This window comes from Cnephaeus nilssonii (genome assembly GCF_951640355.1).
Source record: "Cnephaeus nilssonii genome assembly, chromosome: 21".
In the NCBI taxonomy this organism is placed as follows: Eukaryota; Metazoa; Chordata; class Mammalia; order Chiroptera; family Vespertilionidae; genus Cnephaeus; species Cnephaeus nilssonii.
The window spans coordinates 23,409,153-23,697,510 of NC_137092.1; the positions used below are offsets into that span (position 1 = coordinate 23,409,153).

At 43.8% G+C, this 288,358-nt stretch overlaps 6 protein-coding genes across 16 annotated transcripts; 5 read left to right on the forward strand and 1 right to left on the reverse strand.

Annotated features, from left to right (window-relative positions):
• Positions 1-12,600: 12,600 nt before the first annotated feature.
• Positions 12,601-122,670, forward strand: XPR1 (xenotropic and polytropic retrovirus receptor 1). Of its 2 annotated transcripts, XM_079761792.1 has the most exons (15): positions 12,601-12,852; positions 38,805-38,856; positions 72,693-72,794; positions 81,825-82,048; positions 84,544-84,693; positions 85,020-85,103; positions 86,342-86,423; positions 93,405-93,595; positions 93,803-93,982; positions 97,415-97,586; positions 99,845-100,039; positions 109,546-109,712; positions 113,540-113,682; positions 119,030-119,251; positions 122,041-122,670. In XM_079761792.1, the coding sequence occupies exons 1-15, from the start codon at positions 12,784-12,786 to the stop codon at positions 122,099-122,101; spliced, it is 2,094 nt and encodes a 697-aa protein (XP_079617918.1). In that variant the 5' UTR covers positions 12,601-12,783; the 3' UTR covers positions 122,102-122,670. The 2 variants fall into 2 exon arrangements, with proteins under 2 accessions (XP_079617918.1, XP_079617919.1); XM_079761793.1 differs by lacking the exons at positions 113,540-113,682; positions 122,041-122,670 and having other exon boundaries at positions 119,030-119,211.
• A 182-nt stretch (positions 122,671-122,852) lies between these two features.
• On the forward strand, positions 122,853-171,518 carry KIAA1614. 8 transcript variants are annotated; one of them, XM_079761789.1, is made up of 12 exons: positions 133,923-133,955; positions 135,215-135,403; positions 144,394-145,340; positions 146,042-146,105; positions 151,629-151,775; positions 156,701-158,241; positions 160,104-160,230; positions 161,897-162,152; positions 165,048-165,175; positions 167,009-167,193; positions 167,740-167,796; positions 168,022-169,443. In XM_079761789.1, exons 2-12 carry the CDS (start codon positions 135,342-135,344, stop codon positions 168,210-168,212), a joined length of 3,705 nt encoding a protein of 1,234 aa, XP_079617915.1. In that variant the 5' UTR covers positions 133,923-133,955; positions 135,215-135,341; the 3' UTR covers positions 168,213-169,443. The 8 variants fall into 8 exon arrangements, 7 of the variants coding, with proteins under 7 accessions (XP_079617912.1, XP_079617915.1, XP_079617916.1 ...); XM_079761786.1 differs by lacking the exon at positions 133,923-133,955 and adding an exon at positions 122,853-124,949 and having other exon boundaries at positions 167,740-169,443; XM_079761790.1 differs by lacking the exons at positions 167,740-167,796; positions 168,022-169,443 and adding an exon at positions 170,370-171,518.
• A 10,154-nt stretch (positions 171,519-181,672) lies between these two features.
• On the reverse strand, positions 181,673-209,088 carry STX6 (syntaxin 6). The gene is made up of 8 exons (XM_079761306.1): positions 208,806-209,088; positions 199,055-199,224; positions 197,052-197,146; positions 194,701-194,763; positions 191,391-191,516; positions 189,706-189,812; positions 188,435-188,529; positions 181,673-183,965 (listed from the first exon to the last, which is right to left on the reverse strand). The coding sequence occupies exons 1-8, from the start codon at positions 208,838-208,840 to the stop codon at positions 183,889-183,891; spliced, it is 768 nt and encodes a 255-aa protein (XP_079617432.1). The 5' UTR covers positions 208,841-209,088; the 3' UTR covers positions 181,673-183,888.
• A 175-nt stretch (positions 209,089-209,263) lies between these two features.
• Positions 209,264-214,317, forward strand: LOC307092891 (tRNA (cytidine(32)/guanosine(34)-2'-O)-methyltransferase-like). Its single transcript, XM_079760446.1, is given in 3 exon segments — positions 209,264-209,329; positions 212,749-213,777; positions 213,779-214,317. Coding segments are annotated over 2 exon segments (993 nt in total). The 5' UTR covers positions 209,264-209,329; positions 212,749-212,973; the 3' UTR covers positions 213,968-214,317.
• A 2,235-nt stretch (positions 214,318-216,552) lies between these two features.
• Positions 216,553-246,720, forward strand: LOC307093223 (major histocompatibility complex class I-related gene protein). 3 transcript variants are annotated; one of them, XM_079761134.1, is made up of 6 exons: positions 216,553-216,703; positions 223,460-223,720; positions 224,412-224,687; positions 228,197-228,472; positions 229,081-229,185; positions 246,572-246,720. In XM_079761134.1, exons 1-6 carry the CDS (start codon positions 216,649-216,651, stop codon positions 246,622-246,624), a joined length of 1,026 nt encoding a protein of 341 aa, XP_079617260.1. In that variant the 5' UTR covers positions 216,553-216,648; the 3' UTR covers positions 246,625-246,720. The 3 variants fall into 3 exon arrangements, with proteins under 3 accessions (XP_079617260.1, XP_079617261.1, XP_079617259.1); XM_079761135.1 differs by lacking the exon at positions 246,572-246,720 and adding an exon at positions 230,474-231,846; XM_079761133.1 differs by lacking the exon at positions 246,572-246,720 and adding an exon at positions 229,284-230,459.
• Positions 246,721-252,962: 6,242 nt separating this feature from the next.
• On the forward strand, positions 252,963-255,108 carry IER5 (immediate early response 5). The gene has a single exon (XM_079761883.1). The coding sequence runs from the start codon at positions 253,234-253,236 to the stop codon at positions 254,140-254,142; it is 909 nt and encodes a 302-aa protein (XP_079618009.1). The 5' UTR covers positions 252,963-253,233; the 3' UTR covers positions 254,143-255,108.
• Positions 255,109-288,358: the final 33,250 nt, after the last annotated feature.

Sequence of the window (288,358 nt, forward strand, 5' to 3'; positions counted from 1 at the left end):
GGCCTTACAAATGAGTTGCTATGTGCCCAGCACATAATATGAATTATTTACGTGTTAGTTATTTTAACAAGGAAGTGGAGGTATTTTGAGTTACTTTCTAGCCTAGAGTATAATGTATAAAAAATACAGAGAAAGAAGTGAGGTTAGACAAATTGAAAGAGCTTGGATTATGGGGGGTGAGGAGGGGTTGGTCTTGTAAGCATGTGAAGGACTTGCTGGATCTGTAGAACTGTAGGAAGTCACTGAAGGGATTTGAGCAGGACAGTGACACAATCAGGTTTGTATGAGCCAAGCTGATGGCCATGGAGCTAACCCAAAAGTGTGTGGATTGGCGAGATATCTAGGAAGTAGAATGAACAACCCTTGGTTATGGAGTGAAAGTGTGAATGAGGAAGAGGGACGATTGAAACAGAATCACTAAACTCAAAAGAAGCCAGGGCAGCCCTCGCCGGTTTGGCTTAGTGGCTAGAGCATTGGCTTTTGGACTGAAGGGTCCCTGGTTCAATTCCGGTCAAGGGCACATGGGCTTGATCCCTAGTGGGGGGCATGCAGGAGGCAGCAGATCAATGATTCTCTCTCATCATTGATGTTTCCATCTCTCTCTCCCTCTCCCTTCCACTCTGAAATCAGTAATATATATATGAAGCCAGGGCATCTCAAATGCCCAAATGGCAGGGTAGCTGTGGACACATTTGGGTTAATAGGTTTGGTGAAGGAAGTTGGCATTATTTTTCTAAGGGCTCCTCTTTTCTCAGTGCTGGGAATTGAGTTCACCTGCTGGGAGTAAGTGGAGAAAAGGAGAGGGTGGAGGTTTAAAGAGGCATAATTTGAAATGCTGGTTGTAGAAAGTGGGGAGAATATTTACTAGGGAAACCCGGGCAGGGTGGAGGACTTTGGTGGGGATGGTGATGTTTCATTTTTAGTGGCACCTGACTGCCTAGGTGTGAGGTTTTCTCAGCAGCTCCCGGCAGCTCTCAGATGCTGAAGAGGGATGAGCTGCTGAGAGCTAGCTCTAGGATCAGAATAATGAGATGATAATAATGATTCTATCTAACATTAATAGGTTTGCGGGTTTACCAGGTGGCTGGTGCTGTTTTAAGAGCTTTCCATACCTTCTCTTATTTAATTAGACACAGGCTAGGTCTTAAAGTTGCATAAAATGTACTAGATAGTGCACAGCAAATTAAAGCTTAGCAGCCTGGCATTTTATTTATATGATGTTATATAGAAGTCGTGTTTCTCTGGCCTCACTAATCTATGGGGAAAATTACTATCAAAATAATAGCAGTGAAATGTCGTCTCTTTGGCTCTGTCCTATTCACTCTGAAAATCTTGCTTCAAATTCTGTATTAGTTTCCTAGGGTGGCTGTAACAAAGTACCACAAATGGAGTGGCTTAAAACAACAGAAACTACCCAAATCAAGGTGACCACAAGGCCGTGCTTCATTGCCTCTTTCTAGCTTCTGTGGTGCTCCTCAATCCTTGGCATTTCTTGGATTACAGCTGCGTCACTCCAATGTCTACTTCTGTCATCACTTGCTATTCTGTTGGTGTGTCTCCACTTTCACATGGTATTTTCCACTTCTTATAAGGACACCAGTAATATTGGATTAGAGCCCACCCTAAGGACCACATCTCAACTTGATTGCATCTGCAATGACCCTATTTCCAACAAGGTCACATTCTGAGGTACTGGGGGTTAGTACTCCAACATCTATTTCTGGGGGACACAATTCAACCCATAATAAATTCTTTCCAAGTAGCTCTGAAAGTCCTGGGTGGTCATGAACTCGTACTTTTTGTTTCCATATGCTTTTCTCCTTAATGCTACTAGCACCTATTGTTCTCTGATCCAGTTATAGGTTGGTCTACTGTGTCCAACAATGAGATCTGACCCCCTACCCACACCTCCCCACACTGTTTGTAGACAGATGTACATTATACTTTGTTTTTGTTTACCACATGCAAGTCCTGCTCCCTCAGCTCAGCTGGGCTGGAAGACAATCACAGGGACAGATGCTGTTTGGGACTTAATCATCCCTTCCACTGACAATGACCTTGAAACAGAGTCTTTGAACCAATCTTATGAGCCTTGCCTCTCTTTGCCCCAGTCTGATGGCTGTTATCATGCCCCTTGGTACAAATAAAACCTTTGCTATACCCAACATGCCCAGAAATATCAACAGGAATGCTAGGGTGAAAGCAGCTTAGCTTTTCAAGTCAAGTCTACAGCTTCCTGTGATATGATTTTACACAAAAATTAATCCACAGTATGATGCCAATCATTGGGCTGTCTACTGAATCTACTGCTCAAGATTTGAAATATCTTCTGGCCTGATAGAAAGGGCTTTTCCCATATATCTCACATTTACTCTTTTCCTCTTTCTAAGCCTACTGAATCCAGTGAGATTTGATTTCAGTCCACAGCCCCTTCTAGTCAGTCATAGTCTCTCACTGCACATAACACAACCATGCCCAGTAATATTCAGCTATAGTACATCTTGATTGCTTTTTCTTATAAGAGGCCCTATTATTAAAGTAATTATAAACGTTTGTACCTAATTCTCACTATAACAGTTTCACTTTCACCACAGTAAGAAAAGGGTTGACTGTAATTATGCCTGGGTGCTGTGTGTGCGTACACGTGTGTTTCTCTTTGCTTTTTATTTAAGTAAAGTTGACATAATATACCTGGGTGTCTTTGATCTTAACCTGCCTCCAGGTGTGATACCTTCTTTATTCCCACCCAAAATATCAATCTAAAGTTAATCAATCAATAGTATTTAATGAGTGTGTTTTTTATGTGTCCTGTATTAGTAGAAAACAGACACAAGAAAATTACCTTTTTTGGTAATTATTATTATTTTAAAAATATTTTTATTGATTTTAGAGGGGAAGGGAGAGGGAGAGAGAGATAGAAACATCAATGATAAGAGAATCACTGATTGGCTGCTTCCTTTATATCCCCTATTGAGGATTGAGCCCGCAACCCAGGCATGTGCCCTGACTTGGAATCTAACCCAGGACCCTTCAGTCCACGTCGACGTTCTATCCACTGAGCCAAATCAGCTAGGGCTGGTAATTATATATTTTTTAACTCTTCAAACTTAAATAATTTAAACCATCCATTCAACAAGTACTGAGTACCTACTATGTATCAGGTACTGTACCAGGCACTAGGGGATACAGCAGAAGCAAAACAGACACAACCACTCTCTTCTTAGAATCTGCCATCTATTGGGGAACCTGGACCTTAACAATCTTACAGATAAATAGATATTCACCAATGTTAATAAAAATGGTAAAAGAAATGTACAGAGTACTATGTATAATAGGGAGATCCTAAGTGAGATTGGAGTGGATGGTCAATGATATTTAAGCTGAAGTTCAAAGGGTGAGTGAGAAGGGAGGAGAATATCTTATACAGAAGAATCGCATATGGAAAGGCTCTGGGGTTCAAAAGAGCTTGATGATGCCTCAAAGAAAATGGAAAAAGACTAGTGAAGCTGGAGCACAGTGAATGAGGAGGAAGTTGAATCAAGATGGAGGAGAGGGAAGGTGAGGATTTGATCCAAAATGGCCATGTAAGGATTCCGGATTCCAGCATATGTGCCAGGGGAAGCATTGAATGATTTTTAAGGAGAAAGGCATGATGAGATTTATGTTTTAAAAGATGCTCTGACTGTTGTGTGGACAATGATGTAGGGCCAAGAGAGGGACACCAGCTAGGAAACTGCTGAGATAGAGGATACAGTGACTGGTGCTTTGGAGATGGGAAGAAGTGAAGAGGTTCAAGAGGTATTTTGGAGATAGAGTCAACAGGTTTCTTTTTAGGGGAGTACAAAAAGAAAGCATTAACCAATACACTACTGAATTATTTTAATTTCTAATCCAAATAATCTGGAAGTTAATCACCAGCTCAGCACTGAAGTCCCCCGGTGAGAGTCTGTCCCATTGTGTTTCAGGCAATACAGCATTGAGCAAGACCCAAGCCTCCAATTCACATGCAGACAGAAGAATCAACTTGCATTTTAGTGCATGCTTTGCCTGGGGCTGTTTGGCTCACTTCAGGATTTCAGGAAGTGAACAAATAAAATTTGTGGGATGTTTTTGGCTGTCATCAGAAAACAGTTTTTAGAGCTGTACAGAGAGCAGCAGCGGGAAATGATGAATGTTTTTCTTAACTAAGTAGACAGTCTCCTGCTTGGTGTCTCCTCCCCCATTGTTTGCTTCTGCCTTGGCACACTCTAGCAAGAGCCCATCAGAGTTATCTTCAAATTACACCTGACCAATCTACACTCCTTACACACTCCCAGGCATACCAACACACTCCGATTTCTACACACACACACACACACACACACACACACCCTTCTCCCTCTCTCTCCACTTCTAACTGATTCTTTTCTTTGCTGACTTCCCCCTCCTCTAGCCAGATCCTGGCTCTCAAAAGCCAGCTGAGAAGAGGTGAGATGGAATGCACCGTAAACTAGTGGGAAGGATGTGCTGGGCCTCCCTAACTGGTTTTTCTTATTAGAATCTGTCACGCAAGGAGGAGGAACTCCTTCCCTTGGAGTCAAGACAAAACATCTCTTTGTTTTAAGGGCCGAGTCAGAGGTTTGGGGTAGCTTTGGAGGTGTCTTGTGACGGGGGAGAAGGGGTTCTTGCCTCAGAGACCTGTACCCTGATGTCAGGAACACTTAACACTTACAAAAGAGGGATACGTTTCTGCTCTAACCTCTCATTTTCTCTAACGCCTCAATTTTGTTAACTTAAAAAGACAAAACAGATAGGCCCAAAGGTTGATAGTTCCTCCTAGGTGATAACATGAGGGTCTATTTTTTCTGCTTCTTTACACTTTTCTGTGGTTTCTAAATTCTCTACAATTGATGTGTATTAATTTGATAATTAAATATTAAAATTAAAATCAAACCTCCCTGAAGTTGGGAATTTTTTCCATGCATGTACTAGCAATAAACAGAATACAAAAGGCTTATGTATCTCAATGGGACTTTTAACACATTTGCTAACAAAGCCCCACTCCCCGAATGCTTCAGATTTCTGACTTTCCTGGGTATCTGTCTTACCCCTTGCATATAGGTCTCTCACTCTACCTTTAGTTTCCAGCCATCCCACGTACTGATGAAAAGTCCAGATTCTGATGACATGTTTTCATAAGAATGGATCTGCATGGATTCCAAAATTGTCATGCTTATCACTCCTGGAGTGAAAAAGGATCTATTTATATTGCTATGTGGAGTCTACTGTGGTAAGTGCTTTAAGAGTGAATAAGAAATGGTTCCTGTCCCTAAGGACCTAGCTACAATTTGGGAGAGGTTCTTCCTCCAACTTTAAAGATGTCAGTGTTGGCAGAAAACAGCGATTTGTCTTTGATCAAACATCTGTGAGACTCGCAAAAAACAAAGGCATGTCAGAGTAAGCCACATAATAGCCTATAGCAATTTTTAGAGTCTGAAAAAAAGCAAAAACTCTTTACAGTAATCCAAACAAATAATCTAAGCCACTATCCCACAATCATTTTGATTCAATACAAAAAAATAAAAAATAAACATGTCTTATATTGTTTGCAGCATTGTTTTGTTTGTTTTGCTCTTTGGTCGGGGCTTAGGTACAGATACAGAAAACCACTGTAGCAATTTTAAACGGGAAAGGCTGAAGACAGGGAACTAGGTGCTTACAAAGTCATTGGAGGGGCTGTAGGAATGGACTGCTGCCTGAGAAACCAGAGAGGTCTAGACTCTAGAGGAACTCCTGGCCCCAAGGGGATGTCCATGCCTCTCCAGTTTGGTTACAGTACCACCTTCCTATATTGTAACCTGAGATCTAACTTATAAAGCTCACCACCTCCAACACAGTAGTATAAAATACTGGAGGAAAACGGAAAGGCAAGCAAAGGAATTGTGTTACTCTATGTATAACAAAGCAAGGGAGAAAATGGGGTAGCTAATACAGACCTTATTTCTGCATCTGACCCCAAGCCCATAGCTGGTATTTATAACTTTCTTCCACTCCCATCTCATATTCCTTTTTGTACCTTCAGCCAGCACCTCAGCTAGTCATGCTACTTTATCTGATGGGGTAACCCAAGCCTTCATTCTAAGGGGTCTGAACCCTTGGTGCTCTGTCTGTATTGGGTTGCTGTATCTTTAACTTCTGCCACTGGACAGAGCAGCATAAGAGGGTGCCCTAGAGATTCCTCTTGGTTTTAAAACCACTCATACCCATTATTTCATTTGTTGTAGAAATTCTGTTTCCCCTTGAAAACCGGGACCAACCACTCCAGCAAGATAGAAACCCCCCCTTTACGTGTTGATTTAACATTAGGAAGAGCCCACATTGGCCAAATGGCTGTCTCAACTTCCCCTTTAATGGAACTGTTGTTGAGTCTTTAGGTGGGAGCAATCTTTCTCTGGGTTTTAAGCCTTCTAAGCCAGGAGAGAGCCAAGCATCATGAAAACAGATATAAAACCTTTGTGATTAGGTCCTTACATGTAATAAAGATTCTACTCCTTGATTTCTAGGTTCATGTAGTCTGACTGGGAGAAGCATCACCGTAGATCGGCTACTGGTTAGAGCGCCATCTCATTCCATAGCACAGCACTCTGACGACTCAGAGTGGTGTCTCCTGGCTGTTACCGTGACTGATTCTTCAATAAGTTACAATGTCATTCTGTAATGGCGTGTGTTTGTAGCTGATGAGATACATGGTGAGATCAGGGAAATCCATAGACATTTTTCCTTTCTCTCAGTTCTTTGGTAGAAGCAATAGTTGGCTACAAACAAGATAATATGACACTGGTTAACTTAAACAGAAATAAATTTTATTGGATGGCTTTGGGTTGCTCACAATATCAATGTGAAGACCTCTAAACAAATCTAAGAAAAATCCAGAAGCCAAGAAAAACTCACAGCCAAGAACACAGCAGAGGTCATGCCAGAGAAACAATCAGGTTAGGACACTGCCTTTGGCAGCCCAACTTTGGACACTCACTGCCATTTTCTCTGCTGGACTCTTAAGTCTGTTGCAGCCTCTGACAATATATTCTACTTCTGGCTGAGTCTTTGAGTACTTCCACATGAGGCAAGATCTGTGGCAGAAGTATCTGTTTGGCCAAATCTGCTTCCTGCCAACGAGGTGAGAAAGGAATATCTGCCCACTTTAGGCCTAGTTGGAGCTGAGATCTTGCCTCCCAACAAGACCTAAGAGATAGAGGATCCTTCTATCTAGGAAGGCAGCTCCAAAATCTGGCAAATGCCCACCATGTCCTATAAACCTCAGTTTTCTCATATGTACAGTGGAGATTATGATATCCTTTTATAATTCTTATCCTTTGCTATAATACTTTAACCTAATGTCCTTTCAATCCTTATCCGTTGCTATGAAGATTAGATTTAATAATGCATGTGAAAAAAATTGTTATTGTTTTGTTTCCATTAGTACCTCCATGTCTTTATCTCCTTGTCCTGGGGCAATTCCTAATCTTGGAGCAATCCCACTATTCTTTCCCTCATCTCCTGCTCCTAGACTGCTGAGTACATCTGAAAAAATTGATAAAATCATCCCAGTTGATTCCATTACAAATAAATAGTTTCCAAACTCAAGGTACTACTTGCATATCTCTTCTCTAATTCTGCTCCCATTTCCCCAAGCAAATGGATGCACTTGTCTCCTACAGAGAGGAAAAAGGGAGTTCATATGTAACCCCTCTAAACTACCTTCCCTCCAAATACAAACTCAAGTACGTCTGCCCCAATCATTACTCTCTCTCTTACCCCCGAGTCTCAAGTGATATGTCTCTCCTCAAATGATGGCAAAGGCTAATCTCTCCCTTTGTCTGTACTCTTCTGCCTTTCCTGGGCCTTTGCTTGAGCTTCCGTCTCCTTAATTTTCTGTATCTCCTAGTCCACTGGTTTCTTCCCTGTGGCTTGCAATGTCTAATACTGCAGACTCTCTTTCACCCTCATGGGGCATCACTGGTTCTGGGTTATTTAAACAGCTAACACTATAGTTTTTTGTAGATTTGATAAATGCAACTTGTAAAAATTGAAAGCAACACAGAAAAATACAAGAAGTAAAAACCACTTGAAATCTCTAACCTAGAGATAAGCATGCTGAGTATTCTTCTAATTCGGCTTCAATGAGAGGTACAGCATAAGATTTAATCCTTTTGCAGGTCAGTTCATCACCCTTCAGCATGATCGCTAGTCTCATTTGCTCAAGCAACAGGGCAATATTTATATTTATCACACATAATTCTAAGTTTTAGAACAGTTACTTTGTGGTAAGTATAACTGTTCCCAAACTTAGAATTACGTGTGATAAATATAAAGTGTTCAGACTCAGCACTTATGAATTTCTAGATAAATAGCTTAGTATGCTATTAAATTTTCACTCCTGATGGCTCTACAACTTGTACACAGAATAAATATAATTTAGGATACACAAAAACAAAACACTGTTCACTGCTCAGCCTTCTGTAACCTTTCATGCTATCAAAGCCACTGTCTCTGAGGTTACTAATGACTCTTTAATTGCTAAACCCAAGTTACCCTACTCAATTTCTCTGTAGAATCTGACTTTTTATTTTTATTTTTATCACTGCCTCCTTTAAGAAAATTCCATCTTTTAATGGCCTCCTTGACACTACTGTCTCCTAGTTGTCTTGCTAGGCCCACTCTGGCCATACCCAAGTCTCTTTCCTGATCCCATCTTCATGATCAGGATGCTCCCTTGGACCCTTTACAATTTCAGCATATGCTCTTTTTCTGGGCAGACTTACCAGTACTTAATTATCCCCGAAATGTGAATGGCTCCACCGTCTTCAATAATACCATCTCTTTCCCAAGCTCTAGTTCTGTATCTTTCATTGGAGTACTGTATGTCTCATGAATTGCCAGCCATTTAACACATGCAATAATGCCCCAAACCGGCCCTCCACTTCCATTCCTTATCTCAGTTCATGGCAGCAGCATCTACCCAGGCACTAGCGTTAGAGTGACATGCCAAACCTCCTTCTCTCCAGCACTATGACTGGTGTGGATTGTATCAATAGTCAGCATAATGTAGTGGTCAAGAGCAAGGACTCTAGAGCTGGATTGCCAGCATTCAAACCCAGCTTACCACTTACTAGGTAGGTGACCTTGAGCAAGAGTCTTGCTTTTTTTTAATCCTCACTGAGAATATTTTTTCCATTGATTTTTAGAGAGAGTGAAAAGGAGGGAGGGAGGGTGGGAGGGGAGAGAGAGAGAGAGAGAGAGAGAGAGAGAGAGAGAGAGAGAGAGATGGAGAGAGATGGAGAGAGAGAGAAAGAGAGGGAGAGAGGAAGAGAGAAACATTGATGTGAGAGAGACACATCAACTAGTTGCCTCTTGCACATGTCCCGACTGGGGGCTGGGAGCGAACCCACAACTGAGATACATGCTCTTGATTGGAATTTTACCCATGACCCCTTGGTCCGTGGGCCTATGCTCTAACCACTTAGTTAACTAGCCAGGCAAGATTCTTAACTGTTCTGTCTCAGTGACTCATCTCTAAAATGAGGATAATGATAGTAGCAATCTCCTAGAGTCCTTGGGAGGATTAAATAAGTTTGTATTTGTAAAGCACTTAACACAGCATCTGGCACAGAGTAAGTGCTACATAGGTGCTTGTTAATTAATTGGTCTCTGGTTCACCCCCACTGTAGTCCATTTTTCACACTGCTAACAGGTTTTTGAGGGATGGCCAATTTTTGAGTCTCAAGGAGAGGCCAGTCATTGTGCTAAGTGCTTTGTATGTAGAATCTCATTTAATCCTCATAACAACCTGTTTGGGGTGGGGGTTGTTACTATCCTCATTTGAGAGATAAAGAAACTGAGGTCTTAAGAGCTAATTTACTTTGTTAAAGATTATAAATGCCTGAGTTCAAGTTTTAAGTCAGGCCTGTGTATTCTGTGAGCCTAGTGTTCAAAACCAGGAAGCTACTTTATACCACTTTCCTAAGGCTGAGTAAGTCACTTACTGCTTAAATGTTTTTAAAGACCCCACATTGCCTATGCTGACATAATCTATTCCTTCACAATCTCGTTCCAATTTAATTTTTTCCCCTGTAACTTCCCTCCATGTGGACTGTCTTTTCCATCTTCCTTCTCTTTCCTCCTTCTTTCTTTCTTTTGTTCTTTCAACATTTATTGAATGCTTGAATGTCAGCCAGACACCATGCTAAATTGGAGAAAACAAGAGAAATGAGCAATTTGTCTTCAAGGAGCTCACAATCTGACACAAATTATTGTTGTCAGTGCAATGAAGGCTGTGCACCAGGTGGATGAGGGGCCAGACTGAGGAAGGGAGAGGAGGGGATTGGGAGAGTTTCTTTGAGGAGGGAACATTTAATTGCCTTAAAGGATATTCTGGTCAGACAATTTCTTCCCATTCTTTGACAACCCTGACTTCTTGGTTTTTACCTTTGAGATTGTTGGGTGTCTTTCTCCAGGTCAGATTGATGTTTAATACTGTGTTTCAAAAATCACCTTCTCTGGGTCACCACCCAGTTGGATGTGTGTTTCCTTGTACATACCTCAATTACAGCACATATCACATTATGGTCTAGATATTGGTCCATCTGTCTTACTTTCTGACTGAATTGTGATGTTCTCCAAGGAAAATACAGTCGTTTTATTTTTGTACTTTCATTGTCAAAGTGGTGTGACTGGCATATCATAGTGCTTAATAAAGTTTTGTTAAGTGAAGAGTTATTTGCATATTTACAAAAGGAAGTGGAAGGCCTGGGACCCTTCTGATTCAGAGTAAAACTATTCAGAATGTCATTCATAGTACCTAGCCCAGTGCTCTATAGAAAGTACCTACTTTCAATAAATGCTAAGTATTTGATGGTTCTATCAGTGAAATATCTGAAGTAATGCTAGGAATAAAGAAACTTATTATTAAATCTACTTCTTTAGATAAATTAGGCTTTTGATGTCCAATTGAGTATTGGGACTCTTGATCAGGCATGATAAAAATTAAGAATTGTTGGTTATAGAGCTAATATTGAGGATTTCTTTTTTTCCTTGGCTTGGGCCATGGTTCCAGAATCTTGTGTACAGTTAAGGCACCAAGATATGGTGCTGTTGGGAGCAGGATACCATAGTCTACAGGAGTTGCTGCCAAGAATCTACCATTCTAGTCCATTCTGGCTAAAGGCCTAGCAATCTCGTTTGCATCTGCTTCTGGTTCTGTCTTCTTAGACACACCATGCAGTTATTTCCTCTCTGTGGTTGTGCCTTCTTCCTGGGAGCATAGCTCTCTTTTTTGTCTATCTCTCCTGTAGAGAGGCATTGTTATGGTGGGCAGAAGGTACTTAAGGTGCTGAGGTGAGAGGAGTCCTCACTGCTCCTCCTCTTTTTTTTTTTTTTTTTTTGTCCTTTATTAGCCTTCCACCAGGGGTTGAGGCTTTTGTGTCACAAAAGTCAGAAAGGCTCATAGCCTATGCCTATTTTCCATTTGCCTCATCCCTCTCTTGAGAAAACGATTGCAGAACCCCTACTGGCATGAATTAAGAGGAAGGGAAAGGGGAAAAGTACATGTAGGGAAAAAAAAAAAAAAAGCCCAAAGCAGAGACTGGTATTCAGAATATTGTCCTGGTCACAGTAGTCCTCTAGTCTCTGGGTCTCATCAAAATTGTTAAAAATTAAAGTACATGTAAGGAATTTGGAATTGTATTTGGTACACGGACAGTGAGTGCTTAATAAATGTTAGCTATTATTATCTAGGACTTCTCCACTCAGGGAAGGACCTGGGTCTCTGTCCCAAGTCAGGTCTTCCAGGACAATTACTCTTACCCTCATAGTAGTGCCATGCTGTGTGAGTGATCCATACCCCATGCTCCTAGCGGACAGTTCAGCTGCAGGCACTTCTGGTCTCCCCTGGGGGTGAGGTTGCTACTACACCTAGGGGATTCTCTTTCCTCTCAACATTGGTTTCCCTTTCCCTACCCCAGAAAGCTTACTCAAAAGTCCAGTTGGTACTGCACCAGTTCTGGTTGGAGTCCAGGTGTTGTTACTGGCCTTTCTGGTAGACCTGGGACTGGATAATTACATTGAAATTCAGAAGCAGCATGCAATTTTTGGCACTGATGTCTTTCGTTAAATTCAACAAGCATTTACTGAGCACCTAAAGCGTGTAAAAATCTGGTTCCTTGAAATACGTTTGGCTCTTAACTCAATTTGGATTAATTCTGATCCCATCCTTAAGGGTTTTATGACGAATAAATATTAAAATGGAAAATATTTGCACAATTCTTTGCAAATATAAACGTCTTTTATGAATGATTGTTGCTACAGTATTAATATTAATTGTAATGACAACACTGCAGCTTCCCAGGCAGGCGGTAGAGAGCAGCTGTAAGGCCAAAAGGAGCCGGACGGAAGAGGTCAGGGGAGGTGCCTCCAGCACGTCCGGCCCAGAAGGGGCGGGGCCTTAAGGAATGCACCCAAGTCCCACCCCTTACTCAGCCCCTTCCGTCGGTGCGGCGTAGGCGGTTACCATGGCGATGACGTATAGTGGGCGGAACGGGGCGGGGCTATGGAGAGGAGGAGGAAGATGGCGGGAGGGCGGCTCTGAGGAGACCTGGGCGGCGGCGGAGGAGGAGAGAAGCTCAGCCCCGCGCCGCGCCGCGCCGGGGCCCATGTGGGGAGGAGTCGGAATCGCTGCTGCCGCCGCCGCCGTCGTTGCCGCCGCCTGGAGCTGCTGGACCGGAGTGGGAGTGAGGGGGAAACGTCAGGATGAAGTTCGCTGAGCACCTCTCCGCGCACATCACTCCGGAGTGGAGGAAGCAATACATCCAGTATGAGGTACCGGCGGCGGCCGGGGTGTTGGGAGGACTCGGAGGGGCCGCCGTCTCGCCAGCCCGACCTCCACGGCCGCCTTCCGCTCTTGCTGCCTCCCCGCGCCGGGGCAGACTTTGACCCGGTGCCGCGGGGAGCCACTGCGGCATCCCCGCCGCGCCGGCCCCTCCGGGCCCGCTGACCTTCCCCTCCCCCGCAGCCCCGCTGCCGCTGGGGTAACGGATATGAAGGCGGCGGGCCGGGAGGGAGGGCACTGCCCCGCCGGAGCCGGGGCACGGTGGTGGAGGGCACGCCGCAGGTGGGGGGCTCGGGGCGCGAGGGCAGCCCGGGTCGCGGCCTTTCCGCGCTAATTCCCTCATCCCCTCTCACCCTGACCTCTCGTCCCTACCCTGGGCGAGCGCCCCCGTCGCCAGGTTTGCTCGCGTTTCTCGCTCCTCACCTCTCACCGAGGAATCCTCTTCTGCGATAAGCCCCTCCGGTGATTGGCTTCATCCCATGGAGCCCTTCTGCCTTTCCCCACTTGCCCACTGTTGACAAAGGCTTTGTAACTGGGTTGAAACTTGATTTAAATGTATATCACACAGGCAGTGTTAAACAAACGTATTGTAACCAACTATTCAGTTTTGATGATAAGACTCGTTTTACTGATTGCATGAAGTAGACAAAGTGATCGCATCTTAGGTTTTGACTCTTCTGTTGTTTTGGAAGGGAGTGTAGGGGGAAGAGGAAGGAGGAAAGAAGAGAATTATTAAAAATTTCAGGGTTTTTTTTGCCCCTAAAATTTTTGTTAACTAGGGAGAAAAGTACTCTATTGTAAACAATGTACTTTTTTTAAAGCCAGACCTGCCTATTACAGAAATCATGGTCCCCTCCCCCCTAATTCCTGGGATAACCTGTAGGGTACTTAATTGATAGTGGTAAGGAACCTTACATTAATGCAGGGAAAAGTAAAGATAATGAACCCATTTATATATTCAGAAGGTGAGATACTTTGAAGGGCTTTAAGCATTGCAGTAGGTTATTCTCAGTAGCTGGCAGTTCAGCTCCTGGATAGAGAAAGACTTCCCTGTAAGCTCCAGGAATTCACATCTATGTTATGTGCAAGAACAAAGAGTATAAAATCAATATGAACACAAATATGCTAGCTAGATTTTATGAAATAAAATATTTTAGTACTCTCTTTCATTTCTATTTAAGTTAAGTGATAGGATGTTTAAGCAGTAGTATGAGTCTATTTAATCATATAGCAGTTGTAATAATTGAAGAAGACAGGGAAAGGGATGTAGGTAGGTTAAACAGAACCTTGGAAGATTGTAAAATAAATTCACCTTGTAACCTACAGCATTTCATTATTGCCAGAAACGAAAGGCCTAAAATTATTAATGCTTTTCTTGTCACTTAATTTTCTTAGAGTGTTTTGTGGCTACATTTGTAAGAATGAAATAAGGGGATAGCTTTTCAGCCTGGAGAGTTTTTGATTTATGGTTCCTAATAACATTCAGTCAGTTTTAAACCTTGGCTAGAGTCCAGACGATGGTTTTTATTGAAAGGAGGGTATTGGTCTTTCATCTTTCTAGTAGTAGTAATTTTCAGCACCACTGCCAGTTCTTCATAGAGGCATAGGACATAGCATGCTGAGGCAACATCTTGCACTTGCTGTATAGTATGGCATGCTTGATTTGGGCAGAAGTAATAGTGGCTGTTTGCTATGATTCATTTTAAGTATTACAACGCTTAACTGTTTCATAGAACTGTATTAATTTGGAATATCTGGGGCTGGAAGTGGAAGCATACGATTTAGTTTGAAAATGCAATTACCTCTTGATTTGTAATGGCAGCTTTGTGGCTGGAGTGACCACAGTAATTCTGGGACTCTTCATTCACTTACTGCATTCGGGTACTAGTCTTAAGTGGTTATTCAAGGTTGGTTACAGAGGGACAAAATTCCTGAGCACATTTGTGATTGTATTATCTTTCCCAGGCCAATTATAAATCATTTTTGGAAAAATTCATTTACTGTGGATAATTGAAATTTTATTTTGCAGAGAGTCCCTACTATGTGACTCCTGTCCTGGATAAAGTCATTGTTTGGTAGGCAAAATTAAATAAGGGGCACTTTTCTTTGTGCATTGGAGCAAGTAAAGACATTTTAAAAAATAGGGCTAGGATTTTTATGTGGTATATTGTTTCTCAAGAGCTGGTGCTGGTCCTTTGAAAATACTTAAAGAGAAATACATAAGAGCGTTTTGCATTCAGAAATTTTGGCAGCTTTAAAACTTAGGTGGCGGGGAGGAAGAACATCATAAAAGATGTTAGTCTTTGCTAGAGAAAAGAATCTTCTTGTAATGCAATAAAATGTAGTTTCTCATGTATGAAGGTGATGCTCTTGAAACATTCTTAGCAGAACAGACACTTGCATTTGTTATTCAAGCACTGGTAGTGAAATTTTGGTATATTACCCCTGATTTCTAGCCTAGGGTGGTTTCTAGTGCTGTGAACCACTATGCTTCATCTTTGGTTTTTATGTTCATCTTGCTATATTAAATTTTACTTGAAATAAGCAGAGCATTACATAGAAGCTGACAATTTTGTTTTATATCTATAATTATAGGTATTATTGGATATACCTGGTCACACAGTACGTGCTAGTTTTTGTATGTGTTAGCCCTAAGACCTTGTGGACAGTCTTTTGGCCTTTCCAGGACTCTTTCCTCCTCCATAAAGTAAGACTATAGGCCCAGAGCTTTTTAAGGTTTGTTGTAGTTCATAGGTTTTTGATTTAACTTTTAATTGTTTTTCTTCCTTGGATTGTTAAAATTATTTGATAGTGACCCATCAATATCCTGAAAATTATTGGAGTTTCTAATTTAAAAGTAAATTGTAGAGCTCCTAGCCTAGGTCTTCATAGACAGAATAATAAAGCACAAAAGAATAGAGCAACATGGAGAACCGTATAAAGAAAACCTATTCCATCCACTTCTGAATAGTTTTTACAAGGAATAAAAAAAAAATGAGCATAGACTGTTTCCAGTAATCTATTTGAGTGTAAATCTTGGCATGTAAAATAGAACATTAATAATCTTTGTAAGAATATTTTTAAAAAATTTAGAATCAGTGATTGTATAGAGTTCTGTAATTGATTAATCAAAATTAACTTAAACCAGTTTCAACCAAATAGATTAGTCTGACTATGTTAATATTTTACAGAATATTAACAAAAGAAGCAAATATATTTGGTGCCTTAGGCTGCTGACTTGTATTTTCTTCCCTAGGGTCCTGTGGTTTGGTTTCTCAGGAACCAGAAATGGTTTTTGTCAGTGTATACTTTAGTTTTGTAAGATACTAAAATAATTAGGCACCTAAGTTTTAGGATTTTAGACTTTAAAGGAAATTTAGAGATTATCTGTCTCCTTGTTTTTTCAGGCAAGGAAACTAAAGTCTAGAGACATTCAGTCACTTGTCCAGGATCAGATATAGATAGCTAGTCTCTTGAGCACAGATGTTTAAGCATTGGGAGTCAGATCACCCTAGCCTAGCTCTGTGACCCTGATTAAATCACTTTCTCTTTCTGGGCTTTAGGTTCTTTGTAACCAGAGCCAACTAGATTTGATGGTTTCTAAGTCACAGCCCTATATTTTCTAAGGACCCATCTGGCTCTAAATTTCTGTATGTTTTTATGGTTTAATTGTTTGATATATGAAGAGGAAATAACTTAAAGGAATATTATTAATAACATCCTTTTAAATTAGTAGTGTTCTTTCAGAAAATTTTTTATGATATTTTAATCTGTGAATGGAAAGCTGACTCAAAGAACTCTTTTGTTTAATTAAATAAGCAGTGATAGTCATGGATTAATTTTTTGTTGCAGGATTTGGGAAAGGAGAGATTCTGCATAACTACACATCCCTTATTTCCAAATGTAAGGAAACATTGTCATAACACGATTGTGCTTTTCATTTATAGAACTCTCCCATGAGAACACTTGTGTTGTAGGCTTCAATTTCCCAAAGGTATTTTGTTGATTAGTTAGGGTTAACTTGCCTTGCTGGAACTTGTTTGAAATTTCCAGTTTGGCCACCCGATGGGGCACAAATCACACTTTTTCTTTCAGTGCTTCTGTAAATGGAAGTACAGTATAGCATATTTAAGATAACACTTGTACATGATTGTGCCAGTAAAATGCCTAGCATTGACAAATGTTTCTTAAATGAGTGAATAAATGTTGTATAAGACAGGAAGGTATTACTGTTCATTATTATCTTCCTATAATGAAATGTGTTAGGGTAAGGATGCTGGGAAGATTATACTTGTCCATTCTTCCCTGCAGTTTGGTTTTGGAACAATTTTTGGGTGAAGGCCCAGATCATAAGAACCTAAGAATCTTATTTGACCTGCAGTGACCATGGAAAATTAGTCCTGGCTTCAAATCTAGTCCTAATCTGGAAAGCATTTGAGAGACTGATTGAGTTGTGCTTGTTAGGGGTTTCAAGTATATTTGCATCATAGACCCCAAAGGAGAGTACTCCTAAATTCCATGGAGTAAGAGAAGATAGTATTAGATAGTAGTAGCTATACTTATTTTTATGCATAAGAGAAGGAAGAAATAAAATTTTACTAAAAATGGATTGATGTGACCTTGTTGAGGAGGTATTCTTAGGGAATTTTCAGTGTATAGTCATAATCAAGTTTCAAAATCAACTGAATCCTGAAGTTTGAACTAAAATACTATATTAAAAAATTATTAAGTTAAGATTTTAAAAAATAATGAAGCTTTTCAGTTATGTTGTTCTTTAAAAGTGTTATTATTGATACTTTCTTAGATTAAAAATATTTTTGTAGTATTCACAAATGAAAGGTAAGAATTATTTTATCATTGTCTCATCTTTTAATAACTTCTGTTTTAAAAATTCTATGTTTTGGCCCTGGCTGGGTAGCTTAGTTGGTTAGGGCATTGTCCCGATACGCCAAGGTTATGGGTTCCATCCCCTTTTAGGGCACATAGAAGAATCAACCAATGAATGCATAAATAAGTGGAACAACAAATCTATGTTTTTTTTCTTTCTCTCCCTCTCTCTCTGAAATCAATAAATAAAAAATTTAAAAAATTCTGTGTTTTATAATGTATACAGTTTTAGAAGGATATCATTTATAAGTAAATATATATAGGAGATGGATTTGACATAAAAAATGCTTGGAAGACTGCTCAAGTTGCGCAGCTTAACCAAAGCTGGGCTGTGGGTTGCCTGGTATTGAATTGGCTTTTAGGATTGAGAGAGTGTCAGAATTCACTAGGGTTCTTGCCTTTTCAGGTCTTCCCCTTACCTAGTAAATGCTAAAATAAGCCAAGTAGCCCTAACTGGTTTGGCTCAGTGGATAGAGCGTTGGCCTGTGGACTGAAGGGTTCCAGGTTCGATTCCAGTCAAGGGCATGTACCTTGGTTGTGGGCACATCCCAAGTAGGGGGTGTGCAGGAGGCAGCTGATCGATGTTTCTCTCTCATCGATGTTTCTAACTCTCTATCCCTCTCCCTTCCTCTCTGTAAAAAAAAATCAATAAAATATATTTAAATTAAATAAGCCAAGTAGACAAAGCTCATGAACATAAATAACTTAAAAAATTTTAATTCATTCAACCAATATTTAGAGGGGTTTTACTTTGCTATTTGTTATATTTGTTTCATTATCTTAAAAATAGAAAAAACCCAGTATTTTTTGTTTCTTGTATTTGTGTTTTTCCTTTTACATTTCAGTAAACATACTGTTTTCAAAATTAAAAATTGTGTAGAAAGGGAAGATTACAGATCGAGGTCTTGGGACATAGTTATAAATTTGGGTCACTTGTGTAAATGATATGGAAGACTTTCACCTTAGTTTTTGAAACTCTTTATGTTATACACCTTTAAATCTAATTTGTTTATAGGAGGAAATAATTACCTATTTCTTCCCATCACCAAGCAGGTATATGGTATCTATAGGAATGAATCAGAAAATTCTTTAAAAGTTGTTTATTTATTTAGAGGTCAGAGGAAAGTATAATTTACCTGCTGTTAGCATAACTTACAATTTTGTTATCTCTGTAACAAGAGGGACAATATGTTGATTGAGAACCTAGTCATTTCTTTTTTTATTGAGGTTGACCTGCAGTATTTAGACAGACTGTACACCAGGAATAAGGAGATATAAGTCTTTAGACCCAGTTTTGTCACTGACTATTCATAAATAATTAGTGAGCAAGTGATTTTTTTTTAAGATTAAAGGGCTGAAATGTAATCAGACAGGAATATAGTGAGTTTTTAGATGATTGTGTGAGTTACTTATTTGGGCTAAATTGGTCAAGTTGTAATTCACAGAATAAACCATGTGCTTTGAGGGCTTTTTCTATACCTCAGAGCAGTGTTCTTTTACTTTTTGGTTTCGGGACCAAATTGAAATTCTTAAAAATTATTGAGGATTCCAGTGTCTGTTGATATATGCTGTATTAGAAATTAAAACTGAAAAATCTTAAAGATACCAAAGTATACAAGCACACTTATTAGTGATCAGAGACATGACATCACACTTCATGTAGCCTCTGGAAAACTCCACTGTGTACTCTTGAAAGAATGAGAGTGAAAAAAAAAAAATGTATGAAGAAAAATGAATGAAGTTGTGGTATTATTATGAAAATAGTTTTGACCTTTTGGATTTCATGAAAAATTTCTGATTGTTGCTGCCTTAGAGTATAAGACTCCTATCAGAAAGTAAGGAGATGGCCTGAGAAAAAGCTCTCTAGTCTTAGGAAGCACATTAAAAGGATAAGGGAACCCCATGGGTGAGGATTCTTTGGTATCTCTCTCCCTTCATATCCCCCATTGCAAAGGACAGTTGGCTTCCTGGGATTTCATTCTCTCTTTGAATTGAATTAGTGGAAATGTAGTCAGTTTGTCATTAGGAGAAAGGAGTTAACATTTATTGAGCATTTAGGAACCAGGTATCGGCTGTTTTACAACAGTTTTGCAAGATAGATGATTTATTATCTCCATTTTACTGATGAGAAAACCTAGACTTAGTGGAGCCAGAATTTGAAATCAAATCTGTCATATTTTGGAGCTCTAGCTTTTACAGAGGCCCAGTGCATGAAAATTCATGCACTGGAGTGGGGGTCCCTCAGCCCAGCCTGCCCCCTCTCACAGTCCGGGAGCCCTCAGGGGTGGGAGGCAATCAGGGAAGGTGACGCCCCCATCACACCTATGCTGCTGCCACTGCCGGCAGCGCAAGCCTTGGCCGGCCCTGGTTACCTGAGCCTCAGGCAGCCCTGGGCGGCTGGGCAGCCAACATCTGAGGCTAGCCTGTGCCTTGGGCATTGGCTGGGCAGCTGACATCCGAGGCTTGCCTGCACCTTGGGCCGGCCCTGGGAGGCTGGGGGGCTGAGGGGACTGGGCGCCTCCATCTTGTGGCTGTGCGTGCCACCATCTTTGAGGGTGTGAAATTAGCATATTCCCTCCTTATTGGCTGTGGGTGCCACCATCTTTGTGAGGGCGTGATGGTCAATTACCATATTCCCTCTTTATTAGATAGGATTGTAAATAATAGGCTGGTGGTAGCAGTGACAATAAATAACAACTGTTATCTTTTGAGTGCTTACTGTATTGGGCACTATGGTAAGTACTTTAAAAACCTTTTCTCTTTATAGATTGGGAAATGAAGTTCAGAGAGGTCTTAAGTGATTCAAGGTCACATGACTTGGTTAGTGGCTGAGTTAACACAATCATCCTGATTCATTATATTACCTTTTTTTTTTTAACATCACATACTAGTATGTTTTAATAATGCATACAGAGAGCAAACTCTGAAGCCAGACTGCCTAGGTTCATATTCCAGTTCTAAAATTTATTAGCTGTGTGACCTCAGACAAGTCATTTAACCTCTCTGTGCTTCAGTTTCCTCATCTGTAATATGGGGATAATAATATTAGCTTTATAGGAGTTTTGCGAGAATTTAATGAGTTATAATAAGAAAAGTGCCTAGAAAAATGCCTGGCACATAGTAAGAACCGTGTGTGTGTGTGTGTGTGTGTGTGTGTGTGTGTGTGTGTGAATATAATATTAAAATAACTTTTCCTACAGAGCTAAATTGTATTAGATGTTAGGTTAACAGTATCTTTGTGCGGGAAACCGAGCCTCAAAACTTGTCCCTCTGGGTTTGTCCAGTTCAGGTTTTCTTGGAAAATGACTTCGTTGATTTTAGCTATTATTCCTGTTATCTGTAATATTTATGTTAATAAATTGTCCTTAACCTTTTTATATATAGTAAGAAAACCAGGTAGGAAAAATTAGGGGTTTTGAAAAATTAGTTCACTCTGGTTACTTGTAACTTCTATTCATTTCGGTTCTATACTATATCTGTGTATTTTTTTAAATTGAGGTGAAATGCACATGTGTATTCTTAAGTATGTCTAAACTAGAGGCCCGGTACATGAAAATTAATGCACTGGAGGGGGGTGGCTCAGCTCAGTCTGCCCCCTCTCACAGTCCGGGAGCCCTCAGGGGCGGGAGGCAACCCGGCGATCAGGGGAAGGCAACGCCCCATCACACCTTTGCTGCTGCCACTGCTGGCAGTGCAAGCCTCGGCCGGCCCTGGTTACCTGAGCCTTGGGTGGCCTTGGGCGGCTGGGCAGCTGCCATCGGAGGCTTGCCTGCGCCTTGGGCCGGCCTGGGCAGCTGGGGGCTGAGGGGACTGGGGGACTCTGGAGGCAGGCGTGCAGGCGGGCCCTGCCTTGCTGCACGCCTGCCACCCCGGCGGGGCTGAGGGGACATGGTGCCACCATTTTGTGGCTGTGGGCGTCGCCATCTTTGCGACGGTGTGAGGGTCAATTAACATATTCCCTCTTTATTAGATAGGATAGCTTAAGTGAGTTATTTGAGTTTTTAATGGCTATCTAATTTTAGCTCTTCTCAAGTTTCTAATATAATTTAATTTTTAATACTAGAATTGATTTTAGAGTTGAAAATGAACTTTTCAGCACCTCTGTTTTATAGATGAACTAGAGGCTCGGTGCACACATTCGTGCACTGGTGGGGGGCGTGGCCTGTGGGGATCAGCCAGCTGCAGGAGCGTTGCTCATCCCGGTCAGCTGAGCAGCGCTCCCACTGTGGGAGCGCACTGAGCACCAGGGGCAGCTCCTGCATTGAGCATCTGACCCCTGGTGGTCAGTGCGCATCATAGCGATTGGTCGACCGGTTGTTCTGGTTATTCCGCCATTCGGTCGCTGGGCTTTTATATATATAGATAAATATGTTCAGTCTCACAACTAGTTGATAGCAGAACCTGCATAAAGAATATTGGCCTCCTGCTCATTGCTGGACCTTGCAGAGTCTTCTCATTGCCATACAAACATTTCTTTGCTTTTAAATTTTAAGAATGTATTTTCTTTGTAAGAATTAATATGGATTTAAATGTTCTTGTTAATGATTACTCAAATACTCTACATTATTATATTTAATCTGAATATAATCCAATAGATCACATTAACCACCTAAAATAGTTTTTGTGTGTGTCAATTAAAAGACTGAGTAAATTATGAGACTCAAACATTAGTATTATTGTTCACTCGACTACAGAAAATTAGCTGTTGCCCTGTCTGTGTAGGAACCTATCTTACGCAAGGAGACAGGACTGAAGAATTATGGTAAAACTTGAGGGGTTAGGTAGAAAGCAAGACTTAGGAAAGTTGAAGAATCATTTAGCCATTTCCCTGTAACATAATCTATGTTTGAATGTTAACACAGGTTATGTGTGTTACTTGTACATGAAGAGTACACTCCCATTTCTTATGACACATTATGAAGCAAAGTTGGGGCACATACAGTATGACTAGAGAAGATCAGAATATGTATTAAACCAATTCATTAAGTATTCTTGAGTGCCACTTTACTTTTTAAATTCTTTTTAGTCCCCCCCCCCCCCCTCACTGAGGATATGCTTTTTATTGATTATAGAGAGAGGAAGATTGAGAGAAAGAAATAACCATGTGAGAGAGGAACATCAATCGGTTGCCTCCTGTAAGTGCCCCGATTGGGGATCAAACCCGAAACCTAGGCATGTACCAGACTGGAAATCGAACCTGCCACCTTTAAGTGCATGGAACACCAACCAACTGAACTACACTGGTTAGGGAACCTTCCTTTTTTTTTTCTTTTTTTTTTAAGTAATCTATAATAATAAAAGCATACTATGCTAATTAGACCAGTTGTCCTGGACGAAGCCGAGGCTGCCAGGGAAGCCCAGGTCCCGGGTGCCAGGGGGAAGGAAGGCCTACTCTTGCATGAATTTCGTGCATTGGGGCCTCTAGTTAAACAATAATGATGATAGTAACAGCAGCTAATGTTAATTGAGTGTTTCTGGTGTGCCAGGCATTTTACATTTAATCCTTACCTCTAAGGTAGGTTTTGTAATTTCTGTTTTAAGAAGACATTGAGTCTTAGATTGAGTAGGTTACCCAAGGTCACAGAGCTAGTGAGTTGAAAAAACAACCCAAAATTCAGACACAGGTGTGTCTTATTTCAGAGCCTGGATTCTTCACATGGTGTGACATTGTCAGGATCATGCAAGGACCAGAGATGTAAAGATAAGTAAAACCCTGCTCTAAGAGGAGCTCATAACTTGTGTGGCCTCCTAATCATAGTAGTATGTTCTGGAGGGATGACCAATTGATCTTGCCCTGGAAATCAAAAGTATTTATCTCGGAAATAGCACAGAGATGGTATTTGAACTGGCTATTAGAGGTTGAATAGAGTTTGATCACGTGGTGAAGAGGGAAAGGGCACTGGGGCCAGTCAAGGTAGGAAAGGTAATAACTGTATAAAGGCATAGATAGGTGGAAGTGTCCAAGCATATTAATGAAACCTGGTTTAGTAGATGTTGGAGAGCTGATAGGGTGAGGTTGGAAAGGTGGACTGGAAGGGATCAAAGGGTGAAGGCCTCAGATACCTTGCTGAGGAGTTTAAATGTTTCCTGGGTGTGAACCATCAAGGATTTTAAAGAAGAGATTGGGGACTGGGAATTGAAATGGTTCATGGTTGTTGCTCAACTACTGAACTGCACCAGTCAGGCGGGTTTATACATTTTTTATAAATTTCTTTTTGAGTAGAGTAAGCTTTTGAAATATGAGTATCTCAAAATATGTTGCTATTAGATATTTGCTAAAAAAGAAACAGTTGCAAAATGTTTTCTATAGGATTTTTTTTTTTGCTTAGTATTATGGACTTTAAAAAAATTCACTTCTTGATTGAGAAATTAGAATTGAAATTGTGATAACTGTGAGCTTAGGCAAGTCATTTAGCCTTTCTGTGCCACAATTTTCTCATCCTTAAACTGTGGAAAATAATAATGCCTACTTCTGAGGATCATGTAAAATGAAATGAATTAATTATTGGAAAGCACTTAGGACAATAAGTACAACACTTACTAGTATAGCTATAGGGGGTGAAGGAGGGAAGAATTCAATATGGTTTAAATCTAGGGAAACTGGTAAAGAATAGGTATTTTGGGGGATGGTAAGCTCTTGAAATTAGTTCTTAAATATGCTGATTTCATGTGTGAAATGTCTAAGTATAAATATGTAGCTGGAACTTAAAAAACTGTATAAAAAGATAAGATAGTTTTAATTGAGATATAAATTAAAGAGATAATTTACTAAGGGAAAGTAGTATTAAGGCAGAAAAATAGAGACACAATAGAGGAAATCTTGGAAAATATATTGTCACAAGAGTCAATTAAAATATATTGTCACAAGAGTCACAAGACCCCAGGGGTCTTAAGGGTAAATGGATGATAAGAATTGGCATTGTAAACAGGTCAATGAGAATGAGGATTAAGAATAGGACTTTGGATATGACAAAAGGAGCCCATTGGTGAATTTTTAACATTAATTGTCTTTTGCTAACTTTATTCTGGATTTTAAGAGGTTAAAGTAATCAAGGCAACATGTGTGTACTTTTCATTTGAGAAATTTCTCTATTAACATGAAAATAGGATAGAACCTTTAGGAATGAATAGGATAAAGGAAAGGGTTCCTTCAGGATATGAGATCTGTTCAGATTTGAAGCTAGTAGAGAAAGAATCTTTACTTTTATATAAATTTTTGCTTTAATTGCATTTATCTCACTTATTGGCTGTGAGACCTTTAACCTTTTGCATTCGGATGTCGAGTGTGACTCGTCATGGTTAGCATCGGTAGCAGCTCAAGAAAAAACCGAGTGCAAAGGGTTAAAAAGTTATTTTATTTCTCTGAACTTCAATTTTTTTGTGTGTATGTAAAATGTAGATAATATTTACTTTTCAAGAATATTGTGAGGATTAGATATACTAATATATGAAAGTGCCGCCAAAGGACCTGACCTGTAGAAGGTACTTAAATATAGCTGTTAATTTCTGTCATCATTGAAAATAAGCCAGAGGAGTAACTTTTATTCATTTATTCAATAGACATTTATTTTAGGATATTGGTACTCAGTCTTTAGTATTACAAGATCCTCTTTCACTGTCATGAAATTTCTTGGAAATGATGGTAGCTGGACTTTTAGAATCCATTGCTTGAGAATCTACATTCTGACAAAATGAATTACTATATTTCATGGATTCTGAGATGCACATTCCCCTGTTCCACATTTCAGCACCTTTGAATTTGGGACTCATCATACAGATGTCATAGTTTAATTGGTAATGTTTTTCTTTCTTAATGGTACATAAAATAATGGTGTGCCTTATAGTTAACCAAAACTAAAGATAGTAGTATTTTATTAAGTACAAGTATCCTCTTATTCATGGAGATAATTATTTAGCTTACAGAGAATATCTAATTTATTAAGTTGTTTTTAAAAAATCTTTATTGTTCAGATTATTACAGATATTCCTCTTTTTCCCCTCATAGCTCCCCTCCACCTGGTTCCCACCCCCACTCCAGGCCTTCCCCCCCCTGCCAATTGACCTGCCAATCTCTTCCTGCACCCCCCACAACCCTTTCCCCCCGAGAATTGTCAGTCTGCTCCCTTTTCATGCCCCTAATTCTATTACATTCACCAGTCTGTTCTATTCATCAGGTTTTTTATTCATTTGATTTTTAGGTTCACTTGTTGATAGATATGTATTTGTTGTCACTTTGTTGTTCATAATTTTTTATCTTTACCTTTTTCTTCTTCTTCCTCTTCTTAGAGAATACCCTTCAGCATTTCATATAATACTGGTTTCGAGGTGATGAACTCCTTTAGCTTTTTCTTGTCTGTGAAGCTCTTTATCTGACCTTCGATAGCTTTGCTGGGTAGAGTAATCTTGGTTGTAGGTTCTTGCTATTCATTTGTATATTTCTTGCCACTCCCTTCTGTGCTGCATAGTTTCTGTTGAGAAATCAGCTGTATGGGTACTCCCTTGTAGGTAACTGTTTTTCTTTTGCTGCTTTTAAGATTCTCTCTTTGTCTTTTGCCCTTGGCATTTTAATTATGATGTGTCTTGGTGTGGTCCTCTTTGGATTCCTTTTGTTTGGGGTTCTCTGTGCTTCCTGGACTTGTAGGTCTATTTCTTTCACCAGGTGGGGGAAGTTTTCTGTAATTATTTCTTCAAATAGGTTTTCAATATCTTGCTCTCTCTCTTCTTCTGGCACTCCCATAATTCGGATGTGGGTACGCTTGAAGTTGTCCCAGAGGCTCCTTACACTATCTTCATATTTTTGGATTCTTTTTTCTTTTCCGGTTGGGTGTTTTTTGCTTCTTTGTATTTCAAATCTTTGACTTGATTCTTGGGATCCTCTAGTCTGCTGTTGAATCTCTATATATTATTCTTTATTTCAGTTAGTGTATGCTTAATTTCTGATTGGTCCTTTTCCATATCCTTGAGGGTCTCACTAAATTTCTCAGAGGTTTCTAGGAGATTCTTGAGTAACCTTATAACTGTGGTTTTGAACTCTATATCCAGTATTTTGCTTTCATCTATTTCTTTCCTTTGTGACTTGTTTTTTTGTCTCCGCCTTTTGGCTGCTTCCCTGTGAGTTCCTATGTACTGGGTAACTGCTAAGTCTCCTTGAGTTGATAGAGTGGCCTTGTGTGGTAGGTGTCCTATAGGGCCCAATGGCTCAGCCTCCCCAGTCACTTCAGGTGGACGCTCTTGGTGCACCCCTTTGTGGGCTGTTTGCATAGTCTTGTTGTAGTTAACCCTTGATTGCTGTTGGTATCACTGGGAGGAATTGACCTCCAGGCCAATTAGCCGTGATGACCAGCTGTGTCTACACTGGAAGATCTGTTGCACAGGAGACACCCTTATGGGGCAGGACTTGCTTCAGTGGGGCTTTGGTGCTCACTGAGTCTGCCCCTTGAGTGTGTCTCTTATGGATGTGAAGAGTTGTAATCCGGTCTGGTCTCACTGACCACTGGGTACACTGGCTCTTGGATCTCCAAGGAGATGCAAGGTCAGCCACTGTCTGGGGCTGCTCACCAGGAGCTACAGAGACATCTGCAGATTCCTCCTCTTTGTATGGGGTTTGAAAGTGCCCAGACGAGGCCCAGCTGTGAAGAAAGGCAGGCTGCTGCCGCCGGGCTTTGGGGTTTTTTTTGGAAGCTCTGGGGCTCTCTGACCCAGCTGCTGTTTGATAAGTTTTAGGCGGAGAAAGGACAGTTCATTCATATGCAAAAGCCGATGCACACAGCGTGGGTGGGGTTGTAAATTGGGTAGGGCGGGGTCTCTGGGAATCACCAGGGCAGAGCAAACAGCAATGGCTGCCAGTCAGCCCTGCACCAGAGAGGTCCCCGGGTCTCTGTGTCCTGCGCCTCCATGCAGGAAAATGATCGCTGCGAGCACCTCTGAGAGAAAGCCACCCTCACGTTCCTGTCGCAAACCCAGACCGTCCAGTTTCTCCCCGTATGTGTCTGGTCCCCCATAGTCTTGCCTGGAACTGGAGTTCAGAGCAAGCGGGAAATTGTATCTCCCTCCCAATTAAAAGAGCAGCACATCCAGGTGCCAGCACTTTCCGTGCCTCCGCACCTCTTACCAGTCTCACTGCGCTTTCTTCACTTCTTTTGTTGTGGAACTTCCACTCAGCCAGTTTTCCTGTGATTCTGGGTGGTAGTTGTTCTGCCTTTTAGTTGTAATTTTGATGTGGTTGTGCGAGGTAGCAAGTATAGGTGTTTACCTATGCCACCATCTTGGTTCTTAATTTATTAAGGTTTTGCAGTATTGAAATTGGAGCAGTGAAGTGGTCTTGAGACCTATAGATTAGAAACTTTTTATAGGCATATAAGAAGCATTGCAGATAAACTTGTCTAAACTGTTACTAAGACAAGTGAGAATTTATGTTGCAATAACTCTTACTTTATGTTTAACCAACCTGTATAAACTTTATATGTTAAAGAGGGCTATAAGTCAAACACACTAAGAACCTTTCTTGGGAGTAGTAAATGAAAGAGGTTTGAATTTTGTTTAGAAATAAAAGGTAATGAAAATTGTGAAAAATAAGGTGATGAAAGGTGATATTTTTTTAAAAGGTGATTTTTTAAAAAAGGTGATGAAAATAGGGAAAAATAAGAAAGGACTTGGCATTTTTATATTTCATGAAACTGGAAATGCTATAAAATCTATTATATAAAAAGCCTGTGGTCGTCACGCAATCACGCCGTAACGACCAATCAGCAGGAGGCTGTGTGCAGGGAAGGCGCAATTGGGTGGGCGGGACTGCATGTGGGGCGAGGAGCACACAGGTGGGTGGGGATGTGACTTTGGAGGACTTGACCGGAGGCGTGGGCGGGTTCCTGGGTCCCGCCTCCTGCGGTGGCGGTGGTGGAGGTCACAGAACTCTTTCTGGGTGCCGCCAAACCGCGGGACTCTGCGTCCTGGGTCTCACGCGATTTCGCGCTCTGGGCCCCTAGTAATTCAATAAAAAATAACAATAGCTAACACTTAAAATTTAACTAATGTGCTGATTTTGGACATTCAGGTTTTGAGTTAAAAAATCTGTGCGATTTACAGACATATTTTGAATTTGTACTATGCTAGATGCTGTAGCTTATAAAAATTGAAGTGCAATTGTTTTCTGCCTTCAGAGAATTTACCACTATTTCCACAATAAGTAAATGTAAGAATGAGATTTAAGTAGTTAGAAGAGAGCATTTGTTATCAGCTTTATCGTCAGAATAGGATCCTTAGTCAAGGAAGATGCTGATTTATTCTTTTCTCAGACCAGCTTCAACTCACAAGTGTGGTTGTCTGATTTCTCAAGGGCATTCAATGTGAATTAAATTACAATGTTGGTAGCTTTGACATATGGGAATATAGTTTTGCTTATTATTGCTAAAATGGAATTTGTTGTAGTTTTCCTTTCTATAATTTTGTATCTTTATAGGAATAAACAGCTTAGCTATTTTGATCAAGGCAGGCCAAAGATGTTGGTTATGACCTAATAACATCTATATGCTGTGATATGAAAATGATTCTCAAATCTAGCCTTATGTGTTATTATTGTTGTATAACAAATTATCCCAAAACTAAGTGGCTTAAAACAATAATGAACATTTATTATTTGGAAGCAGCTTAACTGGGTGGTTCTGGCTCAGGGTTTTTGTGAGGTTGCAGTCATGATGTCAATCAGGGTTTAGTCATCTTCAAGGCTTGACTAGGGCTGGAGGTTATGATTTTAGAATGGCTCACTCAAATGAATTTCAGATTTATGCTGGCTATTTTCAGGCCTCAGTTCCTCACCCCTTGGACCTCTCCATAGGGCTGTTTCAGTTTTTTTCATGATCGACTTCCTCCAAAGTGTGTTGTCCCCAGATAGAGTAAGATGAAAACTGCAGTCTCTTTTATGGTGTAGCCTTGGTAGTAGTACTCTGTCATTTATGCAATATTCTGTTGGTTATACATGTCAGCCCTATTTAGTATGGGAGGGGATTGCACAAGAGCATTACTTCCTGGGAGGCAAGAATCACTGGGGCCCTCTCAGAGGCTAGTTACTACTAGTATACCTGATGTAAATATCTAATGGTTTAGAAAAGTTTTGAAAGTAAAAGGGAGAGTATCAGGAAATTGAGAGGCCAAAATCAGAAGTAAGTCTCAGAAAAGAAGATTTCACTCTATATAGTGGGGTACATATCATTTTCTCAAAGAAGCACAGATTATAGAATGAGCAATACTTGGGAAGATGCTTTAATAACCTTTCTTAGTCTTAGATCATCAGTGGTAAAACAAGAATCATATTTACATTTAAGAGTTGTGAGCCTTTGTGAACATAAAATGTTTAAAATACTCAAAACAATATCTGATAGTAGGCAGCCAATAAATGTTACTATTATTGATTAGTATTTATTGCCATCATATCCTTAGCTCTCATGTGTACTCAATTCAGTCTAATCTAGCTTCTGTCCCATCACTCTACTGAAACCATTTTGTGAAGGTCACCAGTGAGCTCCTGCTCCTCAGTTGTAATTACCTCCTCTTAGTCTTTTCCTCCTTGACTTCTAAACAGCTTTTTAAAAAAAGTTTCTTTAACTTTTAGCTTGCTTTTCTTTATTAATCTTAATATGGATAGTTTACATTAGAGGCTCTAAAGTAGAAAGTCAGAGTCTAGGCATTCTAATTTAGCTATTTTTCTCTATAATTTAGTTGCAGCATTCCAATTAGATAGATAGATACATATGTAGATGAGGCATCTATGGTCACCATCCAGCTCAAGAAACAGAATAACTATTGCCTGGCCAGTGTAGCTCAGTGGTTGAGAGTTGATCTATGGTCACGGTTTGGGTTACCGGCTCAATCCCCAGTAGGGGGCATGCAGGAGGTGGCCAATAAATGATTCTCGTCATTGATGTTTCTATCTATCTCTCCCTCTCTCTCTCTGAAATCAATACAAATATACTATATATATATATTTTAATATAGTTTATTGACTTTTTTACAGAGAGGAAGGGAGAGGGATAGAGAGTTAGAAACATCAATGAGAGAGAAACATCTTTCAGCTGCCTCCTGCACACCTTCTACTGGGGATGTGCCCACAACATGCCCTTGACTGGAATCAAACCTGGGACCTTTCAGTGTGCAGGCCTACGCTCTATCCACTGAGCCAAACTGGTTAGGGCACAAATATATTTAAAAAAAAAAGAAAAAAAAAAGAAACAGAACTACTATTAGTATAATGAACCTTGTCTTTTTGTTTATTAAACTTAGATGTTCTCATTTATCTTTAAATTATTTTTCCAGCTCTATTGAGATATAATTAACATACAACATTGTATAAATTTAAGGTGTACAACTTGTTGATTGATGTATTTATATATTGCAAAATGATTATCACTATAGCATTAGCTAACACCTCCATCCCATTACATTATTACCATTTCTTTTTTGTGGTGAGAACATTTAAGATACACTCTTTTAAACTTTCAAGTATAGAATACAGTATTATTAACGATAATCACCATGTTATACTTTAGATACTCAGAACTTGTTATTCTTATACTGGAAGTTTGTACATTTTGACCAATATCTGCCCTTTCTTTTACCTCCTCCTCTCCCCTTACTCCAGCCCTTGATAACCAACTCTCTCTACTTTCTGAACGCAGCTTTTTTAGATTCTACATATAAATGATATCATATAGTATTTGTCTTCACTTAACATAATGCCCTCAAGGTTTATCCAGTTTGTTACAAATGGCAGGTTTTCCTTCTTTCTCATAGCTGAATATTCCTCTCTGTGTGTACACATACATACATACATACATACATACCATATCTTCTTTATCCATTCATTTGTTCATTGTTCACAGACACTTAGGTTATTTCCATGTCTTGGCTATCTATATATATAAAAGCCTAAGTGACCGTTATGACCGGTTGACCGAACGACTGGTTGGTGACTATGACCCGCACTGACCACCAGGGGGCAGATGCTCATTGCAGGAGCTGCCCCCTGGTGGTCAGTCCACTCCCACAGCCAACCTCCCGTGGCCGGCCAACCTCCCACAGTGCCTCCGCACAGCCGGCCGTGTGTTTAGTGAGCTCCCATGGCCAACCTCCTGCGGCTGGCCAACCTCCCACAGTCCCCTAGCCGGCCAGGCTGAGGGACCCCCACCTGTGCACGAATTTATGCACTGGGCCTCTAGTTTTTAATAATGCTGCACTGAACATGGGGGTACAGATATCTCTTCTCTAAATAGCTTTTGATAGTTTTTAATATCTCTTCGTGCTTAAAATGCTCCTTTAGTTTTTGTGTTACCATATACATCTGATTTTTTCCTTATTGCTGCTATATATTCCAAAAGATTCTGTCAATGTCCCACTCATCACTTTCAGAGAAATTTCATTTATCTAGACCCTACACAATTTCAAATCACCTTTATATAGATGATTTTCAACTCTTAGCCACTAGCTATGACCTATCTTCCAAACTGTTGATCTCTTTTTTCATCTGTTTGTTGATCATCTCAGTTGTCCTGTGCATACCTAAAGTGGTTTGTCAACCCAAACTTCTATCTTTTCTTTGCCCACATTTTTTCTTTGATGTTTTTCCAACTCAGTTAATATTATCAATAATCAACTTTCTTTTTACCTGGGCTCAAAATCTTGAAGATATTAATTTCCCTTTGTTCTTGTTTAGTTGTTTGCCTAATTTTTCTGTTTCCCTTCATGATATCTTTCTTTTCCCATATTTCATGTACTTTTATTTTTTCTCTAAGAGGACTGGTGCCCAGAATTCGTGCACTTGGTGGGGGGGGTCCCTCAGCCTGGCCTGCGTCCTCTCAGTCCAGGAGCCCTTGGGCTATGTCCAACTAACAGCTTAGGCCCGCTCCCCCCAACAGTTGGACATCCTTAGCGCTGCCGCGGAGGCGGGAGAGGCTCCTACCACCGACGCTGCGCTCGCCAGGGGGCAGCTCCTGTGTTGAGCATCTGCCCCCTGGTGGTCCGTGCATGTCATAGCAACCAGTCATTCTGCTGTTCAGTCGATTTGCATATTAGCCTTTTATTATATAGGATTGCTCCTGCCTTAGACTTTCAATATGCTTTTATTCATATTTCTTTTTAGAATTTAAAATTATATTTTAATTTACCTATTTATATATTTGTCATATCCTTGTTTTATTCATCATTACAGTTGGCCCTCGAACAACGTGAGGTTAGGGGTGCCAACCCCCCACACAGTAGAAAATGAGTATATAACTTTTGACTCCCCAAACCTTAACTATTAAATAGCTTACTGTTGACCAGAAGCCTTACCAACCATACAGTCAACACATATTTTGTATGTTATATGTATTATGTACAGTATTCTTACAATAAAGTAAGCTAGAGAGAATAAAGTCATAAGGAAGAATTAATACACTTATAGTATTTATTGAAAGAAATCCATGTATAAATGAACCCATGCAGTTCAAACCCATGTTATTCAAGGGTCAATTGTATTTCATTAGAGCCTGGTATAGTGCACAGAATAGACATCCAGTAATGTTCATTGAATGAATAAAGCTTAGTAACTTCCTTAATAATATTAAAATACAAATATACTAGGTGTACCCATTAATAATGTGGATTTTTTTTCAATAGATGGAGTTACACATATGTTGATACATATGCGATTTGATATGTATGCTATTTTGTTGTATTGACAACAAGCTTCAACACTTCATATGTCAAATTTGCTGAAGGTGTTAACATCATAGATATTTTTATGCTTAAAAATGTCGAATTTCGTGCCAAAAAAAGAGCATTTGCAGGAAGTTATAATTCATTACTTTATTTTGAAGAAAAGTGCTGCTGAAAGTTACCGTATACTTCGGGAAGCTTATGGTGAACATGCTCCATCTCAAGATACTTGTGAACGCTGTTTAAACGCTTTAAAAGTGATGATTTCGATGTGAAAGACAAAGAACATCCAGGTCAACCGAAAAAGTTTGAAGACCAACAATTACAAGCATTATTGGATGAAGATGCATGTCAAACTCAAAAACAACTTGCAGAAAGAGTAAACGTTGCCCAGCAAAAAATTTCTGATTGTTTACAAGCAATAGGAAAGATTTTAAATGAAGGAAAATGGGTGCCACATCAACTGAACAAAAGACAAATGGAAAACGGAAAAGTCATCAGTAAAATGTTGCTTCAACAGCACGAAAGTATTTTTTGCATCGAATTGTGACTGGCAATGAAAAGTGGATTTATTTTGAGAATCCCAAACGCACAAAATCATGGGTTGATTCAGGTCAACCATCAACATCGACTGCAAGGACAACTCACTTCGGAAAGAAGACAATGCTCTGCCTTTGGTGGGATCAGGAAGGTGTGGTGTATTATGAGCTTCTAAAACCAGGTGAAACCGTTAATACTGATCGTTACCAACAACAAATAATTTGAACCAGGCTTTGATCGTGAAATGACCAGAATGTGCCAGAAAAGACGGCAAAGTAATTTTGCTTCATGATAACCCACCATCACACACTTCAAAACCAGTTAAAGACATGGTAAAAGATCTTGCCTGGGAAGTGTTCACCAGACCTTGCTTCTTCAGATTACCACTTGTTCCGATAGATGCACACACACTTTCTGAGCAGCACTTCAAAATGTATGAAGATGTGGAAAATTGGGTCTCTGAATGGTCTGCCTCAAAACAAGAAAAGTTCTATTGGGACGGTATCCACAAATTACCTGAAAGATGGGGGAAATGTGTAGCTAGCAATGGACATTACTTTGAATAAAGCACTTTTGATGTTTCTCTTGAAATTATAGTATTTTATTTTATTACAAAATTATTAACCAGTACATCTGATAAATCTATGGCTATTGGTGATTGAACTCAATGTTCAGCCGCTCTCCTTTCCTCTGAGGTCTGGGATGGGGCTAAAAGTTTTAACCTTCTAATCAGGTTGATGGTTTTTCTGGGGACCAACCCCTATCCTAAAGCTGTCTGGGGCCTTCCCCACCACTCCTCCATCATTCCTATGCAAAAGATAGTATATTTCAACGGTTTTCAGAGCTTTGTGTCAGAAACTTGAAACAAGGAGCAAGTATTTTTTTGTTATAAAATACTTGTATTACTCTATTGTCTCAAATTCTCCATAAATAGTGAATCTTTGGAAGTCTTTTTTTACTATATATTGTCAAGGTTATTTAGTCATGGAAGTAACAAGTTGGTCACTAATCTAAAGCAATGGTAATTCATTTGGGAAGAATATCATTTGCTAGACTTGAATATAGACTGGGTTACCCTGGAGGTATATTCCTTGTGATTTGTGGGGGAGGGTTTAATATGCTTGAATGACTTTAGGCCAGTAGTTCTGGGGAGAGGGGATTTTGTTCCTCTGGACATTTGGCAGTGTCTGGAGACATTTTTGGTTGTCACAGCTTTGATGGATTGGTTGCTACTGCTATCTAGTGGATCCCTAGATGCCAGGGGTGCTAATAAAAATCTTGTTATGTGCAGAACAGCCCCTCACAACAAATGGCCCCAAATGTCAGTTATACATAGGTTGAAAGCTGGTGGCCAATTTAGGAATCACTAATAGTTAGATGGTATTTGAAACTTTGAAGTTGTGGAACTGGATACAGTCACCTCAGCTGATGACCAGCTCTTCAGCTCTGGAGCCTTATCCACTTAATTAATTCTACCATTTTGATAGATATGAATAAACCCTTTTTATTCCTGTTCCACAAACCACTTAAAGAGACCAAAGGGTGATCTTTCAGATTACCTAAATATGGTTGTTAGTTGATTTCCTGGTTTGGAAAAAAACAATAAAACATTTACTCTCTTTATAGTCCTGAACTGTTAGGGAGGACTTTCCAGACCTCCATTGAAAAGTATTTCTACCCAGGATGAAAAGAATTCTGGAAATTATCTACACACAGTGTGAATGTACTTAACACTATTGAACTGTACAATTGAACACAGTTAAGATGGTGAATTTTATGTTATGTATATAACACAATTTTAAAATTTTTTATCTAGTGTTTCATATTTTCTTAGGTGGTGTTCCATTGTATTTCTCTGGGACTCTTGTTCTCGGTTTCTATAACTACTTTCTTTTAGTCAGAGAGTTTATATCCTCTCAGGTGATTTTTCACGGGCATTTTTCAAATGCCCCTTAATTTTTAAAGTGTACAAATTAGCCCTTGTCTTAAAAATTAGACAGTACTGGATTGGTATGAAAATATTTTATTTTAGCTTACTAGAAGCCCGGTGCACGAAATTCGTGCACGGCGGGGGGTTGTCCCTCAGCCCAACCTGTACCCTCTCCAATCTGGGACTCCTGGAGGGATGTCCGACTGCCCGTTTAGGCCCGATCCTGGTGGGATCGGGCCTAAACGGGCAGTCGGACATCCCTCTCACAATACAGGACTGCTGGCTCCCAACTGCTTGCCTGCCTGCCTTCCTGATTGCCCCTAACCGCTTCTGCTTGCCAGCCTGATCACTCCCTAACCACTCCGCTGCCAGCCTGGTTGATGCTTAACTGCTCCCCTGCCAGCCTGTTTGCCCCCAACTTCCCTCCTCTGCCAGCCTGGTCACCCCTAACTGCCCTCTCCTGCAGGGTTGATCACCTCCAACTGCCCTCCCTTGTAGGCCTGGTCCCTCTCAACTGCCCTCTCTTTCAGGCCTGGTCCCTCACAACTGCCCTCCCTTGCAGGCCGGGTGCCTCCCAACTGCCCTCTCCTGCTGGCCATCTTGTGGTGGCCATCTTGTGTCCACATGGGGGCAGGATCTTTGACCACATGGGGGCAGCTATATTGTGTGTTGCAGTGATGATCAATCTGCATATTACTCTTTTATTAGATAGGATGGAGGCCTGGTGCACGGGTGGGGGCCAGCTGGTTTGCCCTGAAGGGTGTCACAGATAAGGGTGGGGGTTCCCTTGGGGTATGGGGCGGCCTGAGCGAGGGGCCTGTGGTGGTTTGCAGGCTGGCCACGCCCCCTGGCAACCCCAGGGGAGGCCCTGGTATCTGGAATTTATTTTCCTTCTACAATTGAAACTTTGTAGCCTGGGGCGGCAGCCATTTCTGTGGCAGTTAATTCACCTTCTACAATTGAAACTTGGTAGCCTTAAGCAGGTGAGCCCGGCCAGGGTGTGCGGAAAGCTTTGCTTCCCCTGTTGCTGGCGGCAACCCTAGCCTGCTCTCTCAAGCTCCATTCTGCTGCCATTTGTTTGAACTTGTTTACCTTCTCTAATTGAAACTTTGTAGCTTGAGTGGAGGCTTAGGCCTGCAATGGCTATGGAAAGCTTGGCTTCCTCTGTTACCTGGGAAACCTTGCTCTCTGTGGCTGTAGCCATCTTGGATTGGGGTTAATTTGCATACTCACCCTGATTGGCTGGTGGGCGTGGCTTATGTAGCAGAGTGATGGTTAATTTGCATATTACCATTTTATTAGAGAGGATTACAGTTAATTGAAGTATTTCACTGGATTCCTTTTTTTTCTTAATTTATCTCTCATTATTGACAATATTAGAGATGTCCTCCATTCCCCTCCCTGTTTTGCCCCCCCCCCCTTCACCCAGCCGCTGCCTCACCTCAAGCCTTCGTTGCACTATTGTCTGTGTCATGAGCTATGCATATATGCATATAAGTTTTTTGGTTAATCTCTTCCTGAGATCTGTCAGTCTGTTCTATGCATTCATGCCTCTGGACTTATTCTGTTTGTCAGTTTGTATTGTTCATTAGATTCCACATATAAGGGAGATCATGGATATTTGCCTTTCTCTGGCTGGCTTATTTCGCTTAGCACCGTGGTCGGCAAACTGCGGCTCGCGAGCCACATGCAGCTCTTTGGCCCATTGAGTGTGGCTCTTCCACAAAATACCACGGCCTGGGTGAGTCTATTTTGAAAAAGTGGCGTTAGAAGAAGTTTAAAAAATTTGGCTCTCAAAAGAAATTTCAATCGTTGTACTGTTGATATTTGGCTCTGTTGACTAATGAGTTTGTCGACCACTGGCTTAGCATAATAATCTCTAGGTCAATCCATACTGTCGAAAAGGGTAAGAACTCCTTTTTTACAGCTGCATAGAATTCCATTGTGTAAATGTACCACAGCTTTTTAACCCACTCATCTACATGGGCACTTGGGCTGTTTCCAGATCTTAGCTATTGTAAATAATGCTGCTATGAACATAGGGTTGCATATATTCTCTCAGGATTCTTAGGATATATTCCTAGAAGTGGGATCCCTTGGTTAAAGGGCAGTTCCATTTTTAAATTTTTGAGGGAACTCCATACTGTTTCCACAGTGGCGGCACCAGTCTGCCATCCCACCAGCAGTGCACAAGGGTTCTCTTTTTCTCTACATCCTCAACAGCACTTACTGTTTGTTGATTTACTGATGGTAGCCATCTGTAATAACTCGTTGTAGTTTTAATTTGCATCTCTCTGATGAATAGTGATGATGAATAGCCACAGCAATCTTGAGAAGGAAGAACAAAGTTGGAAGGATCACAATACCAGATATCAAACTATACTACAGAGCCATTGTAATAAAAGCAGCCTGGTACTTGCATAAGAACAGGCTTATAGATCAGTGGAACACAACAGAGACCCCACAAATTGACCCACGCCATTATTGTCAAAATAATATTTGACAAAGGAGGCAAGAGCAATCAATGGAGTAAAGACAGTCTCTTCAATAAATGGTATTGGGAAAATTGGACAGGTACATGCAATGAAACTAGACCACCAACTTATACCATACACAAGAATAAACTCAAAATAGAGAAAAGTCCTTACATTAAGTCATGAACCCATAAAAATCCTAGAAGAAAACACAGGCAGTAAAATGCAGACATCGCATGTAATAGAGTTTTTGCTGATACATATCTTAAGGCAAGAAAAACAAAGGAAAAAACTCACTAAATTAATTTAGGGAACCGTATGTAGTCATTGTGTGGATATTGAAAAAGAAGTAATTGTTTAGCTTCAAATGCTTTTAATATAAAGATTATTCAATTCATGTATTCCTTTTGTTTCTTTCTAATAGGCTTTCAAGGATATGCTGTATTCAGCTCAGGACCAGGCACCTTCTGTGGAAGGTAAGATGCATTAATTCCTTCCTACATGTAGTCACATAAAATCTCTTTTTAAGGAACGATATTTTAAACTGCACAGTACAAAACCAATATAACCTGTCCTATTATGTAGATCTTTTTTAGTTTTCATAATATATATCATAATTACATTATATTTCAAACAGACTTTTTTGTTTAGTTCACATTTTCCCTATGGATCTTGTAAATGTCCTTAAATCAACCTTAGCATTGTGAATCATATACTGGCTTAGAGTCCAATTTCTTATCTGTGTCATTTTCAACCCCTCCAAATGTATTTTCTTTTTTTTTAATTCTTTATTGTTGAAACCTCCAAATGTATTTTCATATCTTTCTCTTTATCCATCAACCTTCAGTGGATCCTTAGTCCATAATTAGTCTGGCCAACACACCATTTTCTATTTATGCCATGTCTTTAAACTGGGACTAAAACAACAGAGCACTTGTAGTGTGTGTGTGTGTGTGTGTGTGTGTGTGTGTGTGTGTGTGTGTGTGTGTGATAAGTATTTATATGTATGCAAGTATGCAGTTTGGCAGTCATAAAACACCCTAAGGACAGTGGTTATCTCTCTAATTATCTTTATTGATCCTTCTTTTTCTGTTACCTCAGCTTCTGCTCACAGCTCATTCTTTATGGGTTTAACCTTTGATAGGTTTGGAGAGTTCTAAGTTAAAGTAGTATGGGTTCTTGTATCAGTAATTAAATAGCTAATTCAACAACTATTTCTTGAGGGAGTGTTCTTTCTGAGGCTGGGTATTTTACATTTTTATATCACTTTTTTTTTTCTTTAGGAGAGAAGAATGTGGAAAAATATTTGCCAAGAATATTCTAGATTAATACAGATTAATATCTTTATGAAATACCAAACTGGTATTCTATGAAGTCATTCTAATGACAAGCTTTTTCAGGCTTATTTTTATGACATAGATGCTGAAGTTGTTTAATGAAACTATAGATGTATAATCTAAAATTTTGTTATCTTACATCTTTCATTTCTAATCATTTTGAATTGAAAATGTAAGTTCCTTGTGACCAGATATTTTGTCCTAGTATCTAAAATAGCCACATACCTTAGCATATATTTACAGAGTGCATCAGTAGGTTGGAATAAAAATAAAAATAATTATTTTCCTCAATCTTTCTTAAAATCGAAGTACTGTTTATGAAAAAAGGGAGTAAATTAACCTAACTTGCATCTTTTTAAAAAATTTTAACTTTTCTTAATCTTTAGATGCAGAATTTTCCTTACTGGGTAGATGGCTAATTGTATTTTTTGTTGTTGTTTTATAATGTTGATACTATAATTTTATAAGGTATAGTCTGAGGTAACACATTAGCATTTCTTTAAAGCCAGTGGATAAGCAGATGATATAAAGTCCTAGTTTAAAGATTTTGTGTTTTTGTGCATTTGTGTTGTCTTGATGCCAAGCATAGAATTCCCTTTGATTGTTGAGGAATCATATTTTATAAGCTACTGGGTTGACTTTATATTTTTTGTAAGATACTAAACCACTTCGTGTTTTTACATATGTGATATGCCTCCTTTCAAAGATACATGTAATAGGCATAGATTTGAAAAATCATATATGAATTGTTGGAGAATTTTAAAAAAACGTCTACTCAGTGGAACATATTTTTTAGATTATTTGAATTATAATGGGAAGACCTCCAGATGCTTTGATTATTTTCTTTTCACATTTGGCTTCTTGTTATAAAGTATTCCTTTATTTTTTATATTTTTAAATCTTTATTGTTGAGAATACTACATATGTTAAAGTATTCCTTTTGATGGGGAGTGTACCTAGATAGTGTTAGTTAGCTTAATACAGCTCTCTGACTTTCTGAAATGAAAAGAATAGATATAGTTAAGGACATAAGCCACTGACCACTACTATAGTGGTCTCTGCTTTTCTGCCATTTCTTCTTTAGTCTCCACACCTACTCCCCATTCTTATGAACATGTTTTGTTGGATCTTTTTTGCTTAGGTTCCCTCTGCTTATTCAACTTGGTTAGTAGATGTGTTACAGTCTCCCTAAGCTCCTTAGAATTCAGCTCTTAGTAGCATTGAAGATTAAAGTATGCTTGTAAATTATTCATTCTGATTATATGCTTGAGTTCACTTTAGGCATCGTCTTCCACCTCACCTCTGTCCCCAGGTCTTTGTTGTCTTAACAGATGTGAGTTTGCTTTTTAGTTCTAGATGATGGGAGACTGAATTACCTTTCTAAAATCTATGAAGTATATTATCAATATAATGCCTAATCTTTTTAATCCCCCCCCATTGTTTTGAAGCAAATTTCAGAAATTGTATCATTTTATCTGTAAATATTTCTAAAGGATAGTCTCTGCCCCATCACACATAAAAATATTAATAGTAATTTCTTAATATTATTAAATATCTGGCAGGATTTACATTTTTCTAATTATTTTATTATTTTATACTTTAAATAAAAGATTTATTAGTTTGAATAGGACCCAAATAACATTCATTTTTGATATATTGTGATTGATGAAAAATCTCTTAGTTCTCCTTTGATCTATAGTGGCACCATTCATTATGGTACCCAGTAGCCAGATGTAGCTATTTAAATTAATGGAAATGAAATATTCTGTTCCTCAGTCATAATAACTATATAGCCACATGACGTTAGGGGCTACTGTATTGAACAGCATAGAATATTTCTCTCATTGAAGACAGTTCTATTGGTCAGAGCTCATCTATAGATTTCCCCGCCAACTCTCTTTATTTTTCTTCTATTTTCCTTTAAAGTTTTTTATTATCTGGTAGAACAAAGAGGTTTGTTTGCTTCTTTTGGTCTTTCAGATTCTGGATTTTACTGATTGTACTTCTGTGGTATACTGTACCTTAACATGGTTTCTGTTTTCAGTAGTTCCTATAAAATTTTAGTTAAATCTAGGGACTTGTAATTCTGATTAAATACTGTGCACACATATTTTTTCCCCTTCAGAACACTTTATAGGTGCTGATGTGTACTTCTATTAGGAGGAATGTATAGTAGCAGATTGTTTCTCTCTTTGTAATGTTACTAGCTATTGACAATTATTGCCTACCCTAGATTCATGAATTCAGTAAGGTTTACAAAATAATGATATTCTAATTCTCCTGTGTTTATCATCAGATTTCTGTAAACAGAAACTTCCCTTCCCTTTAGTTACCCTTAGCTATACAAACTGTATAGGAAAGGTAGGATAATTGCCTAATTCTTTCCCATTGTTGCTAGTTTTCAAAATAATATTGGTTCTCTAACATTTTCCAAAGTTGACCAATGAAACTTTTTAAAAGTGACTTCATGAATTAATATATTTAAACATATTTGGTATGTTTTGGTACAGTGTAGTTTTTATCCTTATTAACGATCAGATTTTCATCTTTGGCCCAGTGGGAACCTCTTCAGTTAATTTTCTCATTGCTTTTGATATGACCCTCATAGTCTTTGATAGCTCCTTCTTTTACCTGATATGATTTTCCAGACTCACATATTTCCAGCCTAGGACCTGGGATCAGGCATTCTGCCAAGGAGTCATGGTTCTTTTAGTGATAACCAGGGAGTGTTAATTCTTTAAAAGCTACATACTGGCAACTGGGACTGTTAGTCATTGCTACTGAGTTATTCATTGTTGTAGACTTTATTTTTCAGCAGTAAGAAGTACATACATATGTATCTGCACATGCATGCACATGCACACACTTGTAAATATATATGTGTATATTTTTAAAAGATAAAATATATCATTCTTTAAAGGATAGATTGTTAGTATATTTTGAACTTGAAAGTTCTGTTCTATTTGAAAAGATGAACTGTGATGATTTTTAGGATTGCATAATACTTTTAGGCCTGGTAACCACAGGTTGATCTCTTTGGGATTAAAGGGGTAGTGAATACCAATACTGATTAAAATTTCATTTTCTTCATTGAAGGTTGAGAGATGAAACATAGTTTATCACCTACTAGACTGAGTGACAATTTATGGTTTCTGATGAGAAATTGATCAGTTATCTTTTTGTTACAAGAGATATAGTCAGTGAGCTTGGAAAAGGAAATTGAATTTACTTTAGTGTGTTACCACATGCAATTAATTTTGCATATACACCAAAACACATCTTATTTGAAGTTGAAATAGCTGTGATTTGAATCAGGGCATTGCAAATCTAGTGTGATTAAATATATTTAAGAGTTTCTGTTCTACAATTGCAGTGTAAGTCCAAACAATATGTTATTAGGTTATTCACAAAGGAATCTTTTGGTTGTACAGTGAGAAAATGAAATAGCTAAATTTGTGCATTCCTTTTACAAAGGATGGAACAGAATAAGGTAATTTATATAGTAAGATTTATTATTTTTATACTGTTATTTTTTTCTGTTTGGGATCTCTAGCTTCTTAATAGAACAATGGTTTGTTACCTCTTTTAAAGCCTACAACCAGTCTTTCTAGTCTGTTCACTCATGACATGGTAAATAAATTTAGGGTATTTACAGGAGAGAGGAATTTTTAACAATGCAAGAAGGACACAGTATACTAGGTAGATATCCTCAGAGCAGTTTGTTCACAATAACTGTAAAAGAATCTTTATGAATGAAGTTGTAAGAGAATGATTAATTGAGGAAGTTAGATTTGAATTGGGTTTTGAAGTATAATTATAACTGTAGGTAAGGGCTTTCTAGACACAGAGAAGCAACCAGAACAAAACCAAAAGGGTGCAGATGCATAAGACAGTCAGGTAATTCAATAGAAAACATTAAATGAAGCAGAGGGTTATTACTGGAGAGAAGTGAACAGTAAGGAAAGGCCAAATTTCCAAGGGACTTACATTTTTTTAAATGTTGGACTTTAGATTATAGCCACCTGCAAAAGAAAATGTTTCTCTTTTTTTTAAAATTTAATAAATCTTTATTGTTCAGATTATTACAATTGTTCCTCTTTTCCCCCCCATAGCTCCCCTCTACCTGGTTCCCACCCCACCCTCTGCCCTTACCCTCCGCCCCCACTGTCCTCATCCATAGGTGTACGCTTTTTGTCCAGTCTCTTCCTGCACCCTCCACACCCCTTTCCCCCTGAGAATAGTCAGTCCACTCCCTTTCTATGCCCCTGATTCCATTATATTCACCATTTTATTCTGTTTATCAGATTTTTTTATTCACTTGATTTTTAGATTCACTTGTTGATAGATATGTATTTGTTGTTCATAATTTTTATCTTTACCTCCTCCTCCTCCTCCTCCTCCTCCTTCTTCTTCTTCTTCTTCTTCTTCTTCTTCTTCTTCTTCTTCTTCTTCTTCTTCTTCTTCTTCTTCTTAAAGAATACCTTTCAGCATCCTATCTAATAATAGACAAATATGCAAATTGACCATACATCCGACACGCCCACAAGCCACACCCACCATCCAATCAGAGCGAGTATGCAAATTAACCTAAACCAAGATGGCTACAGCCACAGAGAGCAAGGTTTCCTAGGTAACAGAGGAAGCCAAGCTTTCCGCCTGCCCTTGCCAGGCCTAAGCCTCCACTCAAGCTACAAAGTTTCAATTAGAGAAGGTAAACAAATTCAAACAAATGGCGGCAGAATGGAGCTTGAGAGAGCAGGCCAGGGTTGCCGCCGGCAACAGGGGAAGCAAAGCATTCCGCACACCCTGGCTGGGCCCACCCGCTTAAGGCAACAAAGTTTCAATTATAACCCCAACACAAATGGCTGCCGGCCTCGGCCTCAGAGGGAGCCCCAGGCTTGGCTCCGTTCCAGGCTACAAAGTTTCAATTGTAGAAGGAAAATAAATCCCAGATACCAGGGCCTCCGCTTAGGTTGCCAGGGGGCGTGGCCAGCCTGCAAACCACCACAGGCCCCTCGCTCAGGCCGCCCCACGCCCCAAGGGAACCCCCACCTTATCCGGGATACCCTTCAGGGCAAACCACCTGGCCCCCAACCCTGTATCAGGCCTCTATCCTATCTAATAAAAGAGTAATATGCAGATTGATCATCACTGCAACACACAATATAGCTGCCCCCATGTGGTCAAAGATCCTGCCCCCATGTGGACACAAGATGGCCACCACAAGATGGCCAGCAGGAGAGGGCAGTTGGGAGACACCCGGCCTGCAAGGGAGGGCAGTTGAGAAGGACCAGGCCTGCAAGGGAGGGCAGTTGAGAGGGACCAGGCCTGCAAGGGAGGGCAGTTGGAGGTGATCAACCCTGCAGGAGAGGGCAGTTAGGGGTGACCAGGCCGGCAGAGGAGGGAAGTTGGGGGCAAACAGGCTGGCAGCAGAGTGGTTAGGGGGTGATAGGCTGGCAGGCAGAAGCGGTTAAGGGCAATCAGGAAGGCAGGCAGGCAAGCAGTTGGGAGCCAGCAGTCCTGGATTGTGAGAGGGATCCCATATTGGAGAGGGTACAGGCTGGGCTGAGGGACAACCTCCCTCCGTGCACGAATTTCGTGCATCGGGCCTCTAGTTTCATATAATACTGGTTTGGTGGTGATGAACTGCTTTAGCTTTTTCTTATCTGTGAAGCTCTCTATCTGCCCTTCAATTCTGAATGATAGCTTTGCTGGGTAGAGTAGTCTTGGTTGTAGGTTCTTGCTATTCATCACTTTGAATATTTCTTGCCACTCCCATCTGGCCTGCACAGTTTCTGTTGAGAAATCAGCTGACAATTGTATGGGTGCTCCCGTGTAGGTAACTAACTGTTTTTCTCTTGCTGCTTGTAAGATTCTCTCTTTGTCTTTTGCTCTTGGCATTTTAATTATGATGTGTCTTGGTGTGGTCCTCTTTGGATTCCTTTTGTTTGGGGTTCTGTGTGCTTCCTCGACTTGTAAGTCTATTTCTTTCACCAGGTGGGGGAAGTTTTCGGTCATTATTTCTTCAAATAGGTTTTCAGTATCTTGCTCTCTTCATCTGGCACCCCCATAATTCTGATGTTGGTACACTTGAAGTTGTCCCAGAGGCTCCTTACACTATCTTCATATTTTTGGATTCTTTTTTCTTTTTACTTTTCCGGTTGAGTGTTTTTTGCTTCTTTGTATTTCAAATCTTTGACTTGATTCTTGCGATCCTCTAGTGTGCTGTTAGATCTCTGTATAATATTTTTTATTTCAGTCAGTGTATGCTTAATTTCTAGTTGGTCCTTTTTCATATCCTCGAGGGTCTCGCTAAATTTATCAGCCTTTTCTAGAAAATTCTTGAAAAACCTTATAACCATGGTTTTGAACTCTATATCCAGTTGTTTGCTTTCCTCCATTTCTTTCATTTGTGATCTGTTTCTTTGTCTCTGCATTTTGGCTGCTTCCCTGAGTTGATAGAGTGGCTTTGTGTGCTAGGTGTCCTATTAGGGCCCAGTGGCTCAGCCTCCCCAGTTACCTGAGGTGGACACTCTTGGTGCACCCCTTTGTGGGCTGTGTGCACAGTCTTGTTGTAGTTAAGCCTTGATTGTTGTTGGTATCACTGGGAGGAATTGACCTCCAGGCCAATTGACTGTGAGGATCAGCTGTGTCTACACGGGGAGAACTTCTGTGCTGGAGACACCCTTATGAGACAGGACTTGCAAAAGCCTCTGCGCTCAGCTTGGATGGGGCGGAGTCTCAGGGTGGAGCAGACAGCACCGGTTTCCAGTCAGCCCTGCCCTAATAAGCCCCTGTGTCTCAGTATCCCGTGGTAATCGCTGCAAGCACCTCTGAGAGAAAGCCACCCTCGAGTCCCGCCCGCTGCCAGACAGTCCAGTTTCTACCAGAATGAGCCTGGGTTCCTAGAGTCTCGCCCGGAACTGGAGTTCAGTGCAGTCGGGAGCTTTTGTCTCCCTCCTGCTTGAGAAAGCCAGCCGCCCGCCCTCTCCACGCGTGCGCCTCGGTACCTCTGCCCTCCGCAGTTCCTCCGAGTCTCAGCATGCTTTTCTCCCTCCTGACAGTCCAGCCTCTCTCCGCATGAGTCTGGGTCCCCAAAGTCTCGCCTGGAACTGGAGTTCAGTGCAGTCGGGAGCTTTTGTCTCCCTTTTGCTTGAGAAAGCCAGCCGCGCACTCAGCCGCCAGTCCTCTCCGCTCGCGCGTCTCAGTACCTCTGCCTCCTGCAGCTCCTCTGAGTCTCAGTGTGCTTTTCTCTTTCCTTCTAGTTGTAGAATTTCCACTCAGCCAGCCTTCCTGTGGTTCTGGATGATGTCCGTTTTGTCTTTTAGTTGTAGTTTTGAAATTGTTGTGCGAGGCAGCAGTTTAGGTGTTTACCTATGCCGCCATCTTGGTTTCCCTCGAAAATGTTTCTCTTTATAATGGGGCCAAATAAATGGTGACGGAAGATGATTTGACTTTAGATGGTGGGCACACAATGCAATGTACAGATCAATAGAAATGTACACTTGAAACCTATATGATCCTATTAACCAATGTCACCCCACCTGCCCTCCTCTGCCGGCCCGGTCACCCCTAACTGCCCTCCCCTGCCAGTCTGGTGGCCCCTAACTGCCTTCCCTTGCAGGCCTGATCACTCACAACTGCTCTCCCCTGCAGGCCTGATCACTCACAACTGCTCTCCCCTGCTGGCCTGATCGCCCACAACTGCCCTCCCCTGCTGGCCATCTTGTGGCGGCCATCTTGTGTTCACATGGGGGTGGCCAATTTTTGTGTTGGAGTGATTGTCAATTTGCATATTACCTCTTTATTATATATGATGATAGGGACATAGAGTAGAATTTCCGAAGACTTGCAGTTTCCATTGTCTTGAAGCCTTTTGGAAGCTTTTCTTTCTTCCTAGAAGTACTAGAGGCCCAGTGCATGAATTCGTGCACCAGTGGGGTCCCTCGGCCTGGCCTGCGGGATGAGGCCGAAACTGGCTCTCAGACATCTTCTGAGGGGTTCCAGATTGTGAGAGGGCTTAGGCCAGGCTGAGGGACCCCACTGTGCACGATCGGGGCCGGGGAGGTTGGCCAGCTGGGGAGGGGCTGCGGGAGGACTCCAGGGCATGTCCGGCCCATCTCACTCAGTCCCGACCAGCGGACCCCAGCAGCAAGCTAACCTATCAGTCGGAGTGTCTGCCCCCTGGTGGTCAGTGCACGTCATAGTGAGCAGTTGAGTGGCCTTAGCATATCATTAGCATATTACCCTTTGATTGGTTGAATGGATGACCAGACATTTAGCATATTAGGCTTTTATTATATAGGATGATATAAAACACTTGAAGATATAGGCCACATTAATTATCTACTGTACAATAAAAGATAATTAGAAACTGTTAACATAAAGTAACATTTATAATTTGTGCATGGGGTGGGGGGTTCCCTCAGCCCAGCCTGCACCCTCTCCAATTTGGGACATCCCACTCACAATCCTGGACCACTGATTCCTAATCGCTCACCTGCCTGCCTGCCTGGTTGCCCCTAACTGCCCCCCTGCCGGCCTGGTCACCCCTTACTGCCCCCCTGCCAGCCTGATTACCCCCAATTGCCCCCCTCTGCTGTCGTGGTTGCCCCTAACTGTCCTCCCTGCCGGCATGGTCACCCCCAACTGCCCCCCCCCCCCCGCTGGCCTAGTCGTCCTTCACTGGCCCCCCTGCCAGCCTAATTGTCCCCAACTGCCCCCCCTGCCAACCTGGTCACCCCCAACTGCACCCCCTCTGCCAGCCTGGTCGCCTCTTACTACCCCCGCCTGCCGGCCTGGTCGCCCCTAACTGCCCCCCCCCCCCTGCTGGCCTGGTTGCCCCTCATGACCCCCCCACTGGCCTGGTCGCCCCCAACTGTCCCCCCCCCCCCCCCCGCTGACCTGGTCGCCCCATGCAGTCTGCTGTTCAGTCGTTTGGTTGCCCCTCACTAACACCCCCTGCCAGCCTGGTCGCCTCACGCAGCCTGCTGTTAAGTCATTTGGTCATCCCTCACTAACCCCCCTGCCGGCCTGGTCACCCCACGTAGCCTGCTTGTTCAGTCGTTTGGTCATCCCTCACTAACCCCCCGCCGGCCTGGTCGCCCCACGCAGCCTGCTGTTCAGTCGTTTGGTCGTCTCTCACTAACCCCCCTGCCGGCCTGGTCGCCCCATGCAGCATGCTTGTTCAGTCATTTGGTCATCCCTCACTAATCCCCCTGCTGGCCTGGTCGCCTCATGCAGCCTGCTTGTTCATTTGTTTGGTCGTCTCTCACTAACCCCCTGCTGGCCTTGTCGTAGTCAGCCATCTTGTGAGGGCATGATGGTCAATTTGCATATTACTTCTTTATTATATAGGATGAGTTAAAGCAATCTGAGGTATGATTTCATGTGTAGGACATGAAATTGCATATTATAATTTAACATTATTAGATCAGTTATTTTCAAAGTGTGGTTTCTTGACCTGTACTTATCAGTATCACCCAGGACAGTGGTCAGCAAACTCATTAGTCAACAGAGCCAAATATCAACAGTACAACGATTGAAATTTCTTTTGAGAGCTGAAAACCGATTTCTGCGCATGGGCCACGAAGTTTCAATCGCACTGTATGTGCGCGCCCACACGTGGTATTTTGTGGAAGAGCCACACTCAGGGGGTCAAAGAGCCGCATGTGGCTCGCGAGCCACAGTTTGCCGACCACTGACCTAGGAAATGTAAATTTTTGAACTCAGCTCAGACATACTGAATCAGGGAATAGGCCTGGGCCATTTGTGTTTTAACAAGCTCTTCAGTGGCTTCTGATGCATGCTAAAGTTTAAAAACAAACTTAGAATGTTACTGTCCTTTCTTGTACCAGCCAGTAAATAAAATTCTATATATGTTATTCTCTTCAAGAATTGTGCCCTTATAGAGTGCCTTAATCAGTTAAACTATCCATATCATAATTTTTAAAAGGTAGAATTGATAAAAGTAAAATCAGAGCATGTGGTGGTTAGATGTCATTAAAATTTAAAAGGGTAGTTCTCCATTCTGTGCTGACACTGGAGAAATCCAGGTTGTAAGATTTCAGTGTTCTAGATAAATTTATCTTTCCTTTTTTTTTGGGCGGGGAGGGGTACCATTTATTAACATCTAGTCAACAAGTCTGAGAATGTTGAGATTGACCGGCTAAGGATAAACTTAGGTAGTTGTTAGTAATTGGTTTGGAATGTCACTTAGAATAGTATCAAAATAGGTCTCTGATAGAGGTGAGGAAAGATTTTGTGCCCATCTTAGATTTGAGCAGGAATTGAAACCATTTTTCCATTGTTTTTGTGGGTCTCAGTTTGAAAGTCATTGTCCTAATATAGGTAAAATGTGTTTTTCTCAGACACAGTATTAGGGTTTAGATTTTTGTTATACACAGTGAGCATTTAAACACGTGTTTAAAGGAGAGAGTTAAACCTTAAACTAGAAGCATTTACAGTGTTACTTTAAATTAATTTATACATTCAATTATATATTTTCATTTTATTTAGAATTCTCATTTTAAGAAAAGACTAAATGAAACTAGAAATTAGTTGAGAAATTAGCCTATGGTATGAAATGATCTGATGTATAATGTAACTTAGTTGAACAAAAATGTAATTTAATTTTTTTTCAAGTGATAAGTTAATTTATAATTATTAACCTGAAGTTTGAATGGTCTTTTGAAAAATCCTACCTAAGACAGCTAAATGCTTGACCATCAGAACACTGGTCCCAAAATAGAGTTCAGACTGTTTTTCAACTTGACACAGTTGTCTCTTGCTTTGCTTTCCTCCTGATATGATGTTTCCATTTTGGGGATGGGAAGAGCTATGATTATTTATAGGCTAGTGTGTTTTGGACAGGTGGTGTGTTTACACAGATCAGGGGAATTATCAATGTTTCACAAGACCTTTATATGAATACATTTTGTTTTATAATCACTTTTTGTATTTAAAAGAATGAAGTAATTATGTTGGGTGAATGGAGAACACTCTTTAATTTTATATTTTAACACAGAAGGTGTCCTTTATAGGAATTTTCCAGAGTTGTGGAATAATACTATAGGTTAGCCATATAGCTTTGAAATTTGAAAAAAATTTAAAGGATGTGTTTGTGTCTTCTTAAAGAATGTAGAGCCCTGGCTGGTTTAGCTCAGTGGATAGAGTGTCAGCCTATAGACTGAAGGGCCCTGGGTTCGATTCCAGTCAGGGGCACATGCCTGGGTTGCAGGCTCCATCCCTAGTAGGGGGCATGCAGGAGGCAACTGATCAATGATTCTCTCTCATCACTGAAGTTTCTATTTCTCTCTCCCTCTTCCTTCCTCTCTGAAATCAATAAAAATATCTATACCAATAAAAGGGTAATATGCTAACTAGACTGGATGTTTTCTGGACGTCGTTCCAGACAAAGCTACTGTGGCGGGCGCCGAGGCAGAGGTGTTAGGGGCCATCAGGTCGGCAGGGGAGAGCAGTTAGGGGTGATCAGGCAGGCAGGCAGAGTGGTTAGGGGCAATCAGGCAGGCAGGCAGGTGAACAGTTAGGAGCCAGCGGTCCCGGATTGCGAGAAGGGTGCCCTGTGGGATCGGGCCTAAACTGGCAGTCGGACATCCCCCAAGGGGTCCCAGATTGGAGAGGGTGCAGGCCGGGCTGAATTTCATGCACCGGGCCTCTAGTGTGTGTGTGTGTGTGTGTGTGTGTGTGTGTGTGTGTGTGTGTGTATAAAGAGTATAGAAATTATAAGCATATTCTTCCATTCCCAGTTTCTGCTTTTTATTTGACAGTTTTTTTTAGGGAGTTTTGTATAAAGTATTCATAAATTATTAAAGCTTTACATATACTATAATTCCAAAATTATAGTAAAGTCAGAAAGTAATTACTGGCAATACTACAATATAAACTTCTGAAGTTAGCATATGCACATATTTTTCAGCTCTGAAATTGTTATATTAATTATGTAAGTAACCCTTTATTGTAATAGGGCCATTTTGCCACTGTCTTCTCTAGTGAAGAGGAGTTCACATACAGACCTGCTTTTACTTACTTCTTTGCAATAGGCAGGAAGTACTTTCATCTTATACCTTTTTGAGAGCCCTGCCTTTTGAGAACCTATTCCCATATGTTTAGAAACTGACTGATACCATATAGTGCCATACCAAAAGATATTGAGAGTAAAATAGTCTCCTCGTTTTTTTCTTTCCCTTATCTGTCTTCATCTCCTTCTGAGACCTCCTTTTTGTTTTGTATCCATTAAGCCCTGGTCATCCAAAGCCATCTTAAGGTTTCTCTATTCTTTATTATTCTGAATTGACAACTCATTGTAGGATCATCCAGATACTTCATCTACTAGAAGTAATTAGCTTTGTCGAAACCGGTTTGGCTCAGTGGATAGAGCGTCGGCCTGCGGACTCAAGGGTCCCGGGTTCGATTCCGGTCAAGGGCATGTACCTTGGTTGCGGGCACATCCCCAGTGGGGGGTGTGCAAGAGGCAGCTGATCGATGTTTCTCTCTCATCGATGTTTCTAACTCTCTATTCCTCTCTCTTCCTCTCTGTAAAAAATCAATAAAATATATTAAAAAAAAAAAGAAGTAGTTAGCTTGCCTCTTGAGACATTTGGCTAGTTAATGATCTGTATCACATAGTTAGAAACCTCTTTCTGTCTGGATATTGTGTGACCATTAGTGCTCATCAGTCTTTTCTGTTCTTCCAGTTCTTATTTTACCCATCCTTCTACAAACAAAGATGGGGAGAAGAAGAGTGGGTTCTCCTAAATACGTTAACACTTAGTTTAAGAAAAAAACAGAATCATGTACCAAATTCTGGAGGTAAGGAGGAGTGGTAAAAAAAAAAAAAAAAAAAAAAAAAGTAAACCATGGTCTAATTCCATGAGATAAATATTATGAGAGAAAAAATAATCAAGTGCCTTGAGAGTAAGAAGGTGACATTCTGCCTTGAGGCAAATTTGAGAAGAGATCAAACAATATCTAGAAGAGGTAACTTTTAAGCAGATCTTGAAGCAGGGCTAACTTATCCATTAGGTACTGTAAGTTTAGCTCCTCGGGCCCATGATTCTCTTAGGAGACCATAAAATCTGTTTCAATTTTAATTTATTTTAAAATCAGAAGAGAAATGAGTATAAAGTAATGAATATATAATGAATCTGACCTAGATTATATTAATCTTTATACTAATACAGTTGTAAAATGTAATTTTCAATGTTTTTTTAAAAATTGAGGTAGTGACTTCCAAGGCAAAAGTGCCTGGGACTCGTAAAAGTCATAATGTGGCCTGCATTGTTCAAGGGTAAGTAAGGGTTTGTGGGGGCTGGGGACTGAGATTGGCAAAATCTTGAGTAAGAAATTGATAATTAGCCCAGCCAGGGTTGCTCAGTGGTTGAGTGTCAATCCATGAACCAAGAGGTCTTGGTTCAATTCCCGGTAAGGGCACACGTCCGAGTATGGACTCTATCCCCTGAGGGGCATGGCGGGGGAAGTGTGTGTACAGGAGGCAGCTGATTGATGTGTCTTTCTCATTGATGTCTCTCTATCTCTATCCCTTCCCCTTCCTCTCTCTCTAAAATCAATAAAAACATATTTTAAAAAAGAAATTTATAATTAAACCACAGATTCATTTTAAGGAACTTAAATATGTTTTCTCTTACACAGGCTGCTACTAGTTGAATCTCAATGATGACTGAGAAATAAACTGAGTACTTAGCTAGAACAAAAACCACTTGATATTCTAAACCCCAAATAAAGATGCCATTCTTAGTCAATGAATTAATCATCATGTTGAGAGGCAGTATTTATTTTAATATTTCCTCGGTTATCAAATTAATATCAAGCTTTTCAGAAAAAAACTGTTATAAGATGTACACATCATTGATAACAGAAATGTGGTTAAAATATGATGAAGTGGAAAGTACGTCTTTGATACTAATAAGCCCTGTAGTTTTTGGGATCCGGAAAGCCATTGCCATAAAACTCATATTTCAACATAAAATAAATCTCTGTGGTGAAACAGGGATTGACCATTTCAGACCTTGATTTTCGGCACTATGATACACTAACTGGGATAGTTATAACTATTACTAGAGGCCCGGTGAATGAAAATTCATGCACTGGAGGCAGGGGGGCGTCCCTTAGCCCGGCTTGCCCCCCTCTCACAGTCCGGGAGCCCTCAGGGGCGGGAGGCAACCTGGCGATCAGGGGAAGGTGACTCCCCCATCACACCTCTGCTGCTGCCACTGCCGGAAGCACAAGCCTCAGCCGGCCCTGGTTACCTGAGCCTCGGGTGGCCTGAGCGGCTGAGCAGCTGCCATCCGAAGCTTGCCTCAGGCCGGCCCTGGGCAGCTGGGGGGCTGAGGGGACTGGGGGACTCTGGAGGCAGGCGCCCCAGTGGGGCTAAGGGGACTGGGCGCTGCCATCTTGTGGCTGTGGGCGCTGCCATCTTTGAGGGCGTGACAGTCAATTAGCATATTCCCTCCTTATTGGCTGTGGGCGCTGCCATCTTTGTGAGGATGTGATGGTCAATTAGCATATTCCCTCTTTATTAGATAGGACTAGTAGCCCATTTGCAGGAAGAATCCTGCAAGCTGCCGCCTGCCCCGCTCCGCCCTGCCCCGCCCGGGCTTTCCCTCTGGCAGCCACCTTGCTTGCCGCTTTTCCTCCCTCTTCCTTCTTTTTTTTTAAAAATATTTTATTGATTTTTTACAGAGAGGAAAGGAGAGGGACAGAGAGCTAGAAACATCGATGAGAGAGAAACATCGACCAGCTGCCTCTTGCACCCCCCCCCTACCGAGGATGTGCCCGCAACCAATGTACATGCCCATGACCGGAATTGAACCCGGGACCCCTCAGTCCGCAGACCGACACTCTATCCACTGAGCCAAACCGGTTTCGGAACCCTCTTCCTTCTAAGTTGTCTTCAGTCTTCACTCCTCCCTCCCTCAGCGTATGCAAATTAACCACCATCTTTGTTGGGTAATTTGCATACTCACCCTGATTGGCTGGTGGGCGTGGCTTTGGCTGGTGGGCGTGGCTTGGGCATAGCAAAGGTGCGGTCAATTTGCATATTACTATTTTATTAGGTAGGATTCCTATTTTACAGATTAGAGAAACAGTACAGAAAAAGATTGGAGTAACTTTTCCAGGGTCAGATATTTAATAAGAAAGAGGCAGGGCCAGTATTTTAAGTCAGGTAGTCTTGATTGCAGAACCTTTGTTCCTAACCATTACACTTCCAAGTTACTAAATTCAGGTTTGGATATGTTGAGCTTAATGTGTTTGTGGGACAGCCGATGGCAAATGTTCAATGTGTTTTGTGAGTCCGGAGCTCAGTAAGTAGTGATATGGGCCAGAGTTAAAGATTTTGGTGTCCTTCTCATATAGAGGTAGACTTTTAGTAGGAAGAACCTACCATTGAAGATTATTATCTTGGAAACCAAGATGGAGGGTTAGGAACTATAAGTTCACATCATGAACTATAAGTCAATATTGGAAGAGGGAGTCTCAAAAGATAAGAACTAAAAATAAGTTTAAGTCAAATAATTTTTTTAAGAAAATTCTATACTAGGTAATATATAACCTATATATTTCCCTCATTGCCTTAGCAGCAACAAGGATATCTATCATTGGTGTCTATGGCAAAAGTTAAGGTTTTATTTAATCAGCATTGCTTCTCTGTATTAGAGGGGATGTTGGAGCAGAAAAGATTAACTCAGAATGTGACCTCATTTGGAAATAGGGTCTTTGCAGATATAATTACTAGTAGTTAAGGATCTGAGATCCTTGCTATAATGAGCCAGTGAGGAATAACAGAGATACAATTTAGAGGGAAAACTGATCTTTAATGAAGTTTTATTGTGCTTCATTGAATAATGCCTGTTGAAAAGCAGAAACACACTTAAATTCCAAAGTACATATTTTCAAACAGAGTGTTTCTGTTCGGTATTTAATAACCCAAGTCTATTTGAAAACTAATCAAGTAATGTCTTTTTCAATGTTTTTAAACAGATTTGGGTATTACATTATGGCTCTCTAGACATTTAACTTGTTTAGACTTAGGAAAAGTTGATTTCCAATTAACACCAGATTTCATAAGCAAGAAAATATTAGCTAAATAATTAATTCCATGAAATGACATGTATTCCAAACAGAAACAGGCAACATCTGTTAATTCAATTGGGAAGACAAGATTGAGCTTGATCCTTTTATTTTTAAATTAGGTATTGTTCAGAATTTTTATTTGAAGCACATTTAGTGACTAATACTCTGTCACATCAGAACTTGAAATATTTGATTTGTATATAGTCATTAAGTATTTTATTGATCGGTCAAATGGTGAGAGCTGGTCAGTTTGTTGTTCTGTATATAAAATACGCATCTATCTAACTAGCTCTAAAATATATTTATTTTATGCATCATGGTTTATAATTCATATGTCAAATTAAAGCCTAATAATTGTATTGTTTTTATGACAAGTGGTCTTTTATTCTAATCATTAGTAATTAATACATGTTTATTTAATGTTTGCAACAACTACTTCACTCACAACCTATTTAGTATTTTTGATCAAGGAATAAAGTGCCTTATAATTTCCTTTTTTTTTTGTCCTCAAAATAGTTTTTTAAAAAAAATATTTTATTGATTTTTAACAGAGAGGAAGGGAGAAGGGATAGAGAGCCAGAAACATCGATGAGAGAGGAACATTGACCAGCTGCCTCCTGCACACCCTTCACCGGGGATGTGCCTGCAACCAATGTACATGCCCCTGACCGGAATCGAACCTGGGACTCTTCAGTCCGCAGACCAACACTCTATCCACTGAGCCAAACCAATTTCGGCCAAAATAGTTTTTTTTAAAATTGTTTAAATTATTACATATAGTAGTACATATGTCTCCTTTTCCCCCTATTAACCTCCCCCATCCCACGGCACATGCCCTCACCACCACTAGTGTCTGTGTCCATTGGTTATGCTTATATGCATGCATATAAGTGTTATATAATTTCACTGCCTGAATCCAAAACTTAGAAAATCATATACTTTTAAAAAAAAAGAATGCAAGTAATGTTAGCAATTTAGCCTCATGGTGTTATTGTAGTTGCCTAAAAACAGTTTTTATCTTGGTTTTTATCTTGACTGGCTATCAGGATATACACTGGCTTTCCGAAGATGTTAAGAGTATGGGGGGGGAAAAACAGAAACTTTACGACACTTATATTCAAAGCTCTATCCATTCATTTGGTAGTGAATTGTTTATTTGTACTTTAGCCCATAAAAGTTCACAGATGAATGCATTATTTTGTTTTTAATTTGCCTTATTGTTAGATTTTAAGGTTCTTAAATACAGGCATTATTGTTTCTTTAGTACTTATCATTTCCCACTCAATAGATACTCCGTGAGTAAGTTATTTGGGATTCAGATTAGTGAAAAATTTTTTGATAAGTTAATAGGGAAGACTTTATTACTAATTAAATGTGGGATGATACAGAAATATTCTGATTTTTAATTGAACTCTTCAAGGCAGAAAAAAGTGAGATAATGCAGATGTCTATAGAGAATAAACAGAGTACATGTACACAGAAAAATAATCTCTCAGTTGCCATGGCTTTCCAATTCCCATGAGATATACCTCCATCATGATTTATGAGGGTGGGTCCCTAGTTTTCCAACCAAACTTATGTCAGTGTGGCAAACCTTCTCTTATTTAAAGTGATTAGATTATCTGCTCTTTGAATTTAAAGGAATATAATGAAAATAGATTTCCACTTAAGTATTTGCAAAGAAAAACATTCTTATATAAATTTTCATATTAAAGTTTATGTAAATTATATCCTCGATAACCTGCTATAATAGAACGCAAATTAGGCAGTCATAACCCGGCTTGAATCACAGTGTTACAATTTACCAACTATGTTATCTTTTTTTTTATTGTTGTTAATCCTTACCCAAGGATATTTTTCCATTGACTTTTTGGGGGACAGAGTGGAATGGGGAGAGACTGAGAGAAAGAAACATCACTGTGAGAGAGACACATTAATTGATTGCCTCCAACACGCCCCTGACAGCCAAGGATCAAGCCTGAAACTGAGGTACATAACTTTGACTGGAATTGAACCCGAGACCCATCAGTCCGTGGGCCGACTCTCTATTCACTGAGCCAAACTGGCTAGGGCTCAACTATGTGATCTTGAACAAATCATGGCTGAGTTTTAGTTCCCATGTTTGTGAAACATTTATATGCTATCCAGCCAGTAGTGTACTGGAGCTGATAGTTACATTTTTAGAAATCTTACAAGCTGACTGTTAGACAGGCATCATTAAAAATTAAGTTACATGAATTTATAATTAAGTTACATTAAAAGCAAAGGCAATAAATGCTCAAAACTCATCACTTCCTAATTATTTTACTACATTGTATTAGTATTTATGTCTATTATATCTGTGGTGAAATTACTATATAATGATGTGCTTTTGTACATCTCTTCCCAACTCTGTGTTCAGTGCTATCTCATTCATTGGTAGCTTGAAAGCTGTTGTGCCAGTAAATTAGTAAATACTATAAACAGTAGCTTGATTTATTGTTTTGTTGATTGTCTCTATTTAAGAAAGTGCCAGTAAGGTGGTTTAAACTTGAAAGTTTGAGTCTCTTGCCTGTTATTGTGAGTAGCACCAAAAAATTGAGGAAATATTCTAAACTATTAACTAGTTCAGCAAAAAGTTGCTCATCTCATTGATGAACAGGTGAGGTTATGACATACACCTTTGTTGTTTCACTTTTTTTCTTATTTTTTAATGTAAATGAAAATACCAAATAACATAGAAGTTGTGACTACACTCATTTATCAATTGGCAAAATCAAGAGCATTCTGTGAGAATCAATTGGGTCTATGAAATTTACAATAAAGAGTATTGTATATTTTATTATACTTTAAAAACTTTGTCCTATACATAATAAACATATATACTTTTTTATGTCAGAAAAATAATAATAAACATATATACTTTTTTTCCCCTACACACACACACACACACACACACACACACACACTCGTACATACCAAAAGCTGATTGTTCATTTATCAGCACACCACTGTGTCTAGCACAGAGCAGGCATTCATTAAGTACTGCTTTTTTCTATCTTTTTCTCACCTTTGGCCTTTTCAAATAGAATCAAAATATCTGTTATATGTAATATAATCAGGGTTGCTGAAAGAAAATCTTAACACTGATTTTAACTTCAAGGCTATTATATCCTCTAGTATTACCACTTTCACCAGTATTAAAAACTACTTTAGTTAAAAAGGACAAATGAAGGGGTGAGGGAGTATGGTTTTCTTTTGAAATTCTGGGAACTTTCAGGTCTAAAAATACCAATACTTTATTACATTTCAAAGAGGGACATTAGAAGCTTAAAGAATATAATATTTATTGAATATTGAAAAAAAGCTATGAATCATAGCAATTATCAACATTTTCTTGAAAATATTTTTTCTGGTAAATGGGAGTAATTTAAATTTTGGTTTTAATTATCAACCTTTTTCATTCTTATCCACCTTCCTATGTGAATAAGGAAATTGATTTTATAAAAAGCATTTCAACAAAGGGCTGATTTTCTTTTTCAGTTACTACAAAGATAAATTATAGATTCTTTGACATTAGGTTTTCCATTATTATGATGTTTTTTCTTTCCATTTTTAATCTGAAATAAAACATTTTCTAGAGCTTCTGTTTGATGGTTGTTGTTGGTTTTTTCTTACACATTCAGGATATATATTAGGGGTTCATATAGTCACTCTTCTCACTTCTAGTTTACCTTCGTCTAGTTTAAATAAAAGCAGCTGTATTTCTGTAGTGCATAGTTGATTGCTTTCCAACTCCCATAGGAGAGGAATCAATTGCTGAACATAGAGAAAAGATGAAACATTGAGATACCTTTCTGTGTGGATTTAATGTTACTAATCAGGGAAAAGTAAGCCTTTACACGTTTTAATCCTGTTATTTCCAAAAGAATAATATGGGCTAATAGTGTTTCCTCCTCACGAATGTTTGAAAATATATAAAAGAATAATTGAATTATATTAGCACCTTTGTAGGAAACCAGTTGACAAACATATGCAGTCTGTTTCTGGGTTCTCTGTTGTACATTGTAACTAACACTTGTCTTCATTTCTAACCTGTGTGCTGCAAGAATTTTTAAAAGCATTACCTGACTTAGTCAGGGACACTGACCTCTTTTCCCTTGGATTGTCAAATAAAAAATAATAACAGCCAACACAACAATACCCGTCTGGTATGAATGAATCAAAATCAAACCTTTTTTTTGGAAGATAGGCAAAAATATATATTTTAGTAATGGTGTGTGTGTCATGAGATGAAGAAGTTTGAAAAGTTCTGCTATAGCTTCGTAGTAAGTTTTGAAATTGGACATTATAAATATTCATTTTCAAAATTACTTAGCTATTCTAGGGTTTTTGCATTTTCAAGTAAACTTTAAAATCTGCTTCTCAAGTTTTGCAAAAAGAAGTCTGCTGGGATTTTTATTGGGGTTGCATTGATTCCATAGCTTGTTTTGGTAAGGATAGAACATATTAACAATATTAGATATTGTAATCCATGAACATGTTATATATCTCTACTTTATTTAGGTATTATTTACTTTGTCTTTGCAACATTTTTAATTTTCCATGTAATTTTGATTTTTCATATTTTTATGTAAAGATCTTGTACATAATTTGTTAAATTTATCCCTAAGTATTTTATATTTTTGATGCTATCATAGATGGTAATGATTTTAAATTTTATTTTCTAATTACTTGTTGCTAGTATATAGAAATACCACTGAATTTTTTTATATATTGTCCTTATGTGAAACCTTGCTAACTTCATTTAATAGTTCTAGTGAGCTTTTATAGGGTACTGAGGATATGGTACATACATATTATATTGCCTGTGAATTAAAACTTAATTTTTTTCATTTCTGATCCATATGCTTTATCTATATACTAGAGGCCCAGTGCACAAATTCATGCACGGGTGGGGTCCCTCAGCCTGGCTGGTGATTGGGGCCTATTGGGGACACAGGAGGTAGGCTGTGGGGAGGGACTGCAGGAAGTTGGCTATAAGAGTGCACTGACTACCAGTGTAGCCGGCCTTCAAACTACCCGCAGCCCCCTGCCCAGGCTGCCCTGCGCCCCAGCAGGGATCCCCACCCCAATCAGGGCGTGGCCAGCCTGCAAACCGCCAGCGGCCCCTCGCCCAGGCCACCCCGTCCCAGCGGGGATCCCCCACCCGATCCGGGGCCCCCTTCAGGGCAGGCCAACCGGCCCCCACCCGTGCACCAGGCCTCTATCCGTATAATAAAAGGGCACTGACCACCAGGGGGCAGACGCTCAACACAGGAGCTGCCCCCTGGCGGTCAGTGTGCTCCCACAGTGGGAGCGCCACTCAGCTGACCATCAGGCACCAGACGCCGGGCTCATGGCTGGCAAGCACAGCTGCAGTGGCGCAAGCCTCTCTAGCCTCCGCGACAATGCTACTGAGTGGCGGCAGGCACAGCAGGGCGAGATGAGCGGGAGCGGTGCCCAGCCTGTGCTTGGGCTCCTCCCTGGCCGCCTGCCGCTTCACGCACTACTACATCCCCTGAGGGGTCCCGGATTGTGAGAGGGTGCAGACCAGGCTGAGGGACCCCACTGTTGCACGAATCCGTGCACTGGGTCTCTAGTCTATCTATACTAATAAAAGGGTAATATGCTAATTAGACCAGACATCTTCCGGACAAAGCCGGGGGCGTAGCCGGCCTTCAAACCACCCTCAGCCCCCTGCCCAGGCCGCCCTGCGCCCCAGCAGGGATCCCCACCCCAATCAGGGCGTGGCCAGCCTGCAAACCGCCAGCAGCCCCTCGCCCAGGCCGCCCCGTCCCAGCGGGGACCCCCCACCCGATCCGGGGCCCCCTTCAGGACAGGCCAGCTGGCCCCCACCCGTGCACCAGGCCTCTATCCGTATAATAAAATGGTAATATGCAAATTGACCCTAACAGCAGAACGACCGCTGGACCAGTCACTGTAAGGCGCACTGACCACCTCTTGGTCCCTTTCCCTGGCCAGCAGGCTCCGATTGCCTGATGGCCACCTGCTGCAGGGGCAAGGCTGTTGAGCGGGCAGGAACAGCTGACCTCTCGGTCCCTTCCCCTGGCCGTCAGGCACTGATCACCCAATGGCAAACAGGGAACTGGGGGTGGGTGGCAGCGGTGGGTGGGGCCAGTGCAGGCAGCTGGGGAAGATGGCCCTGACCACAGGCCAGGCCTAGGGACCATACCTGCACATGAATTTCGTGCGTCGGGCCTCTAGAATTTTTATAATTGTTAATCCACAAGCTATGAGGCATTTCTTTTTTTTTTCATTTCTTATTTATGTATCTTTTGTCTTAATTATTAGTAACTTCCTTAATTTGATATCATAATGATCAATTTTCTTGCTATTAGTAAATAGAGGAATACTTTAATATAGCTTTTCTAAGAAGGCCAATCATCAAAGCTTGAGTTTCACATCAGTACCTAATAAATAATACTTGGAATGAATTTATTAGAAAACTAAAGGCCCGGTGCATGAAATTCATGCATGGGTAGGGTCTCTAGGCCTTGCCGCGATCAGGGCCGATCTGGGCCTTCCTTTCCCCAGCTGCCAGCTGGGGCCTTCCTTTGTTCCATGATGACCCCTGGTGGTCAGTGCACATCATAGCGGGTGATCAAATTCCCGGTCGGTCAAATTCCCAAGGGGACAATTTGCATATTAGCCTTTTATTATATAGGATGGGAGTTTCCAATTTTTACAGAAAATTGAAGCCATCTCTTTTAAGCTTCTTTTAAGCTGTATCTTTTACCTGCTACTGTTTAAAAATTTAGGACAGTTATTTTATGTTAGTAGATTTATTTTGTGAGCATTAACATTAGCTTTATAAATTAAATAGCAATAAAAGGGAAGTCAAACTTGCTGATAGCATTTTAAAATTTTCTTTGTGTTCTTCCAGAATATTATTGTTGTCACGTGAATTACTATTTTATACATTTCCTGGAAAATTAAATATAGGTCACTTTCAGAGGTAGAATAATTTCAATGAACCAATAGTTCAGTTTGCAGTGGCAGACCCTCTATCCTATAAATAGAGCAAATGGCAGAATCATTAAAATAAATCTCACCAGCATGTCTAATATTTTAAGTGTGTAAAGAATGTCACATAGTCATCTTTCAGATAGACTATTGAAAATTGTTTCCATCAAGAAGGAAGAAGAACGGAAGAGTTAATGTCTAAGGGGAATAAATATGTCGTCCATAAGTCTGGTGATATGAGCTTGGACCCTTATAAATACAGAAAGCAGTGTAATGATAGCATCATCTATGACACTTAGTAATGGAAAAAGAGAAAGGAGATAGTATGAGTATGAGGAAAATAAGATTGAAGCTAATTAACATTTACTTTCAGACTTGAATGCTAACCATGGCTGGCAGAAGATGCAATGGAATGGAAAAGAAACTTTGGTTATAAAAAAAAGAACAGAAGAAATGTGGCAAAATAAAGCATAGTAGTTAGCATAGATGACTAAATTTTAAAAAGGAGTATTCTCTTCTTTTTTTTTGGAATTATATGGTTAAATTTATTTGTTCTCTTTAAAATTATTTGGATATGAGAGTTTACCATAACATTAAACAATATTGGTATCTCCCTATTCTTATCTTTATCTTTCCTGAGAGCTTTAACAATAGCAACTTCTTACTAAAAGTCTTATATGCTTGGGTTTTCCCACAAGAAACTTCTCTGATTTTCATCTTCTTTACTCCTATCACTTTTCTTTGGAGGTTTTTTTTTAGGAATTTCCCCATTGCTCAACTGTGCACTGTGGTTAAACAACTTAATTAAAAAATATTAAATGTGAGTCTGAGGAGCACATAAACTTTGCTATAATAATCAAAGGCTCCTTATTCCACTGAATATATTCCAGCTTCTTAGCCATTTCAGATCCCTTCCTTTAGTAACGAGCCATTTCTCAATGTCCTTAAGACTCTAAGCTATAGTTGCTTATAATGATTTTCAGAATCTTGCCCAAATAAAATTACTCCCCCTTATGTGAAAAAAAATTCTATGACTAAAGATTTCAATAAGTTCAGAAAAACCCCCACAATGCTTTTCTCTGGCTAACATTCAGTAAGTTCAGTCAGCTGCAGTCTTCTTGGGTTAATTTGTTCCAGGCATTCTGGAACAGGGCAGAATTGTTGTATCCTTTCCCTTTACTTCAGAGACTTTAGCATTCTGAAGCAGTATGTCTTAAACTTTCTTTAAGGTAAATAAGTCATGAAGGCCCTAACCGGTTTGGCTCAGTGGATAGAGTGTTGTCCTGCGGACTCAAGGGCCCCAGGTTTGATTCCGGTCAAGGGCATGTACCTTGGTTGCGGGCACATCCCCAGTGGGGAGTGTGCTGGAGGCAGCTGATCGATGTTTCTCTCTCATTGATGTTTCTAACTCTCTATCCCTCTCCCTCTCTGTAAAAAAATCAATAAAATAAATTAAAAAAAATAAGTCATGAAGTATTTAAAAAAAAAATAGAGATGTCTCCTGGGATCTATAACATTTTACATTTTGTTTCAGAAGGAATTTCTTATAGTTTGTAAACTTCTAGTTAAGAAGGCCAGTTTTAGGGGTTTCTGATTTCCTTCTTGTCTTTATTTTTTGTCTTGGGAACTCATTTTGAATAGTGTTTGTCCTTTTCTACAGAATTCCCACCCTGTTGCTTCCTAGAAATATTATATAAATTTATACTTTAATGGCTTTTTTTCTTAATTTGATGTTTTTTTCATGTTAAACTGAAAGATCTAATTTTCTTATGAAAGAGTCATTGAGGTACTAAAATATGTTCAGAGTTAAACATGGGAAGATGTGGAACTGCATGATTTTAATTTTCAGTCAGTCGTTGGAAGAGTCTCTTTATTAGTAGCTGCTTTGCTTGTCTAATTTGAAGATACTGAATGGTCCAGAATATAAAGGAGGAGGGATGCATATAAAACCCTGGCTTTGAAAGAATTTAAGCTAAGAACTTTTTTTTAGTTGGTATGTTGCTATGAAATTAGAATAAAATTTGGAAATATTGGGAAAATTCTCAACAAAGATGTAGTTTCTGGATCTTAAGAATTAACAAAGAGCGAAACATACTTTGGTTTATATCTGACTGGAATATTGATGTTATGTTTATTATAAATGCTTTCTGTCCTTAGTTACATGCTTGTTACTTTAGAGAGAAATGAAATAGTTGCATAGCCATAGTTACCTGAAAGCTTTATTCCTGAATAAATAACCAGAGTCCTTATAATTCTTATGGTTCATTTTTGTACTCATCTTAACAAAAAAAAAGGACTGACCATTCATTTAAACCAATATTATTCATTTTGGAGTAATCATCAAATATTTTGTATTTGTTTGGTTGATAGTAACTCCAGTCTTGATAATATGTATAACCTGTTGTTTTGCAGAAGTGAAAAAAGAACTGTGATTAATAATAATTTAGCTAATGGTAGATTTAACTAGATAGATTTGATTAACAAAGTAGCTTTAAATAATGGCATATACTTTCCAGTTATATGAAATAATTAATTAGGCTAACAGAATTAGCAAGTGGAAGACCTTATTTGAAGAATAGGTAATTCTCTTGAAAATATAGTCGTCTGTATACAAATTAGTATTTTGTCAAGTTGGTTAAATAAAGAACAGTGCTGAAAAAAAGTTTTTTTTTATTGTCCTTGAGGGGAATTAATTTCCAGATCTTTCATATATACTAATTCCTGAAATTGTTTTGCCTGATTAATTGCCAGCAGTTAAGGAGTCCCCTTTCAAATGCCTTTCCCTGATTTTATAAAGTAAAACCTTGTCTCTTACTAAGTCTGAATTTTATGATGCTTGCCTCTCTGACTCTCAACAAAGGAGATAGTTCAACTTTACGATGGTACAAAAGCAATACTCACTCAGTGCAAACGATACTTTAAATTTTGGTATTTTCCTGGTCAAGTGATATATGGTACAATACTCTCTTGTGATGCTGGCAGTGGCAGTGACAGAGATGACTGCCTAGCTGTAGGCTAATGTAAGTGTTCTGAGCACATTTAAGGTAGGCTAGGCTAAGCTATGATGTTTGATAGGTTAGGTATATTAAATGTATTTTCAACTTAGATATTTTCAATCTACAATGGTTTATTGGGATGTAACCCCATTGTAAGTCAAGGAGCACCTGTAGTCTGAAATACTCAATACTTAGTATAGGTGTTGAGAAAGTAAGTGATGAACAGGATAACATCCTTTTGCAGTCAAATTATTTTCAATTGTTTGTTTTTAATGAAGTTTATATATTATTAAAACTAAGTTTTAACCATAGATCCCTATGTAATTTTTGCAAAACACTTGGAGAATTGACATTGCTACAACAAACGCTCATTATCTACTCATTTATGTGAACAAGTTTTCTCAGCACTTACATCTCTAGTGTGAAAAATAAGAATAGCAGTGCTTGCTAATGGTCTCATTCTGCAGTATTCATAATATTCTAGCAAATAATGTAATATTTATAATTTGAGCAAATAATGTAATATTTATTACTCTCGCAGTAATGTAATATTTATCACTGAGTATATGAACTAATTGGGAAAGAAAGCTCTATCCATTTAAATATGAGATTTATTTTTAAATATCCAATAAAATTTTACTTGTTATATTTTATATTTATCAAAGTTTATTATGTATTTATGTTGTGCTGATGTAGTGTGTTCTAATAATTATAATGATAGCTCAATGTAAAAGAAAATTTAGTATTTAGGGCTTTATAACTAGTAAAGTTTTTGTATGTAAATTTTAATTTATATTTAATGGCTAAGAAGTATGATAGTATCATCAATAACTTTCAAACCTAAAAATATGTTAGAATAAATTCTGTAATGTTAATAAAATGGAAATACAAGTTCAAGAAGAAAACAAAATAATATAAAATTTCCAACTGTTAACTTATTTTTTATGTATTTGATAATGAATGATGGTGGTTATCATATTACTATGACATTTAAGTTCTACTAGCTAAATTTAAAACAGTCACTTTAATAAATGCAAATAATTACAATGCATCAGAAATTACACTATTTATAACTTTAAAATGTTGAAATCTTTTGTTATAACTTAAAAATATGCAGGATGGTTTTTCAAAAATTTTTTAGAGATTACAAAAGCAAAACACAATTGAAAACACTGGCGTATGCTACTTGTTTTACTATTGAATTATGCCCTTGTTGGAATTATTTTATTATTTCATTTACTGATGGTTTTTTGCCTAGCAGACATTGGTAAATTTTCATTGGGGTGATAAATAGTTTCAATTGTATCAGCTAGAGCCGGTGAGAATAATTTTATCTCAATTATATATTACTAATGTGAATTAATTGTAGTTCTACCAGAACTATTTTAAAAGCACATTTAGTTTAACTCATATGATGAAATCTCAAGATAGATTAGAAAATCTTATTTAGGACCACTTCAGTCTAGTTGGATTCAGCATATTTTGCAGAAATTAGCAGCTTTAATTATGGAATATAAAATTTGGAATTAGGTGAGCACATAGAGATTGCCTATTCAAATGCCCTTGTTTGTCAAAGAGAAAAGCACAGAGCCAGTCAGTCACTTACTCAAGTTAATACAGGTGGTTGGCAACAGAACCATATCCAATCTGTCACTAAAACCTATTCATTTTTTACCACCACCAGAATATCTCTTGACTTTCTCCGCTTCTTTATCTCCAGTGCCCTCATCCTAGTTCAGGCTATCACGATTTCTCATGATATCATAAAAAATGTCTTCTTGGTCATAGAAAATAGGTTAGTCTTTGTTCTGGAAGACCCTAAGTGATCAGACCCCTGCTTGCCTGTCTTTGTTTAACTGACACCATTGTCCCCCTTACTCCCTGGATTCCAGTCACATAGGTCTCTTCAGTTTCTCACATGTACCATGCCCCTCCCTCCCTCCCTTCCCTCCTTCTCCTTCCCTCCTTCTCCTTCCTCTCCTTCCTCCCCTTCTTTCCCTATCTTTATTGTTAAGAGTGCTACATATGTCCCTTTCTTTTTCCCCTCTATTTTTCCTCTCCACCCAGTTCCCACCCTGTCTCAGGCCTTCACCACCCTATTGTCTGTGTCCATGGACAATGCATCCCTCTGAGATTCATCAGTCTGTTCCATGTTTCCATGCCTCTGGTACTTATTTATTTTTCATTTAAATTGACATACAGTATTATATAAGTTTCAGGTATACAGCATAGTGATTCAAAATTTATATACTTTACAAAATGATTACCAAAGTAAGTCTATTAATCACCTGTCACCATACATAGTTATTACGATGTTATAAACTCTAATCCCTATGCTGTACATTACATTACCATGGCTTATAACTGAAAGTTTGGATTTCTTAATTTCCTCTTTCCCCTTTTTCACCCTTCCTTTCCTCTGGCAACCATCAATTTGTTGTCTGTATCTTCTACACTGTAAGGAAAGCTTTGGAGTAGCAGTCGGTAACTGGGGTCCTCGGACCATTGGTGGTCCACAAGGTCTGAAAGGTTCGCGACTGCTGTTCTACAGCATCTTGTTATATATTGTTTCTTTCTGTTGCTTGGAGCACTTCTGCTGTTCTAGCCAATGCCTACTTATCCTTCAGATTTCATCACTTCTTCAGAGATGAGATTCCCACATGTAAAGTATTTGAAGAAGCTAATAATGGTTTTAAAGAATTGTTTTTTGAGAGATTATATGTGGAAGATGACACTGATGGTATAAAAAGAAAAGAATTCCTGAAAATTGCTGTAAAAAGCACTTGATGATGGCTGCTATGCAGTAGGACTATTTTTACCTTGATTAGTACTCTTAGGAGTATTTGCTGTTAACTTAGTAATTTTGGGGGAGGATGAGAAAGAAATTGCCTGTCATCCACAAATGTGAGGTAAAGATAAGATCATAATAGAAATGACAAAAATCTTTGCCTCATTTTCTTTCTCTCCTTAGTATGACTGACTCAATTAATATTTAACTCGGAGCAAAGTGTTCTGTGAGTCATACTTAACAAATTCTAGATTTTTTCACCCCTTTGTCTTCCTTTTTTTCCTGTTGATGCTAATCTTATAATTGTTGATAATACATTCTTGCTGAAATTTGCGCTTATTTATGCTGGATTTCTTTTAACTAGGCTTAGTCTTTTGTGACTAATTATTGAATTCATGTGAAGTTCATTTTCATATTCAGCTAGGGCTGCCATAACAGAATACCATAGGCTGGGTACCTTAAACAACAGAAATTTATGTTCTCACAGTTCTAGAGACTTGAAGTGCAAGATCAAGGTGCTGGCTTTTCTGGTAAGGCCCCTCTTCCTGGCTTGCAGAGGGCTTTCTTGCTGTTTCTCACATGGCTTATTGTCAATGTGCACATCTAGAGAAGAAGATAGGGAGGGAGAGGTGTGTCTTTTCCTATTGGAATAAGGCCCTATCATTATGACTTCATTCAATCTTAATTATCTCCTCAATGGATCTGTCTCCAAATAAAGTCACACTGGGGATTAGGGATTCAACGTATAAATTGGGGTTGGTAGTGCACAATTCAGCCCATACACTCATGTAACACATAGTAGTCATTTTGATATTCTTTATTTTATACTAGAGGCCTGGTGCATGAAAATTCATGCACTGGAGGGGAGTCCCTCAGCCCAGCCTGCCCCCTCTCACAGTCTGGGAGCCCTCAGGGGCGGAAGGTGACCCAGCAATCAGGGGAAGGCGACGCCCCATCACACCTCTGCTGCTGCCACTGCCGGCAGCACAAGCCTTGGCTGGCCCTGGTTACCTGAGCCTTAGGTGGCCCTGAGTGGCTGGACAGCTGACATCTGGGGCTTGTCTGCACCTCGGGCCAGCCCTGGGCATCTGAGGGGCTGAGGGTGGTTCCAGCCGCACCGTGCGCCTGCCCATACCCCTGGCGGGGCTGAAAGGACGGGGGGACTTCGGCGGGGCTGAGGGGACTGGGGACTGGGTGCCACCATCTTGTGGCTATGGGCGCTGCCATCTTTGTGACAGTGTTATGGTCAATTTGCATATTCCCTCTTTATTAGATAGGATTATTTTAAAGTTGCATTTATTTGATGTCTGGGATGTTGAAGATTTTTTTATTTATTCATTGGCCATTTGTATTTTTTTAATGAGTTACTCTAATTGACCTAGTTGTCTTATGGAATATATTTATGAATTTTTTTAAAAATGTATTTTGCATGTGAATCCTTTATTTTAAATGTTTCAGATTTGTTTTCCCTTGTCTAGTTTTGTCTTTTAACTTAGCTTATGGTATCATGTGGCATGAAGATATTTCGTTTTGTGAGAATGCCATTCATTCCCTTTATGACCTCCTTTTTGTATAGTGTTTAGGAAGACTTTTCCCATGCAGAGTTACTTAATTTTTTTCTAGTATTTTATAATATTGTTTTGATTAGTCTTAATACAGTTCACACTTTATTTATAATACACTGACCATCCATTTGGAGTTTATTTAAATGGATGGTCAGTGTATCCAACCCTATTTGTTATATAGTACATTATTTTCTCGATGATTTGAAGCCACCTTTATCTTAATCTAAATCTCTATGTATATACAGATTTATTTCTGGACACTCTTTTCTGTTCTTTTCATTGTGTTTTTCTCATTTCTTTACCAATAGTGCACTTCTGATTGTGCTTAGTTACTATGTCTTTTGAAATCTGAAAGGACTATAACATTTTTCTTCATTTAATTTATTTTGCATAGCTATTCTTGCTATTTTTATCTATAGTTTTACTTTCTCTTTCCTCTGTTTGCTGTTACTTCTTAGTATTGTAACCTTACTCATCCCTCTTCTGACTTGTGGCTATTAAGTTATATGTGAACTAGAAAGGTAAATAACAGACTGCTGGTACTTTAGATAAAATACTCTCTAAATTGAGGAAATGAAGAATTCACATGAGATTGATTTATGGGTAGAATGGTCTTCCTTTGTAAAAAGAAATTTATTACATATGTTTTAGTTTCTCAGAGGCTTAGATTTTTTTCATTTCTAGGTTCTTAGTAATATTTTAAATTGTTGAAGTTCCTGAATATGCAATCTCTACATAACATTAATATATAGAGTTAAAGTTATTTTTAAAACAGAAGCTATGTTTTAATTACTTTGCTGAACAACTTTATTTCTATCATCTTAGGTTAATGAAAGTTGTCTGTTAATAGGGAAACAAGTAAGTTTGACCAAGTCCATTTTTTGCTTCAGGGTTTTCTTTCCTAGGAATACAATAGAGAATAAAAGAAAAAAAAGTAGTTAATTAAGTAGAATAAGGTATTACTCTTATTTTAAATCAGCTATGGCCAGATGCTATTATAAAAGCATCCGTTACCATGGAGCATCTTTAACTCAAGGTCAACTTTATACTTTGAAAAAAATAATTCTCAGTGGACTTGGGTAGCTATAGCCTTTATTGTACCTAATTGTTGAGCTTACATGAGGAACTTAAAGTGGCATCCCTTTTTTTAGTGCAAAATCAATAGAATCGTGCATTATCTCTTCATTCTAAAGCATAAGAAATAGAGAAATAGATGTATATAAATAAAAGTTAATGTTTTGTGTAGTATTAATTTTTTACATTTTTGTTATTCTAATTAAGTGAATGGAATCTACTTGTTTTTTAGAACTTCATTTTAAGCATTTTTAAAAAAATATCTCTGATACTATGAATTTGTATGTATATATGTGTGTGCTGAGTATTACACAGGGAAATACTATTTCTCTTATTCCTGCACAGGTGAATTATTTAAGGGTTTCCAGGATTGCACTAAGATTTGGGGCATCTTTGGGACATAAAAGCACCTATACTTTGTCTAAACATTTCAGGCTTAGAGTGCCCCAGAGATCCAGAAATAGGATGGTTCTATATTATGATTAGTATCTGGAATCTAGTCAGACCTCACTTGGGTAAGAAACATACACTTTTAGGCTTGGGATTTCCTGAATCTGCATATATTTGTTCTTATGGGGTTTAGTAAATCATGCTGTATGTCAGAACTCACACAATGGATTCAGCCTACAGAGACTTAAATTGATTGGTGCACACAGTATTTTTTAAATATCTAGATTTATGGCTTCTCCTGAAAATTTTGAAGATCTCACAACCTGGGCTCCATATCACCACATGGCAGCAACTAACTGGATGGGCATGTGCTCTCCAATTTGCCAGAGTTTATACCACTCCTTATCCTAAATGTGGCAGTTGCCATTTATCACCACACTTGCACTATCACCCACTTTGCTCCTTTCATTTATGTTCCTACACAGCATCTGAAGGTTTGGAAGATCTAATTTATAACTATCAATCTACATCTCTTTTTCTGTGTCTGGGGCAGCTAAAGTGACAATGAGTAAATAGCAATTTAATATTGTTAGAACAGTCGACTCTTTTTTTTTCTTTCTTCAGAAACATATGACATATTCATATCTTCATTTTCTCTTGCATTTTCCCCCTGAAATATTTTATCTACTCTTTTGCAGAATCCTACTCATTTCAATTGCCAACACCTTGAATCTTCCTTGACACCCCTGTCTACATTAGTGTGTTCCTCTTCTAAAGTCTTAGAACACTTATTTTCTCCACCACTATAAATTTATTATGGGAGAGGTTTAGAGAGTCTTATTCAACTATAAAATAAATAATTGTGTTTCTGTGAAGTGGCTTTTGATTAGTCTTAATACGGTTCACACTTTATTTATTTTTTCCAAATAAATCTAATATTATTGTCATCTTGAAGACTAAGAAAAGTAACTTTAAATTTTATTTCCCTAGTTTTCAAATTGGCCTTCAGACATTAAATTCAAATAATGTTTTTCTTGCTTTCAGTTACAGATGAGGACACAGTAAAGAGGTATTTTGCCAAGTTTGAAGAAAAATTTTTCCAAACCTGTGAAAAGGAACTTGCCAAAATCAACACATTTTATTCAGGTGAGTGGTTTTTTGGTGCAACATACAAAAGACAATTTCTGCTGCTAAGGAAGGAGAAATGACCATGTCATTGTTTAAACTTTTGGTCATCATTTTAAAACGGGGTTTGTTTTCCTTGTTATACTGCACTTAAGGGATATTTTCTTTAGCTGAGGTGGGAACACTTCTGGTACCTCAGTGTTTAAGTCTTACCACAGGGTAGCGACCGCGTGCCTACATGTTCTTGTAGTTGCAAGGATTTGGGACCTTGTTGTGAAGCAATATCTTGATAGAGCTTCACTGTAGCCCAGTCTAAAGCTTTAAAGGGTCAGAAACTTAATTTTATAATTTCTTTCAGAGCTGAGTTACAGTTTCAGCTTTTTAATTATGACAGTTTTATTATCCACCCCCCCTCCCCCTTGCATTGCGCAACACTCATATGTATCTCTCTAGAGCTCACAGTTTGCAGAGTGGCTTCTACAAGATGCTATTGAAGTTGAGAAGAAAATACTAAAACTTATGTTTATTTATATCTTACTCTTTTAAATTTTGTTTTTAATGTATGTTTACTTCCCCCTTTTTTAACATCTGTTGTTGTCTCCCAGAGCTCAAGTTCCTTGACTCCCTCAGCCCTCCCAGAATGACTTCCTTCTTCTTCAGTCATTTTAACCACTTTGTCCCTGTACTTTTACTCCCTTTACCCTTATTGCCTTGTAATGCTTCTGCCTAGTGAAACTCCCAATTGTGGACCAATAAGCCATTTGCCGTCTTCATGTGTACCCATGAGCTGCTTAGGATGGCTGGGGGAGAAATCATATAGCAGAACAAATTTGAATCACTATAAATTCATTTTGGTATTCTTAACTGTGTCCTCAAAGCTGCCGGTGGGTCCTAATGAATGTCCTTTTCTATGCTCCAAAGTGCTCTTCTAAACCCTACACCATTCTTTTGAGTTCTCTGAGCCCAACATCTTCCCCATCATGCTGATTAACCTCTTACTTTACAAATAAAAATAAAGGCCTTCGATTCCTGTTGGTGTATAATACTTAGGTAGATCTATGCCACTCACTCCCCCTAGATACCTATAGACATTCTTACCCTTATTAATTTTCCTCCAGTCATCGTAGAAAAGATACCCCTCTTCAGTCTATGGCAAATCTCTACAACTACTGATTGAATTTCAGTTTCTTGAGACCTTGATCTAGTAATTATCTTCTCTAAGAATTATTGGATAAATGCATTGTTAATTTTCCTTTTTGCTGGTTTAGTCTCCTTAACCAGTCACTCCCTTCAAACAAAGAATAAACAGTAAGGGAAGTGAATATCTTAACTCTGTGTCCTCCTCATCTTCCATTGATGACTAGACTTCTTTCTAGGTGGAGGGAACAGTTTATGCAAAGGCACACAGCCGTTAATAGACATGGCATATATACATGTCCTCCTCACTCATTATAAACACCTAGAAGACAGACAAAATAGAAATATTATTGCCCGGCCAATGTTGAGTGTCGACCCAAAAACCAAAAGGTCACCCATTTGAATTCTAGTCAGGGCACATGCCCAGGTTGTGGGCTCGATCCCCAGTAGGGGTGTGCCAGAGGCAGGTAGTTGATGATGTTCCTCTCTCATCAATATTTCTATTTCTCTATCCCTCTCCCTTCCTCTCTCTCTAAAACTCAACGAAGCATTTTTTTTTTAAAAAAGGAAATATTATTTGAAACCATGCAAATGGATACATTTTAATCAAGGGGGAAATGTACAAAAGGAATGACAATTTTCAAGGACAAAGATCATTTCCGTAACCAGGAGGTAGGAGAATAAAGAGGAACCCAGCATTGTAGACAACCATGTAATATAGACTGAGGAAGAGGAGGTTAAAGAGGAAGGATTTGCAGTGGAAAGAGTGTTGAGATTGAGAAAAGGCCATTGTATATGATCTAAAGCTGTAAATGAAAAACAAATAAGGTCAAAATTAATAGCATTTTCTTTTACTATTATTTTTTGGGGGTGGATTTCTAAGCCCAACTCTAAATGGATAATTTAGATCACAAAGAAGAGTTAATCGTTCTTAATTCACAAAGAAAAATAAATATCTACTCTTAACAATAGATAAATACCTTTTATATTTTTTTAGTTACACATAGATATGTGTGTTTTGTGTGTTTACATGCATCTGTAAATGTGTGTATATATGTAATATATTTAAATAATTTTTTCATGGAACAATACTTATTCATACTACTTGTGATTTATTCTATTTTTCATATTTAATTATTTCTATTTTTAAAATCCTGATTTATGATACACTGAATTGCTTTTATAACCCCATATTGGAATAAACCCTCAGTTTGAAAAATGATATTTTAGACTTGTTACTTTTTAAAAACAATTGTAGGCTTTCTACTATTAAAAACTTGGGGGCTGTGATTTAACGACTTCCTTTTTCTATGTGGCAGGGCATCAAGGCATGTCTCTTGATGTCATCACAGAGTAGATACAAATTCGTAGTCTTCAGACTGACTTTTTGCCAGGTCAGGAAGTGATGGGTAATATGAAGACATGATTGACAGAAATAAAATTTGGCACTTGTCCTAGACAGTATCATTTTTCTCCTTAGTTAGCTGCCTTTTTCATGGAAGATTGTCTTGTAACTGCAGTCTTCAGACACTAGGACACATGAGAAACTATAAATAATACAGGGGTGAGTTCAGCTTACTAGTATACACCTATCTCCTCCACTCACATCTCATAGAAATATTTAATGGTGAGCTAAAATGGTCATTTTTAAGTGAGATATAATCTTGACTGAAACTTAGTACTCCAAGCAAATACTATAAAAGACAAGCAAACAAAACAAAATAAATACTACTAAAATGTGAATATTTATTTTCACACCAATTCTATTATCTACCAGTTATATTTTGGATTTTTGACCCTTATTATTTTTTTTAGAAGAAGTTTACCATTTAACTTTCCTAGGTGTCCATATATACTTGCTTATAAAATGAGCAAATTGATTCCTAGCCTTCTAGGGTTCCACATGTGAGGAGTCAGAAGCTATTTTAAAGTTTCAGAAAACCTGATGTAAGTTATTTTATCGATCTTTATTTTTTACTACATATATTTAGTTAACAAGATAGGGGTATTTATTTAGATTTATAGGTAAAAATCTTTTAATATTTGAAGACCCTGGGAGGAGAGGGTAATTTTTTTTTAAAGAACTGGTCCTTTTTGGTGATACCATTGCTAATTATTGGCCTAGAAGTCTCCCAGGTCCTTTCATCACTAAAAGTGGTATCAGTCTTGAAGGCTATAATGTTAGAAACCTTTTTTGTGGTGACTAGTTATATCCTTTTCCATTGGTAATTCTAAACACTTGATGTTACATGTTCCTCTTTGCTTGAGCTAGTTTGCTTTCTCTTTCTATTCAAACTACTTAGCTTTTCAGCAGTGTTTTTATGTGCCTAAATTAAAAAATCTTAGAATATCAATCTATTGCTTTTAATATTCCACAATTAAGACAGGAGAACCCTTTCTTTTTCGTGTTTGGAATGTCTTTAATAGCTAAGAGCTTTTTCCTTTGTTTCTAAACAATTTCAGTTTTTTTCTGGCCTGTCCTAATTTTTGGCTTCAATTATTATATTAGGAACTCATAGCAGTGTTATGTATTTTCCTTTTCTTTATTAAAAAGAAGGGATAGAAGGAAGGAATTTAGGAGATTGCAGTAGGAAAATTATGTCAGTAGAAACAGATTTCTTTCTTTTAAAAAAATGTATTTTTATTGATTTCAGAGAGGAATGAAGAGGGAGAGATAGAAACATAAATAATGAGAGAGAATCATTAATTGGCTGCCTTCTGCAGGCCCCACACTGGGGACCAAGTCTGCAACCCAGGCATATGCCCTGACTGGGAATCAAACCGTGACCTCCTGGTTCATAGTTGACGCTCAACCACTGAGCCATGCCAGCCTGGCCAGATTTCTTTCTTTCTTTCTTTTTAATATATCTTTATTGATTTCAGAGAGGAAGGAAGAGGGAGATAGAGATAGAAACATCAATGATGAGAGAGAGAGAATCATTGATTGGCTGCCTCCTGCACGCCCCTACTGGGATCGAGCCCACAACCCGAACATGTGCCCTTGACTGGAATCAAACCCAGGACCCTTCAGTCCTCAGGCTGATGCTCTATCCACTGAGCCAAACCAGATAGGACCGATTTATTTCTTGTCTGTTAAATATTTTCAGGCTTTATATAAATGCAAGACCAGTTGGATAATAGTTACTCAGAACTATTCCTATTATACAGTTACAAGAGGCCTGTTGCATGATATTCATGCAAGAATAGGCCTTCTTTCCCCTTGCTTCACTTCCAGCCGCCCGGGAGCCAGCAAGTACTCGCTTCTGTCCGGAGCACCGCTCCTGTAGCTCCCTCTGCCATCCCCTCTCCCCCTCATAACAGGTGTCCTGCCCCTCCTGGCGGCTCCTCGCCTGCATATGCAAATTAACCTGCCACTTTGTTGGGTTAATTTGCATACTCACTCTGATTGGCTATGGGCATAGCGGAGGTACAGTCAATTTAAATGTTTGTCTATTATTAGGTAAGATTCCTATAATCCTGTCATACAGTGTCTTGCTATGTGTTTACTTTTCTTTATTCTTATTGAATTTGAGATACTGTATATTGTTTTACCACTATGTGTAATGAAACATAAGAATCTCTTTCACTGAAAAATACTAAATGTTCCTTTTACAAATGATTATATGTATCTAGTACCACACATTTGACAGGTTTTGTTCTTTGCTTATATGTGTGGTAAAAATGTGGATTAAGTCTATTTTTAATTAATTAGGATAAAATTCCCATTTCTTCCTAAATCATGAATATCTTGAATCTTGAGTTCATTACAACAGAATCAGCTACTTAAGAGCTATTAAAAGATGGGGGTAGAGAGAAAGTTATTTAAAGCAGTCAGCCTGACTTGCTTTCTTGTTAATGCATCTCATAAAAATTAGATTTATGTACTATCCACAGTATATTATACTTTCTCCATTTTGTTAAAAAAAAAGTGATTGATAGTTAAAAAAATCAAGCCATGTGAAACCAACTTCATTTATTCTTTCTGCTTACCTCCTCCTTCCCTTCTTTCTTTTCTCTGCCTTGTTTCTCCTTCCCCCAGACCCGTGGTCGGCAAACTGCGGCTTGTGAGCCACATGCGGCTCTTTGGCCCCTTGAGTCTATGTAGCTCTTCCACAAAATACCATGGCCTGGGCGAGTCTATTTTGAAGAAGTGGCGTTAGAAGAAGTTTAAGTTTAAAAAATTTGGCTCTCAAAAGAAATTTCAATCGTTGTACTGTTGATATTTGGCTCTGTTGACTATAATGAGTTTGCCCACCACTGTCCCAGACCCTGGCAACCACTAATCTACTTTCTATGTGGATTTACCTGAGAGATAAATATATTCATTTCTTATTAATGGAATGCAGAATGTGGCATTTTCTGTCTGGCTTCTTTCACTAACCATGATGTCTTCAAGATTCATCCATGTTGTAGCATAAATCAATACTTCATTCCTTTTTATTGCTAAATAATATTCCATTTTACATATCCTACATAATAAAAGCTTAATATGTTAAGTCTCTGGTTTTCCGTTCAACCAATCAAAGCGTGATATGCTAAGGTTGCTCAACTGCTCGCTATGACGTGCACTGACCACCAGGGGGCAGACACTCATACTGGTAGGTTAGCTTGCTGCTGGGGTCCGGTTGATCAGGACTGAATGAGATGGGCCGGACACGCCCTGAAGCCCTCCCACGGTCCCTCCCCAGCTGGCCAACCATCCGTGTCCCTCCCCGGCCCTGATTGTACACCAGTCGGGTCCCTCGGCCTGTACCTGTGCCCTCTGGTAATCCGGGACCCCTCGGGGGATGTCGGAGAGCCAGTTTCAGCCCGATCCCTCAGGCCAGGCTGAGAGACCCCACTGGTGCACTAATTCGTGCACCAGGCCTCTAGTATGCCATATTTGCCTATCCATTCATCGATTAATGGACATTTGGGTTATTTTCACTTTTTTTGTTGTTTTTATTTTTACTTATTTTATTTTTTTTAATTTTTTTTTAATTTAATAAATCTTTATTGTTCAGATTATTACAATTGTTTCTCCTTTTTTCCTCCCATATCTCCCCACCACCCGGTCCCCCCCCCCCCCTTTGTCCTTACCTCTCCCCCCGCTGTCCTTATCCATAGGTGTATGATTTTTGTCCAGTCTCTTCCCGTACCCCCCACACAGACACCCCTTCCCCCCTGAGAATTATCAATCCACTCCCATTCTATGCCTCTGATTCTATTATGTTCACCAGTTTATTCTGTTCCTCAGATTTTTAATTCACTTGACTTTTAGATTCACTTGTTGATAGATATGTATTTGTTGTTCATAATTTTTATCTTTACTTTGTTCTTCTTTTTCCTCTTTTTAAAGAATACCTTTCAGCATTTCATATAATACTGGTTTGGTGGTGATGAACTCCTTTAGCTTTTTCTTATCTGTGAAGCTCTTTATCTGCCCTTCAATTCTGAATGATAACTTTGCTGGGTAGAGTAGTCTTGGTTGTAGGTTCTTGCTATTCATCACTTTGAATATTTCTTGCCACTCCCGTCTGGCCTGCATAGTTTCTGTTGAGAAATCAGCTGATAATCGTATGGGTGCTCCCTTGTAGGTAACTAACTGTTTTTCTCTTGCTGCTTGTAAGATTCTCTCTTTGTCTTTTGCCCTTGGCATTTAAATTATGATGTGTCTTGGTGTGGTCCTCTTTGGATTCCTTTTGTTTGGGGTTCTGTGCGCTTTCTGGACTTGTAAGTCTATTTCTTTCACCAGGTGGTGGAAGTTTTCGGTCATTATTTCTTCAAATAGGTTTTTAGCATCTTGCTCTCTCTTACACTATCTTCAACTTTCTGAATTCTCTTCTCTTCTTGCTTCTCTGGAGGAGTGCCCTTTGCCTCTTTGTATTCCAAATCTTTGACTTGATTCTTGTGTTCCTCTAGTCTGCTGTTGGGTCTCTGTATAATATTTTTTTATTTCAGTCAGTGTATGTTTAATTTCTAGTTGGAACTTTTTCATATCCTCGAGGGTCTCATTAAATTTATCGGCCTTTTCCAGGAAATTCTTGAAAAACCTTATAACTGTGGTTTTGAACTCTATGTCCAGTCATTTGTTCTCCTCCATTTCTTTTGTCTGGGATCTGTTTCCTTGCCTCCTCATTTTCGCTGCTTCCCTGAGTTGGTTGGGTAGCTTTGTGTACTAGGTGTACTATTGGTTCAACGGGTTAGCCTCCCAGTTACCTGAGGTAGACACTCTTGGTGTACCCCTTTGTGGACTGTGTGTACAGCCTTCTTGTAGTTAAGTCTTGATTGTTGTTGGTGTCACTGGGAGGAATTGACCTCCAGGCCAATTGGCTGTGAGGACCCTCTGTGTCTATAACGGAAGAATTGCTGTGCTGGAGACACGTTTATGGGGCAGGACTTGTACCAGTAGGGCTTTGGCGCTCACTGAGTCTGCCTCTTGAATGTGTCCCTTATGAGAGTGGTTGAAATCTGGTGTCATCTCACACTGACCACTAGATACACTAGTGTCTGGATCTCCAATGGGGTGCAGGTCAGCTACTGTCTGAGGCCCCCCAGCAGGAGCTACAGCAAGAACTACAGTTTTCTCCTCTTTGCTGGGGCAGTTTTGGAGCAGTCTGACTGGAGGTGCAGTTAATTTGGTTAAGCTGCCACAGAACAGGCCATTTATATGCAAAAGTCGCTGTATGGAGCCTGGGCGGGTTTGTAGAATGTGCAGGGCAGGGTCTCAGGGCATCACTAGGCTAGGGCGTGGCAAACGGCGATGGCTGCCATCAGCCATCTCTGCCTTTCTGCGTTTCCAAGTCCCTGCGTCCCGCGCTCCAGCGCAGTAAACAATGATTGCTGGGTGCACCTCTGCAAAAAAGTCACTCTCACTTTCTGACCCGATGGCTGACAGTCCAGCTTCTCCCCGTAGGCGTGTGGGTCCCCCACGTGTCCCCAGAAACTGGATTTCAGAGTGATCGGGAGCTTGTCTCCCTTCGGGTTGAAGAAAAGCCGCGTGCCCAGTCGCCCGCCTCCAGCCCGATTCACGCGCCTCCGTACCTCAGCTTTTCAGCATTTGTGCTCCTTTCTCTTCTTAGTTGTAAATCTTCCACTCAGCCAGCTTTCCCGTGGTTCTGGGTGATAGACATTTTGTCTTTTAGTTGTATTTTTGAAATTGTTGTGCGAGGCAGCAGATTAGTTGTTTAACTTTGCCGCCATCTTGGTTCCTTCCCCTCTGTTGTTGTTTTGTTAATCCTCACCCGAGGGTATCTTTTAGAGAGACTGGAAGGGAGGGGAGAAAGAGAGAGAGACAGAAACATCAATACATCGATGTGAGAGAGACACATTGATCGGTTGCCTCTTGCATGCAGCCCGACTGGGGCCAGGGATCAAGCCTGTGACTGCGGTATGTGCCCCTGACCAGAATTGAACCCGAGACCCTTCACTCCACGTGCTGAACATTCTAACCACTGAGCCAAACCAACTAGGGGTACTTTTTCACTATTGTGTATACTAATTTGTGTATGTGCACACGTTTTTGTGTGAACATGTATTTTCAGTTCTCTTGGGTATATATGTAGGAGTGGAATAGCTGTATCTTAAGGTAACTATGTGTAACCTTTTGAGAACTGCCAAACTGTTTTCCAAATTACAATGTGGTTGTACCGTTTTGCATTCTTACTCTTAGTGGCTTTGTAAATTCTGTATCATTTGTCAAAAGTAAGGGTACATTTGAGATTTTGTAGGAAGGGAAATGTAGGGTAGATGAAAAGAGGGTGTTGTACCAAAACATTTTTTTCCTATCCAGTTCTAAATATTACATGTAACTTTTTCTCTAGAAATTTTAGGGAAACAAATGAGAATGATTAGTAAAAATTCAGACAAGTCGGTAAGAACTTTCACCACCATTTTGATCTTGATGATTGGACAATTCTGTTTTATTTCTTATAGAAAAGCTCGCAGAGGCTCAGCGAAGGTTTGCTACACTTCAGAATGAGCTTCAGTCATCACTGGATGCGCAGAAAGAAAGCACTGGTGTTACTACGCTGCGACAGCGCAGAAAGCCAGTCTTCCATCTGTCCCATGAGGAACGTGTGCAACATAGGAATATTAAAGACCTTAAACTGGCCTTCAGCGAGTTCTACCTCAGTCTTATCCTGCTGCAGAACTATCAGGTACTTAGATTCTTACCCTGGAGAATGAAATTTTTAAATAATTGAGAAATTACAATAAATGGAATTACCTGAAACTGTACTAATGGGCCAATCCAAAAGGAAAATCCTTAGCATGCCTTTATTCTTTAGGTGCTTACTGAAATTTCTGATGTTCTTACTGGCTAAAACCATGTTACCAGAGGTGGTAAAATAGTGTTAATAAGACTTCTATTTTCGAAGATCAGTTTTCTAAAACCTTTTTGTACAATATCAGGAGTAGCCCTTGACTCAAGGACTAATAGTTGTTTCTTATATTTAGAGGTATTTCTAGCCCTACTGAGTAGAAATCAGAAATAATGTATGTCTACCCAACCACTGGTGGCTATATAAGAGTTTCTATATTCCTGCAAAACTATTGCAAAATTTCCATAACTGCAATTGGACACTTAACTTTCCAATTAACACTAACAATATAAACGATAACTGACTTTTTAACTTGCCACTAAGAATCCTTGCAGTTTTATTATCCACAGGCTGCAATATAACTTTTTTTTTTAATCTGGTGAAAAAAGGAATTGTCACAGCAAATGTGTATACAGACCGAACATCTAAGTTACTATATCACTTAATATTTTAAAAATTCAATCTGAAAAATCGAGCTACCATGTATGTGAAATTTTGGAAATACAGGGCATTTATTCATTTATAATTATAGATTTGTTTATATAGTTAAATTTATAAGGAATTTACTGAAAAACAGATGTTTCATTCACTAATAAACATTTAAATTAGGTAAAGCATCTCCCTCATCACCCCCCCCTTTAGAGAGATCTTATGCACTATTCTTTTTTCATTTTATTCTTGTGATTATTACAGTTCTAATCAATGGTTGTGATCATTATAGGATCATATATATATATATATATATATATATATATGAACTAAAGGTTATATAACAAAAGTATTACTAGGTGTAAATACTGGTATTTTAATATAAAAAGTCAATGTAGCCTCATGTCTGCAGTGATCTAAGTTGTTAATGCATGTATTTATTTCGTTCTTTCCCTTTTATAATTCTGCTTTCTTATTTGGTGGTTTAATTTTTTATCATTGAAAGAACCATCCAGTTGGAAAATAATTTTAGAAGAATAGAAAAATAATTATGTAAGATATATCTGATAGGAAATTACTTTCCTTTGCAATTTATTCATAGGCTTTATAACTTATTTTTTGAGCATTCACCTGTACACAAAAAAGATTGCAGGTTCAATCCCCTGTCAGGGCATGCACAGGAGGCAAACTATCCATGGCCCCCCCTCCCTCTTTCTCCCTTCTTCTCTCTCTAAAACCAATAAAAATATCCTTAGGTGAGGATTTTTTAAAATGTATTTTTTCTTTCTTATATTTCATAATTTATTATTTATGCTTGTGTGTTACAGGGAAATACCCTTGTTAAATTTTTTAATTTTCCTAGAAGCTTTTGTTTGGGGTCATTATAAAAAGCTCCTTGAGAAAACAAAACTAATTGTAAATTATAAAAGTTTTGATTTATCCTTGTGTTCTTTGAGGGTTGTTTATTCTATAAGAAGACATTTATTTTGAGAATCAGGAGAAAGAAAAGTTGATGGAATGCAGTCTTCAAGTCATGGTGTATGTACCCCAAGAAAAATTTAAGATGATTCATTAAGGAAAAAATTATAAGCAAACAAGCAAAGCCTTAGTTTGGAGTGAGTGCTTATTTTTTTTTTTTTTACTAATGGGGATATGTGATCAGAAAATTTTGGAGACCTCTAGTTTAAAGAACCTTGCAAATCCATGGTTTCCTGCTTTTTTGCATGTTGATCAAACAACAGAATTTGAGAATGTAGAAAAGTAGGATTTTGATGTTGTAGAAATGGAGAAAAAATAACAGCTTCCATCCATTATCAGCTAAACCCTGTAAGAGTGATCACTTCTTTTCTACTGATTCTTCTTTGCAATCCCATCCCTTAACTGAGAATGTATGAAAGTTAAGAGAAATATTTAATCTTCGATTTTCCATTCTGGTTTGTACATGCTTGCATGAGAGTAGGGGAGAAATGCATACCTATACCAGTCCTTCAAACAGCAGAGAACTTATAAATGTATTCAGTGCATGATAAATCTGAAATATTTTCTGAAAATATTCTTTTGATCAAAGAATCAAAATAATATAAAGTAGCTATTTTGAGAACAATTGTTCATAAGAAAATGGAAATACGTTTTGAGTTTAGGACTTCCATTAATTTACTTGAAATAGAAATAATAGGGTCCATATTTAGGGTTTCTTTTTTTTACTGATAACATACTACCTTGAAATGAATAAATAAAATAAGAAAGAAGTGTCTTATCCTTTCAGTAAATGCTTTTATGAAAACATTGTCATTTCCCTCGGTATTCAATCTTCAGTAAGTTCTGTCTACACATAGTACTTATAATTTTTTATCTTCTTTTGTGGCGCTGGAAATTATAGTAGTGTTTCTCACTTCTTTCTGTAGAATCTGAATTTTACAGGGTTTCGCAAAATCCTTAAAAAGCATGACAAGATCCTGGAAACATCTCGTGGAGCAGATTGGCGAGTAGCTCATGTAGAAGTGGCCCCATTTTATACATGCAAGAAAATCAATCAGCTCATCTCTGAAACTGAGGTACAGTAATCTCACTCATATACCAAATATTTTCAATATGTTACATGTTTTACTTTTAATGAAATATTTCCTCCTTTTGCCTAGTCAGAGTGGCTCAGCAGTTGAGCATTGACCCAGGAACCAAGAGGTCGCCTGATTGATTCCTGGTCAGGGCACATGCCTGGTTGCAGGTTCAATCCCCTGTTAGGGTGCAAACAGGAGGCAGCCAATCAATGTTTCTCTCACATCAGTGTTTCTCTCTCTCCCTCCCCCCCTTACTTTCTCTAAAATCAATAAACATATTGTTGGGGGAAGGATTAAAAAAATTTAATAATGTGTCTTTCTAGGCTGTAGTGACCAATGAACTTGAAGATGGTGACAGACAAAAAGCTATGAAGCGTTTACGTGTTCCCCCTTTGGGAGCTGCTCAGGTTAGTATTTTTTTCCAGTTGTTTGGTTTTACTAATTTAATAATTAATACAATCTGTTTAGCTGATAAAATATACCTATTTCATTACTTTAAAAAATGTTTCAAAATTTTTTAAGTAGTTAATACTTTTTTTAAATTTAAAAATTAGATACCAGATCTCACTTCATAATGAATTATAATGTCTTCCCACTTATCTCTTCTTATCCTATATTTCTCTTGTTTATTTTTTTTGACATGCTAACTTTGTTGTCTAACCAAAAGATGAGATGTGTATTTGATGATTGGGGTGTCAGATGTGCTGGGCTACTATACAGCTTCATCCAAAATATAATAGTTACACCTAAAAAAAGCATTTATTAAATGATATTCATTATAGCAAAAAACATTTAAGTGATATCTTCTATGTCATAAAACAAGTCTCAATAAACTAAAAAGGATTTAAATCATAGCAAGTATGTTCTCTGACCACAATGGAATAGAAATCAATAACAGAGCTTTCTTATCTCATTCTAATAAAAGGCATTTATGAAAAACGTGCAACTAATATCATACTTAATGGTGAAAACTGAATGCTTTCTTCCTAACTAAGAACAAAAAAAGATATTCACTTCTCTTCAACATTGTACTAGAGCTTATAGCCAGTACAGTCACATAAGAAAAAGAAATAAGAGGCATTCAGATTAGAAAGAAAGAAGTAAAACTGATGGGGCTTTTTTATTGCTCATGACATGATGACCTCAAAATCTAATGAATATAGATTAACTACTAGAACTAGTAAGTGAGTTTAGCAAAGTTGCTGAATCCAAGATCAATATATAAAAATCAATTATATTTCTACAGACCATCATGTACAATTAGAAATTAAAAATAATGCTATTTTAATTAAAATATGAAATATTTAGGTATAAGTATGGCAAAAGATGTTCAAGACTTCTAAATTGCACTAAATCTCTTCTATAAGAAAATCAGAGTGTATGTAATTTGATGCCTAAAATTATAATTTTGTTTAATTAGTGACTCAGATTTCTGTAAAAGAATTCAAATCATTGGCAACTCTATACTAATATTATAGAATGATGAGGGATGATTCTCTGGTTCAGATTTCTAAAAATACAAATTATAAAATATTTTTATTTTCCTGATTGAACTTTGAGGTTCATGCTACTGATTTGTGACAGCATATACTAAATGTACTTAATATTTTGCCCTATACCCCAAATTCTGTTTTTCTGTCCACAGCCTGCACCAGCATGGACTACTTTTAGAGTTGGCCTATTTTGTGGAATATTCATTGTACTGAATGTTACCCTTGTGCTTGCCGGTAAGTAGTTTAAATTTTGAATTAAATTATTTTTTTATAAGTATGCACATGTCATACTCTGTTCTTCTGTCAAAGCTACTACCAAACTACTAAAGCTACTGAAAGAGAAATCTGTTAAGGCTAAGTTTCTTGTTCTTATAAATAAGTGGGGGTGGGGAAAGTCATTCGTTTTGGTTTGTTTTTCCCTTGGTTATATTATCCTTTAAAAGATTGCTAGTTGATGACTTCTTGTTCTCCATTATTTTTCAGTGTTTATGTACAATTTCTTCACACTTTTTCAGTGTTCAGTCATCAAGAACCTCAGCTACCTTGATCACAGATGAGAGTAAATAAGATATTACAAATTATGTACTGATTTATTTACTTTGCTTTTTGGACACCCTTTCACATCTTTTCCAGAATCTATTTGCAATTACTTTACATAGAATTTTAAGAAGCGTGGTTGTATAATTTCCTATTCTATAGAAGTTAAAATTAGAAAGAAGTAGAAGGAATTGCTAAAAGCAAGTGCATTCCCAACTTCAAGAAATGATATAACAGCCCTAATTGGTTTGGCTCAGTGGATAGAGCGTTGGCCTGCAGACTGAAGGGTTCCAGGTTCGATTCCAGTCAAGGGCATGTACTTTAGTTGTGGGCACATCCCCAGTAGGGGGTGTGCAGGAGGTGGCTGATTGATGTTTCTCTCTCATCGATGTTTCTGACTCTCTATCCCTCTCCCTTCCTCTCTGTAAAAATTCAATAAAATGTATTTTTAAAAAATGATATAACAGCAACAGAGGCACGATCTTACTAAACCTCCCAAAAGAAGCACTTGACATTGTCAATCACTCCTTCTTAAAACTTTTTCTTCAGTTGATTTTGCTGAGAAACCATACTCTGCTGGTTTTTCTATTATACTTAGCTGGCAGTTCTTTTTTTTAAAAAAAATATATATTTCTTTATTGATTTCAGAGAGGAAGGGAGAGGGATAGAGAGATAGAAACATCAATGATGAGAGAGAATCATTGATCGGCTGCCTCCTGCACGCCCCCTATTGGGGATCGAGCCCACAACCCGGGCATGTGCCCCTGGCCGGAATCGAACCTGGGACCTTTCAGTCCGCAGGCCGACGCTCTATCCACTGAGCCAAACCGGCTAGGGCTAGCTGGCAGTTCTTTCCCAGTCTCCTTTGCTAGCTGTTTTTTTTCTTTTTCCTGTTACATCTAAATGTTGGGAAATACTACTGTGCTCAATCCTCAAGTCTCTTTCTCTGTCTACATGTATTTCCTATCTAGGTAATCTTATTCAAACCTATGGCCATAAATACCATTTATATACTAGTGACTCCCAAGTATATATACTCTTTTCTCTGAATGCTGTCTAATTGGTTACTTGGATGTCAAATAGGCATCTCAAAATTACATGGACAAATTTCTTTTTACCCTCAAATATACTTTCTCTTCTATATAGCAATACCTTTCATCAGTTTCTCATGCCAAAAACCTTTAGCCTCTCTTTTCCCTCGTCATTTCCAGTCCATCAGCTCTGTATTCAAAATATATTCTGAATCTGACCACCTCTACCAGTGCCATCCTTAATATATTGCAATGGCCTTCTAAACTTTTCTCCCTTCAGCCATTTTTGCCTCCTTCTAGCCACCATGGTCTTCTTTTAAAAAAATAAATTAGATCATATCAGTCTCCTCTTCAAAACCTAGTAATGGCTTCTCACAACATAATTGAAATTTCATATTACAGTCTATAAAACTCCACAGGATCTCACCCCTCTGGGCCTTTCTGGCTTTACATCCTCTCATCCTTCCCACATCCAGTTTCACTCTGTTTTCAGTCACTCTTGTGTTGTCACTATTCTTTGAACACTCTAAGCTCATTCCCATCTACAAGCCCTTGCAATTGCATAAAAGGCTTTTCCCCCGAGATGTCTATGCTTACTTCCTCACTTCATTCATATAATCAAATGCCACCTCCCCCAGTAAGGCCTTTCCTGATCACCTCTAAAATAGCTTGTTCTGTCCCTTTAGCCTACATTAGTTTTCTTCAGAGTACTTGTAAGTACATGGCCTAATATTTCATATTTATGTTTCTTGGTATCTGTTTTCCCACTGGAATGTAAGTTCCTTGATGCTTGGCCATTTATTGTTCCTGTTTACCATTGTATCTCTAGCACTTAGAACACTGCCTAGGACATATTAGGGACAATATTAAAAAAATATTGGTGGAAGTTTGAATGGATGGAAGAGAAAGGACCAAGATGAAATTAAGTGATATACAAACATACATGTATGAGAAAGACACCTCTCAAACATTCTTTCATTTAGAAATGAAATTTATACTGGACATTGATGGAATCAAAGACATGTCAAGAGGAGAGAGAGGAGCAGAGATTTTAATTTTAGTTGGCCAGGGTAGGGGATGGGACGTAGGAGGAGGGAGTGAGTTATGAAGGGGAGAAGTGATATATTCACCTAGGGTAAAGAAGAGTATTATTAGATGATAAGAATGAAAATATAGCTTGAGGTCAGTTCATAGAATTCAGCTAAGAAGTATACTAGTAAGTAAAACATGTTTTTGGTTGCAAAACACTACATCAGTGTACATGGTGTGTGTGTTTGGGAGTTGTTTTTTCTATAGGGAAAACCTTAGTCATTTGCATGTGGAATTTTTTCTTTTTCCCCCAAGATGTATGTGGTATTATCGTCATCATTACATAAGACATAAGAATAAATAAATGTCTTAATTTATTTTATGTGAATGAATTGAGAAGAAGTTTTTTAAAATTCAGGGACAAGTTGAGGGTTTTTTTCTTTCTTTTGTAAATATAGATTAAGTTTTTGTGAGAAACTCGGAGTTGTTTTTACTGTGTGGTTTATGCATTTAGTGTTGTGTATTATGTTCTCTCACCTCTGAGCCCTTCTTTGTTTGATCTTTGTGTTTGTATGGGGAGAGGCAGGGTAAATATAGTTAAAGCCAGCTGTCTATCCTTATTTATCTCCCAGCGGGTGCTTAAAAGATAACAGTGTTGAGAGAGAAACACAGCAGCAGTAATGCATGTACAAGCATGATTCTTTTTTCAAACATTCACATCAGAAAAACTGCATAATTTCTGTAGTTTCTCAAAGGGACATGACCTGATATGTAATAATTTGTCTGAAATATGCATATTTTTACTTTCATGAAGTTGAGAAATTACCTGTTTAGATTTTTTTTAAACTTCTCTCTTTTTTTAAAAAAAAATATTTTTTATTTTTATTTTTTTAAATATATTTTATTGATTTTTTACAGAGAGGAAGGGAGAGGGATAGAGAGTCAGAAACATCGATGAGAGAGAAACATCAATCAGCTGCCTCCTGCACACCCCCTACTGGGGATGTGCCCACAACCAAGGTACATGCCCTTGACCGGAATCGAACCTGGGACCTTTCAGTCCATAGGCCGACGCTCTATCCACTGAGCCAAACCGGTTTTGGCTAAACTTCTCTTATAGATTCCTAATAACCTTAATTTGATACGGTAACAACATACTTGTTCCTTTGCAGTCTATCTTTCACATAACATCTAGAGTAGCCCATTGAAATTATTAATCTGGTCATGTCACTTATGTGTAAAATTCATTGACTTCATACATCAGAGTAAAAGGTTTAATCTTGACAAAGTACTTCAAAGTCCGACCTGATTTTCCCCTGGCTATCTTTTTACCACTTTACCTCTCATTTACTAGTATTCCAATCATAGTGGCCTCGGCCTTCTTCCTGTTCCTGGAGCACACCAGGCTCATACCTGTTTTCGGACTCTTTTACTTTGCTTTTACTTGGAGCTCTGTCCCTTCAGATATTCACATGATTCATTTTGTTTTCTTAAGGAAATGCAAATGACCTACAAATGTCATATCCTGATAGGTCTTCTTGACCACCCTACCTAAAATAGCACCTAACATCATTCTTTATCTCCTTACCCTACATTTTTTTTCTTTAAAAAAAAAATCACTACCTGATATTATACAGAATAGAAGTTTTTGGAGACAGGTATTTTGTCTGTTGTTCATTATTGAATCCGCAGCTCTTAGATGGGGCATAGGAGGAGGTGCTATAAAAACACCTAATAAATATTTGTCAAATTAAGGGAAAAATGACGTTTTCTCAAGTAAAAAGGAAAAAAAACCATGATATATACTGAATACTCATAATTGGCCAAACATTGTTTTAGTCATTTAATATATGTCATTCACAATTAATCCTTTTAAACTTTTAAGAATAGATATTATCCCCATTGACAAGGAAACTGAGACTTAGAAAAATTAAATTATTTGCCCTAGTGTAGCTAGGATGTGAAATTTGGTTTATTGTATTTGACTCCAAAGCAAAGCTTTATTCACTCTGTATTTTTAAATTATCACATGTGCTATGTACTATAGAGAATACAAAGTTAAATAATAAGTGATTATTTATATTAAATGTATAAGGTAGTATATAATTAAATATTAAATGAATGGTACTAATAGTACATTTTATAGTTATTTGGAAAAATTGAGAAATTGTTAGCCAAATTGAAATGTTTGGCACATAGTAGGCTCAAAATGAAACATTGGTTCAATGAATTTATGAACAGATGAGGAGCTGGCTCTTAAATAATAAGTAGAATTTGAATTTTTGGAAAGAAAGAGCAAGGCCATTTTATGTATAAGGGGCAACATAAGCTAATGTGAAACAAGAACTTGTTAAAAGGATAATAAAATGATAAGAATTAAATTGTTTAGGGGTACTGTGAGAAAAGTTTGGGAAAAATGAGTTGGAGATCATATTGTGAACTATAATTGGGAGGCTAAAGTGTTTGAATGTTCTTAGAAAGCTATAGAATAACTAGAGGCCCGGTGCACGAAATTTGTGCACGGAGGGGGGTTGTCCCTCAGCCCAGCCTCTACCCTCTCCAATCTGGGACCCCTCGAGGGATGTCCGACTGCCTGTTTAGGCCCGATCGGGCCTAAACGGGCAGTCGGACATCCCTCTCACAATCCAGGACTGCTGGCTCCCAACTGCTTGCCTCATTGCCCCTAACTGCTTCTGCCTGCCAGCCTGATCACCCCCTAACCACTCTGCTGCCAGCCTGTTTGCCCCCAACTTCCCTCCTCTGCCAGCCTGGTCACTCCTAACTGCCCTCTCCTGCAGGGTTGATCACCTCCAACTGCCCTCCCTTGCAGGCCTGGTCCCTCTCAACTGCCCTCTCTTGCAGGCCTGGTCCTTCTCAGCTGCCCTCCCTTGCAGGCCGGCTGCCTCCCAACTGCCCTCCCCTGCTGGCCATCTTGTGGTGGCCATCTTGTGTCCACATGGGGGCAGGATCTTTGACCACATGGGGACAGCTATATTGTGTGTTGCAGTGATGATCAATCTGCATATTACTCTTTTATTAGATAGGATAGAGGCCTGGTACAGGGGTGGGGGCCAGCTGGTTTGCCCTGAAGGGTGTCCCTGATCAGGGTGGGGTTCCCTTGGGGTGTGGGGCGGCCTGAGCGAGGGGCCTGTGGTGGTTTGCAGGCCGGCCACGCCCCCTGGCAACCCAAGCAGAGGCCCTAGTATCTGGAATTCATTTTCCTTCTACAATTGAAACTTTGTAGCCTGGAGCGGAGCCAAGCCTGGGGCTCCCTCCGCAGCCGGCAGCCATTTCTGTTGGGGTTATAATTGAAACTTTGTAGCCTTAAGCGGGTGGGCCTGGCCAGGGTGTGCAGAAAGCTTTGCTTCCCCTGTTGCCGGGAGCAACCCTGGCCTGCTCTCTCAAGCTCCATTTCTGTTTGAATTTTTTATCTTCTATAATTGAAACTTTGTAGCTTGAGTGGAGGCTTAGGCCTGGCAAGGGCAGGCAGAAAGCTTGGCTTCCTCTGTTACCTAGGAAACCTTGCTCTCTCTGGCTGTAGCCATCTTGGTCGGGTTAATTTGCATACTTGCTCTGATTGGATGGTGGGTGTGGCTTGTGGGTGTGTCGGAGGTATGGTCAATTTGCATATTTGTCTATCATTAGGTAGGATAGTGATATTGAACATTTATATGGGCAATAGAATGTAGTGGTTAAGAGTGTGGGCTTTGAAGCAAAACGGAGTTAAAATCCTGAATCTGCCCTATACTAGATTATTAACCCTTAGAAAATTACTTAACCTATCACTGCTCTAGTTTTCTCATAATCAAATAGCAATAATAGTTTTTAACTCACAGAGCCATTGAGGATTAGATGAGTTATTTTATGTAAAGATACTGGGAACAATCGTTAGCACATTGTAAGCATTCTATAAGTATTAACTGTTGTCATTTATAGCACTTTTTTTTTTTTTTTAATATATTTTATTGATTTTTTACAGAGAGGAAGAGAGAGGGATAGAGAGTTAGAAACATCGATGAGAGAGAAACATCGATCAGCTGCCTCTTGCACACCCCCTACTGGGGATGTGCCCGCAACCAAGGTACATGCCCTTGACCGGAATCGAACCTGGGACCCTTGAGTCCGCAGGCCGACGCTCTATCCACTGAGCCAAACCGGTTTCGGCAGCACTTTTTAATTTTCACATTGCCATCATGTGTACTATTTCCTTTTATTTTCACAGCAATTCTGTGAGGTAGGTATTACATATCCAGTTTAATGATGGGCAAAACCAAATCAAAGAAGTTGTGTCATGCCAGAAATCTCCAGCTGACAGAACTGATGTTATAGTAGTTCTAAACTATTTTACCTTGGTTCTCTGTAATCTAAGAAACAAATGGAATGGTGGACTAACATGCTAGTAGTCAGATTTTAGGAAAATTATTCTGTTGGGATTTTGCAGAGTGAAATGAAGATGGGAAAGAATGTAGAAGCAAATTTACAGGCTCTTGAGATAATCTAGATTTATGTTTATTTATAAAAATTTCTATGCCAGGGCTGTATCATTGAGATTTAAGAAAAAAAAGACAATAAAGGGGACATTATGAATATTCTAACTAATTAATTTATATTCTTTCAGCTATATTTAAACTTGAAACAGATAGAAGTATATGGCCCTTGATAAGAATCTATCGGGGTGGCTTTCTTCTGATTGAATTCCTTTTCCTACTGGGCATCAACACATACGGTTGGAGACAGGCTGGAGTAAATCATGTGCTCATCTTTGAACTTAATCCAAGAAGCAATTTGTCTCATCAGCATCTCTTTGAGGTAATCAAAGCAAGACATAAAGTCCCACAAATATAATTTTCATTAGCTATATAGCTGGTTTAGTGGGCACTGAAATCCACCTTCTTCTTAAAGAGGACTACTGACTTAATAACTAAACATTTTTCTTCCATTTGTTTTATTAAAGAGATTCTGAGTAATGACAAAAATAATTTTTTTTCTCTTTTTGTCTTTTCCATTCTTTATCAGATTGCTGGATTCCTTGGGATATTGTGGTGCCTGAGTCTTCTGGCATGCTTCTTTGCTCCAATTAGTGTAATCCCCACATATGTGTACCCACTTGCCCTTTATGGATTTATGTTTTTCTTTCTTATCAACCCCACCAAAACTTTCTACTATAAATCCCGGTTTTGGCTGCTTAAACTACTGGTAAGTCCAAAAATTTGTGTATCATTTCTAAACTGATAAGAACAGATACTACACTTGATCTTAGCCAAAAGGCCGAGAAGCGATTGTGTATCATTTATAGAGAGGTATACTGTATTTGTCATTGGCTTCCTCCAGGATGAAACCCAGGCTGCTTTATTGCACAGCTCCAGAAGCACAGTTCACATTGTAATCTGTGTGAGTGGCTCCCCAGCTCCAGAGTCAAAGAATGCAGTATGACTGGTACACCTGGTGTTATACAGTGCAGCATCTTTGGCAGAGCACAAATGCATTTTTCCCTCTGAAAATGGAATATGAAGTGTCCAGATATTGAAATGATTTTGCTAATTAATAATAATTAATTCATGATTAATTTAGTTACTTCATTATTTAATCAGCTCTGATAACATGTAGAACTCTATAAATTTTCTTTTCTTAAAAAGTGATAAAATTGTTATTTTCCTATTAAATTGATATAAGTAGTCTACTGTTTTTATTTTATGAAAAATTGGTTCTCTAAAAGCAATAGAAATTGGTCACCAAGTTTTAATTTGAAAAGCTGACTTTAATTTTTGTTTAAATAAATTTCATTTCTTCTTCCACTTTATCTATTTCTTAATGATTGCAAAATCATGTAGTCTCAGTATTAGGATATAGAATATAGTATTAGGATATGCAGAAATGGTAGCTATATTTTTTTGGTGATAGTGTAAAGTTAGCTCTGGGAAGGGACTTATGCTTACTCCTAAATTAAACCAGCTCTATATTGAAAATCAATTGGGAATGCTTTCATATAATTATTTCTTAGATTATGAATTACAACTAACAGAAAAATAAAGATTAATGATTAAATTGACCAATCTCTATACAAACTTTCAGAATTCCCATAATTATTGCCTTACTTTTTTTTTCCACTTGATAAACTATACTTCCTTGAAAACTGTACTTTTTGTGTGTTTTTCCCTTTTGTATGCCCCTTAGGGTTAGATTTTTTTGTTTTTATTCTTAGCAATAAACTTTCCCACATATAGCATTAACTAAATTTTTTAAATCTAAAGACATAAAATATGGCCTTCCTATTTAAAAAGTATAATAAGCATTCAACAAATAAAAAGCAACCTATGTTTGAATATAGATGAGTATTAATAGCAATCAGGAAAAGAAAATGGTTAAATCTTCTTGATTTTCCCCCCCAAAATTAGTTGATTTTTTTTTTGAGGGGACACCCAGATCTGATTGTTTTTTATTTTTATTTCTTATTTCTTTTCCCACTAGAATTGAATTTTATCACAAATTGAGAACCTCCCTCTTTTTCTCCAATTTTATTAAATACAAATAAACAAAAGAGCAAATAATTTCCTTTAACTATAGCACCATTAGGCTTAATTTTGGGTTTGAATTCTGAGTATGGAACTTAGATGTACAAGAGTATTTTGGTAAGTTATAAGTATGCCATTACCATTAATAGGTTTCATCATCATCTAGAACAGCGGTCGCCAACCTTTTGGGCCTCACGGACCAGCAGTGGTCCGTGGACCACCAGTTGGCAGCTGCTGCTCCAAAGGTTTCCTTAAACCAGCGGTCGCCAACCTTTCAGACCTCATGGATGACCAGTGGTACCTGGACCACTGGTTGGCGACCGCTGATCTAGAAGACATAATTTGTAGAAGATTTTTTAAAAGATAAATATTTGAGGATGTGTGGTGGAGGGGGTCAGTGGGGAAAACAAACAAACAAACAAAGGGGGATATCTGTAATACTTTCAACAATAAAGGGGAAAAAATTGTGAGCCATTTTTCTCCCTCTTGACATCTATACTGAAATCATTTCCAGTGAGTACAATATTATTAGACTAGAGAGGCCCAGTGCATGAAATTTGTGCACTTGTGGGGTCCCTCAGCCTGGCCTGTGTCCTCTCGCAGTCCGGGACCCCTCGGGGGATGTCCGACTGCTGCAGAGGCAGGAGAGGCTCCTGCCACCACCACTGCACTCACCAGCTGTGAGCCTGGCTTCTGGCTAAGTGGCACTCCCCCTGTGGGAATGCACTGACCACTAGGGGGCAGCTCCTGTGTTGAGTGTCTGCCCCCTTGTGGTCAGTGCGCATCATAGCAACTGGTAGTTCCACCGTTCAATCAGTTTGCATATTAGCCTTTTATTATATAGGATTACCTTTCTTATTTTGAGATTGTCATTTTATTACTAGATTTTGTGGAGTTTTATAACTGTTATTTGCATTAAAAAATGTAGTATTCTTCTGGTTACAAGGATATAACTTTGATATTATAAACATATATTGTTCCCTGCCTCAATTATTGTGAAATGTCTATATAGTTATTTTTAAATGAGGTTTGAAAGACTCAGAAAACTCAGGTATTAAAATGACTGTTTCATTCCAATAACAAAGTAATACATACAGTTGTGTACATTGTGTTAAGTGAGCATTTCTCCCAGTGCATCATTCTTTGTTTAAATAGTAAACTATGATTCATGCGTGACAAGTTACTCTTATTAGCAGAATGATTCTCCATTGAGTAGACATTTATCTATGCATCTTCTATGTACTAATAAATGAGGACTTGTTGATGGAATAGGTTGGCAATGGTAATATAATAAGAAATAATAGAATAATAAAATGTACTATCAGAAGCATTAAAATACAGAAGGAAGCATTGTGATTTGTTATATTTGTAATAATAATTATTACCAAGAATATTTTGAGATAATTTAATATTAATTGACCTGTCAACTTACTTAAATTCAAATCTCACTGAGAAAACTTACTCTTAAACTATTTCTAGCAGATTTACAAGAATGTTTCCGCCCTAGTTATATTTCTCTGATATAGCTCTTTTTAAAGCCTCATCCGAAAGTAAAACTACAATCATCACCATGACATTAGTGAAATGAAAGTGACTTTGGTTAGAGAAGAAGGCATGCTTCAAACAATAAGATGCACCATCTTTCCCTTTCTATCGATACTTCATAGGCAAATGAGAGCTTCGTATTCATTTAACAAAGCTCCCATCCCAGCTAAGATGGGAGAATATTCCAGAAATAATCATAACACATGGATCTCCTGCAAAATTTACCTTAGAGCCTAATGTTAGACATTCTATCAGTGCTTCTACCTTCTGCCACTCTCTGCTTTCAACTTCAACTCTTCACACCTCTCTGCTCTCTGTTTTCTAACTATAGCTATTCTTGCCTTCCCAGCTTTATTTCCTTTCTTCGTTTTGCATTCAACTCATTCCCTTCACTTCTAATTCTCAACCTTGCCACTGTTGCCAGGTTCCTGTGTTTGTGATTGGTTCCTTGGTTTCCATTTTATCAGCTAAAGTAATCATGTTAGGTGGTCACACATGAATTAGAGAAATTTAATATGAATTTTCTTATTTTTCTGTGTTTCTTTTTCTTTTTTTTTTTCCTTCCTCCCAGTTTCGAGTATTTACAGCCCCCTTCCATAAAGTAGGCTTTGCTGATTTCTGGCTGGCTGATCAGCTGAACAGCCTGTCAGTGATACTGACGGACCTGGAATATATGATCTGCTTCTACAGTTTTGAGCTCAAATGGGATGAAAGTGGGGGCCTGTTGCCAAATAATTCAAAAGGTAGAGTATGAATGCACATCCACACTACTGAACTGCCAATGTACACCAAGAAATATTGGGAATGATAACTAAGACATTTAAGATCATCGTGAAAACTCATCCAATAATGTTACAAACTTAATTAAATGTACTTGGCACTTTTTTAGCAATCTTTTATCTGATATACTTTGGCTCTTAAATTATGTTATGATTTTAGCCATCATTTGCCAAGAGACTTATAACTTATACTTAACGAATTCTAAAACTTAAAAAAAAAAGTCCTAGTACATTGGTATTTATGTACCAAGGTACTAAATGCTTTAGTGCCAACAATTGCTATCATGGTATTGCTTTTTAATGATCAAAAATACTTATTACTTAGAATTGGATCGAGTGCTTTGAGATAGTCATTAGTCTATTTTTTTATCTTATTTGGAATCTTGTTTTTCTTCTGGCTCTTTTTCCCACTCTTAGTTTATACCAAGTTATTAAGGAATTTTGCCTTAATAACAAACACCAATTTAGATAGCTTATGTAACATCTGAGTAACAAAAGTTAATGAAGCCAATGCCAACACATTTTCATTGATTGCCAGCAGATGACAACTATTGTAGGTTGATCAGATCCCCAGAATTTGAAGAAAAATGGATTTATCAATTCCTTCTCATTTAATAATACAAACTTTGCTCTTAGTTTTTTTTAAAAAAGAGTACAGGTGCATGAACTACCTATAGTAGATTTATTATAACTAGAGGCCTGGTGCACGAAATTCGTGTACAAGGGGGTGGGGGAGCCCCCTCAGCTCAGCCTGCACCCTCTCCAATCTGGGACGCCTCGGGGATGTCCAACTGCCAGTTTAGGGCCTAAACCAGCAGTCAGACATCCCTCTCACAATCTGGGACCACTGGCTCCTAACTGCTCACCTGTCTGCCTGCCTGAATGCCCCTAACTGCCCCCCCTGCCAGCCTCATCACCCTTAACTATCTCTGCCTGCCGACCTGATCGCCCCTAACTGCCCCCTCTGCCGGCCTGGTCGCCCCCAACTCCTCCCCCCCCCTCCAGCCTGGTTGCCCCTAAATGCCCCCCCACCGGTGTGGTCACCTCTTACTGCTCCCCTTGCCGGCCTGGGGAGTTTTGTTGTTGCAGTGTCACTCAGTGTTTTTGAACAAGTCCCTCTGCCGGCCTGGTCGCCCCCAACTGCCTCCTCCCCCCCGCCAGCCTGGTCGCCCCTTATTGCTCCCCTGCCAGCCTGGTCGCCCCCAACTGCCCCCCCGCTGGCCTGGTTGCCCCCAGCTGCCCCCCTGCCAGCCTGGTCGCCCCATGCAGCCTGCTGTTCAGTCATTTGGTCGTCCCTCACTAACCCCCCTGCCAGCCTGGTTGCCCCATGCAACCTGCTGTTCGGTCATCTGTCTGGTCATTTAGGTCATGACGGCCCCTGGCTTTTTATATATTAGGACTAGTAGCCCTGCACACGAATCCGTGCGCCAGTAGTTCTCTGCAGGGACTGGCTGCTCTGCACCCACTGCCCAGAGGCTCTCCGCGGCCCAGAGGCCCATCCGCAGCCGGGCGTGGAACGCTTGCCTTGTCGCTGGGGTGACGACGCAAGCATTCCCCCCCACCCCCTGCCGCTCCGTGCCCGCTGCCCAGAGGCCCTCCACAGCTGGGGTGGAACGCTTGCCTCGTCGCTACATCGACGAAGGAAGCATTCCACTAGGCCGCTCACACTGCCCGCTCTCAGCAGCCGCCCCCCGGGGACTGGGGGACTCCGGCGGGGCTGAGAGGACTGGGCACCGCCATTTTGTGGCTATGGGTGCCGCCATCTTTGTGATGGAGTGACAGTTAATTTGCATATTACCCTTTGATTAGATAGGATAGTTTGGAGTTCATGAAATTGACTGGTGTCATCAGTGATATTTGTACGTTTTCCCAGTGTTTGAGATACAGAGCTAACTAATTTTTTTTCTCTTTGACTAATGTACTCAACTTCAAATTTTATTATGGTTTTACTACACTCCCAAAGAAAGTGATTCCAGAAGAGATAGTCAGAAACCTGTGAGGGCAGGTTTTCCCACTAGGTCCTTCCTAAGTATTTTACCTTCTCTCCTAGGCTTCCTTACCACTAAAAAGTTTGAGACTAAAATAGTTACAAAGAAGAAAGTGGTTCTGAAACCCAGGCTCTTTGCTTTCATGGACTTGCTAGTGGTTATAGTATATGACTAAATGATGTGAACAAGTTATTTTCTTAAATTGTAATCTTTTCTTCTTTGAAATCTTCACAGAACTAGAAATTTGCCACAAATATACATATGGTGTTCGGGCCATTGTTCAGTGCATTCCTGCTTGGCTTCGCTTCATCCAGTGCCTACGCCGATACCGAGACACAAAAAGGGCCTTTCCTCATTTAGTTAATGCTGGGAAATACTCTACAACTTTCTTCATGGTGACATTTGCAGCCCTTTACATCACTCACAAAGGTATTCTATGATTGACTCTAAAGAGATTTTTAAAAACCCTTATTTTTATTACTTGAATCTGTTCCTTATTCTTCATGCTTTTCCAGTTGTCGTGTTTTTTTACACTGAAATTCTAGTCCCCTCAGCTATACGAGTTTGTTCTTGAACATAATTTTAGTCTTATTCCAATATTTACTAACAAATACCATTAAAAAGAATCTAAGTCATCTGGAATAGAAGGATTTGTGATAACATTTGAAATCCTGAATTATGTTTAATGGGTTCAATCTATATGAACACCTTTGGTTTTCATTTGTTTTTTTAGACTTGTTCATTAATGAGGTTGGGAAATGCTAGGTGGAAAAGAGTCCCTCTGGCAATCGTGTATATTTTTAATCACTTTCCTTCACCAAGTTGTAAGGAGTGTTTCCAGCCCATTTAACTGCAAATTGAGTTCTCTGATCTCTCTAGTTTCTTATCTCCATGGCAACCAGTTAAATTACTTGAGACTGCTCTTCTATTGGGAGGAGAAAAAAGCTTTTAGTTCTGAGCCACATGCAGTCACAGCTTTTGAATTTTTAACCTTTTTTGAAGAACAATCTATCAAAGATCTTGCTTCCTTTTACTAAAATGTATTCTTCCTTTGTCTATTTAAATAAGTATCAGCCCATACCTTAGATCCTGCATTCTCTCATCAATTGATGGTAAAGAAATGTTACTAATTAAAATTATTACCATTCTTTTTAAATAGTTTGATAAATTTTTTTTGTAAAATTTTTTCAGTGATTTCTTTTGAGACACTATATTTTAGGAGTCTTAATGTTTTAGAATTGCTACTTATCTAAAGTGTGTCTAATGGTCATGAAAGATTAGGGTGGTGTTTTTTGTTGTTTTTTGTAAGGCTTGCAATTTGGTCCCTAAAACACTTTATGACATAGTTTCCCTTAAAAAAATTTCTTTTAAAATATATATTTTTATTGATTTCAGAGAAAGGAAGGGAGAGGGATTGAGAGATAGAAACTTTGATTCCATTGGCTGCCTCCTGCACGCCCCCTGCTGGGAATCGAGCCTGCAACCCGGGCATGTGCCCGAACCGGGAGTCGAACCGGTGACCTCCTGGTTTATGGGCCAACACTCAACCACTGAGCCACACCAGCCGGGTTACATACTTGCAGGTTTTTGCAGTAGATTCTGTGATTACAGTACTATTTTGGTAATGCAGCCAATAACGTTTACTACTATGTAGGCTCTCTTGTTAGATGAGAATTTAATTACCTCAATGATAGAAACACCTTTTCAATATTCTTATAATTTTAACTCTTGATGAGGAATGCTATTACTCAGTTCAGGCATGCATCATGATTTAGTTTTTACTAGAGGTTATTACTAGAGAATTTGTAAATCAGACAACTAATTTGATAAGTAGTACTGTATGACTCAAGAACTGTTTTACTTTTCTCCCATTCCGGATAAAAATAGTACTGATACCATCAATTTAATAAGAAACTGAAAAGCTGAATTCCTTAAATCTGCAAACACTCTAAATCTAAAAACCTAAGGCTAGAAACAGTAGTTTGCATAGTATTATGGTCTTCAGGCTTTTTTTGCTCATGTATCCCTTCAAATAATTTTTTAAACTATAATTTTATTTTGTTATTTTAAATATTATTTAAACTATATTACTTCTTGGGTATTTTTAAGTTCACACCTGAAATTTTTTATCTTAAGTTTAAATAATAACAAAAAAATGTAGTTTCCAGTGTACTTTTAAAACTGCTAAATGTTTCTATTAAATGTATCCAAGTAATTTAAATATAGAAGCATAACACTTACTATGACTTCTTTTTTAAATGAAGCAGCTCTTTAAATAGTTAGAAATTTTCCATCTGTTTCCCACTAAACTTTACTTTAATGTAATATATTTTTATGTTTTAATGAATTTTGGCTGACATGAATATAGAAATTAAATTTTTTTTCTTCCTGTTATAATTTTCATTGCCCTGATTATTATCTATAGTTGATCAAAATAACATTATAAATGTACTACAAATTTTAATAATTGTTACACATAAAATCTCTTTATGAAAGAAATTTATATTACTTATTACTATTGCATTTTTCAGTTTTTATATAAGTAAACTCTGAGAAACTTTAATATGGGTATACACATGAGAATGAAAGGTTTGTTGTTGCAGTGTCACTCAGTGTTTTTGAACAAATCTTGAGTTTTGTGACCAAAAAAATTGCATAGTAGTATATCATCAATAGTTATTTTTAGTGATCTCTCAAAGATTTTTTTGTTGAAAATAAACTGAATAAAGTAAGGCATTGAACATAAACTGAATAAAAAAGGATTTGCTAACTAGTCACTAGAGTCATTCACTTTCTGTTTCTGGACAGTATACCAAAAAGTTTGAGTAGGATCAATCATATGATACTTAATTTTAGAGACTCCCTGTTTAGCCAAACATACTAAAGCACAATTAGGAAAATAAAAATATTATTAATTTCAGTAATGTTTGTCCATGCAGTATTTTTTAATTGCTTTTAAATGTGTTTTTGAAAACAAGCCTTGGAATTGCAGGTTATACTCATCAAATTTATAGAGAATATCTGCCATATACTACTGCCCTAATTAGAAAACCAGTTGGCCCTAATCAGAAAAAGTTCTGACTTAAAATGAACATATTTAGATATACTCCTGTGTAAACATCTCACTTCTCAGTTCTAAATTGGATGGGTAGGTGGTGCATAGAGAGAGAGATTAAGCAAGCACCATTTAATATTATTGAGAATATTCTGAGTCAGGTTGTGCTAGGTACTAAAAATAGAGCTACAAACAAAACAAATTCTTGCCCTTAAGAATTTATAATTTAGTAGGAGAAATAATCAAGTGAAAAAGGATAAGTTGGTTGCATGACAATGTGATTGTACGTAAAACTTCTGAACTACACACCTTAGAAATGGTTAAGATGGTAAATTTTATGCTCATGTTTTTTTTTACCATGATAATAATTTTTTGAAAGACATTAAAATAAAGGGTAAAGAGATAAGCAATGTACCAGAACAGCCTACAATACAGCACAAGTCCCTAACCCAGCCTTTAGGCCTCAGGATGGGAAGTACAGAGCCAACTTCCCAGAGGTCAAGCTATATCCTATTGTTTATATTGAATTAAGGAGGCTTCCAGTTATCCCATTATGTGTTTTGCCCAAGGCCATGTAATTTGTGAGTGTTAGAAGTATTTCTGTTCATCTTTGGCCTAGGGCTGTTTTGTGTGTTTTTTTCTCTCCCCAAAGCCATACCTTTAAAGTGTAAATAATAATGTCTTTTTGGTTCACTTAACCATTTGTAAGGATTAAATAAGGGTGGTAATTCACTTGAAATCACTTTATGTACTCTTAACTTGCTACATAATTGGAATTTATAATTAAATGAAATACAGTTATCTTTGCTGTATAGAGCTGGCATATGTGTAAGTCTTTCTAAAAGAAACCCTTATGATCACCTTGGGTGGGGGGCTTGTATAGGGCAAATATCAATTAGGAATGTATTTGGCTTTTTATACTAGTAACACATGTTTACTCACTGAACTTGACTCACGTGCCCCAGTCAAATTTTTTAAAACACAAGCATTTTTTAGACAGGCCATTGGTTATATATCTTAATCATACCCCTAAATTTAAAGAAAAACACTTTTTGTAGTTGCTACATATTAAATATTTATATCACTTCTTTTTTTTTTTTCCACCCCAAAAAAAACCTAAAACAGAGGGGAAAAATTTGAAAAGGTAACTCAGAAGGACCAATGACAGAAAATTTAACATTGAGTAATCAAAAGTAGCATTTGATTTCTGTTGTTTTCTTGGGCAGTATTCTAAGAGAAAAGGCACCAGAAAACATAAACTTTGGAAAAAATTATTGGGCCAAAAGAATAGAATCTGTATGGTTAATGAGGTAGATCTTTTTCTATTGTGTATGTGCTATTATTGCAAAGGATAAGTTTTATGATGAGGGAAGGGTAGAAGATGGTGAAGTAACCTTGTTCAAACTCTGAGTCTTTTCAGAGAACTAGCCTACAAGAAGTACCATAGTAACAACATCGGGGAATTTTCAAGATATTATTTTTTTCTTTTTTTTTTTAAGTTGTGTAGGCCAAAGACTTTATTTTTTCCCCATGGATATTTAATTTCTTTATTGATTAAGGTATTACATATGTGTTCTTATCCCCCCATTACCCTCTCAATCCCCCCACTCATGCCCTCACCCCCCTGTTGTTTGTGTCCATTGGTTAGGCTTATATGCATGCATACAAGTCCTTTGGTTGATCTCAAGATATTTTTCAAAGACATGTCTTAGTTTGCCCTAGCCAGTTTGGCTCAGTGGATAGGTCGTGGGTTTGATTCCGGTCAAGGGCACATAAAGTTGCAGGTCGATCCCCAGCCCCAGTTGGGGCACATGTGGGAGGCAACCAATCAATGTGTCTCTCTCACATCCATCTTTTTCTTTCTCTCTATCTTTCCCCCTCCCTTCCACTCTCTCTAAAAATCAATTGAAAAATATCCTTAGGTGAGGATTGACAACAGCAACAACAAAAAAAGATATGTCTTAGTTTATCTGCATAATTTGTAAAAGCAGAGGCACAAGAATGAATTCTGTATCTAGAATAATTTTTAAAAACTTGAGGAAGGTGGTTTAGGCCCATTTTAGGGAGTCTGTTTATGATAATATTGCAGGTAGCCCTCACTTGTTGCAGTAAGAAGGAAACACATTTTAAACATTTCAGTATATTTTCCATCATTGATTTTAGAAGCAAAGGCTTAGCTAAGCAAAGATTTAGCTAGCAACCAATCTCCATATTTTAAGAATTCACATTTTATTACAAGCCTAAATTTGATGCCAACTACAAGTTTTTGTTGGATTTGGGATTGGAAGAGACAGGAAAGTGTTTTAAATGGTTTTGTGTTTCCTTGAGGTTTTTGGCTTTGAAGGAAAAGCCTGTGGGAGGTACAATAATAGAAAAGGCCATTGTGTTGTCATTCCTACCCCGTTGATGGGGAGAAAGTGCTTCATTAGATTTTCTGTTTTTCATTTACAGTTTCTAATATTCTAAAGTATTCATACATTCTTAGTGTATTTTACTCTTGGTTGTTTTCCAAATATAAAGAAGAAAAAAGCTTCTTTTAAAAATACTTCATATTTTACTTTAAATTTTATTGGTAGAATATGCTAACAAGCATTTGCTATTAGACTTCTAAAAATACTTGGGAAAAACAGAAGATATTCTCTGCTGACTTAAAAGCTGAGTTCATTTATGTTTGCTTGTTGTTTTCTAGTGCCCACGTCCCTTCTAGATCCCTTCTTGTTTAATATTCTGGAAGGGGTGCTATGCTCCCTAATAAGGATTCCTCAGCAGTAGTTCAGCGCCTTCAGTGCCAATAGTCATTTCATTGTTTGAGTGAGCACACATAGTCCTGAAGTGCTTCCTCTCTGGGGGTATGGCCAGTTGGTTACCCTATTTCTACCTTGAATAATGGGCCACTATGCCTGAATTTCCAAATTTTAGTCTTATTATACATATAATAGAAACACTCATTTTTAAAATAGTCTCTAGGGAAACTTTTATTCTATTTTTTAAAAGACATACAAGTCATTTGGGTAAATGTTTTTATTTTTGGCTTATTATTGAAAGTATCTCAAATCTTTAATGTCTGTCTGGCCTGCCCTGACAATAAATATAATGATCACCCGAGAAGGGGTAATACATATGACCATATGTATTAACTAAGACCACCTAAAGATCAGGGAAGTATCTATATCCATTAATTTTCAGAGAGCCATATTATTTTCATAATTTAGTGGTTTCATTATTTGGGCAATAAGAATAGAACTAAGGTTTGTCGGATGCCAAACTCATTCATAACTCAGCTTACGTATATATCTTTGGGCTTTGAAAATGGTGTTTGTTTTCTTATTTAATTTCAAATTACAAGCTAATAAGCTATTACCAAAGTAGAAAGGGTTGGGTTGAAAATAATACTATTCACTTTTTCTTCACACATTGCCACTGCTTTTACTTTTAAAATACCCACGGTGAAGTATGGTTAAGGGTGACTTTCATGTATAATTTTTCTGGTTTCTGTCTTAGCACTTTTCCTGGCAAATTATTTTACTTTATCCTTCCTATGATGCTGTGGGTACAAAACTCGAGGGACCTTATTTTTATTTGTTTTAGATTCAGTAGATGTCATTACCATAAATATGTTTAGTGTGAATTATGCTTCTAACATGGCAGGTGTGTTATAGAAGCTCAGGGGTAGAATAGCAATGACTTGATTTTCTGTGATTCTGAACATCATTAAAGTAGGCTACCAGAGTTAGCCAAGAGAGAATTAGATATAATTGCTTGCCTAAAGTGATAATATTTTTCCAGTACATATTCTGAATACCAATGAAGGCAGATGATTTCAGGGGGAAAGCACTCCTCATTTGGGAGATGGGAAAGATCAAATAAGGGTAATAATTAAAAAGAGACCAAAATGTAGCTAGCATATGTAGACCAGGTGTATGTTAATCATTGTTTGAAGAGGTTCATAAGATAAAACATTACTTACTACAAAATATTTTGTTAAAAATATTTGTTTTTTTAAAAGTAAGTCCTTGTGTATGTTTCATAGAAATTTTATAGAAATAATATAGTCTTAGAAAGGAGGGAGGCATTTGACTCATTGTACCATTTTAAGAATTATACTCTAAGGATGGGACTTGTATTTAAAAATCTAAGAGAAATTGAAGAAAATTAGCACATTGTTTTTACATTTCCCCCATAATCTCCTTTTATACAATAATTTTAACTCAGTGATTTCAGTAATTAGGAAAGAAAATCAGCTTTCATTAATATGACTTGATATTACTTACACTTATTTGAGAAATGCTCATTTTGTCACTTCTTGATGAATGTATCTTTTATTGTATTCTCAATTCATTACTTTTTCTAGCAAACAAAATTGTGTAAAGTAAATGAGATATTATTTGTAAAACACTTGGCGCATAGTAAGCATTCAATTTTAAAAAAGAGTTGCAAATACTGTGTAATTTACAGCTAAATCCTTGTCTTAATCTCTTTGTGTTGATCTGGTTTTGAAAATATGAGAAGAGTATGGATTTTAAGTTGCTAAGTTTGCTTTATTCTTTGCAAACCATAGTAGATGAGTTACAGGATTTTTTAAAAATGCAACCATGATGCTAATAATTGAACTGTATTACTAAGCTAGACACCCCGCTGTCAATAGAATGAGGTAAACAGGTATGTCAGAACACATCCAACTACGCCTAAATAACAACAAAAGAAAACAAAAACCGTTTTTGTTAGGCCTTTAAATTGATGATTCATATTATACAATGTTGTATAAATATTCAACCCAATTTGCTTTTGATGAAAAAAAGTTTTTGTGGAAGTAATTTAAACCTGAAAATATATTTTTTTATCCAAGTTTGACTGTTCACTAGAATCACTTGTGGGCTATTTTAAAAAATATTTGTTTCTTTTCCCTACCACTGACTTCCCGGGAGAAACTGATAGTGTGTGCTGGTGTATATTCAACAAAGCAGTTCTCTGGTGGGAGTGGACGGAGGCGGCACTGATTTGCTGCAGTGCTTGCTAATTTCCATGGTATAAATACTTCCACCATAGACAGTTTCAAGTTATTAGGATGATAACATTGAATGTTGAGAAAAAATATATAACATTGTATAGTATTCTCATCATATAGATAAACTAAACATATAACCTAAAAATAATAATAGCAAAATTTAGTAAGATGATTAGGAAGTGGCGATTATAGAGTTTTTATTACCTTTGTTTTTAATATAACTAATTGCAAGTTCATGTAATTCAATTTTTAATAATGATTGTGTTTACCAACCAAACTTAGTTTTTGAAAATTTAACAATTGGTTCTCATGAGCTGGTACAAACTGACTACACAACACTGGAGCTCTGAGATATCTGTGTGTGTGTTTTTTTAACCAACTAACTAATTCGGATGCAAGCAACCTGCCAAACAGTTATTTTTCTAAAATAAAGTTCTGATCCTAAGGTCCAAAAAGGCATTCCACCGTTAGATACAAAGTATCTTTTCCTGCCTCATTTCAAGTCATACCCATCCCTACGCCTTCTGTGTTTCACCCACACTAGGTTTAGATTATTTGCAGCTTCTCAAACACACCTTGCAATTTCATTATCTTTCTTCAGCCTTGAATGGCCTTGCCTCATCAGCCTGACTTTTGCAGCACTATTTATTTATCCTTCTAGAAATAACTCAAATGCTACTTCCTCTGATTTCCTACTGTTGGAAACATTCCAGTTCTCCTTGATGTTCTCATAGTACTTTGTTTATAATTCATTTTGAGCTCAAATTTATCATCAGTAATAAATGGTTGTTTCACTTACTAGATTATAAGTGGCCAAAGAGTGCCTTTGAATCATACTGTGCTTAACACTTTAATACCTGAAAATGATTAATAAACATTTATTTACTTTAATAGAAAGGATTGTAGATAGTGCATTATACATTATTTACTTTCTATGCCTTTGTGAAACTAACCAAAAATTTAAACTTTTTGAATTAGATGTTTTGTCTCTTTTCCCTGATGACTCAGGACCATACTAGTAGTTATATGCCTATATCCTGCACCTAAAGAACACAAATAATATCGTGATGACTCTCGAACTTAACAGATAATTTCTTAGAGAACATATGAAGCACTTAAGACAGAAAAAAGACTAAATTGTATAACTATATTTGCAAATTATTTTTATTATTCTGATTTAGTGCATTTTATATATTTTCAGCATAAAGCCAAAAGTTACTTTATGGTATTCCCAGCATAAAATCACATGGGGCCTTTGTATCAATAAATACCTCTGTAAGAAGCAAAATATCATGCTTTGCTTTGTGGCTTGAAAGAAATTTGCTTGTATACATGTTCTTAAGGATATATTTCTCATCAGTTGGTTGCTTTCTGGTATTTTATCTAGAAAATTATCTCATTGTCATCACAGTAAGTATTGACAAGATCTAAGTGTATGAAGGTAATATTATTATAAAGTAAAAACAATCCAAGAAACTTTTTGACGCAAATGCAGTGCATTCCTTGTTAAGTGGTATTTCATCTTTGACTCTAAGCTGCCACCTGATGGCAAAAATTAAAATAACATCTTTTGTAATATCAAAAACCTCCATTGCAATTATTTAGATTTTTTATGTATTTGACATAGAGGCTCCAAAATTCCAAATGCACATTTGTACAAAGTTTATGAGTCTGACAAGTGTTTGATGATTACTTTGGACTTCAGGAAAATCAGATTTTTGTATTTAACCTTTGTGAGACAATAATCCTACTAGGAGGATTTGTTTAAAATCTTACATCCTTTATGGAACTGTATAAAGAATCTATTCTTTAGTTTTATTTAATGAAGAATTTACTTTAATCGAGTAATTTTCCCTTTCCCTTTTCTTTCTTCAGAACAAAATCACTCAGACACCAGGGTATTCTTTTACCTGTGGATTGTCTTTTGTATCATCAGTTCCTGCTATACTCTCATCTGGGATCTGAAGATGGACTGGGGTCTCTTTGATAAGAATGCAGGAGAAAACACCTTCCTCCGGGAAGAGATTGTATACCCCCAAAAAGTATGTACAGTGTTTGTGTTTAAGAAAACAAACAAACAAAACCTCAGGTGTACCACCAGCTAAATCCCATGCAATATATACCAAATCCCAACCTAATCTAATCTAATAATCTAATCTAATAATAGACAAATATGCAAATTGACCGCACCTTCGCTACGCCCAAGCCACATCCACCAGTCAAGCCACGCCCACCAACCAATCAGGATGAATATGCAAATTATCCCAACAAAGATGGCGGCTAATTTGCATATCGCGACAGCGTAGAAAGAAGCCAAGAGCTGCAGAAGGGAGCAAAGCTGCAGAGAAGCAAGCAAGCCGGGGGGAGGAGAAGGGAGGAGCGGAGGTGGGGCCGGGGGAGAAGGGAGGAGTGGAGGTGGGGCCGGGGGAGAAGGGAGGAGCGGAGGCGGGGCCAGGGGAGGAGCGGAGGCGGGGCCAGGGGAGAAGGGAGGAGCGGAGGCGGGGCCAGGGGAGAAGGAAGGAGAGCGGGCTGGCGGAGAAGGCGGGCCGGGGGAGAAGGGAGGAGCGGAGGCGGGGCCGGGGGAGAAGGGAAAAGCAGGCGGGCTGGCAGAGAAGGCGGGCTGGGGGAGAAGGGAGGAGCGGAGGTGGGGCCGGGGAAGAAGGAAGGAGAGAGGGCTGGCGGAGAAGTTAGAAAAGCAGGGGGGCTGGCGGAGATCGCGGGGCGGGGGACAAGGGAGGAGAGCAGGCAGGGTGGGGTAGAGTGCAGCAGGAAACCCTATTGCAGGATTTTTCCTGCAACGGGAATGCTAGTATAATTATAAAAAACAACTGTTGACTAAAAAATACTGATTTGGTTATCAAAAATGTATCAAGGTGTTTACTATATGCTAACCACTATAAAAATTGAAAACAGTAAAATTCTGGTTTTCAAAGAGGCCATGGACTATTTTATATATATATATATATATATATATATATATATAGAGAGAGAGAGAGAGAGAGAGAGAGAGAGAGAGAGAGAGAGAGAGATATCTTTAAAATGCCTAAAGAAAGTTGTCATTTTTTCGTGGTGAAGGGATTGGAGTCCGTGTTGATGAAAACACCTTGGCAGCTGCGGTGGTCGGCAGTGGCAGCAGCAGTGGGGTAATGGGGGTGGCACCTTCCCCTGATTAGCCTGGTTTCCTCCCGCAGAGGGAGGCCAGACTGCGGCTTAGGCCTGGTCCCCGGGGGAGCAGGCCTAAGCCTTCAGTAGGCCATCCCCTGAGGGCTCCCAGACCGTGAGAGGGGGCAGGCTGGGCTGAGGGACCCTCTCCCCCCCACCCCACAGTGCACGAATTTTGTGCACTGGGCCTCTAGTAAACAAATAAGTAAACAGATTGCAATACCATGTAATAAAGACTAAAATAGAGGAACAAATAGCTTACTGTAATTTATTATTTATTTTTGAGCATGAAATTCCCTTCACTCAAATGCCCTCTCTCCCCTTTGTCTGCCTACCAAACTCCTGTTTCTCCCTTTTAAAAGTCAGTTTTAGTTTTAATTTCTCTCAGAAGCCTTTCTTTACTTCTCTAAGCATATTTAGCTATTCATCCTAACCCCATTTTATGCTCTACAAACTTCACTGTAGCAGTTATCACATTGTATTATTTGGTTAGGTATACATATCCCTCACTACCCTGCATAGTTCCTGGTATATAGTAGACTTAATGTTTGTGGAATGAATGTATAAATACTTGACTGAGTGAGCAATACTGTGAAAGCACAGGAAAGGGAGTGCCTGAGTGCTTGGTGCATCAAGAAAGCTTCTTTTATTTTTTTCAACCAACCTTTGTTAAGGTGCCAATTCAACCTGAAATATATGCATAATTCCTCAGGAATTATTTTAGGGTTTACATATATATGAATGAAAATGTGCGAGGCTGAATTAAAAAGTCAAAAGATCAAGAGTATCTTTGCTCAGATATTGAAAAGAAATTAAACAATGAACTGGGAATCCTGATAAGTGAATTCTAATCCAAGCTCACTCTCTAGCTATATTACTTTAGGCAACCAGACTGTGATGTATTATCTTCTATAAGGCAGGGTGTTACACTAGGTTATCTCTTGATCTTTTCCTAGTTCTAAAATTCTGTGATGAGGAGGGAAGTATAGATTAGGTCACTAATATTTTATACTATGTCAAAATGTCACCAGTACCTCAAAATGGTACTTTGAAAAGTGTGTGAATGTGTAATATTCAATTAGGAGTAGGGAAGGCTGTTTTCAAGTGTGAGAATTTAAGATAAATGATAGGAGAGTGACTATAAAAACGATGATATGTAATATAACCAGATAAGCAAATGAAGGCAGAAAAGGAGATATTCGTTGACACTGATCTTTTTTTATGTAAGCTGTAGCAATAATCCCAAGGTGCAAACTTAGAATATAGGACCAAGATGTTAGACATATCTCCATAAATCTCCTTTGAAAAGAAAATCAGTAATGGTAAGCACAAGTCAGACAGCAGACATGAACTCAGGTAAAAATGGTCCTTTGTGCCCACCAAATGAATGTGGTCTTATTGCTCCTTCTATTGTTCTTACCTTACTGAGAGATAGAATAACACATTTATTTATTATGCTGAATGCATAGATGAACTATTTGTCTCTTTATGTAAATGTTAATCCATTCCTCCTTTTAAATAGTTCTAACTTACTGGTTTCTATGTAATAAAATTAGTGAATAGAATCTTTCAATCAATTTATTATTACATATTTTCAGGACCCTAGAAAATAAAATATATGCTTTTCTACATAATTTGCAAATTTGCCACTTCTCATTCAATTTTAAAAAGGTAAATTTTGGATTTATTCATTCTACTTGAAAAGGGAAGAAACTATTTGTGGAGAACAGTGGAGCTTCATTTAAAAATTAAGAACATGGCTCTGAACCTTAAAATCAGTTTCTAGGGATTAACATTGAATAATATTGAGCACCACACGCAGTCCCAGGAAGCACTTTGTTATTTAAAGAGCTAATTATCCAGATATTAATAATGAGTGAATCCATGAATTATGGTTCTGGTCTTTTGGCAGTGAATACAGACTTCTGTAGCTAAAACTGGACTCCTTACTACTGGGTACCAGTACCTGGAACAACTGGTTAGCTGAGTGCTGTTTTCCTCATGTCAAAATGGAACATTATTTAACTTCAGCCATGTTTGTGAAATCCAAGCCTAATTTCATCTCCTTCAAATATAGGGTAAAGCAATTTGAAAATGAAAGTGCATGCCCTGGCTGATGTGACTTGGTTAGTTGGAGCATCATCCATGCACCAAAAATTGGCAGGTTTAAGTCCCAGTCAGGGCGCATACCCAGATTGTGGGCCCCTGCAGGAGGCAACCAGCCGGTTTCTCTCACAGAGATGTTTCTCTGTCTCTCCCTCTCTCTTTCTTCTTTTCTCTAAAATCAATAAAAAATAAATAAAAAGAAAGTGCAAATAGCACAGTTAACAAATTTTAATCTTCTCTAATAGCTGTTGAGTCATTAACATATCAAATACATATTAGAATGTCATCTCATTCAGATTGAGGATCTCATCTGGCTTCTATTCCTGGGGTCTAGAAGAGAGCCTGGTATACAATATGGGAATGAAAATATATTTGTTAAATGATTACTGAAATTCAGTTAAATTTCATTTTGAATATTGCACCCTTTAAGAAAAGAAATTAAATTTGTGAAATCTTTTAAAAATATAAAATAGAATAAAACTCTTTTTCTTCCTGAACCTGTGCTTGTTAGTAAGGTGTATGTGTCTCATTGCTGTGATAGGTATGCTTATTTGTGAGAAACATGATGGTAGGTATACTCAATTTGCTTATTATTTCTCAGGCCTATTACTACTGTGCCATCATAGAGGATGTGATACTGCGCTTTGCTTGGACTATCCAAATCTCAGTTACCTCCATGACTACTACGTTGCCTCATATTGGGGACATCATATCTACTGTCTTTGCTCCCCTTGAGGTATTCCGGTAAGCAAACTACTGAAAAGTTTATCAAGGATTCTTTGTACCTAAAAGATGTCCGAATTAACATTTATTAAAACTTATACTTGGAAAGCTTAAATTTTACAAATTTTCTCAATGTTATCAGTCTCCAAGTTGGAAAATTTTATAGGACTAAGATTAATTTTTCCAAATTAAATAACTACTGATGATGACATACAAGCTTTTTAAGAATTGGGCTCTATTGGAAGGGTCATGAGTAACATTTGGGAAGTAAAAAGTCTTAGAATAGAAATTAAAATGAAAATCCTTTGAGAATCATTTTTTGCAATTTGTCAGTCTTGGCTATTCAGCCCAATTTTCTCATTGGAAACAAAAAGTGCTGGATAATATTTTAAATCTTCCTAAAAACATCAATGAGCTAACAAGATAGCCCCAAATCTAAGTGAAAGCAGGTACCCCAGTCTAAGCAGAGCACTAAAGCCAATTTTGCATTAAAGAAATTTGCCGAATTAGAGATTTGAGATTCAGTTGTGATAGATAGCCAGTTCAAATGTATATGCGCCTAAAAACATAGCTTAAAAATATGACATTTCTAAAAAGTAGAAATTGGTGAATTTATAATTGTAGAGGAAGATTTTAACATACTTTTCTCTTCTCAGTAATAAAAAGTTAATCAACTTGACCTAATTGACATATGCAGAACACTGCATATAATAAATACTAAATATACATTATTTTACATGCATGTAGAACATTTAACAAAATGAACCATATGCTGGGGCATAAAAGAAATTTTAGAGGAGTAAAGTCACAAAAAGATAACTGAAAATCCCCAAATATTTAGAAATTAAGCAGTACATGTTTAATGGGTCAAAGTTGAAATTGCAGTAGAAATTAAGAAAAATATTTTGAACAGAATGAAATTGAAAATGTGCCAAAAAAAAAAAATGTGGACTACAGCTAAAGCCATGCTTAGAAACTCATGTGTAGCCTTAAATGTATATATTAGAAAAGCATATAGCTCAAAATATTAGAAAAATTTAAAAACAGAAAATCAAACCCAAAAGAAAGTAGAAGGAAGTATAAAAAATATAAAATAAACATACAATAGAAAAAAATTTACAAAGCCATAGTTCTTTAAAAAGAACTGGTTTGGCTCATTGGATAGGGTGTTGGCCTGCGGACTAAAGGGTCCCAGATTCAATTCCAGTCAAGGACACATGCCCAGATTGTGGGCTCAATCTCCAGTAGGGGGTGTGCAGGAGACAGCTAATCAATGATTCACTCTCATCATTGATGTTTCTATCTCTCCCTCTCCCTTCCTCTCTGAAATCAATAAAAAATATATAATAAAAAAAGACTAATAAAATTGACAAGGTGTCTAAACGTGACTGATCAAGCAAGAAAGGAAAGCAAGCACAAATTACAAATGTCAAAAATACTAAATATTTTTTTAAAGCACAAGACAATATTGAGTAATTTTATACCAATGAACTTTATAAATGAAATAGACAAATTCCTCAAAAAGCACAATTTACCAAAACCAATAACAAAATAGGAAATTGGGTAGGCTTATATCTATTACAGAAATTAAATCCATATTAAAATCTTCCCCACAAATAAAACTACAGGCCCAGGGAATTCTTCCAAATATATGAGTAGGAAATATTATCAGTGTTACAGGAAATTCTTCCAGGGAAAGGAGGCAATAAAAGGAGCACTTCCACGTTCACTTTATGCAGCCATGATAACTTTGATATCTAAATCTACAAAGACATTTCAAGAAAGACCAGTCTATCTCATATACAGAGATGCAGAAATCCTGAATATTACCTAATGAATCAAACAGTGTATAAAAAGGATAACACATCACAACCAACTTAGGTTCATTCTAAGAATATAAGACTTAATATTTAGAATCATTTAACATTTAAAAGTCAGTCTGTGTAACACTACACTAATAGAGTAAAGGGGAGAAACCCTCAATGTATGTAGAAAGTGTCATTGAAATAAGTCTACCTATTTATGAAAAAAATAGATTATAAAAACATAAACAAAATCATATTTAATGGTAAAACACTGTAAGCTCTCCCTTGAGATCAGAAGTAAGATGAGTATGCCTGTTGTCACCAATTAACATTGAGAGGGATAAGGGTTAGAAAGGAAAAATATAATTATTTACCAATGACATGATTACATATGTAGAAAATTCAAGAGAATGTACAAATATGCTATTAAAATGAATACAGTTGTGTCCCTGAATACAGGGTTGATATAAATGTAAGTTAGTGGTGTTCTATAAAACTGTCACAAACAACTAGAAAATGAAAAATTTAAAAACCATACCACTTTGAATAGCATCAGAATATATCAGATATCTAGGAATAAATTTAATGAAAGATGTAGGTGTGTGAAAATTGACAAGCCAGTCCTATAATTTATATGGGAATACTAAGAATCAAGAATAACCAAGAACATCCAGAAAAGAATGAAGTTAAAGGACTTATATTCTCAAACATCAAGACTTATATAGTTACAGTAATTGAGACAATGTCTGGTGTTGGCGAAAGAATAGACAGTGTACACTGGAACAGAATAGGAAGTCCCAGGAACATCCACACATGCATCACTTCCTAATTAATATAAAAGGTGGCTAAATAACAGTGGAGAAAAACAGGTTTTGTAATAATGATATCAAGTCAACTAGATCCATATTGGGGGGGGGGATGGGGGATGAATCTCAACTCCTATAGCAGACTGTATGCAAGATCAACTTCAGGTCTGCCGAAAGAAAATACTGCCTATCTAGAACTCTTTGCCCAGTGAAAATATCTTTCACAAATGGAGGTGAAATAAAGGTATTTTCAGACCAGGTATATAATATTCCTCTGAATCAGGATGGCCTGATAAAATAAGAGAAAACCTAGAAATAAAGATAAACCTGAAAGATAAAGATTGAATCTGGAAACAGTGTATTTGTTGCTGTCAGTGCTTTCTCTAAACCATTTGTCAGCAGCATTTCTTCACCTTCCCAAATGTCTAGGTGTTCTTCACTATCAAGATCTCCCCCACCCACTTCTTTCTCTTTCATGTATGCTGCTTTTATAAATTAAATTTTTTAGTTAAAAAAAAGCTCACTTTTTCATTCTTAACTATTTTATTTTTTTAAAGATTTTTTTTGCTTAATACAATCCGATAGTTCTATCGCCCATTTAAAGCAAAAGCAAAAAACCTCCTTTGAATCTACTTTGCTCCTCCAACTGCCCATTTTTTTGCTCTCCTTTAGACCAAAATAAGAGATGTCCGTGCATGCTGTCTCTATTCTTTCACTCCTCCCCCAGACTCCCTTTAATTCAACTCAATTCTTTTCCCTCCAATACTCATACTGAATCACTTTTTTAAATAATATATATAAAAGCCTAAGCGACCGTTACAATGGAACAACCTATCAACCAGTTACTATGATGTGCACTGACCACCAGGGGCAGATGCTCAATGCAGGAACTGCTCCCTGGTGGTCAGTGCGCTCCCACAGCCAACCTCCCACTGCCCCTCCTCCAAGCCTGCTGGCCTTCTTCCCCCGATAGGCCCCGATCGGGGGGGGGGGGCGGGGGGGCATCTGGCCAACCTCCCAGGGTCCCTCCCCCCGGCCAGCCAGCCCCCTGATGGGCCTCGATTGCCGGCCAGGCCGAGGGACCCCACACATGCATGAATTCATGCACCGGGCCTCTAGTCTATAATAACAGCAAGCACTTAAGTATTGCCTATTATGTACCTGGCACTGCTCCAAGCCCTTTACATATGTTAACTTACTGAATCCTCACAATAATCTTATGCGGTAAGTATTGTTACTGTCCATTTTACTGGTGACATTGAGGCATAGGTTAAATAACTCATCCAAGCATTATGCCTAGGAAGTGGTGGAGCCATGATTAGAATCTAGGCCGTCTCCCAGAATCTATGCTCCTGGATCATACGGCCTCTCTACTTTGCTAAATCCAATGGTCAGTTCTCTACTTATTTTACGCCTCAGCAAAGTACTTTCTTCACTTGATTTCTCAGAAAATACACTTCTGTCTCACTAGCTATTCCCTCTCAACTCCTTTACTGGTTCTTCCACTTCCTAAATTGTAAATGCTGGAGTGCTCCAGGGTTTAATCCTCTGCCCTCGTCTCTCCTCCACTTATATTATTCCTATGCCCATTCCTAAGTATTTCCAAAAGGAAATACTCTCCTTTTATTATCTCCAGCCCTGAATCTCCCTTGAACTGCAGACTTAGTCCACCCAGGTACTGAATTTCCCCCTTGGACACCTAATGGCTCTAGCCCAGCAGTCGCCAACCAGTGGTCCACAGACTACTGGTGGTCCGTGAGGTCCGAAAGGTTGGCAACTGCTGCTCTAGCCTAATAGGAACAATCTGGATCTCTAGTAAATGGTGTTACCATTTCCTAAGACCAAAAAATGAAACCACTCACATACCAGTAAGTTTCATAGCTCCATCTTCATAAATCCTGTGCCTTCTCATCACTTTAGTCCAAGTCTTCATCTCTCCTGGACTACTGCAATAGCTTCTAACTAGTCTTCCTTCAGCTGTTCCTGCCTCTCTCTGATCTGTTCACAGTGTAGCAAATAGAATGATTTTTTTAAACTCAAATCACATCATTCTTCTGCTCAGAACTCCTTGTTTTCTATTACCCTTAAAATCTAAACTCTTTAGTATGATATATAAGACCCTCTGTGGGTCAGGCCCTTTTCTACCTTGCCAATTTCATCTCCTGCCATTTTACCCTCCCTGTTCCACTCCAGCCTCACTGACCACCTTCTGTTTCAGCACACCAAAGGCCTGTCCAACTTGGGGCCTTATACTTTCTATTTCCTCTGTCTAGGACACTTTCCTTCAGGATTTTCCTGACTTGCTTCCTTGCATCATTCCGGTTTCTGCTAGATGTCATCTCTTCAGAGAAGCATGCTCTATCTCCTTGCCCTGCTTTATTTTCTTTAGTGCACTTACCATTAGCTGATTATGATGTCTCTGCCACTAGAAGTCACACCCCATAAGGGCAGAGGCTTGGTCTGTCTCGTTCACTGCCTTTTCCTGTCATAATGTAGGCACCCAATAAATATATGTTCAATAAAGTGGAAGAATGAGTACTCTGAAACTGGATTCCATGTCCCTTCCCTTTGCCTATTTCATTCTTACTCTCCTACACCCCCTCATCATGACATCTTTTCCTATTTTATTTTAATGTTCTAGCCCTTAGTTCCTTGTTTTTTGCTTCTATGCATAGACACTTGATATACTGGAAGGTTTATAGGTTATAGTAGTGTGTTTACATTTTATAAGTAATTTGCCTACTCCATTTTGCTAAGGCGATTTGTGTGGAACTTCTTCCGCCTGGAGAATGAACATCTGAATAACTGTGGTGAATTCCGTGCTGTGCGGGACATCTCTGTGGCCCCTCTGAATGCAGATGATCAGACACTTCTAGAGCAGATGATGGACCAGGATGATGGAGTACGAAACCGTCAGAAGAACCGGTCGTGGAAGAATAGCCAGAGCATATCCCTGCGCCGGCCTCGCCTCGCTTCTCAGTACGTATGGCTTCCACTTCTGTCAGACAAATTTCCTTCAGGTTTTAAGCACTGGATAATATTTAAATTAATAAGTTATCAGGGTGAATCAAATGAAATTGATGGCATCCAACCATTTTTTACCTGCAAAAAACAGCAACAACAATTTCATAGGATCCAACCTATAGAAGGTCTTAATGAGCACATAGAATAAAATGGCATTAATACATTAATTAATGCCCACTACTTTGATGTTAAAATGACACTGGAGAAAATTTGTTGGAGAATAATTTATGACTTCAGTATGTTTTATATACAAATAATTTTCAAGTTACAAACTATAGGAATCCTGGCTCTGCCACTTGCCGTCTATGTAACCTTGGCCAAATTAACTTCTCTATATTAACTCTTACTTGTAAATTGGGAATAATATGGTCCCCCTCATAGGGTGGCTGAGTGGATTAAATTTGTTCTGACATGGGATTTTGACCAGTTTCCTCACAGAAAGAGCTCAATACGTATAAGCTATTTTTATTTTCCTACAATAGTATATACAATAGTATATTTTATCAGTGTGTTGTTAAGAATAACAATAAATGTAGGATATAATGTGGCTGCGTTTGAAATTTAGAGATAATACATATTGCAATGGATTGGAATGAAAGAGGGGACTTAAAGTTGAGCATAACCAGTTTTCTAAAGGATAAGGGGGTGTTTGAATAGGGCAGAGGCACAGTAAAGACATAAGGCTGGAAATGAGGGGGAGGAAAAAACCATGTGACTAAAACTATAGTAAGAAATTGTAACTGAATAGATGAAATATGATTGTAAAAGGCTGAAAAGTGCAAGTTTGATCATGTAGGCAGGATGGAATCACAGAATTTTTTCATAGAAGAATGACACTATGAAAGTAATATTTTCGTAGGTTTTAATGGCACTGCAATATATATTTTTCAGCATTTTTTAAAACATATTTTTATTGATTTCAGAGAGGAAGGAGAGGGAGAGATCGAGCCCACAACCCGGGCATGTGCCCTTGACCAGAATCGAACCTGGGACCCTTCAGTCCACAGGCCCACGCTCTATTCACTGAGCCAAACTGGCTAGGGCAGGAGATGTGAAGCAAATAATAATAATAATAATAATAATAATAATAATAGGTTTTAATGATAACCTATAAATAGTGGGGAGCAGAATAGAAATTGCCCAAGTTTTAGATAGAATTTGAAATTTTTCTAAAGAGCAAAAGGTAGAGAAAAGAATAGAGCAAAGAACTGAGTCTTAGGGAACAAATGCAGGCAAGAGAAAAAAATAAATGAAAAGGGCAGAAAAGGAATGGTCAGGGTCAGTAGGAAGAACTTCAAAACAAAGCATGATACTATTATAGCAAGGAAGCAGAGTTTTGAAGAAGCAGGAGAAAGAGGTAAAGGGGTTGGTGGGGTCTGCTAGATAAATGCCACAAAGGGCTGGAAGACATTGCTGTAGGGATTATCTCATTGAACTCCTAAATTTGAAAATCTAATCCTTGTTAGTTACCAGCAGAGGGCAATCTAAACATACACTGTTTTTGTCTCAAAAACAAGGAAGCTCTTTGGCAATAGATTATGTTCAACTTCAGGTGTTCATGGGAAAACACTGGAATACTAGATTGCAACCAGAGGAAGATTTTTAGAACAATGGAGTAGGTTCTGTTCAAGGAGAGAGCAGTGAATCTAAAATAAGATCTGAATTTGAGTGCTTTGTGACTCGTGCAATCTTTAACAACACATCCTTCACTTAAGGTATTGCTAGAAAACACACTTGAATCCACTGAAGTCTAGATGAACATCCTTGGTTTTCCTACTCTACAATTCTTTCCTCGACCAACGCAACCTCTCGTAACTTTCCAGCCAATAACATTTACTGAGCTCTTCCAGATCAGATCCTATGGACTCCAAACAAGCTCACACTGTTTCTTTTCCAAGGAGACTGTTAGCTGGGAGAGCCCAATTAGGATCATTTGTCAACTGAAAACAACTGTCATGCCTCTCTTTAGGTCTTGCCTTCTGCAGGCTAACTCTCCTGGTTTTTCATGTATACTTCAAATAGTATTATTTCTGCCATCTTCATCATAATTCTTTATATTTGTTGAATGCTTTATTGGTGCTTTTTATATCCATTTTATTACTTGATATTCACATTATCTCCATGAGGTGAGAGTAGTAATATGTGTGACATGCATTATTATTACTTCTTTACAGATGAAAATTGGCACTCCAAGAGGTTAAAGAGATACATAATAAAATCAAAGTCAGTACTCAAACTCAGATCTTCTTATTACAGAGTACTACTCTCTGTTGCACATGACCTGCCATTGTTCTTATTACCTTCCTCTGGTTGCAATCTAGTTTCCTAGTATTTTTCCAATAATACCTGAAATTGAAGATGAAACTTCAGGAATAGTCTATCTGATACAGTAGATAGTGCCTGTTTAGGATCTGTTCTTTTTTTAAAAAAAATTTTATTGATTTTCTACAGAGAGGAAGAGAGAGGGATAGAGAGTTAGAAACATCGATGAGAGAGAAACATCGATCAGCTGCCTCCTGCACACCCCCTACTGGGGATGTGCCCGCAACCAAGGCACATGCCCCTGACCGGAATCGAACCTGGGACCCTTGAGTCTGCAGGCCGACGCTCTATCCACTGAGCCAAACCGGCCTTGGCCAGGATCTGTTCTTAATGGTGGTATTTTGGAAGTGGATCTGATACTGTGGATGTTTTTGTATTTTAGTAATGGACTAAGTCTTCTTTTTCCCCCTTATTACCACTAGAACCAAGACTCGTGACACTAAGGTATTGATAGAAGACACAGATGATGAAGCTAACACTTGAATCCTCTGAAGTCTAGATGAACATCCTTGGTTTTCCTACTCTACAATTCTTTCCTCGACCAACGCAACCTCTAGAACCTTTCCAGCCGAAAACAGGAGAAGATACATAACACATTTTCTGAGCTCTTCCAGATCGGATCCTATGGACTCCAAACAAGCTCACTGTGTTTCTTTTCTTTTATTCTGGGTTAATTTTCATTTTCTATTTTTAAAACAAATATTTACTTCATTTTGCCAATCAGAGGACATTTTAAGGAACACAAACATAGTATCAAATGGATTGTTTACAATCACAAGGACACAGATACCTATCAGGATGAAGAACAGGCACTGCAAGGACCCTGTGATGGGATGGTACTGAGTTACCTTGGCTTCTGCTTGGCCCAGTTTTGACTGGTTAAAACCGGACATTAGTTTTTAAATTTTTCGTCCGTTTATGTGGAGAATTTTTTCCTTTCCTTCATACCCAGCGCAAAAGCACTGGCCGCACTTGCAGGGAAAGTGCAACTTAGAGCAGTACCTTCATTCATGAAGCTACTTTTTAATTTGATGTAACTTTTCTTATTTTGGGGAGGGTTCCTGGGTGGGTGGGAAATATGATGTATTTGTTACATATAGTTTTCTCATTATTTATGAAACTTAATCATAAAAGAATGATATAACTCCTGTGCAATGAAGGTGATAACAGTGAAAGAAGACGGGGGAAACTAATGTTGGACAGCATTTATGAGGGTTTAGTCCACAATACCTCTTTCATGAGACAACTTGCACCCGTTTGACTTTCTTTTCTTTCTTTTTAATTTTAAGCCAAAGCTTCATTACTGATTTTCTTAAGTCACTGCTGCTTTAGAATTCTGAGCATGTCTCTCGTAACAAAACATCCACACACTTTCACACAACCAGTTAAAATTTAAGAGGTCTGATACCTTTTTTTTTCTTTAAGGAGCAGATGTGGAATACATTTGCCCATATTTCAACCATAACAACTAAAGTTATGCCTTATTAAGCTTCAGCAAGTAAGGTAATTGAAGTATAGCCTTTACTAACTCTGAATTAGAAGACAAAGCTATTTCAGGGACTCTACACCCTCATTGGATAGCTTTTCTTCTGGGCTCACTTCCATTAGCCTGAATGTGATCAAATTAAGTCTGTCTTGGGGAAACCGTATTTTTGAGAGCATAGAACAAATTATCCTTCCTCTTTCACATTATGCTGATAAAACAGACCTTGGCAGCCATTTCTCCCAGCAGTTTTAAAGGATGAACATTGGATTGTGTGCCCTCCTTGATAGAAAACTCACTTGTGAAATTTTGAGGGTCTCAGCTTGGCCATACACAGAAAGTGTGTTACTAGACAATTCAGATTGTCATGGTCTGTTCACAATGTCCATTTGCACTTTGTCTAATTTCTTTCCTGTGTTCCTAAACTTTACCCAGATAAGCCCAAAAACTATAAAGGATTTTACTCTTGAATGTGGTTAGCATTAAATTTAGCATTTCATTATCTAACACAATTAACATAAATACCAGGAAAAGTAAAATGTGTTTTAATCCTTCTGTCTTTCCAGATCCAGGTGAAGATTCAACATCAGTGGATTTGTGAAATTAAATTACTTATGTCATTTTCAGCCTAATTTTAGACAAAGGAACAAATGAGTGGAAGGGCAGCTATTATTGCTTACTTAGTCTAAAAAACATGTTTACTGCCCCTTAATATACCGCTTTTATCATCAGCTCTTCTCCCATGCATCACAAGTCTTTACTCATCTCTGTCATAATTTCAATAGATTATATTAACGTTATTCTTACTACCAAAATTCTATCAATTAACTGACAACAGTTTCTTTTTAAAGTAGTTTCTTCCATCTTGATTCTGAGAATGTTCCCTTTCTGAATCAAAATACTTTTTTCTTCTGAAAAATCATACAGCTTTGTGGTTTTTATTTCTTTTTTGTGTTTTGCCAAGCATATTTCTTGTCCCAAAACTGAAGAAGAAAAGTTTAATTATTGATTTTTTTAGTTTAGATAAATTGAATCATTTATAGTAATTAGTGATAACGAGTTAGTGCCCCATAATAAATTAAAGATTGCATTATTTTTTCCTAACTATTGTTTTTGTACTTTAAAACTGTGGGGGAAATATCACTGGTCTGTCAAGAAATAGCAGTAATTAATACTGAATTATATAGATAAGTCCAGTGGACCAGTCATTTCTTGTACAAATAAAATTGGTGGTACTAATGTGTATCCAGAGCAATTGGAATTATCAGCTCCATTCTCTATTAGCAATTTGAACGATCAACTCCATTCTATATATAATGACCCACATAAAATCTTACAGGTGACTTTTGGCATATGAACTCCTCAGTGTGTCCTATGGCCAATTTGGTGTTTATTCAACTATTATGATTTTAGGCCCTAATCAGTATTATCTATTCATAGATAATATAATGTTAGAATGTATTTCTTTTCTGATGTATTTGTCCTATTAGCATAGTCTGTTCAAAAATGATAAGGCTTATGTAATTTCAGCTTACCATGACAGATGCTTAAATATATATTTAAACACACGCACAGCTTTATGTTTCTCCTAAAGCTGTAAAGAGAAAAGAGGGCTTTTCCTCATCAAGAGGAAGCAGTTTGGGAGACAGAATATACATTTAATTTTTTTCCTCCAAACAAGGCAGAGTGTATTTTTTTCTCTCCTCAGTTTTATATGTTCTAGCAGTTGGGAAAGCTATGTGCAACCTGAAATTTTAATGGAGACTTCTGTGCACTGAAACTCCCAGTAGGACTCTTAGGAAATGAATATTACAGAGTCATATGAAAGGAACAGCAGTCTAACCAAAGGTAAACTTTCATCTGATTTTAGGTTTAGAAATTCTAGTTTCATTTTATTTGACAAGTGTGCAACTTATAATATCAGTTAAAATACTCCCCAAAGGACTGTAAAGGAAATATAAGTAAAAGAATAAAGTTCATTTTTCATTTTATGATATATAGTACGGAAAGCATTGATGTGTATAGAGAAACTAGAAGATAAAGTGGCTTATTTTCTATGCACAAATATGCACCTTTATTTAAGGCTGCCTATACCATTAAAATGGAGTAATTATTTCATATCATGCAGAGCGACAACAAAATAATCAAAGGTTAAGTCATTAATTAGATTAAAATGGTTATTTTTAAGATTGGAAAGAAGTTGAAAACCCATGTGCAACTTTCTTTTCCAGCATCTACCATTTTTCTCCTTAAGAAAGCTGTTTAACTTCAGATTCAAAAGCAGTGATGTGAGGAGAACGCCACTCACCTCAGCAGTAACCTATATGGACCCTTAAAGAAGGAAAATGGGACTCAGCCCCTAGGATCTATGACTTCCCAATATTCTCAACAGGAGAGTTCTAAGAAATTATCTGAGATTTTACTAGAGGTAAAATCCACCATGGTTTGACCAAAGTACATTCATGATCACTAGAGAAAGTTCATCCTTTCTTACCAGGTAAAAGAAGAAAGTAATCTTATAACTGAGTCCTACAGGCATCAGATTAACATATAGTTGAAGAGAAATCAAATAATTGTGGAGATAGCAGAAAAGAGCAAGAAGATATTGGAACTTGGGAGCAGATGCAGGGCGGTTAGGAAGGTAGGTGAGCTCCATTGCACAGAGGTGATGCTGTCTCTCCTTTCAGTGGTCATGTTGCTGCCAGAGACCGGCCTTTATTTTCCTGTCATCTTTGTCCATTACTTGGCATTATTCAAGAAATAGTTCTTTATGCCCAAATGTCATTTTTCAAGCAATGACTGGAAAAATGTCTTAGGCTAAGGAAAATAATTTAGAAAATAACTCTATCCCTGGCATTATTTTATTCAAAAACTTAGAATTCTCTGAAATTATTGCACTTTATTTGGTAAACAAATTTCAGATTATTTTTTTTATCGTTTGCATAATATTTGCTTTTTTAAGACATAAGTACTTCTTGCTATATAACATTTAAATTTTTAAAATTAAGATAGCTGCTCAGATTTCAGAAATAATCATGTTGAGTCTCTGGCTTTCTCAACTACAAAATCACCATGCTTTTCTCAAATCTAATAAAAAAGCCAATATCATTACACATAAGATCTATAGTCACTAGGTTAAGACAAAGTTCTAGTAGAACTTTGGGAAAAAGATAAAGAATAAATCCAATTTATCAGCTTAGTTCATTTTCTTTTTATGATGCATCTAAATTTTGTTTTTTACTTGTGATAAGTAACTGAAGCAAAGAGAGTTTAGGTGAGATTTTATAAATTATTTAAGCATACATGTCTGCATTTGAGGTATCAGCTTGATAGTAAATTTTAAAATCTAAGTGTCTGAATTGAATTTCAAACTAAACAATGTCAGAGCACAGTGGTAATGTAGGATAGAGTTGATTATATTAGAGCATAAGAAATTTGTGCTGATCTGTGCTACACACTAATAATTTTACGAGCACAAAACCACATTCCATCCAACAAATATGAAAAAGTAAAAGTATCTCATCACATTTGGAAGAGCTTAATATAAGCTCTGTGAGAATTTTGCCTGGGAATGGAATGGAATTTTGCCTGCTAATTGGTATGGCTCATAATGCCTTTCTTGTATGAATTGGCAAAACTCTTGATATTGAGTTGCCCCTTAAAAACAATCTTCCGGGATGTATTGGCTTACTTAAAACCAGGAAAGAGAAAGTGAGAGGGACAAGATGAGTTTCCTTGAGGAGAATCATTATAGTAATTTTCATCTAATGTATGTTCTTTGTAGCAGACCTTTGGTTTATTTTATTAAAGCCACCTTCAGATTTTGGGGGCAGGAGCTGGGTTTGATTTTTTTTTTTTTTTTTTTTTTATGGTGCCATTCAACCTGAGGACAATCAAATAACCAATTGTTTGCCTTGGATTTAGTGTCTGCTAATTACACAATCTCATCTATATACCTTCAAACCATTTACTTGATAAAACTTCCACCGTATTACCTTAGTTCTTCCTATGCCCTTTCCTCTGAACCACCTCCAATCAGAGGGAAGACTTACAAACAGAAAGATGTAGAGTTCTAAGAAAGAGCAGGATTCCATCTCACTGTCCCTTTGTCATAATCTCTGAAGTCCTTACCCATACTTCCCTGATTGTCCTGTAGCAAACACCAGCATGGTGGGAATAATCAGAAAGTTTGTGGGGAATCTTGAAAGAATAATTGATCATGACATTGTTATTCTTTTGAACTGTAAAATTGTGAGCCACTCACATTTGCAAAAAGGAGCAGAACTCTTAAGCTTTATCATATTGTGAAGCTTAATTTCTTGCTATTTTCCAGATTAGCATAGAAGCTTGTATCAATGAAGAGTATTTAGGAGGGGAATAAGGTGAAATGTATGTTTTTTTCAAATCCTCTCGCTCTACTCATGTTTCCTTTCACCCCCTACCACATTGTGTTGGTCAAATGATGCTATTCTATAAAACCCTGAGCTATAGTTGTCAAAAGTAACTATGAAATGTGATTAGTCCTCTGTGGGTGCTTCTTTCCTTTTTTCTCCCTTTCTTACTCTCTCCACTCTGGTAAATGGAAAAGGTGACATCAAAGAATTGATGCTTGCTTGGACTCATGTTGTATCTGTGACTATGGTATTAGCTGTCTCCTTTTTCCTTCTTAAATGGATAGAATTCTTATGAAGTGTGGAGTTCCCTTCTTGATAAGTAGGTAAAATGCACAATGCGGTACTGTTTTATAGTTTCTAGATGGTTGTATAAAGCAAAAAGTTATTGTGGTTATGTGTTTTTAAAAGAAAATAAGTGGTTGGTTATAAAACTCTGTCCCTTTTTTTCATTATTACAAGCTCTCTCTGTTTTCCAACAGTTTTCTGACTCCTTTGTCACTGGCGAATGGTTTGTGTGATTGTGTTTTTCTCTGAGTTTCTTGGATTCCTGAACATGATTCCTCTTTGGACTAACTTGTAAAAGGATTTAGCTCAAACATTTTGACTCTTAATAATCTTAAATGAACTTTTTCTTTAGGTGATATATGAAGTGTGACATTAAACTAATGGGATTGATTCAAAGAATCTGAAGTATTAGGTGAAATAATATGTTCAATTGTATTTTGGAGAGCTGGACACCTATTATCACTATATATCTATGCCCTGTGTGGGAACATAGAACTTTCTATATAATTCCGGGATTACTTATCAGTTTTCATATCTGTCTATCTAGGAAAAATTCTGAAATTAACTAACCCTAAGATGAATATATTCAAAATGCAAAAAGAAAAATATTTTATTGACTAAAGCATAAAAGCCTTTTTATTTTAATACCACAATCTCTATTCTTACTATATTTCTGTGTAGGCTAAACCAGAATGTGATAATGTGGAGTTTTCAGATTAAATTCAAGATAAATTGTGAATGTATATGAATCACTGGATGCTTAATACCCCTTTCTACAATTTGATGATAATGATACATGCTCAACATTTATGTGCATATAGCATTTTACATTTTTCAAACTAAGCATCTTGGATATGTGGGTTAACAAGTCCTCTCAATTTGTAGATGAACAGACAAAGACCTAGACCAGCTGAGAGTACAATCACAGATTATTCGCAGAGGCCACTCTCCATTTATCTATCTTAGACATATCCAGAATCCTTGGACTGTGTTTAGTGACCTTTGTCTTCATATGGACAATTTTGATTAGATCATTTAAGTTTATGAGAATAGTAATGACTTAACTTTATACTTTTTGATTTACTTCTTTTTCTAGTTTCTCACCATATCCTAAGGAAATTAAGGTGTTTTGAATTTTTAAAAATTAATTTAGTATGTGTTTATTTAATTCCTATCCTATAGTTTTATGGAGACAAGCAGGGGAAGTTGATAAAATTATTTCTAAACAACTTACCTAAAACCACATGCCAAAAAAGCCAAACTGTCTTGTTACTAGGTATCCACCCCAGGGTAAGCTGAATTTTCTTTTTCTTTTTAAATATATTTTATTGATTTTTTTACAGAGAGGAAGAGAGAGGGACAGAGAGCCAGAAACATCGATGAGAGAGAAACATCGATCAGCTGCCTCCTGCACACTCCCCACTGGGGATGTGCCCGCAACCAAGGTACATGCCCTTGACCAGAATCGAACCTGGGACCCTTGAGTCCGCAGGCCAACGCTCTATCCACTGAGCCAAACCGGCTTCGGCTGAATTTTCTATCTCAAGTTAAAGACTCCTCTTCACTCCTTCCCGGATAGATATTATTCTGGTTGTTTTGTGTGTGTTTTTAATTCCTTTTAAAAATAAAAGTATTAAATCTGTCAAGATTTATTTCTTCAGAAACTTCTAGTGCTAGAAAACTGTCCTTACAATTCATCTTATAATTAACTTGTTAGATATGTCTTATCTGAATGGATATACTTCTTTTTTAAGTATATACTTTTTAAAGTATACTGGGAACAGCTTCCCACACAGGAAACATTTAAATTATATAACTAAGCAATACATTAGCATCAAAGTTCAACTATTGTTTACCTTTTAAAACAAAGTTTCCCCCAAATATTAACATATTTATATTTACTATATAGCTGAGTGACAATGAGAATGATATATCATTTTGCCTTGTTCCAACTACAGCAGCCCCATGGCTGCTTTTCTGCATAAGTTCATAGACTAACCAATGTTAATATATGAGTTTTGGTAATAGATTTACTGTGCTTTTCTACTTTGTTATGGTAAGTTTGTAAGGTAAGGAGAAAACCATCTAACTCAAGAGAAACAAGCAGGTAATAAGAGAATACAGAAGAAGGGTATTAATATTAACTCCCAAATTCTTTGCCACTTCATTAAATTTAAAAATTAGTATAGATTGTGAGAAGTAAACAGAAATTTGCTTAATTGTGGCTTCTTAAACACTGCCTTCTGACTAGATCAGTCAGTAAAATTAAAAAATTCAGTTAATCAGGGCTTCTGTATCCCTTTGAGGAAGTATCAAAGATAATTCAGAAATATCAGTTCACCAAGAATTATTCCTGTCAACATTTTTCTGCACTTCCATGGATTTATTTATTTATGAGCGAGGAAGGCAGAGAAAGAGACATGTATTTGTTGTTCCACTTATGTATTCATTGGTTGATTCTTGTATGTGCCCTGACCGGGGATCGAACCCACAACCTTAGTGTAGCAGGATGGCACTCTAACCAACTGAGCTACCGAGCCAGGGCCTCAAAAACTTTAAGCCCCTCCATGGCAGCCCTAGTCAAAAGATTTGCTGAGTAGGGTGTATGCCCTCCTGCCAATTATTGTGTCCATGAAGACATACCCTTGTTTCCTTATGTGGCAATGCCCCAATCTCTACTAGTCTGGAACTCTAGTAGTAGTATAATTCAGGGAAGAAGAGACAATTTTTTCCAAATGTGCTTTGTTGTCATCAGGAAGTCACACAAAATCATATTTGCTAAAAATATTTGAACATATAGAAGTAGGGGCTTAATAAATATTTGTTCAATTGAAAGTAACTTCTAGAGCCTGTATCAGGTGAGCTGCCAAGTAAATGTAGGGAGTAATTGGCTTTTTTGATTACCACAGAGGCTGTGCCTCTTAAGAATGCTTGCTCACTGGCTTACTGTTCAATCTCCTCACTTTGATCCTGTGTGGAAACTTTATTCTGATGCTCCCTCCTGATAATTAGCTGATGCTTCTTCATCCTGTGGACTTTCTGTTCTATCTCACAAGAGCAGGTCCCTCCAGGGCAGAGCAGTCACAGCTTACCCTCATTGCCTACTACAGGCAAGGCACTTCTCACGTCAGAGTACATTGTATAGCGTTAGTTCCATTCATAGAGGAGAAAACCAGTGTTCAGTGACTGGCCGTGGATACTGCGGTAATTACTGAACCTAGGATTAGCACTGAGTTCTGACTCTAGCCCGCATTCACTCTCCTTAAAGAAAAACGGGGCCAAAAGGGATTTTACCTAGTTGGCAGTCAAAACTAGAAAGTGGCTTATGAATTATTGCTTCTTTTGAAATCTATGTTTGGTCAAGATCAGAATACAACCATTTGCAAGAAAATCAAAGAACATCCATCCCCCCCCCCCCCCACACACACACACACACAATCATAGGTTCCTCAGCAAGCTGGGTCCCACTGATTGCTGCTTTCTGGGAATTTGTTTTCTGCCCCTCCAGGGAAGACAGCTCTTAGGATTTTTTGAAAACTAAATAGTAACAACAAATTAGCTCTCTAATTGACTGCTTTTCACAGGAGTCCTCTCTCTGGAGCCAACCACCTCCCTTCCCTTCCTTCCAATTGTTAAAAGTCCTCATTGGTGATGAATTGGGATGGTATAGTAGAGGAAGACATGTACTTGCAATGTATCAGGTATTTGAGATTTAAAGAGGAGAGCATAACTATAGAACAATGGGATTGGATGGCTATTGCTCAGTGCTGTTGATGCCAACAGAAGAATAATGAACAGCTGAGGACAATATCAGGCAATTGAAAGCCAGAGGTGGAACCAGAGGGCCTCTGATTGCATACAAAGAAGCTCTCATCTCCTAGTATAGGAAGGAGGAGAAAGTGAGGACCAAGCCCAGGACTTAATAGAGTAGCAGAATTTCAAAGATAGTGAAACACCCAACCAAGGCACGTCTGTTATGCAAGGTTAGATCCCTTAATTGGGAAAATCTGACACATCAAATACATCTGGTTGGATCCCCTACCCCAAAGATTTTGACTCCCCATCCCCTTCCATCCATGATGGGGGACATTAAAGAGGCTTCTCTTGTGCAAGACAACATGTGCACCAGTTAGGATCCTCCATGTCTCAGCTAGGAACCTGCTAGACCTGCGAAGGGAGGATAGGGGCTGTACTCTAAAGGAGCCATGAGGTAAGAGTCAGCATGTACTGATAGGAGCTGGAGGAGATCCTGGGGTGCTTCAAGAAAGGCCTGAATAGAGAAGAATTGTTTACTTGAAAGTGCTCCCCAAGATACTATTAAGGATTCCAGGAGTTGGAGAAACTTGCTCCTAGAAACATGGAAAAAAATGATGGCAATGACCCAAGTTGTACTTCTCAGATTATACTAGTAGAAGGAAATATATGGTCAGGAGGCTGAGGGCAGTTGCCCCAACAAAAGTTGCTGTCCCTTGTCCAATGTTGAAACCTAAGCCAGTTTTTAGACCCAGACTATTGACAAGAGAAGTGGCTGTTGGGACTGTAGGAGGAAGAGCATTGCAATAATGGCAAGTATACACAGTAATGATTCTCCTAGATCTTTCCCACAAGCACTTAATGGTTATTTACTCAGGTAACTATGCACCTGACAGAAGAGAACGCAGAGATATTTTGAGGACTGTTGGACATAGGGCTTGAGTTGTCATCGATGCCAAAGACCTGAATCATCTTGGCTCCCATGCTAGATTTGGGTCCTATGGTAGTCTGATAATAAATGTCCTGACCAATATCTAGTTTACAGAAATTCTCAGTACCCATGGACCTTCCCAGTGGTCAGTTACCAGTCCTCAAATATATATTTGTTAGGACCTATTTGGCAGCTGACCAAACTCCAAATTGCATCCTTTCTCTGCAAAATAAGAAAAGCCAAGTGGAAGTCTAAAATTAACCCTCCCTGTAGACATAAATGGGGAGAGCTGGGAATAGATCATTGCCACATTTTATCTGTCCTCCTCTTAATCCTTGTTTGTTTAACCAATCTGATTCCTGGAGAAACTGGATGGATTAGGAAGAGTCATTGCAGACCATCACACACACACTCAAGTATAACCCCAGTCTCAGGCACAGTGCCAAATGTGGTATCATCATTAGATCAGATCAATGCCACCTCAAGTATATGGTATTTAGCTATTGATTTGGTGAGTAACAGGTGGCTAGCATGATAGAGACCTTTATAAGATGTGTGTTCCAGAGGATTGGAGCCTCCCGTTGGCTTGCAGTAGGCTGTCTTCTCTCTGTGTCCTTACATGCGCCTTTCTCTGTGGATGCATCAAAAGATAACTTTTAAAAGGGCATATTAATCATGCCTCTCATATAGCTATAAAACGAACACATATCAGGAATTCTATTTTTCATTAATTGAGACAATCAGTAAAATGTTGCAACCTGTTCAAAAGAGAATCCAAAACACACATATATAAGACATCTGGAATGCTGAGAAAATGCAAAATCATCAAAACTGGTCAATATTCATGAGGCAGTTCCATCAAATAAATCACTGGCAATTCTATGAACAAAAATCATTTTAATTTCTAACACTTATTCTACAACTTAGAGAATTGTGAAATACCCAGATACTAGTCTGGAAGGAAGCACTAGAGACAATACACCCAATAATCTTTTTGGTCCATATCTAAGTCTTTCATGTTTCTCCCTGCATTTTAATTAATGGCCAACTCCTCCACCCCAAATATGCATTTATTTAACAGGGCACATAATTTTTAAAAACACAGTGAAATGCTTTTGTTCTCTACCCTAGAGAAAAAAAAACAAACCTTTTCAGCTTTAGTCAGCTAATGCCAACAGCCTGGTTTAGGTCCTGAGGCAGATGGAATCCACCTCATTTCTCTTGTTACTTCTAAATCTTCACAGAAATGACCCGACTCTTGGCAAGAGATGTTAGCAGTATCGATGTTAGCAATATCTTTTTGTCTTAGATATGGGAGAAAGAAAAATCTAACCCCCTTTTTGATTACTTGTAGGGTTCTACCAACCATGATTTGCACAATTGCTGTCCTGGAGGCAGAGACAAGTCTTGGCTCAGCTCCCAAGGCTGCTGCAAAATGGAGCTGGACATTGGGGGAGAGAAGGGGCAAAAAGGGAGTAGGAAACTAGAGAGGTGAGCAACATCTTAGAGGTACTAGTAAACAGCCATGAACCACACAGGACCTTTCCAGATGTGGCTGCTCATGAAGGGGTGACAATGGGGCCCAATGCGGTAGGACTTTTCACATATAAAATCAGAGCTCACGTGGTTGAAAATCCTCAGACATTGGCACTCTGAGAGGCTTTCTAGGAAGTTGTAAAGAATCCACTTTGGCCATATCCACGAGCCCACTGGCCTCCTGGGGACTCTGAGGTCTCTGTTCTCAGCTCATAGAGGTGGCACTCTATCCCCTGTCTCAGCCAGCTGAAACCCTTCCCCAGTATGCTTTGAAAAGAGCCCCTTTGTCACAGCCACTTCACCATTAAACACATACTTCTCCACACACCCTGGATGTACCCCAGAGGCTACTTGGGGCAGCATCTGCCCATGGAACACTCTAACCTCCCCCGGATCCAATCCACCTCTTCATGCTCCGCTATCATACTTTTAAACTGGCTTTGGACCCAACTTCTTGAGTCAGTAGCTTCTTATCTTTTTATTACTGGCTGACCCTTTTATTAGTTCCATGTACCCTAAGTTTGTAAAGATATTGTCCAACAAACCAACCATATTTATTGCATAATAATCCTCGTCCCCATGGCAACTGATGTCAAACTGAGTTGATAACAATACCAGTCAAATGCAAAGACATTTCTCAGGGTAAATGTATAATTTCCATTAGACTTCTTTAAATATTAGAAATAGTTTATGCTCCCCTCCTCATTAGGTGTCTGGGGACCACAGGTTGGGAAACTTCTATTCTAAGGGCTAATGTTGAGTGAGTGCCAACCAAGTCTTTTTAGTTTTCCCTTTTTACAGATGGGCAAACAAGGCTGCTAGTTTTTAAGGTGAATTGGCTTAATCGAATTGACAAGGAATCAGAGTGGAAACTGACATTTTTAGAAGTCTCCGCTTTTTTGGTCTCATAGCACTAGACTTTCTAAAATAAAATAAAGCTGGGATTGGCTGCCACTTGTCCCGAGGGAGCCTTTTCTGCGTATAGCCTGGACCTTTCGTGGGATCTAGAATTTGGGGTACAGCAGCTGCCTGCTCCTCTATGCTGGGTTGAGACACCTAAGCTATCCCAGAAGGAATAAACCTGAGAGGTTATTAGGACCAGGTTATCCTAAAGTGTATCCCAAAGGGAAACGGCTTCTGCGGCCAGTTACCTCTGAGAAAGGCAGGATTAAACAAAAGTAAACTGGGTTCGTTTTATCTTGTTTTCACTTCAGGACTTCCATGAGCCTTTGAAATATCCTTGAGCCTAAAGATCTGCCAGGAGGACGAGATGACATACATTATCTGCCCAAACTTTCTGGACCTGAATTCTCTTTTTCATAGGACACCTATTAATACGTCATGGACCCTGAGGTTCTGAGGAATTTGTTTTGGGACCTGTTAGTCCAGTCCAGCATTTCCAGGTGAGGAACTGACCAGCACTTGGTCCCACAAGTAGATGGAGCCTACCCAGAGCTGAGTCCCAGCTGCCAGAGTCTAATCCTGGACTTTTCGAATTTGGATCTTTCCCTCCATCCCTCGCCCACCATGTACCTTAATTTAATCCAGGAAAAAAAACTTCCCATGCACTGCAGAAGTGGAAGGAATTCTGCTCAGAGAGGCTGCTTCTGAGGTTCATTTGTGTCCTCAGCAAAGCCTCCCCGGTGGTGGGGGCAGGAGGGAACAGGGAGGCTGGAGCCCCCACAGGAAAAGGCATTGCACAGCCTGGAGGTTAGAGAGGGCTTCCCTCCGGAAGGCCCCAGAGAGTGGTCGATCTGAGGAGCTAGTCTGCAGCAGGAAAGCCTGAGGGCAGCTTCCACATAGGCAAAAGCAGGCTCCCCTGGACCCTGAAGACTGGCCTTCTTGGTGTCCCTACAAGCCCACATCTCGTGGTGTAAGCTAGCTGGAGACTGCTGGTGAGAGCTCTCAGGTGTCTGTCCCCACTGTGGCCTGGGACGATGTCTCCAGGAGAAAGAGGATGCAACTGCTCTTCAGAGCTTGTCAAGCTCATCCCCAGCCAGAAGCGAGGAGTCTGCAGGGCTCCACGCTGACTTCCCCACTTGCTTGAGGCAGTGCCGACAGCAAAATAAACTGACACTGGACTCTCTTTCCAGGGTAGTCTCAGGCACTCAGTCCAGAGAAAGGACACAAAAAAGATAGAAAATGAAGAGCTTAGGCTTTCCAATGCAATAGCACTACCTTGCAGGTGGCCAAGATGTGCTGTCTTTCCCCTCTGCCCAAAGCAGCTTCTGACACTCTGGGGAGACCCTCCCGCATCCAACACTGAGCCATTCCACTTCGCCAGGTTAGACCTCCACTCACACAGTTAGACCTTCCTCCCTCCCTCCCTGCCTGGCACCAAAAGTGTGTGTGTGTGTGTGTGTGTGTGTGTGTGTGTGTGTGTGTGTGTGTGAGAGAGAGAGAGAGAGAGAGAGAGAGAGAACGCGCGCGCGCGAGAGCGAGCGCAACTGTCCTCCATGCCTGAGGTGGCACTCGTGCGCGCCCCTCCCCTTCCCCCCACCCCCACCTGCCCCAGGTGCAAGCCTTGTTTCCCTTTGGGCATTAGTGGGGTTGGAGAGGCTCTGACTTGAGAGGGAAGCATTCCTAGAGGGCACCCACCTGAGAGCCGTGGTCTGGTGGGGCCATGTGTGGGACTTTCTCTGGAAGGTTAGTCCCTGCTATAACTCAGCCAGAAATGTGGTTGCTAGGCCTGGAGCAGGGCTGGGGGCTGGGTCACTCACCAGCCTTGTAACTGTGGGCAGATTCCTAGGCCTCCTTGAGTCTTACTTAGCTTCTTCCTCTGCAAAATCTGACTTGCAGGGTTGTTGGGGGCATTAAAGAATAGGAGCTGCTGCTCTAACGCACATGCTGGTATCTGCCTTTCACAGAAAGAAGGACAGTGTGAGGCAGATGGCAGTGTTTAACCTCTGTCCCTGCAGATGTAGGAGGGGAGAGCTATGGGAAGGCATGTTCACAACCCAGGATCCCAGCACATCCATCCTGAGTGAAAACCTCCTTAGAGAGTTTCTTTAACAAGTAAAATGCATTTCCACTGTCCTCATTACCAGTCTCTCACTTGATCAAGCTTATACCCAGAACTCAACCAAATTAAATGCTTGGGTTTTTCATAGTAAACAATCACATGATCTACAAAGTATAATGACTTTATATTCCTTTAAAATAACTATATATCATAATTATACTCATTTTAAATAATTATACATTACAGAACTTATAGACCATTGTTAAATGAATGTGGTTATGCAAAGCATTCTTATTCAGTCCCTAATTTTGGTAGGACCACCCTGAGGTTTCATCAGCCTCTACTTCTGTGTGCATTGTTGAATTTTGTTAACTACCTTTTTAGCTTCCATTGAAATCATTGTAATTTTTTTAAAATATGTTTTTATTGATTTTTTTAGAGAGAAAAGGGGAGGGATAGAGAAATAGAAACATAGATCACAAACATGACTTTAGGGTTCAGTCACCCTTCAATATCTTTCTCCCTCAATCAGTTCTCATTTTGTGGACAAGAAAATTGACTTGGCTAAGATACAGTGATTATAGATAGGTCAAAGTCAGGTGTCCTGTTGATGATAGCCTCCCACATGGCAGGCATGGTGGAGTAGAAGGGACAGTATTAAAATATTTCCCCAATCTCAATCATTTCCCAATGATTAGGATTATGAACTTAAAAGCTGCAGTTTGGGACCAAATGTTTAGGAAAGTCAGGGTGGATACAGGGTGAGTGGGCATCATCAAAGGCAGTGAAGTCTGGAGGCCATATTTCCAGGGAAGGTCCCTGTCCCATCCTAGTGGGCTCTCTGCCCGCCTGCCAGCCTCGGGGAGCAGTGCAGGCTGACCCTGACCAGGTAAGAACCCCATTTCTGTTTTCCTTGGGACTTAGTCAATTCAGGTAGATGTGGCATAAGAGAGCATGGCATACATGTGTTTATACGTGTGTGTTGGAGTGTGCAGAGAGGCATAACGAGGAACTAAGGTGGCTGCTCTCTGGATGTGCCTGTTGTCATGTTGCCTGACTATATGTATCTCCAGTGTCCTCTCCCAGCCTGTTTTGCATGCTTCTCTCTCATTATCTTCTCCTCTCCCTGCCCCCATCCATTTCTTCTTCTGAAAGCTATTTTATCTCCAAATTTCCAGTCTCGCTCAAAATTGAAGTGACAGTCCACACTGCTATCTGAGATCAGTTTGGGGAAGAAGGAAGAGGGTCAGGGGAAAGGAGGCCTGGGCACCAGGTGTAAATAGGAGTCAGTTAGGAAGCCTGGGTGCTGTCCTGGCCCTGACAGTAACTGACTTCTCACAGGCCCTTGTGCAGGACCAGTCATATTGAGTGAATGAGCCAAATCCTTTGGAAATGGCCTAGATCCTCTTAGCAAGCAATGCCCCCTTCTTCTCCTCTTAGGCATTCTAACCTGATAGGGATTTTTTTTTTCTCTTCCATGTAACCATCTGGCATTTAGTCAATACCGTTCATGTGGTCAGGCACACGTTAGGGACCAGGGACAAAGAGGATAAGGAACAGGCAGCTCTCTGTGAAGTATTAGATGTTGACAACTGAGTGTGAGAAGTGCTCTGGCAGGAGCAGGCCCAGGGTACTCTAACCTAGGTCAGGAGGACTGTGGAAGGTATGGGGGAAGGCTTCCCTGAGGAGGAGAAATTGGTGTGTGTGTGTGTGTGTGTGGAGTGAAGCAGGGTGTTTCAGGCTGAAGGAAAGCCTGGGTAAAGAAAGGCAAGGAGCCATGAATCAGTGTGGCAGTCGAGGGAACTGGAAGCAATTCCATGTGGAGGGCACGCAGGATAGGCTGCTGGGGTGGTGAGAGCTGAGGCAGGAGGGACCATGCACTGTGTAAAGGGGTTTGAGTTTTAACCCCAGGACTTGTGCTTCTCAAAACTGACTGGGCCTCAGCCTCACCTGGGCAATATATTAGAAAGCAGATTCCTGGGCCTTACTCCAACCTGAGGAATCATAATCACCCTGGGTGAGGCCAGTGTCCCAGGAGAGTCTCTGCACAGGCACAGGTCAAATCAGGCCTTGGGAAGTCGTGGGAGGGCTCTAAGCAGGGGGGAGGCAGGTGCATGGGAGACAGACCCTTTTCAGGGTCTATACTGAAAAGAAACCGTGAGGCCTCAGTAAAGACCCAGGGCAGAGAGCAGTGTCCCCATTGGGCGCTCCTCAGACCACATGCACTATGACCAAGAAAGGAGCAACCAGAAAATTCGGGTTTCCAGTTGGACAAGCTCCATCAGGCAGAACAGCAGGGGAATGGCAGAGGTGTCTCTCCCATCCCACCCCCCCACACACACACCTGACTCTAACAGTGTGACCTTGAAGGACTGTTTCTCACCTATGCCTTCATCCTAAGTGGAACCCAGTTTCCACATTCCACATGGCTCTTCATTCAGGCTGAGTATTGAGAGCATGAGGAAGAGTGAGGCTTGAATTTTTATCCAGACTGAGTGGAAGGTGGGCTTCCCTAGTTCAAATGGAGGAAGAGGGCTATGTGATTGCTACTTACCATGTATTTGTGTTTTTCCTAGATTTCTCTCCAAAAGATGGTAATGAAAATGAAAGAGTCTGATACATAAGGATATAAGGTAGTTCCCCAGCCCAGAAACATGCTATGCTAAAGGGGGTAGGCCCAGTGTAGACCACCTTTAAGAGATTTCCACTTCACAGGATGGAGTGTAAATTCCTCCCCTAGCCCCAGAGGCCCTAAACCAGGCCACACCACCCGATGCTGCAGCTTCAGCTCTCCCTGGCCTCTCCCAGTTTCACTTTTACACTTAGTAATACTGAAACCAGGCAGTTTCACACCTCAATGCCTGTGTTTATGCTAATCTCTCCACCTGAAATGCCTTCCACCCACCCTCTGTCTGGCTAATTCCTGCTGATTCTACAAGACCTAGCTCTCTGTGATATTCCCTCCCACCCAACACACACCTCAGTGTGTTCCTGTGAACCGACCAACTCCACTATCCTATGCTACCCTCAATGGGAGCTCTTATACAGAAAGTTTATGGCCTGCCCCTTCCATGCCCCACTTGATCAGAAATGTCTCAAGGACAGGCTTTATGGTATTATATTTTGTCTCCCCCGTGCCTGGCACATAGTAGGAGCTCAACAGATATTTACTGAACCAAACAGAATCCAAATGAATGAGAAGTACCTCAGATTCACATGTCTTGGTAATTTGATCACATTCAGAGGATTTGCTTATTGGTGCTTTTAAATATGTGATATTTTAAAGCCTCTGTATAGATGTGACTCTCTGTTCCCCTACATTAAGGGTAAAATAAATTTAATAAGTAAACTGAAGGTGTTTATTTGCATCTCAAAAGGTTGGGGGGCAGGTTTCTTTTAAACATTAAGCCTCTGCTGGAACTTTCAGAAACTTGCCTTAGAGATCATTAACTTCTGGGGGAGGTGTGGGGACCGGAGTCATGGAGAAGTTACCTCCAAGAGGTTGAGTCCTGAGGTGCCTCTGACAAAGGGAAGCAAGGAAGAAGATCTTGGAGCTGGACAGGATTAGTTCAGATTCTTCTCTACTTGCTGTGTGGCCCTGAGCAAATCCCTTAAATCTCTCTGTACCCTGATTTCTTTCTTACTAAAGTGGGGGGACCCTATACCCATTTTGCAGAGTTGTTGTAAAGATCCTATATGGAGTACCTGAGTTCATAGGAGGTCCTGATAATAATGGTATTGTTGTTGTTAGGTTTGACATGGCATTGGGAGGAGAGGGATGATTTCACCTTGAATGGCATGATTAAGGAAGGCAGAAAGGACCCAGAAAGAAAAGGCCAGATCATTATGGCAGGGCTGCATATTTTGACTATTACAGCACTTCCGAAATTTTTTTGATTTTTTAAAACTAAAGCTTTCCATGCTGAATGTGCAGAATACTGGCAGCACATACAGTGTGTTTGATGTGAGGGCCTCGTACTCCAGAAGGCCTGCCACTTACTAGCTCTGTGACCTTGGACAAATCACCCAAGGTCACAGAGCTAGTAACTCAGTTTCCCCACCTGCAGAAAGGAGATAATACACAGTACCCATCTTTTAAGGTTGCCATATGAGATAAGGAATGCAGTGTGCTTAGCCCGATGCAGGTGCACAGTATGCCGTCATAAGTGGTACTGTATCATGAGGTGATCAGTACTAAAGAACAGCGTGCCCTGTTGGAGAAACCACTTGCTCTAGTAATATGCAGGGGGAAGGGAGCTCACTGCAAGAGCACTGGGCCCAGACTCTGGAAACCACCTGTCAGGAGCGCTGTGGGACCTTGGGCCTGTTCTGTAACACAGAGGGGTTGCCCTGGTTCCTAAATTAGCTCAAGGCTATTCGACCACAGCTTCCCAGAGAGCTGCTCTGGGGACTGGGCGCTTTGGCCCTGCCCACATGCCCCACCTTCTACAGGGGAATTCCTCACTAAAGAGGCCTCCTCTGGAAACGACCTTGGCCGCACCCTCATTGTGTGGTCCTTACTGTTGCTATGCCTGTCATCTAGATGGTGACTGTAGAACACGTATGCAAATAGAAGAGCTACCCACGCTTCAGAGAGAAGCTTGCTGGCTGCAGGAAAGATGAATGAGCACTTTCCCTTTGTAGAGATTTCCGGACTCTCCCCGGTCCTAACTCTCTTGTTTCCCATCCTTCGTGAGAAAATAGGTTTGGAAATAGGCAAGGCCCCGGCACCTCTCTCTGGGTAGTGAGAAAGAAAGTTCTGGTTGGCTTGGGCCACAGATGCAGGTGAAGCCCTTTACTGCTACTTCCACGTCTGGAAAAAGTGACATGGTGTCTTCAGGGGTCCCTACCCAGGCGCCTACCCCAGGGGGCTGGCAACGCAGGCACCAGGCTCTCCCTTTGGCAAGACAGGATGGGGGAACCCATTTCTACTCTGGTTACCCTCACGCCTCTGCAAAACAGAAACTAATGACCTTGACCTCGAAGGAAATGGTGCCCCAGGCTGACGGGACGTCCTGTGGAAGAGGGCTGCGAACTCCCCTGGAAAAGCTGTCTAAACAAAGGGCATTCCTTAGCTTCCACCCAGAGAGCGGAGCCTCACTCCCAGCCTGGGGTGTAGAGTTACACGCATTCCCACGAAGCTCCGGGAAGAACGTACTGTTTTCTTAGCTTTTGCTCCCGTTGAGCCTCATCCCACAGCTGCGCTGCCCACAGCTGCCCCGGGGTCCGCCACTGGCCACGAGGGGTCAGTCAGGCTAAGCACCCCGCGTCCCTGTGTCCCACAGGGCTCAGGCTTGTTCCTGAACTCAGCCGGGGCCTCGCCGGCCCTCCCGCCCCTCTGACGTCTGCGAGACGCTCGCTCTCTGGGGCTCGGGCTGCTGCAGCCGGTGCCGAGGGGGCGAGGCCGGGCGGGGCAGGCCCGCTGCTCCAGCCCCTTCCGCTCCCCTCCAGTCTGCGCTCCGCTCCCGCTTTCCCTGTCCCGGCCCTGGAAGGCGCCAGGCTTGGCTTCTTTCCCCTTCGTGGCACAGCCACGAACTAGCAGCCGATGCCACAGCCATCCCTGCCTGACCTGCTTCCCTCCTCCGACCCGGAGGGAGGCCGCGGCTGGACCCCACCCGGGCCCAGGGCTGACTGCCGAGCAGGGAGCGGAGCCTGGCCCGGGGGCCTGGGAAGGAGAGGGGACCAGAGGAGGGCTCGCTGGTCCAAGGATGGAGGGGATGGAGGAGCCAGAGGCCAGACCTGCCAGTGGGGGCCTTCAGTGAGTACGGAGGAGGCGAGGAGCCGGCCCGCGGCGGGGTGGCGGGGTGGCGGGGTGGCGGGGTGGCGGGGTGGCGGGGTGGCGGAGCCGCGGTGCTGGAAGGGTTGGGGGAGGCCTGCCCTCCGTGTCCATCTTCATTTTAGCCTTTCTGAGTTTGAGCAAATGCAGCACTTGGGCCATAGAATCACTCCAAGCAGCACCTTCTATCTCCCCAGGCCGCCTGCAATGTCCCACTGGAAGGTCCCCTGGATTAGCTGTGGAATACAGGTCTAGAGAGTTTACCCGTCAGAAAGTTTATTTTTATTTAACCAAAACCACTCCCATTATATTCTAATCCCCTGTTCTCTGGATTGAACCTTAGAAGGGAGAAATCCGTGACTAGGCTGCAAAGAGAAAGTTGGTAAATCTTAGTTTAACTGGTAGAGTAGATGATCTCGGCCTTTTAAAGATAGTCCTTAAACTACACTGGCTGAAAGCTGATGCGACTTTCTGCACTGTGTGTACTTTGCTTTATGAAATGTGTACATACCTGAAACATGTATACATTAAATTGTAATAAACAAGTAGAGGGACTTACCAATTAAGATAATTCTATGGTGACTCTTTAGTCAACATATGAAGTAAATAATTAACTCCTAATTTGTAATATATGTAAATATGGATTTTTATACATGCAGTTTATTTCAAGTGGGACATATCTAGATGTATGATATTGAGGGAACATTTTCTCAGAGAGCAGGGTAAATATTAAGACATTGTGGCCTGTATGTGAGCACAGAACAACTTGGTGAATAAAATCCTGTGCTCACTTTCATTCCCTATAAAGAGACTGACAGCAAACTATGCCACCAAGGAGCTGTGTCGTCCTGGCAAGTCACCAAAGCCCTCTAGTCTGGATTATTCTCATCACAGAATAAGGGGAGTGGGGTTAAGTGACCACTGAGTGCTTTGGAAGAGCCATGGCTTTGAAACAAAACGCTTTGCATTCCAAACCGGCTTCCCTTTAGCACCTCTGTGACATAATCTTGCTGTACCTCAGGCTCACAGTCTGAAAATGAGGATAATAATACTGTGTGGCTGAAAGGATGTGAGGATTATTTGAGAGAGTCTGTGTTTGAAAGCACTTGCAGGCCTGCCTGGAGCAGATGCTGGTAGGAGCTAGTGACTGGTCATGGCCACCCTTTGAGCACAGCACCATGCTGTGGTCCTGTGGTTTGGAGGGAGGGAGTGTGTGTGGGGGGTGTGTGTGTGTGTGGGGGGGTGGGGGCGGCGTGGGGCACCTTCCACCCAACAGTCAGATCCTGAGGGCCTGTGTGATAGCACATCTTCACTGAGATCACCTGCCAGGAAAACCAGAGGCCAGGCATCGGGAGATCTGACCTGGCTTTTCTCTTTGTCCACATCTGGCTGAGGATTAGTTGTTTGATGTTTGTGCCCCCTCTGTGTAAAATGGAGTTAGAAAACCTAAATTTAATAATACCTTTTTGTATCATTCAGTGATTTTTGCTTTTCAACGTGCTTTCACATTATCTACAGGGTATTTATTCCCTGCTCTGCCCCCAGGTTACTCTTGTCTGGACAGGGCTCAATATGAAGGCACTTTGGGGACCCAGGAAGTTGCTGGAGCTAGCCAGGTGCTGGGTCTAAGGAGCTCTGTCTATTTTATTTTCCAGAGAATCCAAAATAGGGAGCAGAATAGCCAGCTCCGTGGAAGTGACCTCAGCTATGGAGAGAAGTGGCACTGAGTCACAGCTCAATAATGGACACCTCACAAGACCCCGGTCCTGCCCTCAGGAAGACAGAACATACAGACAGATGGCCCCCCACCCTCCCAGGGCATGGGGGATACAGTCCCAAGGACCCTCCGTGCTGGAGTCCAAGGTCAGGGCCTTGAAGGAAAATATGACAGCAGGCAAACAGGGGGTAAGCCCCTGCCTCACTACCCATGAGAGACCATCCCCCAAGAAACCCAAATGCCGACGAGTCAAAGTGGGTGGAGCCAGAACTCCATCAGCAGGGTCTCCCTTGCTGGATACGGTTGTGGTTCTCCATGCTCAGAACCCGAACGAAGGACAGCTGGACAACAGTGTCAATGAGAAGGAACCTGCCATGAATGGGAGCCCCAGACCTCCCAGGCCGCCCGCCCCTGGGCTAGAGTGCTACAATGGGAGGAGGCTGTGGACTCCAGAAACAGTAAGGATACTGCCTGACCATGAGAGGAGTCTGCTGCCAGGGTCCAGCTCTTTGCAAGACAGCCCCATCCACAGAGTCGCTTCAGGACAACCTAGGGGCCCCAGACCTTGTAACAAAATTACCCACATGCCCAACCTGAGGAAAGGAAGGTCATGCTCCCTTCAGGATGATCTAGTTACAGGGGAAGACCTGGATAGCTTGTCTCTAACCTCTGAGGAGGACTTTGTCCCCAGGCCAGCCCTGCTGGGGGGCCTCTGGAGAGCCGGAGACCTGGGGGCTCTGGGCACTGGGCGCAGCGCCTTGCCCCTGTCTGAACAGGTGGAGAGGAACCGCCTTCTTCTGCAGGAGATGCTCATTGTTGGGGGGCAGGGCGCCCCCAAGGTGGGAATCCCAGCTCGGACTCTTTCCTGGGACAGAGCTGTATCAGGTGAGGCTCACTCTGCAGGTCTGGGTGGTGGGAACAGCAGAAGGGAGTCCAGAAGGAAACGCAGAAGTGGGTACCGCACAGGGGCTGGGGCAGGAGAGGGAGGAGTGCTGCCTGTACCAGAATCATCAGGATGTCCTCTTATTCTTGGCTTTGACATAGATTGTTTACCACCCCACAGCCAGCCCTATCTGCTGAGTACCCCCAGGACTCCCTAGGGCCTAGGCCAAGGGGAGGCCACCCTCTGTGCTTGGGGATGGCGGCTACCATAGCTTCTTTCCTGTGGCAAGTAGCCTTTTCTAGAGGCACTTTGCATCTCCCTCCAATGATGTGCCCTCACCACAAAGTGGCTAAGCATCTTGTCAGGTGGACTGAACTCAGGCAGTAGCACCACTGGGCTGTGCAAGTGTTCAAGCCTGAGAAGACACCTCTGTCCCTTCTTTCCTTCCCATTCCAAGAGCTCACTCCTCACCCACTCCCGAGAGGACCTGTGGGCCCCTTAGCCCACGACAGGGCCTACCACAGCCACCGTGACAGACCATGCCTCCATCTCTCAGGCGGAGACAGAGGCAGAGGAGAGGAGCGGGTTTATCTGGGAAGTAAATGGCTTCTGGAGACACCTTTCTCCTTGACATTCATCAAGTGGCAGTGGAGAGCCCAGTTGCTGGCTCTGCCCTGATCTCTGCTTCTGTTCTGGGTCCTAGAGCAACCATCTGGGGACATGGACTGGGACTCAGGCATCTCCCTGCAGGACTCAGACCAGAACAGGTAAGAGCTCACAGTGCACCCTTTCTCTCTCCCTCCTCACCGTTGTCCCTCCATTTACCGATCAATGGGAGAGTAGGAGACCTTGAGAAAGCACAAGGGCAGATCAGGGGACAGTGGGCCACTATGGATTGTCAACTCTGAGACAGAGTAGAGGGTGCCAGTCACCCCATGTCCCAGGCTGGGCCTGCCTGCGTCTTCAGCAAAACCACTCACTGTGCAGAGCATTGCAAACGACGTGCTCTTGCTTTGTGGGATTCGGTTCCCCTGCCTGGCCTCTGTTTCTTCATCTTTAAAGTGGGACAAATAGTATGTGTGTGGTTGATTTCATAGGACGGTGTGAGTCTAAAAGGAAATAACAGTTGTAAAAAACCTTAGGGAAAGTGTACAAATGCAAAGCACTTACTGCACCAATTCCTTTCCAATCGAGGTGGTGTGCTGGGGTCATGTAAAGGGTCTCTCCTCCTCCAGTCTCATCCTGCTATCCCACAGATCTTGCTCTAGCCACTCCGCCAGTGTCTTGCGGAAAGTGGGCACACTAGGTGATTAGGGGGGTGGGCAGTGTCCTGACTGGGAAGGATGGTCAGAGTACACCCACAGTGAGGGTTCGGGGGGCATCTGTGAGTCTGAGCTGCTGCCCATTGCTGTCTGCTCAGAGATTGGCCTCAACCCTGGCCTGGTACATGTTTCATGTAGCCCAGTGTTTGGAGTCATTTTTGCTCAGGAGTCAGGTTCTGGATCTTCTGGGCCCCTAGGATCAGGAGGTCATGATGAGTCCTGAGGGTGAGCATGGGGGAAGCGACACTCCTCTACCTCCCAGGATTCTCGGGGCTGTAGGTACACCTGAGGGCACCCAAGGCAAGAATGTAAGGAAGAATGACCGAGCCCTGCCCTCCCTGCTTATCCCCACCATTCCCCATCCTGCCTACTGATTCAGATCTAGACCCAAAGGAAAACTAGAGGGAAGCCCTCTTAACACTCCCCAAACCACCAAGACCAAAACTAGAAAGAAAAAGAAATTTAACCACTCACCAGTGTTTTCAAATACCATGCTCCTGATGCATCTAGTGTTCTAAGTCCTAGATGGAGAGGGAAGGATGCTAACTAACATTTGAAGCCCTACCACACAGCTGGTGCCACTTGGGACTTGATGCCATGTCATTATCGCACTCACACACACCTCACACTAAAATCTCATTCAGGTCCCAACCTTTATGAATAGAGGGGCTCAAGAAAGCCAATTTAATAAGTCACCTTTGGGGGTCAGGCTGAAATTCAGGAAGAGGAAGCCCTCCTTCCTGGCCACCAGAGCTGAGCAGGCCATTGTCCCTCCACCTGGGGTGTCTTGGGCACCTGCCCCCACACACCAGACGGCCAGCCCAGTGGGGAACTTGTTAGCCTTCTTCAAGAAGGCAAGGATGGAGACACTTTGATGTCTTAGGAAAGCTCTGTGCGGCTCCACCCAGATCCCTTGATAGGTGTTAAATGAAGCATGTTCTAAGCAGTCCTTCGTAAGGTCCAGCTGCCTAGACCATAAACAGTAGCTCCTCTCTTCCTTCTCTGCTGAGAGGAGCTACTGTTTATGGTCTAGGCAGCTGGTTCCCTCTGCTACCCAACAGCCTCCTCTCTGGAAGATGATTTTCTGTGAAGCCCTGTCAAAGGTTTTTGAAAGTCTAAAGCAAACGCACCACCTCGCCCCCTCGAGCTTCAAGATGGTGTGTCACTTCCAAACACGACTTCCCTTACAGACTACTACCAGGCGCTCTCCTTGGCAGGTGGTTTCAGTTCCTGTTTAGGGATTGCATTCTTTACTCAGTGAGGGGGTGAGAGTAATTTAACAAACAAATGGTGCTACTAATAACAGCAATAATCATAGTAAATGTGAACAGCTCTATGCTAACCTCTTTAAAGGGACCCAGGTCTCACTTAACTACTGAGTCCTTAGTTAGCAGATGGGGAAACTGAGACTTAACCCCTAAGTAACCTGTCAGGGTTACACAGCTAGTAAGTGGCAGTCCAGAATATGAGCCTAGGCAGGCTGTCCAGAACCACCGCTCTTGGCTCTGGCCTGTCAGCATCCTGCAGCCCGGAGAAGAAGGCACCAAGATAAGGTCCCTGCCTCAGGAAGCACACAGTCCAGAATAAAAAGTCCCAGGCCTTCCTTACCTCTTCCCCTCACTCAGAAACTACACACAGTATGACAGCAGGAGTGCTCTATCCTCGGTCATCAAAAGGCTAAGATAATATACAAAAATGGAACAAATGCTGGGCAGAAAGTTTATATATGTTCTGTACACTATATATTTTCTCTACCTGCCTCATCCTATAAACTGGGAAATGTCAGTTGGTGTTACATTCCAAATTATTTCCCTAAATCATGTTCCTGGAATGAAAGGGTTAAACCCAGTCTTGCTGGAGCTTATTGTTTTAATCCAGGATTATGATGGCTACAGAAAGAGAACTTGAGGTCTCCACCTGCCTGTGCCTTCAACAAGAAACTGGCTTGGATGGAAAAACCGGGGTGGGGGGGGGGGGGGGAGGCCCTGGCACATGTTGCCCTTTGTCCTCGGGAAGCCTCTTAGGACCCTGGTGGTTGGAGGGGCAAAGCGAAGGGCCAGAATGCTCACATGGAATTCCACTTGTCTTTGTAGGGTTTGCTGCTCCTTGAGAGCCAAACATCAGTGGTGTGAAACCCACAGGGAGAGAGTGTCAAAGTCTCCCCACCCCACTTTGGGGTACACTAGACTCCCTAGCCAAAGACACAGACTCACAGGGTAGTGAGTCCTCTCCCCTATTAAATGCCTGCTGTTTACAGATGGGGAAACTGAGGCCCAGGGAGGAAAAGCACTCAGCCACTTGATCCCTGTGCCCTACACCCTGAGCAAATGAGCCCAGATGTGTAGGCTTTCAAGAAAGTGGCCAAAGCTATCTATTCTCAGGTGGAATTGCCTTTACCTAGCCATGTACTAACTGCCCAACCCTTTCAGGAAACTTCCCAGAATTGTGAGAGCTGGGATTGTGGGTTATAGTCCATGATGGGAAGGGTTGGCTCCAGGGCTGTGTGCCCTTGGCAGAAGCCAAGGTCAGATTAGACTGGAAAGGCTTCCTCAGATGGAAGAGTCTGAACCTGCCTGTCTGCTGGGGTTGGCACCCTGCAGTGGACCAGTATGATACGGCCATAGGAGGTGGGCAGTTAGACTGGGGCAGGCTCACCATCCCTCAGGACCACACCTGCTTGCCCCCAATCGTGGGAGAAAGACCACCTTCCCTCCCAGGGCTGGGCAGTGCTCTCCAGGGTGTACCATGACTAGGAATTGCCTCCCCCCCTAACCTTGGCTGCCATCTGTGAAGGTGACTGCCACTCTCCCCCTTTCTCAGTTGTTACTGCATGGATGCCTCCAGGCGCCCCAAAAGCCCTGTTTTTCTAATCAGTGGAAAAAACAGCTTTGTGTGTCAGGAACCAAAGCAGGGCAGCTGATGGGAAACAAAAAAAATCAACCACTCCAATTTGAGGGACAGAAAGGAAATAGAAACCTGGGGCAAGGCCGATCTTGGCAGCATCTGGCCAGCTGCCTGGGGCCCTCCTGCCTGCCCACCAGGTCTTGTGACAAATGCCCTCCGACAGCCAGGGAACCGCAGCTGTCACCGGAAGGCTCCGAGTTTGCAGGCTGGCAGCCAGAGGCCCGCAGCTGCAGGGGCGGCTCTCCGGGCTGGTAACCTCATTATCTCTGCTGTCGGAGCAGGAGCCCCAGGGAGCAGAGCTGCTCTCGGCAGTGTGCTGGAGGAGCTGCCTGCTTGGGAAGCTGTGCAAAGGGAGGCCTCTCCTGCCAAAAGAGGCTTCGCGGGGCAGCAGGCCTGGAGACTCACTTGCACATCACTCTAGTCAACCCTTCTGGTTCCAAAACTGTGCCTGGGCCCTGCCAGGGTTCATGGGCACAGATGGTGCCTTTATACCAGCAGCACTTTTTGTTTTCTTGGGCCTCAAAGCAGGGTTAGGCACAAATAATAAGAAATAGAAAGGAAGGAAGGGAGGGAGGGAGGGAAGGAGGGAGGGAGGGAGGGAGGGAGGGAGGGAGGGAGGGAGGGAGGGAAGGAAGGAAGGAAGGAAGGAAGGAAGGAAGGAAGGAAGGAAGGAAGGAAGGAAGGAAGGAAGGAAGGAAGGAAGGAAGGAGAAAGGAGGGAGGGAGAGAAAAAGAAAAAATCCTAGACTGCCCCAGAGCTTATCTAAGGATGTCCCAAGAGAGTTATTCCACTCACATATCTGTCACCTGTCATCTAGGAAACTACTGGACACCTTCTCCCTATCAGCACAAGGCCCATTTCTCCAGGTTACATACGGATGGGAAAGAATGGGGCAGGCAGAGATCTAGGTCTGCTGAACCTCTCTCTGCCTGAGCTTCCTCCTGTGGACCTCCCTGGTGAGGACGGGGCAGCCACGGGGGATGCTGAAGTCACATCAAAGAGCGTGTCTGACTCTAGCCACAGACATCCTCAGCCTGTCCTGGGACCCAGGAAGGAAAGGGGCCAGAGGATATGGGGAGGATGCTGGAGGCAGTGGGGCTGGCTATCGTCTGCTCTGCTCTCAACTGATGTTCGACCTTGAGCAATGTGCCAAGTGTGCCTCTCTGCTCCGGAACACCCTCATCTGTCAAATGGAGAAAACACCTGCCTTCGGCCAGCCTGGCTGGGAGCGTGAGCTCTGTGGAGAGAAACATCTTATCAGTGGGAGGCTGTGGGGATGCTGCTACTGCTGTAGCCTGGCGCTGGCTGTATGTCACTGTCTGCAAGACAGCGCTGAAAAAGGGCTGCGGTCATTTTCTGCAGCTCTGGACTGGCTGGGGAGGCAGCACAATGTGTAGGTGATGAGGGCTGGTGAGGAGCCTTATAATTATGAAAATCAAGCCATTTGCCAACTTGGTATGGGTCCAGCTTAATTTCTCCCAGCCCTCAACGGATGCCTGATGGGTCTGGATTGGGACTGAGGCAGAAAAATACCAGGACCTATAAAAATGTCATTTCTCCAAGGAGTAGAGCTGCAATGGGCAGAGCCCTGAGTCCTTGTGCCTGTGAGGGGAGCTCAGGGTGGTGCTCGGGAGCTTGAGAGGGTATGTGTGGGTGCAAAGAGACAGAAGGAGAGGGGGAGATGATGCGTGTAAAGACCATCTGGCTGGGCACAGGCCCAACCCCACAACCAAGGCCCTTTTCTCTCCCTCCCCCAGCCATATAACTCCTGCTGTCTGCCGGGAAAGGAACAATAAGATAATCTGGAGACTCCTCTACACTTTTCTAGATCCTCCTGGGGTCTCTGCCTCTGGTCCCTGAGCAGATGTCCAAGGCGGGCCAGCTCTGAAGCCCTGTCCAGAGTAGCTCAGGGCCGGGTGCCTTCTGTGGAAATTGGACAAGGAAGGCGGCCCATGCAGGGTTTTCCTGGCATAGCCGTGCTAGTTACTGTTAAAGCCCTCCTAACCTGTGTTATTTTCTTCTAATCCCTCCCCCGCTTGCTCCTGCCTGTGTGCCACCCTGCAGGACCTTTGGCCCCAAGCCGGAGCCCGTGCTGAGGAGCCCCAGGCATGAGGAAGCCAAGCACCTGCTGCAGCGAGCCCGCATGAAGGCCAGGACCCGACCCCTCCGTGCCAGCCATGATATCATACCCACCATTGACCAGGGTGGCCGGTGAGTGGGGCCTGGGCCAGGGAAAAGAGATGGGACCTAGCCAAAATGCCTCTGCTCACTCCTCCCTTGTGTGTGTGTGTGTGTGTGTGTGTGTGTGTGTGTGTGTGTGTGTGTGTGTGTTTCCCATATCGGGTGCTTGCTTTAATTCATTTAGTTGGTCAACATACTTTTACTGAGGGCCTAAAGTGTTAAGCATTCAGGAGTTAAAGATGAATGAAACATAATCTGAGCTCCCTGGAGGGACAAAAGTCACTGTCTCCAGGGAGAAAGGCAGGCAAGGGGATCAATACAATTCTGTGGATCGTGGTGTAGGAAAGATGTGCGTGCAGGCCAGGAAATCTGTACCTTCACCTGGGAAGGACTGGGAGGCTCAAGAGCAGGTGGTTTCTAAGCTGGGGCTTGAAGGAGACGTGCATATTCACTGGACAAATGAGGGAGGCAGGGGTGAGCATCCCAGGGCAGAAACCAGGAGCAGAAGCACTGTGCTCAGGAGTTTGGCCAGGCTGGAGCCTGAGGACCTGCTGGGTGCATGGTGTGCAGGCCAGAGAGCTCCATGCAGGCCAGTCGTGGAAGCCTCCAGGCCTGCTGAACAGTTTGCATGTCTCTCATAACAGCGAGGCATCACAAAGGGTTTTAAGCAGGTGGGTAGCAGGATCATGTTTATGATTCAGTAAAGTGGTCCTGGTTGCAAGGATGTGTTGGATCTGGGGTTCCGGGGGCAGTGAGGAGACTGCACCATGCTCCTGGTGCAATGTGATAGGGAGGAGGGTTTGGAGACAAGAGATTACTGAGAGCCAGAAGTAAGCAGCTTTAATGAGGCAGCAGAGAAGTGGTTAGAAGACTCTGGAACCAGACCACTGGGTTGAATTTTGGCTCTGCCACTTATTAGCTGTGTGTCTTTGGGGAAGTCTCAGTGCCTCAGTTTCCTCATCTGCAAAATGGGAATTATAATAGTGCCTATGTTACAGAGTTGCTGTGAGGGTTATATGAGTTAATAAATACATGTAAAGTGTTTAGAATAGCTCCTAGCACATAGTGAGTACTCTGTGAGTGTTACCTCTTAAAAGTAATTTAGAGTAGTCTCCACTTGTCCACTGGGGATATGTTTCAAGACCCCCAATGGATGTCTGAAACTAGAGATAGTACTGAACCCTATATATCCTATGTTTTTCCTCTACATTCATACCTTTTCACTTAAAGGAAGCATATTATAGCTTCTCTTTGGCATATCCGAATTGTTAACATCACTACTATTGCTCTTTGGGGCTATGATTAGGTGAAATAAGGGCTACTTGAACACAAGCACTGCGATACCACACAGTTGATCTGATAACTGAGAGAGCTACTAAGTGACTAGTGGGCGGAGAGCATATACAGTGTGGAGACACACTAAACAAAGGGATGATTCATGTCCCTGGTGGGATGGTGTGGGACAGTGCAAGATTTCATCACATAACTGAGAATGGCATGCAATTTAAAACTTCTGAATTCTTTATTTCTGGAATTTTCCATTTAATATTTTCTGACAGCTGTTGACCGCAGGTAACTGAAACCACGGAAAGCGAATCCACAGAAAAGGGGGGACTACCGTAATTAAATAGATGTAGGAAGTAGGGAGATGGGAGGCATCCAGGACGGAGCCCAGGGTTCTGACTTGGTGTCTGAAGGTTCGATGGGACCTTAGGTAAGGGGTGAAGCCTAGGTGCAGGGTCAGGCTTTGAAGGGAGTTAGCCCCGGAACACCCACTGGAGACCCTTATCAGGCCGTTGGTTATGGGATCTGTAGAGGAGGAGAGAGGTCAGAACTGCAGATTTGGGTATTACCCTGTTTTCATGATGCTGGAGCTGTGGGTGAGCCTGAGTGCATCAAGGATGGAGAGATGGGAAAGAAACAAGTTCAAGGACATTCAGACCAGCACTTCACATATGTGGCTGCTCCCTGAGTGACACCCTGTCACCATCATTGTGACTGTTCCATGTACGGTGCACTGCAAGGAACCACTTACATGTGAAGTTCTGGGCCTGAGATGAGACTGCAGGCCATGTCAGATTGCACCAGGCCTGAGCAGGACCCTCTCTGTGGTTGACAAGGCCTGTGGCTTCCATGGCATGGTGGGCATGCTGGGCCTGCCAGTTTTCATCACCACGTGGCACTAGAGGAAATGAGGATTCTCAGTGGAACTGGACCACATGCTCTTTGATGGAGGATGCTGAGCCCACTCATGAAAGGGTGAGGACCTTCACAGCACCATTGAGATGACTCCAGCATGAGCAGAGGGCTGTGGCCTGCCTCTGTGTTCAGTGTCAGTGTGACCCTTAGGAGAGGGGCTCAGGAGACCCCATACCCTGGCAACAGGTGCCAAACAGGCTACCCTTTTATTTCCACATTTTGTGCCTTGTCTTCCTCTGGCTGGAGAGCACTAGTTATGAAAGGGCATGGTTTCTCTGAAGCAACCTAACTATTCTCTGCATGTATGTGGGGCCCAGAGCCTTAGACTTCCATGGAACCCTCCTGTTTCACTTTCCATAGGTATATAGGTTGGGTTGGGTAGCCTCACATAGGCAAGTCTATTTGCAGAATATACTTGACTGCGTAAATGTACTCGTGCATGCTTCCTCTTCCCTGAATCGTGTCAGCAGCTCACAACAACCCAATCACTGACCTTAAAGTAGGTTCTCCTCTGCCAGCCTGTCCCCTGGCCGTAGAAATGCTATCGAAAAGCAAGGTGACCCACTTTAGCAGCTGCTGTGTCCAGAAAGGAATTACTTTGACTTGGCAGCACTGGTGAATCCTCGGAGGGTAGAGCTGAAAATCAACGCCAGATGGCTTGCTACAGATGCTTTTAAAGGTTATGCTTGTCAAATCACCCTGGAGAGCCATGCTGAGTTAACATGGAGATGCCACATAGGCCCTGGGCCTTGGTTAGATGCAGGAGCCTCACTACACCCCAGCCCAGAGGCATCTCTCCTCCCAAAGAGCAGTGAAAGGTGCTGGAAGAGTGGGGGCAAGCAGAGCCATCCCCAGAAGGCCTTTGTATCCTAGGTCTAGTGGAGACGGCTGGGGCAGCCGGAACAGACAGACAGGCTTTGCCAGGAGGTGAAGAGGTAGCAGTAGCTGCATTCCCTGGAAACACATCAGCATTGATATCAAGCAGCTCCTGGAAATACACGCTCTTGCCGTTGGGGGGGGCAAATACACCTAGACTGTTGGTCTAATCTCAGGAGGGTAAACATGTCAGCAAGATGCAGGACCTGGGAGGTGACACCGTAAGTGCCATTTCCTGTGTCAGACAGAAAGTGGCTGTGTTAAAACTGTAGAGCTTGTGTGGGATGTATTGAGAGTGTGGTTAGGACAGCACTGTTATAGGAAGTGGGCTCTAGAAGATGGCCTTCCCATCCTTCCCATAGGCCATTCAGCCCAGGTTCTGAGCCTGACAGAGTCCCCTCCGAGGATGAATACTGAGGTATCTCTGGCTGAGAAGCTTAGCAGGGTGGGATTTGCTCACTGCCGAAGTGCCTTGTTTGCTCTGCGCTTGTCTTCCAAATCCTCATGGCACCTTTCTGCACTGTCCCAGCACTGGTGGAGGCCTCTGGGTTTTAATACTTGAGTTGAAGGTGCCTTATGTGATTAAGCTCTCCTTCAGTTCTCCTTTGGGAACAGAAATATTATTTCTATCTTTGGCATGAATTCCAGGGTGACTCAATTCACCATCTTGTATTAAAAGTTAAGGTCAGCCCCACCGGCATGGCTCAGTGGTTGAGCATCGACCCAGGAACCAGGAGGTTAAGGTTCAATTCCCAGTCAGGACACATGCCCAGGGTGCAGGCTCGATCGCCAGTGCGGGGCATGCAGGAGGCAGCCGATCAATGATTCTCTCTCATCATTGATGTTTCTATCTCTCTCTCCTTCTCCCTTCCTCTCTGAAATCAATAAAATTTATTTTAAAAAATAAAATAAAAGTTAAGGTCAGTGATGTGGCTGGCAGGACCTGGATCCCTTTTTAGATGTGATTGTCCCACAGCCCCTTCCTCAGGTCCTGACAGCCTAAAGTGATCCAGGTGTAGGTGGGTCCTCAGGGAGGGAGAAGTATGGTACTTACTCACCGGGCCTCTGACAGAAAAATGGGTCCATTCACACAGTGGTCTGAAAGTCAGGTAACCTGGCTCCAGGGCGCCCTGGTGTGAGATCAGACTTGACCACCAGGCACAGTGTCTCCTAGAGCTCAGGTTGGTGACAGAATGGGGAGACTTTTCCTAGCACAGTAATTCTCATCACAACTTTTCAGGATGCGTGTGCTTGAGGGGCTGAGGTGGGACAGGTACAAGGAAGGGGTGTGGGAACAGATAAGAGGGAGCATCTGGAGCATCAGCCTCACTCTAAATTTTGTCTAAGCAAGATGATTGGGAACCCAGAGGGAGAGCAAGAAACCCTAACTTCTGGTCCCACACAGTCTCTGTAGAGACTTAAAATGTACTCTTCCCATTAAATCTTTATAGCAAATACAGTACTGCCACAAGTCATCACTACCACATGCCATGGTGGCCAGGCTCATGTGCGCGCACGCACACACACACACACACACACACACACACGCACACACACACACACACACACACACGCACGCACATCACGCACACCACGCTGGAGGACTTTGGTGTCATCTTTCTGTACAATCCTGAGTTTAATAATGTTTCATCTTAACTCAGGCTGAGCTGGCAACAGAGGGAAATGCACAATAAAGAAGGTCCTGTGGATGTTGTTTAGCGCTACGTCTCAGGCTCTGGATGGGCTTGTGAGCTACTCTGGTTTGCTGCCTGACTCCCCAGGAACCTGATTTGGGGTAACTTTGGGGTTGTAGTTGCCACGGAGTACCCCAGGCTACCTTCCTCCTCACTTCTGTGACCGTGCTTCTGTCTCCCCATCAGGGATAGCAGGAGAAACCCAGCCCTGGACCGGAGGATGCCCTTTGCCTGCAGAGACAACCTCCACAACGGGAGCACGAGTGACTCCTCCAGCGGGGAGTCCAGCAGCGGGCAGTGGCCGAAGCGGGGCCCCTCCCCGTCTCGCGTCCGCTTCGAGGATGAGTCTGCCCGAGAGGCCGAGTCCCGCTACCTGGACCGGCTGCAGCAGCGCCAGCGCCAGGTGCTGAGCCCTGCGCTGCAGACGGCAGAGCAGGGCCCCCTGCGCTCCAAGCCAGAGCTCGCAGACTACATCGCCGGGGGCCTCCTGCGCAGGGACGCGAGCGAACGGACTCTGCACAGGCTTGTGGGCCACCTGGACCGGAGAGCCTTCCCGGAGTGGCCGCCCACACGGGACATCGAGAGGACCTGCCGAGCCTGCGGCAGTTGGATCGAGGACCTACGCCCTGCCCTTGGGAAGGCAGCCCCGGACCCCAAGGTCCTCCAGGAGCACAAGGCTGCCTGTGGGCTGGAGGGAGTGTTGGCAGAGCCCCTTAGCTGTTGGGGTTTGAGCGCCCCCTTCAGGCCCCTCCCCGCCGAGCAAGGGCCCCGCACCGAACGGATCCGGGAGACACATATTGGAGACTCTGTGCGCCCCGAGGAGGTGGACTCCGCCCTGGACAGCACGGACACCTCAGACAGCTGCAGGACCGACAGCGAAGAGGCCGGGACCTCTCAGCCCCTCAGAGCCCGTGGCCCCCGACTGCGGGGCTCCAGGCCTCGCGGAGGCCACAGGTGGTTCCGGAAGGCGGAAAGGGAGCCACCGGAGAGCCCTCCGGCCCCGCACAACCTGCCTGGGGTTGATCTCCTGGAGTTTTCAGATGAAGTGAAAGAAGGCAGAGGACACACACCGGAGGGGACTCTGTTCCCCAGAGAAAACCCTTACTCCAAGCCTCCTGTGCAGGAACCTGAGAGGGCCTCCCTGGGGCCCCAGCGGGAGTTGCGATCAGGACTGGGAAACCACTGGGCTCCCTCTGTGGACTCCTCGGCTCTGTGGGGAAAGGCCTGTGCCCCGGCCTCCTTCATGAAGCTGGCACCCTTGGGGCCAGGCAGACAAGACCAGGTTGTAGAAAGCCACAAATCTCTGGAAACCATCCCCCTGCAACAGAGCCATGCCGAGCCCTCTGTCCTACACCAGGCCCAGCAGCCAACTTCTTCCCTTTCCTCAGAGGGCTGGGTGCCAACTCCTCCTTCTTCCAGGAAAACCACTTCACCTGCGCCTCACAGGAAGGCACCCCGCAGGCCCGGTGACCAGGGAGAATCTGTGGGCATCCGCCGGCCTCCTTCAGGAAGTGTAGTTCCCAGGACCTGTGAGCTCAGCCCCCCACAGACACAGCCCTGCAGCCACCAAGGCAGGCACCCACTGCTGGGCCTCTCCACCAACAACTGCAACAACAGCGTGCCTGGGGGGCTGAGGGAGTCCCCGGGGGGCACCATCCTCGAGGGCAGGGTGGAGAAGGGCACCAGCAGCCAGGAGCCTGAGGCACCCCTAGAGAACTGCGGAGATGGTAAGGTGGCCCCAGTCTGGGGCAGTCCTAGAGCTGAGGCCAAGTCTGTGGTCTCACACATCCTTCTCTTACTGCCCACCTTCATAGGTTACGTAGTCACACACCATTCCTAGGAGCCCCCAGATCAATGGCAGGTGTCAGAGAAGCTAGCGGAGTGTGTGGGCTGGGTGCAGGGTTCAACGTCAGCGTGGAGGCGGGTTAACAACTCCCCTGGGGAGGCAGAGCATGGGAAAGTGGTGCTGAAGCCTCTGACCTCTGGGAATCCTGAGGGGTGTATAGAAGGTCCAAGCTAAGTGGCTGCTGGAGTCCTGGGCTGCAAGGAAATTTTACCATCAGCAGAGCTAGGAGAGGCAGCAGCTCTAGGGTTTACTGTTTGCTTGGAGTAGTAAATGCTAAAATGCCCCTTCAATGTCTTCATTTCATTCATTCAGTATTGTTTGAGCACCTGTTACATGCCAGGCACTGTTCTAGACACTGTGGGGAATGAATGCAATAAGTGAATTAATTCAGCAGCAGTCCTGCCCTTGAGACCTTCCGTGGCCAGGCACAGACATTCTGTCCAGAGCAGCGGTTGCCAACCGGTGGTCTGTGAAGTCCAAAAGGTTGGCGACCACTGGTTTAAGGAAACCTTTGGAGCAGCGGTTGCCAACCAGTGGTCCTCAGACCACTGGTGGTCTGTGAGGTCTGAAAGGTTGGTGACCGCTGGTCCAGAGGACACAGTGACCAGCAAGTAAAGCTCTTACAAGGAGTGCTGGGGTTGCTCTCTGGCACCTGAGCCCTCCCAGACCCTGGCCCTGCTGGGCAGACTGGTGTGTTTCAGCAGGCAAAGGATGTAGGATGTCACCTCTGCCCTTGGAAGGGGTCCACATAATGTGGGCAAATCCTGGGCATCAGCAGCCTTAGCTCTGATCCCTGATGTTGTGAGCTAAGGTGAACACCTCAGCCACTTACTTTTAGGCAGAAGACACAAGCCCACCCCACACAGCCTGCTTTAATGTGCCCACAGCTCTGGCAGCCCTGGGCCTGGGCTGGCTCAGGAGGGATGGAGGGCTTGGACACAATGGAGGAGGAGCGGGCAGACAGATGACAGGCCATACTGACTTTACTGAGGATGTGGATGCCAAGACTCACCGCACCCTGGGTGCTGGCCACCCCTGCACTGCACACAGACATACACTTTCCCTCTTCCTCCCTTGCTCACATGAACCTTGAGGAAACGGGCCCCACCTTGAACTAAGGTGTGGTTTCCTTCTCTGGTGGGCTCTAGGCTGGCTGCCCTTAACCACTTCCTGTGGGTCTTCTATTCTGAGAGCTGCTGACCTTTTTGGGCAGCCAACCTTCACCTCCTCAGGGCCTGGAGCAGAGGCCCAGGTGAGGCTCCTCTTCTCATTATCCAGGAGGTCCTGGGCATGTCACTGAACCCCTCTACACTCCAGGCTCCTCCACTGTAATCTGAGGGTAATAATAGAACCTGTCTCCTAGGAACCCATGAAATAATCTCTGGGGAGGGTTTAACTCATTGCCCAGCACATTCCAGATGCCTCAGGAATACAAAATATTCCCCTGTTCTCAACTATGTCTCTTGATAAAGGAGGGACATGACTTACCACAAGCAGTCCCTTCATTTAACAGGCATTAATTAATCAGCTACTGTGCACCAGTATTGTGCCGGAGGAAATGGGGTAACAGCAATAAATAAGGCCCTGTCCCTGTTTGGTGGGTCTCACCATTGCCTCTCCAGCTTTCTCCTGCTCTCCTGACTCTGGGTTGGGACTGTCCCCTCCCCTGTGGGATGGGTCAGTGAAATGGGAGGGATGCTGTGGTTGTTGCAGGAGGAATCCATGACTTTCTCACCTCCGCAGGTGTTGGCACCATCAGCTCCGTGGGTGTCACCTTCTCCCTGGCCTTAGAAGAGCCAGAGTCCAGCCAGGAACCAGAGGGAGGCCTGCAGAGGACAGAGTCAAGTTCTGAAGGGCTTGTGTCATCCCAGTGAGTGACAGGAGCAAGAGTGAGCCCTGCCCCTAGGAGGTGGGGGGTGGGAGGTGCTAAGTGAAGAAAGAGCCCCCCTGGAGTGGTAGCATGATTGATCTCACTGCGCCCAAGTCCTTGGAGGGTTCCCAGACTTACATCTAACCATGGCACCCCGTGCTCCTCTCCCAAACATTTCCAATCTAATGTGCTTGATTATTTATTCACCAAACATTCATTGAATGGCCTCAAGCTCCAGGTGCTGTGCTAGGCACAGCTGGCCAGCCAGCCTCAGCCCTCAAGGTGCCCCAGGTTGGGACAGTCTGTCTGAGAGGACTTGTTCCTCGCTCTGGGCTTGCAGACAACCAGATGCTGAGGAGAGAGCTCAGCATTCACATTGCCATTCTCTCTTGAGCGTGTTGTCTGAGTCCTTGTTCTGGGGAGCCACCCTCTAGCCAGGGCCGCCTCTTCTCTGCTATGCATCATTCATGGTGACATATGACCCAAGGCTTCACGTGCCACTGAAAGCCAAGTCTCCATCTCCAGCCCTGTGTGCTCCCAAACTCCAGACTTCTGCATCCAGTTTCCCCCGATATGTCCACCAGGGTGTCTGAGAGCCTAGCTGAATTCTTGATTGCTCCGACCAAAACTGCTTCCCCCAGGGCCTCTTCCCAGCGAACACAGAACCACTCCACAGTGCTCACTCCCAGATCTGGGCATCATCTTAGCTGCCCCATTTCCCTTCTCTCCGACTCCAACCCACTGACCAGTCCTCCCCAGCCCCAGGCCCACCGGTGTTGCATTTCTCCTGGTCTAAGCTGCCTTACATCTTTCTGTGCAACTCTAATAGCCCTGCTGCTCTCTGCCTTCCCTCTTGCCCCCTCTAGTTCCTTCTCCACACAATAGTCAAAGGTATCTTTTGAAAACTTTAATTCAATGATGTCATTTCTCTTACTTAAAACCCATCATGTTTTTCCTTTAGCTTGGAATAGAATTCAAACCTCTTACGTTGGCTTATGTGTTCGGTGTAATCTGCCTGTCTGATCTCACCTGCTTCTTGTCCCTTGCTCATGATGATATCCAAGTCCTAATGGCCTGGCCCTGCTATGTTCTTGAATGCACCAAGCCCCTTCCTGCCCTCGAGCTTTGTTGCCAGCTTTTTTTCTCCCTGGAGCTCTCATTTCTGGGCTTGGTGGGACTGACTTCTTCTTGCCATTTAACTTTCAGTTTAAATGTCATCTCCTCAGAGAGGCCTTCCCTGGCCACCCTACTCAGCAGTCACTGATGGTTTCTCTCCTTTATTTCCTAGTCTGCTGTTATAAGCTCCCAAGAGTAAGAACCTTGTCTGCCTGCTTATCACTATCACTTACTCAAGTCATTTGCCACATGTCCCAGTGCTTACGAGAGGCCTAGAAGAGGTTCTTAAGAAATAGTGAATGAGCAAATGAATGAATGAATGACTGGGTAAACCCACTGTTGAGTGTGATACCAAGGGTCTTGTCTGAGCTGCTCTTTCTAAAAGCTACCGTGCAGGATCCCACTCAGCCTTTCTTTCTGCAGCCTGCCTGTCTGTTCCTCCACAAGGCGTGGTACTGGCTCATCTGGGGCCCACAGAACCCTAAGGAGAAGTCCGCCCTCACTTCCACAGACCTATTCCCCCAACCTCATGTCCACCCTTGCATTTCAGAGACCTACCAGGGGTCAGTGCAGGACCTGGCCCGCCCTCAGCTGCCCCTTCTGACAGGAACAAGAAAGCCAGCAGCAGCAGCACTACCCTGGGGCTGAAAAAGTTCTTCTTGGCCTTGGGCCAGGGCACACGGCCCAAGTTGGGCAAGTCCCGCAGCTGCAGTGTGGAGCAGCTGCAGCCCCCTGCACCTGGTCCGGCTTCACACACCAGCATCCCCAAAGTGAAGAGAGCCCCATCGTTACAATCCCTGCATCTGGTGAGTCCGAAGGGCCCAGACAAGGGCTGTGTGAGGCAGGTGGTGGTGTAGGCACCATTGGAACAAAGGGTGAAAGTAGAAATGAAGTGCTGAGGAGGCTAAGGTGGAGAAGAGGAGGCTCCTGCCTCCCCACAGTTGATCTCTGAGACTTGGGTCCCCAGGACACAGTATGGTAGCAGCATCGCACACTTCCCCTCCAGCTTTCCAGTATGGACTCATCCTAAACACCTTCCTCTCCCCCTCCCTCAACTCTGTCACCTCTGCCAAGACCTGGAGTCTACTGCCTGGTCATTCTAGAACCTCAAGTCTACCACAAATCTCTTCCTGGATTACCTCAAGGACCTCCAGACTGGCATTCCTGCCTGTCTTTCTCCACTGGCTTCCAGAGTGGTCCTTCTGATATGCAAATCTGGCTTGCCATTCCCTTCCTTCATATAGGCTATTGGTCCCTTACCACTCTCAGGATAAAGTTCAGGCCACTTGACAATGCCAGAGGGTTTCTGTGATCTGACTGCTTTCACCTCTCAATACTCTCCTTCTAACACTCATCCCAGTTGTCCTTGACCTTGAAGTTCTGTCATGAAGGCCACACCTGTCTGACTTTCAGCCTTCATCTTTCTTTTCTCCCACCTTCTCTACCTGCTAATGTCTTCTCATCCAAGGACACTTCAGCCATTGCATCCTCCAGGAAGCCACTTCCTACCCTTCCTTGCTCTGTGTTTGTATCTCATTCTGGGCTACCCTCCTTGGTGGAACTTGCACATAGTGTTTTAACTGATTTTTGTTTGTCTCTCCTCATTGGAGTGTGACTTCTTTGAGGGAACACAGTTCATCTTTATATCCCCAATATTTAGTACAATGGTGAATATAGTAGACATAATGCACAGTGAGTGAGTGGATGCAGGGCAGCCTGCTGAATTCTCCCTCCCCATGTGCTGGAGGGTAAACCAACAGCAGCTCACTGACTCAGCTAGGTTTCTGAAAACCCTGTTCTGTTCCAGGTGTTTCCAGGTATTATGTTTGTTCTTCTAGTCTCTGCTCCCCTCCCTGGGCGGAAGGAAGCAGGTGATTATGGTTTGCCGTACTGGAGCCTTTTATTTTCAGACTGAATGAAAATTTCATTTCAGTCTGGCTACAGGAACACTACCTGGTACGTGGTCGGCATTCAATAAGTATTTGCTGGATGAATGAATGGAAGGCAAAAACAGAAACAAAACAGCCTTATATAAGCTGGGAAGAGGATCCGAGAGTGACACCATGCTCCAGGAATTCACTTTCCCCATGAAGTTAGATTTGTCCCCTGTATACCTGAGCCAGGGCACCTGGTGTGTTGCCCTCAGAGCTCTGGCCTCTGTAAAGCCCTCTAGGGAAGTGACAACGATGTTAGTGTAGTAGAGGTGTTGTCAGCCATGTAAGCCGAGTGGATGAAGAGAGAGAGCAAGCTGGTGAGAAAGGGCGGACTGAGTAGTAGAAAGAAATGTGCAAGAACTGGAAAAAGAGGATAAAAGAAGAACCCATCTGTCTCACCCAGAACTATTCATGACATAGCTCAGGGCGAATGACTTCCTGTTAGACTGTTGTGCCACCAGGTGCGGGATAAGGGGCAGGGGGGGCGGGGTGGTGGATGCTGCAGCAGCTTGGTTTCCGTTTTACCCTCCTGAGTGGGCAGCGGCCCTGTTCTCTCACCCGCCCCCTCCTGATGCTCCCACATCCACCAGTGGCTGTGGCTCTTTACCTTTAAACCTGCATCTGGAAGGCTCTCCTCAGGAAACGCCTGCTTGTCCTTCAGGTCTGAGTTAACATGACTTCTCCCAGGAAGCCTTCTTGAACTCTGATATAAATCAACTCCAACTCCCTAGTCAATTTCTTGATAATATGCCTTATTTCTTTAGAGCATGGATTCCAAATGTAATACATGTCTGTAACATTTGTTTTAAAGTCTGCTTCTCCCTACCATTCCTACCCCCCACCTTCCGAATGGGCTCCTCACTGGGTCGATTTCTAGAACACAGATCAGATTTTGTAACTCTTCAGATGAGCATCACTCAGGGGCTCTTTAGCAGGCCATCCGAGGTCCTTCCAGGGCTGGCTCCTTGCTCCAACCCCCCTCCCATCACCTCTGCAGCCTAGCCACCAGACCATGAGTATGACCCAGAGCCGACCATATTTTCCCTCGTCTCTCCACGTCTTCACACCTGCTGTTTCTCCTGCCTGGAGCACTGCCCCTGTTTTCACCTCCCGAGTTCCTGCCTCAAGCCTCACTCGGGGGTCAGCTCCTCTGAGTGTCCCCAGACCTCTTAAGCTACACGAAGTCCCTTTCTGCTTCCTTGCACATCGTCTGCACTTTCAACCGAGCACTCCCTACTGCATTTAGGGCTTTTAACTTACCTGTGCCCACCCCACACCCACCACTGGGGGGAGTCCTCAAGGGACTGTTGTCTTTCCCATCTTTTTATTCACAATGGTTTAAGGTGCACACTTAGATTAAAAATTTTGAATGTAACTGATCATAAAAAGGATAGATATACTAAAGAATCGCAAAAACACTAAGATTTTAACTCTAAAGTTGTGTTTGTTATTCTATAATTAATTTTATTTCACTTCTTTTCTTAACAAGAAAATTAATTTTCTTAGTAAGTGTGGTAATTAGTGTTACAGTACTAAGTTATTTCAGCCAAGAAAACCCAAAACCTGGAAGCTTCAGATCATATCACCTGTGTAGACCCATCTACTTGAGTAAATTATGGTGATTCCTGTTGAGCACTTTGAAGTAGTGACTAAAACTCCTACTGTTACTTTGAGAGAGGGCCCTCAGGTTCAGGGTTGGGGTCAAGTCTCTGTCAACCCCTTGCCAGGTGGCTTTTCTCACCTGCAATATTGGATCTTTACCACTAGGTGTCATCCTCTCACCAACGTCGGAAAGCTGCCTCCTTTCAGAACCTCCATTCTCTGCTGAGTGGCAAGGTGGACCGGTCCAGCCTGTACCTGGTAGGGGAGCCAGGGGACCACAGTGAACCTGGCAGGTAAGAGTGAGCAAGTGAACAAGTGGTTTGGAGGACAAACTAAGAATGGACAATGGAGCTATAAGCTTAACTTCTTGCCTCAGCAGCATGGCCCTGAATGGGATCCCGTTAAAGAGAAAAGGAGGCCAATTCTCTGAGCCTCGGGTGCCACAGGAGGCTTGGAACCCGCACCTCATGTGCAGTTGACCTTTGAGAAGGTGTGGGGTGCTGAAAGGGGTGGAGTTGGGAGGTTTGATTCCTCCATCCCTCTGTTGTCTGATGACATCTTAAAATCAGAATGTTCAGAGAGCTTCCTTAGCTCAGCTAAAGATCAAATTAAAGATCCAGAGACAGGGACCTCAAAAGAGGTCCTTGACCTATGACCCTGCCTGGAGAAGGCACTTGACCTGTGACCCTCTAGGTTAGCTGCTCTTACCTGGAGTTCCATGGAGGGACTTCAGGGTGTCCATTAACCTTTTGCACTTGGATGTCGAGTGTGACTCGACACGGTTAGCATTAGAATAAAGGAATCGAGAAAAAAGCAAGCGAGTGCAAAGGGTTAACTCCTGGAAATCCTATCTAATAAAAGAGTAATATGCAAATTGACTGTACGGCTGCCACATCCACAAGCCACGCCCACCAGCCAGTCAGGAGCAAGTATGCAAATTAACCCAACCAAGATGGCTGCGGCCATGGAGAGAGCAGGAGGCTTGGGTTTCCCTGGCAATGGAGGAAGCCAAGCTTTGCGCCTGCCCTGGCCTGCCTTAGCCTCCGCTTAAGGCTACAAAGTTTCAATTATAGAAGATAAATAAATCCCAGATACCAGGGCCTCTGCTTGGGTCGCCGGGGGGTGTGGCCAGCCTGCAAACCACCACAGGTCCCTCATCCAGGCTGCCCTATGCCCCAAGGAAACCCCCACCCTGATCTGGGACACCCTTCAGGGCAAATCAGCCAGCCCCCACCCGTGCACCAGGCTTCTATCCTATCTAATCCTCCTATCTAATAAAAGAATAATATGCAAATTGAACGTCACTCCAACACACAAGATGGCTGCCCCCATGTGGTCAAAGATGACTGACCCCATGTGGACACAAGATGGCTGCCACAAGATGGCCAGCAGGGGAGGGTAGTTAGGAGGGACCAGGCCTGCAAGGGAGGGCAGTTGGGGGTGATCAAGCCTGCAGGGGAGGGCAGTTAGGGATGACCAGGCCGGCAGAGGAGGGAAGTTGGGGGCGACCGGGCCTTCAGGGAAGGGCAGTTGCGGGGGACCCAGGCCTACAGGGGAGAGCAGTTCGGGGGGACCAGGCCTGCAGGGGAGGACAGTTAGGGGTGGCCAGGCCTGCAGGGGAGGGCAGTTAGGGGCAAAAAGGCTGGCAGGGGAGCAGTTAGGCATCAATCAGGCTGGCAGGCAGAAGTGGTTAGGGGCAATCAGGAAGGCAGGCAGGCGAGCGGTTGGGAGCCAGCAGTCCTGGATTGTGAGAGGGATGTCCGACTGCCCATTTAGGCCTGATCCAGGTAGGCATCGGGCCTAAATGGGCAGTCGGACATCCCTTGAGGGGTCTCAGATTGGAGAGGGTGCAGGCTGGGCCTCTAGTTTTATATAAAATTACAGCTTTCATCAGGTTCTCAGAGAATTCTCTGCACCTGAAAAGGTTAAAAACTTTGCTCATGGGCCGGGGCTTCTGCTGCAGCGGCAGGCTTAGGAGCTTCAGACAGGTGTGCCTGTCTCAGCCCCAGCAGGCTCTTCATGCTGGAGCCCCAGCCGTCAGTGGAGAGGCAAGTCTTCTTTAAGCCAAGGGACTGGAGCCCAGTGCCAGCCCTCGTTCCCTCACTCTGTCTCCGCTCTCCATGCAGGTTAGCCAAGGCCCCACCCCGGCGTGCGCTCAGCGTAGAGGATGTGGGTGCCCCCAGCCTGGCCCGCACAGTGGGCCGCGTGGTGGAGGTGTTCCCAGACGGCACCAGTCAGCTGCAGCTGCAACGCTCCCCAGAGGGCACTTTTGGTTTCTGCGTGGCCTCCGGGAATGGGCGCCGGGACTCAGGTATGCTCCCTCTGTTTTCTGGGCCCCACAGCCCTGGCACCTTAGCAAACCACACTGGTGGCCAGAGGTTTTTTTCTGGTCTTTGGCTGAGCAGTGGAGCTCTGGGCTCAGAGAACCTCTTATCAAAAGGACTAGAGTTCTCCCCACAGGGGCTGCGGGAGGGGGTAGCTATGGGCAGGCCTGACCCCACTGTGGCTCTGCTGTCTGATGACATTCTTAAAATCAGAATCTTGAAGGCCAACTTTTCACTGGGGAGCCAGAGGGAGACTGTTTGTGCTTGCCAGTTCTCAGAGGCAGTCCCTTTGATGTGGCCGATGTGTTTAAATGGTCCCCTCCTCCAGCTGCTGAGTGTGTCTGGGCACGCGGAATGTGCCTGCCTGCCTGTGCATCCAGGTCCCTCCCTCATAGCTGGCTCCTGAGGGTTAGGTTCTCAGGCATCCTGGCTCCCAGACCCTGGCGGGGGGGCTGGGGGGGGGGGAGTTTGAAGGAGCATTCAGTGGCGCACAGAGAAAAGTGCCTGGTGCTTTTCTTCACTTTCCTCTTCAGAAAGAGAATGTACTTGGGGAGCAGAATTCCAGATGGGAACTGGCATCATCTGTCAGTGTGAGATCATATACAACCAAGCATGTACTCTGCACCCCCCTCCCATACTCCCCAAAAGTCCCTTTAGGCCCCTCTGCAGGCAGTGGGAGGCCCTCCCCCATCACCTGTCATGGAGTTCTGATGGGCAGGGGTCTGTAATCACCAAGGGCTCCTCGGGCTCTGCCCTGGGCCACTCTCCCAGGCTCCCTCACCTGGTTGGTGAGAGCTCTTCCCTGTCCTGCCCAGGTGGTGGTGTCCTGCCTCTACTGCTGCAGCTAGCCTTCGGATGTCACAGAGATCCCCATGCATGCGGAACAGGGCCTCCAGGCCACAAGCCGTCCTCCCGCAGCCAAGAGTCCTTTTTCCTGGGCCTCAGAGACGCTGTGGGCTGGGGTTGGTTTGCAATCCTTCCTAATGAGTCAAGATGCTGGTGTTAACTTGCTGGCTACCACATCCGATTCTATACAAGCATGAGAGAACAGCAGTCTTTGCCTTCTGCTTCTAATGCAGCATAAAGAGCATGCATCCTTAACAAAGGCCGTATCCGGCAGCCAATAAATGCATACAATAGCAGTCTCTCTGTCATATTTTTGTCATGACTTTCAGTTGTAAAACCTACCCCAGAGTCTCCCCCAAGTGTCTGGCGTGACATCAGTGTCTGGTCTGACTCTGGCTGCATTCTTTTGGGTTTTCTCGACACTCCCCACCTCACATCCTGCTGTATAGCAACCATTTCTACAGGCTCCACCCCTCCCCATTTTACCTGCCTTTTTCCAACATGCAGACAGGCCAGCAAACAGCTCAAACACCCAGATGGAAGAGGTGGAAGATAGGGCCTGTGAGACAGAAGCCTGTGCAATCAAGATGACAGATGTCTCTTGTTGGAGGGAGACAGCCTCTCAGGAAAGGCTAAGGGGTGCTGAGAAGCACCGAAAGGGGCTCCCCAACTCAGCCCAGAGACAGGGAACTTGACAAAAGATTGGATTTGCTAAACCCAGAGCTACAAACCTTCAGGTACCTCAGAGGAGATTTCAATGTACATTCAAACCCAGATTTCACAGGGTGGGCTCTGAAAAGCTTGATGGTTGGGGCCAGAAGCTGGGATGCATGGATCAGAGAGATGACTTCCCACTGGTCCAAGACGTGTTAAATGGCTTTAGGTCAGAGACTGAGGAGCCGGGCAAGTTGGCCTTTCGTGTCCCTTCTAAGGAAGCTGGTTCCAGGAAGAGGAGGTGGGGAGTGATGCACAGGCAGCTGTTCAGTGTGGAGGGAGCCAGCTGAGCCTGGGCTGGCAGCAGGGAGGGTGTTGAGGCCTCGATAAGTCTGTCCTCCCCCATCCCCCATGAATTCTGCCGGTGTCAATCATACCCTCTGGCCCTCCAGTGACCTGGGCTGGTGCTCTCAGACACCTGTGTTCACCACATTTCCCCTGGAAGAGCCTGCTCCTCCTCTAATCCCTTAGGTGGAAGCCGCTGAAGGGGTTTGAAAGGTTTTCAGCAGAAGTTTTGGTGAGAGGGGCACCCGCCGCCAGGCTCTCCTGCACGGTGTGGCCAGGAGGGGCGAGGGTCACCCGGCCCACCCAGCCCTGAGGCCCCACAGAGCCTGTCCCACCAGCGTGGGTTCCCCGAGTCAGACCCAGGGAAGGAGTGGGTTCTCCCAAGGCTCCCAATGCACTTTGGAGACCTCGGAATGTCATCCTGGCCAGGCAGGGCCTCTCGGGGGCGGGGGGGGGGGGGGGGGGGGGTGTGTGAAGAAGGGAAAAGGGAGCCACCATGTCTTTAAATATGGGGGTAGGATTTTTATGTTTCTGGGCCTTTGCCCAGAGGAATCCGAGTTCCAAGTGAGGACTATACCCGAGGAAGACTGGGGCCAGGGCTAGCCCTAGACAATACCAGGAAGCAGGCCAGGCTTGGACTGGGCCTCAGCTACTTCAGTGATGCCTTATCCCCACTCTGGCGACTTGAGGGCAGCAATGGAGTTTGTTTGTGAGTGCCATTTAGCACAGTGCCGGACGCGTCGTAGGTCATTTTCCTATTCTACAATCAAAGCTCATCTCAGAAAAAGTTAAGATTAACTCATTCACACTGGGGTATATGTGAATCATTACAGTTGAAAGCATTAGTTGCACTAGGGCTGTGGTCGGCAAACTGCGGCTCGTGAGCCACATGCGGCTCTTTAGCCCCTTGAGTGTGGCTCTTCCACAAAAGACCACAGCCTGGGCGAGTCTGTTTTGAAGAAGTGGCGTTAGAAGAAGTTTAAGTCTAAAAAATTTGGCTCTCAAAAGAAATTTCAATCGTTGTACTGTTGATATTTGGCTCTGTTGACTAATGAGTTTGCCGACCACTGCACTAGGGCATTTTAAAAGAGGGGATGGAGAAATGAAGTTATACTATATCTCTATATAAAGTAGTTGTGATTTTTAGTGGGGATAATGAGTGTGTGTGTGTGTGTGTGTGCAGAAGTGCTCTGTATGAGCACCTGTCCCTGCCCCTGTACCCACCCCCCCAAAAAAAAAAACAGCACCTACCTGGTCAGCATGTCAGAGATGCATGTCTTTAATATCACTTGTTAAGTTCTCCTGTTTTCCTTTGCAGGCTTCTACGTGCAGGAGATGGCTGATGCAAGTACAGCCAAGCTGTACTCGGGGCTGCTGGGGGTGGGGGATGAGATCCTCGAGGTGAACGGGGCCAAGGTTGCAGGGCTGGGATTGGCTCACATTAAGGAGCTCCTGACCCATGCAGAGAGCTTGTCACTCCGTGTGCTGAGGCAGAGGCCTATCCCACGGTGACTCAGAGGTGCTCTGGGCCTCAATGTCACTCCCTCAGAAGCCATGAAGCGCCCTGGGGCGGGGGGGGGGGGGGGGACTGGGAATGCACTGCACAAAGCTACTTGGAAGAGCAGGGTGGCGAGAGGGAAGGAGCCCACTTGGATATTTTGTTTAAGGATGTAATTTGTGCAAAACCTGGAGAAGAAAATATGGGTGCCCGGGCCTGGGGTGGTGTCAACAGCTTCCTGCACCTTTGTTGGCAGGGGGAGGAAAGAGATTCATGGAATCATTCAATTGGTCCCTGAGCATCGCCTCACCTTCAGGTCCCATCCCACTCCACTCCTTGTCAAGGGCTCCTGCAGCTTCCAACACTCCCGAACCAAAGACAGTGCTGGGCCATATGGGCCTGGAGCCTGCCTTTTCCCAGCTCGTTTCTCCCAGCTCCCATTCCACACCTTTGCTCTTTTTCCAGAAATGGGAAAAGTGTCCTCGAGTAACAGCCTTGTAGCCATTGACCCCATATTCCAAACCAAAAAATTGGAACATGTGGTCTGGTGTGAAAACATGTAGGAGATGTGATCTGGTAGTCAGAATATTACAATTTTTTTTTGTAATATATAAGATTGAAGGGGAAAAAAAGGAAACTGAGACCAATTCAGCCCCATCCCCACTGCCCTTCCTCTGCCTCTGCCTCTGCCCAGAGCGAGGCTGGAGCTACCGGAGCCTGGCCATGAAGGCCTCTGTCTTCCTTCTGTTGAGCTTGGACACTGGGCCACAGCTAGTGCCATGGCAACCCTCAGCCACAAGCTCCCTGCCCAGACTCCCTGACAGCAGTTCTGGATAGGCCAACCCACAGGGAGAAGGCAGGGCCCAGGCCCAGAGGATGGGCTGTCCCACCTGGTCACTCCCCGCTAGGACTGAACACTGCCCAAAGGGTCAGTGGGTGGCCATGTGTCCGTTTTAATTTATTAAAAGCCAAAGCTGAAGCTTCTATCCTGAGTTGCTATATTTTGGGCTGCACACTCGCTCGCTCGCTTGACCTTTTCAGCAGAGGTTTGGGTGGGGGAGGAGAAGGGAGGACAAGGGCACTACCGTGGGCTGTGTTGGGCATGCCAGAGGGGAAGGCTGGGGAGGCACCTGGGGTTGGGGTGACCGTGTAGATGCAGAAACCTCCAGAGTCAGTGCTAGGGCTGGGAGAGGAGCCCTGGCAAAGTACGTGTATGAACAGGAGATGGAATGAAGCTAAGGGGCCTTGAATAGGTACAACTGGGCAGCTCATGGCTGTTTTAGAACTTGGCCGGGTGCAGACTGTGGCTAAAAACAAACACAGTTAAAATGAGTGTTAAGCAGCTTTTAAGGAGCAAAGTCCCTGAAGGAGGCATGGGGCCTAAGAGAAAGTGATGAGGAGAGGGGGCAGCAATCCTGTGGAGTGTGAGTATTCTCCCATTCTAGGGTATTATGCACAGGAGCCAGTTAAAACCCCTCCTTACTGCCCCTGGAGGCTAGGGGAGTGAGGGGGGCTCCCAGAGCCTCGCAGCACAGCAGGATGAGGAGGCTGGGCCGACCTGCAGTGGGAGGTGAAGGAAGAATGGGAAGGCTGTAGCAGGTGAGCAGAGGGGCCAAGGGAACAAGTACTTGGGCCTTTGGGTTGTGAAGAGGGACTGTGACACCTCACAGACCCAACTGGGGCCCCAAAAGTATAGAAATGGCCCCACATAACAGGAAACCACAGGCATGGGGAAACCCTGGTGGCTCCTATATGCCAATTCCTGGCCTTTACATGTTGACACAAGAATTATACCTTCCAAAAAGGACTCCTCATGGTAAACAGGGCCCAAATTCATAGTCAGAGCCTAGCAGCCATTGTTTGCAGAGGCCTGTCTTGCACACTGCATGTCAGAGAAAAGCCACAGACTGAGGTGCCAAGCTTTCTGCATTGCGTTCTCGCGGTCTGAGCCAAATCTGGAATCCTATTTCAACCAATGGACTAAGACCTGCCCTGTCCAATCAGAACTGCACAGTTGTAGCCTCATTTGTATATTTGTTGACCAATCAGAGTAGCTCCATAATAAACCAATCAGAACACATAATTCTGACCAATCAGGACCGTACTATTTGGACCAATCAGGCTGTGCAAACTTGGATTCCTCATTTGCATAGAAATGAGGGGAAGGGGGAAAAAGTAAGGAAGAGGAAGGGGAGAGGCACTTTGGACTGTGAGAAGCAGAGGTGCCTTGCTCTAATTCCAAGAAGGTAAAGCGATGTCAGGGCCATGTATTGTCTAGGTGGGAGGGGACTTTGGTTCCTCCAAATGTCCTTCTGACCTTTCCCATCTCTGCTGCCTAGGGTCCGGCCTGGTATCACCCACAGGACCACCAGAACCCACTTAGAACTAGGAGCTGGGCCATGTGCCAGGCAGGAGCTCAGGTTGATGAGAAGGATGGGCTCTACCTCAAGCTGCCAGAATCTAGGAAAGACGCTCAACCCTTACCACAAGGCCAGGTGTGTGCAGCAAGAGAAGCTGGCACCTGGGGCACGTGGGGTAAGGAGCCTGGGAGTGCTCAGGGGTCAACTGGGGGAGGGAGGCCTATGAGGAGGTGTGCCACACAGGGTTCTGTGAAATGAGTGGGAACTAACAAGAAGGGGAAGGGAAAGGACGGTGTGGCACAGAAAATGAATGGCATGTGCAAAGGTGTGGCTGTTTCCTGTGCCTCACCTATTCCCCACCCCCACCACGAGGCAGTTCAATGGTACTCTGTGTGTCCAGACCTCCATTCACACTAGGCACCGAAAGTGGCACCAACTTTGGCCACATACAAGTCAGGATCCTTATAGCAAGTTCAGAAGCCACTTGCATGGAGGGGATGGAATGGGGGCGTGTAAACCTTACCCTCACCCCCTGAGAACCTGGCAGTCCTGGGCAAGCTGCGCCCCCACTGGCGCCGGTTTTAACTTGTTTTCAGGGGCATCTTCCCCAGGCAGGCGAGGCCTGCACCAGGTAGGTGCCCGGGGAGGTGGGGACCAAGGTCTGTCACGGGCCAGTGACTGTGCACCGGCAACGTCCTGCACCCACCTGCCCTGGCTCCAGTCGCCCGCACCCTCCACAAGAGGCTACTTGGCTCCCATGTGAGTGTCCCTGCAAGTCAGGACAGCGCCGCGGTCCTGCGGGCCCAGGCTCTGCGCCATCCCAGCCACTCGGCCACCAGGGAGGTATGGGCCTCGCTGGGCCTGCAGCCTTGGTCCAGGCGCCCTGCCGCCCCCCGCTGCTGTCTCCAGTCCCAGTCCCTTGTCTGCGAGGGCGGAGATGGGCCCCGGGTGCTGCATAGACAGAGCCCGAAGTCCGGGGCTTGGGTTCTTAGGGGTGGGGGTAAGGTTTACACGCCCCCCACTCCATCCCCTCCATGCAAGACACTTTGCTGGGATGAAGACACCCCTGATTTTGCCCTCGGGGATCTCACGGGGAGGGAGGGCCAGAGGGACAGAGTCTGGGAATGTCACGGTGACCGGGTCCCACTAAAAGCTCGTGGTGAGGTGGGATGCAGGGTAGGGCCTGGTGCGGGCGGCGTGCCGAGGGCTCACGCATGAGGGAGGAATTGCAGGTGCGGCTCGAATCTGGGAAATCAAGGTTAACCTGGGAATTCAGGCATGTGCAGTCACCTCGCTGTCCCCTCCGCAAATACTGGTATTCCAGAGCTCTGTTGCGGACATTACGAACACAACGCTGAAACCTTAGGGCGGGACCACTTATCTCTGGGTTACAAACTAGGAGCCAGAAACTCAGAGGTTAAAAAAAAATTAGCAAATAATTAGCAGAGGCAGGACTTGACCCCGGCCCTCTAACTCCCAGCCAGCGTCCATCCGCCCTCCCGGAATTCGTCTCACCGGGAGCCCCGCCCAGGATCCTCCCCGGCTGCACAGACTGCGGGGAGGCCTTCGGTTTTCCTGCAGGGAAATGGGGTCGGCTTTCCCACCTGTCCGCCGCTGGGGGAAGGAAGGACGGACAGTTCACTTTGCAGAGTGATTCTGAACTGTAGGCATAATCCACTTGGGAGTCACAAAAGCTGTCTTGTGGGTCGACACCAGCATTTTAGAAAAAAGTGCCTCTCACAAGGCAAGGGTAGGTTTTGTGTGGGAAATGGTTCTTTCGGGTGTGCGCCCTGAGTTGTAATTTAGTGTTAATGGCCCTGCTCTGGAGGTGGGGGGTGGGATGGGGTCAGGCAGTCTGGTCTCTCCGTCTGGCCCCTGTGCTTCCTGGGGTTGTGAGCTGCCTGCTGGCGGCTACCAAAACCTTCCCGGGCCGGGTGCTGGTCAGTGTGCTTGGCCCCTGGGAAGGAGGCATCCTTGGTCCTCCATCCCTGTGGCCAAGAGGAGGCCCCTGTCCCAGGGGTGGAGTGCAATATAACTGGACTGGACTTCGTGGTTCTCCAAACTGGCCTCCAGGCAGCAGGTTCCTGAGTCCCATGTGAGTATTTATTTATTGGCAGGAGTTTGGGTTATTGGTTCCCTGATCCAGGCATGCGCCAACTCCACATATTCATTCACCCACCCAATTGCTTCGCTTATCTGTGCCTTTGCTGGAACGCCCTTCCCCTTGTCCACCCATGGACTCCCTGGCAGTCCTCAAAAATATTAGAGGTGCCTGCCCTGAGAAGCATTCCCTGACACTGGGTGCCGGCTTTGGGCCCTCCTCCTAGCTCCTATAGAATCTGGTACCAAGGCTCTTTGTTGTGGTTCCTTTAACATAGACTTGCTTGTTTATCCTGCCAAACTTACCTGGCAACAACTGGACATCCCTGGTCCATCTGCCCAACCCGTTTCCCACCCAAATCCCCAGGCTGGTTCTGGCGCTATTCACTGGACACCCTCCCCTCCCCATTCCCATCCTCTGTGAAGTTTCCATCTTTCCCTATGGAGCCAGAGCACCTGCTTGGAAATGGCAGCAGCCTTCCTTGGCAAGAAGCTGTGCCCAGCTCTCTCAGACTGCAGGTTTGACCAGGTCGGAGTGCTGGGCCCCCAGGAGGGGCTGCTGGGATTGGCTCTGACATCTGCCTGTGGAGCCAGGCCTTCAGAGCTGCCCTGCCAGGCCTGGCGGGTATCCCGGGCTCTCCTGTGGATGCCGGGCTGCCTGCTGGGCCTGCCTTTGTGTTGCCCTGCTGCATCTGGGCTTAGGCAGGGACTCCTCGCAGTGTGGAGCTGCCCTTAGGGGTCTGGCTGGGTGCCAGGCACTGGGGAGCGACCTGCCCTGCCCTTGGGAAGCCCATATCCCCAGGGGGAGTCAGCTACAGCTGTGGAAAGAGACAAACCAGTGTGCCAAGGGCTACAATGGAAGCGCCAGGCAGGAGCCCCACTCCACCCGGTGAGCAGAAAGTCTTCCCAGAAAAGCCAGCCCCAGGCTCACCAGCCTCCATCCAGCTCTGGTGTTATCTCAGGAACAAGGAATGTTGGCAGGCACGGGAGCTCACAGCAGCATCCCGATGCCACACTTTGATTCTCATCCTGGGCTCCTCAGACTGAGTCTCCAGGCTTTTCTGAGTTTATACAATGAGGTCGACTCACTTCTTGCACACATTTCCAGCCACATAAAAGCTCCAACATACAGGGGTGGGCAAAAGTAGGTTTACAGTTGCATTGTAACATTCTTTTGAGTTAATAAAGCTATTGTAATACTCATATCCTGCATGTCTTTTTCCATATGAACTGTAAACCTACTTTTGCCTAACCCTGTATTTTATCAAGGCTGACCTGCCTTGACCAGGTTTCTTAAACTCCACTGTGGGCTTATAGGGTTTGAGATGTGGTCAAATCCATGGCAAGGATGCCATGCTTTATCTTGGGCACGGCTAGGAGTTCAATGCTTTAATCCACCGTGGACTTGTACCGCAGCTCTTTTGCTCTCTCCCCCTCTCCTTAGCCATCCGCCACCATTTCTCTGGTTAGAAAGACAGCTTACTGAAACATCTGCTTGCCACCACTGAAATGGCGTCTTTTTCTTTTAAGGGAGGCTATGTAATGGGTTCCAGCTGTAGCACTTGCTAGTTGTGTCCCTGTGCAAATTTCTTTTCATTGCTCCACGCCTCTGCCTTCAGGTGTAAGATGGGCCTCAATAGTATTGGGGGGGGGGGGGTTGCGGGGGTAGGCTGTGAGAATTAAACCCAGTATTTTGCTCCCCATTGGGTCCTTAATGCCTTGGTCAAAGACCTGCCTGGCACATCAGATCAAATGTTGGCTATAGAAATATTGATATTTGTGTAATGAAATACATTTTAGAAATTTGCTCCTAGAATAGCTGATGACCCTTTTCCGAAGGCCGACCAGTCTTAATGTGAACTTGTGTGAGTGGAGACAGAGGGTGTAGAGAGGGGTTTGGGGAGCGAGGGAAGAGGGAAAGAGGAAACACCGCTGCAGAGGGCAGATTTGGGGGGACACGCCCAAGTCCAAGGAGGCTTCTGGAGCCCGTCGCCCCCACTCTGAGAGGTGCGTTGGTGGGGACGTTTTGCTTAGATTCTGCCTGTGCCTGCACCAAACAGGAGCCACCACTAAGGTTCTGGGTGTCAGCACCTTGAGGAGGGGGCGGGGGTCCTGTTCCCCGACAACTGACACCCTGGAGATGCCGAGGATGAAGGTGTATCGATTTTACTTGGACAACAAGTCTCCCTTTCCTGTGTTCCATTTTTTGCCTCAGGTCTTGCCTTTTAACATTTCCAACATTAGTTTTATGTAAGACTGGCCAGTGGGGACCTTTTGAATGACGGAAGCACAGCAAATCCATGAGTAGATTCACTTTCTCCCCTTGTCCACATTTCCTCGGGGGGGCGGTGATCTGCTTTCATTAGGGAATACATATAACCATTTCCTTTCTAAATCTCTCCCTCCTCAAATGTGAACCATAACTCTTAGAATAAGCACTCACTTCTTCAGCAAGGCTGGTTAGTGTATTGACTTGCCTTTCCTCTCCTAAGCTGGCTGTTACAATGTTAGGGGAAATCAAGCCAGGACTGTGAAGCACGGAGGAGCCAATTTTTGTGCCAGGCACAGGGGCATAGTAAGCGGCTCTGCCTCGCACCAGCTGTGTGACCTTGAGAAATTACTTGTGTGTCCGTTTCCTCACCTTCAGATTTGAGATAATATTAGATGTGTAAACTTCATAGTTTCACACAGCCATTTTAAGTATTATACATGTTAATACGGACAAAGCCCTTAGAAGAGTGCCTGGCACATCATTGGTGCTCATTTAAAGAGTGAGGGTGAGGAGAGCAAGTGGGTCGAAGATCCCTGGCCTCGGCGAGCTTCTGTAGCCGCCTCCTGAGGGCAGGCTCCTCACCTGCAGATCCGGAGGGTCAGTATTGTTCGCCCACATTCACTGAGGGGAGAAGTAAAGAACCAACTCCCTTTTGTGTTCTAGTCTCTCTGCCACCGCCCCTCCCCCCAGATTCCTAGCCCCAACGGAAACTCTTGTGCTATAAAATATTCTGAATACATAGTATAGTTATTTTGGGACTTAAGAATCCATACCACTAGCTCGACCAAAGAAAGCACAACTTAGCTTTCTCTGGCCCAGAAATTCAGATCTTCCAGCAGCTAGACCTTTCCTCCCCCGGGCGTATGCACATGTCCATGTTTATTAGCTAGCGGGGGCAGAAGGAAGGGGAGAAGCCATGCTTAGGTATGAAAAGAATAAAAACAAAAACCAACCAAACTTTTAGAAAAAACAACCCAAGACAAAGCTCATGTTCTCCCCAGTTCCTTTTAATACTGAAGAGCATTCTTTATACAGTTGTGACATGATTTCAAGTGCAGAAGAAAGAAACATTACTGATAGACTCGGGTGTAAAAATATCACTTTGAAAGATGGCTAGTTGAGGTTTTATTTTACACAAGTATTTTAAAAATTTTTTCAAGTTTATAGTGTCATCAAATCTTGTTTAATGTCAGGATTACAACGAAGGCTGTGGAAGATACTTTATTCTGCAGGGAGCGTTTACGGTGGCCTAACCTCCACAGTGCAGCAGCGGTTCTCACACCGGAGTGGGGCTCCGGGGCTCCTGGGGGGCTTGCTAAACACGGGATGCTGGCCCCACCAGGCTGGGCCTCAGCAGGTCAGGGTGGGGCCTGCGCACCCGTATTTCTAGCAAGTTCCCACAGGATGCTGCCATCGCTGGTCCCACAGCACACTTGGAGACCCACCGCGTAGAGGAGAAGCAAGCTCTCCCTCCCTGTGGCGAGGGCTCTGGCACCAGGGCTCTGGTGCTCTCCGTGGGGGTCGGAGACAGAGGAAATCACCCAGGCGTTTTCAGTTTTAGTCCTTGATCTCTCTTTAGTTTGTACCTTCTAGTTACTTAAAAATAAAATGCTATAAGGTTATTTATCCTTGCGAGAAAAACAGACGGGTTAGTCCTGCTGAGCATTGCCATGGATTACACATTCTATTTTTAAATCGCACTAATTTCTAATAACAAACGAGCTAGTGAAGGCATATTTCCACTTACAGAACATGAATCCATAATCATTTACAGCTTGCTCTCTTTGGCCCTTCCCTGTTTCCAGGCTATTACCCTGGGCGTTCTCCCAGCCTGGGTCAGTTAGGACACAATCACATGGCATTTACGAGCAGTTCCAGTAACGTATTAGCGACACCTTACCGAGGACACCTGGCTGGCCTCTCCTCACCCCGCACAGACGACGGGGCACACTGTTTTCCCGAGGATGAGGACACCTGCCTCTCCCACAACAGACCTTAATTGCAGTAGAAACTGCCACTCAGTAGTGGGTCTCAGCTAACCCTCCTTTCTACAGAGCAGGAAAGAGCCACCTTGAACTTGGCCCTACCCCAGGGCTGACAGGAAGCTTAACTGGAGTGCGGCACTGGCTGCCTCCAGGGCCGGGGGGAGTCTGGTCAGAGACTAAGGATGCTGGGTGGTCTTAATCCAACACCCCCTGAATAACCAAGTGGCTTCTAGGTTTGAAAACTCAACCTTAAAAAGAAACGGTAAACTACACTTCCTCACAAGGGTCTGGCTGCAACTGGCAAACCCGGCCCATGAAATGTCCATGTGAAAGCCAAGCAGTAGGGCAGGTCACTGGGCGATCTAGGCACAGCTCCATGGCACAGCCTCGGGCAAGGGCAAAGGTCATGTCAGAAGGAAAACAGCACCAACGTGTGAGCTTACCTCAGAAGGAAACAAGTTCTTTTTCTTTCTTCCTTACCTCCCCAGATATCTGTATCAGTAAAGACACTGTGACATAGAGAACTCCCCTATAATGTATATGTAGGTGGCAGCAACATGACGGAGGTGCTTCGGTGTTTGTCCAACGGCAAACGACATCAAACAGCTGGGGCGACACGACAAGTTACTACCAGCCTACCTTACGTCACGTCGCCGAGGTCAATCGTCCCAGGTGTGCGGCCCCTGGGCCAAGTCCAGGAGGCAACGCACCAAATGACGCCCGTGTCTGTTGGGGGAGCTGTAACTGTTTCATCTTTGCAACAAGGAGAGTGAACTAAGTGGTCAAGTCCACTGAGCCTGAGAGACACTAACCCCAGAAGCCAGCTGGGTTGAAGTTTCCACCCCAGCACCAGGCTTCAGTCCCCGGGGGTCACAGCAGGGCTGGCCTAGTCTGCTCCCGCCGGAAGGGCTGTCCTCCACTTTCGATTTCTGGCCTGGACCCTGAGAGCAGTTTCCCAGTGAGCAGAACTGACTCTGGTCAGGGAAGGCGCAGAGGGCCTGAGGGGCTGTGAGAATCCTTTGCTTTCACCTTCTCTCTGTTCTTGATGGACAAAGAACACTCTTTAAGGGAAAAAAAAAATTTCTTAAAAATATCTGGGAGGGAAAGAAATGCCAGCGAGAGGAAGACAGAGGGAGAATTAAAGGTAGTTAGAACCTCAGCTTTCTAGATGGTCCGAATGTTGTGTTGTTTACAAATCCGTCCTGCAGTTTATAAGGGAAAGCTGAACAGTTCTAAGTCTACAGAGTTGGAAAGCAATTCATATCTATCATTCAGTACTTAGCTCTTCCAAGCTATGAATTCTCTGGAAAGGTACCGGGCTCACTTTACAGCCAGGAAAATTACCAAAAGAAAAATCCTGGCTCAGCTACCTTCACGTACAGAAGGTACAGCACTTAACAGACAGATTTCAGTTGGAGTTAGACCGGATTTCTCTTCACAGCCCTTAATCTCACGAGGTGAGAAAGAGGGGAAGTTGCCAAGCCGTTGGCTCCCAGACCCATCAGTCTGTTTAACTCTGGCTAAAAGCAGAGAATGATGGGCAAGTTACCAAGTTTCTCCCCCTCGGGCTCTGGCATGAAGATGCTCATGTAACACACAACTGCAGCACGCAGCGGCACACAGGGAACACTGCGACTGTTCAGTCCCCACAAAGACGAGATCAAAGGTCAGACTGAGAGCTAACAGTGACTTGAGTTTGCAGTTGGGTTCCTACCACGGCAGACTGTCTCAGTGGTTCACTCCCCTTGCTACTCCCAAGCCAGCTGATTAGTAAGATGTTCTTCCCATAAACGTAAATTGAGCTCTTTCTCTGCGACTTATCGCATTCTGCCAGTTCTCTAGATGATGGGCATGGGACGGGGTGTGAAGACTGAGGGAAGAGAGCCCACCTCTGCCACAGGATGGGAGTTTAGAGCCTAACCATAACCTAAGCCCTGGCTTGTTCTCTTTCTTTTTTTAAAAATAAATGTTTATTGATTTCAGCACTAGCTGGTTTGGCTCAGTGGACAGACAGAGCATTGGCCTGCAGACTGAAAGGTCCCAGGTTTGATTCCCACTTAGGGCACATATATAATTTTTATTGATTTCAGAGAGGAAGGGAGGAGAGATAGAAACATCAATGATGAGAGAGAATCATTGATCAGCTGCCTCTTGCATGCCCCCTACTGGGGATCAAGCCCGCAACCTGGGGACATGCCCTTGACTGGAACTGAATCTGGGAACCTTCAGTCCGCAGGCCAACGCTCTATCTACTGAGCCAAACCAGCCAGGGCCTGGGTTGTTCTCTTGGAGCGCTAGTTTGGAATCTGGGCGGGGGCCTGACCACTCGTCTGTAGGGACCGCTCAGTCCGGGCACAACAGGCTCAGACCCCGGATCAAGCTAGTGGGCCAGAGTGATGCTTGGGGCAGAGCCAGCTCTGAGGCCACGGCTGCCCAGGAACAGCTCCTTTGAGGGTGGAGGGCAGCGGCCTACAGGGAGAACGTACATAGTGCTTATATTTTCAGTAAATGTTCTCTTTCTGAATATTTCTCTCTTCAGCTTCGGCCCGTGAGTCTGCTTTACAATAACCACTGTTTAGCTAACACTGAAATGGGTGAGGTCAGCAATTCTAAATATATCCAAACATTGAGTCATTAAACCTCAGGATCACAAAACTTAGTCCTGGAAGTCAGGGGATGTCTTGCTCATTAATGATCAGGCGTGTTCCCAGCAGGCCCTCCTGAGACCCGCGACACAGTAAATCTGGACAACAGCATGGCTCTTAAGTAGGGCTATCATGTAGTTCAGACTCCGGTTCCTTCGTGGAAGGTGGAGAGTGTGGATGAGAGTACTAAGACAAGGCCCACATTTTAAAGAAGTTTTAACTAAGACCTGTATATCTTAATGCAAATCTAAGGACCGTCCCTCTTCTGAGTTTATAGAAGACTATCTGACTAACTCAAAACTTTGTAAAACAAATAATCTAGTACCCTACATCTCAAGCCCTTTGTAACAATTACCTTTTTATGCTCATTTGAAAAGAAATTAACTTATTTATATATCAAGTAGAATTGAGTGTAAACGTGGGTGTCAACCACCCTTTAAGTTTTGTAAATCTACTTTTAGCTTTCATCAACATGCAGATTGCCTTATCTACCAGCATCCTACACATGAGAAAATACCCTTCTTTAAAAAATTGTTACAAATATTTATTAAAAAAGTGCAATTCAAAAGTTAGCTGGGCAAATACATCATTGCAAATCACAAAAAAATAGGAGGAATAAAAGCCCCAAACAAAACAAAAACCAAGAAATACAAACAAAAGGAGGGAAAAAAAAGTTTGAAAAAGTTAGGAATGGACCCCAAAAGATTAGGAAATGAGAAGTCAATGCCAGGACTCCATCTGATGTCACTGTGCTTCCCACGTGCAAAGGAGGACGGTGAAGGTGCAGCCTCGGCCGCCGGCCGCCTCGTGCAGCTGCTACTTCAGTATTAGGTTATTCGTCAGGGAGGTTATAAAAATATCTATGTACATGGGCACGTTGGAAGCGCGGCGAGTCACCAGAAGCTTGAAGTTTAGTGTCTCAGCAACTAAAACTCAACGGAAGCATCCGCTATTTAAATTTGGGTTGGCTCAGTGATTTGAGTGGATGATAAAAATCAAGTTGTCATCTGAAGGAAAAAAACAACCAGTTCACCTACCCCTTTCTGCCATTTCTCAGGGCGAGAAAGCCTGGTCCAGAACTAGCCTTTTTTGTCATTCCAGGTTCAGACTAAATGTAATAATTGTGCTAACCATTCCCAACCCCATCTGCCCAGGTAGAGAGAGTGCCAGAGGATCTAAATCCATTCAAGTGTGCTGCTCAGCAGCCATATGTTTAAGGGTCATCCTAAAAATACACGCTGCACCCCGGGGAGGAGCCGGCAGGACAGCCACCTGAATTCAGCCAGGCTATGACCTCCCCTGACCTTGCCCCCTTCCCTCAGCTGTGCACACTCAGGGTCCTGTTCCCCTTCCTCCTTTCAATTCAAGACACCAGTTGTTACACTCCCAGAGCCCAGTGCTTTTCATTATTTCCCATTAGTTGTTCTTACCACAAAAAGATGTGCCTGGAAAAGCAATTTTATCCCTGCTCTTATCCCTGCAAGAACAACCACTGCATTTTCTGTCACAAACTGCTCCTGGGCCTTCTGTCCCCAGCATGACCAGCTCTCAGGGGCTAAAGAATGCTCCCACGAGGGGCAGTGGAGGGGACCCAGGAGCCCCTTCCCTTCTGGCTGCCGGCTGAGCAGGGAGAGGGTCTGAGCAGGAGAAAAGAGCCGCCAGAGATGGACGGACGCAATGAGCAACAGTGAACACTAGCCGAGTCTGCGAATTTTTCTGGATTCCTCAGAGGCCCTCCACGGGGAACGAGGTCCAGGGAGGCAAAGCAGAGGCAAGCTGTCCTCAGGACAGGACAGGTGGTGCCAGGAGTGTGAAGTTGTGAGGTCCTCTTCCCACGGCCCCACCAGCACTGGACGGAGGAGGTGCCTCAATGGTGGGGTCACCCAGAGAAAAGTCAGCGCGGTCCGTGTTCCCCGGAGGAGCAGCAGGTGGGAGCCGGCACCGCGGGCTGCTTGTCCTCCTCCCGGGTCCTGTGCGTCACAGCACTAAGAAGAGGAGCAGCACGACCAGCAGGACCGCGAAGAGGACGGCTATGGCACACCACTGGCGCCGATCTGCGAGGCAGGACACGAGGGTTAGCTCTCAGGACAGGACGTTCCCCGAGATGCAGTCACATTGACAGGGGCAGAAACAGAATGCTGGGGAACCAGCTAGAATTGTAAGAAATATTAATCATGCTCTGTTAACCGCTCCTATGTGATTCAACCCTGTCTCTGCTGTACTGGCTCAAGTAGTGACAGGCAGAGCGGACCCACTGTTTGTCCAGTTACAACAAGCAACCTAAGGACACACTCGGAAGCAGAAAAGCGACAGAGTGGGCAAATGACAGGGGCAGGGAGGCTCTTGAACCTGCCCAGGTGCCTGGTCCTCTGACGCTGCTCTGCTCCTGGCCTGCACTGCACCTGCGTTTGCCACTCTGCCGTCCCCAAGAGCTGCCCTGTGGTAAGTATGTGCTTCGTGTCTCAAGTCTCTAATTAAAACCTGTGTCTCCGACTTTAATTAAAGCCTGCGGCTCTTAGCTTTCTGCTGGTGGTTGCCGCATCCTTGGAAAAGGTGTTGGCCCTGGCATTGCGGATCAAAGCCCATCTGCTTTCATCTTCCACCAAAGTCAAATCATTTAAAGAAGCAATAAATCCTGTCCCGTTCTCCAAGCACTATGGGAGGATGGAAAGGGAATGAAAGCTTCTGCTGGTCACTTCAGGAAACGAAGAGCTGAAAAAGCAAGCTCTGGGGATCACGAGCATGATTAATGACACCACATCTAGTCAAGAAAGGAGGTTACTTAGCCAGTGACCGTGTTAGAGGAACCCACCCGGCTTCTCTGTGCATGAAAGCGAACTGTCTTCTCTGAAACGTTCTACCCCACCAACAATTTAGAAAAGGCACAGGCAACAAGGCGGCTGGAGTCCATCTAAATGGCTGAGGGCAAGGAGGCCCTGAGGGACACAGGGGCCCACGCAGGCTCCCGGAGAATCCCAGCTGCAGCCAGAGTCCTGACTCCACAACAGCTGCCTCACGGGGCTGCTGTGCGAGCTGAACAAGAACACCCTCACGCACATTCTCAGGGCCCACGGCACAGGATGCTGTCCTCGTCTAGATGGTCCGCTGACTTGGAAGATGTAGAAAGCAAACCGTCTTTCCAATGGTGAGCCTGCCACTTCCTATAGGAAAGTTTCACTAGCCTGTGAAAATGTAGGTCAACTGCCAGAAATAAGAGCTCCGTTTAAATAGAACTATCAACGAATACTGATCCATCAGAAGGTTATTTGAAAGCCTGCACATTTTAGCACACCATGGCTACTGAGAATCACATTATAAAAAGATCTGAATCTAGGCAAATAGATCGTACGACTTTCCACAGGCAACACTAAGTCCTTTTCTGAAGCAGAACTGCTCCAGAGTAGGCAGTTGGTCTACTCCAGAAGCTATTTTCAGTCTGTTTAATGATCACTTCAATGGTGAAGGACACTACAGTAACTTAACATTCTTTCATCTATTTTAAAATGTTTACAATAATTTAAAACCACTGTCATTAACCTTTTGCACTAGGATGTTCAGTGTGACTCGACACGGTTAGCATTAGAATAAAGGAATCGAGAAAAAAGCAAGCGAGTGCAAAGGGTTAAAAATAGTCCATATTCTCCCAGGACAAAACAGTCCAGGTAATTGCTTCCTAACGACCCCACCCCCATCTCACACCTAATTCCTCCACTCATCCCCCACCCCCAGGCATCCTGCCATTTTCAAAACCAGATTTCCAACATTCGACCAGCTTTCCGCCTTCTGGCTTCCCATTAGCTTCTACCAACCCCTTCCCCACCTCCAGTCACTTTCTCTTCTGTGATTGCATTAAGTAGGGGTTTTCATCAAGGAGAACATCCATCATGCAAGCTAGCACAGCCCAGAAATGCTCTTTAAAGCCATGTTCCTTTGAAGTGGTAAATTGCTTCTATGAAGCATGAACTAGGTAACCTCAGGGTGCTGTTACCTGAGCTGACTTCTCCAGAGAAGGGGCGGGACTAACCACAAGGGCTTTTGTGACCTCAAGTGAAAAGTCCTAACCACTTGTCTCAAAGAGCACAGGGAACAAAGGAACACCAGTGATAGTGTTGTTTTTTCCCTCCCAAAATATTTTCCTCCCCTAAAGAGAAAAGATGAACAGTAGAATTCAGAAAGTGGGGGGAAGAAAACCTGACATCTACCTAAAAGAATGTACGCTGGGTAGGAAAATGACAAGATGGTGTCTCTTAGGTAAGCAGCCGGGCATGGGAGCCCAGATGTTCGGGCTCTCAAGAACCGTGGGACGTGTGTTCAGTTACTGCCTAATCAAACTTCAGTGTGTCTTAATGTACTTTCTGTATGTACAGGTTTGATGAAAAAGCAGTGAACTTTCCCAAAAGTTATGGAGGACAGAGACAAATACAAAGTGCCGTGTCCTCAAACTGAAACAGACACCACACCAAGCAGGAGGCCCCGAACAATCTTTCTCGGGCAGCAAGCAGGGATGGAAATGAAAGCCACAGGCGGGCTGTCCAAGCTGAAGGGCCCTTCAGGCCAAATGCTCCGCTTCCTGGCTCCCTTTCCCAGACAAATATAACTAAAGTTCTTACTTTGCTCCCCAACCCTTTCGTTCGGGAGAAAGTAGAATAAAACATAAGCAAGTTTCGGTGCTATTTATACACACTGGACAGCTTATCACAATGCGAGTACTTTTCTAAATTATTCATACCCGGAATGCTGGGAAGCACAGATACAGAGCATCTTTGTTCGTTTGCTCTTCCCCACACAAAACTGGTGCTGAAGTAGCTACTTGACTGCGACTAATACATACACTAGTGAGAGGCCTGGTGTTTAAACTGATTATATAATACTTCATTAATGCTTTTTGTTTTTGTTTTTTTTTTAAGCAGAGGGATGAGGATAGAAGAGGAAACACTTTGCAAACCTCTCTCTCAAAGTGTCAAAGATGAACTAAGTTGTGCCTGCTTCAGGCAATGATGAGCCTCCTAGAGGCACAAACACACTTGATCCTGGGAAGAAAGGAGGAGATAGGCCTAGCTATGAGCTTCCCTTGGTTTTGGACATAGCAGGTCATTGCCCTTTACAGCCATCTTCTGCCTGCCTTACGATTTTTTAAAATAAACGTTTACTAAGTACTAAAATACATGGGAGACACTGCTAAACATTAATTATTACTGTTTCATTTAATCCTCACAATGACCCTAATTTTTAATCAATAAGAAACTGAGGCCCAGAGAACTGTTAATGTAACTTGACTATGAGTTAAACTGCTGAAAAGCAAATATACACATATATTTAAGTCTTGCCTCAAAAGTCTAAACTATTAGACTCACTAACATGCATCTGACCGGGAAATCAATAGAAAAACGAGGTATCGCCCTAGCCCCGTGGTCGGCAAACTGCGGCTCGCGAGCCACATGCGGCTCTTTGGCCCCTTGAGTGTGGCTCTTCCACAAAAGACCACGGCCTGGGCGAGTCTATTTTGAAGAAGTGGTGTTAGAAGAAGTTTAAGTTTAAAAAATTTGGCTCTCAAAAGAAATTTCAGTCGTTGTACTGTTGATATTTGGCTCTGTTGACTAATGAGTTTGCCAACCACTGTCCTAGCCGTTTTGGCTCAGTGGCTAGAGCATTGGCCTTCGGACCGAAGGGTCCCAGGTTCGATTCCGGCAAGGGCACATGCCCGGGTTTCGGGCTTGATCCCCAGTGGGGGGCGTGCAGCAGGCAGCCGATCAATTCTTTCTCATCATTGATATTTCTATCTCTCTCTCTCCCCCTCCCTTCCTCTCTGAAATTAATAAAATAAAAATATATTAAAAAAAAGAAAAAGAAAAACAAGGTACCAAGAGACAGAGGAAGTTCTCATGGGGGAGGTGGTGTTGTGGTTCAAGAACACTTAAATTACCTCAAGGCAGATCTCAGTTCCTCCTTTCACCACCCTGCCCCCACAAAGTAAAGAGAGAAAAAAAAGAAATACTGGATTTTCTTTGATTTAAAAAATGTTATTTCTCCTGTAATAGGGGACATAGGTTGTAGTAATAAAATGAGAAACAGTCACTGGAACACATCTTCCTATATAGTAACTAATTTGAAAGATGTTCCTTTTTCATCCCCATCCTGGTGCAAATTTGCTGGAATGTTTCACGGTGGAGTAAAATATAAACTATTTAAATTAGATCTGCAAGGGCATCTTATTCTGAAATGGTAGGGTTTTCCTTTCAATGAAGTCAGTCCAGGAGAAACAGTAACTGGCTCCTTAATTATTATTTTAAAATAAGTTCCCCATTTTGGCAAGGAAATAGGAAAAAAATAAAATAAAAAAGGATTTTGTAATTGCAAAGCAAGTGAAAGAAATCATCCACCAGGAGAAAAGCCACCAACCACCAACCAGCTGTGGGAAAATGTGCCACAGGAAAGGGATCTGAATGGGCACGCCGTGCGAGAACCCCCCGAGACTATTTCTACAAGTAAGGAAGAATTCTTATGCTTTAAGCACCATACATACCACTGGTCATGTGAGATACTTTTGCAAGTTTCTTCATCACATTGTCCAGCCGAGAGTGAGTGCTCTCCAACTCGTGGGAGAAATCATCCAGCATACTAGAAAGAGAAGCAGGTGTGGGGAAGGCAGCTGGTAAACACACAGCCTGGGCGATGCAGGGGTCATGGAATTCGGTCAGGGCCTAGGCCTTGGTTTCAGCAAACATCAGCCAGCAACCCTGGGATTCAAGCCCCCAATCTATTATCTGAAATCTTTGGGACAGCTATGTTTCTTAATTCAGAATTTTTGGAATTTAAACAGGGCCTCAGCAGGGCCTGGGGCAGTCCCCATAATCACACATGTGAGTATTTCTGCAGAGAACTCTGTGAGCTTGGGCTAAGCCAAGGGCTCTCAGGCACCATGCTCTTCCCCCCACAGCAGTTCCCCCTCCTCTCTGTCACCACTGCGTGACTTGCATTCACTTACATCATGGCCAGTCTACCCAGTAAGCGGTAGGCTCTCTGATGGCAGAGACACTGACTGTTCTGTTCGCTCCTCTATGATACCCAGGGCCTCCCTGAACAAGCGCCCGGTTTGAATTTATAATAAATGAATGTCTAACACTGAACACGAAATTGAGATAGGAGACTTTCTGATATATTCTAGTAGATTATCTTTTCTTTTTCTTTTCAGAAAAATATAAAATGGTAAAGGGATTATGTAGTAGCATTTAAGAATGCTGATTCTGATGTCATACTTCAGAGTTAAAAAAGATTATGCTTAAGGAAAAAAACAAGTAACTCCAGCTATATTTCCTGGTGTGTTTTTACTTTTGATTTTTGAAGGGGAATATTTTGTATTAATTGGAGTTAAATTTTTAAGTTTTTCTCATGAAGTTGAAATTTAAGATGTAAAGCAAAAAGTTTTGTTCGATGTAGTGGGAGAGTCATGGGGTGATAACATTAGCTCATGTCCTATCCTCTGCAGGACACAAATCTCCAGAGATTACATGTCTGTTTCCCATTCCCACTTCAAGTACCTGCTCAGAGGAATTCGTATGTTTTTGCAAATGTTGAAAAATAATAATAATCATAACTTTGCCTAAACCCTGCTGAATATTTTACCTGACAATTTGTTTCTTTTGGAGGGGCAGGTCTATAACACAATAAAGATGTAGCTATAAATAAAATAGTATTGGGTTTTTCTAGTCATGTAACTGTCAGGCTTGTTAGGGGTCCTGTAAGATGGCCCTTCCCCTCAATTTCATGGCCCCGAGAGGGGCGTCTCATGCTCACACTGCCTGCTCCTCCAGCTCCCCTCCGATGCGCTGGGACATGTTCTTCAGCACCCCGATGCTGCCAGAGACCAGCTCCAACTGCTCATCCTGCTGCTCCACGATCAGCTGGTGCCAGAGAAATGGGAAACAAGCAATTAAAAGCCATCTTACCTGGTTCCAAGCCCAGAACTCTAGCAGCTGCTAGCTTCTTTGCCAACTTGGGACAATTCTCATTCAGAAGCAAAGCCCAGAAATCAAAGGACCAGACCGGCGCCTCTAAGAACACACTGCTCCAAAGGCTGGATTGTCAAGCTTCTGATATCTCCTGCTGATCCGACTTGTGAACAGTCAGCAGGGCTTAAAGCCACCAAGAGAGATTGATTCCGGTTGGCTGGAGTCCAACAAGGGACCAGACAATGGCCAAGAGCACCTGTGCAGTGATCACTGAGACACGGGGATGCTGGGGAGAGGAAGCCCAGTGCCGGGGTCAGGGTCTCAATCCACAGCTGACTTAAACACAAGAGCGTCTGGCAAAGCTCTGGACGTGGGAAAACCACACACAGAGTCCTTTCTTCCCTCCTCAAGGACACACAGGCGGCCCTGTGACAGTAAGTTACCTCAAGGATAATTGCTGAATGATCTGAATGATAAAAGCTCCATTTAATGTGTGGTAACTTCCTCACTTTTTATTTTTTTAAAAGATTTGCTTGGTTAATAGCAATTTAAGCAGAGAGCTGGTTAAGCAAACATGCTAATGGCAAAAGAACATATAGGTTATATAAAATACACACACACACACACACTGAGTGGCCAGATTATTATGATCTCTGAACACATAATAATCTGGCCACTCAGTGTATATCCTATATAATAAAAGGCTAATATGCAAATTGTCCCCTCGACCAGGAATTCGACCAGCAGGCAGGCTGGCCAACCACCCATGTCCCCTCCCCATGGCTAGGCTGGCCGGACCCCACCCATGCACAAATTCATGCACCGGGCTCTAATATATATATATATATATATATATATATATATATATATATATATATATATATATACATACACACTGAGTGGCCAGATTATTATGCATTCAGAGATCTTAATAATCTGGCCACTCAGTGTATATATAACAATATTTAAGAACTAAGAGCTTCGATGAGTAGATAATCCTCAAATCCTCAAGTATATTATTATTAGTTTCCTTTTATTTCAACTACACATCAAAAGCAACAACACAGAGATAATCAACCTCCCTTTCCTTCTACCCTTCACCTCCACTCAAGCAATCATTTTCATGTATAATGGAAGCAGTAATAATTTTTGATGAAAAAAACAGGACTCAATTTTTCTCAAAGTATGCCTTTGTTGAAATGAACAAAAAACTGAATATATGAGTGGAGGTGGGGGAAGAAGGGTTCCTTTTGTTTGTTTTTAAACCAGCGGACCTGTCTGTCAGTTTTGGAGGTCTGGTCTGCTTTTCCTCAGAGACCTAATCAAGCTCGGTTCTCATGAAAGAGCCGTGCTGTAGAGGGGCTTCAGAAACCCTTGATATATGCAATCATTGCACAGGCAGACACAGGCAGCCGCAGGGCGAGCTCTGGTCCAACCTGCCTGTCATAACAACACAGCCCCCTGGCTGGCCGAGGACCCAGGGAGGTGCCCGCCTCCACATCTCAGTCCTCAGCAGGGGGTTCCCAGTACCTGTTGTTGTGCCTGCTGCTCCTCGATGAAGTGGGAGTTGGCTAATTGGAGCTCATGGTCCAGGCGCCTGTATTTATCCGGGGCTCCTGTGCTCCACTTCTGGCCACCGCTGTCTCCCAGCAGTGCCTGCGAGAGGGAAGGGGAAACAAGCGGTTACTTTCTGAGCAAGAGCTCCATCACCGACGAAGAGCGTTCTACTGCTCACCATGGACTTCCCCAGGTCCGCCTTCATAGTGGTCTAGGCTGGTGCCTGTGTGGTCCGATTCAAGGGATGCCAGGAAGGGCACTGTCTCCACACTCTCCCCGTGGGACTCACAAATGGGATCTGTCCCATTAAAATGCAAATGTCAACTTTAAATCAACGAACGCCCATCTGTACACACCTTTACAATCTGAAAGCACTCAGCCTCCAGGCCAGCTCTGCCTAGCACCCTCGGAAGTTCACCAGAGACCCATGTTCCAGTCTAACGGATTCCAGAGACCTAGAGTCTTGTGGCCCAAGAGGTTTTTAGTTTGTTTTTTGTTTTTTAAGGGGGGAGAGAGAGTCCTAGAATGACAAGAAGCTAAGTCATAGTCTCACACACAGAAGGCATAAGAACCATCAATGTCTGTTCGATTTAACCCATGAATAAATCCCAATGCCCCTCAGTTGAACTAAAAGGCTACAAGCCTCACAGATGGGAACTGGGCGCTGCGTCACCAGGCAGGTATGACCACAATGGGTGCCTGACCCGAGTCAGTATCACCACCAGGGCCCTCAGATGCCAGGGGCAGGTTCCCCCATAGGAATTCGAGGAAGTTTGTAGCAAGGAAAGGATAAGTTTGGGACTGTCTTATGAACATGAAGAAGCGAGCAGGGATGTGAGCTCGGTCTAGGCTGACCAGGATCCCTGCAAGCCTTTCTGACAAGCTGGTAAAGTAACTGCTCACTCAGCCCTGCACGTGGACCGCTCCTGGGGTGACTACGATTCTTTTTCCTTACCGAGTTGCCAGATCTTCTTACCAGCTACTGTTTATCTCTGGAACTGTTAAAAGCCTCACTGATTACTTGGTTCTCTGTCTGAAAAGCCCTCCAACAGCCCCTCAATACCGACACTGACCTCCCTTGACTTTCAGGGGTGAATTCAGTTAAATGGCCACAGTCAGGAGCAAGGCTCGGGGAAGCCTGGGATGCAGAGCATAATTCCAGACGGTTATGAGGAGAGGATCAGGACGCCTGAGAGCTTCCAGAAGACCAGTGCCCTCAGTCTAATCAAAAGGCTGGACAGTGACTGTCTCAGGTATAAAGCAGACCAAGGATTTTTTCAGATGGCTCTGCCTCAGCTTGGTCCTGGGGCTGTCAGTTAAGATTTAAAACATCTGCTCTTCTGATGCAGCCTCTAAGGCACTCTGTGGAGGACACTGAGGCCCATAGTAATTCTTCCAGGTCAGAAGAAGGCTCTAGTGCATCACTGGGCTGTGGACAGAGAACTGGGGCTCCCCTAGGGCCCTGTGTGCTCCTGGGCTGAGTAAAGGCTATTTTTCCTAGCTTATCCATGGGCTATGGTTAGGTGGACATAGGACACACTGTTAAGAGTTGTTTATGCTTTATTGTGCAGCAGCTTAGATCTCATCAGTCTGGCCTATAAGAGTCTGTTCTACTGGGAAAGAAGATGGAGCGAGGGACCAGGGCACTGGAAGACCAGCCTGTGTGTAGGTGCCAGAGCAGGAGGCCCTGGCTAGGCAGCGAGCAGCACAGCAGCAGGTACTGGCGGGGCAGCAAGGGGGCCTCTGCCTGCTTGAGTGCCTAGAGGACCCTGGCCCTGCTATTCCTTCACCATCTGTGACTCCAAGACATTCCACTCTCCTCCAAAACAAAATTCCGAGCCATGCTTGGAAAGGCAATGCATAAATGCACGTATTATATGTTCAACTATACTATCTAGAGATTAGGAGTAACAGAGAGTAGGTGTTACCTACTTCACTGTCACAAGGTAGGGAGACAGGAAGACTAAAAACAACAATAAGTTGAAAAATGAAACCCAGGGGAAGGAAACAGAAAAATTAAGTGAGGTGATACTTGGAGAGCCCCTTCCCCTCCCCTTCGCTGAGCTTTTCTATTTATTTTTCAAAATTAAGTGGGTCAGGACACACCTCCAGGTATAAAGTAGGGATTTCTATTATGAACTGCTGATTCCTAGTCAGTCAGATATGGTGAGCTGATTTCTTGAGTTAAGAGTCTAATAAATGGACTATTGGTAACTTTATGGAGTCTGAATGAAATCAAAATCAAGTCTATATTTTAGGTGATGATGTATATTTTTTTAAAAAACGACTGTATTGCCGAAACCTGTTTGGCTCAGTGGATAAAGCGTCGATCTGTGGACTGAAAGGTCCCAGGTTCGATTCCGGTCAAGGGCATGTACCTTGGTTGCGGGCACATCCCCAGTAGGGGGTGTGCAGGAGGCAGCTGGTCAATGTTTCTCTCTCATCGATGTTTCTAGCTCTCTATCCCTCTCCCTTCCTCTCTGTAAAAATTCAATAAAATATATTTTTTAAAAAAAGGACTGTATTTTATCAGTTGGAAAGGAATTTCTATCATACACAAAAGTGTCTAATTTTAAAAAGATAACTGAAATTCAAGAGCTGGTTTCTTGTAACTTTTACTTTAGATGTGTTAATATTGGTGCTTTGGTTTCAGAAATTTATTAGGTTTCATGAATCATTTGTAATAACTAATAAAAACTGGATCTCATCTCAAAGAAAAGATATGTAAAATGATGAAAGATTTAAATTTAACACATTAAATTCACACACATTTAAGATTCTTCAAATGTCTTTCATTTTAGTCTAAATTTCATAAAATTTCAGTCATTAACTATCTAGTGAATTCTATGAGATATGCAATGCAATAGCAGCTGGAAATGAAAAAAAAAAAAAAAAAACCACCACCAAAAAAAAAAAATGACACAATCCCTCCTCACTCTCAAGGAGCCTGGGGTCCAGCAGAGAAAAAGACAAGTAACTAAGCAATTACCGCCCTTAACAGGACCTGGCACACACAGTGTGCCCAGCAGGTGCAGAATAAATGGCTGTGTGGTAAGGGCACTCTGAAACCCAGAGGAGAGAAGCAGAGGGTGGGAGGGAGGAGGGCAGGGCAGGACAGCTGACCATGGTGCAGGGCAGGCTGATGACTGGCCTTTCACAAAACTGCCAGCCTCTCTCCAGACTCAGCAGGCACAGGGCTTCTGCTGGGTCACATGATACACAGATGTCAGCATCTAACTCTGCGTTTTCTTTGGTTTGATACTCTATAATCACGTTTACTCACCTGTCTGTTTTTTCTTTCAGCTAATGCCTGCACAGATGAAGTTGACATCTGATCTTTCATGTCCTAACGAGGTAAGAAGACCAGAAAACAAATGAATATCCTTAGATGAAACAGAGTCACAGTTAACATTTTGTACACTAGCAAAATACACATAACTTATTAATTTTTTTTAAAACAAAAAGACAACATTGTTTGGCTTTTTTTTAGTCTCATGAATAAAGGAAATAAAGAGAACCTCCCTTTAAAAAGAGGTAACTGGGCACTAAATTTAATGAGGAGAAAAGAGGAAAGGAACTTGTATTTCCTGGGAACCTACTATAAGCCAGAAACACTAAATGCTTACGCACATTATCCCTGAATTCTCACAACGACCCTATGTAGCTGGCATTGTCTCTATTTTACAGTTGAAGAGACTGACCTCTAGAAAGGCTTAAGGTACTTTCTCAAGGTCACATAGCCAGAAAATGGCAGCCTTGGGGCGCAAACACAAACGCCTGTGCTCAAGGGCTAGTATCATCAAGTATAATGAAAACCCATGCACTTTAGGATAATTACCACTAAACACCTGCAAAATCTTTCAAATAGTGATATGACAAACAGGTCACTTATTTTATTTTTGAGTTGGATTCATGTGAAGTATAGAGTATTTCTAACCAGAGTGAATTTCCAGAGTGGCATTAGAAATAATTTTGTATGGAAAGAAAAATGAATGGACCCATTACTTACAATAAAGAAAAATCACTTTGTTAAATATGAGCCATTTTGCTTATCAACTGTAACCACAATCCAATATACTTTATAATGATTTGAACTGAGTACATAATTACTATAATACAATTTTTTAAGGCTGCCAAAATACTTTATACTTTTCTCTTGGCCGGGAGACTATTTTATAGATGCAAGTGTTGAGGTTTCAGGCTTTTAGAAACTTCTAAGACCCATGACAAGTGAATGGGAGACCAGACCGTGCCACAGCTTTCGTAAGTCCCACTGTGGAAAGTCTGAGTGATAACCACGTTGCTTCAACCTTCCAATTTCCACTGCTTCCTTCTCTTCTACAGGACTTCCGTTAGACTTTATTTAAATTAAAACAAGGATGATTAACAACCCTACATATTCAGTCGGATCATATATAGCTGAGGATGGTTTAGATCTCAGCTCTAGAAGCTATAACATAATGATGCGTGGACTTGATTTAGAACACTTCTTTCAAAGAATGCACTTTAAACATCTTTTCTGATATCAGAAAACAAACTTTGGATTCTACTTCAAATTATGCCAACTAACTTAACTTTCAATATGTTAACCTCTGAATTTCAATTTGCAAGATTTACAATACAACCTTTCAGAAAGAACAACTTTAATAAATAAGGACAAAAAATATATGTTTTACTGCAAGACACCATTTAAATACCAACATTTACAGCAGTGTCCTTCAGAAAGTCTATTACAAAAAATAAAGAAGCAAACTGTATTTATAAGATCAATAAGGGGGAAATTATTTACCTTACCAAAACATACATCATCAAACAACGGGGCTTCTTTATCAGAATAGCTTTCTGAACTGGCCAGAAATTAGGATTGTCTAATCCAAATGCTCATTATAAAGATGAGATCCAAAAAGATTACTGCTCCATTAAAACGTTTGTTTATAAACAATTTAGATATATGTATATAAAGAGGCAACTAATGAATAAAATGAGAAACAAGAATATTTCAAGTTCAGTGATAATCTACCATTTGAAATAATTTCAAAAGGAAATCACATGATATAAAGTTTTTGGCTAACATGTACCAAGGTTCCTGCCTAAGATGACTCTTGAAAAGCCATATGTTAGCACTGATATGATCCCAAGTTTTCTTATTCCAGGAAGCTGCTTTCTAGTACATATGTTCAAGACAGCTGGTTCTCTTACATCTAGTTATGCTAATCAAATGGCTTAGCCATACAGTTTCAAAATACAAACAAATCTTAATGATACAAGATTTGACTTAAATGCTATTTTCTCTTAGGTTTTTAAACAATGGGTTCTTTCCTAAATAATTGGAGAACTAAAGAGAAAAAAGATAACTGGTTTGGAGGAGTGAGAGGTATAGACAAGTAGATACCACTGAAGTAACTTCCCAAAGCCAGCAGTCGGCTCTCATTTCTGCTCTAAGAAATATGCCTGACGATACTAAAGACAGATTTCTCTCTTTTCAACTAGAGAAATTCTATGTGGGAAACTGGCATTCAATTCATATGAAGAAGTGGTTTCAGAGTCGATGTATTAGTTTACAATTAAGGGAAAGAGTTCTGAGAAGTTTGGCTATTTCTCACACAAATAACATGATAAGATCATCTTCCTTACCCTGACAACTTGCCGAGTACTTGTGATGAAAGATTTTCTTATACTCAATTCAGTTGCGTCAAGATTGAATTTTCTAGGATTTGCTTCAACTATGCGTGGGTCAAAAAGTCAAGGGAAAGCCATGTCATTACCACAAGCCTCACAAACACATTCCGTTAGACCACAGACTCTGTCACAGGCAAGCAGTCAAGTCTGCCCAAGGCTTCTGCAAGACAACTTGGCACTCATTGTTCTCAGACCTGCTCTGCCCACAGCCGTGGGAGGATCCTGTGCCTCAGGGTGGAGACCCACAGGCCTGACTGGGTCCACAATGAAGCCCTGCTGGCTGACCACAGCTGGGCTGGGCTCTTCCAGATGTCGACCAGCACCTCCTATCTATTCTTTCTTGACCCCAGATCACCTTTCCCATGATAGCTTTTTAAAAAAAAAAATGTTTTTTATTAATTTCAGAGAGAGGAAGGGACAGGGAGAGAAAAATAGAAACATCAATGATAAGAGAATCATCGATCGGCAGCCTCCTACACACTCCCTATTGGGGATCAAGCCCGAAACCAGGGCATGTGCCCTGACTGGGAATCCAGCCATGACCTCCTGGTTCATGGGTTGACGTTCAACCTCTGAGCCATGCCGGCCAGGCCTCCATGACAGCTTCTGCAAGCCATTTCCATTTGCCATTAAACCTTCCCACTTATGTCAAGGAGCTAACCCTTCTTCTTGATCTGGAGATGGAGGCCTCTTCAGTAGAGCTTCCCCTGATCTCCTCACCCCCGGCCTGGTCCTGCCGCCCACGTCACACACTCACAGGACTCCCTGGACTTTCTCTCATGGTCTGTAGGACGCGTTTGTGCTGTAATCTTATTAACTAGTGTCTGACCCCCGAGTCCCTCTCTACCCCTGTCATTCCATGAGGGCTGGTACACTGTTTTGCTTATTAATCCAATCTTGGTAACTAACAGAATCTCCAGCACAAATAGTCAGTAACTATTTGCTGGTTGATGACTACTCATTAAAACTTTTGTCCTCTTTCTTGCATACTATCTCCCCCAATCTTTTTCTCTTCCCCCCTGTCTCAAGGGAAGACGTATCTTGATCCCACCCTCTCACATATTTTGTCCCACTCATATTAGAGAACACACTTGTCTTCTCATAATTTAAAAGGTGTCCGGGGTCATTATCATGAATAGAAATGATGCATTTCACACAATGGCTGCATGTGAACCTGTGCTGACTATGGAGTGTTCCTGACAACGTCTGGTTTCCTTGATGCTTTATCACAGTTTAACAAACAAAGTAGAACCCAGAACATACAACTGGTATGTCTAAAGTTGTTATTAAGTGGGATTTTTTCCAGTGGAAAAGGACACGTCATTTCAGCTTCTACAGGGCTCGGAATTGTCGGTCAGTGGACTTTATTTAACATCAATAGCATCACTTAGCATAATAGTTCTTTTACTAAATGCTGTTTCGTGAAAAAGACACCTCTCCAATGGACATTGGCATTGTCACATTACTCCCTCAACAGGAAAAAGGCAGTCTACAAAAGGAATTTCTTTTGAGCTCCAATTATCAATGTGTAACATTGGTCTGTATGTACCTCAATGTAGTAATGACGACTAACACTTTTATAGAAGCTCACTGTGTGTCAGGCACCATTCTAAGCTCTCTACCTGTTAAACTTTCAACAACCCTGTGAACTAGGTACTATTATTATCCTAACTTCCTACTGGAAAGGAAAGGAAAGGAAAGCACAGAGCAGTGTGTTCAGAGTCACACAGTAACTGAGCCAGGACTTAACACGCAGACTGACTCCAAGGTCCGAACGCAGGACCACTGCGCCATGCTGCTGTGTTGCAGGATTCGCCGTGCACTAGAGAAGATCTTGGTATATAAATAAAAACAAGATCACTCAGTTATAAAAGGAAATGCCCAATGTACATGCTTAAGACAACTGGATAAAAACTTGTTCATTTGTCTGTTTGGCCCAAACGGCACAGAAAGGATATTGATGGTTTCGTCGAGGTCCTCCAGGTCCCACTCTATGCTCCGGAGGTTGTTTCTCAGCTCGTTGGTGGTCCAGTCGATTTCCTCCCTTGTGGCCGTGGAAGGGTCCTGGAGGAGCTCTGTCCATCTCTGAAACAAGCCCTGGGCGGTGTTGACAGCTTTCTGTACCTCTCTGTAAACAAGGTGGGAAGGAGAAGTGTCACAGACGACATGTCCCACAAACGAGGTCCTGCATGACGTACGTGAACATTATGGTCACACACCATCCTCAGCAGCAACCACCATTCCCCAAAGTGTCTTAAAGTCTTTATAGAAGGCTCTTCCTGGGCAAATATCAAAGTTCAAAACTCTAAAGTCACAGTCTAAGTATTATATTCTCAGCTGAGGTCCAGAATAAAATAGACATTATTTAAGCAGCTCTAACATCAAGTTTGTTTGAGAAGGACAAAAAGTTAATTATGCTTCGAACACACTATGCTTAACACATTAGAAGCAATCCTACAAATTAAATAAAGAGCCATTAACATTTCTTTTCTTGGGGATGGTGGTGATGGGTTAGAGTTAGGGTAACTCTTACTCAGTTAATCTTTTAGAGGTAAAGGATTTTTATTTGGGACATTTAAAAACCCCAAATCTCATTAGAAGATTCCCAACCGTATTAGTTCCTGGACTTAGCAATGCTTTCGAGCAGATTCGTGTTTCTCGGTCAGAAAGGGAGTAGGTCATAAGTGCTATGACGAGTGTTCTTTTACCTTAGATAATGTCACAAGGTTTTAAAAACTTTCCCCCCACCATTGGGTCAAAATCCACTAGTTAAATGTTATAATCCAACACTACCACATATAAAAGCCAAAAAAGGAGTCGTTTTATAATCATACTAGAGGCCCGATGCACGAAATTCATGCAAGGGGCTTGGCCCTCACAGCCCTGCTTTGTCCAAAGGTCGTCCGGACCATCGTGCAGCTGTTCGGCTGTCTAGTCTAATTAGCATATTACACTTTCATTATGATAGATGGTCTCTTGTGTACAAAGATAATAACTTGACTCCTCCCAAACTAAGAGATCAGTTGTGCTTTTTCTATGATTTCTTAACTAATTCTTCTGTGTTCAATCAGGGTGTTTGTTGTCGGAAGCTTTAAATCCGAATTTGTATGCATCCGATTCCCGCTGACATTTCAAGTGCCAGAAGAGAGAACACTAACAAAAATGAAGAAAAGTGTCTGACAATATTTTGTCTGTGGAATACTGATGAGCAAAAAGGATGAGTGTTCAGTAGAGAATCATATAGCTGTTGGGCCCAAGCTGAATACATCACTGAGCTCCTTGGCCAGCAAAGCATCTACCAAGGTATGTTCATATCCAGTTTACGTGCTGGGCAAGTGCTCGTCTTGTTCCTCTCCCATCGGCCTTTACTTTCAGTCCTAATGAGAAATTCTGTTTGAGACAAGCAGGGGAAGGCCTAAGGAAGTGAGATGTAAGTCCGCTATCTTTGCTCTTTATCGAGGTTTCCGGCTGATTTGGTGGAGAAAGAGGTACACATCTTCCCCTAACACGAGGCACTGGGTTTATTTCTAAGTGTGGGATATCATCTACGATAATGGGAAGACAGAGAGGGATCTAGAACAATATCTCATTTTAAAGGATGTATAATTGATCAATTCTGTAAAGTAAATACAAATCCCTTTTTGAGAACTAAGAACCTCAAACCGAAGAAGCCCCAGGCTAGGGCATCCACGTTCTCCACCACTGGAACACAACTACCACGCAGGAATCAGAATGACTTAAGTAGCAACCTCGTGTGTTTTTTTTGGTCTGAGGACTCCTTTGTATTCTTTAAAATGATTGAAGACTCCAAAGAACTTAAGTTGCTATAGAAATTCAAACAGACATTTAAAAAAATATGTATCAATTAAAAATCACAATGAACTTACTACATGTTTACACATTTTCGTAAAAACTGACTTCTAAAAAAATAATGAGAATGGCACTGTTTCATATTTTTATTTTTTCAAATTTCTTTAATATCTGGTTTCACACAAAAAATGGGATTCTCGTGTCTGTTTTTACATTTAGCCTCTTGGCATACATTTTGGTTTAGTAGATGATAAAATCCAGCCACATGCAGATATATAGTTGGGAAAGGGAGGAATATTTTAATAGTTTTTGCACCTAATTGTGGACCAAAACACGGCAAATGGCAGTTTCTTAAAAGTTGCAATGTGGAACCTGGAACTGTATCAAAGACTTTTTGAACCATCATACATTACAATCTATGGCTCTTATCTTGTATGTGGAATGGATCTTTTACCCATGTGTGATTTTATAACATCATGTAATGGTCATTTGGAAAGTATTACTTTCCTGGGTATCACAGATCTTTCAAATGCTGACTCACTTTATTACACAGTATTCAAATCATGTAAGATCACCACCAATCTCATCAGAGAAAAATTTAACTATTGGGAGTTTGTAAGATAATAATAGTTGATAAAAGCTTTCCAAAATTCTCTTTAAAAGGGAGGTGGGCTCTAATTGTATCATCCGCAAAAGACAGGTTTGCCCCATTCATTTTAAAGAAAATGTCTCAAGTATTTTTTAGATAAGTTTGAGATCTGAGAACATATGCAAGTCTCAACAACCAGTTTGTCAGTCATTCTTTCAAGTAAAAGTAAGATTCAGGGGGGCGGGACGAGGGGGGTAGCGGGTGGGGGGGGTGCTTTTCCTGGAGGCAGGCAGCTTATTTCACAAGATAGCAAGAGTGCTTCGTGCACACGCTTACACTGTCACATAGAATACTGAAATGGGTACCAAGGCAGGGAGAAAACTTGACACATCTAATTAACGACATATCTTTTCAATATACATTTAAAAAACTTAACAAGGAAACAAACTTAATTCAAAAAGGGGCAAAAAAGTTGAACAGCCCCTTCACCACAGAAGACAGAGAGGACAAGATGCTCAATGCATTAGTCACCAGGAAAAGCACATGAAATCCACCAGGAGACACCACTACACACTGAGAACGGCTTTGAGACGAAAACAACACTGACGGCGCCGAGCGCTGACCCGGCGGCAGAGAACCTGGAACTCTCGTGTTGGTGGCGGGAATGCAAAATGGTACAGGCCCTTTGGAAAACAGTTTGGCTGTTTCTCAAAATTGAGTGTACACTTACCATATGACCCACAATAGTAATTTTGCAATTACTCTTGTGGGTTAAAACAAAAAAAAAGTTGTCTTGACTTGGTTACCTACAATTTTGACCTCAACCTGCTGCTGCTTCCACAGCCCCTGGGATGGGGCTACTGCCACCAATGACTGCAGGTCGGAGGCGTGAGGGACTGAACTCATTCTCGTTTCTCAGTGCACTAGACACCAGCCTTCATCTTTATTTTCTTGCAGCTCTCACTTCCTTTGTTTTGTTTTTTTTAAAAAATATATTTTATTGATTTTTTACAGAGAGGAAGAGAGAGGGATAAAGAGTTAGAAACATCGATCAGCTGCCTCTTGCACACCCCCTACTGGGTATGTGCCCGCAACCAAGGTACATGCCCTTGACTGGAATCGAACCTGGGACCCTTAAGTCCGCAGGCCGACGCTCTATCCACTGAGCCAAACCGGTTTCGGCTCACTTCCTTTGGTTTTGTGCCATTGTGCTCTTCTAGTTTCTACCAATTTTCTCTCTGCTCTTCCTCCACTTGGTCCCAGTGTTTCTCCCTCAGCAGCTGTCTTTTTACAGCTTCTAGGCTCTCGTCAACATGCACAGGTCCAAAAGGCCCCTTTATGACTCCCCAACTGCGTTTCCAACCCTAACCACTCTCCCAGGATGAACTCCTATATTTTAGCTGCATAAAACCAAACGAACCATGTCCTCCCACACACAAAAAAAGGCAAGTATTCAAACAAAAAGATAAAACAGGGGTTAAAAATCTGCTTCCTTCATTAACTTCCTGTTGGAGTAAACAGTGCCACTATTTTCCAAGATTCAAAACTTGTCTAGACAAGTGTCCTCTCTGACTCTTCCTCTTACTTCTCACCTTGCACAACCTCCACTTAAGCCCAATCACTGGAGTTTAGATCTGGAAGGAACTTTCGAGATAACTAGTCTGCACTCATTGAGCAAATAAGAGAACTGGGGCTCAGCCATCTTGGCTGCTTGCCCCGAGTTCTCCTGACTCTGAGTACGAGGCACCTTTCACTACGAAGACCTATTCAATTCCATCTTTGTTAAGCCTCCAGACAAATGGATTTTCTCACAACACCCGGGTTTGAGCCCTGACAAGCTGTTTGACCACAGGCAAGTGAATAGTAACTGGGAGTGAAAACCACCTCCTGGTTAAGAATTGATGGTAGGAAACAGATTAAACTTAAACTCCTCGGCTGGGTATTCCATGCCTCCCCTTCCCCCTAAGCTGGCCGACTTTAATATCCAACCTGATTTCTCATTAACACAAATCTGGTTTCAGTTGGCAGGCCATCTTCGCACCCTCCCTTTTCTCATTCCTGGCTCCGGACTTTTGTGCGCGTTTCCCTAGCCGGGGAGAGTCCCTGCACCTCTGCAAATGAGAAGCAGACATTTCCTTTAAGCCCAGATTGAGACCCTACTTGCGTCACTAAAGTGTCCTTGACCAACGTTCCCACTCAGGGTCTTTCCTTTTTTCAATCTCCACAGCATCTCAACTCCATTCCAAAATTGTACACACAATGCACATTGTCTTCCCCTGCACCCTTCCCATTCTGCATCGCGTTCTCCAAACTGGACTACAATCTCAGGAGCCAAATACAGTATGAGGCATTCAGTACATTTATAACCAATGTTTGCAACGTTGTTTTCACAATGAAACATCTGATTCTGATTTTTTAAAAGTAGGAAATCAGTTATGACTTACATCCAGTTGTACTGGACTAAAGTTCCTCGGCCAACAAAAATTATTTTTTTCCACAGAGACTATACCAACAAACAGTTTTCTCAGCATTGTGAACAGGATGCACAATGCTTGCCTTCAAGGAGCTCATACTCTAAAAGGTTCTATCTATATCTATAATAATAAAAGCATAATATGCTAATTAGACCGGACAGACGGACAACCTTCCGGACGACCTACCCTCGTCCGGGCCTGTGAGGGCCCAGGCAGCCGCCGCGGCTGCGAGTTCGAGCCCCTTGCACAAATTTCGTGCATCAGGCCTCTAGTATATAGATAAGAGATGGTGAGAGGATAATACAACATAACCCCTACTATCTTGCTTTTCTGCTTGCTTATGCCATTATTTCAACACTGATCCACAGCTGAGAACCTGGAAATAAAACTATGGTGGGAGAGGACATGGACATGAACTAGGGTAGAGGAACCAAAACCAGAGCGTTAGAGAAGATTCCAGAGATATCCTTGTGATGGCACCAATAGGACAGGATGACCAAGTGGACAGAGGGCTGAGGGAGCGTGTGGAGACAGGAGTGAAGAGAGTTGAGAAGAGGATGGACCAGACAGGCGGAAGGGAAAGAGAAAGAGAAGATACCGCCCCGCACCTGGGATATGTGTGGGGGATGTGCAGTGATGAGTAGAGAAGAGAAAAGCTCTCAGGAGAGAGTTGTACCAGTGACTGGGGTGTGGGAGGTGCACACACAGGAAGTACCTGAGAACACCCGGAGGATGAGCCAGTGAGGCTGCACTGCCGGGTGGGGAGAGGACACAGACAGCCAAAGGTGACTGACAGAGCCAGGAGGTTCAGGCATGGAGTGTGAATTACCCCAACGACCATGTGTGTACACCACGGTGAATTGTCGGCACCCGACCCCATCCCTCACACCGCTTCCAGCTGTGGGCTTTTCTCCGGACAAGACTTCACGGTGTAAAAATGAGCCTCAAACACTCAGTCATCATTGCATAAGTAAGACAGCTTTTTTTTTTTTTTTTTTTTTTTTTTTGAGCGAAAGTAAAGGTTCATTACAAAAAAGCTCCCTACTACAGGGAGGGGACCCAAGTGGGTTGTCTTGTAAGGCTGCTTTCTAACTGGTCGGTCTCCTTTTTCATCTTTCCTCACACTGATTCATCCAACACCATTACCAAATCAACATTCCTGAAACCCTGATTTCACGTAATTTCTCTGCTTTAAAAATCTCTGGTGGCCTCAAGATAAGACTCTCCTTGACCCTATCCTACCTTGTACTTACTGTGAAGTGTTAACAGTATAAGAGCCAGGCAGTTCAAATTTGAATCCTGGGTCTACCGCTTATTAGCTGTGTAACACTGGGCGAGTGACTTAACTCCTCTGTGCCCCCTCAGCTCCTCATCTCTAAAATGCGGCCAATACCCACATCACAGAACTGTTCTTATAAAGTGAAAATCCTTATAGAGTGCTTACTTAGCACACAATGCCTGGCATAGGAGTGGCATCCTTTAAATGCCAGCCATTATTATTATTGCTCCCAAATAAACTTCCTACTCCACCTGGGATGTTTGCCTTGATGATTGCTAAACAAACAATGCTCATCTCAGGGCTTTTGCTGCTGGCGTTCCCACCCATGAGCCACCACCACCACCACCAAAGGGTATTCATCCAACATTGATGCTACATGTCCAAGGTGCTGGGCTGGAAATCCAGGAAGAGTCAACGGTCCAACCCTCAGAGCTCCTAATCCAATAATGAAAGACAGAGGAAGAGGTGCAATAACGTATGACAGGTGCCCAGGGAAGCAAGCACTTCCTGGAGACCGCGGAGATGCCGACACCAGATCTTGGAAGCCGTGCGGGTGAATCAGGCAGAGGAGGAGCGTGTGGAGGAGGAGCATCTAGGACCGGGGTCATGGTCACAGTGCTGGGCCAGGCATGGGGGCAGGGAGAGGGAGAGGACGGGAGACAGGGCTTTATCAGCAAGGTCATGAAGTGCTTGGGCTTTCTTCGGCAGGCAACAGGCAGCCACTAAGTGATACTAAGTCAGAAGCCCTGCCTGGGTTCTGTGCTGCCCAATACGGAAGCCACATGACTACCGAATGCTTAAAATGCCCTCGTGCCGTGGTCGGCAAACTGCGGCTCTCGAGCCACATGCGGCTCTTTGGCCCCTTGAGTGTGGCTCGTCCACAAAATACCACAGCCTGGGCGAGTCTATTTTGAAGAAGTGGCTTAAGAAGAAGTTTAAGTTTAAAAAATTTGGCTCTCAAAAGAAATTTCAATCGTTGTACTGTTGATATTTGGCTCTGTTGACTAATGAGTTTGCCGACCACTGCGCCTAGGGGACTGAGGAACTAAATTTTTAATTTAAATTGAGAAACTAATATGTGATTCGGTTACTGGAAAAATTTTAAGTATGCTTGGAATAATTTGGGTATGTGACTCTACTTTCTCAAGCGCAGATTAGTATTTCTGATGAAAATTTAGCATTTAAATTGAGATGTGCTGTAAGTGTAAAAAATACACACCAGACTTTGAAAACTTAGTTCAAAAAAAGTTAATGATCTCATTAATAATCTTTATTGATCAATCACATGTTGAAATATTTTGAACTATTAGGTTGACGATGACGTTAAAACTAATCTCGCCTGCTTATTTTTACTTTTTAATGTGGCTACTAGGAAACGTGGAATGGCACCTGTGGCTCCCATGGTATTTTGGATAGAACTGATCCGATACAGCCCGGGTGGATGGAAGAGGAAAGAGAGTGGCAGCAGGAAGAACAACGAGAGACCCCTCGGTAAGAGTCCAGATGAGACAGGCCTGAATTACCTAAATTCTACCCACCTTCAAACCCTAACTCCAGACTTCATACAGCCTCCGAAAGCTTTCCCAGTCACAACCACCCCTAGTGAGTCACCTTTCTCCAAACTCCTGGGGCACTTACCTTCTGTAGTATTCACTTCAGCGCTTCAGCACTTACCACCTTGTCATGGCTACTTAAGTTTTGCGGTCAGTTGTTTCTCAGATCAGACTATCAGCTCCTAGGGTAAGGGGCTACAATCTAGGCATCTTTAATTTTTCCACATCGTGTGGTGCATTTTCAGTACTTTTAATGAGCAGAAGTACATGGCTTCTCAAATACTCTGTCACATATACAGTCCGGAGGCACCCATGTGGCTAACTTTACCTATGCACGGCAGGAGATACTGAAAATCTCACTTCCTTCAGGCCCATTACAGACAATAAAACGATGTCAAAATCAACCAAAACTCCAGGCCAATGTTCCAATAAAGCAGTGATATCTAATCAGTGAGCAAACATCAGGAGACAGTACTGGATACTCTCAGGAAATAAAAAATGTCAAGATGGCAGAGCAATTTAACATTTTCACAAATTCCATTAAAAATCAAACGGAAAATTTCTCATTCTCTCTGATCCCCAGTGCCAGAGATTACCTTCGCAACCTAAGCATTTAAGAACTTTCATTCAGGGGGGAAAGCACACAGCTTTAACCTTTAAAAATCAATCCCTAAATCAATCCTTTTAATACATAACACATTTTCCAGATAGAGAGTGACATATTACTAAAAAACAAATCTACAACTTAACATTTTCCCATCGAAATTAGAGTAAGGTGATGAAAACCCTTTTTAGGGAATTGTCAATAACTGTATAAGTATACTTTACTGTCTCTTGGTTAATGAAGTATTTCACTTAAAGTACCATTTAAATTTTTCTAAGAACCCTTAAAAAAATTAAACACCCAGGCGCCAGGTCAACTTGCACCACTACAGAAATAGGAAGCCAGCAGCAACTAGTGGAAAGCAAAGGGACACTGGATGGTTATTAGTACTAACCTTCTGGGAACCTGACAGTTCTCAGACTTGTTTGTTTGACACTTAAAACACAGAGCTGACAGGTTGTAACAACATCAGAATCCATCTTCCTTGCTCTTATTTAATGGCTACAAAGCTGATGCAGAAATAAAATGCAATTAAAGTTTCTATCTCCAGACAATCCAGCAATCAAAGATGGAGTCAGGACAGCTCAAAGGGAAAAACAAGTGGGCAAACCTGTCAAATAGTCTGGGTGAAATCAGGGAGTTGAAAAGAAAGCACTCATTTTCCTTTAGCACGGTGGGAAAATCCCGGTGCTAACAGAAAGCCTAGGAAAGTTTAGTTTGGCTGATTTCATTTTGTTTTCCTTCCAACATCACCACTGAGCACGAACGACTGCTTTCCTCCCGGCCCATTACTCCGTAAAAACTCCCCCACTGAATTAAGCTGTCTTCCGGAGCCCTGCTCCCCGGCCTCCCAGAGCCACACCGCCCCCGCCTCCCAGCCTGCAAACGTGCTGGGGCGCCTCCGGGCTGCTTGTGGTCCCACCAGTCGGCGGGCCGGCGCTCCGATCTCAATGGACAATGGGAGCTCACCCCCGTCGAAGCCAACTACAAAGCTCAGGAGGGCCATTTCCCTTTTCCTGCCCAGATGCTGTTTTCCCTCCTTCGCAGCAGAGACCCGTGCTCCACTAGAGCCCCAGTTTGGGCTGGGACCCGTGTCTCCCTCCCCACCTGCAGAGCTGCTGAACAACTCGACCCCCCACATAAGTTACCCAGCAGCGCACAGGCCAAAGGGGACCCCCCCTCCCCAGGGGCTTGGACGCCTCAGTCCAGGTAGATCAAGAAGGGGATGTCTCCGGACGCTTGGTCATGGCCCTGAAGGCTAAGCCGTCCCCGCTGTCCCCTCCCCAGCCTCAACTTGTCTCCCCTCCCCCTCCAGCAAGGAGAGCGGGGAGGTGCGGGCAGACAGCATCGCCGCCTCCTCCTCCTCCTCCTCCTCCAGTGGAGCCCTCGGCGACACTCACCCTTTCACCACAAAGAAGGGGTCCTCCATGGACATGGCGTCCCGGCCCCCGGCCGCCTCCCGCCTGCTCAGCACACAGGGCGCCCGCGCCCTCCGATCCTCCCTCCCCCCCTCCCGCAGCCGCCGGCGCCTCGGGCCGGGGTGACCCAGAGCAGCGGGCGCGCGCAGGCCAGGGTGCACGGGACCGCCGCTGGTCCAGCACTCGATGGGACCGCAGATCGAATCCCAGACCTAGCGCCGGCCCCCGCGGCTGCCTCCTCCCCCGGCTCCTCCGGGCGGGTCCGGCCTGCCTGACCCCGCCCCCGGGACGCACGGCCCGGACCAACCACCGGCGCGGCCCGCTGCACCACTTCCGCACCCGCGCTCACGTGATCAGAGGATGCCCCGCCCCTTAGTAGGCGGGGTCTGGGCACGCGTCACTGGACCTGGAGGCCGGGCTCTGGCGGCGACGGAGGAGGGCGGGTCTTCTCTCGACCCACCTCTCAGGATTCAGGGGGAAGGGCCGCTTCGTCTCTCTTAAGACAGGTAGGTTTTCCGGATACGCGATGGTACCTGATTTGCACAATCCTGTTACCTTTCCTCTATGTATTTTAATACTTGATTTTGGTAAGGTGATTTATAAATCCATCTCGTCCTCGACTTACAAGTAAAGCGTGGCCATATAGGTGATCTGACTTCGACAACGTTGCACAACTCCTTTAGGTCTTACCCTGTCCGGACACGCACTAAAAGCTATTGATGCATTATCTCGATATTGGTTGGGGGAGGGGTGTATTATTATTATTCCCACTTTGTAGATGAGAAAAGTCAAAGAGCTATCAAGATTTCCTGTGGTCACACAGCCTGGACAGAAGGGAGTCACAGATTCTGTGCACTTTCCACCAAACCGGGGTGTATTCTCTCTTGCTGAGCATTCTGCAAGTAACCGGTAAGGTAATTTTTTCATACGATGGTATGATGCGCCCCAGGAGAGAGCACCTTTGAGGGACAAAGGAGGGGCCAACTATGGCAACTTCCTCTCAGCTATGGTTCAAGAGTGCTTCCAGAAAGCATTTTGGTCAGAACAATTAGCCAACTCATATGTCAGCTATGCTTTAAGCAATGATGATCATTGAGCAGCTACTGTGCTATCTCAGTGGCTCTCACAATGAGGTAATTACTGTTATTATCCCCATTTTATGATTAATAAATCTGAGACAATTGGAGATTAAGTGACTTGGCCAAGATCAGCAGTCTTTTTGGAAATGAGAGTCCCTGGAGCCAGACAAACCCTGTTTGAACCTGGGTTCTGTTATTCAGTTTCTCGTCTATAAAAGGTGAGCTCATGAGTTGCTGTGAAGTGTTAATAAAAATGCATGTAAACCCCAAGGTTCCAATGGAGTGAGGTAGTGAAGCCAGGGAACCAGTCAGGAAGCTGCTGTGGACATCTGGCCTGAAGGGATGAGGACCAGACTGAGATGAATCTGACAAATGTTTCCAAGGAAAAACAAAGCAAACCCCCTGGAAATGAATGATGAGAGATTGAATGCGGTCAGGGAGGAGAGAGTTGGAAGTCACAGACTAAAGGCTTCTCTGAGACTGGAGGAGCAATGGTCAGATGTGGAGAAAAGAAGCTTTTGGGAGAGAACTGTTTATTTGGTTGTGGACGTATTGTGATGGGGAGGTGAAAAGGGATCATCTTCCATTCATTCAACAAACACATGTAAGTTGAGGGGCAGATGAGAACAGTGATTTAGAGCCAGATTGCCTGAGTTCCCATACCAATGTGTATTGGGCCAATTGATTAATCTCTCACTGTCCTCAACTGTGTAATGGACACCATAAGAACATTTTCCTCAGAGGACGTCATGAGGATTAAGTTAATTGATGTGTGCAAAGTGCTTAGAACAGTGCCTGACACGTGTCGTGCTCTTACTATGTGCTAGGCACAGAGAACACAGAGAACAGGCTTGGTCTTTGTCTTCAAGGAACTCTCAGACCAGCGGGAGAGACAGGTAGTTACATACAATGAGAGAAGGGCACAGGTTGCCATAGAAACACAGAGGCACCATACCAGTTGGTGTGTGTGTGTGTGTGTGTGTGTGTGTGTGTGTGTGTGTGTGAAGGGGGGGGGCGGGTTGTGTTTCTAAACAGTGACTAGAGGCAGCCAGGAGACAGCATGGCAGCCTGTGGGGGAGCCACGGCAGAGGGCCTTGCAGAGTGGAAGGGATGGATGGTGGCAGGAGAAGCTAGGGCTAGAGATTGACAGGGTGAGGTTATCCGGGCCCTTGATTGTCATGTTAAGAACTGTGGATACTCTCCTGTAGATCATGGCAGTTGAGGGAATTGATAGGGTCAGACTGGCATTTGAGACAGACACTGTGGTGGCTGGGAGGTCAGCTGGGAGATCATGGTCCAGAGGAGGGATGAGGGTGTCCTGAGATGGGCTCATGGCAAATAGGATGGGGAGTAGGAATACATTTGAGAAATAGTTTAGAGGCAACATCAGTGGACTTGGTGACTGACTGGTTCAGGGTGTTATGGGGTTGGTGAAAGCAGGAGGAGGAAGGCTTGCAGGGTTCTGGAATTGGAAGTGGGTAGTTGTTAGTTCCAATCACCAGCAAAGAGAACACAGGAAGAGGATTAGATGTAAGGTGGATAGAAATTAGCATGCTGGTTTTCTCCACTAACCAGTAAACTCCTGGAGGGAGGGGAGACTATATTAATGTTATTATCACCTTAAAGCCTAGCATAGCCTCTTCTTATCTATTCCATGAATTTATTAATTAAATCACAAATAAGAGGTCAGAGACATAGAGGATAGAAGACAGAGGCTTGGGGAATTCCCACAATTAGGGGTTTGGAAAAGGTACCAACAATGAGGAGAGTGGAGGGTTGAGGTATAATATGTATGTGTGGAGTATGGGGTGTTTCTTTATTATGTCACCCTTCTTCACCTTCTCTCAAACCAGACAAGATCTTGGCTTCTACTGCTGTGGGGAAAGGAAAACTATGATTAAAATGCAAGCATCTTTTCATGTGCTTATAAACCATTTGTATGTCCTCTGTGGAGAAATGTCTATTCAAGATTTTTTGCTCATTTTTAATTGGGTTCTTTGTTTGTTATTGAATTCCCCCTAAATCCTTTTAGAAACAACACCGAGTAAGGGAGAACGTGTTACATAGATGTTAGGTATTTATTATACTCTTCATCATTATCCCAATCTTTTAGAAACCCTGATATACAGATGCATGCCCTGGAACACTCCAGGGAACATTTACTCCTGTTGGCTTTCACTGGTCCAGCCATAGCTGTCTGCATGTCCCAGCCGGATCCACAGGAAACAGCCACACACAGCCACACACTGGGTATGTTGCCTTCCTTCTCCTAGGTTGTTACCAACACCTGCACCCTTACTCTCTACACACTAGTTTAAAATAAACACGGAGGAATTCTACTCAACTTACATATCCAACACTAGCAAGACATTAGGAATTTAATACCCATTTGATGGTCATTGGAAATGTTATTTAAAAGTGTATAATGACATGTATGAAAGATAGCAAAATTATATATATATATGATTTCAACTCTGTTCATTTTTATAAAGAAAAATCTTTTAATACATAAAAGAAATTTATACATAGTAAAAAGGAAATGCATTTAAAGTCTGGCACTATGAAATCTTTACTTCGATCATCAGGAACACAAAAAACGTTTAAAAATGTTTAAGCGTTCAGAAGCTTTGGTCGTGCCCTTTGTATACTGGGAACCGCAGTTTTCTGCAAGGTGACGCAAGGTGACGCAAGGTGACAGGACACGCACCGTAAGTTCGGTTGGTCCGGGCCTCGCGCAGCCTTCGCATCACCATGACGGCCTTGCCTAGCTGCAGTGGCCCGCAGGCCTGCGCCGTAGGCATTTGGATCAACTAAGAACAGAACTGAAGCCCTACGATTTCTCACAGGTTTGACCCGGGCTGCGTGGACCGGACTCCTCCCACTCCTCCCCGCTCTGGAAGCTGCCCTGGGCCCTGGGCACAGAGGACACGGGCCCAGGCCTATATGGTTGACTGTGCTTCCCGCCAGCGAAGGAAGGAGAGAAGTTCACCCTCGTCGCTGCAGCTCGTAGTCTGGCCGGCTGAGACCGGGGAGGCTTCAGACCCAAAGTCCCGGGGCAAACAGTGTGCGAGATGGGACGGACATCGAAGGACAAGCGGGATGTCTACTACCGCCTGGCCAAGGAGAACGGCTGGCGTGCCCGCAGTGCCTTCAAGCTGCTACAACTCAATGAGGAATTCCGACTCTTTCAAGGTGTGACACGGGCAGTTGACCTGTGTGCAGCCCCGGGCAGCTGGAGCCAGGTGCTGAGCCAGAAGATCGGGAGTCCACAGGGGTCCGGCCATGTGGTGGCTGTGGACCTTCAAGCTATGGCTCCGCTACCAGGAGTGTTACAGATCCAGGGGGACATCACCCAGTTGTCCACTGCCGAGGACATCATCCGGCACTTTGAGGGCTGCCCGGCGGACCTGGTGGTGTGCGACGGGGCTCCCGATGTAACCGGCCTCCATGAGCTTGATGAGTATATGCAGGCCCAGCTTCTCCTCGCCGCTCTGAACATCGCTACACACGTCTTGAAGCCAGGGGGCTGCTTTGTAGCCAAGATCTTCCGACGCCGGGATGTGACGCTGATCTACAGCCAGCTGCACGTCTTCTTCTCCAGCGTGCTCTGTGCCAAGCCCAGGAGCAGCCGGAAGGCCAGCAGCGAGGCCTTCGCTGTCTGTCAGGGTTATGACCCCCCTGAGGGCTTCCTGCTGGACCTGACCAAACCCCTGCTGCACCACTCTTACAATAGAGGTCTCAACCAATTCAATGGCCCCACCCACAGCATTGTGCCGTTTGTGACGTGTGGAGACCTGAGCTCCTATGATTCGGACCTCGGTTACCCACTAGACCTGGAGGACGGCTCAGAGCACAAGTACACGCCCCCCATGCAGCACCCCCATCTCGCCCCTGTGCCAGCAGGCCTGCACATTGAAGAAGAAGGGGCAGCTGGCCAGGGAGATCCATCCCCAGGACTGCGCCATCAACACAGTGGACACCTTGCCCCAGCCCCTGGCTGCCCCACAGCGCCACACCCTGATGGCCTCTGAGGTGGAAGACAGTAAAATGAATTGTTCACCTTAACACATCAAGCTGGCAGTCTGTGACAGCTCGGCAGCTGTTTGGTATCAGGAGAACCAGAACTTGCATCAATGCACTTGTGTTTCAAACAAGTTCTCGTCAGTGGGTCCTGAACACAAGCTTGGAGTGAGAACTTGCAATGACCACCATGAACACAGCCAGGAAAGAAACATCATGGAATGTTCATTTGAACTGCAGAAGGGGTTTTTGGCTGAGATTTTCCTAGGGGGATCCATGAATTTGATGGAGGAAAATAGTACATCTTTATTTTCACTAATATAACTGAAAGTTAGCCTTATTCCCAAATATGAACTCTAGCAGTAAATCGGTTCATTTTTAAGGCAGGGTTGTTACGGGCATCATGAAACACTGTTCATGTTTGTCACTAATTGGAATTATGGGATATCTGTTAATTTGATCTAATAAAAAAAGGCCATTATTACTAAAAAAAAATTTTTTTTAAGTGAGAAAGCCAAGTAACCACACATGCAAAAGAACATCAAAATTTAGCAGTTTTAAATGTTTTTGGGAGTAAGGCAAGTTAGGAATGGATTTGGGAGAGTATTAAAAGTTAAAATACATTATTTGAATTCAGTGAACTTCTTGATGAAACAGTGAATTTGAACCATTGTAGGAGGGCAGATATGCTCTTTACCATCTCTATGAACTTGCCGAAGTGCATGGGGAAGGAAAACCACAATCTCTCTTGGTAAACTAGTGAATAACAGCAGAGTACTAATGATTGCTAACATTTCCTTACTATGGAGCAGACATTGTACTAAGTGATATACTAGTACATGCATAATTTTCAGAAGCAGCTCCAGAATTTCTACATAGGGCAGTTTTAGAATGTAGCTTAAAAGTTTGGACAGCAGGGCTAGGAGGCTTGAACTGGGGATACATGGCAGACCTACTCTCTTTTCTTAAATTAGCGGTTTATTTGGGATGGCTCAAGAGGGCTGATGGTGATTATCCTATATAATAAAAAGCTAATATGCTAATTAGACCAGAATGACCATCTGGATGACCTTCCGGACAAAGCTGGGGCTGTGAGGGCCGAGCCCCTTGCACAAATTTCGTGCATTGGGCCTCTAGTGTGTGTATAACTCTAAAGTCCCAATGTCTCCTAATGATGCTATAACAGATTACCATGGATTTAGTGGCCTAAACACCACAAATTTATTCTCTTGCAGTTCTGGAGGTCAGAAGTCTGAAAGTGGGTCTCCTGGGCCAAAATCAAAGTGTTGGCAGGGTTCCATTCTTCTGGAAGCTCCATGGGAAAATCTGTTCCCTCTCCCACCAGTTCTGGAGGCTGTCTGCATTCCTTGGCCATGTCTCCCTTCCAGCGTTGGCATTACTTCAACCTTGCTTCTACTGACATGTCTCAGACTCTGACCCTTTTGCCTCCCTCTTACAAGGACCTTGTGATTACATTGGGCCCATCAGATAATTCAGGATAAACTGCTCATCTCAAGATTACTAATACAACCATATAGGCTAAGTCCCTTTTGCCACATAAAGTAACAGTTACAGGTTCTGGAGATTAGGATGCTCATATATCTTTAAGATGTGTGTGTGTGTGTGTGTGGGAGCGGTATTATTTACCTACCACAGAAGGAAATCAATGTGTATAGTTCTAATACCTACCAGGTACATCATAAACATAAATTAATTTAATACTTCAACAATTTTATGAAATATATGCCAGGATTTGCTTTTACAGTTGAAGAAACAGCCTCAGCTCAATTTGGGATTCTGCCCAAGGTCAAATAGCTATGATGCAAACCTGGGTCCCTCGTAGCCTTGACTCCACTCATCTCTCCCAGCCACCTCTACTTCCTGCCTAGGCCTGGAAAAGCTTAAGCTGCTGCTTCTCAACTTGTCATGCTCTCCTGATGACAGTGTAGTCGCAGCTTAATCCTGGGGATTGCTAATCAAACAAGCCAGGTGGCTGCCCCTCAGAAGCTACTTTTAGGCTTTTTACTTGCTCTCCTTTATTAAAGCATTAAAAATTTTTTTTTTTTAGTTTATTGTGCTAGGTGCTAGAGCAGCAGGGAAGATAGACCTAAGCTAAAAATGATAAGACCGTCTAAGTGATATGTGCTATATCAGCTGCATTGTAGGAAGCCAGGGCAGGGAGTTGCAAATCCTGGGACCTTGTGTGAATCTTGCACATCCTTCCACGGTGAAATCTCTGCTCCAGTGAAGGAGTAAAGGCTTCTTTTCTTTTGTGCTCCCTGGGGGACAAGGAATGACTAATCTTTGTGTTCCCTGTGCCTTACACATAGCTGTGCTCTGTAAATATTTTAAAGGTTGGGAATAGGGCACCTGAAAGTAATATGATATTGTATGCCAACTGTAATTGAAAAACAATTTAATAATGATAGTAATAATTTTCAAAGATTGGGAACAGGTTCGAGACAGGCATACCAAAAGGACCAAGCAGTGCCTGAAGCCACCAAAGGGTTAAAAGTGAATCTGGAAGCGCTCATTTTTTCTTTCTCTATTCTACCTAGCAACTGATGACACTGCACTATCCCCTGTTTTTATTGGGAGAGGGCCCCGAGCTTCGAGCAGTTTCTAAACCCTGAAGAGTGGGTGGAGTTTAGGTTCCTGAAAGACCCGCTGGGACCTGTCGGTGTTTTGGTTAAAAGAATCTGAAGGAAAGGATCTTAGAAGGGCTGATGGTGCTCCTGTTACCCCTCCTTATTGTATTTACGGTGAAGCACAGCGTTGCCCGTGAGTATCCCAAGTTCTCTCTGCTCCGAACTCCGAAGCTGAGGCCGCCGAGGGGGAACTGCTCGTCTTCCTAAAACTCGTGGCGAAATGTTGAAGAAGCTGGGCGAAAAACGTATTTCATACACCAGGGACGTGTCGGAGGCTGGACTAGTGAGCAGTTTCCCAGCTCACCCGTGCAGGAGTTTAGTGTCGTCCCTTCTGACGGGGCGGAAGCCATTCTGGAGGGACCCTCCGGGGAACTTCCTCACTTTCCTTCTGAGCGTTGCTCCCTGTTTTCTGCTCAGACCCTTTCTTTTACTTCTGTTTCTCCTCTTTACTGGCTTCGCGAGTCTCGTGGGATGTGGTCAGAGTTTCAGGGGCATTGAACAATGGAGCAGAGTCATTGTGCTGGTTTGTTTTTCTTCCTCACCACAAGCTCCACCTGTAACCAAAGGTCCCGGAAAGATAAAACCATGGTTGTGGACTTGCTTACTGGGTGTGAGAGATACCAACTGAGCCCAGGAGGAGTTTTTCATGGTTTAGGGGCCCGTGTCACTGGGGAAGCAGGTGCCTACCGTTACCCCAAAAACCTGAGAAGGTCCATGGGCTGGAAGCACCAGGCTTCTGTGCCCTAAGCAACTTTCTTCCTGCTCAGAGCTGCACTCCCTGGACGGCAGCAGGCCATGTCTGGAACTGTATCAGCCGCCACAGCAGGCGGGGACTCATGAGATGACAGGAAGGAGCTCTTTCAAATCATCTGTCTGTTAATTACACAAATGTTGGTTGATGGCCCACCACGTGCCAGCAACTTTTGGAATTGTGGTCATGAACAAGACAGACATCAGTCCTACTTCTACAGAAATTTAACCCAGAAAAATCCCACCATTTAAATCAGAAATGGGAAAGATTGGGGGGTGAGGGACAGAGAGAAATTATGGACAGAAGAAGGGAGAAAAGGGTGACATTTCCGGAAGGGAAAAAGCATATATATTGCTACATTTGATCCTTAAAGAGCTGTCCAATAATGTGACCACAATACCCCCTGAACATAACCCCACAGTTCAGGGGTTCGGGCAATGTCACAGGCTCTGGATGCGGACCCCTGGCCCTTGGAGAATGGTGGGATGTGAAATAAAGCCGGTCCTCTGTAAAGGGCAGGCAGGCTCGCTTTGTTCTGGTTATTCTCCTTTTCACTCCTCGACGTCACCCTCCTCTGTCGTGTCTTGTGTCCTGGAGGATGACGGCTACAGGCCGCGTCACCCAGTCTCTCTCTTGCAGGCCCATTTCCACCCAACGGGAGACACTGAAAGGAGAGAGGTCAGAGAGCAAGGAGGAAAGACAGGTTGGGGTATTTCATCTTCCCTTTTCCCCTGTTTCTGTAATGAGTGGTGGTAGCTGTGTCCCTCTGCAATATAATTTTCCCTGACTAGCCCTTTCTTCATACAGTTCCAGCTCCCACTGGGCTTGGGGAACACAATTTGCTACTCTCATCTCTGCAACCCTAGGGGTGGTAAAGGCTTCCCATCATTGCTAGCGTCTGGACCTCATTATCCCTCTTTTTTCCTTTTTTTTTTTCTTAACCTTGCTCATACCTCCCATTCAAGGAGTCCCTTCTCAAGGTCTCTTCATGTTACTCATCTGGAGTGAAGGCTATTTCCTGCCACGACCCTGACTGAGAGTTTTTGAGCACTGAGGGATGCTGATAGGGAAGAGAGCCAGGGTGATTAAAAAAGACTTGATCTAATTGGTATATGAGCCTAATGCTGGCCCGGCGTAGGAGCTTCTAGAGGTGGAAATGCAGGGAGTGCTGGGGAGCACAGCTCTAGGAAGTGTCAAGATAACTCCAATTTCGCTTCCGGTGTGTTGCTCTCATTGGCTCCATAGCCTGCAGTAGACTGCTCCTTCCTGTGTGCTCCCATGGCTCATGTTCACAGTTTTTTCATTTCCTATTTACAAAAATCTTTCCTTCAAGGCTCTCCTTAAAGCCAGGGAGACATGTCTTCATTTTTCTTTTCTTTCTTTCCCCAGCACTACCTAGTGACCAATAGACACTTAATAAATGCCTCCTGAGTGAATTTATGTTCAAAGGTAATGTCCCTAAGAAATTGAAGTTATCTGACTGTGAGCCAGAGAGAACTTGAGCAGTAATAACGACTCTAAATTTGCAACTGTGGTTTACTTTAGTTGCAGAACTTGTATGAAAACAAAAAAACAAAAAATGATGTTTCATGCTTTACAACTCATCCTGTTCTTCACTTCAACCTGTGTGAAACTGTCCCTGGCGGGTACAGTTAGCTAGGGCCATGCATAGGATCTCTCTTGCATAGGCATATGTGGTTTGTATGCTTAATCTTGAAATAACCAAGGTCAGTCTCTTGATATTATTCATAATTTTATGGATGCGTCTCAATCTGCTATATCAATTTGCCTCACAAATGATGGAGTCCTTCACAGATAAAGACTAATGATGTCTAAGCCCCCTAAATTGACAACTGAGCTAGTATAAAAACACAGACTTACAGATTATCTGATTAGAAATGACCTTGAGTTCAAAGAGTTAATGTGGGGAAATATGGGCATTTGCTATAGACTTTATTAGACTTCAGTCTGTTTCCATGGAGCTGTTACCAAGGTACATGCAGTAGAAATTTCTCCAAGACAACGTTTTACTCCCCTAAGGCTCTCTTCTTCTTGGTTGACATGGAATCTGTCTAAATTGGAGAAATTCAAGTAATTTGTAGGTATTTTTTCTGACTAGTTGGAATATCTATTTTCGCTAAAATCCATTGACCTTAGCCATCCTCTTATCCCACTTGTTTTATGAAACCCAGATTGAGATAGATGACAAAGGACATTTTTTCTGACGTCCAAATTTATATTTATAATCAAAATCCTTTCAAAAATATAAGTATCAAATCAGGTTTTGTTATGACTTCAATAAAATTCACAAAATTGGAATTCTCCTGGGAAATATGAGACATATGGTCATCACTGTATATAGAGAGTACTGAGAAGAAAAAACCCCACCAGAGCTCATTCATTCATTTATTCTCTAATGCTCTACATGGTCCTACAGTGGTGTCCTTGCTATTCCTTAAACACAGCCTCCTCAAGGACTTGGGCTTGCTGTTCCTTCTGGAAGGTTCTTCTCCCATGACTCACTTCATTCACATCTCTGCTCAACTGCCACCTGCTCAGAGAGGACTTTCCTGATCCTTCTGTCTAAAAGATCAGCCTTCTTCACACTTTTTATCTGCTTTATTTTTCTCCACAATTTTCATCACTACCTTCTAGAAATTAGCCTATAGGGCTGGACTTGGGCGAGTTCGTTGCTGCCTCCCTAGCTCTAGGACTGTGCCTACTGCAAATTCAGAAAAGAATAAAACTTATACAAAAGGAGACATTGGTAACCTCCGAAAGGGTAGCCTCCAAAGAGTAGCTAAAATGTCAAACTGTCACACTCAGCACTTTCATGCCCTAAGTAAGTTCCTGTAGTTAGATTTTGAGCTCTGGCTGCCTATAGGATCATCCACATTCACTGAATGCTTGGTTTGAGACGTGTCCAACGGTCCTCTTAACTAAAAATATCACCATCCACTTCTCCCCCTCATTCCCAAGCTGCCTGAAATTCCAAACAGTAGTTCCCAGAAATCATAGTCATTCTGACTGTATTAAGGCATCAGGCTACTTGGGAGGGCCAGCAAATAATAGGGACTTTGTTGACCTGGTTATCCAATCAGGGCCCACAGCCACTTGTAGGAAGGTCTAAAGCTTGAGCCTCTAGGGACTAGGGGAATCAGTGACAGTGAATCATCCTTGACACAAGGGGGCGGGAGAGAGCAATGGTGATGAAGAGGGGAGCCTATTATAGTCTGGGCTGGAGAAGTGCCCCTGCCTTAGGACCAGCTGGGTGTCAAGACAGAGGGGATTCCAGTGTGAGAGGTCAGAGAGTTTATCCTGGATCCTCCACGTATGGATTCTAAGGATCATCTTGGGCCATTTCTTCATCTCTCTGAACCCATTGAAATGGGAATTTTAGAACCTATCTCAAAGGGTTGCTATGAGGAGTAAGTGAAATGCATTATCAAAGGCTTAGCCTGGTACCTAGCACACGGTATGTGCTCAATAAATAAGTGCAGTAGTTCTCATGGTTATGACTCAGATGCTGCGGCCCTCCATACGTCTTTGAAGGCCCAATTTGGTGGAAGGATCATCACCTCCTCCTTGGAGCATTTCTGGATTGCTTCACGTGAGAGCAGCTCTCTCTCCTCTGAGCACACGATCATGTCACTCACTACTTGCTGCTACGTGTCATTGCACTGTATTTATGTTACAAGTTCTCCTATAGCCGTGTTCGGCAAACTGCGGCTCGCAAGCCACATGCGGCTCTTTGGCCCCTTGAGTGTGACTCTTCCACAAAATACCACGGCCTGGGCGAGTCTATTTTGAAGAAGTGGCGTTAGAAGAAGTTTAAGTTTAAAAAATTTGGCTCTCAAAAGAAATTTCAATCGTTGTACTGTTGATATTTGGCCCTGTTGACTAATGAGTTTGCCTACCACTGTCCTATAGTACTGTACGTTCCTGGAGGGAAGAACTAGTATCTGATTTGTTTTTCTCTTCCTGACATTGCTCACAATTCCATGTACGTGGTACATACCCCATAAATAAAAATTGCCCCCGTGGATGAATATCTGAAAACACTATCAATTATTTTATAACCAGTGATTTTTACAGCCTTTTGTAAAAGTGGCCTAGTCAGTTAATCTATAAGTTAAAGGAACATAAAGGACACTAAGTAACCGCTGTGTCTGGTGTAAGAGTTGTTTGGTTGTGTTGCTCAGGCTTTCGAGCAATGTCTATCAGAGGCTCTTGGGACCGGCAGCGGAGGCCCTTTGAGAAGCAGTTTGGCCTGAACAGAAGACCAAATTCAAAATTGTAGATTTCAGTTCAATAAGTGAGTTGATGCTGATGGTCTATTCGCGGAAAGGAAGAGAGAAACCTAACTACATGATTATTGGAGCAAAAAGAAAGAATCGGAAGATTTTTTAGATGGGATCATATGAAATTGCCATTTTAGGAGATCAAAAATGATCCAATATAGGTCTCTTCAAATGATTCAACCTTCATAATTCTACTTCATCTGATCATCCGTAGGATACAAATGATCACAGGGTCTAACGTACCATGAGAGAGGGGATGATAGACTTTCCCCTCTCTCTTCTGTTGAGTCACTGATTTAACATCTGTCCACCAATCTCCCATCACAGCTGAGGTCGCATTTTGGAAGCCCAACTAAGGAGCAAGCATGACTCGTACCTGTGGACACACCAGATGGATAACTAGGCCCACAGCAAAGGAAGGGGAGCGGGCTGAGATGTCCTGGAGTGGGTCCAGGCCGCAGCTGCAGGAGGGGCGGACAGGCAGATGACGGACAGATGGAGGCCAGCCTCTGGGGGCGGAGCAGCCTTTGAAGCCCTGGCTGGCTGGCAGAGAGCTGCTCTGAAACCAGGAGTTAGACTGAGATGGAGGTTGGGAAAAGGGCCGTACACTGGGCTTGGTCAGCATTGTCGACAGACCATCTTTCTCTTTACTTACCTCTTATGAACTCCAGTAATGCAGATTTTTATGAAGTGATATTTTTAATAAGAAAGCGAAAGTACAAGAATTGTAAATATTGTGCGTGGTAATGTCAGTGATATTCATTTAGAAAAGTTTCTCCTGTTGAGAGTAATGCCCCAAGATGTTAATACCTTTTATTTATTTATTTTTTAACTTGGTGGCACGTTCTAGGCATGTGGACCCAGCTGTCATAAATGGAACCCCATATTCCAACGGAATTTCTATACCAATCCAACTTAGCTCAGTAACATCTTTTTTTTTTTTTTCCAATTTCTTATTCCTTCTCCTCTCTCATTCTGTGCCTAGAATTTGATTTCTGTGAGGTTTTTTCCTATGAGTAACCGTGGAAGCAATTCCTACCCATTTCTCCAGCCACAGGCCTTCTTGCTGCTCTTGGAACGTGCCAGCAGGTCCTTTCTGCAGGACCTTTGCACAGTGCCCCCTGCCTGGACTGCTGTCCCCAGGTATCTGCCTGGCCCCCTCATTCCCTACAGAAGTCACCTTCTTGGGGAGGCCTTCCCTAACCATTGCTCTCTAAAATTGTATTGCTTAGTCCTCTTTGCAGCTTTACTTTTCTCCATTGCACTTTTTTAAAGGCATGTTATAGATTTCATTTATTTTGTGTTGTCTGTCTCCTCCCTTCCCCCCATAAGGGCAGACACTTGCATCTGTCTTGTCTGTTGTGTGCTCGGGGCCTAGTGCAGAGCCTGGCACAGAGGAGGCGCTCACATGTCTGCTGAATACACGGACGGATATCAGGGAGGTGTGAGAACTAATGTTCCCAATCTGCTCTTCCTTTTGCCTCCATCTTTAAACAGTTGCATATCTGCAGAGCCATAGAACCTTTCCAGATGTGGAGAGAAAGCACTGTTTCAAAGTCAGTGACAGATTCAAGCATACTTTTGCAGACTCCGAATAAATTAGATTTCAGCTCTGCTCCCCTTTATGAAAAAGGCTCTAAGTCTTGGGCTAGAGCTCTCAAGCCCTTTGCAGCCCCAGTTCCTGGGGCTATGATTTTGTAAAACGGGTCAGCAGCCGGTCCAGGGAGGAGTGGGCGCAGCTGAACATGGAGCAATACGTGGGGATTAAAGAGACTGCAGCTTATGGGCCTGGATGGTCTGTGACTCTAAATATCTTCCTTCCTTGCCTCCCTCCCAGGGACTCACTCTCTGAGATATTTCCGCCTGGGCGTTTCAGAACCTGGCCACGGGATCCCTGAATTTATTTCAGTGGGGTATGTGGACTCCCACCCCATCACCACATACGACAGTGTCTCTCGGCTGAAGGAGCCACGGGCGCCATGGATGGCGGAGCACCTGGAGCCGGATCACTGGGAGAGGTACACTCAGCTGCTGCGGGGCTGGCAGCAGACGTTCAAGGTGGAACTGGAGCGCCTGCAGAGACACTATAATCACTCAGGTGTGAATACAGCAGATTGCTTCCCCTCCCTGAGCCCCACCCCGGCCAAGACCGGTCCCTGGGCTGACAGTGCGTGTAAGCTTTTGCTGAGTTGCCCTTTCTGTGGCTTTTGGCAAAGCTTGGACAATTTGGTTGATGTGGGGTTCAGTGCCTGCCATCTGCCCTGTGCATCTTCCAAATAGTCTGTTGTTCCTAGGAGCCCTTTGTCCTTTGCCCTCTATGTCCTTATCCCATTATCATTCAGGCTTGTGACCTGTATCTTCTCCTTTCCCATCTCAATGTGGCCATTCTGTGTCTCATTTCCTGGTGGCCAGGCTTAGTGAGTTGCTCATGTGTGCACCATGACTTATGACATTAACTTTCCCAGGGATATTTCTGGCTCCTGCATATCTCTCGCTCCACTGCACTATAAAGTTTACCCATTAATCATTGCTACTATAGGAGTTATCCTATAGTTCCCCAAGGCAGGAATTATCACGTTCCTTTGGCACACAGTAAGTCTGCCACAGATATCTGTTGATAGATGGGATCGTGTCACAGGAACCTCCTGGAGACAGTGATGCCATGGTGGGCCGGTGGAGTGCTCTGTCCTGGGGTGGAGGATGCTCCCAGCCACACCCCACTCCCATCACCAGGGCATTTACCTCCACATCCTGTGCAAACCCTTTTCTGGCCTGTCTGTGTGTTCCAGGGTTTCACACTTACCAGAGGATGATTGGCTGTGAGTTGCTGGAGGATGGAAGCACCACAGGATTTTTGCAATATGCATATGACGGACAGGATTTCATTATCTTTGATAAGGACACGCTCTCCTGGATAGCTATAGACAATGTGGCCCACATCACCAAGAGGGCGTGGGAGGCCAATTGGCATGAGTTACAATATCAGAAGAATTGGCTGGAGGAAGAATGTATCGCCTGGTTAAAGAGATTCCTGGAGTATGGGAAAGACACTCTACAAAGAACAGGTAAAAAGAAGGGAGAACACCTTGTCCCCGCGCCCCCAGAACCCTGGTTTTATAACGTCCTCTAATCTAAGTTATATTCACCTTACTCCAAAACCCACCTTGTTAGTCAGACCATCATGATCTATGACTCCCTGTGAAAACTCAGTTGCTTTTATCAGCATCTTGACGAGATTCAGCAATCCCACTTGAGAGAGTAGAGTACCTCTGGGGACACCTCCTTTCGTGGGGATCCAGTGAGACGAGTCCTTCCCTCTCCTGACAATGATAAGCTGGGCAATACTTTGGGCAGTGGAGCAGTTCTTACAAGTTGTGTGGTAACTAAGGGCTCCCATACCACCAGTGTGAGTGAAATCTGGACTTACAAAGAAGAGAGACAGAGGGTCTTTGCTCTACTAAAGGATTTATGATAAGATTTCTTTCGGTGAAAAGCTCCTTACACATTAACGATAAGGATTTAATCAGTTAACTTTTAGTTAATACAGAACTTTACCCTTACAATCTTATTCAAAGTGAATTGTGCCGGTATCATGCTACAGGAAATTCCTAGACACAATGTGCCTTTTCCCACAGGGGTGGTCTTTAATGGTGGACTTTCCAGAGCTGTGGCCGGCCCTCGAGAGGCATCAGGGCCCCAGTTATGAGTATGGACTATCTCTCTAAGAGCCTGCCAATGGAGGCAGATGACTAGAGTTTGAGCTTCAACTCTCCTACTCACTAGCTAAGTAACAATCTCAATTTTAATGGTTGCAGTTAACAGAAACCTACTCTAACTGGCCTAAGCATAAAGGGGGAGGTTATTTGACAGGCAGAAATCAGGGCAGTGTGGGGACCCAAGGAATTAAAAACAAGATTTGAATGGTTTTCTCCGAGGGGAGGTCTTGGTAGCCAACACAAAGCTCATGTCCTTGTAGTTTCACCATTCTGGAAGAATGGGCTTCTCTCTCCTAGCTCTAGCTACAAAAAAAATTTTTTTTAATTACAGGAGGACTCTGGTTGGCCTCAGTTGGATCATGTGCCACCTCTTGCACTAATCACTGTGCCCATCAGGAGAAGTTTCTAAGACTGGCCATGGGTTACAGAATCCTGACAAGAACCAAATGGCACACTCAGGATGGCTTAACTGGGAAGCCAGTAACAAGATTATTTACATAGGCACAATCAGGGTTAAGGACACCGGGAATGGATAGTGAAATACTTAGGGACTTGCAGCAGAGGGAAGCCATTACTCCCCCTGAATCTGAAGGCAAAAGGGAAGGGACTATTGTTACCAGAGCCCCACAAGGGCTGGTACCCTGGAAGAACCTTCTAGCAAGAGCTGTGACTGTGGAGGATCATGGTCAATAGCAGACTGCAATGGCTGGGCAACTGGTGGACAAATTCCTAGCCACTCAGCCTCCTGGGGCACAGAGCAGGGCACAGACGGTCTGAGACTAGATCTGGGAGCTAGCAAAGAGAGAGTAGCCAGGGCACACAGCTTGGGTTATGTTTCGGTGTCAGGGTTAAGAATGGTACCTCTTGCCCAGCTGGCATGGCTCAGTGGTTAAGCGTCGACCTATGAACAGTTCGAGTTCCTGCCAGAATGGTACCTCTTAAAAGAAGCATTAGGAGACATGCAAGAATGGTACCTCTTAAAAGAAGCAACATGTTGGGGTGGAGTGGACTAATTTTCCAATATAGGGAGTGTGCTTGTCAGGAGAAGGGGTTCTTTTTATGAGAAAAAAATGGGGCTAATAGAGGCTAGGCCAGCAAAGCAATAACCTTGAGTAAATTAAGTAAGTGATATGCGTACCTCACAGAAATTGCTGTGAAATAATGTATATGAAAGCTCTTTGTAGACTACAGGTGTCTGTTTACCCATTAAATGTTATTGTTGCCAGACTGAAAAACGTCTGACAGCTCAGGATCTGGTTGAAGTCTAGGGCCAACTTGGGGTTGCATGGGACCCTTAATCATGAGGCATTTTAGGCCGAGGCCAGCCAGGTCTGAAGAGAGGCTGTGTGAGTCACCACTTCCTCAGCTTGATTAGTGGCATAGCCTTTCCGAACAGAGAACCCAGCTGCCTGCTCTTCTCAGTGAATCCAGCACTAGGAGAAGGAAGACAGTTTAATTGGGATTTGAGGGCGAGTACTCTCTGGAAAAATGGGGGAAGCTTGCACACCTGGGGTGTGCGTGAGCAGTGTGGGACGTCTAACTTCAGTAACCTGCTCCCGCTCCAAGCCTACTCTCTCTCTACCACGAGTGTCCTAATGGTGTCTCAACCCATTGGTCAAAACCCACTCCTAGGAAAGGACCTGTGATCATTTCTCACAGGCAACAAGCAGAGTCCCTCTCGGAGGTGTTTATATTTTCTTGTTAATGTTGGAAAGCCTTTTTCTCCTTCTACACGAGATGCCACAGAACAGAACCGGAAGGTATTGTTGAGATGAGGGCTCCTCCTGTATCTCGGTGGCAGGTAGCTCAGTGGGGTGAGGAAGTGAGTAGAGGCAAACAGGAAGCAGCCCCTCCAGGGATGGCGTTGGGCTCTGTGTGGCTCATGTCTAGATGTGACCCAGTGTCAGCAGGAAACACTAAGGACAGCACCATATGGAAAATGAGCAGAATGGTTAAGAGGAAGCAAGACCACAAATGGACAATTGCTTTGCTGTCACTGCTGGAGCCCCTCCAGGATATGAATGTCCATAGCCCCTCTGAAGGCATAAGCGTGACGTGACCTGTTACATATGTTTGTATCTGATGACAATCGCTGTCTTAGTCCATTCGGGCTGCTATAAAAAAATACCACCGACTGGGTAATTGACAAACAACAGAAATTCATTCCCGTAGTTCTGGAGGCGGGAAGTCCGGGATCGGGGTGCCAGCATGGTCAGATGAGGACCCTGTTTCAGGTTGCAGACTGCTGACTTCTTGCTGTGTCCTCACATGGTGGCTGGGGACAAGGGATTTCCCTGGAACCTCGTTTATAAGGCACTAATCTTATTTTTGAAGGTTTTACCCTCATGACTTAAGCACCTCCCAAAGGCCTCACCTCTTAATACCATCATCTTTGGGGGTTGGGATTTCAACATGTGAATTCTGGGGGGGGGGGGGGGGGGGGGACACAAACATTCAAACCACAGCAATCACCAGAGTGCCAACTTGAGTTCAAAGGCGATTCAGAGCCAAAGCTGAGCTGAGATGGCTGTGATATCTTTGCATAAGCACAGAATGGAGAAAAAGGAGCGCTGAGCTCTAATCTCCAGACTTTTGCTGAATTACTTGTCACAGTTACATACAAATTCTGTAGCTCAGTTACGTGGCTCAGCAACACATTCATTATTCTTGAGCACACTGCCCTAGCAGGAAGTGCACAATAAATTTGTTGTTGAAATGAAACTGGGTTCCGGGTCATTCTTGGTTTTAGATGTTTCCTGCAATGCAGAAAATTAATTGGGAAACCCAGTCACCAAGTTCTGATATTGTATGCTCAGTACATAAGATATTTCTATTTAACTTTATCTTCTTTTTCCTAGAGCCCCCACTGGTCAAAGTAAATCGCAAAGAAACCTTTCCAGGGGTTACAACTCTTGTCTGCAGAGCTTATGGCTTTTACCCCCCTGAAATTTCCATGATTTGGATGAAAAATGGGGAAGAAATTATCCAAGAAATGGATTATAGCGATATTCTTCCCAGTGGGGATGGGACCTATCAGACATGGGTATCTGTGGAGCTGGATCCTCAGAGCAGCGACCTTTACTCCTGTCACGTGGAGCACTGTGACGTCCAAATGGTTCTTCAGGTCCCTCAGGGTAAGGACAGGGTGTGCTGTCTGGGAAATGAGACGAGGAGGCGGGGGGAGAGGGGGGTGAGCAGCAAGGGGGATCACTGGATGCTTTCGAATGCGTCTTTTAAATCAGAGGTTCTCTTACTTTTTGGTCTCAGGGATTCCTTATGTTCTTAAAAATTGAGGATCCCAAAGAGCTTTTATTTACTAGTATGTGGGTTTTCTCTATTGCTACTTTACTATATTAAACATTTTTAAATTTTAAAATTTAAACTCAAGAAAATACGAGCACACATTTCATAAGCTATCAGAGCGATGGTGTCCTCACATGTGATGTAGCCTCTGGAAAGCCCCACGGTGCACATGTGAGAGATAAGGAAAGGGAAGTCATGACTTAGACCTCGTGGGCTCTCTGAAGGGTCTCGCTTGAAGACCCTGGGGCATTCAGACCCCACTTTGAGAGCTACTGTCCCCCTGTTTTAGATTACTGCCCTGCATGGATCCGTGAAGTGAGAAGCAGGAGTAAGAAAAATGGTGTTGGGCTTCCCGATGATCACAGGGACTAAAGTGCCCCAAAGTTAATACAGAACGGGAGAAGGACTTGTGGATTTCCCCCCATATGCTTGCTTTTAGGATCAGAAACTCTCCTTCTGGTGATCAAAGCTGTCTCTGGGTTCATTGTCCTCGCCATGGTCCTGGCTGGAGTTGGCTTCCTGGCCTGGAGAAGGAGGCCCCAAGGTGAGAGGCATGTGGCAGGGTCTAAGGGGCTACAGATCATCACTCTCACAGCCTCACAAGCTTTATTTTCTGCACCTACTACTCTACTCTCCTTTTAGAAACGAGTTGGGACACACTTTGTGATCACAGGAGGAACACCTCTCCCATCATATAGGGAACACACATGTGGATAATGCCTGCAAGGAGAGTGTTCCGTTTCATAGGTGATGCCTGACATCAACAGAGTAGGACAACTTCTGTCCAGATGAACGGTCCTCCCAGAAGTTGGGTGAGAGAAGATAGATTGATCTTGATTTGTCTTTTTCTAAACTATATCCTTATTATTAATTACTATTAACTTTTTCTTTTGTCCTTTGTTTTAAGACATTAGTAAGTTTTCCCATTTTGACAAACATTTTCTGACGCAATCATCTGAAAGTCCTTTTCCTTCTAAATTCATCTTTTAACACATAAAATGTTGAAAAGTAGATACCTTTGGAAAATGGGAATTGGGGCAAGGCAAAGGAGAAGGAGAAATGGGAGGAATATAGGTTCTTGATGACTTGGGTAAATCATTCATTCCATATATATGTATTAAATACCTACTATGTTCCAGGCACTGTACTGGATGCTGGGATATAAGAATGCAAAAGACAGACATGATTCCTGCTGTATTGTAAGGTCATCTCCCCCCATCCTACCCCTCACCCCCGGTTTCAGTAGATGCTCAGGTTGATCACAGCATAATATTGATGAGACCCGGACTTTGGGTTTGAACCCGGTGTGGGCCAGGACTTTGGTGTTGCTTCATAACCATAGATTTCAACCCCAATTAAAGTGCTATGGTATAAAGCATATTATTAGATCAAAGTAAAAAACAAGCCCTTTTTTAGAAAATCAGCTCAGAGTTAGTGGGTCATTCTAATGTTTTCTTTACAAAGTATAGCACTAATCTCAATCCAAGAAATAAGAACTACTGAAGCAAAAAAACAACAACAAAAAAAACAAAAAAAAAAAACAACAACAACAAAAAACAAACAAAATAAAACAACAAAAAATAAATTTAAAAAAAAAGTTTTAAAATGACACACCTGTCTCAAGAATGACACACTGTGAGTTCCTGCTTTTTATCTTGTGGAGTTTGTGAATTTGAGTTAAAATTTGTCAAGTACTAAGAGAATCTTGACAAAGCAGGCTAAAAATGTCAATGCCAGCTTCTCAGATTTTGCTGAATATTGCATAATCTTTTTTTTTTTTTTTGAGCTATAAGGAAAAATGCACGTATCTGACTAAAAAGTCTTTCTTTCAGAGAACAATGAAGTTATCTACCTTCCTGCACCAGATCAATAATTGGGGACAGCTCTTTTCCAGTTGTCTCTCCCCTGGGAACTATGGCCACCTCTGCCCCCGATGGACTCAAGTCCAGTGCTCAAAGCTCTTGACCACACCCACGAGAGACATGGATATTACAGGACTGAGCATTTATGGCAGAAAGATAGGAGCCACAGTTTTCTTTGCTCTTTGGCTCCCAAAAGACTGTCAGCTTTCAAGCTCTTTTGATGGACTCCTTTATCACATTTGGCTCTAACTTTTGCTTGTCTCATGATACAGCACGACCCTACATCCCATCTGTCAACGATGATTTACAAGTAAATTAGGGAATCTCAGAGCTGGAAAGATCCTTCCATATGAAGGCCAGAAATGTCTTCTCCAGTGCCTGTGACTTGAGCATCCAGGCTCCACTTGAATACCACCAGTGCACCTCACTACATCATAAAGTGGCCTTTTTCTTTCATCGTGAGACTGTATTATACAAGAGCTTTGATCCGTGGGTGCCATTCTGTGACCCTACCAGACAGCCTTGGACCACCCTTCGAGAGCAGCCAGCGAGTTTCTACAGTGCCCTGTGAATAGCCGGATCACTTCACATATTTCCTGGCCTGAGAGAAAGCCAAAGAGTCCCATTCTTATGGCATCTCTGCCTGGTAGCTTGGAATCTTGGAAATATGCATGGTCCGATTATGGAAGTGACCTCATTCTTTCTGTCTTCTGTGGGAGAGTAAGGACAATAATTATCAGACATATCACCTTCAGTGGAACTACAAAGATCTAGACCCAAGTGCAATCTTTTAATATAAAAAGGATAGTATGTTTATCAGAATAGGGTTCAATCCAATTTCTGTCTTTCCTCTACTGGCTTATTGTAGATGGGCCTGACTCACCTTTATAAATATGCTTATTCTCCATGCTTATCCCCCACCCACTGAGAGTAAATAAAAGCCCCACTGTGAGAATTAACACCCCTTGATCCACCTTACTGTACCCCTAGACTCTTCACTATCATTTACCTCTTGTTCGCCTGTCATCTTTGCTTCTCATTAAGAAGGTCACAATCTACCAGAGGAAAGATGCTGATGTTTCCCAGTGAGTTAAATATGAGTTCAGATCGCAGGACCTTGGACTCTCCTGGACATAAGGTTTCTGGAAACACTCAAACCATGGGGAGCCCATATTGTGGCTCCAGGGGAACTCACCAAGGCTTTCACTATGGCCTCCTTCCCCAACAAGTTTTCTTTTTGCTTCACCACAGTAGGCTTGGCTGAGTAAAAAGAACACCAAATATGGCCACTTAGAGGAATAAGTGAAGATAAGCACCATATATGCCATTAAATGTGTCTTTATACCTGGGGGGGGGGGGCGGTTAGGGAATGGAGGAGTGAGGGAAAGGGGGGAGGGATGGGAGATATCTGTAATACTATCAACAATAAAAACATATTAAAAACAAACCAACAAAAACCAATGTGTCTTTGTTATAAGTCTTGTTTGATCACAACACACAGCTCTGCCCATTTATTCTATTTCTGGCTTGTGAGCCAACTGAGGACACGAGCAGGGCCACAGCTAATACATATAGGGCATTTGTTCAAATTAGAGAATTGTTTCTTTGGGTGGACACTGACCCAGGCTGGGTGACATGGCTTAGTCAGCAAAACATAGAATGGATTTCTGCCCTGTTTGCCCCCTTGGTGTGCAGGGCCCAACATTACATGGCAGCTCTGGTCATACCATTAGAAAATAGATGGAAATTGGTGGTAGACTGAGATGAATGAATTGATTTGGAAGGGAGGGGTGGTAGTGGAAAAAAACAGGTCAGTTTATTCAAAACAGTGGAACTGGAAGCCCTGTTTATATATCCAAAGAGCTAAAATTATCTGAAAGGTTTTACATAATCCTATCATGGAGTTTATTTATGGCTATCTATTTTTAAATTTTTGTCATATTACACAGTCTCTTTGCACGATGCCTTGTATGTAGTAGGAACCCAGTAAATACTTCTTGAATGAACCAGTATAGTATTTTAATTAGCTAGTCCTCATGTACTGGTGCAAAAGAACAGTGTCATCTTACAACTGAAATCATAGAGGTGAAATAGCCCCCTCAGGATCATAAGACATTCCAGAGCTCAGGATCAATGCCCCAAAGACTAGTGTAAACTCTTCCAAGGTTTCTACAGCATTAACATTATTTAATACTTTATCTTGTTGTTGCCTTGTCTATGACATTAGGGATCCCAAACATTCTAACCACACTCCCCCTCTCACCCCCTGCCCCAAACACACACACATATTAGGGATAAGGACAGAATTCAAAGGTTCTTATGTGAAGCACCGTTTTTCTTAAAGGCTATGAGAAGAGGTGCTGAGGTATGAGTTCTAAGTCATCTTGGGGGCTCCAAATCTGATACCTAATAGATATCTTTTCATTCATAAGGTCTGTAGAGCTGTTATATAATCTGGATTTTTTTTCTATTATAATTTGGGTCTTTAATTCATTAGAGTTCTTGAAATACAAATTCCATCAGTTCTAGGGAGCATGTGAAACTGCTCCTTCTAGGGAGGACTGATCATGTATACTTTTTCTTCTCCTCCTCCTCCCCTGAATTCAGTGTTCGCTGAGCCCGTTAGGCAGGAGCTCCTGCATTTGTCCCTTGGCAGGGTTTTGTGTGAGAGAATGTTAGGGACCAGAAGGTTCTGAGCCGAGCCGGTTGGAGCTGGACAGTGGAGCTGAGGGACTGAGTGGAAGGCCTGGTTGGCCTGGAGCCCTGGCAAGCAGAGGCTGGGTCTGAGGCAAGTGCCGTGGCAGCAGCCAGACCTCTGAAGAAGCAAAACAGGGCCAGAGAGTGGGAACAATCAAGAAGAAAAACAGCTTTAGAGAAAACAGCTTCTCAAACGGAAAATAAATTCAGGGAACAGGAGGCCACAGACCAAAATGGGAAGCCACCAGAATGGAAAAGGAAGTGAAACCAAGAAAGAAATGAGATATTCAACTTCTAGCTAAAGCAGTCTGCTTTTTTTTTTTTACTTTTTTGAGGTGTACCAGTGTGGATCTAAGGTGTTACCCGAACTGAGTAAAAGCTCTGGTTGTTGTTTTTTTCTGAGAAACATGACTGTAGCATAAATAGAGAATTCTGGAAACAATGTGAGAAGACACTAACTCTAAAAGGTGATAATTCTGGAGAAACTTGGAGGGCTGGGAATAATAAAAAGGAAAACATTTGGAGTCTCATCAGCTGCTGAATACAACCCTTTGACGTGCTTTGAAAGATCTTAAAGCCTGTACTCTGTTACTCACAAAACGGCTACCAGTACATGGTCTGTGCATTACACACAGGAAGTTGCAAACCAGATGGAACCCCTGAGGCTGAGTCTTTGGGCTGCCCTCTACCTTACTTTTAAAGAATGAATTAGTCATTGATCCCTGAGGATCGAGGAGGGGTGAAGACAGAAGGCAAGCTGCTCTAACCCAATTTGGGCCTTTGCAATTGAAATTAAGATCAAATTTCAAAGATGTGTGAATTTGCCCAGCTTTGCTGACTCAAAATCCATCTACATGATGATGTGTTTATAGGCCCAATGATGAAATTGTCAAGGATTGTTCCTGCCACAAGGATTGGAAGTTCTCTGTGTACACTATATTTTCATTAATGCTGTAGAGTCTATTTACTAATAATCTGCCGTGGATATTGATATTCAAATTAGATTCTTATGGCCTTCATTAGTTATTCAGCCATTCATAGAACATACACTCTGTGTTCCAGTGCCTGGCACATAGGAGCCACTCAATACACAGTATATTGGCAAAATGAATTTCAGCAGTACCCACTGTAAGCCAGACTACATAGGCAATAGAGCCCAAAAGAGATGTTTTGAAAATTACCAAGTGCAGAAATGGCCCAGACATATGCTTATAAGCAAATCAGGCTCACATCATAGAAAAGGATTTCAAGAAAGGTAATCTAGAACATTATTTCTATAAAATAGACCTGGGTTTTGTGTTAATAGAAGAATTACCACTTTGACAGTGACCTTCTGTGATAATGCTGAAAAACACAGATTGGATAAAACATCCGAGTGAAATGGGAGGGCCTGCATATAAATATTCCATTAACGAACAGGAGGAGGGAGAGAAGCGGGGACTGGGAGAGCTGAGGGCTGCCTCTGTCTCCGCAGCAGCTGGGCTGGGCTTCCGGGACCAACAAGCAGTTGTGATGGTGACATCTAGGAACTCAAGGGTATTCAGGGAGACAGAGCAAGTTCTAATCCTCTGTTTTCCTTTTGCTTTCCCCAATTGGCCAATCCTCAGAATGAACTCCCTCTCTAAACTGGTAAATGCTTCTTGGCTCTGCTATTCAACTGGCACTTGGCCATTCTGTGTTGGTATTTATCTATTTCTGCCCAGCTTATCTCTCTGGCTAGACTATAAACCCCTTAAGGACACAGTTTGAATTCCACCTCCTTCACTTAGTATCAGGGTGATCTTAAATTATTTAACTTCTCAGCCTCAGTTTTATAAAAACAGGTTTGCAACTATCTGTCTCCCAGCGTTAGTTAATGTAGAAATTAATTGAGGGGTGTGAGTGTGTGTGTGTGTGGGGGGGGGGCACATTGCACAGGGTCATGTCTCTTGTCCTCTAGGTTTTCTCCAGGATTTACTCCCTATGTCCCACGTAATCATAGCTACCACTTATTGAGTGCTTACTATGAACTGGGAATTTACATATATTATCTCTATTCCTGATAACACTTTGTCAGCAGGGGTTATCTTCACGTTGCTGAAGTTCAGATAAGTTATGTTTCTTGACAAGGTCACACTTACTAAGTGGCAGAGGCATGATTCAAATCCAGGTCCCTCTCCATATACGGCTTGTGCTCTTTCCAGCGCACCACCTTATCTGCACACAGTAGGCACTTGGTGCATGCTTGATGAAAATTGTAAGGTATCACCTACTCAAAACTCTGCTCTGGAGTGAACCTTGAGAACAAAGGAATAAAAATTTTACAATGAATCAGAAAATCAATAAAGTCCCTTATAAATTCGTGAAAGCCTGAGTCTTTTTGCTCAGCCTTTGATGATGTGACTTAAATGCTGACTAAGGCCTGAGGGCCAAATGAAGCCCAGGGGAGTTGTCACACATTTCATGGAAATGTCAATGAAGGCCATGGCTAAGATTCATTACTTGTCAATTCTTGGCAGATGGGAATAGCTGGTGCCCAAAGGGAAAATTAAAAGCTCCTCACCTTGCAAACAAACTCACCCAGGGTGGATCTAGTGGTTATAGCTGGAGGGTTGTTTAGGGGTGATATAGTTAAATTTTCTCATTTTACAGATGAAAAAAAAAAATTGAGGGTTGGAGAGAGTGAAATGATTTGCCAAAAGGAACCCTGAAACCAATTATAAACTTAATGTCTTTACAAAAATATGTACAACATTGCTAGTCTTTAGGGAAATGCCAATTAAGACCACAGTGAGCTATCACCACACCTATACGAACAGCTAAAATTAAAAGTAGTGACAACACTAAACTCTGATAAGGATGTGGAGAAACTGGATCACTTATTCACTGTGGGTGGGAAAAGAGAGTGGTACCAACATTCTGGAAAATAGCTTGGATATTTCTTTAAAAACTAGATATGTACTTATTAGCAGTTACACTTCTGGCAATTGACCCCGGAGAAGGTGTGTACACATTTAAGTGTGTACACATTAAAGTGTGTATACGTTGAAACCTGTACACAATTCTTCATAGTTTTATTTGTAACCAGTGGCCCTGTGCACGAATCCGTGCGCAAGTAGTTCGCTGCCACTTGCCTCGGCTGGCTGGCCCGCCCACCGCTGCTCGCAGCTCTCCGCTGCACGGAGCTCCGCTGCCCTGCCCCCCTGCTGATTGGTCGTTATGTGGCAGCATCCTGATCAATTTGCATATTACCCTATTATAAGTATAGATAGCCCGGAACGGGAAACAACCAAAATATACCTCCATAGGAAAGTGGTTATACAATGCTACCTCTATGCTATGGAATACTACTCAGCAACAAAAAGGAATAAACTATTTATATATGCAACAATTTGAATGAATTTCAGGGGCATTATGCTGAGTGGGGGGGAAAAGCCAATCTCAAAAGGTCACATACTGTATAATTCCATTTCTGCAACATTTTCCAAATGACAAAATTATAGGGATGGAAAACAGATAAGTGGTTGCCAGGGTAAGGGATGGTGGGGAAAGGGGGTGGGCGTGACTGTAAAGGTAGCATGAGAGAGACCTTTTAGTGATGGGAGTCCTGGACCTTGATTGCAGCAGTGGTCACACGAATCTACACATGTGATAATGACATAGAACTATGCACACATCTTGTATCAGTATCAGTTTCTTGATTTCGATATTGTACCATAATTAGTATAAAATGTAACCATGGAGGAAACTTGGCAAAGGGTACATGGCACCTCTCTGGACTATCTTTAATGCTGTCCTGTGACTCTAATTATTTCCAAGTACATTTCTTTAATTTGAAGGACAATGCAGCAACTCATTTCTGTTGGGATAACTTGTAATTATCTGGCTTACATGAAACTAGTTTCATGTAAAAATTGGCCAAATAATAAAAGTGAGTGACAGTTGAGCTCATTAAAGTAATCTGTGCCTGTCATTACAGCTACCCCAAAAACTCTTCTTTGGAAAAATCCATTTAGTTTGCAGTCAGTAGATTGTAAATTAGATGCTTAAGGGGACCCATTAACAGTAGAATAATCTGAAAAGGCTGTATTATTAGAATTTGGCCATCTCATGTTATAACATTAAAAGTAATTTGTTTGGGAAGTATTGGGGACATGTCCACTGTTTTCCAACCCCATAGAACAAAAGGCAAAAGGTATTTGGTGCCTAGATCTTGCTGTCTTTCATAATTTGAAGATGCCCCTTCCTAGGGTGAGCATCATCTACCTGTGTGACTGAAAATTCTCATTGCTTGACGGTGGCAGCTCAAGGTGATTTGAAGTTTAAGCCTCTTTCTGCACAGGCAGGGGGACTACCACTTGAGACTGATTACACTTGAGCCATTTTGATTGTTGGCTCTTGAACTGGTTCCTTTGCAGCAGCTGTTTTCTAGCTGTTCACAGCTGCACCTTGAGTCTGTAAGTAAGTCACCCATTTTCTGGGGCTCCTGGTGACTTAGGAGTATAACTAATGCTTCCCATTGTGCCTGTACTTGTCAACCTAATGAATGAACTTCCGATAACGGCCTATTTCTTCAAAGGGAGTTCTCCATGGAATTTATCCACATATTTAGTTAGGCATGATGGCCATAACCTCAACTCTGCTTGGCATTTATTTATATATATAACCCTGGTCGGTTTTGTCCATAACAGCTATCCAAACGCTCTTCATTCCCTCAAGCTCCCTGCTTAGTCCCACCCACTTTGCCTCCAACTTCACAAAGAAAGTGGAGGTTCTCAGAAGTTCCTTATCTTCCCGGCCACAATGGGACCTGCAACCCACCTCCTTTCACCTCCCTTTACCTCCCTTTACCTCCTTTGCTTCAGCCTCAGCAGAGGTGTTCTACTTTTTGCTCTGGGCTGGTCCTTCTTCTTACTGACTCCCCCAAGACCTTTCCCCACCAGTTATTCCTCTCTCTGCTGTAGCTTCAACTTCATAGACTCATGTAGATATATACAGAAAAGGGAAGAGATTTCCCAGCCAGCCAGACAAGGGTTTGAATCCCACCTCCTCCATTTACTAGCTATGTGATCTAAGAACTGTTTTTAAAATTGTGGTAAAGTACACATAACATAAATTCACCAGTTAAGCCATTTATAGTATACAGTCCAGTAGTATTAAGTACATTCACATTGTTGTCAACAACACTTTTCATCTTCCCAAACTGAAACTCTAGACTCAATAAACACCACTCTATTCCCCCTCTTCCAGCCCCTGGCAACCACCATTCTGTTTTCTGTCCTATGGATTTGACTACTTTAGGTACCTCATATGTTTGTCTTTGTGACTGGCTTATTTCACTTAGCATAATGCCCTGGAGGTTTATCCATGTTGTAGCATATCTTGAGCAAGTTTCAAAAACCATCTCCAAGCCCCTTTCCTCACCCATCAGCCCCACACCCTCCCAAGAGTGTTGAGAGGATTAAGTGAAATGGGAACTCAATATTGGTTGGTTCCTTTTCCTCTTATTTCCTACTAGAGGCCCGGTACACGAAATTCGTGCACAGGGTGTGTGTCCCTCAGGCCAGCCAGCACCCTCTCCAATCTGGGACCCCTCAAGGGATGTCCAACTGCCCATTTAGGCCAGATCCTACCGGGATCAGGCCTAAACAGGCAGTTGGACATCCCTCTCACAATCCAGGACTGCTGGCTCCCAACTGCTCACCTGCCTGCCTTTCTGATTGCCCCTAACTGATTCTTCCTGCCAGCCTGATCACCCCCTAACCACTCCCCTGCCAGCCCATTGATGCCTAACTGCTCCCCTGCCAGCCTGTTTGCCCCTAACTGCCCTCCCCTGCAGGCCTGGTCCCTCCCAACTGCTCTCCCTGACAGGCCCAGTTGCCCCCAACTTCCCTCCTCTGCCGGCCTGGTCACCCCTAACTGCCCTCCCCTGCTGGCCATCTTGTGGTGGCCATCTTGTGTCCACATGGGGACAGCCATCTTTGACCACATGGGGGCAGCAATCTTGTGTTTTGGAGTGATGGTCAATTTGCATATTACTCTTTTATTAGATAGGATAGAGGCCTGGTGCACGGGTGGGGGCCAGCTTGTTTGTCCTGAAGGGTGTCCTGGATCAGGGTGGGGGTTCCCTTGGGGCGTGGGGCAGCCTGGGCGAGGGGCCTGTGGTGGTTTGCAGGCCGGCCACGACCCCCGGCAACCCAGGCGGAGGCCCAGGTATCTGGGATTTATTTATCTTCTATAATTGAAACTTTGTATCCTTGAGTGGAGCCAAGCCTCCTGCTTGCTCCGTGGCTGGAGCCATTTTTGTTGGGATTTATTTATCTTCTATAATTGAAACTTTGTAGCCTTGAGTGGAGGCCTAGGCTGGCCAGGGTGTGTGGAAAGCTTGGTATCCTCCATTACCAGGGAAACCCAAGCCGCCTGCTCGCTCCTCCGTGGCCGCAGCCATCTTGGTTGGGTTAATTTGCATACTCGCTCCTGATTGGCTGGTGGGCGTGGCTAGTGGGTGTAACAGTGTGGTGGTTAATTTGCATATTACTCTTTTATTAGATATGCTGGCCCTCCCCTGGATGAAGTTTCCTTGCCTTTCAACAAATTGTTCTCAACTTTCAGAAACCCTCCCAAGTTCCTGGGTTTCTCTCTCTACTTTCTTCATGGCACCGAGTTAAGAGCAAGCTGTCTGCTAGCTGTCTACTCCTCACCTCTGCTCCAAAGCTCTGCAGAAGGACTGCTGTATGTCACCAGCACTCCAGTTACACTGTTGCTCGGGAGGTCACGGGGACACTCCCAACTGTCCAATCTACATCTCAGTCTAATTTCACTTGTCCTTTCTGCAATGTATGACATGAATTAACATCACTGGATAGACTTCCTTTGTTGGAATCTTCCTTGGCTTCTGTGATGCTACCGTGTACCATCCTGAACTGGTCAAAAGGTAGTTAGGGATAAGGTGACAGAGGAGATGTTTTATTGTGTTCTTTTTGTTCACTCATTCAACAACAATGGCTTGAGCACACTATGTGCCAGCCACTGTCCTAGATATTAGAGATGCTGCAGTGAACAACACAGGAAAGTGGGGTGTCCTGGGTGCTATGAGGAAAGATTAAGGGTTGGACGGTGGCTGGAGCTCTCCTACCCACCCCATCTTTTTGTTCATTATCCTCATCTACAACTAGTAGAAGAATAAGTAGGTCAAACCTCTTTCTCCAGCACCGTGAGCCTTGGCCCCCAGCTCTCCCTTTGTCCCCTGCCCAGCATCACAGAGGAGTTACCTTTGCCCTCTGATCCCACTCTTGTCTTTTTGCACACAGTCCTCTTGTAGGACTGATCACAATGAATTTCTATGCTCCCACCAGCCTGTCTCCCCTACAAGGAGGTGAGCTGTGTGGGGTATTGTTGGAGGGGGCCATACCCATCCTGGTGTTTCCGGGGCCCTTGCTGTGCCTGGGCTATAGTAGACGATCAGTGAATCTTCATCTGATGAATGAAGTGGAAGAATTTATTTTCTAAGTTGATTAACTCGAATATTATGATGGTTATTTCTGTCCTCTTACATTTTGTCCATTTAGAACCCAAACTGCAGGGGTTTTAGTAAATTCCAGAAAACTTTAGGACACATCTCATCTTCTTTTTCCTTTAAATATTCCTCCACAGCCACTAATTTAGCAAATAAAGTTAGGCTACTCAAAATCCTTCTCATTCCTCTTTTTCTAGTGTGTGGGAACTAGAGGGACCTTACTTGAACCTCATCATGTCACAGATTAGGATCCTGAGGACTGAAGTGCCATGACTTGCACAGGGTCACTGGCTAGCTAGGGGCAGAACCCACGGGAATATCTGATTCCTTACCCAGTGTTCTTTCTACTATCCTCTGCTCTCTCTCTCTCTCGAAAATTCGAAGCAACCGATATTTATGGGGTACTAATTAGATATAAGACAGTAGGTTGGATTCTACTGGAGAAACAGAAGTTGAAAAAAGGTCCCTACCATGAGCCATTTTATAATCTAGTAAGCAGAAAGACATGCATGCAGAAGACCGTAGAAATTGTATGCAAAAATAAGGTACATGAAAAATTAATGTGGCAATGAACTCCAACTTGAAGGACTGGCTTTGGAGTAACTGAGCCCCTCTTCTCATTTGGGAGAGTGGTTCTGGGAGTGTAGAGCTGGGGACATCGAGGCCTTCACTGGTCCCAGAGACTATTTCCAGCACAGCTGGTGGGGTTGCAACACTGTGTACTTCAGTAGAGGCAAGGGACCTTGACCGTGCCCGGACCAACCACAGGTTTTCTGAGCAGAGAAGGAAGAGCCAGGCTCAGTATTTCAGGCACGTATTTACAACCTTATCTTTTCTTAATCTAAAATGTTCCTGAACAAGGGCTTTTGAGCCAAGAGTCTTAGTTTGCAATTCTTGTCAATGCAACTTGATTTTGTAAAACAACCTGCAGAAATGCCCAGGATATTAAGTGATACAGGACTGCAGAGAATAGTCCATGGAATTAATGTGCTAATGAGGCAGTAACACCGCTTTGCTCAGGATTAACACATTCAGGAGCCAACCAATTAACTGCCCTTTCTAATACCTCCCAGGCACATTCTGTGTTCAGAATTTGGTAAAGCTCCTGGACTATGTAAATCTCAGCTCTCCGAGGTTTCTGTTGTTTTTTTGTGGGGCTTGGGCAGTGGGGGAAGAATTGAATACATGAATGGCCTTAAAGCTGACTGAGTGACAAATCCAGACTGAGCTATCTTGTCCTTATACTCAGTTTTGGTTATATATCTGCATAATCACGTAGTTGCTTAGCATCATTCCAGCCCTTTATGGATTCACACAGCCTTTCCCCCACTCCGGCTGGGGCAGAGCAGAAGTGTGCTCTCTGAGCTGCAAGCATTCTATTTTGCCTACTGTTCTGGCGCTAACCTTGCTCCGTAACTAATGTCCCTCGATCATACAGAGTCCTTGAATGTAAGCATCTCTGGATCTGAAAGTCTAACATTTGAGTCAGCTGCAAATGCCTTTGAAGGAGGGTCCTCTGGGAATATCACACCACATGCATATACTCGCATTCTTCCCTCTTTACGGTACAAGGCTGTCCATGGTCTTCTTTCATCCTGAGGTTGTTTCACGGAGTCAAGGGTGGGAAAGGTAATGCATCTCTGTATTTGTATCACTCCTACATCCTTTTTCCTGAAAACTCTTTTTTTCAAGGAAAATAGCTCTCCTCTAAATTATTAATTTAACAACTGTGTGTTGAGTGTAACTCTGTGCAGTGCTAGGTGCTGAAGAGGATACATGGGGAGCAAGTCTTGTTGGAACATCAGAGTCAATCATATCACTTCTCTGTTTTGCCTACCTGTCAGGAGAAAGTTTGCCGATTGCATATTTCCTTTTCTAGAATATCAGGAGAAAAAGAGATAATGTATGAGTATTCCAAATGGCTTCCTCTACTATTTATTCTTCTATCTATCTATCTATCTATCTATCTATCTGTCTGTCTGTCTGTCTGTCTGTCTGTCTGTCTGTCTGTCTATCTATCTATCCATCCATCCACCCCAATACTTGAGTCTTTCTAATATTTGAGTGGGTGTTTTGGACCAAGTGCTATGCAAGCCACTGAGGATACACACAGGAGACCTGCAGCTGCCCTCGGGAAGTCCCAGTCCCAGAGGGATGTGGCTGTATGATCAGACCGTGAGCTAGAATGCCACTGTTACAGGGGAAGCATATGCACAATGCAAATGGAACCAAGCCCACAGTTTCTAGAAGCTGGATTGTGAATTAAATTGTGGAACAGATCTCTGTTTTTTGATAGCTGCTTTAATACCCACTGGGTATATTTTCAGGGCAATTTAAAAACAGCAAAATCTAGACTCCCATTTGGTATGTGTAACCTGTTAATCCCCTGGGGGCATGTTCGGTCCTTCCGTTCCTCCTCTATCTTCAGGCTCCCGACCTTCTGGACGACCTGCTGCTGGTCTGTTCCCTTTGTTTAACGCATTGTGTGCTCTCCCTTCCCATCCCCATCCCCATCATGACAGGAGACATCTCAGGACCCCAGAGAGCCTGGGCTGGCAGAGCAAATTGACATGTGGGAGTGTGAGAGGCAGTTTTCCAGAGAAAAGAAAGAGGAAGAGGTAAACATGGCAGGCTGCGTATGCAGAGCAGGGGAAAGGGAAGCAAGCAAGAAAGAGGACAGGGCAGAGAAAGAAGAAGAAAAGGCAACCCCAGCCCTCATCTGATCTCTCTAGACCTGGCGTTGAGCAATTTCTGCGACGGGGGGTCAGGTGTAAGGAAGGGCTGGCCGGAACAGTCCTTCCAAGTAGGGGGCGAGGTGAGCAGAATTGCAGGAATGCCAGAGGACCTGGCTCATTCAATGAGCTGCATCTTAAAGGGTGATTTCCTTCCAAATTATGAACAGAGGGGAAAGAACCCCGCCCCCAGCATCCATCATGTGTTGCTTTTGAAAATTATTATTTTGGAGTACGAAGCAGTTTCCTGTCTTTAAAGCCTATCATCTATTTCCCTTCCAGGTGGAGCCTGGGCTGCCTGCTAATTTAATCCCCTGGGTTTCCCCCTCTGCCTTCAAGATCGCAGAGACGCAGGCTTCAGAAAGAGGGCACCTTTGTGTCTTCCTCCCCTGGAGGCCCCCATCTACCCTGGCAGCGAAGGAGATGCTATTTTGGGAAACAGCGGCTGAGTGGGAAGGATTGTTAATTGTTTGTCAAACCCTTCCAGTCTAGTTAGATCTCATGGCAGAGAGAGAGAGAGAGAGAGAGAGAGAGAGAGAGAGAGAGAGAGAGAGAGAGAGAGAGAGAGAGAGCAAAGCCATACCCTTTTCTTCATTCTATTTTACTCTCCCCTCCGTGAGAGGGGGAGTGGGATAAAGGGCTCCTTTTCCTCCTCAAGCACAGGCACCAAACTGTTTTGTTTTGTTTTTTAAATAAACCCAATTCTTCTAACCAATTGGGAACACATTGAAAAACATAATATTGGCCCCCAAACCAAGCAAAGTGCAATAGTTTCAAAATCATTTATAAGCCTCAAAACAAATAAACCTTAAGTTCCCTCCATAACAAAAAAGAGACATCAAAAAGCCCTCCCATTCACTCAGACCAGAGCTTTCATTCAGCCCCTTGAGGCCAAACTGACTAAGCAGATCCCCCTCCCCGCCGACACCCACTGACACACACCACTGACACACACGAAAACAATTTACCCAGACACACTGATCGGAACAGCCATGGTGACATGCGCTCACTCCATCACGCGTGGGCAAATTCAAAATCAAACAGAAAGAGCCAGAGTGAAAAAGGGCTCCTTGTGGTTTTGACCTCACCAACCACGTGCCTCTGAAACTTCCCAAGCATTACTCAGTCTTGGGGGAGGGGGTGTGGGGGAGAGGAGAGAGGGGGGAGGGGGGACAGGGAATCAAAATCTTATTCTTCTTAAAAGAACATTTTATAACTACCTGTAGATTGTTTTTCTTTCTTGACTAATTCTCCTATGGAAAGATGTCTAGTCCACCTTAACTTTTAAAGGACACCTTTTCTCCCCAAAATGGTTTTTTTGGTATTTCAGGGAATTACTAAAGGAATTGTTGCTTATTAGGAGAGGAGTTGGACGCAGATAACTTTATATAATGATGATGCAGGGAAGGATGTGAGAATGCTGCCCATGTTACTGTCCTTTTCCTCAAAAGAGCTCGGATTGCCTTATAAACATAAATCTGCTAATCCACACCCTAGCTCCTGGTCAGACAGCAGGTCTTAAATTTCCTTTTACGCTGGAGGATGTGTCTGTATGAATACTTGGAATTTGCTTAGTCAAAATGAGTATGAAAAGAGGTAGTGATTTTTGGTTTTCAAACTGAATGAGCCTTTATGGTATCATTTAGATAAGCTGTGTTGATCTAAAATGAACTTGACTTTTGAACGAATTAGAATTCGTTTTATTAGTTTGGGAATGGGAAGAAGAGGCAAGACTTTTGTATTGGCTGAAAGATATATAAGTTGCCCCTAAATGAGGTGCTGATACCCAGTAGGGTTTTCAGTACATCACTAACCCATAATAAATGTTTAATCAGAACAGAGTAGGTGAGCAATTACTTTCTCAGTAATAGAATCACATATTTGTAAATAGCATGGCAGAAAAAGCAAACTGTATCAAAAATCAACTTGTTTTATGTGAAAAATAGCTTTTATAGGGAAATAGTTGAGCTTACGGTCATAAATAATTAAATTATGAGCTAGGGTAAGTTGAAATGTATTTGCAGTGATAATTTGGTTAATGTGCCACAAAAAAATTTATGTTGAGTATTCCTTTTTTTTTTTTTAACCCTCGAGTTGGCTGTTTGAATATTTTAGCTTCAACTTTTGGTAACTCATTAATTAATTTATCAAATAGTTATTGATCCCTTGATATGTATGTACAAATAATCATGGTTCTGGTGTAGATGAGGCAGGATGCAAAAAAAGTGTAATGCAGTATCTCCCGGGACTTTATAATGTTCCTGGGAACTGAGAAATATATCTACATACAAGTTAAATAAATAACATGTGAGTAAACAAAATACAAAACCAAAATAAGGGCATCACAAGATAAGTGATATTGTGGTTTTAAGTAACAAAGGACTGTGTGTTTCCAAGTGAGCACTGTAAACACCAATGGGCATGGAAGGCTTCCTGGAGGAAGTGGTAGTACAGAACTTGGGCACCAGGGAGAGGGCATTTTGTTGAGGAAGTAGAGGAGACATTTTTTTTTCATTGTCATCAGAGGATATGCTCATTGATTTTAGAGAGAGGGGGATGGAGAGAGAGAGAAACATCGAGGTGAGAGAGAACATCAATCAGTTGCCTTCGGTACACACCCGGACCAGGCTATTGAACCCACAGGTAGGTATGTGCCCTGGCCAGGAATCAAACCTGCAACCTTTCAGTGGTATATTGGATGACACTCCAACTGAGCCACACTGGCCAGGGTGACAAAAGCTTTTGATTAGACCTGTCTAGCTGGGGAAGAGGTAGGGGCATTTATATTGCTCAGGATGGTGGAGAGGTTGGAAAGGTTTGCCTAGATTTATAGAATCATGGAATTCTAGACCTGAAATGATCCTGAAACAATCAGCTAGTCCACTGGTTCTCAAACATGGCTGCACATTGCATTCACCTACCCAGCTTTAAAAAATTCCAGTGCTTGATTCTGATTAAAGCATCTGGGGTGAGACCTGGGCGTCTCCATATTTAAAGGCTCCCCAGGTGATTCTAACGTGCAGCCACAGTTTGAGGAACAATAATTTAGTCCAACTCCCCACTTTTACCAGGTAAGGACCATTTGCAACTCTGCCCACGCATAGCGGGCTCTGTTCACCATTCCGGTCTGTTTGTCTTTGGCAGTGTACTGTGTACCACTCTGGAGACCAGGCCCAAGGAGTGGATTTTTGCCATAAATGTCATGGAGACCACTGAAAGCTTTTGTGCAGGAAAGTGGCACGTTGAAAACAAATGACCCTGTAACTTGAAGATGAAAAGAATGAATGCACCCTAACAACACACGAGAACGATATTACCCAAGTGAGTACTCTCTCTGCAATTTAAGTTTGCATGTACGTATTTTGAATTAAAAAATAATATTGTGATAATCGCTAGATCATCATATTCAGAAACGTAGACTTGTGTTTCTCTACTTCTGTGGCGACTTCTCAGTTCTAGAAAGAATTCTCTGCTGGCCAGTTAGCTCTTTTTTCTACATTTTCCTTTGATTTTCTCCTCAACTCCGCAACTGTTTTTTTGTTTCATTCCCTTTTTACTTTATCTTTCCTCTCCTTTTCCTCTTCTCCGATCAAGGACCTTTGTTAATTGCTCACAATATGCTCATGCATATTTATATGTCCACACCTCCCTATCCCTTTATTATCCCTAGGACAATGTTGTCCGATAGAAATATAATTTGAGCCACATATCTAAAAAAAAAACAGGTTAAATTAAATTTAATATCTTTTATTTAACCCAATAAATCCAAAATTTTATCATTTCAACATGTAGCCATTCTAAAAATATTAATGAGATATTTTGCATTCTCTTTTTGGTACTTAGACTGAAATCTGCTGTGTTTTACAATTTACCTTCCACTCTGAAACTAAATTTCCAAACTTCAGAAATATGACACAACTAGAGGCCTGGTGCATGAAATTCATGCATGGGTAGGGTCCTTAGGCCTGGCCTGCGATTAGGGCCAATCTGTGGGGCCACCAGCAGGGCAATCAGGGGGCCCCCCGCTGGCACCCGCCTTGGCCGGCCTGGTGTGGCCCACTTGCCAGCCCCACCCCCTGCCACTGCCTACTTGCTGGCTGGCCCCGCCCCCCGCCTCCGCAGGTCACCTCCCTCTGTGGGGCTATGTGGGGTGATCAGGAGCGGAGTGGGGGTGGGGGGCTCGCTGGCACCTGCCTTGGCTGGCCTGGGGGCAGCTCCAGGCTCAAATTATATTTCTATCTTGTTGAGTGTCTGCCCCCTGGTGGTCAGTGCGCATCATAGTGACTGGTCGTTCGCCGTTGGGTCATTTTGCATATTAGGCTTTTATTATATAGGATAAAGTTGGTTTTCGGGACAAGGGTTTTATTGATCATGTTTCAGTTTTTAGGTTTGAATTCAATGGAATTTAAAATTCAGTTCCTCAGTTGCATGGGCCACATTGGCCTGGTGGCTACTGTATTGAACAGTATGGGTTTTATATGGTGGTGTTTCTTCATTCTGTGTCTTGAGAGGGTACTAGGTTCATTTTAATGAGGTTTGAGTGCTCTGCTTATTGATTTGCTTTCCTTAGGAGTATTACAGAAAGCAAGGTATGACAAGGATGATCATAAAAACAACCAAAGGGTCTCTGAACCAAGATAGGAAATTCAGGACAAGAAGGGTGGGGCTGTAATAGTTTAGAAAAGGAAATGGGGGTGAGGAAAGAAAACAGGCTTTGGTGCTCACCCTAATCAAATGCTATTTGGGGATAAAGAAATTCTACAGTAGTCAAGCAGCCCAGGGAAAAAAGTCTGTAAAATATGCAGCCTTGTGAGAGAGAAAAAGTTGTATTAAAAAGTGGATTTGTCTGTTCTCAGAAGAGCAAGAGGAGTATCACTTATATAAAGTGCTAATATTGTACTTTTAAAGAACTTTTTACCTAAAAAATTCAGACCCAGCCAACATGGCTCAGTGGTTGAGCATCAACCTATGAACCAGGAGGTCATGGATGGATTCTCCGTCAGGGCACATGCCTGACTTGTGGGCTTGATCCCCAGTAGGGGGTGTGCAGGAGGCAGCCAATCAATGATTCTCTCTCACCATTGATGTTTCTATCTCTCTCTCCCTCTCCCTTCCTCTCTGTAATCAATAAAAATATATTTTAAAAAAAGAATTCAGGATGTCATACAAATGATGATTCACTCACATAAGCAACTTTGGCCAAGAAAATGTCAAAAATCCTAACATTGAAAGGCAGGCACAGTGCAGATAACTTATTTATTTACTTTTAGTATCAAACTTTTAGGATTTTTAAATTTCATTTATTGGGGTGACACTGATTAATAAAACCATATAGGTTATCAAGTGTACAACTCAATAAAACATCACTGCATTGTGCGCTCACCACCCAAAGTCAAGTCTCTTTCTGTGCTCAATTAACTTATTTTTATTTCCCCCATCCACTTCTCACTCATTGTCACTTCTTACAGAGATATTGTGTGCATAACCCATAGTGAGTTTGCACTGTTCTTATACAGACTAGACTCGGTTTAAGGCAATATAAGCTCTGTAATCACCTGATAATAATACTTAGCCTTCATTAGTCAAGCAAACAAGAAATAAAGTCAACAGCAGTGGGCAGACAGACCCTGTACTGAGAGGAATTCCCAGGCCAGAGCCAGGTAGTGCCTGAGTGGGAACAGCGGTGGCCAATACTCAGCATGCTAATCTGCTCATGCCAAACTGAGAAGATGGGGGGTGGACGGACAGCACAGACCCACTGGATATGCTTGGCCATTTCTTCCAGAGCAGGGCTTCTCCTGTCTTTCTGATGGCCCTAATGCTTCTCATAGTGCTACCAGTTGTGTGTGTGTTTTAACTGAGGAAATCTCAAAGATTGATGACAGCAAATTTAATGACTTGCTTCCTAAAACTTAGAATTTGTTATAGATATTCCCACCTTTTTTGGTAAATGGAGGTGAAGCTTGCTGATCATAAGAGCCCAGGCCCTCCAGAAATAAGTTCTCAAGTTACCATTTTGCTATTTTAGGATTAGAGAAAATCCTGATAATAATAGTGATTATGCTCAATCTCAAGGCAGCAGACATTTATTGAGCACCTATTATGTGGTGCAGTAGAAAAAAAGCATTCAAAATTCAATAAGCACTAACAGGGTACCTACCATGTGCTCAGTACTGAGCAAGGCACTGGTACAACAGTAACAACTAGACTTAGAAAGTGCTTGTGTGCTGCTAGACTGTACCAAGTACTGTAGGTATTTTTCTTATTCTCATTTTACACAGTAGGTGACAGAGGCACAGAAAGGTTAAATAATTAAACTAGAACATGGTTTTCTCATTTAACCTAGATGTGAAATAACTTTTCAAAAGTCACACGGCAAGTAAGAGATGAAACAAGGTTTGAACCTCAGAGCCCCACCCTCACACCTTAGAGTTAAATAGATTTGCAGTTGATCCCTCCTCTCTGCCTACAATTGTCTGACTTTGGGAAATTATTTAACCTTTCAGAATCCTAGTTTCCTCTTCTGTAAATGGATAAAATGACATGTGCTTTTAGAACTTTATAAGGATGATAAGGCCTGCAATGTGACTAGCACAGTGCCTGGCAGACAATATCATTATTAGGGGCTCATTCATCCAAGTGCGTAATCAATCACTCAGTATGCACTGCTATGGCAAGTTGTTGAAATACGGAAATGCTTCCATGCCAGCTGGCAGAACCTCTGCCCTAGGCACCTTGTGTACCTCCCTTTCTGGCCATTCAGTCCTTCCTGCAGAAGCCCGGCCTCCCCACCCTCTCCCCCCAACCGCAGGCACTCTAAGGGCCTCCGGGACTCTGTTCTGATGGTTAGTGCCTGGGTCACCCAGTTGTTAAATATTTTCACTATCTCCTGGTATAGATGGGCTTTTGCCTTCATTGAGAGCACAGCTAGGGAGGGGCCCTGGGCATTAGAGGGAAAAATGCTGAGGGCAATGGTGAAGAATGCTTCATGCGATGCAGGATGGCGAAATGCCCTGCTCAGGTGGGTCAGGAAGGCTTCATGAAGTCTGGCTCTATAAATGACCTGTTTGGGTGGGTAGTGGCTTCCTAGCTATCACTAAGGTTCATTTTGTCTCTTGTTTTTTCATTTTCGCTATCTCTACCTAGTTCAGGCCTCATGACCCTTTGCCTAAACTCCCACAAGCGCTTTATAATTAAGTGGTCCTCTCTATAATTAAGTGTACTGACTGTTCTAGGATCCATTCTGTGGTTCTCTGACTCAACAACCTTTAGTAGCTCCCAGTGGCCCATCTCTTCACTGAGCCATCTATGACCCACTATCACGTAGGCCCAGCCTCTGTTTCTTGCCTTTTCCACTTACTGTGGTGCCTGGCATACCTGTCAAGTGGGATGTTCTCTGTGTGGGATTCTGTTGCTCCTGCTGCTTGGAACTTGTGGATCTACTTGAGGATTTTTCAATACCCTCCTCAAATACAACTTCTTTCCCCATCTAAGTCCCTCCCCACCCCACTCCCCCTCCCCCCATGTCTCTTCTCCCACCACAACGTGGTGTTGGGGGTGATGTGTTCTGATAACTATCATACATTGGTGGCTTATTTATGTGCCAGGCTGTTCTAAGAGCTTTGCATGTTACCTTGTTTTAGCCTCACAAAAACTCTTAAGGGGTAGGCACCGTTGTTATCTTCTTTAAGATGAAAAAGACCAAGGCACAGAAAGGTGAAATAATTTTCCAAAGGTTACACAGCAAGTAAAAAGTGCAGCTGGGATTCCAACTCAGGAAGCTTGTCTTCAGAACCTGTGCTCTTAATCCGTGTTTTATAGTGACTAACTCTCAAAGAAAGAGAGAATAGAAGAAAGCATTTCTCATGTTATTACTCAAAATATACAGGTTGCTTTTGTAATTATTTGTGTTATTATTTTATGTCCTTCTTTATGTGAGCTGAAAATTCCTAGAGGGGAGGCATTCTGGGCCTCCTGGACTGGTGTCTCAGTTGCCATCAATCATTTGTGGGCATAGGTAATGCTACTGAGGCATCACATCCTTTGGAGGCCTCTGATTGTGAATCGGCCATAATCAAGCCCACCTTTCACTAGTATGTCTCCTAACTAAATGCAGTGAGTCCTCAAATGTCATTTTGTTCAACGTCTTTTCCTTATAACAATGAGATGTCATAGGAACTTTACTCTTGTTTACATCTATTAGCCTATGGTAAAAATTGGTTTCATTATACATCATTTCACTTAAAGTCACAAAACGTATCAATGACATTACATGAGGAATTACTGTACACCACTTGGCCAAATCCTAGTCAGGCTAACTGTTCCACATGGACTCCCAGAAAACTGTGCTTAGTTTTATGATTCAGACTGTGGCTGAGTTGTCATTTATGTTCTGCATAATAGAGCAGATGTGTATGCGATTTCTCCCTTTTAGAGTTGGAGAGACTAAAGTGTTTGGAGGTTATGTACCCAGAGTTATCAGGCAGGTCTGTGCTGGAGTTTAAGTGGGACTAACTGGAACTGACTCTCCAGGAACCGAATACAGGACCCTGGACAACCCTGTGGTGATTCTGCCTTAATGTCATGTACTAAGGGTCAGTTAGATGGTTGACTGACCAGAAAATTCTGGAACACTCTTCCCCAACGTTTTTACCTTGGCACAAAATAAAATTATGACATCATGATGAGAACACAGAACTTCTCTATTTATATTTTTAGAACTTGCTAGATTTTTCCAAGGGTGGCTGGTCAGCCCTCCTGCTGGAGAAAAATCATTGTGGAGAATCCGTACCACCTTCCATCGTAACCTATGTGACAACTGTGTTTGTTCTTAAATCTAGAGAACAAAATGATAGGTGCTGGCCTTTGAACCTAGACACAATTCCTTGATAAGCAACCAAAATGTAGGAACTTTCAGAATCTCCTTTTTCTTTTTTTAGGGTTTACAATTAACAGATGCTAATAAGTGAGAGAGGTGGGGGAGGGAGGGAGAGAGAGAGAGAGACTGGGAGATATTCTAGGGGGTAAGGGACTCATACAAAATTAGTATGTTAAATATCTTGTAGTAATACTATTTTGTTATCCAGGGGTATCCCTTGCCACGTTTTGCTGTCATCTCCATTTCTGCCAGGGGTGACCAGAAGGTTTCAGGTGTGCGGCGCCCTGGAAATGGAGGTGGGGCGTGGGGTGATCCGGGAAGGATTCGGACTTTATTGCCGAGCAAAGTCCACCTCCACGATGAAAGTTCCAATGGTTTGTTTTGCTTTGGTTCTGGCAAGCCAGCGCACAAGCCAGAACCTTTTCCTACAAACAATTCAGGGGCTAAGTCTCCTACCCTATCACCTACTTTCTGAGCCCAGGCCCGCCACCCGCCTGTCGCTCGCTGCCTGCACACCGTGTCCCCTTTAAGAGACTGCTCCGCGGGACTAACGTTCGAATGGCTCTGGCGCCCCTCCTCGGGCTCCGATTGGCCGCGCGCAGCTCATGAGGGCGTGTCGACCCGCCCCAGAATGGTTGGCGGCCCTTCGCGATTGGCGGGTGGGGAGCTTATATAAAGCGCCGGGCGGTAGGGCTGCCCTCAGTTAGCGACCGGACGTGAGACGGGGCGTTTGTCTGCACTGGAGGGGACGAAGGGGTCAGTGAGCGCGTCATCGAAATTGCTTTCTCCACGTAGTCTTCAGTTGTCGAGGGTCCACCCCTGGTGCCGACTTTTTGAGGCCTCCGACTCCTCTCCCGGCTTGTGACTGGGAGCCCGGGCTCAGCCCTCACCTCCGCGCCCGTCCGCCGGGGCAGGGTCGGCAGGCAGGATGGAGTTCAAGCTGGAGGCGCACCGCATCGTCAGCATCTCGCTGGGCAAGATCTACAACTCGCGGGTCCAGCGGGGCGGCATCAAGCTGCACAAGAACCTGCTGGTCTCCCTGGTGCTGCGCAGCGCCCGCCAGGTCTACCTGAGCGACCCGTGTCCCGGTCTCTACCTGGCTGGTCCCTCGGGGACCCCCCTGCAGCTGCCCGCGGAGCCGGCGGCCGGGTCCCCGGCGGGCTGGGGAGAGCCTCCCCCGCCGCCCGCCCCCGCCGCCGGGCTGGAGACCGAGCCGCAGCCAGAACACTCTGCGGTCCCAGACGCGCTGCGGGCGGGTGACGCGGAGCCCGCGACTACCGTGACCTGCGCCAGGGACACGCTTCAGGGCGGAGAGGTGGCGGCCGGGGGAGCCGGGGACCAAGCCGGAGGCGCGGACGTCTTCCCGGAGGGGCCCCGAGAGGCTCGCCGCTACTGTGGCTGCCCCCCAGGTGCGGAGGGCAAGCCGGGGACGCCGGGCGCGTCTCCCCCCGGTGACTGCAGCGCGGAGGACGAGCCCCCTGCGCCGCCCCCGCTCTGCCCCAGGAAGCGCCCCGCGGCGGGGGCCGGCGGCTGTGGCCCCGCGGGCCGCCCGGCGCCCGGCTCGACCCCGGTGAAGAAGCCCCGCTGGGACTTGGAGGGGCCGCCGGGCCGGGCGGAGGAAGGGGAGGAGGAGATGGAGACCGGGAACGTGGCTAACCTCATTAGCATCTTCGGCTCCAGCTTCTCGGGACTCCTACGGAAAAGCCCGCGGGGCGGCGGCGAGGAAGCCGAGGGCGAGGAGAGAGGTCCGGAAGCCGCCGAGCCCGGGCAGATCTTCTGCGATAAGGTGGTGCTGAGAGACATGAACCCTTGGAGCACAGCCATCGAGGCCTTCTGAGCTCCCGGCCCCGCGCGGGCTGGAGGTTGAGCATCGGGCGTCCCGACGTGCGGGCTGGGCTGCTGCCGGCCCCGAGGACGCCCCGGAGACCGCAGGCGCCGAGCGCGCCGGGGAGACTGCGTGCTGCGGGGCGGCACGGACTGCCCTCGGCCTCGGCGGCCCCGCTGTGTTGGCCTCTCTGGGGACCTCTCTTGAGACTTGGGAGCGTGAGGCTTATCGGAAGAGGACGACCGTTAATTTGTGTGTCTGTGTATGTCCGTGTCTGTAAGTTTGTTTTGTGAATTAAGACTATTTTGTCCTTCTGGAATGCTTCGCCCCTGCCCCAGGGCTCAGGAGACTGGGGGCAGGCGGGGACTTTCCTCCACCAGCAGCGCCGAGAAGGAAGCGGCTCGCAGGGCCCGGGAGTTCCCCATTCGTTCTCGAGGCAGGAAGGGACTTTACACACGCCCCTCACATGAAAGCCAGAGCCGTGGCAGGGCCGGGAGCGGCGTTTCCTCGCAGGATTTCATAAGACCGGAGTGATTCAGTCTGGAGTAGAGACTTGTATTATTTCCCCCTCCCCTCCTTTCTCTCACTGAAGAAACGTTTAAGGAACCCTGTGATTATTCTGGGAAAGGGGAATCTTAGCGGCCCCTGTCTTCCCCACAGGGAAAAAGCTTGATGAACTTCACAGAAGAGTTCAAGCTTGGAAATATGGAGTTATAGAGAAAAGATATATTTTTAAAAGCTCTAGCTCAAAACTACTACACAGTGCTTTTAAAAAGTGTTGAATGAAACAAAGTTTACAGACAGAACCCCTAAGTGAAAAGACCTTATGGTTTTGTAGATATGGTGACTCCAGTCTTTGTTGTATAAAGGTTGGGGGAGCTGGTTTTTTGTACAGTATTTTCTCCTTCGTTGTATTGATTTTTGTATAAAAATGTAAACTTCACGTGTCTAACACGTATTAAATATTTTGAAGCAACATCTCTGCCTCCTTGTCTGTAATCACCTGTCTGGGTTGGGAGGAAGGGGGAGGAGGGGAACTGTGGTCCAGGCTGGGAAATGGAAGGTGTGGTTCTTATTATCAGTCAAGCACAGACTGGGGATATTGTTTGCTGACTTCACTAAGTATCAAGAGAGACACGTTTAAGTTAATCCCGCATCAGAGGACTGCTATTAGATACTAATATCAGTGGCCTGCCTGTTTCTTTAAACTTGCCAGTAAAGCTGCCTTTTTCAAAAGTCAGTTTAGGACAATTTTACTAGTACTTTTTACAGCTCAGTCTGATGGTGTCTTAATATTAAATAACATAAGTACCGATTTTTGAAGGTTTTCACATTCACAAAAATGTTTTTCACTAAAACCTTTTTGTCTCCTGTTAAGCTATATAACAGCTTTCAGGTTGGTTATTGAAAATAACTCACATATGAAGGAAGCTGATGATACTGATTTGCCCAGCTGCTCAGGCCCACCTCTGCATTCCAGTGACTGTCAGGATAGCATTTTCAATGCCTTTTCCCGTTTGTTGTTAAATCTGTAAAAAGTAAATGCATTAGTGAAAGGAAATTGCTTGTGTCAAATCAGATATGGGAGGAGGCCTAGGAGGACTAAGCAAATTTAACTTATTTAGCAAAACTTCCTGATTTGTTTTGTCATCCAAACGGTGACATCAGTGTTTGGGTGGTTGTAAACATGTAGGTGATCACAGCCAAGTCATCAGTTCATTTCACTACAGTTACTGCATTTGAGAGGGCTTTTTGTCCAAGGCAAAATATTCAATAATTGAAAGTTATTCAATAATCTATTTCAAAAGCAAATCAATTAAAGAACAGTATCTTAAAATATGGTGGTTAGTACTTAGAAATATGGCATTGGCCCATGAAGCTTATGAATAAAGAGAGTGTTGAAGAGATGGGAGAAATTGAGGAAAGATTAGACAAAGTTTTAAGTAAATTTAGGGCCTTTGAGCAAAAGGAGCATATGAATAGCGCTTGGGCCTTCCTAAACCCCCGATTATATGAACTTCTGTCACAGCTGAGTAGGCCAGTGCTTTGATATCTCTGAACCTATTGGTGATTCATTAAGCATAAGGAACTTTCTACTTTATACTCTATCACCATAATATATTCCTAGAATTAAACATTCTCTATCTTGTTAAAATTGACTTGTTTGTCTTTGAGAGATAGCTACTTAAGCTCTGTTATAGCCACAAGAGATCCATTGAGTGCTGACTGCTTAAACTGAAGAAGGTGTCCAGGGCCTTGATTCTGCAAACATTTCCGGTTGCTAGAAAGTAATGACGATGCTTGAACAGCTATCTCAGTGCATTTTTATATTTGAGAGGGGGCAACATTTGTTGTGTACAAGATGAGACGAAAGTTCCTGTTGGTCCTTGTTTTCACATTAAGATGAACCACAGGACCAAGTGTCTGCTTAACTTAGAGAATGTAAATTGACATATTTGATAGTTGGGGAGTTACAGCTTTGTAGGAATTCAGAAAAGGTCATTATCTTTTTTGTTGCAGAATTGTTGCAGAAGCAGTATGTGTATTGGTTAGAACATGGGCTCTGGAGCCAGACTTCCTGGGCTTGTATCTTGGCTCTGCCATTGATTAGCTGAGGGCCCTTGCACAAGTCACTTCATCTCTCTGTGCCTCAGTTTTTTCAAATGTGAAATTGAAATAATCATATCTACCTCATAGGGTTGTGCAAATTAATGAGTGAATGCCCCTAAAGTTCTTAGAAAAGCACCTTATACATAACAAGCATTCAATTAAGCTAGTATTGTTAAGGTAGAAGTGAATTCTGTGTATAAATCAGATATATGATGATCAAAGAATTGTGTTATTTATAAGAAAGGAGGGGAAAGGAGAATCTATTTTTTAATTATCCTGCCTGTGAATGTGGGGTTCTTTTATTCTATTTTTCTCTGAACACTTGATGGTCCCAAAGCTTAGGTCCATCAGCATAGTTTTGCTGGTTGGCAAGTCTCACACCAACCTAGCAACTTTCCTGATTATAATCAAACAACTCGATTTTCAGGGAGGAGTAAGCAGGAGTGAAAACACTCAAGGAGCAAAGATCCTGTTGACATGCTTTCTGTGGATGAGCAAAGGGGAAAAAAATAGCCCACAGAGTTATTTTTAGCCTGAATTGCTTGGGCATAGAATGTTTCTTAAGCTGTGTTAATTGATGGGTCCCGGAAAAGAGCTTCCCAGTGCCAGGATGGGGTTATCACACAACTACATCAGATTCAGAGTGGCTAGACATGAAGCAATACTGTTAGTACCAAACTGCTGCTTGACCACCCTGGGAGGAACCTGTTCTCTTGATCAAATTAACCTCAGCTCTGGTCTGGGGGTGGGGGTGGGAAGAAGTTAACAAAGAATTTATATGCACATATGTATAACCTATGGACAGTCTATAGTTTGGTGAAGGCCTGAGGAAAAGGTGGGAGCGGAGTGGAGAGGATCAATGGAGAGGGGAAATGGGAAATGGGGGTCATCTGTAATTCTTTCAAAAATAAAGATAAATTTTAAAAAACAACCTTTTTTTTCGGGGGGGGGGGGGGGGAGGGGAGGAGTGCTTTGTGACAAGTACTCCAAGAAGATCACTTTTAATAATGAGTAAAGGTGTTAAGTTTTAGTACAGTACTTCTCAAGCATGTCTCTTTCCAACTGTTTTCCACTCAGATTGAACTTGGGGAAGGGAACTAATGGATGGACAGCTTGAACTGCCCCTCTGCAGTGATCGGGCTGGCTCTAAGGGACGTAATGCAGTGATGATAACCCTTCCGTCCCTACATTCATCACTGATTGGGTTTTGGGGTGGGAAGTGAAAGAATGGGCCATTTAACAACGTTGGTAGAATGCTTCTCAGAATAAAGATTAGTAAATATTGGGAACAGAATTAATAATGACAAAACTGCTCCATTTTGTCACTGGATTAGTCTGAGTTTCTTACTGCAACTTGCTAGGCATGACAACGTAGCTTAGAGCCTGTGAGATGGGGTCGAAAGGCTAATACCCACTGTGACATGGAGTTTGATGGACATTTATTTCCTTATACTTTTTAAAAGTAGAGTTAGTTCAGTTCACTGAATAACCAAAGAACTTCTGATCTCTTGCCCTAAATATTTTATTCTTGTCCTGTTTGTGAAATTTTTTATTCTCCTGGACTTGCTTTCATCCCAGCAGTTACTGAAAGAAAACGAGAATGAAAAGAAACGCTGATCCAACCCTCCCGTGACTATGAAAGAAGCCATTACTATTAGGTGCAGAACTCCAGTGGAGAGAGAGGGCTGCTTCCCAGGGTTCCTGGCACTCTTTCCAGTAATGAGCAGTTTGTCTCTGAGCCTTTGAACCATTGTTCGAATTTAAAATTCTACCCAGTGGAAAGCTTTGGGAGCAAAAATATAGTAGAAGCAGAGTTATGTTAGGATTCATTGTGATCTTAACTCATGCCCTCGGAGTTTTCAGACAATTATTGAAGGTACAATAGAGAAGGGAATATGTGAGAGCAGAACGTGTAAAAGGATACACACAGCTAGTAGAAGGCTTCCTTCCTCATCCACACACAGTTTTTCCCATTGCCTGCCATCCACCCCCACCCCCACCCCCAGCGGGAAAGAGGGTTGTAAAAATAAAATCCCTCTCTAGCAATTGCTCTCTCCCAGAGGAACATAGCCCAAAGCATCTTTGCTGGACTATATCCTGGGGTTTAGCTCAGACTTTTGGAATCTTACACGCAGGGCGGGAGAAGCCTCCGGGGACTGCATTCCTGAAAGGGCCTCTCTCTCTCCCCTGCTCTTCTGACCAGCTGCATACTCCACCACTGGACCCTGCCCACTTATGGGGAAAGATGCTGCCCACAAATGGGCAGGTGACGAAGAATACGGGCTGTCAGCTTTTTGAAAGCTGCTGGGAGAAAGGCTGGCCCCTAAACATGATTCTTTTAGGGGATTGGTATAATGTAGGCCTGTGATATTTGTTGGTAAATCTACTTCTTTTTTAAAATATAGTTTTATTGATTTCAGAGTGGAAAGGAGAGGGAGAGATAAGAGACATCAATGATGAGAGAGAATCATGGATCTGCTGCCTCCTGCACGTCCCCCACTGGGGATTGAGCTCGCAACCTGGGCATATACCCTGACCAAGAATCGAACCATGACTCCTGGTTCATAGGTCGACGGTCAACCACTGAGCCACACCAGCTGGGCTAAGTATACTTATTAATAGCTTTCTGGGACCTGGTCACAAGAAGCCCCTGTGTCTGTAATAAGCCACATCTCTAACTTACAGGATGAAGGTGAGACTCACCTTCCCCTTTTCTACCCAGTTTCGCACCAAGTCAGCTCTGGCCCCAGCTCTCTACTTTTCCCCTATGAACAGGGCCTCTGACCGGCTGTCCAGCCCAGTCATTCCAGTAGATGCCAAGGCACGGCTCCGTTCGGTTTCTCCAGAACTCAGGGAGGTGCCAAAAGCCGTGTGTTCCCATCTGTTCGTTCTGTGACCTGCTCCACCTCTCAGGTCTTGGAGAAGGGCAGCTGCCAGCAGCTTGTGTCTCGTTGGTAAAGGAAAAAGCATTAGAACCAGATAGAAGATATGAAGGAACACCTCAAAGCACTGAAGTTGTCCCTGGGGTGCAGGGTTCCCATGGCTGCTCCCCACACGTTCCTGCACCCAGGATACTACCCACTAGAGTTTTTCTCCAACTTGATCCACATCTGCTTGGCTTTTTCTTTCTAGCCAGTGACAGCATCCTCCTGCCCTCTGTGGCACAGATACTCCCTTCGGTGCGGTGCTGGATTGCTTGTCCTCTGACTGTCTGGGTCTTTCTAAGTCTCTCCTCCCGCCCTCCCCTCCTGGAGACACTGGCGTTCATTGTTTGCCTGGGGAAGAGGCTGGGTGCTCAGGGAAGAGCTGTGACTGGGAATGCCACCACCCGCTAAGAAGGAGTAGAGTTGGACTTAATGACCTTGACACTTGCAGAGTTTCCTGAGACTATACCGCTGTGGCAGCTGGTCGTCTAACCCTGGAGCCTCACCAGACCCCCAATTCCATCACAATAGCTGGGGGTGGGGGGTGGGAGTAGCCATGCTAGAAACGGCAGCAGCGCTGAAAACCAGCTTGGCTGGCGGCCAGATGGAGGAAAGGAGAGGCAAAGGCAGGGCAGCCCAGACGCGGGCTACACAGCACTTCCCACCCCTTCCCCTTTCCTGGGGCTGCAGGCGCCGCTTTCTAGAACAGAGAGTGAATCACAGAGCTGCTCTGTGAAGAAAATCCAGAAGCACCCCCTTGCCTTGTCTTCCCCCTCGAGGCTTTGATTGACTAATAGAAACTTTTTACTATGAGTTCCAGAAGTGGGAATGGGGGCCTGGTCCTAACTCACTGGACGCATGCAACAGAGCTGACCAGCAGCAAGTGAGCTAGAGTCTCAGTCGCCAGGAGGAATTGCCACTGAGTCAAGTTCTGCTCAAGGTCTGCTGTGGGCCCTCCGCGCCCCCACCTCTTCCTCCTACTCACCACTTTTCTTTCCTCTTGGCTTGTTCCAAGCTGCACCACGATCTCCCATTTCTTCTAACAACTTCCCAGTTTTATTTTTGGTTTGGAAAAGGGTGAGAGAGCGCCTTGGCATCTGCATTTATCAGTTCTCTCCTCTCTCTCTCTCTCTCTCTCTCTCTCTCTCTCTCTCTCTCTCTCTCGACTGTGTGACCTACTTTAGAGACTGGAGTTGCTTTTCTTTTTATGGCCTTGGGAGAAATCCCTGAAAGCAAAGATTCCGTCTCAGAGGCTGAACTGCAGGTACCTGGGACGTTTCGCTCAGGTGGTTATTACTCAGATTTCTTCGGTTTTCTCCCCAACCCTACTCCCTGTTCAAAATGCATGTTAAAGCTGTCAGGCACTGAGCGGAGATCAACTAGCAATGACACCATGGCAGGAGATTAAGCTTCTGCTGGGTCTGCCCAAGAGAGTGTGGAACCAGGAGCTGCCCCTGCCCTGGGCTGGTCTCCGCCATGGCTTGGCATGGAGCTAAGACGTAGGGTCCTATGCACAGACTTGACATGCCCAGAGTTTGTTCTGAAAATCTGAAGTTCACAGAGCACTCTTGTGAAATATAAATCTTCATCCCCTTTTCCCTTAAAAAAAAAAAAAGTATTTTAAGAGTCTCTCCTGGTCTGCACTGGGGAGAGCAGTTGTAAAGATGCTGTGGGGGCGAGTCTGGCCTGTGGGCTAGCCCAGCTGTTGGCTTCCCGACCTTTAGTCACCTCAGCACCAGGCATCGGGCTTCCTGACATGGAACAAGCAGCTCCTTGAGGCCCCTGAACTCCCACCTCTGAGAGGGGGGAGGGGGAGACAGAGTGGGAGGGTCTACTAGTGTCAGTGGGGAAAGAGTAAACAGCCCAGAAGAGTGAGTGAGGAGGTGAACTTGAATGATCAAGTAAGCCCTCCTCCCCCCAAGCAGAGGCAGTGATTGAACCCACCATGGACTGGTTCCTGGGACCCCTCTGAGCAAGGGACCTGTGGACCAGAATCTGAAAATGTGACTCACTTCTTGGAGAGTCACTCCACTTCTTTTGGTTTCTATTTATAGTCCAAAGGGGGGAAAGTATCCACTTGCCTCACAATTGTGACTTGGAGACAAATCAGTGTTTGTAAAGCAAAGATAGAAGATATAAACAACTCGGCCCTGGGTCCCATCTATTAAGTATTTACAGGAACACCCAGAAGGAACTCATCAAGGGGGAATACAGAGATGCAAACCACAGGATCTGGCCCTCGAGTCAGATTACATTCCAGAGGAGATGCAAAAACAACATAGAACCCGAATCTGACAGTAGGTAGGTAAGTGTGATCTGGCCCCTTGCTTCTCAAAGTAAGGTGCAGGGACCAGCAGCGTGGGTATCATGAAGAGTCTGCCAGAAGTGCAGAATCGCAGGCCCCACCCCTGATAGCTGACTCAGCATTTTCACAAGATTTCCCCAGGTGGTTTGCATGCACTCTAAAGTTTAAAAAGCAGCTATTTCCACTGACCTCAGGGTCAAGTGTGAACTTCTCAGCTTGAGGTCACTCAAGACTTAGCTCCCTTTGGCCATTCCTTCCCTCACATGCTGCCTCCAGCCATCAGATACTACCTACAGGCCTCTGGGCCTTTCAAATGCTGTTCTTTATGGGGAAACATGTAGAGACAGTTCTTAAAGCGAGAGCACAAACTCTCCAGGTGAGAGAGGAGGGCAGAGACTCGGGATCTGGTGAGGGGGAAGCCAGAGGTAGGGAATGAAGTGGGAAGAGGGTGCTGTCAGCAGGAACACAGTTTGTGTAGAGGCGGGAGTAGAACCAGAGGAGATGGGCAGCAGAAAAGGAAAATGACAACAAAGCAAATGCCATTGAACTAAAGCTTGTCATTGGTGAATTTGGGGAGCGGTTCTGGCAGAAGAAGGTAGAGAAACCCCGATTATGAAGGGAGTGGACGACAGGATGTGGAAGCTCTGGCTGTATCCCCCTCCCCAAGAAATTTCACATAAAAAGCAAAAGAGAACCAGGATGATGGCTAGAGAGGACATTGGGTCAATTCAAAGGGCCTGCGAATGTCTTAAGACCGAAGCATGGCTGCAGAAACAGCGATATTGAGGTGAACGGGGCCTGAATATATAAACTGCTAAGTATGGGTCTCTTATCAGAAGGAATCAACACGTTCTTTTCCTTCTCCTGTCAAATGAAAGGAGACTGGAGACACCAATAAATCACTCCAGGGATCTTGTTAGTATCAGCAGCCGCATTCTCTTCCTCGCTCCCAGCCCTAACTCTTGCAGCTTAAACTCTGCCATACCAGTTGGCAAGGTAACAAACTAGGAGAGGTTCCTGGAGGATAAAGGACCACACTCCCCAAACCCAGTGCCGCCAGCTACCAATCTAAACATATATATTTCTGAGGCTTCATCCTTTTTACACTAATTAGGAGTTTAAAACATATTGGAATGCAGGTGTGTGCTATGAGGAAAACAGGATTTGGAGTTCTTCTCATCAGAACAAATACACACGCGAGCACACACACACACACACACACACACACACACACACACATGAGCACACACACACACTCACGCACTCTCACACACTCCCTCTCTCTCATAGCCTGCTCTCATTCAGAAAGCCAGTTATGAATGAGCGTGGTTTCCTGGGTAAGAAGTGATCTCTTCCTCTCCTCCCAAGCAAGTCTGACCTCATCTGTCATTTTCAGTGCTACGGAGGATTAGTCTGAGGCTGAGGACAGATGAAGACATGTCCAACAGAGGCTCCTGAGAGAAGAGGAGGAAACAGCAGTTTTAGGTCTCCCAAGGCAACTGCTGAGAGGTTGAGGAGATGAGAGCAGGAGTGGGAGAGGGAAGAGGGGTGGGTGGGGAAAACAAGAGAGACAGATGTCTGTGATGGTTTCAAGAGAAACACTAGACTAAAATAAACTCAGAGTCAGAAAACAGGAAGAATGTGAGAAAAGGAAAAGGTAGTGAGTGGCCGAGAGCTGCAGTGCATTTGATGAAACGTAGCCCCGACCAGATGGAGAAACAGCCTCATCCCCCAGCAAAGTCCTCTGGAAACGGGGGCTGAAGGGGGGGGTGTGTGTGTGCAAAGGAATTAATAGCTCTCCTTGGTGTGGGAGCATTTGGTGCTAAAGCTGTAAGAGATTTACAAAGCAACATCATTACTGGACCTTCACCACAATTTTCTGCAAGGATAACAGGAGTCTTTGCATGCCTAGACCACCCAGAGACAAAATTCAACCCAGAGCTCAGAATTCCTGCCTTCTGTCTGCTCCCTGTCCTAATTAGCTGAAGCTATTTCTGAAAACAGACCATCTCCTCTCACAGATCCCCGTGCAGCCCTTTCCCCGCTGCTGTGCGCACCCAGTGCTTCTCCTGACTTCTGTCTGCTTCTTCCACTCAAGCTCCTTCTAGGGTGCCAGGGCTGCAGACCTTGGCCTCACCCATCTCTCCTCCCCTCCCCCCGACCTCCCCTCTTGTCAACACCCCCAGACACTTGCTAAAGCTTATAGCATTCCCTTCATTCACCGTGAAGCTCATTTCCACTCCCGCTTCCCAGTTCCCACCGTCACCTCCTTCATTCTTTACTTCAGGCCCTTATTACTTTAGTCCGTTCTCCCCTTTCCCTCAACGCCCCCTTTCTCCTAGCCCTACTTTAGAACTAATAGATTATGCACCTTACAAATATTGTTTTGGTGATGTTATCCGTCTCTGACTCAAAGCCTCTATTGCCTCCGTGAACTCCTCTGCCTGACATTCAGCCTTTCATCCAATCATTAGTTACCATCTACTCTGTGCCAAGCACTGAGTACAAAGATGAGTGAGGAACTGGGTGCCTGGTGGGCAAGAGGGATGGAAAACTCATTACAGTTCAGGCTTAGTACTATGGTGATCAAGGAATATTGATAAGGGGGTGCTTAACCCGGACAGAATGTCAGGAAAGGGTTCCTGGAAGAGGAGGTTATTTCTGTGCTGAGTTGCAAAAGGAAAAGGGAAGAGGAAAAGCATTCCAGGCAGCTAGAGCTGCATGTGCAAAGGCCCTGAGGCCAGAGAGCTGATAGTGTCTGGACATCATAAATGCTTCATTACGGTTGGGACATGGGTGTGGAGTGGACATGCCCCCAAGGATTAGGAGAGGTCAGACTACAAAGGCCAGGCATGCCATGCTAGGGGGTTTGCTCACTTTGAAATATGAAGGCTTTTAAGCAGGAGTGGGACCCAATCAGATTGGCATTTAGACCCATCACTGGCTATCTTGTGACAGGACTGGGAGTGGAAGAAGAGGAAAGCCTGGAGGCAGAGTGAGGCAGGGGCCGGTTAGAAGGCTGTTCAATCATCCAGGTGAGCCCCGCTGGTGTGGCTCCGTTGGTTGAGTGTCATCTAATGCACCAAAAGGTCCCTGGTTCCGTTCCCAGTCAGGGCCCATGCGCAGATGTAGGGAGCATGTGGGAGGCATTGATGTTTCCATCTCCCTTTCCTTGCTCTCTCTCTAAAAAATCAATAAAAACATGTTTTTTAAAAATCCAGGTGAGACATTACTGGGGCCAATAGCAACAGTGACACATCTCAGGCACCTATTGAACATTGCCTTGTATTGTTGTTTATGTACATGTGTTTTAATTTCCTGAAATTCCTTACCTCTTTCTTCCCCACCTAACTGCAAATTCTTTGAAGATAAGTGCTGGACCTTAATCTTATCTATGTAAAGGCCTTCCTGTGCCAGGATCAACACTGATGTCAGCTGAGAGATAGAAAGTGAAAAAAATGGGGACGAGCCTCCAAGTCTTAGGAGGGAGCCCACAGCCAAAAGAGAGAAAGGAATGTAAGGTTTCTTTCACCCCAGCCCCACAATTCCTGCAGCCCAGCGGGGTTCCCACTCCTCTTTCTCCCTAAATTGCCTTCTCCGAAAGGATTTGACGGTTGTAGGGGTTTTGAGTAGGAAGGGAAGCAGCACCAGCTGATGCTTTCCCCTTCTCACCATTAGACAAAGAGCAGCGATGTTGACAATGGCCAAGCCAAGAAGAATGCGGCCGTCTGCCTCGGCCCTGGGACCTTGCTGCTAAGGAGGGTGGCACTGTGCTTGGAAAATAGGCAGAGCGTGGGGAACAGTAGCCCTGAGAAGCTGGGTGGGAGGGGGGCTGCAGGGAGGCAGCCGCCTCTCAGGCAGTGAGTAGAATCTAATCATTGAAGCCACTTCTCTGGTTACCCTGCTGCCTTGCAGGTAATTGCCTGTTTACTCACTTCCAGTTCTCAGAGGCTGTTGGACTCCTGCTGTTCTGGGAGTTGTGGGCTTACTAACCCCCCTTCTCCCCTCACCTTCTCCACTGTATTGAACCCACTGGGAAGAAACAAAGACCAGAGTTCAAGTTCTAATGAGGTCTCCAGTGAGGTAGAAGTGATAGTCTTCATTCCTCCCAGATGGAGAGATGTTGAAATCCCAGAACAGCTCTTAAATTGGCTACCCTTTGGGGGCAGGTGGGGGGTGGGGGTGGGCAACTTGGGCCTCTGGAGTGGATTTCTGGGAGAGGGGCTTGGAGTGCAAGTAGTGCTACTGGGCTCATTTCTTCCCCAACCCGCAGTCCCCCTCCCCGCAGGAGGGCATTTGAGTGCAGCATGTAATGAACCCCCGAAAGCAGAGTGGATTAAAGATGTGATAAACACAAGTATGCAATTTGTACTCAAAGAAAACAGTAGAAGATAAGTCGATCCTCATGTGTATGACTTTAACTGGCAAGAACTTGGACTAAGGCCCCCCCCCCCAAATGGATCGGATGGACATTAACTAATTTCCGTATCTGCATTCTGCATTTCAGTGGTGAGGGATGGTCAAGTATTCCTTTACGTGAGACTTCCTGCGGTTAGGGACCCGAGATTCTGTGAAAACATTGACACCTTGCTCGTAAAGCTATCGCTATGCAATCATCTCCTAATTAAAGCACATTATCGCTTATTTACAAATAGTTAGGGCTGCAATAACTAACCAATAGGAGACCCCGGGTCACACAAACAAAGATAATTTACTGTAGACCATCAATATGAAGGTAATTGATGAGTTTACTCTTGCTTCTCCTTAGGGAGATTAGGTCCTTAAGGTCTCTTGGCCTTGATCTCTGTTCAAGTTCGGTTCTCCCCTTTGGCCAGGGCCCTGAGGAGGCAACTGGAGTCCTTGACTGGGAGGAAAAGTTACAGTATCTCCAATGGCATCTGGGGCATCTCTGCCTCTTCTTTTCCTCCCCTGTCCCCCGCTCTCAGCAGTACTTGTGACTCTCCTCAAAGCCACGTTTTCCCAGGATCCCTGTGCCTGGACCACTTTCCCCACACTCCTGCTGGACCAGTTACTCCTCGCAGACATTTCTTGCTGTCATTATTTGTTTACGTGTTTCTTTTCCTGACCAGACTGTGCCCTCCCGTCCTCTAAATCACATTCATCTTTCTATCCCCATAATCTAGATGGGAACCTAGCACGTGGTATGCACTTAGCAGTAGTTGGCGAGATGTTGTCTGGGGAGACTTGAGTCTAGGTTTGGCCATTCACAATCAGTATGGCTTTCAGCAAGTCCCTTAATTCTTCTGAGTTTTCAATTCTTCATTTTAAATTCTGCCGATTCGAATTCACAGTTACAAATTAAAAATGAAACAGCGGTGGAAGTGCTGAACAAAACGCCAGGTGGTGGAGGTGGTAGGAGGGCCACTCAGCTCCAAGCAAAGACACGTCTGTCTCAGTATCTTCGGGCTGCCATAACAAAAGCCTGGGTGGCTTAAACAACAGAAATTTATTTTCTCACAGTCTTGGAGGGTGCAAGTCTGAGATCAGGGTGCCAGCATGGTTGGGCTCTAGTGAGAGCTCTCTTCCTGGCTTGCAGACAGCTGCCTTCTCATCAGATCCTCACAAGGTGGTGGTGGGGAGGCCACAGTCCTTATGACCTCACTTAACTTTATTTCCGAAAGACCCTATCTCCAGATACAATCCCATTGCGAGTTAGGGCTTCAACATATGGATGAAGAGGGCACAATTCAGTCCACAGTAAATATTAAATGAGATTCAACAGTACATAGAACCCGTTAGTCCTACCCCAAGTCCCCCAACTTGCAAATCCTGAGTCCAAGCACCCTCTTGTTTTGCTCTCTGGATGACAGATTGTCTTTCTGGTCCTGTGTCAACATCTATTCTCTTAGCACTCCCTGCCTGTCTGTTACTGGGACTGCTCTTCTGGGCTTGGATTTGGGTGCCTTCACTTGGGGTGTGTAGGAGTTGGAGCTATCTTTTAGGCTGAGAAGTAAAAAGGAAGTCTGTTGCTGCCTGGTTGTTTAATGCCAACCTGAGTCAAGGATACAGGAGTGGCCCTGGAAAAACAGTTCAATTTCTCTTTGATGGGATTTCTTCCCTGATTCAGAGGAGACTGGCAGAGGTGGTCTGTATCTCACTAGGGAATCTGGAGAAGTAACCAGCAGTCTCAGGAAAGCATTTTGCAGCTTCAGTATATGAATCATGACTTGTGTATCTATTTATAGATGTCCCAATCACGAAAGCATTTGTGTGGCATCTCCTATGGCTTATGGAGAATTTTTCATACATTAACTCATCTCATCTTTACAACCACCATCTCACAGATGAGGAGACTTAGGCGTAAATGGCCCAGCAAGTCTCATGCCTAGGTCCTCTGACTGCACACCCCCAAATTCTTTCCTCCATACCAAGGTAATCCCACTGTACCACTTCCAAGAAAACATAGGGCTCTAAAAACGAGCAAAGTCCAGCTCTTTATGTTCCTCCGCTATGACCAAACATAGCTGCTACCCTTGTTTTATCCGCCACATAGGAATCTTTTTTGTTTTTTGCTCTGGTAGTTTATGGAGTCTCAAGTAGAAAAATATAGGAAATGAGGTGACATTTTTAGAGGAAAGGACTTTGTCAATGCAATATATTATTTTATTATGTTCCTTTAATTTGGGACCAAATTGCAAGTGACCCTGAATTACTTCTGACTGTATTTCCTTAGGATGCTTGTCCACCCAGGACAAATGAATGTGAAAGGCACTACCTGGTTCTAGTCATATTGCTAACCATTAATTTAGTTCAGTACCTTCTATGTGCCATGGGCTTTGTCCTGAAGGAGCTTACATTCCAAGTAAGTTAGGGGTATCCCTTAAGAGGGACAGCATAGATGGGACCCTCTTTGGTCTGTCCCTTTCCTCCCCACCCTTTCCCATATGGTCGGCCAGAAAGCCTCAATTCTGACCCTATCAACTTGGATGCTGGAGACGCTCTTTGGGGGGATCTGCAATATTCCCTCTTCAGCACACCAACAAACAAAACGCACGCACGGGATGGGGTGGGGGTGGGGGGTCATGCACCATCAAAATCTCTTGGGGGGCGGTAATGCTAGCACGGAGCAATAGGCACTTTTTTTCATGGGGTGCAGTGCACTCGGGGCAGGGGGACGCCCCAGGGCGATCCTCCTCCAGCCCAGTGCTCCCTGGGCCCACACTTCCCGGTTTCTCAGGCCCTGGGGTAAGAGAGGGCTCTATTTTCCCGGCCCCTCTTTCCTCTGGCCTCCACCAAGGTCTCCTCCCATCCCTGGAGGAAGGGCGGTGATCCCAGGAAGATTTGCAGGGGCAGGGAGGTCAGGCGGTGCCAGGGGTGAGGAGACTGGGAGCCCTGCACCGGCGCTCCGGCGGCCTCCGCCGCCGGGGAGCTTCCTCCCTGCGCCCGCCTTTCCGGCGGGATCCGGGGAGGGGAGGGCGGCTTCCTGTGCTGCTCCCCGGGTGCCCCGCCCGAGAGCCGGTGGGGCGGAGGCGGGGCGGGTAAGAGTTGCCTCCCGCAGCCGCGGCCACGGTTGCTGGGGTAACAAGGAGGGGGGGAGCACAGGTGGGGGGTAGGCCGCTGCAACCCGGTGGACGGGCCAGCTCCGCGGGCGGGCGGGGGCGGGAGTCGCTGCCTCGTCACCATGGGAACGGCGCAGCTATTTCCAAGCCGCGGGTGTGCCAGTGGCGCGGTGCCAGGGCGCGAGGGTATTGCAGGACAGCGGCAATCTGCTGCGGCCCGGGACCTAACAATGCGCCCCTTCTGCAGCGCGGGCCTCCGGCGAGAGGCCGGCTAATCGGAGGGGCGGAGGACGCCCCCAGCTCCTCGCGCTTTCTGCTTTCTCTCGGGTCCTCCGCGGGGAGCCTGGTCGTCCTGTGCGCTCCGGCTGCACGTGCTGCCCCCGCCGCCCTTGACAAACAAAGCGGGACTCTCCCGGGCGCCCCCCTCCACTCCACCGACCCTTTGATTTCTTCCCACTCTCCTTTTCATCTCTCACTCGGTCCACCCGCACAGCTGCCTCCTGGGGTGCTTTCTCTTTTGTGCTGCCACCTCCAGTTTGGCCCTCACTCCAAAGCTTTGCCTTAAAACACGACTCCATTGGACCTTGTCCCTCCCCCATGCTGTCCTCTCCTTAATGCATTTATTATAAGGGCGACTGCTTCCCTCTCCTTATACTTCGCAGCTCTGAGTTGCTTTTTCTATTGTCTGCTCCCCTGCCTGCCAAACCTACTTTCTGCCCTCAGCCTTTCCAGACCTCCAGAAACCCTCTTGACATTCTGCCTCTTTCCTGGTTCCCTTCCCACTTTTTCTCTCTCCGAGAGCTGTGGACAGCGGGAGAGAATGGCAAATGGCTACCTAGACTGAGCCCCCTTCACATCTCGCTGACACTACCCCTTTCCTGTGACCCTGAAATCTCATTATTCGGCTACCATGGGTGGGCCTGTAGGTGGGAGTGAGGGGGTTCTGCTGCTGCCATTAGCAGTCTCCTTGCTTGGGAACTTAACCAAAGGACACTGGGAAGTAGCCAGAAAACCTTGGTGCAACTTGAGGAGTGAAACATCTCTCTTATTCCACCTCTGCTTGGCCGCTCTCTGCTTTAGCTCATCCACCATCTGTCTCTTCCCACCTCTAGAGGCCCTTCACCTCTGCCCCTGCCCCCCCCCCCCCCCCCCCCAGCATCACATTGTTCATCCCTTTGGCACCAGCCCCAGGAGAGGAAAGGGCAGGGCCCCCTCCCCAGGAAGGAAGGTGGGGCAGAGCAGCTCCTGCCGGAAGGGAAGGAAAAAGGAGGGAAGGAAGGAAGTGGCCAACAGAAGAAGGTGGAATCCGGTGGGAGGGCGCTGCATTGTTTGAACTTCTTTCCTTTTCAGCTCTGCAAAGTCAAGCCCAAGGCCATCCCAGAACCACGGTTCTGCTGCCATCTCCCAGAACCCATGCTGGGACTGCCTGCCTGAGCCGGGAGGGGCCGCAGGTTTTGGTGGGCATGTTTAAGGGAGGCGGGCAGAGTTCAGTGTGTGCTGCAGACTATAAGCACTTGCTTCATTAATGTTTCCGTTTCCTTTTGCTTCTTTTCTGTCCAACAAAGTCACCTTTTATTTTGCCTTTTTTTCCCCCCCATAAAAAGCCCCAGCATAGAACTATGCCCCAGGTAAGAAAAGGGATTCTAAACATGTTCTGAGGACTTTCTCTGTGTGAATCTACTCTTATAGTCTGTAACTTCACATTTACGAAGGGTGTTATAGTTTATAAAGGTCTGTCACTTAACACTACCTCATCTCAACCATTATCATCACCCCCTACTTGGTTCTTTCCCCCACTAACTTTAAAACTCAGCCTTTCAGGGAATAAATATTCATGAGTATTGCTCTCGGCGATTCCTGCCCCTCTTTTTTTCTAGCTTAGGCCCAATTCCAGGCCCCAGGAACACAGGCAAGGACGTGCTTTGGTCTATTCTAGGCCTGTGGTCCAGTACCAAAGGGGCTCAGTTATGTGACTATTATTTGCATGGTGTATCTTTGCATCTCCATTCACTTAATATCCAAATGGCTAGAAAACTGCCAGCCAGGTTTATGGCTCTCCAGGCAGCATCTTGCTTGTTCTTTGAAAGCCTCAGAATGGAAAGAATTGATTTGTGTTTTGGAAGAGCTGGCCTGAAATCTAGTCCAAAGTTAACTGCTGTTTGTCTTCCCATCTTCTAGGTTATTAACAGTGTCGTGAACACTGAGCAGAGGGAGTAGGTTTTTGTTTTTCTCAGTCTGGAAAGTCCTCCTCTCTCTCTGTAAGCATGTCCTTCTGATGGGAAAGTGTTATCAACAACATTTTGATGCTCTGGGGATGAGTGAGGGTCAGGATGGGAGCCCAGCAACTCTAGGATTTTTTTTTTTTTACATTGCTGTCTCTTTAGCAGAGGAAAGTATGAAGGGGCGGGGACCTGGGACAAGTATGGGCAGAGCCATGGGGTTGGGCTTCCTTTCCTTCTGTTCTACTTACCCAGTGCTCTAGAGGGAATTTGCCATCACCTTCACTTAGCAAACCCATCTGCCCAGCACTTACTGGGACACTGAGAGCTTACAGTTTCACAGCAAACACAAGTCCTGCAACCATTTCTGTGCAATGGGGAGAGGAGATTTCTGACAAAATATGAGGGTTTTCTCATAATCAGAGATCTCAACTATGAAGGGCTGGGCTTCCTGAGACATTCATAGTCATGGAGATGGTCAAGGAGTCTAGGCTAGATGTCCACCTGACAGAAATCCTGCAGTGCATGTTCCTGTGCTGGGAGGGGAAGGAACTAATGACCTCCATGGTCCCTTCTAATTCCAAAAGCCTGCAATTTTGAAATACACTGATGATCCTAGGCAGCATTCAATGAATGGCTCCAGTTATATAGGGATTCCATTCATCAATTATTTATCGAGTGTGTACTTTATACTGCTGCTCTGCTAGATGTTGTGGGGGCGTCAGAGGTGTGAATGCTGGTGTTTAAGATCTTTGCAGAGGTCACTGATACTCAGAGCAAACTGAGGCAGGAAGGGTTCCAGGCCAGAGTGAGGGGCCCTGTCCCCCATCACTCTCAATCAAAGCCCAGAGGTCAGTACCCTCTTACACCACTGCCCTGTGATCTGTTTCTTCCTGAGATACTGGATTAAAAGACTTCCAGGGCTTTGATCTGTAGGAGAGGGGCAGAAAAGAGAAACTGTATTAATCCAGAGAGAAGTGCCGAGGGAGTGGGGTTGGGTCTGCAAGGGTGAAAGCTGAATGAAGATAGAGTCCACTCTGCTGGGATATGCTGGGGTGGGATGGGGACAGGAATAAGAACCTCGAGGAAAATGAGGTGGAAATGAATGGACCCCTGTAGAAAGGAGGAGGTAATGAGGTGAATCAGAAAAATCTGTCACTGAGATTCAGGAAGAGACCAGGAGGGTTAGTCTCTCTTGGTCTTTTTAAAAGATGAGCTGTGTCAGATAGAGGGCCTGGATTTATGAAGACAGATCTGTTACAGAGTCCCAGCATCTGTAGGACTCTCGGGACCTGTGAGCCAGGGAGAGCCTCAGGGTGGGGGTGGAGGTGGAGGTGAACTGCAGGATAGTGAATGTCTGGGAAACGAGAGGGCCCCACACAAGGATTCTGATTTGCTTATCTATTCAGGGGAGCAACCCAGGAGTCAGTTTAATTAGAATCCTTGGCATCCTTGGGCTGGAAACTGCTGCTTTGTTGATTTATGTTTGTGTGTGTCCTGGAATAGCCTCCCAGGACAGCTGTGGACACTCAGGATCTCAGGCCCAGAATGTCCTTCAGGGGGTCATGTCCTATAGCTCCAGAAGGACTGGGGTGTGGGATTGAAGGGCCTTGTGTGTGTGTGAGGGGGGGAGAGGGGCACTTACATGACCATCTGCTGTGAGGAGCAGATCAGCAGGCACAGAAAAGGGCCACCCAGCACAGACCAGGAGCCTGGAGGAATGGGATGTAGGACCTTTTGCTGAGGATAGGGACAGATCAAGTAAGAAAAATTCCAAACACCAGGGCTAGGGCTAGAAGCCTAGCTGTCTTCATGTTTTCAATGTGAGCTGAAGGACTCTAAGCTGACCCCAGGCTCTGGCTGCAGGCTCAAGATGCTCAAACACCTCGGAACTACAGGGCCTGTGGACCCACGACTGTGGCTTGGGTCATCTCAGAACCTCTCTGGGATAGGAGGGTGCTGGAATGGGATTTCCTTCTCTGCTGAACTGGAGAACAAGAAGGCTGCTGCTGAGTTTTGCTCTCATCTGCATTCAGATCATCGCAGGGCTCTTTGCTTTGAAGAATGCACAGAAGCCAGGCGCTCAGTTGACAAGGGCTCTACAGGGGAATTGTGGGATGGATGCGTTGTGGGCTGCAGGAAGCTCTTCTCCTGCCCAGATGATGGATGTGATGGGCCTCTGTGAGCGATGCAGCCAGACGCCAGTTGCTTTTCTGGTTTTAGCTCTCGGTGGTGGGTTCAGCTGCCAACCCCTGGTTAATATTCTATGCAAACCAAAGGAAGCACCTCACCTGAACTCGGGGTCCTCAGTGTCACAGACCTGGGTCACAACCCTTGAAATTCTGCCTGCAAAGGGGAAGGCTGAGGAGAGGAGAGACTGAGTTGAAAGGTGAAAGACATGGGGTAGACGATGGATTCTTTAGCCTCAAAGGAACTGACATGAGGCTGGTGCACTGAGCAGAGTGACCAAGAGGGAGCCCTCTGTCCACTGTGGCCCATCAAGTGTGAGAGCCGAGTTGTTGACATGTAACCCAGGCAACTCAGAGTTGGCATTTTCAGATCCTCCAAGGCCATTGGAACCTGTCTGTGTCTGTTTGGCTGAGATATTCAAGAGCTCATTGGATTTAAAGGACTAAAACAGGCTCACACTTTCACTTTCAAAATTACTTCCAAATGCTTCAGTATTAGGTACTCAAGTCTTTGTGGTCTGTCCCCTGCTTGCCTTTTCTGCCTCATCTTTTGATGCCATCTTGCACATAGAGCACCCTTTACTCACACTGGATTCTTTGTAGTTTTCCAGAGCATGGCGGACTCACATTCCTCTCTGTCTTTGCCCATGCTGTTCCCTCTCCTGGAGCACACCCTTCTCTTCCCCACTCCAGAGATGCCTGACCTTCAAAGGAGATTGTGTCTTGTCTTTTCCAGAGAGCTTTTCCTGATACCCCCAAAGCCCCTGCTGCGTGCTCCAGAGAAGGGTGTGTATTCTCTAACACAGCAGTTTCCATAAGAGATGGTGGTGCTTTGCTTTTGCATCTCTCCAACAAGGAAACAACTTCTTTGGGGTTCCCTGGTGCTCAGTACAGTGCCTGGTGTACAGTCAGCACTTGTTTGTTTAGATGCTAATCGTCCTTGTCCCCACCCTTCCCGCTAGAACTTAAGTTCCATAAGAGCAAGGATCTCGCCTTCCTTGTTCACTGCTAAACCCCAGTGTCTGGCACATAGTGGGCCTACAATAACTACTTGTTGAATGAATGGATGGAAGTAGCAGGCTGTAATTCCCATTTTGATTCTCCCCCTGAGTCTCCAATTGACTGTGTGTAAGTTAGAGGAATGATGTGGTGGGACCAGGCGCAACTTCAAGTCTTTGCAGCCTGGAATTCTAGCCTCTGTTACCATGCCGGTTCTGTGCAGGATTCCCAGCCCTGTGCACATGCAAATGAGAAATACAGAGGAAGTAATACCTGGGGGAAACAGGGGGCCACAGCCAGTGGATCACTGCTTTCCCCTTTTCTTCCCGATGGATGATCCTGAGGTACATCCAAGTGTCCTCAGATGGCCCCATGGTACTGGTCAACTACTCGACCCTATGGACAGTCAGTGCATCACCATATTGGCTTTCTCTTCCCTGTTTCTGCTGCCTTGGGTCACATCCCCAAATTTACTGCTCACATATCAGCCTTTGTCTCAGGCTCTGGTTTTGGGGGAACCCAGGTGAAGACAATGGGGTTCCACTCTTGAATTTACTATTTTCAAGCTCTGTCTTTGGGTCAAACCACTTGACCTCTTTGCTCCTGTTGCCTCAGCTGAAAATGGGTGTCATAAAGCCATACAAAGTTGTAACATTTGATAATGTAAACCTTGTGAAAGCAGCTGTTTCCATCCCTACATATATCAGGCACTTGCTAAAGGTGTCTTTCTTTCCCTCTTGCCTGGTTTTGGAAAAAGGCAGGTCTAGGAAGCATGCTTGGCCACCACGCCCCTGAGGCCTTGTGACGAAATGTGGCTGAGCCTGATCTCCACTCTGGTGGGAAGCAAAGGGTGACTAGATCAGGTGACTCAAGCATTTGGCAACTGGATCATTCTTTGGAGCATTCTATAAACATTGGTCAATGGAGTCTTGCAACATGCCTGACAGGGGGGAGGCGGGAAGAGGTGAGGCTGTGGAGGCAGGGAGGCCAAACGTGTTGCTCACAGGGGCCAGGGTGGCATGCCTGGGATGCTCCTCTGGCACGAGCATGCTTCTCTTCCCAAGTAGTTGAAGTCCCACAGCAATGAAAACTCAGTTCTGGCCCTATTCTAGTTTAGGATACAGAAGAGGGATTTGGGGGCACATCTGCTTGGCTTCCCCTTAAATTACACACTGTATGCCTCCTCAGCCTACAGGGAAGGCAGGTTCTGGGCACATTGAGCCCATTGGCCACTGGGAAGCCCTGTGGGAAATGACTCAGGAGGGCTGGGTCAGCTTTCTTGGCATTTAGTCATCATGTCTTTCAGCTGTAAAGCCTGGGCTTCTCACCCTCCTGGGCAGTCTTACGCTCTGACTGACCAAGCAGCTATGCTCACTGATTTGCAAAGGGACTGTCTTTCTCCTCCCGCCTTCCTTCCCCAAGGGACCAGCAAGGGGGGGAGGTGAATGGCTGGATGCCATTCCTCCACCTCCCAAGGGACTAGATTCCTGCCCTCTTGGAAATCTGGCAGACATCTGGCCCTGCCTGGGCCTCTGAAGGAGCCCAGGAGGGGAGGGACAGTTGCCAACAGAAGACAACAGTGGCTGGGGCTGCCCTGCCCCCGCCTCCTCCCTGTCATGCCGAATACCTCCCTCTTCAGCGATTTATGTGGGCCCTTTGTCCACTGGCCAGCGAGTTCCGCTCTCTGAGCTCCTTACTGTGCCCTTCCTCAAGTCTCTGTGCCTTGCAGTCAGGTGCGCAGAGACCTGTGGCATGGCTCACTCTGCTGCCCCACCCCACCACCCTGCTGCCCTTGCGGCTCCAGCAAGCCAAAGCTCAGAGAAATTTCCCTGGAGGGAAGCAGCTGAGAGTGAAGGGGCCAGGGAGAGTGAAACAGCCAGGGCTTTTCATCTTTAGGCTCCCAATTCCCAAATTGCTACACTCATCCGGGGATGAGCATTCAGTAGTCACATGTGTGCACCACTAGCACATGCCGAATTTCCGTGTAGGTGGCTGGGCCTCAGTCAAACTCCTTCCCAGCCCCAGCCCTCCTCTGCACATTCTCTGATCCTCCCCAGACTCCAGACCCACGCAGGTGATCACAGATGGTGTGAGCTGTGGCCTTTATCACAGTGGTTCTCAAAATGCGGTTCTCAAAGTCCAAGAGGACCAGCCGTATCGGTGTCACCTGGGAGCTTGAAATGCAAATTCACAGGCTCACCCCAGACCTACTGAACCAGAAACTCTGGGGCTCAGCCCTCTGTGGTTATCAAGCCTCCCCAGTGATTCTGATGCTCTCTTCAAGGCCCACCGCCTTCTCACAGTGTCTGCAGGAGTCTGAGCAGAGAAACCCTTGTCCAGAACAGGGAGGCGAGGCTGGGGCTCTAACTGCCCCAGCAGGCCAGGCTTCCTGGTGAACACCCTACAGCGTGCAAAAGGTGCTGACACCCATGCTCCACCACCAGAGGCCCTTTCCCCACAGGAGCGGGACTCGACAGAGGAGCAGAGGCGCTCTCTCCCCAAGGCACGGTGACCCTGGGAGGGGCAGTGAGAAGAGAAAGGGAGAATGGCTTCTCCTCAAGGATGATGTTCAGACCAGTGACTTGCATGAGGAAGCAGGTTAGCTCAGAATTAAAGCGCCCGGATGTCTAGCTATGTGTCCAGTCCTCTTCTCTGGAAGGGGCCCCACCTGTGACAGGTGGCACTTGGGTACTTCCGTGTGTATGGAGGCATGCAGTGCCATGAAGGAGCACTGGATAAAGGGTCAGGAAACATGAGCCCTTCTTCTTTGACACATCTTTTTTGTGACTCAAGGCAACTCTTTCTGGTCTCAGTTTCCCAACCTATATGACAATAATATCCACTTTATGTCCCTGAAATCAAAGCTTTGAGGATAGGATAAGAGCCTTGTAATTTTTTTTTGGAAAAAGTTTAGAGTGTTTGGATCTAACCCTACAATGCTAGGTTAAAACAACACACCACCCACTCTTTCTGTGATCTGAACCGGAAGTGCAAGCAGAACCAAAGGGCAGGCTGGTGTGTCAGAGAGAACAGTGGAGTGGAAATCAGTTTCAATCTTGCCATTAACCAGCAGTGTGGTTGAGGGTCAGCCACTTTCTCTCTCTGGGCTTCAGTTTCCTCATCTGTACAATGGGGACGTTAGATGAGATTGTAGGTAATGTCATGCCAAAATTTAACAGCCTAAGAGTCCATGACTTTGATTCGTTGTCCTCCTGGTCTTGATTCTAGGTAGGCTCCACCATGGTCTGACCTTTGCCTCATGCAGGGAGAGAAACCAAAGAAAAGAGGTGGGCCACATCAGAATATTGTTGTTAGAGCCAGGATTCGGGACCAGAGCATGGGGGATGCACACAGAAGGCAGCGCTGGGAGGGTTTCTGAAAGGGCGATATGTCATTCTCAGAGAATTTGCTGGAAGTCTGGGTGTTTTTTTCACCCATGAACCTTAGGTCAGCAGTTCATAAAGAAGGGAGCTCCCAAGAGAGATGCAAGTGGGCTGGCTTTATCAATGTCTTTTTCCCTCTTTCCTTGTTGGCTTCATGACAGTGGATGAAATATCATATTCACATAGCTAGAGAGCCATAGAGACCATAAGGGGCTGGGTGGAGAGTGGGGCTTAATATTCTCAACTCCTCATCCTTAGCCTGCTCTTGAGTGGCCCACTCAGAAGGCAGCGAGCAGGCCACTGGCTTCAGGAAAGAAAAAGCGAGCCCTGTATCCCTTTAACAGGATCATTCCTTCCCCTCCCACCCTCATCCCGAATCCCGAACATAATTTCTGGTTCTGTTGGCCCTGGATGCACCCTGCCTCTACCCAGGTCAAGGGTATGTGCCCTGAGCCTCGCTCACATCCTTCCTTCTGCCTCTGTGGGGGCCACTCACAGCTTTGGGGAGCAGCTTAAGTGGCAGAACCGGTGTCACAGCACCCTGGGGCACTCTGAGGCTGTAGCTTCTACTCCTGGGAACAGCCTGAGGCTATTTCTACTCCCTTAGTCAGCATGGGGTGGGAAGGGTGAGGGCCTGGGAAAGGCCAGTGGTGTGAGCTTCTGTAGCAATTGCTTCTCCGTAAACACAGTAATAGCAGGTCTGGATTCTGGTTGTCACCCCTGATAATTATCAGCTACAGTGCATTCCCCCGTAGGTGAGCCACACCGAGCCAGCTCATCACTGTATACAGGGCTGTAGAGTATGCTCTGGATTTCCCAGAGCCCTTCCTACAGTTGCTAGGCAACTGGGAGTTTGTGCTAGAAGTGGGGATCTCATTTAGGAAAATCTCCCCAGGTCTCCCAAATCTCTGAAACCTAAATTGATTGTTCTCTAAGTGTAGTCTTTGGATGACTGACAGCTCACTAGGGAGGATCAGGGGCTGGCCAAAATGCAAAGATAGGCTGGGCTGGTCACCAAATCAGGGGCCAAGGCTGCCCAGGGGATCAAGAGGGAGCGGGGCTGGTCTGTGAGCAACCCTTTTGCTGAAAGGCCGTAACTGCTGTTTGGGGCCTAGGGCTGAGTTAGCATGTGTATGGCCATAGCTGGTTGGAGTGAGAAGCAGCCCAGGGGTGTCTGCCTTGAACTGGCCAGAGAGGTCACAGAGGTGAGCCAGCAGAACAGATGTGGAGGGGAGGGGCAGTTCATGTTAGCTGGCTTGTTTTCAGTGGCAAGCCCCTGTGGGGTGTTAGGGGGCAGGCCCCATGTCTTTGGCTCCCACTCCAAGGCTCCATAGACCAGTGTTGGAGGCCCTGGGGCAGGAGAAGCTTGTGGAGCTGCCTGATTTCCTGCTAAAGGTGATAGGTGATGTCATGTGGGGGCTGGTGAACTCCACTTTATTAAAGAACCTAATGTATTATCTCAGAAGCGACTTGGAAATCTGTGCCCGAGAGCCTCAGCCTCAGAGGCTGGGGCAGGTGCAGAGCTGGAGGAGGAGGAAGCGGCAGGGACTCGTGGCCCTGGACACTGTTAACCGCCAGCCAGCATGAATGACCTTTTTCTGTTGAGTTTTGAGTCTTCCTCTGCTTCCTTGGTCCTCTCTGGCTCAGAAGTAGAAACCAAACACAAAGGAGTCAAAATTCCACGCTCCTTCCTGGACCATGTACTTGACCATGTCTTTGGCAAGGTGCTAGGTGCCAGGAGAAGATGGGGACCCGAGGGACCCAGTTCCTGCCCTCAAGGAGCCCTCGCCTCCCAGGGAGGTGTCACGTGCACTACTGCAGCCAGAGGTTGAGCTTTGTCCTGAGGTGGAGGTAATAAAAAACCTGTTTGTCTTCCCAGAGCAAGACTTGCCTCAGGGCCTGCATGTCAGAAACAGTCTCTCAGCCTGCCTGCGTCAGGCTGGGGGACACCTCCTAGGCTCTGGAATCCCGTTGGGCAGGCGGGCTGTGGGGGAGCGGGAAGAGGCAGGCACATCCCCAGCGTGGGAGCTGAGGAGGTGGACTCCACAAGCTCCCTTCTCAGTGGCCACAGTCCTCTCCTCTTAGCCAGTGCTGCCCTGAGGGGACCACGATGGAAAGAAGGAGCTGCCCACACACTCCTGGTCACAGCGTATAAACACAGACACATCGATGACCATGGTCACCTTCAGGGTCCACACATATCCTCGGCGTTCCCACCGGGTGCTGGCCCAGGGTTCGGTGCTTTCCCACGCTGTCTTATTTAGTCTCCATTCTTTCAATAAGCCCCTGAAGCAGGTATCAGCCTTGTTTCACAGATGGGAAAACAGAGCCTTGGAGGCCTGAGAGGACACAGCGACTACTCGCAGGCTCAGGGCTGAACTCTGTGCGGCTTGCAAGAGTACCACTTGGCTGTCCTTCAAGTGTTGCAAACACATTTTATCTAAAACCAAGTTCACCGTCATTGACTGCTCCTCAGTCCCCTAGGTGAATGGCACTGGTCTAGCTCTGCGGTGTGGAGCCTCCCTTTTTCTCATCCCCATGTTCATGTTTGTTTTTCTGACTGCTCAAACAGCTCAGGCATCCATTTCCTCTTTCCATTCTGGGCCACTGTCCTAATCCAGTCTCTAGTAATTTATCTGCCGGGTCATCCCAGTGTCCTCTGCCTGGAGTTTCCCCACCCCCTCCCACCCTCCTTGTGCTGGACAGTGCCTCTCTGCGACCTTTGGGATAAATGAAAAACCCACTATTTTGAATAAAAGGCCGTTTGAACTGGACCTTGGTTATTTGTAGTGTCACGTCTCCTCTCAGATCTTCACACACACTCCTGTGCCCCAGGCTCAGGACCTCTTTGATGTTCCCCTAGTGCCGTCCTCGTGGTCAGCAAACTGTGGCTCGCGAGACACATGTGGCTCTTTGGCCCCTTGAGTGTGGCTCTTCCACAAAATACCATGGCCTGGGCAAGTCTATTTTGAAGGAGCGGCGTTAGAAGAAGTTTAAGTTTAAAAAATTTGGCTCTCAAAAGAAATTTCAGTCGTTGTACTGTTGTACTGTGGATATTTGGCTCTGCTGACTAATGAGTTTGCCGACCACTGCCCTAGTATATCCTATGCTCCCCCACCTGCACGCTTGCTCCGTTGGTCTTTCTTTCTGGACTGCGTGTCTCAGCCATCCCTGAAGAGATGTGCCCGTTTATCCCAAGGCACCGAGTAGCAGGAGGGGTAAAGCCAAGCCCAGGTCTCAGAGCAGGACGAGCGGCTGGAGGGTCTGGGCAAGGAGGGACCTTAGCACCGCACAGGGGTGCTACGTCGCTTTCCACCCTCCACCTCGCACCCCGCCTGCCCGGGCAACTCTCTGAAGTCAGTACAAGCACGCTGTGACCTCCCCACGTGACCTCACTGAGAAGGTTATCTGGAAACTGGCTACGCCCACTTTGAGGTCACTGGGCTGCCTTGTTTATGATTGCTCTTCCTCCTCCTCCCCTCCTCCTCCTCCTTTTCTTCGGAGGAGGCCACCCTGAAGTTCTTATGAGCCCACACACATGAGGACAAGCTCTGGGAGCCTCTTCCATTTCAGCTCACAACAGCTAGTCCTGTCCACCCCCCCCCCCCAGTTCCTCTGTTCTCTGGAGGTTTTCATGTTGGCTCATGTTGAGCCATTACGGAAACCCCCTTGAGTGGCCTTTAAAAATCACAGCAACCAGCACAAACCCAACATTTCTAGTCTCCTTTCTTTACCTCCCCAGTTCCCAATAGTTCTCCCTCCTTGACCAAACACTTGTCTTGTTTATGTTCCAGCCCTGCTGTGCTTTCTCACATGGCCTATTGGGGAGCTCTGTTGGGGGGGTCGGGTGCGGGGGAAGAGAACAAGGAGAGAGGGGGGAAGCCCCAGCTTCCCTCTTCTCTGAGGTCTCTTACCATTCATTCATTCATTCATTCAGTCACCCAACAGATAACGACTGAGTACCTCTGCGGGTCAGGAGCTGTTCCAGGAGCGAGGGGTGCAGTGGGGAACATGCCCAACCTCTTGCAAAGCTGACATTGTGGGGAGGGATTGGGCAGTAGCGACAGATACAAATAAACAAACAAGCCAAAGAAGCAAACAATCCCAATAAAAAAATAAATAATATACTTGCCCGTAGTTGTCAGTGTTATGGAAAAAATAAAATAGGATAGTTCAGAGAGTGACAGGAAGGAGGAGAAGAAGTGCCCAGCGCACAGCCCCAGGCTGGGCAGGAGCTGGAGGAGGGAAAGGAGGCAGGTGGCCAGTGTGGCGGCTGAGGGGAAGTGAGGTCCGCGGAGGGACAGTGAGGCAGGCATGATCACCGAGGGCCTGAGATGCCTTAGTGAGGTGTCAGATTTCATCCTCTAATCTGGGACTCAGAGTCCTGGGACTGAATCCTCAGCCCCCACCCAGCTCACCAGCTGTGGCGGCCGTATGACAGTCCTCCCTTCTCTGTCCTCCCTTCCAGAAAACTCTGAGAAGGGCATGCCTCCCCATTTCTCGGGTGGGGAGAGGAGTCTGCCTGTGCCCAGCAGGTGCCTGTGCTGCAAGGCCCTCACCCACACTGCCTGTGGTGCTGAGTGTTGGGTTGAGTGTACTAGACTGGTGGCTCCCCGTTCCAGGACTTCCTAGATCCCCCTTCTCCTCAGCTAAAGGGCGAAAGGGAGATTCTCGCTCAGGCGGCTGGGAGCAGGGAACTCGAAGGTCACTCAGTGTAGGGTGTGCTTGGGCATCATCACCTTTCAAAGTAGGGACAGAGGTTTCGGGCAGGGCCTGAAAGATGCCCGGGGCTGCTGGGAGAGAGTGGCCTGCGGGGCTGGTGGTGGCTGGACAGGCAGGAGGGCATGGACGTGGGGACGAGCCTGTCCCCGTCCAGAGGGGCGGCTGGTGATGGTGGCTGTGGACATACGCACTTGGCTGGGCGAGGGAGGGCAGGCCAGGGAGCCCTGGATGGACTCACAAGTTTCCACAAACTCTGCAAGGTTGGTTTTGACCTTCTGTGGATGGAGTAGGTTAGTTTCGAGCCCTTTCCATGAAGTTCTGAGCAGAGGCCCGCCCTGGAAACCACCTGTCCCACGCTGGCTTGTTGTCAAGTCTGTCCTGCAGCCCTGGGTGCCAGCTGACCCGGGACAGGACGCTGGGGCTTTATAAGGCATGAATCAAAGGTCAGTGTAACGTGAGCAACTTTCAAGAGCTACGCCCCTTTCTCTGTAGCTCTCTGAGATCTGGACTCTGGAACCACAGGTTTCTGAAGGGAAGTGGAGGCGCATTGACGTCATCTGTTCACTGACCGTACGCCTGGCACCATGCCAAGCACCATGCACTAATCATGACTTTTTGGTGAAGTAAACATATCTCCATGTTATTTATACTAGGAAACCGAGGTTCTGAGGGATACAAGTATCTGTTCCCAGTCATGTGACTGGCAATGGGAAGCCAAATCTACCTGCTGCTCAGCTCCAGCTCCTTCACAGCATCTCCCAGAGAGGGGGACACACCAGAACCTCCAGAGAAGGGTCTGGGGGTCTTGATGGCTAAAAAACCAGCAGGATTGGCAGCTTCTGCCCTACACTGTGTGGTTTTTTTTTAAAATTTAATTTTTATTGATTTGTGAGAGTGGGGGAGAGAGAGAGAGAGAGAGAGAAACATCAATGATGAGAGAGGTTCATCGATCTGCTGCCTCCTGCATGCCCCCTACTGGAGATCAAGCCCACAGCCCTGGCATGTGCCCTTGACTGGAATTGAACCTGGGACCCTTGAGTCTGCAGGCGGACACTCTATCCACTGAGCCAAACGAGCTAGGGCCGTGTGGCTTTCTTGAAGGCCTTAGTGGGGCATTTGGGGGCAAGAGGAGAGAGTAGGTACCCACATTTGGAGCATCAACCTAGCCAGACTTACAGGATCCTAACTGGAATAAAAAACAAAAACCTTTAATCTGTGTTAACTGGCTTTCTGGCTATGATGCTTGTGGGGAGTCATTGAACTTTGCTGAGCCTCAGTTTCCTTGTCTGTAAAATGGGAATCCAAATACTTACTCAGCAGGATTGTTGAAGGGTAAGAGATATTACAGCAATGACTTAGCATAATGCCTCACCCACTCACACTGAATAAATGGTAGCCTTACCATTGTATGTTATATCATCAAACTTCCTTTCGGGGGGCGGGGAGGGGGGGACAGTTCGCTCCTCTGTGGCTCAGTCACCCATTGCTGAGGCCCCTTCTTGGCACGCCTGTCCCATGGAAAGAGCTCACTGCCAGCCATTCTTTCTCCTTCCTGGGAAATCCCAGTGTCCCCACAGGCCATCGGCCCCGCCCCTGGTGCTTAAGGCTCAGACATGCGATGACACTCTGCTTTTCAGCTGGCCGGGGCGGGCTGGGCAGGGGGAGCTGGCAGGGGGAGCTGGCCTGGTGCTGAGGAGGCTGGCCCCAGGCCCTACTCCTCTGCCAGCTGGGCGGCTGGGCCAGGCAGCAGCTTGGACTAGCTCGAAGGCCCAGCAGGGGCCTCTGTGTGCGGCAGCCTCCCTGAGCCCCTCAGCTAGCACCAGGCCATCTGGTGCCTCTGTCCCCTTTTGTGTGCCTGAGAGGAGAGGGGGAGGCAGGGGGGAGGAGACACATTTCTCTGGCCAGCTTTCTTTCCAGCTAGGGAAGGAGGAGCTTGAGATAGAGTGGCCCAGGGCCTGGGAATGAGGAGGAGGGCACTCTAGACGCAGGCCTGGGGAAGAAGGGACAGGGAGACCAGCCCTGAAAGGGGATGGGGGAGGAAAGAAGCTCAGAAGGAAGCTCAGAAGGAATGGGCGCTCTGGTGGTAAAAAAGATAAAAGAGAAAGAGCAAGAAAGAGAAAGCCGTGTGGAGAGGAAACCCGTGTGTGCAGGGAATACAAGCACGCAGAAAAGAACAAGTCCAGGAGTAGGAGATATCTCCAAGTCCGGTGTGTGAAGTGGTTGCTGTATTTCTGTTCTGGGAAAGAGGAAGTGAGATCATGTGGGCTGTAGGTGCAGGGAGGGGGTGGCTGAGAGAGCAGCTGGGTTTCCGGCCAGAGCAGCGCAGGGTGGGGGCGGAGGTTGGGGGTGGGGGGAGGCGCAGCCCAGCCCTGCCCTGCAGCTGTGAAGTTTGGGTCCCAACCGCAGACTTTTAGAAAAGACTAATGGTTGGTCTCTAGGGGTGGGGAGAAGGTGTGTTGACAAATATGCCCTTTGATGCGGTTCACTTGGGGAGTAAAAGTGTGCATTCCTGAGGCCATTAGGAAAGTGACTTTAAAGATTTCATATTTGGGAGTTGGCAGTGGCTTTGAGGAAGCTGTCCCCTGTCAGGTGGCGGAATATCCCTCCTCCTCCATGCAGGCCTCCGGGCAGAGCTTCATGAGCAAAGCAGACACAAAAATAACGAGGGCTGTGCTGCTTTGTGTTTCTCTGGTCTGCCTTTGGGCTCACGTTCTGCATCTGATGAAGTCATGTCTATTTTCTCTGCTACGGACAATACAAACGCCTTGGGCTGGACGCATCGCTCCCCCTGGCCCTGCTCCCTCAGACGGTTCCCAGGTGCCTCTCAGAGTTAAGCTGCCTCCCTCCTGGGGTGCCACCCCTCTCCGGCCTGAGATGCTGCCCCTCCTAGTCTGCCAGAAATCTGCCCTGTCATCTGTGTGAGGCCTTATCAGCGTCTGTCTTCCGATCCCATCTGCAAGGTGGGCCTAATCCCTGGGCGGTCTGTTCCCTTCCTTGAAGCGGGAAATCTGCACTGAGACCTAATTCAAAGCTAAGTGTGATTGATTTAGTGCAAATGGGTCCATTTAGCAGCAACCAACATGGGATGTTTTCTCTCCCCCCTTTAAAGTCACCTGAAGGTCATGGGTTGGTGGCTCTGGAAAGCACTTTGCAGCTCTGGTGGTGATGGGTACCCCAGAGTGGAAGTGCATTGCGGGGGCTGAGCGGGGGGGAGGGGCCCTGGCCCTGCTCAGTGAGAAGCAGGGTGGCGATGGGGGCAGTACCTTGAGGAAGGTCAGGCTGTGGCTCAGAAACACCCCAGAGAGGAGGTCACAAGTGGTAGCAGTGGGACGGCTGTTGATGTGGGTCCGAGACACCCGAAGGAGCAGACTTCTATCAACTGCTGGTCACTGAGCCTGTGTAAGGCGCTGCCACGGTTCGTCCTCACAGCAGCCCTGACAGGGAGCCCATGGCCCTCCCTCAGCCGGTGGAAGGCAGGGCTGCTTTTCAAACCGTGGCCAGGGGACTGCAAAGGCCGTTCTCAGAGCCGTGAGGGAGGGCTCAGGAATGGCTCCAGGGAGGAGCTTTAGAAATGGCCCTGAAGAACCAGCAGGGCTTTGACATTTGGGAGGGACAGGATAGCAGGCACAGAACTCCAGAGCCCACTTGGGGGTTTGGGCAGAGAGCATTCAATGGAGATGGGCTGGGGAGGCCAGTTGGAGCCATTTTGTGGGGTCTTGAGGCTGCTGTGGGGTGCGGGGTGCTGTGCTGACTTCAGCAGGGGGCGGGGTCTGATGGAATCCCAGGGTCAGGGCTGTCCTGGCAGTGGTCTGAGGGGGAATGGAAGGAGAAGAGGTCATGGCAGAGCCCGAGGTCGAAGGTCACCACGGTGAGCCAGGAAGACACAGAAGGACAGGTGTGCAGGCCTGAGGAGCTGCATCTGCAGGGACTCTGGGTCGGGGGAAGGGTGATGAGTGGGCCAGAAGCTGGGGCCTGGAGGGAATAAAAACAAAAATGACTGAAATGTTGACTAGGAGGATGGTGGGGTTATTTATAGAAATGAGAAGTTGCAGAGAGGAGGTTCTTTGGGTGGGGGAAGGATGGGAAGATTTGATTTTGAACCTGGTGAGGTCAGTTGTTGGCTGGACTTCCAGGTGGCCATAGAGCAGGGGTGGGGAGCCTTTTTTCTGCCAAGGGCCACTTGGATATTTATAATATCATTCACGGGCCACACAAAGTTATCAACTTAAAAATTAGCCTGCTCTATTTGGTCAAACATTTAATTAACTCATCCCTAAAGCCTTGGCAGGGCCAGACCAAATGAGGTCCTGGGCCTTACATGGCCCGGGGGCCGGACGTTCCCCACCCCTGCCATAGAAAATCAACACAAACATCTCATCTGGAATAGCCGCTTCAGTCTCCCCTGCGGTGCTGAGCTCACTGCTCAAAATTCTTGGCTTTACATTTTGTGCCTCCCAGTGGCACTAGAACCTTGGAGGCTTGGAGCTGTGGGCCCCAGAACCATGCAGTCCCTGCTCCAGATGTTGGTTCCTGAGACCTTCAGGGACGTCACAGATGAAGAATTTCCCTAGAGGGCTGTTCCTGCAAGGCCCCTGCATCTGTTTTCCCCAGGGAAGTCGTCATCCTCCCCTCCACAGCTCCAGGCCTGGTTGGAGCTGGAGCAGCCCTGCCTGGACACTGCTGACAGCGGGCGGGGGGAGGGGCTGGGTTTTGGCTCAAGGGGCTGTGGCAATGGAGGAGGGAAGAGACCACTTCCTTTTGCTGCCTTTACCTCCCAATGAGGAGCAGGCGTCCTGAGTGTTGGCCATGGACCCCTCAGTTCAGCAATTCTCAGCCTCTTCTCAAATACTCCACCTGTGCAGGAAAAATACCTTCTGAACCCAAATTTTGGATTTTGGTTAACTCCAATTATTAGTCAGAAGGTTGAGCTCTAGGAAGAGACAAATTATCATTTAAATAAGATCCATTCATTCCTTTTTTTTTTTCATCCAATAAGTACCTACCTGGTGTCTGGTGGACACTACCCTGCACCCCACCCTGGGTCAGATGGAAGATAGATAATCTGGGGGTTACAGATGCATAAATGGGCCAGGACAACATAGGAGGGGCCGCAACCCAGATGCGGGGAATGAGGATGTCCTCACAGAGGCAGCAGGTTTCAGCTAAGATGGGAGGTAAGTGGGAGACTGTTCTCTGAAGTGGGAACAGTAGGAGGACCCCGAGATTCTGATTCATGGGCCTGGAGAATGGCTCGGGCACTGGCATTGCTAAACCCTCCCAGGTGATTCTAACTTGTAGTCTGGGCTGAGGGCCCCGACCCACCACTGGGAATGATGCCACTTCCCCCCCCTCTCCCC

Coding starts and splice junctions, on each gene's coding strand:
- KIAA1614 (XM_079761786.1), top strand. CDS start 135,342: ATGGACCCTGAGGTTCTGAGGAATTTGTTTTGGGACCTGTTAGTCCAG. Junction 135,404..144,393: donor GTCCAGTCCAGCATTTCCAG/GTGAGGAACTGA, acceptor TTTATTTTCCAG/AGAATCCAAAATAGGGAGCA. Junction 145,341..146,041: donor CTGGGACAGAGCTGTATCAG/GTGAGGCTCACT, acceptor TCTGGGTCCTAG/AGCAACCATCTGGGGACATG.
- LOC307093223 (XM_079761133.1), top strand. CDS start 216,649: ATGGTGCTCCTGTTACCCCTCCTTATTGTATTTACGGTGAAGCACAGC. Junction 223,721..224,411: donor GAGACACTATAATCACTCAG/GTGTGAATACAG, acceptor TGTGTGTTCCAG/GGTTTCACACTTACCAGAGG. Junction 224,688..228,196: donor AGACACTCTACAAAGAACAG/GTAAAAAGAAGG, acceptor TCTTTTTCCTAG/AGCCCCCACTGGTCAAAGTA.
- IER5 (XM_079761883.1), top strand. CDS start 253,234: ATGGAGTTCAAGCTGGAGGCGCACCGCATCGTCAGCATCTCGCTGGGC.
- XPR1 (XM_079761792.1), top strand. CDS start 12,784: ATGAAGTTCGCTGAGCACCTCTCCGCGCACATCACTCCGGAGTGGAGG. Junction 93,596..93,802: donor CTCATCAGCATCTCTTTGAG/GTAATCAAAGCA, acceptor ATTCTTTATCAG/ATTGCTGGATTCCTTGGGAT. Junction 100,040..109,545: donor CCTTTACATCACTCACAAAG/GTATTCTATGAT, acceptor TTCTTTCTTCAG/AACAAAATCACTCAGACACC.
- STX6 (XM_079761306.1), bottom strand. CDS start 208,840: ATGTCCATGGAGGACCCCTTCTTTGTGGTGAAAGG. Junction 191,517..194,700: donor CTGAAAGAAAAAACAGACAG/GTGAGTAAACGT, acceptor TCCCTCTCGCAG/GCACTGCTGGGAGACAGCGG. Junction 183,966..188,434: donor AGTATCTCACATGACCAGTG/GTATGTATGGTG, acceptor CCTGCCTCGCAG/ATCGGCGCCAGTGGTGTGCC.